Below are 247,506 nucleotides of genomic sequence, written 5' to 3' on the forward strand. Positions count from 1 at the left end.
AGAGAGATTTGAAAGGGGTATGGGAGGGGCTGAGTTCTTACAGACTTTTAATTACTCTTCCTGTTTTCAGTCCTGTCCCTCTATCACTCATTTAGCTCTCTTAGCTTCTCCTGGCTTGAGTTCCGGTCCTCTCAGGGATTCAGCACCGCACACGGGCAATTTCCTCCAATGCCGTGTTCTGGTAACTAATGGGATATTGTGGTTCCCCTGCCTGCCTCCATCTGTTATTGCGCCTCCATCGGCTTTCAGGCTGCCAGAAATCTGTTGTGCTCTCTCAAGTTCTGATGCTTTTCCTCCTTTTTTTGGGTTATTGTGGGTTTATATCTTTTTTTTTCTTTTGAGATGGAATCTCGCTGTCACCCAGGCTGGAGTGCAGTGACGTGATCTTCGCTCACTGCAACCTCCGCCTCCCGGGTTCAAACGATTCTCCTGCCTCAGCCTCTCAAGACCCTGCCATGACAGGCTTGTGTCACCACGTCCGGCTAATTTTTTGTATTTTTAGTAGAGACGGGGTTTCACCATGTTAGCCAGGATGGTCTCGATATTGTGACCTCGTGATCTGTCCACCTCGGCCTCCCAAAGAGTTGGGATTACAGGCGTGAGCCACCACGCCCGGCCCTATATATTTTTTTATACTTTGCTCATCATTTTAACAGAGTCTTTGGGGAGGGAGCAAATCTGTGGTCAGCCCACCATCTTGAACTGACAGTCCGGCCGCTTTGAGGATTATTCTAATTCTACAAATCAGGTGATTTTTACTCAAAGAATTTAAGTGGCTCTAATCTGGCCCCATAAATGTAAATAACATGTCTTTTGAGGATGTCTTTGATGATGGTATCTAAATGTCTGGTGAGAAGCCAGGCCATGCTATTGATGCCACTAAATTCCTTTAATAACACCTAGTACCATTTTTTTTTTCTACATAAAGCAGGGAACTAGAAGACAAGTCAATTTAGGGAGAAGATGAGGCAACACTTCCAGAAATAGAAGTGTACACAAACAAGAAGCCACAGAGAGAACCTTCATTTTGTTCCTGCTCAAAATATAGAGCATCTTCTTTTATTTTTTCACTCCTCCGCAGATTCAATTTACATTTTATCTTCGTCTTAGTTGTTCAAGCCGTTATATCAAAACACCATAGCCTGGGTGGCTTACAAACAACAGACATTTATTTCTCACAATTCTGGAGGCTGGACATCCAAGACCAAGGCACCAGTAGATTCGGTGTCTGGTGAAGACCTGCTTCCTGGTTCATAGGTGGCTGTCTTCTGGCCCTGTCCTCACATGGTGGAGGGGTGGGCAGATCTCCAGGTTCTCTTTAATAAGGAAATTAATCCCATTCATGAGGGCACTGTCCTCATGACCTAATCACTCCCCAAAGGTCCATAATATATTTAATATAGAATATGTTATATATATATAAAATATATATATATATTTTTTGGAGATGGGGTCCTGCTCTATCGCCCAGGCTGGAGTGCAGTGGTGCGGTCTTGGCTCACTGCAACCTCTGCCTCCCGGGTTCAAGCAATTCTCCTGCCTCAGCCTCCCAAGTAGTTGGTATTACAGGTGCCAGCCACCACGCCCAGCTAATTTTTGTATTTTTAGTGGAGACGGGGTTTCACCATGTTGGTCATGCTGGTCTCGAACTCCTGACTTCATGATCTGCCCTCCTTGGCCTCCCAAAGTGCTGGGATTACAGGCGTGAGCCACCATGCCCGGCCTCAACATACATATTTAGGTGACATAAGCATTTAGTCTATAGCAATCATCCTGTGAAATGAATGTAAAGAAGGCTGGATGTGATGGCTCATGCCAAGGCAGGCAGATTGTTTGAGTCTAGGAGTTCGAGACCAGCCTGGGCAACATAGCAAAACCCTGTCTCTACAAAAAATACAAAAACTAGCCAGGTGTGGTGGCTCATGCCTGTAGTCCCAGCCACTTAGGGGGCTGAGATGGGAGGATCTCTGGAGCCTGGGAGGTCGAGGCTGCAATTAGCCATGATCGCACCACTGCACTCCAGCCTCCTGGCGCAATAGAGCAAGACCCTGTCTCAAAACAAAACAAAAAACAAAACAAAACAAAAAAGAAAAGGAAAGGAAGCAAGCAAGGAAGGAAAGACAGGACTATAAAGAAAATGTGAAAAAGTTTGAAACCAGAAACTGAAGTATTTTCAAACTATTATTTATTCCTCAAGGGCAAGAGCTTTTACCAAATAGCATTAATAACTTAGTTACATGTTCTCTTTCTCTGCTCTTCCAACAACATTATTTACTTTTAACATATTTTAAGAAAAATTTCCTAAAGTAAAAGTAACATTTTACTTTTACTTTTTTATCAGCATTTGAATTGAGGCATAGAGTATATTGGGGTACAGGCCATGTTTAATCTGTAACTTTGAAATCTTCTGAAAAAGTGGACATACAAAACATGCCTTACAGAAGATTTCTATTTTGCTTTCAAAAGTTGTGCCTTGGGTGGATCACTTGAGGTCAGGAGTTTGAGACCAGCCAGGCCGACATGGTGAAACTCCATCTCTACTAAAAATACCAAAATTAGCCGGGTGTGATAGTGCATGCCTGTAGTCCCAGCTACTAGGGAGGTTGAGGCAGGAGAATCACTTGAACCCAGGAAGCAAAGGTTGCAGTGAGCCAAGATTGTGCCACTGAACTCCAGCCAGGGCCACAGAGTGAGACTCTTGTCTCAAAAAAAAAAAAAAAAAAAAAGAAAGAAAGAAAAGAAATGTGTTGCCTTTATCCTTTGGGATCATGTGACAGCAGTGCCTGTGTGGGACATTAGCACACGTCTTGAAATTTGGAAGATCTAAGGTCAACCGAATTATTTACTTCTCCACCCAGAATGGCCCTCTTCTCTTTGCCCCCAGTTGTCTGCAGGCCATGAAACAGACCTTCTGTTAGGCCTGGTCTAAGCAAATCATGCTTACAAAGGATGATGGAAGAGGTGGTCTCTGTTTGTAACATGTGGGATTGGTGGGGACTACAGGCAATGTAGTCATTCTTAGGACGGGCCATCCTCAGGAAGGGGCACACGCATTGAGTGCAGGAGGAGGAAGACCATGTGTCAGGGAATTCTGATCCTAATGGGATGACTGCTTAAGGTGACTATATATACCCAATCAGAAAAGTTTGATGCTATGTCTCCTTTGAGGCCTTCTCAGTCTTGTAATTAGGTGAAAAGTTATTCTTTTTATTGAAATGGTATCAGCTACCATCCAGATTCTAGGCTAGTTTTGGAGTTGTTGTTTTTTAAACATTTAAATTTATTTATTTTTTTTAGATACAGGGTCTTGCTATGTTGCCCAGGGTGGTCTCAAATTCCCGAAGTTAACAGATCCCCCTCCCCCAGCCTCCAAAGTGCTGGGATTTCAGACATAAGCCACCCTGCCCAGCTCTCGTTGTATAGTTTAGTTTAGGTTTTTGCTTGTATGCTATTTGTCTGTTTCCTGGAGATGGAAGAACAAGAGTCATTAGTGTCCCAGGTCTGAGCAGTGTGATCTTGGTATTGACTAGTGTGGGCTAGTATTGGGCTATAGTATTATATTAATATTTCAGATACTCTTTCAATATTATCACTGTATTTTATGACTTTATCTTTAAATGATTCTTCCCTTTTGTTAACATTTGGTTTGACAGATGCAACTTGAGTTTGGATAAATGTTTTACATGCTTTAGTAGGCAGCTTTCTAAGATCCCTTTGATCCCCGCCTCCCAGAATTTACATCTTGTGTAATCCCCTCCTCTTGAATGGAGATTGTACCAAGTAACTTGCTTTTAACAAATCGGGTATGGCAAAAGTGATAGACTGTCCCTTCTGAGATTAGGTTACAGAAGTGAATTCCATCTTGCTCTCACTCAACTCTCATTCTCTTTCACTCTTGCTTACTTTTGCTAATGAAGCTAGCTGCCATGGTATGAAGCTGCCCTATGTAGAAGTCCATGTGGCAAGGGACTTAGCATGGCCTCCAGGCAATAGGTGGCATTGAACTGAGACCCCCAGTCCAATCATCCCCAAGAAACTGAATCCTACCAACAACCAAATGAGCAATCTTAGAAGAGCTTCTTTCCCTCATTGAGTTCTTGAGATGACTGCAGTTCCAGCCCACACTTTGATTGCAGCCTTGTAGGGGGATCTTTAGCTGGACCACCAGCTAACCTGGGCCTGGATTCCTTACCCACAGATACCATGGGATAATAGATGTTTGTTGTTTTAAGCCACTAAATTTTGGCGTAATTTGCTAAGCAGTGAAAAGTAACCAATACACATGCTAAAATTTAGGTACCACATTTGGAAGATTGCACTGGTCATGAGCCCATTTTTAATGATTTATTTGAGAGCAGAATATAAATAGAGTGAGACTGTATTCATTTCCCAAGAAGGTATGGAGAACCAAGAAGCTGGTGTTGAAAGGGAGATTGGGAGGGCAGGAATTTGTTTGTAATAAGATGGAATATCTCTGACTTTCAGCCTGCCATTTTCCTTTTCCAGTGTGGGACCGAAAAGTTTTGAAGTTAGAGACTCTACTATGTGTACTGCAAAAGATGGCAGGCTAAGACTTATTTTTCTCCTAAAATACTTTTTACAAATGTGTGTGTACCCTCTGTTTATGAGAGCATTAGGAATGATTAGGAAAGGAGGAAAGAGGGAAATCTGAAAGAAGATTGAACCTAAGGGGTTGAAGTGGCATTTCACCCAAAAATGCTGAGAATGACTCTGCAGATCATCTTACCCTCCATGCCCTGTAAATGAACATTCTTGCCTCCAAAACAGGAAAGCAGAACCATGAACTATTTTGCCAATGTGCTCAGCAAATGAATACACTGGGGGCAGTGCTTAGTGATCAATGAAGTCAGGCAGATGGGGTGTGCTTGCCTTACATGTACTTTGTCCTGGATATGGGCATCCAGGAAGAGTTTGATAACAATGAGAAGGAAGAGCAATAGGATTGAGGAAGTGGAGATGACACTTCCTCTTCTTTCGAAAGAGCTTTACTCTCTGATCAGCTTTGAATGTTAGTTCTGGGTTGACTGAGCCTCCAGAGCTAAGGCTGCTTTGAGTAGAATCCTCAAGCTTGGCCTCAGAGTACTATGAGTCTTCAGAATCCAGAAATAAAGAGACTACTCTTGGATTTACTCTCTTTGTATTGCATGTAAGTAACGTCACTCCTTGGCTGATGTGTGAGAGGTAATTGCTTGACAGATCAAGATGGCAAAGCAATGGATACCCTAGAACTCTCCTTAGAGTAGTGAGGTAGGAAATGTGGCTTTGGGGATATGATATTCACTAAGCTCTCTGTAATCTGGGAAACCAGGTGCTAAAGATTCTCTAATTCTGTGAAAGCTTTGAAAGAGGAGAGAGTTGTATACTCACCGTGCTTTTGTGTTTCTTAAATGGGTGTTGTCTTGATAGGTGTTTAGACTGCAGACCACAGGTTTGATTTAGAAAAGCACTTTTCAGCGTGTGTTTGGGTCCTGAGGAGTTCATTGTGGGAAGCGCTCTGGGGCCGCCCTCTTTCGAGAAAGTGTGTTCTTTGTGGGGGAGCTTCCTTTGCGTGGAGGCAGCTGGGGGGCATTTTACTCTTTCATAAAGGTCTTGGGCTTGACACAATATCTCTGCTATGAAAATGACAGCTAGGTGTTGTTGGTTCAGAGGCTTTTAGTAAGGGTGTCTGGGGCACCTGATTTTTCTTTGCTGGGGTGTATGTGAAAGAATTTAATTATAGGAGGCAGAATTATAACCCACTGAAGCATCTTTGACTACGGCAGTGGACTTTATTAGTCTTGAGTGGCCTATGTGTTCCTAGTGCTGTCCTTGATAGTCTAATTTCTATCTAGTTATTTATTTTATGTAGAAAATAGAAACGGAGGGCTGAGCACGATGGCTGATGCCTGTAATCCCAGTACTTTGGGTGACCATGGTGAGAGGATCACTTGAGGTCAGGAGTTTGAGACCAGCCTGGGGGCAACGTAATGAGACCTCATCTCTACAGGAAAAAAAAAAAAAAAAAAAAGGAAAATAAAAGAAAATAGAAATAGAAGGCCAGGTGTGGTGGCTCACACTTGTAGTCCCAGTACTTTGGGAGCCCAAGGCAGGTTGATCCTGAGATCAGGAGTTCGAGACCAGCCTGGCCAACATGGTGAAACCCCGTCTCTACTAAAAATACAAAAATCAGCTGGTCATGGGAGCATGCACCTGTAATCCCAGCTACTTGGGAGGCTGAGGCAGGAGCATTGCTTGAACCTGGGAAGCGGAGGTTAGAGTGAGCCTAGATTGCGCCACTGCACTCCAACCTGGGCGACAGAGCAAGACTCCATCTCAAAATAAAATAAAGAAGAAAACACAAAAAGAAAGAACATGCATTTCTTTCTGCTCACATCATGCAAGCGAGGAGGAAAAGGGTGTAAGTTTGTGTATGTGTTGATGAACTCATTCTTTAATTTACCTTTTAATTTTCTTCCATTCCTTTTTTTATAAATCAAGTGTCTTTTCTGGAGTGGGTCCATGTATGAACTATTTCAGGCAAGCTGTGTTAAGCAAATATACATCATCAGAGTATGGAAATAGGAAGTTCTTTCCTGCGGTAGTTTGCTGTGGCAATAAGAGATAAGAAATTACTTCATGACTATTGCCTGAGACTTTCCTTTTGACTCGTGTATCCTTTTGAATCAACAGCTCACTTCTGCTTTCCATCCAGCTTGGAGGCTCTGCAGTGTGAGCTGATAAATGAAGTACAGGTTAACAATTTGCAAGTAGGTCTAATGTGGCAAATGGTGTGTGTGTGTGTGTGTGTGTGTGTGAAGAAAAATCCTAAAAAATAAGCTTTTCAGCCTTAAAGAGAATCCTGCAAATGGAGGAGTTACTTGTGCTCCCAAGTGCTCAGAACAGTGCCTGCTCTCAGTAAATATTTGTTGAATGAATGAATAACTGGGATAATTCATAAAATGAATGTGGTAGGAAAGCCATTGCTTTATCTCTGTTACTCAGGCACTTTAAAAAGTGAAGGTTATAAAAGGTCAGAGTGAAGCAGGAGAGGAGAATATGAAGGTATAAAGAAAGGGTGTGTAGAACAGGGATCAGAAAAATTCCTAGGTCAGTAAAGTGAAAGGGGTGGCAATATGTGGTGGTAGAGGTGGAGGTGGAGATAAAGGGCGTGGTGGTGGAATTGGTGGTGGCAGGGGAGGTGATGGTGGAAGTGACGGTGGAGATGGTAGAGGTGGTTGTGGAGGCGATGGTGGAGGTGGTAATGGAGATGGTAGAAATGGTGGTTGGAGTGGTAGAGGTGATGGTGGAAGTGATGGTAGAGATAGTGGAGGTGGTTGTGGAGGAGATGGTGGAGGTGGTGGTTGAGGTGGTGGTGGAGATGGTGGTTAGAGGTGATGGTGGAGGTGATAGATGGTAGAAGTGATGGTAGATATGGTGGAGGTGGTTGAGGAAGTGATGGTAGAAGTGACAGTACAGATGGTGGAGATGGTGGTTGGAGATGATGGTGGTAGAGGTGATGGTGGAGGTAATTATGGGAAGGTCAGTGTAATTTAGCCAAGAGAAAACACAGTTTGGGGGTCAGATAGATCTGTTCAAAATCTGTATCTCTGAACCCACCAGCTCTATGACCTCTGAACCTATTAAGTGGTGACTATAACATACTGACTTTTTGGGTTGTATGAGGGTTAAAAATGTGATTGCATTAAATGGCAGTTATCAATATCAGTCTTCAAGTTGCCACAGCCACGCTTAAAAATTTAATCACTAATTTGTCTTTTCTTCTTTATGCTTTGTGCATTTTCTGAATTTTATAAAGTGAAAGTGAGTTTTTAAAAGAATCATTAATTTAAAATAAATATTATAATCCTAGTTATCAGAATGGTTGAACACATGGTGGTATACAAAGAAATGTCATCAATAAAATGATATTTATGGAAATATTCTCATGATGTAATGCTAAGTCAAAAAAGGAGGAACATAACTTTTTCAACTATGTAAAAATCCTGCAAAGAAGCAAGATTTGGGTGAAAGGTGTTAAAATGTTAATATATGAACAGTGGACTTATAGCTCATGATTTTTCTTTCTTTGTACTTTGTACTCTATTTTTTTCCCAGATTTTTCATTAGTGGAACATACCTGAACTATTTTAGTAATATGAAAATAAAACAAATGTTGAAAGAAAATAAATAAGCCCGGTGCGGTAGCTCACGCCTGTCATCCCAGGACTTTGGGAGGCCAAGGCAGGCAGATCACCTGAGGTCAGGAGTTCAAAACCAGGCTGGCCTACATGGCAAAACCCTGTTTCTACTAAAAACACAAAAATTAGCTGGGCATGGTGGCGGGCGCCTGTAACCCCAGCTACTCAAGAGGTTAGGCATGGGTATCGCTTGAATCCGGGAGGTGCAGTGAGCCGAGATCACGCGGCTGCACTCCAGCTTGGTCAATGAGGGAGACTTCATCTCAAAAAAAAAAAAAAAAAAAGAAATGGACAAAAATTTAACCCTCCTTAAATCTTCCACCAACAAGACAACAAAAGCAATGTTTTAGTTATAGTGTGCTAAAGTTCATGGTTCATTGCAGTCTAAGAAATGACACTTAAAATTTATGTTATTTAGTCTTTGTAGGGGAATCCCCTTTGACAGTAAGCCTGGTGCAGAATCATGTGTCAACTCTGAAGTGAGAAAAAGGAAACATGGTCCCCCTGGGGCTGGCTGGTCTGATTAATTCCTAGAATGACCTGAAAATGAGTTATTTTCTCTGAATGATTTATAACTGCGTCTAAACCTGAGTTTGATGATTTCCTAAAAAATTCAATAGTCAATTCGTCAGTTACTAATGCTAAGTTCAATTTAAATCTCCCAGTATAATTGCAATTCATTTTTTAGGGAATGTTGCCATATCTTTATCATCTTGGTACGCATAGGGAGAGGTCATAAAAACATTTTTGTAGAGTCACGGATTATTTTGTAGAGTCAAGAATTATTATTCCTGTTGTTAGAATCTTGGCCCTGCCATCTCTCAGGGCCAGCAGGTCACCATGGAGTCCCTTATCAGGGACATAAGCAAAATAAAATATTTTGGCTTGTAGGCATTGAAAAAGAATCTTCTGTCTCTGTCTTAGAATCAATCTTTGCCTTAGAAAGGAGAGATAGTTGGCAGACAAAAAGGCAAAGGGCTGAACAAATGTGAGCAAAGACAGGCCTCCTAGACTGACACAGGGATTGACACAGAAGGGCTGAAAGGTGAAAAGTGAGCCAGCTTAAACTCAGCCCAAAGTTACTAGAATGTGGATGAGTCTTTCAAAAGAAGTCTGCATGAAGAATGACCAGATCGTCAAGGAAAACTAAGTCAAGTTAGAAATGAAAGAATTAATCAAAGAAACAAAAACCCAGCATGCACTAGGCATCGAAATAGAAATAGCAGCATGATAGGATTCCTAACAGAGTCTACAGCATTTTCTGAATATTTCATATGTGGAGTGCTCAATAAAAACCAATGATATTACTGAGCACTTGGTAGGTTCTAGACACTGTGATCTGCACTTTTATTTTTACCTTTTAGTTTAGATTTACATTTACAATTTCTTTTTCTTTCTTCAACTGTTATTTTAAGTTCCAGTGTACATGTGCAGGATATGCAGGCTTGTTACATAGGTAAATGTGTGCCACGGTGATTTGCTGCATAAATCAACCCAACATCTAGGTATTAAGCCCAGCATCCATCAGCTATTCCCGAAGCTCTCCCTCTCCCCCCGCCCCCACAGGCCTCAGTGTGTGCTGTTCCCCTCCCTGTGTCCATGTGTTCTCATTGTTCAGCTCCCACTTGTAAGTGAGAACTGCGGTGTCTGGTTTCCTGTTCCTGCGTTAGTTTGCTGAGGATAATGGCTTCGAGCTCCATCCGTGTCCCCGCGAAGGACATGATCTCGTTCCTTTTTAGGCTATTTCAGCCACTTCTTAAAACAGTTCTGGGAAATAGTACTATTGTTATCTCCATGAAATTGAAGCTTAGAGAGGTAAAGTCCTCTGCCTCAAACCACCACAATAGGCAGGAGAGAGGGATTCAAACCCAGATCTTTGTGTCTCTGAGCCTGTGGCCTAACTACCATTCTACACATTACATTGTTTTCATTTATGTTAAAGTTTTTGTTACATAAATAATGATTTGACACCAAGGGCGAGTGTGAGCAGAGCAGATTTGCTCTCTACTTTAAAACCGTCCAAGTGAAATTCTTTTCTAGTTTCTTAGGGAGGAGGTAGTGGAAAGGAGTTGTTCTTTTTTCCAGGAAACTGTCTGTGCCTTGGCATGACTGCACATCCGTGATTGTCTTCTTAGGCAGCCAGGTGGTACCGTGTAGGAAATGCTTCCAGCCAGCAGGGAACAAAAGGGGACTGCGGGGACCTCAGAACCATCCCTCGGTAGTTCACAGCCACAGTCAAGATATGTGACTGTTCCATCACCACAAGGATCCCTCACGCTGCTCTTTCATAACCGTACCCAATCTAATTAAAAAATATCCAGTTTCCATTTTGAGTATTGTTGGACCCATATTGATGGGACCTTCTATTAGGCTCAATTTTTTTAGTGGGAGCACCACAGATCAAAAGGTTAGGAGACTTGAGTGTCCTGCCTGTGGTATATAATAGTTTTGTGCTATAAGCAAGCATTCAACTTCTCCACGCTTGAGTTTTCTCATCTATAAAAGCTGAGATAAAAATACCAAACCAGGCCAGGTGTGGTGGTTGATGCCTGTAATCCTAGCACTTCAGGAAGCCGAGGTGGGAGGATCACTTGAGGCTAGGAGCTGAAGACCAGACTGGGCAATAAAGCAAGATCCCATCTCTACAAAAATAAGAAATGTGGCCAGGTGTGCTGATGTGTGGGCCTGTAATCCCAGCTGCTCAGGAGGCTGAGGCAGAAGGATCCCTTGAGCATAGGAGTTTGAAGCTGCAGTGAGCTATGATCATGCCACGGCTGTACAGCCTGGGCAACAGAGTGAGACTCTGTCTCTGAAAAAATAAAAAAACTAACCAATTGCTTTGATATATGGGCCAAATGAAAGTAAATGTATATACTTAGAAGAAAACAAAAATATTATAAACCAATGGAACCCTTCTTGGAAGCTAATACAGGAGGTAAAGAATGAAGGTAATTTTAGTGCTAGTAATAAACCCATCTGTGTTGCTGGCAAGCACTTCTAGGGGCCAAACTGAACATGACTCATTTCCATGAAGTTAACTCGTGGCATTGGGCCTCAAACAGTAGAGTCACTTCATCACTGAATGGGAGTAAATAAAGACACTCAACAATGAGACACATTTACAAAATGAAAATCAGGCTATTGTGAAATCTATAAAACGACTTCCTTTCATAAATGGAGTCTAGATAGTGATCCCAGATTATCATGACAATTTGGTTACTTGTTAGATATGGAACATTAGTGTCTATTTGGGGGGATATTTACTTACCTCAGTTTCTATTGAAAGAAAAGTTCAAATATTCTGAAAATGATGCAATGTGATGGAACTTTGATCCAAATGTAAAATCTAAGGCTGCAATCTAAGTGTATAGCAAGTGGAAACTTCTCAATAAATGGATGTTATATCATTTTAGTGGTTCATCTGTAATTGTTGATCACTTTGATCCATAAACTTAGGCTGGTACCTGCATAAGTACTTTAATGACAGCATAAATAGCCAGGATTTCCAGCATGTTCTTGAGTTTCTCTGTGACATAAGAATCTCTTAAATCCCCTTTTCAGCAGAATTGGAATTGCCCTGATTCCTATTACATGATTATCCCTAGCAGAACAACATTCTTTTAACAGGTAAATATCATTATAGGAAGCTAATTCATTTAACCTGTGCAAAACTGAAAATATCTGTTTTCTCTTCCTCTTAATTGTATAATCTTTTTCTAAACATGCAATAGAAACCTGTGACTAGATAGACTTTTTTCAAATTTGGACAGGGTAGAAGTTCTTTTTTTCCTGACTATTGTGAAGGACACTGCATTCCTAGGAGTTTTATGCACTGATTTCTAATGCCAGAGAGGAACAGAACATATAACTACTTATAAGCAAATGTACATATATTAAAAGAGGCTGAACCTTAGTCTAAAACAGGAAAATAGGCCAGGCACAGTGGCTCACGCCTGTAATCCCAGCACTTTGGGAGGCTGAGGTGTGAGAATCACTTGAAATCAGGAATTCGACCCACCACTTTGGGAGGCTGAGGTGGAAAGATCACTTGAGCTCAGGAGTTTGAGATCAGCCCAAGCAACATGTAGCAAGACCTCGTCTATACTAAAAACAAAACAAAACAAAAATTAGCTAAATGTGGGAGAGCATGCCTGTAGTCTCAGCTACTCAAGAGATGGAGGCAGGAGGATCACTTGAGCCCAGGATACTGAGGTTGCAATGAGCGATGACCGTACCACTGCAATGAGCGATGACCGTACCATTCCTTCCAGGGTGACAGACAATGACCCTGTCTCAATAATAATAATAATAAGATAGAATAATACAAACCTCTGAGAAAGGAAAAAAGATGAAACCAACCAACACATTTTCCAGGAAACTTAATTTAACATTATTCACTCCTATAGAATATAATTCTGTGTAAAGTGTCACAGTTTATCCAAAGATAAGCTGTACTTATACAAAGTTATGTTTTAAGGAGAAAATCTTTAATTATTTGAAAAACTGAGCAAACAGCTATAAACATGAAAACCATATGTTTTAGGCTACTTGTTTATGATTATTCTGTTTGAATAGCTCAGACTACAGCACACTATTGGGTAAATCTGTAATAGTTTTATGGACTGATGAGAATATATATAATCTCAACAATTTATTGAACATGTTTGAAGATTCTGCTATTCTAGCAGATTAAATGATTGCAGCAGGAACATTGCATTTATTCACTGGAAGTGCAAGTCATTTGTAACAACTTTGTTCTTTCCACCAATTAAAAGCCTGAAGCAAATGATGTTAAAGACCTTATTTTCTGGTTCCTTGTTAAGTCACAAATCCCAACCTCTTTTTCCATCCTGATAAAAAATAGTCAAAGAGTTGTTCTTACTAGTGGTTGTGAATACTAACCATATAATATGATAAGGACCCACTTATGAATATTCAGCATTCACCAAATACTTATTGAGTACCTAATATTTTCCACATAATGTGCCAGGTATTTCATTACAATTAAACGGACAAGATCACCTTTGAAATTCCCCTGGAATCATGTGAATTAGTATTGTCTCTTGGTTGGACTCAGTTATAGCCAGTCTATCAAAGAGAAGTGTCTGAACTTGAACTCTCTTGGTCAAATACGGTCACAGTTTTCCAGCTAGAGCTGGATTTTACTCTGGAACACAGTTACCAGCGTTTTCTACACTTGGATTTTCAACTTGATTAATCAACTAGAGCAGCTTTTGCGTAGGTAATGGGGACTTGAGGGAGGGACTCTCAAACAACGTTTGAGCCAGGCACTTGAGTACTATTTAGTTTTATCTTGTGAACACTCACAAACATTCCAAAGTTATGTACAAATTAGTTGCCTTGAGAGGAACGCTGGAGTCCCAGATATTCCGAGCTGAGGAGCCAGCACGGGGAGAGAGACACCAAGTCACCAAAACACAGTAAGTAAGCTGAGTAATGAAGGCTCAGCGACTCCAGATTGCCTTGAAGCGACTTTGCTTTCAAGTTGGCATTAGCTGTAGTCACAGGGTCCTAGACATGGGGTGTAGTAATTTCCACCTTGCATCGCATCCTCTTTGTGTTCCGTGCATTGGGAGCAATTTAGCAAGCGATCCCTCCGTCAATCTCAATGGACTTCAGGCATTGAGCACCAAACCACTGTCTACTCCCCACAAGCTCACGTTTCTTATCATTGTGGAGGTGGCCTTTTGCCAATGGGTGGATGCTCCTGGCCCATGAAACATTCTAGGCAATGCCTGGAACTTTCTGGGCAGTAGAAGTCACTGATGTGAGCCTTAGAGGAAGGCAGAAAATAGAGTCCGAGAGGACTCCTTCTTTCTATAGGTTGGTGAAAAGTAGTTTTTAATGGCAAAACCTGCAACTACTTTTGCACCAACCTAATAATTGCAGCCCCTTCAACAGGCCATGCAGGCCTTCCCCAGCCTCATTGACTGTGTGGCACATGGAGGTAACATATACTGTACTTTTGCTGTCTGCAAGGGACCGTGTTAAAGGCTTTACATTCATTATCTAATTTTTTAAATCAAATAGTTCTAGGAAGTGCTGTTATTATTAACTAGTTCCCTTTTTCTGATGAGAAAACACAGGTTCAGAGAACTTCAAACCTGGCTCGAGGTCACCCAGAAATAGTACAGTCAGGGTTCCAACCCCAATAGTTTGACTCTGGGGTCAGAATTTGAGCCTAGGCGTGTTTGACCTGAGAGTCCAGTATATAGCCGCCCTGAGGGAATGTACTATAATATAAGGAAAAGGATGCTACATAATTTCTTATTTTTGGATAAGGTTGTTTTGTGCTTGCCCACCTTTGTCTCCATTCCTGGAGCTGAGAATGTGTGTAATCCAACCCCAGTGAGGCCAGAGCAAGCTTGTTTGGGTGAATAATGATTTTAGGAGTGCTCAGCCCAGATCTGCCTGAATCTTGAGGAAAATCTCATTCCCAAAGACACTTCCAGATCAAAGCTGAGGAGAGTTGGGGTTGAGGGTGATGGAGCATTTTTTCTAATAATTTAGATTGAAAAGGGGAGGAAAACAGAGATTAAAACATAGGAAGGCAGAGTTTTGAGAGGATGTGCTTGGATAGGGATACAGTCTGACCACCTAAATCTTATCTTAAACTGTAATCCGAATTGTAATCCCCATGTGTTGGGGGAGGGAACTTGTGGGAGGTGATTAGACCATGGGGGCAGTTCCTCATGTCGTTCTCATGATAGTGAGTTCTCACGAGATCTGATGGTTTTATAAGAGGATTTCCCCTGCTTTGCTCTGCACTTCTCTCTCATGCCGCCACGTGAAGAAGGACATGTTTGCTTCCCCTTCCACCATGATTGTAAGTTCCTTGAGGCCTCCCTGGCCATGCGAAACTGTGAGTCAATTAAACATCTTTCCCTTATAAATTATCGAGTCTCAGGTATTTCTTCAGAGCAGGATGAGAATGGACTAATACAGATAGTCCATCCATTCTTTCTAATTATTATACAACTAGAAAAAGTTCTTGAATAAAGGAAAAGATTAGCATATGCTAAATTAGAAAAAAGGAGGGAAGAAATAATCTCTTTAGGCAAACACTTTGAATTCAACCTCATAGTAAAATGTGTTATCAACTTTCTTGATATCTAGAGCTTAAATTTTTAAAAATAATTATTTTTCCTTAGTTCACGTAGAATGCATTTTATTGCCAATGACACAGATAAGCAAGGAGAAGATAAATACTTTTCATGATCCAATAACCTTGAAATAATTATAGTTAACATTTTGATGTAAAATTTTCAATGTTTTTGCTTTTTAAAAATGTACACGTGAGGCCAGGTGCAGTGGCTCACACCTGTAATCCCAGCACTTTGGGACACTGAGGTGGGCAGAGGGCATGAGCTCAGGAGTTTGAAACCAGCCTGGGAAACATGGTGGAACCCTGTCTCTACCAAAAAGTATACAAAAAATTAGCCAGGCGTGGTGGCATGTGCCTGTGGTTTCAGCTACTTGGGAGGCTGAATCGGGAGGATTGCTTGGCACCACTACACTCCAACCTGGGTGACAGAGTGAGACCCCATCTCACAAAAGAAGTGTGTATTTACAAAAAAAGAGATAAAAGTGTATTTTAATATATTAAAATCATATTCCTAACACATTGTATATTTTAGATATAAAGATTTACCATATGGGGTACAGTAGCCCAAGTTTTTGAATGGATAGACGAAGAGATTTCTTTCTTCATGATAACTGCCCATAGGAAAGCTCAGATATTCAGAATTAGTAAATACTGAAGAATTGACAAATCTAACACGTTTTCAACCAAAAAATGGTGAGCAGTCATGTAAAACAAAAGAAAGCAGAAGTTAATGAAAGAACAAAAAGTGGTTGAGGCATGTTTTGGGAGGTGTCATAGCAGGTGGCAGCAGCTCTCTTTTGGAAAGTGGATTATTTTCAATTGGCTTGCATTTTTTTTTGCAATTTTATTTTGGTGTTTCGTGGTCCTGGAGACTAGTAGGGCTCTGATCTCCATGTGATTTTAAGCTTGTCAGAGTCATCATGCATGCAAAATTTTTGAGTTATCAGACTGTAAGAAAGATAATGTCTTAAGCCTAGAATTTCTGTTCAGTCCCCTGAGACATTCATCCCAATTCAGCAAATATTTGTGTAAAATTTTCTCTGTATTAGGCATTGTGAAGAATATAAAAATAAATATTAGAAAATAATAGTTACTACAAATATCTTACTAATTTACAGTGACAACAAAACACACACACGAAACAGTAAATAAAAGAACCGACCGAGTGCGGTGGCTCACACCTCTTATCCCCGCACTTTGGGAGGCCAAGGCGGGTGGATCACCTGAGGTCAGGAGTTTGAGACCAGCCTGGGCAACATGGTGAAACCCTGTCTCTACAAAAAGTATTAAAATTAGCTGGGTGTGATGGCATGCAGGAGGATCGCTTGAAACCAGGAAGAGGAGATTGCACCACTGTGTGCCAGCCTGGGTGACAGAGTGAAACCCTGTCTCAAAAAAGAACAACAACAACAAAAAAGACCCAAGTGACATGTGATTGTCATGGTGAACAGTGTAGAGAAAAAGTATGCTAAAAGTTAGAGAGTGTGTGATCCAGGAGCCTGTAACGGTGGAGAAAAAAGTTGAGTAACAACTTCCGTTCTGTTCAGAAATAAAGGGAAAGTTTCAGGTGGGGGGAGAAGACAGAGGAGCATGAAAGTCAGTAGGAAAATGTAGGCTCAGAGCCCTCCCCGGGCGCCGTCTGTAATGGTACTTGGTATTCGTGCTCCAGCATATTGGTCACTCCTATACCGGGAAGAATCCTGGACCCTGGAGGGAAGATCTTTATGCTGCCAATTGCTAAACCCGTGAACATGGGGTTGTTTTCTTCATGTCTTAGTTTCTCCATTTGTGAAACGGGGAGCCTCCTATCTTTACATGCCTCAAAGTCATTGGGGCCTCTATGAGATAATGTGTTTTGAAAGAGATTTTTCAGTTGAAAAACAGGATGGAAGTATCTTTGGTGGTAATGATTTACTGGATATACAGACGGAAGAAAAGCACAAAACCAGGACACGAAAGGACAGTGACGTCGTCATGATATGGCTCCGCTGAGGGGACGAACACCAGGGATCTTGACTTATGTGAATTAGATAAAACGACATGGACACATGTGGAGTGGTTTTAAGAAGCGGAGAATGTAATAGGCAAGAGATAAGGGAGAAGAAAGAAAGAAGAATCTCCCATGTACAGACACAGAGGGAGGAGGGCTCCAAAGCGGAGAGGAGACTCCAGTGTGGTGGGTAACAGCCAGTTTTATGAGGAGGCTGGAGGGGGTGGTGTCTGATTTGCATAGGGCTCAGGGGATTGGTTTGACTCAGCATGTCATTCATGAAGCCTGCAAAAAAACTGGCCCTCCCACCTTAGTCTTTTCATATGCAAATACAGGGCGCCATGATGTTCTGCACACGTGGGGATATGTGGGGGTGCCCATGCTGCCAGGAACACATGTGGGCAAGGACAAGAGGACAATAGTGGGAATTTCCAGGTTGGGTGGACCCGGTTTCTAATGGCCTGCATTTGCATATCAAAAGTTGCCAGCCCAGTTCTATGAGCCAAGGCTTTCCTACTAGACAAGAAACGTTTCTGGAGCTGCTTTATACGGGACGAAAACGTTCCAAGGACCCCTTTTCCTCTCTATCTGCCTAAGAGAATTTCTTAATAACTCCTACAGCAGTCACAGCACACCCGGGTCAATGTGAGTAATTTTAGAGACAGAGTGAGTGCATAATGGGGTCAGATTGGCAGAGGAAAGAAGGCTGGTTGAGAGGTTGAGGCCCCTGAGACTTCTCTGATCAACATGGAGAAATGGTGGGAAGTGAAGTGACTTGGGGAGGAAAAGCTTTCCCAGGGAAAGGGAGCATTTTGGAAGTCTACTGATGGGAGAGTTTTCATACATTTGTATTTCACCTAATAAAATGGCACTTTCCTGAGTTTTGTGGGCAAAGCATGATGTTAAATCTTTTAACATCTTCTTTCCACTAATTGAATAGGAGGAAAAGGAAATTTCTTCTTTTTCTTCTTATTTCACTTATTTCCTTTTTGTATCCCTAGAAGCACATGACATAATGCTTGACAAAAAGCAAAAAGATGCAGTGGCTTTGAGAAAATATTATGGTAACTGAAATGAGTGACTGAGGCAATGGGCTCAATGAATCGAGGTTTATTAGGCCAGCTTTAGGGAGTTTCTGGGAAAAAGTCGAGCCATAAACACATCTGTGGCTGGCTGTCCTTCCTTCCTTCCTTCCTTCCTTCCTTCCTTCCTTCCTTCCTTCCTTCCTTCCTTCCTTCCTTCCTTCCTTCCTTCCTTCCTTCCTTCCTCCCTCCCTCCCTCCCTCCCTCCCTCTCTCTTTCTTCTTTCTTTTCTTTCCTTCTTCTTCTTCTTCTCCTTCTCCTTCTCCTCCTTCTCCTCCTTCTCCTCCTCCTCCTCCTCCTCCTCCTCCTCCTCCTCCTCCTCCTCCTCTTCTTCTTCTTGTTGCATGTGGCTCTTTCGCCAAGGCTGGAGTGCAGTGGTGGGATCCCCGTTCACTGTAGCCTTCAGCTCCTGGGCTCAAGTGATCCTCCCGCCTCAGCTTCCTGAGTACCTGGGACTACAGGCACATGCGACCAAGCCTGACTAGTTTTCTTGTGTTATTTTCTGTAGAGACAGGGTCTCGCCATATGCCCAGGCTGGTCTTAAACTCCTGGACTCAAGTGATCCACTGGCCTTAGCCTCCCAAAGTGCTGGCATTACAGGCATGAGCCACCATACTCAGCCTTGTGGCTGTTTTTCTGAAGATATATTTAGGAGGTTTAGTATTTACACATTTCCTTAAAGAGGGAAGGAGACTAGATGCAGTGGCTCATGCCCGTAATCCTAGTTCTTTTGGAGACTGAGGCAGGAGGATCACTTGAGACCAGGAGTTTGAGACCAGCCTGAGTAACACAGCAAAATTCAGCCCTGCCTGCCTCCCCTTCCTCAGCCCCCCACCCTGCCACCATTTCTCCAAAAAATGAAAAAAATTGCCAGGTGTAGTGGTGCGTGCCTGTGATCCCATCTACTTGGGAGGCTGAGGTGGGAGGATCACTTGAGTCGCAGAAGTTAAGGCTGTAGTGAGCTATAATCATGCCACTCCTCTCCAGCCTGGAAAGGGGAAGGCATGTAGGGAGAGGGGCGGGTAGGTAGTAAGAGGAATGGTTACATTCTTGTGAGACTTTAGTCAATGCCCAGAAATCTACATTTTACATAAGACAAGGTGAATAATAGAATTAAAAAAAAAAAAAAGGGAGTAAAGGAATACTCAATTATGCAGAGGTCTTTGGGTAAGTGGAGGTATGATTGATCTTGTCTTTGTTCTGTACCTGGGAAAAAAAGCTTGTAATGACGTTATTGGTGTGGAATCAAACAGACTTCAGGTTTAGGAGCTAGACTTAGACTGCAGACCTAAAGTATAATTGGCATGTCCATGCTTATGGGAGGCCAGCAAAGAATTTGCTTCAAATGACCTGTGGGAGCAGTCTTGAAAGATGCCTGAGGCCTTTTGCCTTTCTGTGGGGGTCTGGGTAATGCATGCCAGTAACAGCTATTCATTTGAAAAAGGATGTTGCATGACTCAACCTCTATGCTTAACCTCTTTGACATAAGGGATTTGGGAGTCCTGAGATATTTAAATTTTCCTTTACGTTATCAGTACAATTGGGTAATAGTTGGAGCTCAGGCAGCAGTTCGAGGCTTACATATCACACTCTTCTTTTTAGGTGAAGGCATACAGACATTACAAATTATTAAGGTTTAATACAATCAACTCAGAATGAGTGGTGGTAATGATAAAGCAGGAATGAAGAACACATCCACACAATCTATAAAGGTTCATTCCAACTTTAGTGTTTGAGTAATTTCTTCCCTAATCATTTAATAGATTTCGCATTAGTTTTTATCTTCCCTTATGCATTGAACCTTCCAGTGGACACAGGAAGAAAAGCCAAAAGAGGAAGAAAGATGAAAAAGGAGGCAGCTTGGGAAATTCACACACTCTATTAAAAGATCCGGAACTGATTTAGCCTGGCAAACTTCCTGCCTGTTTTGTTCATTGCACTCTGTTCAGACTGCTCTCAAAGGCTCCATTTTGGCCAAATCTAGGCTCTTTCTCATGCTAATCTTTCTGGATTCAGCGTTCCTTTCAATATCAATCATAACCTCCATACCCAAATGATCCCTTCTGTAGGCTTCAAGCCCCAGGGCTTTCAGCCTCTTCCACCCTGGTGACTTGTACTCCATCTCTCTCAGACTTTTTCTTTTAACTATGGGCTCTTTTTTGATTTAGTTCTTGGCACCCTGTGTTGCTGTCCCTAGCGTGACAGGAAAATATCTTGGGCCCCCAAAATCACTAAGCTAAGAGGAAAACTCAAGCTGGAAACTGCTCAGGGCAAACCTGCCTCCCAGTCTATTCAAAGTTATTCCTCTGCTCACTGTGATAAATGCATATCTGATGGCCTCCTTTGGAAAGACTGATCAGCGACTCAGAACAATGCAACAGCTTGTCTCCCACCTATCTGTGATCTGGAAGTGCCCTCCCCAGTTTGAGCCTTCCTGCCTTTGCTTCAAGTTGTTCTGCCTTTCGGACCTAACCAATGTACTTCTTACATATCTATACATTATATATATATAAAATATATAAATATAATATGTATACACACACACACATATATACACATATATATGTATTTCTTTCTTTTTTTTTTTTTGAGATGGAGTTTTGCTCTTGTTGCCCAGGCTGAGTGCAATGACATGATCTCGGCTCACTGCAACCTCCACTTCCCAGATTCAAGCGATTCTCCTGCTTCAGCCTCTTGAGTAGCTGGGATTACAGGCATGTGCCACCATGCCTGGCTAATTTTGTATTTTTAGTTGAGACGGGGTTTCTCCATGTTGGTCAGGCTGATCTCGAACTCCCAACCGCAGGTAATCCACCCACCTCGGCCTCCCAGAGTGCTGGGATTACAGGCATTAGCCACTGCGCTTGGCTCTTCTCACATATTTTAATTGATACCTCATGTCTCCCTAAAATGTATAAAACTGGCTGGGCGCAGTGGCTCAAGCCTGTAATCACAGCACTTTGGGAGGCTGAGGAGGGCAGATCACCTGAGGTTAGGAGTTTGAGACTAGCCTGGCCAACATGGTGAAACCCGTCTGTACTAAAAATACAAAAATTAACTGGGTGTTGCTGGCACGTGCCTGTAATCTCAGCTACTAGGGAGATTGGGGCAGGAGAATTGCTTGAACCTGGGAGGCAGAGGTTGCAGGGAGCCAAGATCACACCACTGCACTCCAGCCTGGGCGACAGAGCGTGACTCCATCTCAGTAATAATAATAATAATAATAATAATAGTAATAATAATAAATTAAAAAATAAAATCTATAAAACCAAGCTGTGCCCTGACCACGTCGGGCAGATGTCGTCAAGACTTCCTGAGGCTATGTCACGGGCACGCATCCTCAACCTTGGCAAAATAAACTGAGACCTGTCTCAAATTTTCGGGGTTCACTCTAGAGACTCAGGAAGTTCCCTAGCCTCAAATATCTTCAACTGCTGCTCTGCAATATGTTGAGGACCCATCTTTCCAGCCTTGATCTAACTCTAGATCCCCACTCAGTTTCCTCTTGCTAGCAGGTTTCCCCCACTCACATTACTGACATTATTTACAACTTGAACATGCTTGAAATTAAATTATCACTTGGCAGGGTGTGGCGGCTCACGCCTGTAATCCCAGCACTTTGGGAGGTGAGGTGGGTGGTTCGTTTGAGCCCAAGTGTTCCAGACCAGCCTGGGTTACATAGCGAGACCCCATCTCTACAAAAATAGTTTTTAAAATTAGCTGGATGTGGTGGTGGTGTGTGCTTGTAGTCCCAGCTACTCGGGAGGCTGTGTGGAAGAATCACTTGATCCCAGGAGTTTGAGACTGAAGTGAGCTACGATTGCACCACTGCACTCCAGTCTGGGTAACAGAACGAGAACCTCTCAAAAAAAAAAAAAAAAAAAGGCCAGGCATAATGGCTCATGCCTATAAACCTAACCCTAACCACTCACCACTTTGGATGGGAGCAATGCTTGAGGCCTGGAGTTTGAGACCAGCTTGGGCAATATAGCAAGACCCAGTCTTTAAATTTTTTTTAAAAAATTAAAGATTAAAAAAATGATAAAAGTAAGTAAATAAAATAAATTATTACTCAATGTACTCTTGCTGTTCTTACGCTATTTTGAGAATTTATGGACAGTTGATTGAACCAAACGAACTTGGTTGAATTTATTTTTTAAAAAATGATTAGGCTCTTCTCTCTCATTTAGAGGTTAACATACCTTTATCCAATTATATTGTTCAAAATTAAATAATGAGATTCAGGAAATATGATCAAGTATAGAGTTTATTTTAACCTAAATCTTGAGAATGGCCACCCAGGAGCACAGATTCAAGTTGCCCTGCTGATTAGCAGCAGTTACAGGTGGGATTTTAAAGGAAAAAAGAAGAGGTTTTAAAGAAAAAAAAAGTTCCTAAATTGTTTATCAATAATTTACATTGAAATAACAAGCTATTCATTGGCAGCGATGTACGTTGTTTTTTGTGCATGAAGATAATGGGTGAGGCAGCTAGGCAGGAACAAAGTGATTTTATTTTTCTTATTTTTTTAGAAGCAGGGTCTCGCTCTGTTGCTCAGGTTGGAGTGCAGTGTTGCAGTCTCAGCTCATTGCAACCTCCACCTCCCGGGCTCAAGCGATCCTCCTGTCTCAGCCTCCTGAGTAGCTGGGACCACAGGTGTGCTTCACCATGCGTGGAATTTTTTGTGTATCTTTTGGAAACAAGTTTTCATCATGTTGCCCAGGCCAGTCTCAAACTCCTGGGTTCTAGTGATCTTCCACTTTGGCCTCTGAAAATACTGGGATTTTCGTTATTGGGTAGTTAACATTTAGAGGTCTAAATCAGGCATTTACCAGCCCACAGTTACGGGGTAGACGGATCAGATAGTTTGGCAATCCCAATTCACCCTTAGTTGGAAGGATCTGACTGTCTAAGTCATACATCAGTGTTAGTAACTCATAACAATTTAAAGAGCTTCTCTTTTTCAAACGTGCTCATTTTAACTCAGATATAAGCAGCATAAAGAGTCTAGCAGTAAAAAGTCTAGGCTGTGAACAGTTATCACTAACAAGATGGACACATTTGAAAAGTCACTGAAACTCTTTGGATCTCAATTCCCTATCCATAAAGTGGCAGGGTTAGAGTACATGAAGTCAGAATTTCTTCTAGCTAAAGTATGTTTGGTATCTACGACTCTATAAGGAAAGCCTTGGTATAAGGCATCAAAGGCAAGTGAGTAGGGTTCTCCCAACCCACCCAAGTGCAAGGCTAGGAATACATGCCCCATGGGATGACCCAGGCTGGGAGGCACGAGGGAGCAGACGATCAATAGATTTGAATTCAAACTTTACCTAGATGATAAATCAACAGAGACAACTTATTGATGAAGGTCAGGCAATAGAATGTTCTAGAGTGGGGAAACCTTATATAAGAGACCTAAAGTTCAAGCCTCAACTTAGCCATTCACTAGTAGGGTGGCCTTGGACAGGCCACTTAACTCTTCTGAGCCACAGTTTCCCCAATGGGTGTATTACTATCTGGGATTACAGGCAGGAACCATGGTCCAAAGTGACTTTAAACAAGTGCCCCCAGGGCAAGGGTGGTATGGTATGTCACTGAAGTCCTCTACTCATGTCTTTCTGGGACTGATCACTTTTGTATATGGCACAAAGCTTAGACTGCTCAGAGCTAGTTTTCTTCTCACATTGTATAGCACTGAGTTCATACATTTGTCCTTAGGTCAAAATAGCTTTGTTTCTTAACACTTTTCTTCCTAGCCAACCTGGTTCCTCCCCCCTCCCCCTTCTCCCCAGTAAATAACGGAAATTTGACTGTGGCCAAATCTCTTTCCTCGTTGCTGTGCCTCTTTTTTCACAATAACTCACATACATTGGCTAATTCAGCTGCTGAGACCTGGCCTCTTTGCCTGCCCTGTAGCTTGTGTCTTGTCTCCTGGTATAAAAGAGAGACTCAGAGATTCTTTTGCTTATCTGAATGTCATTGCATGGTCTGGGGCTTTGAGTAAGTGTGACAAAGATTCAGGTTTAGCAATCTTTTTATTATTCAGATATTTCCATGGAAAGACAGTCCCTCTTTGTCTTGGAAGGACTAGAGAAGTTACTTACATTCACACTCAGTGTCTATGGCTGAAGAATGGGCAAAGTAGGATGCTGTTTTCTCAAAAGTCTTTTCCTAGCCTTTTTCTTTCCATTTTTGCTCTATTTTGAGAAGGAAAATATCCTTCTAAATCATAAATGCCTGTTGGCATGGAACTTCTGAGCTCTGGCTCAGAAGTTTTATAACTCAGAAGTTTTATAAAACTCAGAAGTTTTATAATTTATTGAGTGTGCTTGTGTACATTTTTTGTTTTTTACTGATGTATAATATTTGTACATATTTATGGATTACATATGATATTTTGTTACATGCATGGAATGTGTGAAGATCAAGTCAGGGTTACTTAGGTCCATCACTTCCAGTATTTATCATTTCTATGTGGTAGGAACATTTCAAGTCCTCTCTTACAGCTATTTTGAAATATATAATACAACGTTATTAACTGTAGTCACTCTACTCTGCTTTTGAATATAAGACTTATTCTTTCTAGGCCAGGCGTGGTGGCTCATGCCTGTAATATCAGCACTCTGGGAGACACTGAGGTGAGAGAATCACTTGAGCCCAGGAGATCAAGACCAGCCTCAACACAGTGGGACCTTGTCGCAACAAAAATTTTTTAAAAACTAAGCTGGGAATGGTGGCACATGCTTGTAGTCACAGTTATCTGGGAGGCTGAGGCAGGAGGATAGCTTGAGACTGGGAAGTCGAGGCTGCAGTGAGCTGTGATTATGCAATTGCACTTCAGCCTAAGTAACAGAGTGAGACCTTGGTCTCAAAAAAAAATAAGAAAAAAAAAGAGAACTTTTCCTCCTATCTCACTGTATGTTTGTATGTTTGTATCCATTGACCAATCTTTCTTCATCCTCCCAACACACACACCCTTCCTAGCCACTGGTATCTATCATTCTACTCTCTACCTCCATGAGATCAACTTTTTTAGCTTCCACATATGAGTGAGAACTTGTGATGTTTGTCTTTCTGTGCCTGGCTTATTTCACTTAACATAATTACCTTCAGTTCCATCCGTATTGCTGCAAATGACATGATTTCATTCTTTTTTATGGCCAAATGATATTCCAGTGTGTACATATACCACATTTTCTTCATCCATTTGTCCATTGATGGACACTTAGGTTGATTCCATGTCTTTGCTATTGTGGATAGTGCTACAGTAAACATATAAGTACAGGTATTCCTTATATATACTGATTTCTTTTCCTTCGGGTAAGTACCTAATAGTGGGAATGTGGGAGCATATGGTAGTTCTATTTCTAGTTTTTAAAGAAATCTTCATACTGTTTTTCACAGTGGCCATACTAATTTACATTTCCACCAACAGTGTATGTGTTCCCTTTTCTCCACCTCCTCACCAGCATCTGTTATTTTTGTTTTTTAGATAATAGCCATTCTAACTGGCATCAGATGATATTTCATTGCAGTTTTTTTCTTCACTTTCCTTGTGTTTTGATTTGTATTTCCCCAATGCAAGTTAGTGATGCTGTGTATTTTTTAATATATCTATTGGTCATTTGTAGGTCTTTTGAGAATGTCTATTCATGTCCTTTGCTCATTTTGAATGAGATTATTTGATTTTTTACTGTTAAGTTGTTTGAGTGAGTTCCTTGTTATTCTGAATATTAGTCCCTTGCTGGATAAATAGTTTGCTGATATTTTCTCCCATTCAACAAGTCGTATCTTCTCTTTTTTCTTTTATTTATTTATTTTTTTGAGATGAGGGTCTTGCTATGTTGCCCAGGCTGGTCTTGAACTCCTGGTCTCAAGCAATCCTCTCACCTTAGCCTCCCAAAATTCTGGGATTATAGGCATGAGCCACCGTGCCCGACCTTGAACAGGTTGTATCTTCACTTTGTTGATTGTTTTCTTTGCTGTGTGCACATTTTCTTATTTGATACTGTAGGGGCCAAGGAGAACTTCCCCTTGGAAGGTTCACTGGAAAATCAACTCACAAAAGGCAGATTAACTGGAGAAAAGGCATACGGATTTATTAACATGTACACAAGGAAAGTGATTCCCCATTCCCCATTGGGGTTCAGAAGCTCATGTACCATCCTGGCAAAACATATTATGTGGCAAGGTGGGGCACAGAGAAGAGGAGTTCTGTTGAGGGGATTACTAGGGAGAATAAATGTATCTGGGAAGAGAGATCAATTTGTAAATAGTTATCTTTGGAATTAGAATGATCTGACAGATAGATATTATCTTTTATTTTATTTTATTTTATTTTTGTAGAGACAGAGTCTCACTATGTTGCCCAGGCTGGTCTCAAACTCCTGGGCTAAAGTGATCCTCCCATCCTGGCCTCCCAAAGTACTGTGACATTATCTTGTGACAGGGTCTGTTCAGGTGTGGTTATATTCTTGGTCTCACAGGGAGGGGAAGAAAAAAACAATCATTCTTCTTGGTGGGTCTGGATCTTAGGCAGATAAAGGAACTTTAGCTTCATCTTATGCTTTGGGTGAGACAGTGAGGTTGGGAGGTGGGGGAAAATCAGAGAGACCTTGAGGCTTCTTTAGTTCAGTATATGAAAGCACCATATTTTGAGGTATCAGTTTCTGAGATCCAACAGTACAAATACTGAGTTGTCTATATGTGGAGCAGATAGTAATAACACCTGTGGGGGAAACTGTGGCTCAGAAGAGTTAAGTGGCCTATCCAAGGCCACCCTACTAGTGAATGGCTAAGTTGAGGCTTGAACTTTAGGTCTCTTATATAAGGTTTCCCCACTCTAGAACATTCTATTGCCTGACCTTCATCAATAAGTTGTCTCTGTTGATTTATCATCTAGGTAAAGTCTGAATTCAAGTCTATTGATCTTCTGCTCTTTCATGCCTCCCAGCCTGGGTCATCCCATGGGGCATGTATTCCTACTTGGGTGGGTTGGGAGAACCCTACTCACTTGCCTTTGATGCCTTATACCAAGGCTTTCCTTATAGAGTCGTAGATACCAAACATACTTTAGCTAGAAGAAATTCTGACTTCATGTACTCTAACCCTGCCACTTTATGGATAGGGAACTGAGATTCAAAGAGTTTCGGTGATTTTCCAAATGTGTCCATCTTGTTAGTGATAGCTGTTCACAGCCTAGACTTTTTACTGCTAGACTCTTTATGCTGCTATATCTGGGTTAAAATGAGCACATGTTTGAAAAGAGAAGGTCTTTAAATTGTTATGAATTACTAACACTGATGTATGACTTAGACAGTCAAATCCTTCCAACTAAGAGTGAATTGGGATTGCCAAACTATCTGACCCATCTACCCCATAACTGTGGGCTGATAAATGCCTGATCTGGAACTCTAAATGTTGGCTGCCTGATAATGAAGACTACACCATGTGTTTTTGAAGATTCTTTCAGCTTTTCTCATTTCTGTGTCTTTCTCTACAATGAAGTGCTATCCATTGTACATGAAGATGGTGAATATACTTTATTTATTTCTCTCTCCTAATACTCATTTCTGTTAAGCCCTTGCATGTTGTATGAGATATTAGGGTGGAGGGGCAGTCTGTGACTAAAGAAATGTATTAGTCGTGGTTCTCTAGAGGGACAGAACTAATAAGATATATATACACACACACACACATACACACACATATATATCCATATATATACACATGTGTGTGTGTATATATGTATGTATATATAAAGGGGAGTTTATTAAGTATTAACTCACACGATCACAAGGTCCCACAATAGGCCATCTGCAAGCTGAGGAGCAAGGAGAGCCAGTTTGAGTCCCAAAACTGAAGAACTTGGAGTCTGATGTTCAAGGGCAGGAAGCATCCAGCATAGGAGAAAGATGTAGGCTGAGAGGCTAAGCCAGTCTCACCTTTTCATGTTTGTCTGCCTCCTTATATTTGTTGGCAGCTGGTTAGATTGTGCCCACCCAGATTAAGAGTGGATCTGCCTTCCCCAACTCACTGACTTAAATGTTAATCTCTGGCAACACCCTCACAGACACACCTAGGATCAATACTTTGCATCCTTCAATCCAATCAAGTTGACACTCAGTTTTAACCATCACAAAAAACATCTAAATGAATTGGCTTGTTTGAAGATCCAACTCATGACTTCAGTTCCAGTAACACCCTGAAGACCATCAGGAAATGAAGTTAATCTAGCGTTGGGAGCCTAAGATGAGAGACGAGCCTAAGCTTCTAAAGTTTCCAGAAGGCAGGCGTGAATTGGGGGTAAAAAATGCTGGGTTTTCCATTAGATCAATTTTTTTTTTCAACTTTTTCTAACCAAGATCCCCTTAGCGTTTCCATCACACCTGCTTCAAGCTCAGATGAGCATCAAGTTGTTGTGAGGCATATTGAGGCCCTTCCGATCACACATATTTTTACTGACAGCTTTCTCTGACCTTGTAATGTGCCTATTTTACAACAGAGTGCCTTACTCAGTCTCTATTGCTCTCTGAAGCCTCATTCAGTAAGTGACAACCAATCTTAGGCTTGGAGGATAGCTGTGCTGACATTCTACCTGGTGATCTCTCTAGTGATTTAGAAGTCTGCACAGATGGGACAGGGAGCACTCTTAATTAGCATAGGAGATGTAGGAATTCAAGCAGAACCTGTATAAAATGCTGGAAACCCCAGTTTTATGTGCTGAAGGAGAGAATCTCTTCAGTTTTCAAGATTTTTTAATTGAAAACTTTTAAACACAAAAATCACATAAAACGTGATTCTGGAAACATAGCATCTTCACATATAAACTTAAACTGCCAGGTAAGTATTTGTCATTCACTGGCTTTCACCAGAAGATGAGTTTGTCTCATAAAAAGTTATCAACATGGGCTGGGTACAGTGGTTTATGCCTGGAATCCTAGCAGACTTTGAGACCAGCCTGGGCAACATAGCATGACCCTATCTCTAAAAAAACAGTAAAACAAACAAAAAAAAAACCCCCAAAAAACAAAGAACAGTTATCAACAGGTCAGATGCTGTGCAAGGAGAGAAGTATAAAAATATCATGATCCCTGATATTTCAGTTGCATTTGTTCTGCATGTGACTTAATGAAAATGATGGCAGAGTTTCACTGGTGAGAATTGCACTTTTTGTTAGTAGCGGCAAATCCTAACAGGTCTGTAACAACCCATTTCTTGCCTCCTCAGAGAAAAGAATTTGGCTGAGCAGCATAAGGGAGAGTGACAGTGAGAGACTGAGGCAAGTTTTAGAACAGGAGTGAAAGTTTATTAAAAAGTTTCAGAGCAGTAATGAACGGAAGTGAACTTGGAAGAGGGACAAGGGAGCAACTTGAGAAAACCAAGTGCCCTATCAGACCTTTGACTTGGGGTCTTCTGCACTGGCATGGTTCTAGGGTTTGTGTCTCTCCTCCCTTGATTTTTCCTTGGGGTGGGCTGTCCTCGCTCACAGTGGCCTTTCGGCACTTGGGAGGGGTTACATGCATATGTGTTTAGTAGAGTTGTATGAATGCTCGTTCGAGGATTTTTGTGGAGTCGAATGTTCCTCAAGGAAGGTCATATACCAGCTAGACTCTGCCATTTTGCCTCTTAGTGCACATGCTTGAGCCCACTCTCCCATGCCTGGGATCTTACTGGGAAGCTGCTGACCACCAACTTCAGGTGTTTTCTGTCTATCGGGATACTGCCTTTCCTTGGTACTGACTGCAACAAATTACTATATTATTATTTCTTTTATTTATTGAAGTCATAAAACTTCTTTCCTTCCTTCCTTCTTTCCTTCCTTCCTTCCTTCCTTTTCTTTCTTTCCTTCCTTCCCTTCCTTCCTTCCTTCCTTTTCTTTCTTTCTTTCTTTTCCTTCCTTCCTTTTCTTTCTTTCCTTCCTTCCCTTCCTTCTCCCTCCCTCCCTCCCTCCCTCCCTCCCTTCTTTTTCTTTCTTTTTTCTTTCTTTCTTTCTTTCTTTCTTTCTTTCTTTCTTTCTTTCTTTCTTTTCTTTCTTTCTTTCTTTCTTTCTTTCTTTCTTTCTTTTCTTTCTTTTCTTTCTTTCTTTCTTTCTTTCTTTCTTTCTTTCTTTCTTTCTTTCTTTCTTTCTTTCTTTCTTTCTTTCTCTTTCTCTCTCTCTTTCTTTCTTTTCTTTCTTCTTACCCTCCCTCCCTCCTTTCCTTTCTTCTTTCCTAAATTCTCAATTATGTATGTATGTATGTATGTATGTATGTATGTATGTATTTATTTATTTATTTTTTTTTAGAGTCTCACTCTATCACCCCGGCTGGAGTGCAGTGGTATGATCTCAGCTCACTGCAGCCTCCGCTTCCTGGGTTCAAGGAATTCTCCTGCCTCAGCCTCCTGAGTAGCTGGGACTACAGGCATATGCCGCCACACCTGGTTAATTTTTGTATTTTTAGTAGAGACGGGGTTTCGCCATGTTGGCCAACCTGGTCTCAAACTCCTGATCTCAAGTGATCCACCCACCTCGACCTCCTGAATTATTATTTTAGAGAGACAGTTTAACAACTGCCTGACCATCACTTGACGGTTGCCTGACATCCCTGGGGTAGGAAGGAGCCCTCTCCTCCCTGCTCATGTCTGCCTAGCTACCTCCTCCAACATTTTTAAATATGGGAGGAAATAATTCCTTTTCTAAGGTTTTGCCTTTGACAGTAGGCTGTAGAAAATGCTGTGTTGACCACTAAGCCAGACTATTTTGCTTCTCGAAAGATTGGAAGTGAGGTGTCCTGATAAATTCAAGAGAGAATCAGAACTTAGGAAGGCCCACAGCTGAACATACTTGTGAGGGGTGCTGTAAGAAAAAACGCTTGGATTGGGTTTAAAGTTGCATGTAAGACAACTTCCTTAGGCAGAGTGTTAGTTGAAAGAGAGGCTGGTCAGACGTGGGGTCATGGCTGTAATCCCAGCACTTTGAGGGGTGAGGCGGGTGGATTGCTTGAACCCAGGAGTTAGACCAGCCTGGGCAACATGGCAAGACCTTATCTCTACCGATCATAAAAAAAATTAGCTGGGCGTGATGGTGCATGTCTGTGTTCTCAGCTACTTGGGAGGCTGAGGTGGGAGAATTGCTTGAGTCCAGGAGGTTGAGGCTATATAGTGAGCCGTGATTTTGCCACTGCACTCCAGCCTGGGTGATAGAGAGAGAGATCCTGTCTCAAAAAAAAAAAAAAAAAAAAAAAAAAAAAAGAGCCTATAATTATAGAAGTCCTGTTGGTCCTGCTGGTATTCTGTTAAAAGGAAAGTTGTTTCCCTCCCCATTTTCTTTTGGGGGAGTGTCCTGAATTGGATCTCTTTTGTCTCATATGTGTTGTTTTTTTAAATTGGATTTTGCATTTGTTATTGTTGGTCATTGCTGTGCTCTATCCGAGAAGATTGTCCTTATAAGGAAGTAATCTGGTGGGTAATAGTGAATTTCAGTTGTTCTGAGCCCACACGTAGTCTTCTAACTTTCTTCTTGCCATAGGACTGAGAGAGTGCTCCTTGGGACGGAGGTAGGTTGTGCTCTATTTTCACAGATGTAGCTTCAGGTTAGCTACAAATTAGTAAGAAGTTTTGACAGCACGGAGGCCAGAGTGGGGCTGGGAAGTGCTTTGGAGTTTGCTGAAGGAAAACAAAGATTCAAACCAAAGACTCTCCTGATTTGAGCTCAGATGAGCATTTCCTGATGTCAGGTGATCCAGTCTTTTCTAATTTGCTCCCGCACTTTTTGGAAGCATGTGAATTTGCCACTAAGCTAGTGCTGAGCTGTTTGAGAGGAAGATGAGTAGAGAATTCATGAAAAAAAAAATTTCACTTTCTTTTTTGCATGACGAATCTAGGAATTCATTAAAAAAAACTGTTCTTTTTTTTAGTTTTTAGATTCCTCCCTTCCTCCCTCCCTCCCTCCCTCCCTCCCTCCCTTCTTTCTTTCTTTCTTTCTTTCTTTCTTTCTTTCTTTCTTTTTCTTTTCTTTCTTTCTTTCTTTCTCTCTCTCTCTTCTCTTTCTTTCTTTCTTTCTTTCTTTCTTTCTTTCTTTCTTTCTTTCTTTCTTTCTCTTTTCTTTTCCTTTCTTTTCTTTCTTTTTTTTGGCAACAAGATCTGGCTCTGTCACTCGGGCTGTAGTGCAGTGGCATGGTCATGGCTCGCTGCAGCCTCCTGGGTTCAAGTGATCCTCCCACCTCAGCCTCCTCAGTAGCTGGGACTACAGGCATGTGCAACCACACCTGGCTAATTTTTTTATTTTTTGTAGAGGCAGAGTGTCACTCTGTGGTCCAAGCTGGTCTCAAACTCCTGAGCTCAAGTGATCTTCCTGCCTCAACCTCCCAAAGTGTTGATATTACAAGTGTGAGCCATTGTGCCTGGCTGACATAGTTGTTCTTGTGAATGGTTACTTAGAAATATTACTCTCAGTTGATTAAAAACAATAAATTCTTAGAAACAGGGTCTTGCCATGTTGCTCAGGCAGGTTTCAAACTCCTGGCCTCAGGTGATCCTCCCCCGTTGACCCCCCAAAGGGCTGGGATTACAGACGTGAGCCACTGCACCTGGCAGATTTTTAAAATGTAATTTAAAAACTTCTTTTCCTGTTTCTTGGAAACATTAGAGTCTGAACTAGTGCCTTTTTGTTCAGTCTAGTGTCTGGGATTATTTTTTTCTGCCATCTTTTAAGATTTATGCCAAGTCGCTTTGAAAAAAGTCATAAATTTTTTTCTTGGTATTCATAAATGCACCAGTGATTTCAGTATCACTTCATATCACATTAATCAATCATACAGAATACTTTGAAGTTCAGTAATAGCTGATAATTATTTATTTGGCTGGGTTTCAAAGCAATAACATCAAATGCTTCAATTGCTTAATTTTTCTAAAGTAAGACTGGGAACCTGGAATGATAAACTAGAATGGGAACCATTGACTTCATCTGGTCTGAGCTCTTACATTTTAGAAATGAGTACACTAGGCCTGAAGAGAGTCTTAAATGAAGTTAAAGGATGCACTTGAGTCAGAGAGAGGAGAAAAAGAGAAGAGAGAGAAAGATTAAAAAGTTAAGCAAAAAAAAGTTATCCATTGAAGGATTTCTTTAAAAAAATTTTTTTTTTAATTTTCTTTTTAGAAAATAGATTTGGGGTCTTGCTATGTTGCCCAGGCTGGTCTTGAACTTCTGGGCTGAAGTGATCTGCCTGTCTTAGCCTCCCAGACTGCTGGGATTACAGGTGTGAGCCACTATGCCTGGCCTCCATTGAAGGATTTCTTAGAGCTGCTAATGTGTTAACAAACATTGTAAATCTCCAAGATGGGGAGAATTTTTTATTTTGGAGAAATTTAATAAGCAGTGTTTCCCAGCTGATTGGCCAAGGTTCCCTTTTTTGACAGAGCACTGGGCAAGTCTAGTGTTCATCGGCCACACTTTAGAATTTGTTCTTCTTTAGCTTGACTTGTTTTTTAACCAAAATGTGTATTTTTTTCAACTTTTATTTTAAGTTCAGGGACACATGTACAAGATGTGCAGGTTTGTTACATAGGTAAATGTGTACCATGGTGGTTAGCTGCACAGATCAACCCATCACATAGGTATTCAGTCCAGCATCCACTAGCTAGTCTTCCTGATGCTCCTCCTCCCCCAACCACCCTCCTCTGAGAGGCTCCAGTGTGTGTTGTTAGCCCCCATGTGTCCATGTGTTCTCATCATTCAGCTCTCACTGAGAGCATGTGGTATTTGGTTGTCTCTTTCTGCATTAGTTTGCTGAGGATAACAGCTTCCAACTCCATCCATATCCCTACAAAGGACGTGATCTCCTTCCTTCTTATGGGTGCCTAGTATTCCATGGTGTATACGGACCACATTTTCTTTATCCAGTCTATCACTGATGGACATTTAGGTTGATTCCATGTATTTGCTACTGTGAATAGTGCTGTAATGAACATACGTGTGCATATATCTTTATAATAGAATGATTTCTATTCCTTTGGGTATAGTAAAGGGATTGCTGGGTCAAATGGTATTTCTGCCTCTAGTTCTTTGAGGATTCACTACACTGTTTTCCACAATGGTTGAACTAATTTACACTCCCACCAACAGTGTAAAAGTGTTCCTTTTTCTCAGCAACTTTGCCAACATCTGTTGTTTTTTGCTTTTTTAGCCATTTAGCCATTCTGACTGGCGTAAGATGGTACCTCATTGTGGTTTTGATTTGCATATCTCTAATAATCAGTTATATTGAGCTTTTTTCCCCCATACGTTTGTTGGCCACATGTACATCTTCTTTTTTTTTTTTTTTTTTTTTTTGAGATGGAGTCTTGCTCTGTCGCCCAGGCTGGAGTGCAGTGGCGCCATCTCGGCTCACTGCAAGCTCTGCCTCCCTGGTTCACGCCATTCTCCTGCCTCAGCCTCCCGAGTAGCTGGGACTACAGGCGCCCACCCGGCTAATTTTTTGTATATTTAGTAGAGACAGGGTTTCACTGTGTTAGCCCGGATAGTCTCAATCTCCTGACCTCGTGATCTGCCCGCCTAGGCCTCCCAAAGTGCTGGGATTACAGGCGTGAGCCACCGCGCCTGGCCACATCTTCTTTTGAGAAGTGTCTGTTCATGTTCTTTGCCTACTTTTTTATGGGTTTATTTTTTTCTTGTAAATTTGTTTAAGTCCCTTGTAGACGCTGGATATTAGACCTTTGTCAGATGGATAGATTGCAGAAATTTTCTCCCATTCTGCAAATTTTCTATTCACTCTGATGATAGTTTCTTTTGTTGTGCAGAAGCTCTTTAGTTTAATCAGATCCCACTTGTCAATTTTTGCTTTTGTTGCAATTGCTTTTGGCGTTTCTGTCATGAAATCTCTGCCTGTGCCTATATCCTGAATGGTATTGCCCAGATTTTCTTCTAGGGTTTTTATGGTTTTGGGTTTTACATTTAAGTCTTCAATCTATCTTAATTTTTCTATAAGGTATAAGGAAGAGGTCCAGTTTCAGTTTTCTGTTTATGGCTAGCCAGTTATTCCAGTACCATTTATTGAATAGGGAATTCTTTCCCCATTGCTTGTTTTTGTCAGGTCTGTCGAAGATCAGATGGTTGTAGGCGTGTGGTCTTATTTCTGAGATCTCTTTTCTCTTCCGTTGGTCTATGTGTTTGTTCTTGTACCAGTACCATGCCGTTTTGGTTACTGTAGCCTTGTATTACAGTTTGAAGTTGGGTAACATAATGTCTCCAGGTTTGTTCTTTTTACTTAGGATTGTCTTGGCTATTTGGGCTCTTTTTTGGTTCCATATGAATTTTCAAATAGTTTTTTTTCTAATTCTGTGAAGAATGTCAATGGTAGTTTAATGAGAATAGCCTTGAATCTATATATTACTTTGAGCAGTATGGCCATTCTCATGATATTAATTCTTTCTATCCAAGAGCATGGAATGTTTTTCCATTTGTTTGTGTCCTGTCTGGTTTCTTTGAGCAGTGGTTTTAGGCCTCCTTGAAGACGTCCTTTTCTTCTGTCCTTAGCTGTATTCCTAGGTATTTTATTCTTTTCGTAGCAATTGTGAATGGGAATTCATTCATGATTTGGCTCTCTATTTGCCTGTTGTTGGTGTATAGGAATGCCAGTGATTTTTGCACATTGATTTTGTTTCCTGTGACTTTGCTGAAGTTGCTTATCAGCTTAAGAAGGTTTTGGGCTGAGGTGATGGGGTTTTCTAGATATAGGATTATGTCATCTGCCAAAATGTGTATTTTTTCTATGTGAAACAATGTTAACAGCTTTTTTCTTTTTTCTTTGAGACAAGGTCTGGCTCTATCACTCAGGCTAGAGTGCAGTGGTGCAGTCTTGGCTCACTGCAGTCTCTGCCTCCTGGGCTTAAGCCTCCCACCTCAGCCTCCCAAGTAGCTGGGACCACAGGTGCATACCACCATACCTGGCTAATTTTTGTACTTTTTGCAGAGATGGGGTTCTGCCATGTTGTCCAGGCTGGTCTTGAACTCCAGAGCTCAAGGGATCCACCTGCCTCGGCCTCCCAAAATGCTGGGATTACAAGCGTGAGCCACTGTGCCCAGCCAAGAATGAAATTCTGAAATTATGTGGCTATGCATGGAGGCTTGAACAACAAACCTCTTCTCATTTCTTCTCACTTGTCAAGGCCTGTTCAAATTATGATGGCAATTATTGTGTCTGTTCTAAAGAATGTGTTTCTGGAGTAGTGATTTTATATAAAACTAAATATATTCACTGTAAAACAGCACACCCCAAAAAAGCACACTCAAAGAAAACATTAATTAAGTTGCAGTCAAAATTACTAGATTGACCAGGATTAATTGAAGATTTTTATTATTCTCCTCCCAGAAGCATGTTAGAGCTGTGAGGACAGAGTTTCACGCTGGTCATCCCCACCTCTATTCTCAAACCTTAAGTAGTGATTGTCAGAAAGTAGATGCTCAGTCAGTAAATATTTGTGGAATAAAGTAATTCAGATTATTTTATTAGCCAGTTATTTTTGAATTGGAAAGACTATGCAGATATACATTTAAACATTAAAAATTACATGGTGGGAAGTGATGTTTACTCTCACTTAAGACTTTGGGCTCCCACTCTTAGTTCTCTTCCCCAGAAGCAATCACTAATCAGTTTATACAATGTAGTTCTAGAAAGTCCTATGCATATTTAAGCATATATACACATATGTACATATACTTATCTATGTGTATCTATAGATATGCATATATATTAATATATAGTTTTTATACACTGGTGAAGGCATAGTTTAGAGACTGTTCTATGTTTTGATATTTTGTCACTTAGTAGCCATCTTATGAATATATTTTGAGAATTTCCATCTAATAAATGAAACATTTTATCTCATTGATATTTTACTTTGTGAAAATGATTGAGGTGGACTATCTTTCCCTGTGTTCATAAGCCATTTGTGTTTCCTTTCTATGAACTGTCTCTTTAAGCTTTGTGCCTGTTTTTCTATTGGTTTACTGGTCTTTTATAATTGATTTGTAAGAGGTCTTTATTCATGAAAGACATGAACTCATTGTCATATGCGTTGAAATATTTTTCCCAGTTGATCATTTGTCTTTTGACTTTGTATGGTATTTTTTTTCCCATGCTGGAAAAAACCCTCAAATGTATTTTATGTAGTCACATTTGCTAATCTTTTTGGAATTCGGGTTTTGTATATTTTTTTGTTTGTTTCAAGACAGAATCTTGCTCTGTCACCCAGGCTGGAGTGCAGTAGCACGATCTCAGCTCACTGCAACCTCCGCTTCCTGGGTTCAAGCGATTCTCCTGCCTCAGTCTCCCGAGTAGTTGGGATTACAGGCACCTGCCACCATGACCAGCTGAGTTTTTTATTTTTAGTAAAGACAGGGTTTCACCATGTTAGCCAGACTGGTCTTGAACTCCTGACCTCAGGTGATCTGCCTGCCTTGGCCTCCCAAAATGTTGGGATTGCAGGTGTGAACCACTGCACCCGGTCTTGTACATTGTGTAGAAAAGCCTTCTCAGATCCAAAAAGAAATAAATTATCCCACATTTACCTGGAATAGTTTTAAGATTTTCTTTTTATTATTTATTTATTCATTTTATTATTATTTTTCAAATAGAGACGGGGTCTTGCCATCTTGCCCAGGCTGGTCTCAAACTCCTGAGCTTAAGTATTCCTTCCACCTTGGGCACCCAAAGTGCTAGGATTACAGGCATGAACCACTGTAACTGACCATAATTTTATTTTATATATCCAAATATTTGATTCACCTGTAATTTATTTTGATAAAAGGTAACTTTATTAGATGTGTTCCAGATGGCTAGCCAGTTGGATAAGCCACATGTCTCTGCTGGTTTGAAATGTTGTCTGTTTCACATTCTGACTTTCAATGTATTTATGCATTCATTTTAAAAAATTAACTTTGTTATGAAAAATTTCAAACTTATCAAAGTAGACAAAATAATAAAATGAAGTCCCATTGTACCCATCACTTAGCTTCAAAACTTTCAATGTGATCAGTCTTGTTTCATCTGTATCTTCCCTCTGTGTATACATATATATACACACACACACACACACACACACACACACACGTATTTTTTTTTTTTTAAGATGGAGTTTCGCTTTTGTCATCCAGGCTGGAGTGCAATGGCACCATCCTGGCTCACTGCAACCTCCACCTCCCGGGTTCAAACAATTCTCCGTCCTCAGCCTCCCAAACAGTTGGGATTACAGGCATCTGCCACCACGCCCTGCTAATTTTTGTATTTTTAGTAGAGACAGGGTTTCTCCATGTTGGCCAGGCTGGTCTTGAACTCCTGACCTCAGGTGATCTGCCCACCTCAGCCTCCCAAAGTGTTGGGATTACAGGTATGAGCCACTGCACTGGGCTCTGCATATTGTTTTGAAGGAATCAGACATCATGTCATTTTGAGATATTTCTGCATGTGTCTGTTTTAGTTTGGGTTACTCTAGAAGCAGATCCTGAGACAAAGATGGTAATGCAAGTATTTATGTGTAAATACCAAATAAACGTTTATTTGTAAATGCCAAATAAATGTTTGGTAGAATGAGAGAGGGAAGGGAAACAGATCAATAGGGCGAGCATCAAAAAGCTTGTCACCACCAACTATGGCTTCATCCTGCTGCAGAATTCCTGGGGGCTGTGGAGAATACATGCTCCCTGTCCCCAAGGAATAAGAGAACTGGAATATGTATTCATCAACCCCCAACAGTCATTGGTTGAGGGGCGCTAGGGGTGAATATGGAGAGGACAGCTATGTGGATTCCTCAGCACTTCTAGTCCCTCGTGCACATGGATCTGGGGCTAGTAAAGACCTCAGGCAAAGGGACCCAGATGCTGGGAGTTGGAAACTGGGCAGGGTATCTAAGGCAATGGTTCAGAACCAAGGGCATGGGATGCAGAGCTGACAACACCTGCTAGAATCTCTTGTTAAAAAGCACTTGTCACATCTAAAAAGATTAATAAAGTTCTCCAATAATATTAAATAATGTTCGAATTCCTCTAATTATTTCATACACTTGTTTTGTTTTTGTTGTTTGTTTGAATTAGATTTCAAGTATAGTTTATGTATTACAATTTCTACATTTAAAAATTGCGTTTAATGTATAGGCTGCTCATTTCTTTTGAGATAATTTTTTTTTTTTTTTTTTTTTTTTGAGACAAAGTTTCATTCTGTCATCCAGGCTAGAGTGCAATGGTGTAATCTCAGCTCACTGCAACCTCCACCTCCCTGGCTCAAGCAATTCTCGTGCCTCGGCCTCCTGAATAACTGGAATTACAGACATGCACCACCATGCCCAGCTAATTTTTGTATTTTTAGTAGAGAGGGGGTTTCACCATGTTGACCAGACTGGTCTTGAACTCCTGACCTCATTGATCTGCCTCCCTCAGCCTCCCAAAGTGCTGAGATTACGGGTGTGAGTCAACATGCCTGGCCAACATTTTCTTTAGGAGGCAGTTTTACCTCTTCTTTTCCAAGTCTTTAAGTCTTTTATTTTTTCTTATTTTATTACATTGGTTAATACTGCCAGTACGATGATAGCAGAAGTATGCGATAGCACATCATTTGCATTTTTCCCAACCGTAGGGGTGGGTGCGTGTGTGTGTGTGTGTGTGTGTGTGTGTGTGTGTGTTGAAAACCTTACAACTTTTTGTAGAGGCAGGGCCTCACCATTTTGCCCAGGCTGGTCTTCAGCTCCTGGCCTGAAGTGATTCTCCTGCCTCAGCCTCCCAAAATGCTGGGATTACAGGTGTGAGACACCTTGCCCAGCCTGTAGGTAGCCTTTTCATGAGATGAAGTTCCCTTCTATTTCTTGCATGCCTGAAGGTTTTTTGTTTAGTTTTTAATTATAAGTGTTTTTGAAGTTTGGTGAATGCACTTTCGGCACCTATTGAGGTAATCATGTGGTTTTCCCCTTTATTGCTTTAATATGATGATATATATTGATTGAATTTCAAATGTTAAGCTTGGGTAACCACACAGTCATTGTATAATATCCTTTTTATTTTTTGTTGAGTTCAATTTGCAAATATTTTGGTAAGAGCTTTTGCTTCCATGTTCATGAGAAATACTGGTCTACAGTTTTCTTTTCTTAAAATGTTCAGGTTAGGTTTTGGTATCGGGGTTCCATTGTCCTCATGAAAAGACTTGAGAATTATTTCCTCCTCTACCTTCTACCTTCTAAAAGGTTTTGTAAGGTTCCTTGGGGTTTTTTTTTTTTTTTTTTTTTTTTTTTTTTCTTAGGAAGAGTCTCTCTCTGTCACCCTGGCTGAAATGCAGTGGTGTGATCTTGGCTCACTGCAGTGTCTGCCTCCCAGGTTCAAGCAATTCTCCTGCCTCAGCTTCCCAAGTAGCTGGGACTATAGGCTCGTGCCACCATGCCTGGCTAACATTTTTGTATTTTTAGTAGAGATGGGGTTTTACCATTTTGGCCAGGCTAGTCTTGAACTCCTGACCTCAGGTAATCTGCCTGCCTCTGACTGCCAAAGTGCTGGGATTACAGACGTGAGCCACCATGCCTGACCTGAGTCTTTTGGATGCTTTTTATATTTTACTTCTCCAAAGGTTGAGAAGGAAATTTATAAATATACATATCGCCCTCTTTCCTGAAATGTTTATCTAGTATATAAGTTTATGAGTAAAAACTATTTTGAATCATCTGTAGGTTTTATTTATACACATATTATAATTGCTTACCTTCTAAAATTAGCATAGATATTTGAAGCTTCAGAATTACTACTCAAAGGTAACGTTGTTCAAATATAACATTTATTCGTGTATATACACATAGGCTGGGCATGGTGGCTCACCCCTGTAATCCCAGCACTTTGGGAGGTTGAGATGGGAGGATTGCGTGAGCCCAGGAGTTCGAAACTAGCCTGGGCAACATGGAGAAACCCCGTCTCTACAAAAAATACAAAAACTAGCCTGGTGCAGTGGTGTGCGCCTAAAGTCCCAGCTAGTCAGGAGGCTAAGGTGGGAGGATTGCTTGAGCCCAGGAGGTCAAGGCTAGTGAGCTGTGATTGTACCACTGTGCTCCAGTCTGAGCAACAGAGCAAGATTCTGTCTTAACAACAACAACAAAAAAGAATTCATGTATACACATATACATAGATATACACGTATATGTGTGAGTGTCTATATATATGTCTATAGATAAAATTATATATATAATTTTTTAAACATGGGGTCTTGCTATGTTGCCCAGGCTGATCTAGAGCCCATGGGCTCAAGCAATCCTCCCACATTAGTCTCTCAAGTAGCTGGAATCACAGGCTAGTCCCACAGTGCCCAGCCATGTATGTATAGTTTTGTATGGGAAATTTAATATACTTCATTTACGCACAATTGGTACGTTCAGTCCTTCCTATCCTAGGAAGGGGTTCTCTGGATACATAGTGTGACAGCCAGCTTTAAACAACTTTTCTTATTATTCCATAAACCAAGATGTCTAAAAATTGACTACTACCCTTTTTTTTTTTTTTTTTTTTTTTTTTTTTTTGAGACGGAGTCTCGCTCTGTCGCCCAGCCCAAGCTGGAGTGCAGTGGCGCGATCTCGGCTCACTGCAAGCTCCGCCTCCCGGGTTCACGCCATTCTCCTGCCTCAGCCTCCCGAGTAGCTGGGACTACAGGCGCCCACAACCGCGCCCGGCTAATTTTTTGTATTTTTAGTAGAGACGGGGTTTCACCGTGGTCTCGATCTCCTGACCTTGTGATCCGCCCGCCTCGGCCTCCCAAAGTGCTGGGATTACAGGCGTGAGCCACCGCGCCCGGCCGACTACTACCCTTTTTAATCAGTGACAGGAATTAAGAATATTAAGGTTTATTTAAATTCTCAGATGCACCAAAATCGTTATTAGAGCCAGTTTTTCTAGGCTTCTTGAAAACAAAGCTTTTCCTCAGGGCAGTTGAGCCAGTTGCACTCATTGAGTCTCATCTCTTTTTATTTTCCCCAAACTCTTTTTCTCTAGAGTGAAATGAGCTGTGAAGTGGCCAAAAGATGAACAGGAAAAAGTAAAAGGCGAGGTTTTGAATTAGATACAAATTGGAAAAATAAGTCTTGAAATAGTTGAAAATGATTATTCCTTTTATTTTTGCTTATTTGATACTTATGAACTATATGGTCAGCTTCTAGGATTTATCATTCAGGAGTTTTGGAGTTTTGTTTTCATTCTTTTTCACTTTTTTATTACTTAGATAACAACATACGAATAAAAATGAGGAAACAGTTTTGCAGATTGAAACTCAAAACAACAGAATACAAGCGAGATAAGAGCAATGTATTCTAAATTAGTGCTCGGAAGGGAATATTCTCATAATTTACTTGTTATATTTTTGGAAAAAAATGCTCGAGTCTAAAATATGATTGGCCTCCTTAAATAGAGAAGGGAGAGTTAGAACAGATATTTATGTTGTGATTTGAAATTTTGGGGACATAGCAATGATTAAGAGAATTCTTGAAAGCCAAGAATTTTCTCTTTTTCCAAAAAAAAAAAGCCCATGCCTGAGCCGTGTATCGGGAGCGTGGAACAGACTTCAGGCTTGTTTATATAGGCAGGGAGTGCATTCAAACACGATCTTGCTAATCTTGAAGTATCACACCCGGAGCTAGTTGCTGCTTTTGAAGGCTTTTTAAATTTAAATAAGATGTTTCCCCCCCTTCGTGTCTCAATTTAATTCTGTGCTTCTCACACACTGATAAAAATAAGACATGACACATGCTTTGGTTAGGCTTGGAAAGCAATGATTGATAGCAAGAGAGAACCCTGAACCAGAGAAAGGGAATTAAAAAGGACCTGGCTTGGGGGGACTATCTTCTGTTTTCTTAACATGGAAAACATCTTAGCAGTAGAAACAATGTTTTGAACAAATACATTTAAAAAATGTTTAGTAGGCACATTTTTCTGCCATGTTATAGTGAGAAACAGATGTAGATGCTGTTAAATCATGTCAAATATGAACTGCCCGTGTATCCCATGTATATGTGTAAATATTTAACTAGAAAAACAGTCGCATGAGAACTATTCTGGAGTGATCTTGGAAGCAGGAAGCCACAAATTATAGGTCTGAAATTTACCACGCATGGCTTATGAGTCCAGATAAGTAAAACCAAATGAAAAGACTGAAAATTTTATAAATAGTTCATGTTTTTGGGTAAAGGGAGGGAAGGGAAAAGCAGAATGAATTTTAATATACTTCATTCACGCACAATGGGTATGTTCAATTATAACCAGAGTACTAAGAATAATATGACAGTAATTTAGTTATGCATTTAAATCTAAGATATTAGTTATCACCCTGCTGCATAGACAAAATTACTATGGAATCAGAGCTTATCTTCAATTAGGTTCTAAAGTCAGCACATAAAGCAAAAATTACAAACATTCACATTTATCCTTGAAAGTTGCCCTTGTTGACATCATGTTTGAGACAGACATATCTAAGTCTGCTAACGTGGCCAGTGCCAAAACAGATCATATCTTCTGAAGGTTCCAGAAGATGAAACTGGCTTTTGTTTATGGATGGAATGAGGGAAAAAAATAATTATTGACATCGGATGCATGTTGTATAGAAAATATGTTTTGTTTTCTTCTTCTTCTTTTTTTTTTTTTTGAGACAGGTCTCTCTCTGTCACCCAGGCTGGAGCGCAGTGGTGCGATCTTGGCTCACTGCAACCTTCCCATCCTGGGCTCAAGCAATCTAGCCACCTTGGCCTCCCAAAGTGCTGAGACTACAGGCGTGAGCCACCATACCCGGCCAGAAGCACATCATGATTCTAGTAAGGTGGAAATGAAAGCAGATTTGTGCCTTCCATCTCAGTCCCAATCTGGGGCTTATCCTTCTGAAGTGGAAGAGTGGAATGAATCCTGCCCTACATTATTCCTTTATTTGTTTTCAAGTTAAATTTTAATTTCATGGAAATAATATTCTCTAATTACCTTCTGTGACTTAAATTATTTTATTGGGGCATGGCCTTCATGTAGTGAAAGGCACAGGTCATAAGTGTTGCAGTTCCATGAGTTTTGACAAATGCGTATGTTCATGGAACTCAAACTATTACCAAAAAACAGAATATTTCCCGTCTTGCTCCACTGAGGTCAATCCCACCAGCCTCTACTCTCACTGGGGACAACCACTGTTCAGATTTCTTTCTCCAAAGGTTAGTCTTGCCTGTTCCAGAACTTCATAGAAAAGGCATTATGTGGCTTGCACTTTTACATATCTGACTTCTTTTGTTCAGCATGATGTGTGTGAGATTAATCTATGCTCTTGGGTAAATTATCAGTAGTATTTTGTTTCTGTTTATTACTGTATATTCTGTCTTATGAACATATTACAATTTATCTGTTCCTAATGATGGACAGTTGGGTTGTTTCCAACCTGAATTATAAGCAAACTAGCTATGAATATTCACAGACAAATCTTTGCATGGATACGTGTTTTTCTTTCTTTTGAGTAAATACTAAAGGGCAGAACTGGTGGTCACAGAACATGTTATGTTTAACTTTATCAGAAAGCACCAAACATTTAAAAAAAACACGGTTGCAGCCTTTTACATTCTCACCTTTGTATGAGAGTTCTTTTTGCTTCAGATCTGACCAACATCTTTCTGACTTTTGCCATTATAGTGGGTGTGGAGTGGTATCTCATTGTGGTTGTATTGCATTTTCCTGATGAATCACTGTGTTGAGCACTGTTTTATGTGTTTATTGGCCATTTTTACATTTTTTTGTTAAGTGTCCATGTCATTTGCTCTTTTTTTCTTTTTTCTTTTTTTTTTTTTTTTTGAGATGGAGTCTAGCTCTGTAGCCCAGGCTGGAGTGCAGTGGCGCAATCTTGGCTCACTGCCACCTCCACCTCCCGGGTTCAAGTGATTCTCCTGCCTTAGCATCCTGAGTAGCTGGGAACGCAGAAGCCTGCCACCATGCCCAGCTAATTTTTTGTATTTTTAGTAGAGATGGGGTTTCACTGTGTTGGCCAGGCTGGTCTCGAACTCCTGACCCTGTGATCTACCCACCTCAGCCTCCGAAAGTGCTGGGATTATAAGCGTGAGCCACCATGCCTGGCCCATTTGCTCATTTTTAATTTGTCTACTTGTCATTTTATTATTGAGTTGGAGGAATTCTTTATGTATTCTAGGTACAGATTATTTGACAGATATATGTTTGATGACTATTTTCTCCCAGCTTGTGGCTTGCTTATTTTATTAATGTCACTTGTGATTAGAATTTTTTTCTTTTATGTTTAGTGTTTTCTGCATCCTGAGTAAGAAATCCCCAAGATCACAAAAATATTACTTTATATTTTCTTCTGGAAGCTTTATAGTTTCGGCTGTCAAGTTTAGGTCTGTGAGGTAGGCATTGAAGTTAATTTTTTTCATATGACTATCCAGTTTTTCCATCAGTATTATTATTATTCCAATTAACTAATTAATTTTAATTGACAAAATTGTATCTACTTACTAGGTTCATGTTGTTTTAAAATATGTATATATTGTGGAATGGCTAAATTGAACTAAATAACATTGTCTAACTTTACACACTCATTTTTTGTTGTGAGAACCCTTAAAATTTACTCTTTCAGTGATTTTCAGGAATACAACATACTGTTATTAACTGTACTCACCTTGTTGTACAATCGCTCTCTTGAATTTATTCCTCTTGTCTCATTGAACTTTTGTATAGTTTGACCAACATCTCCTCCTCCCCTAACCCTTGGTAACTATCCACCATACTATTCGTTGCATCTCTGAGTTCAACCTCTTTAGAATCCACATGTAAGTGAGAGTGTGCAGTATTCTTTTTCTGTGTCTGGCTTATTGCATAACATTAACATAATGTTTTCCAGGTTTATTCATGTTGTGAATGACAGGATTTCCTTCTTTTATTAAGGCAGAATAGTATACCTTGTGTATCCAGGCACAACTCAGAGATATTGCAGGTTTGGTTCCAGACCACAGCAATAAAGTGAGTATCACAATAAAGTGAGTTACATTAAGGTTTTTGGTTTCCCAGTGCATATAAAAGTTATGCTGTGCTATAGTTTATTAAGTGTACAATAGCATATGTCTAAAAAAATATGCTTCCCTATGAATGAAGGAGAGGGCCAATAATGGCAACCCAACCAGGGTTTTACAGAGTGCTACCTAAAGTGAGGGTTAAGAATTTGCACATGTTGGCGGGGAGCAGTAGCTCTTGCCTATAATGCCAGCACTTTGGGAGGCCGAGGCAAGCAGATTGCTTGAGGCCAGGAGTTGAAGACTAGCCTGGCCAATGTGGTGAAACCCTGTCTCTACTGACAATACAAAAATTAGCCGGGCCTGGTGGTTCATGCATGTACTCGTAGCTACTTGGGAGGCTGAGGCACAAGGATAACTTGAACTTGGGAGGCAGAGATTGCAGTGAGCCAAGATTGGGCCACTGTACTTCAGCCTGAGACACAGAGTGAGACTGTCTCAAAAAAAAAAAAAAAAAAAAAATTGCACATTTTAATTTTGATTCTAAATTTCTGTACTTAGGTTTTCATCAATTTCCCATTAATGTTTATATTTAAAACTTCAAATTTGACTCTGTTTTCCCTATTCGAAGACAGATGGGGGATTGATATCTCAGGGCCAAATACAGGGATGCTAGTGTGTCTGGATTATCAGCTCCCGAGCGTGGTGTAGATCCACAGGACTAAGATAAAATCCGGGACTTAGTTGTCATTAATGGTGGATACTGGCCCATTCCCATCTGTGATCCTTGCCACAAAGGAAATTGACTTAGAGCCTCTGACTCTAGTTCTTGCCTTATGCCTTATAACTATGTTCAAAATAAGGATCTTAATGCTGAACTCCATACTGGGGATCTGGGCTACTTGTAACTCAGTTTATTCATGTCAATAAAACAGCTGTTATTAGAGAAAGCTGTTCAGTTTCTTTTCTTTTTTTTTTTTTTTTTTTTTGAGACGGAGTCTCACTCTGTCGCCCAGGCTGGAGTGCAGTGGCCGGATATCAGCTCACTGCAAGCTCCGACTCCTGGGTTTGCCCCATTCTCCTGCCTCAGCCTCCCGAGTAGCTGGGACTACAGGCGCCCGCCACCTTGCCCAGCTAGTTTTTTTTTTTTTTTTTTTAGTAGAGATGGGGTTTCACCCTATTAGCCAGGATGGTCTCGATCTCCTGACCTCGTGATCCACCCGTCTCGGCCTCCCATAGTGCTGGGATTACAGGCGTGAGCCACCGCGCCCGGCCAAGCTGTTCAGTTTCTAAGGGCTCCCACTCTTTACTTTCATGGACCCTGTTTTTCCCTGTAGAAATGTCATGTTCATAGAAATGCTCTGGCCCTACAAATATTTACTGAGCACCAAGATGAGTAAGTGCTTAGGGTACAAGAGTGAGCAAAAGTATTCACTGTCCATGTTCTCCAAGGACTTTTAGTCTAATGGAGAGACAGATGTTAATCAAGTAATCACACTAGTGGGCTAGGCGTGGTGGCTCATGCCTCTAATCCCAGCACTGTGGAATGCCAAGGCGGGTGGATCATCTGAGGTCAGGAGTTCAAGATTAGCCTGGCCGACATGGTGAAACCCTGTCTCTACTAAAAATACAAAAAAATTAGCTGGTCGTGGTAGCACATGCCTGTAATCTCAGCTACTCGGGAGGCTGAGGCAGGAGAATCCCTTGAACCTGGGAGGTGGAGGTTGCGGTGAGCCGAGATTGTGCCACTGCACTCCAGCCGGGGCGACAGAGCAAGACACAATCTCAAAAAAAAAAAAAAAAATGTGAAGGCATTAGTGAAGGCATCATTACAAAGTAGATGGGGCCCTCCCTGAAGGGAAAGGTCTTACCCTTTTCTATGAGTACTTATCCCCGAGATTTTTAGGGATAAAAAAAATTTTCAAAAACTTGTTCTTTTGTGGTTTTGATCTTATCTCAGTTTTGTCTTTTACAAAACTAAGAGCTATTTAGACTATTGTGTTTTTCATGTGAAAACTTGAGATGAACTGGGGAAATGATCAATAGATACGAGAATTCAATTAGAAACAGTAATTAATACTTTTCTGAGTTTTTCTTTAATGTTAGATGAGGCAAATGAATTCTTAGGATACTACAGTAGAAAGAGAAACACAAGAGGAAGGGCAAGTTTTAAAAAGTAAGAAGAAAGCAAAGTTTTCTAGGTAGATAGATCTGATTTTCACTAGTTTTTTCTTAGTATCTTTGTTGGTAATATAAACATAGGTTTATTTGCATTTTTTTTGTATTTTTAGTTATGGGCTCAAACTTATATACAAATGATTATGTCATTAATCTTTCCAATATGCTTGGCCCTCTTTTGCAAGAATTACTGGGCACAGAGCCATAGTGGCCAATTTGATTCTCCTATTGGCATTTATATTGGGCATTTCCCCTGACCCTGTTCTCAGTTTCTTATCTAAGATGAACTGATAATCCTCCAAAGACTTGTTTTTTGTGATCAAAATGAAATCAGATTAAAAACACTCTATAAAAAGTACAAAAATGTGAGTACTATGATTATTAGCCAAGGACCTGGGTTAACTCCCTTTTTCATGCCAGAGAAAGCACCAAGGTAAATGGCAGAGGAAAAACAGAACCAGAAGATGTCTGGGCATGGTGGCTCACATCTGTAATCCCAGCACTTTGAGGGGCCAAGGTGGGAAGATTGCTTGAGACCAGGAGTTTGAGACCAGCCCTGCCAACACAGCAGGACCCCATCTCTACAAGAAATTAAAAAACTTAGCTGGGTGTGGTGGCACACACCTGTAGTCTCAGCTACTTGGGAGGCTGAGAAGGGAGGATTGCTTGAGTCCTGGAGTTTGAGGCTGCAGTGAACAATGATCACGCCACTGCACTCCAGCCTAGGTGACAGAGCAAGACCTTGTCTCAAAAAAAAAAAAAAAAAAAAAAACCGGAAGATGAATTTTTGGCTACCTGGTATTTTACATCTCTTTTATATAAAAGCATACATACAATTCTATACCATTTTGGAATTTACCTGCCTATATAACAGTACAGTAAAGCCACAGAACAGTGATTGAGTTGAAGAGATTAGGCTTAACTGAAACATCTTTCTTTAATGAAGTCATTAGTATAGACAAATAGTAAAGAAAAATGTTTCCAATATCCAATAGGATAGACTTTTGTAGTCTCTTAAAACATTCTGTTACAGTGTTAAATTGAAATACCATCTATCATTTAAACTCTCTAAGAGATCTGTATGACATTAATTTTTTTTTCTTTTTTTTTGAGACAGAGTCTCGCTCTCTCGCCCAAGATGGAGTGGAGTGGCGTGATCTCAGCTCACTGCAACCTCTGCCTCCCGGATTCAAATGATTCTCCTGCCTCAGCTTCCTGAGTAGCTAAGATTACAGGCACCCACCACCACGCTTGGATAATTTTGGTATTTTTAGTAGAGATAGGGTTTTACCATGTTGGCCAGGCTGGTCTCAAACTCCTGACCTGAGGTGATCTGCCCACCACAGTCTCCCAAAATCCTGGAATTGCAGGCGTGAGCCACTGTGCCCCGGCCATGATTTTTTATTTTTTTGAGACAGGGCCTCACTCTGTCACCCAGCCTGGAGTGCAGTGGCATGATTTCGGCTCACTGCAACCTCCCCTTCCTGGGCTCAAGCGATCTTCCCACCTCACCCTCCGAAAGTGTTGGGTGTGAGCCACTGTGTCCTGCCCAAGAATAAGTTCTAAAAATTTTTTTATTAATTCATCTTAAATTGACAAATGCAAATTGTACATATTTATGGTTTACAGCATGGTGTCTTGAAATATGTGTACATTGTGGCATAGCGAAATCAAGTCCATTAACATAGGTGTTACCTCACATACTTTTTTTTGGTCATGAGAATACTCAAAATCTCTCTTGGAAATTTTCAAGTATACAATTCATTGTTATTAACTGTGGTCACCATGTTGTACAATAGCTCTCTTGAACTTATTCCTCCTGTCCAAATAAAAGTTTTGACTCTGGCTGGATGCGGTGGCTCATGCCTGTAATCCCAGCACTTTGGGAGGCTGAGACGGGCGGATCACGAGGTCAGGAGTTCGAGACAAGCCTGGCCAACATGGTGAAACCCCGTCTCTACTAAAAATACAAAAATTAGCCGGGTGTGGTGGTGCACGCCTGTAGTCCCAGCTACTCAGGAGGCTGAGACAGAAGAATCACTTGAACCTGGGAGGTTGAGGTTACAGTGAGCCGAGAGCATGACACTGCACTCCAGCCTGGCGACAGAGCAAGACAAGACTTGGTCTCAAAAAAAAAAAAAAAAAAAGTTTTGATTCTTTGACCGACATCTCTCCAATCCTTCCCTCTACACCAGCCCCTGACAACCACCATTATACTGTCTTTCTCTCGGTTTGACTTTCTTGTTCCACATATAAATGAGATCATACAGTAGTTATCTTTTTGTGACTGGCTTATTTCATGTAACAAAATGTCCTCCAGGTTCATCTGTGTTATTGCAAATAACAGGATTGCCTTCTTTAAAAGTATTTTTAAGTGTATTCTATTGTGCATATAGATCACATTTTCTTTATTTGTTCATCTGTTGATGGACAAAGACTGATTCTGTATCTTGGCTATTGTGAATAGTGTTGCTATGAATGTGGGGCACAGACATTTCTTTAATATACTGATTTCATTTCTTTTGGATAAATATCCAGGATTTATTGAAAAGATAAAGAGATTGCTGCCTAGATTGTAGTTCTATTTTTAATTTTCTGAGAAACTTCCATACTGTTTTCCATATTGGCTGTACTAATTTTCCTTCTCATTGACTGACTACACACAAGAATTCCCTTTTCTACACATCTTCACCAACACTTGTTGTCATTCATCTTTTTTTGAAAAGAGTCATTCTAACAACAGGTGTGAGGTGATATCTCACTACGGTTTTAATTTGTATTTTTGTAATGATTAGCGATGTTGAAAAATTTTTTATATACTTGTTGGCCATTTGTCTGTCTTCTTTTGGGAACTGTCCATTCTGATTCTTTGCCCATTAAAACAATTAGGTTATTTAAAAATAAGTGTTTGAGGAAACATAATGAGCACTTTTGTTTTTTAAACATATTTAGGAAATTGTGGTTCATGGAGAGGGGGATGGCCAGTGGTCAATTGGAAGTATAGCTCTGGAACTCAAGAGGTGTAGCTTGAAATATGGATTTGGTTGCCATTAGCATTGGTGATAACTCAATAAAAGGTAGTAAGAGAATGTAAAAAGAACATGAATAAGATCCTAAGGAACACTGATATTTAAGGGATTAAAAGAGGCAAGGGTTTGCAAGGAGCCTGAGAAGAGATGAAAGATGACTGGCAGGAAGTGGAGTACTGAAAGCCAAGGGAAAAGAGTATTAGGATGGGATCCTGTGCTGCAGGGAGGTTAGTAAGAGAGAGATTGAAAAGCACTCCTTGAACTCAGCAAGAAGAAAATGCCTGGCAGTTTTTCTTTCTTATTTTTTATTAATTTATTTTTAATTGACAAATAGTAATTATGCATATTTATGGGTTACAATGTGTTGTATTGATTTATGTATACACTGTAGAAAGATTCAGTCAAGATAATTAGTGTATTTGTTCCCTTCCAACATCATTTGTTTGGGGTGAGGACTTTAAAAAATAAATTCTTTTATCAGTTTTGAAATATACAATACATTATTATTAACTGTGTTCACCATGCAGTGCAATACAACACCAACACTTATTCCTCCAGTCTAACTAAAGCTCTGTACCCTTTGATCACCATCTCCCCTTTCCCCATGCCTTCCCCCACCATCCTCAGCCCCTAGTAACTCCCTTTCTACTCTCTCTTTCTATGAGATTAACTTTTTAGATTCCACATATAAGTGACATCATATAGTATTTGCATTTATGTGCCTGGCTTATTTCATTTAGCATAATGTCCTTCAATTCCATCCACGTGGCAAATTACAGACTCTTCTTCTTTTTTAAGGCTGTATAGTATTCCATTATATATATACATACCACATTTTCTTTATCCATTTATCTGTTGAACACATAGGCTGATTCTGTATCTTAACTATTGTGAATAATGCTGAAATAAACATGGGAGTACAGATATCTCTTTGACATACTAATTTCAATTTCTTTGGATATATACCCAGAATAGGGATTGCTAGATCATATGGTAATTTTATTTTTAGTTTTTGTGGAACCTCCATACTATTTTCCAAAATGGCTATACTAATTTACATTCCCACCAACAGTGTGCAAGGATTCTCTTTTCTCTGCTTCCTTGCCAACATCCTAGACCTCCTCCCCTTCCTCTAGTTTTCAAAAAAATAGAAAGAAAGAAAATAGCCATTCTAACAGGTATGAGGTGATATCACTGGGGTTTTAATTTGCATTTCCCTGGTGGTTAGTGATGTTCAGCATTTTTTCATACATCTATTGGCCGATCATACGTCCTCTTTTGAGAAATGCCTGGCAGTTTTGAGGTAGGCATCTTGATTCAGTTGAGGTTGACCTCCACTTGTATTATTAGGCCTTGAAGAGCTGAGTGTGTGGTAAAAATTGGAGCAGAAAGGTTGACTAAAGAGAAAGTTTAAAAATGCACAGTGATGGCTGGGCACGGTGGCTCACGCCTGTGATCCTAGCACTTTGGGAGGCTGAGGTGGGCGGATCACTTGAGTTCAGGAGTTTGAGACCATCCTGGCCAACATGGTGAAAACCCATCTCTACTAAAAATACAAAAATTAGCCAGGCATGGTGGCAGGGCACCTGTAATCCCAGCAACTTGGGAGACTGATCCAGGAGAATTGCTTGAACCAGGGAGGTGAAGGTTGCAGTGAGCCAAGATCTCACCATTGCACTCCAGCCTAGGTGACACAGCAAGACTCCATCTCACAAAAAAAAAAACAAAAAAACAAAAAAACAAAAAACCCACACACAACAACAACAAAAGCACGGTGACTAAATTGCTTTAGTGGAAAGAATATTATTTTAAGGTGGGTAGGATTTCACAAAGATTGTGGATCGAAGAGGAAAGTAGAGAGGAATTGTCTAAAGATACAATTCAACACAAGTTGTGTCATTCAACACAAGTTGTAAGCTCCTGTTACATTTCAGGTAGTGTGCTGGGATTAGATGGTGAGCCCTGCCACCATGGAGTGGGGGGACAGATATTAATCTTAATCATACAAATATATCCAAATTTGTGATACCGATAAAGGCTGTGAATGAGCGGTTATTGGCGTTCTGAGACCATGTAACGGGTAGTTTGACTCAGACAGCTCAGGGAAAGTTATCTGTGAGAGCTGGAGAGAGTGAGTACATGACACTTAGTAAAAGTGAGTTTCTCTTCTTTTTTAGAAATCACATTATTTAAAAGAGACAACTTATTTTAGCAAACATTGACCTTCCCCATGTCTCTTTACAAAACTGTCCTCATCTAAGGTGACTTAACATATTTGCAAGAAGTTCCTTTAAAAAGAACCAAAAAACAAATGTAGATGTTTACATTTTTAAAATGAGAACTGCAACCCATTTTTAGCAGATGTTCCTAAGTTGCAGATGTCACACCTTATCATATATAATTTAAATTGAAAAATAGTCTCATCCTGTAAAATTTGACAACAGAGAACATTCTAAAGTATTATTTTATGAAGAATCTAGAAATTACAAATGCATGTTACCTCCTATTGTATTGTAATAGTGGTTGTGTGTTCGTGATTCTTTTACAGTCCTTCAACACAAATTGATTAATTTTTATCCCAGTTTCAGGTTAAACTCCCCTAAAAGCCACACAAAGTGATGGCTAGTTTTATTAGTCAATATCATTGATTTCAATTAAACAGCAAAGACAGGCTTTGCTGAAGGAACGATGTCAATTCTCAAGATGTCTGATATTAATGTAAAGAATACTATGTTCTCTGTTAAACCTCTATTGCTTTGGGAAAGAAGGTTGGCTTCTGGGTAAGTTTTGTAAAAAGACAAATTAGATGGTATAATTTTAAGTGTGGAGCCCTCATTAAAATATTTCAGAAAGGGCCAGGTGTGGTGGCTCATGCCTGTAATCACAGTAGTTTGGGAGGCTGAGACGGGTAGATCACCTGAACTCAGGAGTTGGAGACTAACCTGGTCAACATGGCGAAAAAATACAAAACATCTCTACAAAAAAACACAAAAATTAGTGGGGCATGGTGGTATGCACCTATAATCCCTGCTACCTGGAAAACTGGGGTGTGAGGATCTCTTGAGCCAAGGAGGTTGAGGCTACAGTGAGCCATAATTGCGCCACTGCACTCCAGCTTAGATCACAGAAAGGACATAAGTAAATTAATCATATCTTTTGGCCCCTTTTCACCCTGTTCTAGTTTTTTTCCAGTATTTACTACTGTCTGTTTATATCCCTCTCCCCCTAAAAATTCCTGAGACGGCTGGAGAACCATTTTTATTTAAAGGGACAACGTTCAAGTCACCCCTTACCTTTCTTCTTTTCAGTGGTGAGAGCCTCCTAGGAAGTTTTCTGTTTGCTTGCTGGTTGTGACTATTTGTCAGTGGGTGGGTGTGAGGAAGCAGAGATGGAAAGTGCCAGCTCACAGAGGAGGCACTCAGTGCTGTGAGTACACATTCATTTTTACTCACTTTGTTTTTGATGAGTGTTTGAAGCAAAGAGTAAGGTATAGTTAGCAATAAAGATGGTGAATGTACATCTAGATTCTTCTCACATTAAATGCAGATTTGCAAAAAAGCCTGAATGTAAATAAATTGTCTAGTATTTGTGCAATTTTATTATAATTTGGTGAAAGAGACTACTTGGTGGGTATGGGATTAAGGAGAACAGAAGTAGAAGACAGTTCTGGACCACCATTATAAGCTTAAACTGTATCTCTCCATACCCCCCACCGCCTTTCATATGCTAGAGTCCTAACCCCAGTACATCAGAATGTGACTGTGTATTAGTCTGTTTTCATACTGCTGATAAAAACATACCTGAGACTGGGCAATTTACAAAAGAAAGAGGTTTAATGGAGAACTCACAGTTCCACATGGCTGGGGAAGCCTCACGACCATGGCGGAAGGCAAGGAGGAGCAAGTCATGTCTTACATGGATGGCGGCAGGCAAAGAGAGAGCTTGTGCAGAGAAACCCCCATTTTTAAAATCACCAGATCTCATGAGACGCGTTCACTATCACGAGAACAGCACAGGAAAGACCTGTCTCCATGATTCAGTCATCTCCCACTGGGTCCCTCCCACAACATGTGGGAATTATGGGAGCGACAAGATGAGATTTGGGTGGGGACACAGAGTCAAACCATATCCGACTGTATTTGGAGATAGACAGAGCCTTTAGAAAAGTAATTAAGTTAAAACGAGGTCATTAGTATGGGCCCTAAAACCAAACCCGCAGACGCCTTGATCTCAGACTCTGGCCTCAGAACTGTGAGTGGACGAATGTCTGTTGTGGAAGCCACCCAGTCTGTGGTATTTTGTGATGGCTTCCTAGCAAACTAGTATAACCACTTACACCCAGCAACCTGCACAGAGGGGCATGAATACAAATGTGAATGGTATAGCAGCTGCAGGTTGAGGGAAGTAAGATATACAAAAAAAGTGAGATTCAGTCTGAGAGCTGAGTCTGGGCATTAACTAGATGTCTGACTTTGAGCAAGTTCCTTAAACTTTTTGAGTTTCGGAGTCATAAACTGGGCTCATGAGAACCACAAAAAACCTGCGAAGGCACTGGGACAGAGCCTGGCTGCTGGTAGGCACTGCACAATATCCATCCTCCCCGTCCTCTGCCCTGGCTGTGTGTGCTCTTTCCTAGGGGGCCCATAGAGTTAGGGTTCATTGACCCTGAGAGCTTTCTGACAGCATGGTGTCATGAGCCATCTCTGGGTCTTAGTTTCTTGACTATTAATGGGCCAGGCACAGTGGCTCATGCCTGTAATCTCAACCCTTTGGGAGACTGAGGCAGGAGGATGCCTTGGACCCAGGAGTTGGAGACCAGCTGGGCAACATAGAGAGACCCTGCCTCTACAAAATAAATAAATCAATAAAAATAAGTTAAAACAAAATACAGCAAAAAATTCAAACTAAAAAAAAAATGAAAAGATTGTGCTGCACTGTTAGACTCTTTAACTCGAGGTCATTCTGTCTCTGAAAGTTTATGTTTTTAAAGAATTAAAGGAAGCAAGCTTGAGTGAGAAGACAAGGTAGGGGGTTCTTGATAGCTCTGCTGAAATGCTAGTAAATTATGAGAAGCAAAGCACTAGTGAGGTTAATGTAAGTGATGTGGGGTGACTTCCAGAGTTAGATGGCAGGGGTGGGCAGGCAGGGAGAAGGAAGCTGGGTGTATTACGGTTCTCTAGAAGACAGAGCTAATAGGATATATGTCTACATGAAAGGGAGTTTTTTAAGGAGAATTGACTCACACGATCACAAGGTGAAGTCCCACAATAGGCCATCTACAAGTTGAGGAGCAAGGAAGCCAGTCAGAGTCCCCAAACCTCAAAAGTAGGGAAACCGACAATGCAGCCTTTAGACGGTGGCCAAAGGCCCAGGAGCCCTTGATAAACCACTGGTGTGAGTCCAAAGGTCCAAGAGCTGAAGAACTTGGAGGCTGATGTTTGAGGGCTGGAAGCATCCAGCATGGGAGAAAGATGGAGGCCAGAAGCCTCAGCAAGTCAGTTTCTCCCACCTTCTTCTGCCTGCTTTATTCCAGCTGCACTGGCAGCTGATTGGATGGTGCCCACCTGTATTGAAGGTGGGTTTGCCTCTCCCAGTCCACTGACTCAAAGTTAATCTCCCTCACAGTCACACCCAGGAACAATACTTTGCATTCTTCAATCCAATCCAGTTGACACTTAATATTAACCATCACACTGGGGTTAGTTTCAGTGGTTGAAAAATAAAGCCCAGGATGGAGAAGTATTAGTGATTTTTGTTTTTAAACCAGTGAGATGTGATTTTTGTGAAAGATTGTTCTGGTTGTGTATGGTTGTGTGTGTGGGATAGATAGGTACAGCAGGAGGCAGAAGACAGAGATACAGGCAGAAGTATGAACATAGGAGGGACTGAAAGATTGCTGTGGAAATGGACAAATGCACAGAGAGGAATGCGTGTAGAATTACTGATGGGGTGGGAACAGCAGGGAAAGGAGAGAGGGAGTTCAAATCACTGAAAAGCAGGTGACATGCACCAGCCTATTGACCTCCTGCTGTTTTTTTGTCCAAAGACAGACACCTGACTGGGTAAACTCTGAGATGGAGGGGGCCGAGTAACAGCAAGGAGGCACCAGCCTTCTCACGTATTCTCTTTTCTTTTCTTTTCTTTCTTTCTTTCTTTTTTTTTTTGAGACGGAGTTTTGCTCTTGTCACCCAGGCTGGAGTGCAATGGTGCAATCTCAGCTCACTGTAACCTCTGCCTCCTGGGTTCAAGCAATTCTCCTGTCTCAGCCTCCCGAGTAGCTGGGATTACAGGTGCCCACCACCACACCCAGCTAATTTTCATATTAGTAGAGACAGGGTTTCTCCATGTTGGTCAGGGTGGTCTCAAACTTCTGACCTCAGGTGATCCACCCACCTCGGTCTCCCAAAGTGTTGGGATTATAGGTGTGCGCCACCATGCCTGGCCTTTTCTTATGCTTTAAAATCAGGTTGACTTGGTCTAGAAATGCAGATGACGATTTTTTTTTTTTCTTTTTCCAAACTGGAGATACAGGCGGGAAATTTCCCAAGTATGAGCTGAGTGTGGTGTTATTAGGTCAGCAGAGAGCCTTCAATAGGTAACTGACTGTCTGTGGATTTGGTCATATTGGTCATAAAAAGCAAGATCCTCTTGCTTTTTAGGATCTCTGGCTTCTGATCCAAATACTTACTATATCAGATCCAGAACCGACTCATACAAGCAAACCTTCATTCGGAATATATAAATGGTGATTTCTTCTTTTATTCATTTATTAAATGTTTACTAGTGTCCTAGGTAATGGGCTATGAGTTGGGAACACAGAGATGAATGAGATGCCAACCCTTCCTGTAATAATTCATGCTAAGCTTATCTGTCTATTAAATCACACGAAATTGAGAACGAGAGTGATTTCAGGAAGTATTCTCAACATAAGTAAAGTCTGAAAAAATTGGCACGAATACGATACTCTTTTAGGAAGAGCAGACTTTTGTTCTACCCTGTTCTAAAGCTGCTTATTGATGTATTTTAAGTGTATTTTATTTGTTTGTTATTATTTTTTAACTAAAAAATGTTTTTTGGGACAGGGTCTTGCTCTGTCACCCAGAATGGAGTGCAGTGGCAAAATCGTGGCTCACTGCAGCCTCAAACTTCTGGGCTTAAGTGATCCTTCCACCTCGGTCTTCCAAGTAGCTGGGACTACAGGTGTGCCCCACCACACCAGGCTAAATTTTAATTTTTTTTTACAAAAGTGGGATCTCCTTATGTTGCACCAGGCTGCTCTTGAACTCCTGGGCCCAGATCCTCCTGCCTCAGCCTCCTGAGTAGCTGGGACCACAGATAGATGACACCTTGCCTGGTTAAGGAGTGCATTTTTTTTTACTTTTTTATTTGAGACAACATCTTGCTCTGTTGCTCAGGCTGGAGTGCAGTGGCACAATCATGGCTCACCGAAGCCCTGACCTCCTGGGCTCAAGCAATCATCCTGACTCAGCCTCACATGTAATTAGGGCCACAGGTGCCCCAACATGCCTCGTTAATTTTTTTTTTTTTTTTTTTTTTTGAGACGGAGTCTCGCTCTGTCGCCCAGGCTGGAGTGCAGTGGCGCAATCTCAGCTCACTGCAAGCTCTGCCTCCCGGGTTCACGCCATTCTCCTGCCTCAGCCTCCCGAGTAGCTGGGACTACAGGCGCCCACCCCTGCGCCCGGCTAATTTTTTTCTATTTTTAGTAAAGACGGGGTTTCACCATGGTCTTGATCTCCTGACCTTGTGATCCACCCACCTCGGCCTCCCAAAGTGCTGGGATTACAGGCGTGAGCCACCACGCCCGGCCGTCTTGTTAATTTTTTAATTTTTTGCAGAGAGGGGGTCTCACTTTGTTGCCCAGGCTAGTCTCAAACTTCTGGGCTCAAGCGATCCTCCTGCCTTGGCCTCTCAAAGTGCTGGAATTAGAGGCATGAAGCACTGTGCCTGGCCAGGAGTACATTTTAGAGTAGGGCAATAGTTGTTACAGAAGAATGTATGAGAATCATGTTCTTTTTGTGTTTAGTTCTCTTCAAAACAAATGATAGAAAAGAAGGGCGAATGAGTCATTCTTGTCTCTCCACTTCCTATATTATGTCATTAAAATTGGAGAGGTTTTGCAGAAAACAACTCCCTCATGTTCTGAGAGCTGACGGATATGTACACTAGTAATCAAACGACAAAGCGAAAAGTGCTATCATAGGCCGGGCACAGTGGCTCACGCCTGTAATCCCAGCACTTTGGGAGGCCGAGGCAGGCGGATCACAAGGTCAGGCTGGAGTTTGAGACCAGCCTGGCCAACATAGTGAAACCCTGTCTCTTCTAAAAATATAAAAATTAGCTGGGCGTGGTGGTACGCACCTGTAATCCCCGCTATTCAGGAAGCTGAGGCAAGAGAATAGCTTGAATCCGGGAGGTGGAGGTTGCAGTGAGCTGAGATGGTGCTATTGCACTCCAGCCTGGGTGACAGAGCGACTCTGTCAAAAAAAAAAAAAAAAAAAAAGAAAGGAAAGTGCTATCATATAGTTGCATTCAAAATTTGATGGGAACTTAGGAAGATTTACTAAAGCTGTTGAATTGCTGGTCAACATTGCCTCACTAAAAATGATAACTAGTTATTGTGATCCATGTATGTGGGTGTTGCAGAGTCAATAAACAAAATAAAGGAAGGTGGGAAAGGATAGGAAATAAGTAATTATTAAGCATCTACTTAAGTGCCTGATGACAACTGGGTAAATTCGTGAAAATTATGTCACTTAATCCATACAAGCACCCTGGGTCCTAAGTTATAGTCACTTTTCAGATGAAAAATCTGAGACTTGGGCTGGGCACGGTGGTCCACGCCTATAATCCCAGCACTTTGGGAGGCCGAGGCTGGTGGATCGCTCAAGCTCAGGAGTTCAAGACCAGCCTGGACAACATGGTGAAACCCTGTCTCCACAAAAAAATATAAAAATTAGCCAGGCGTGGTGGCATATGCCTATAGTTCCAGCTACTCGGGAGGCTGAGGCGAGAGGATCAGTTGAGCCTGGGATGTTGAGGCTACAGTGAGCTGAGCTCATGCCACTGCACTCCATCCTGGGAGACACAGCAAGACCCCCTCCCCGCCGACTAAAAAAAAGAAAAGAAAAAGCTGGGACTTGGAAAGAATAATAGTTTATCCAAAGTCCTACAGCTAGTGGGAAGGCAGAAGCAGAATTTCCATACGTGTCCAGACTCCTCCCACCATATCATGTGGTTACAACTAAATGAGACAAATAAAGCACACAAGAAAGAGGAAGTGGGCAAATTTGGTTTTGCTGCCTCTGAAAGTGAGCATGACTCAGAGATTTCTGACAGCAGAACCTAGTGGTTTGTGGAGTCAAGGTCTATAAATGTTTCTGTTACTGGATTCAGGAGATTTAAGTCAATAACAGAAGGTAGCTGTCATATAAAGACTGGAATAAACATTTCTTTGCATTGGCATATAGATCTACAGATGTGAGCATTGAGAACTCTCTGGATGATTTCCACAGAAAATGAAGTGTAGTTGAATCTCATTTATTTGGAAGTTGTCTATCTATAAGCTCACACATCCAGCACACAACAAGGAATCAGCAAATCAGCAAAACTCCATGAGTGCTCAAGTAGATGTCAAAACCAACAAACGGTGAGTCTCAGGCACCACTCTGTTTATTCCGTTCCAAATGCCTTCAAGCCCTCAGTTAGAATCTATTTATTAATTCTTCTTCGATTTTCTAATCTAGAGGAGGAGAAAAGAAACTCTCCATCAGTATTACTGAAAATAGAAGTGATGTCTGACAGGAAATAATTAAGACAAAAGAAAAAACACAAAAACTGGAAAAGCAGTTGGAAGAATGCAAAGATCTTAGTGTTAATTCAGATGATGGTGAGAGACCCTCAATGGGTGGGATTGCCCTTGTAACACATCCATGGAAGAAGGTGGGGTTTTCACCGTCGACCCAGAGTCATCAGTATAAAATTAAACTAATTGCAGGCTACTTTTCTGGGTAGGCAGGAGGTATCTAGTACATTGGTAGGACATTCACTTATTCAAAATAAGTAACATGAAAATGTGTCATTGCCTAAATGAATAGGAACTCGGCCATCTCGGAAAATTTTTAGTTATGCAAAGCGATGCATACTCAGAGGATCTTAGATAATCTGGTGTAGTATCATTCAACGATGAACTCTAATTTCCAATCATAGCTTTCACTGGAATTGGGGCAGATGACCCAGGGATAAGATACCCCTGTTGGTCTGAAGAAGAGAGAGGAAAACTTTACCATCCCAGGGATCAACCGTGCCTCCTCATAGCTGTGGGACTTTGAGGAAACTAACATACGCTCCAAGTCTCAGCTTTTTCATCTGTAAAGTGAATATTGTACAATTTAGGACCCAGGGTGTTTGTGAGGATTAAATGACATGATTCCTGTGAATTTACCCAGTTTATGTCCTCACTCCCCACTCCCACTGTCACTGCAGTGGGGAGTAGTGGTAGTTAGAGGAAATCTCCCAATTGGGTTTTTTGTTTTGTTTTGTTTTGTCTTGTTTTGAGACAGAAGCTCGCACTGTCACCCTGGCTGGAGTGTGGTGGTTTGATTGTAGCTCAGTGCAGGCTTGAATTCCTGGGCTCAAGCAATCTTCCCACCTTAGCCTCCTGAGTAACTAGGACTGCAGGCATATGCTGCCATGTCTGACTAATTTTTTATTTTTTTAGAGATGAGGGTCTCACTATGTTGCCCAGGCTGGTCTCAAACTCCTGGCATCAAGTGATCCTCCTACCTCGGCCTCCCAAAGTGCTGGGATTACAGGTGTGAGGCACCTCACCTGGCCCCCAGTGGGTTCATACTCCCTCTCCTCATCTTAGGCCATCCAGTCTTGGAAACTAGGGACAAAGGCCTTTACCCATGTCCTTCTTGGGGTGGTCTCACCACATGTACACTATCTCCCTCGCCCCCAAAACATCCACGCAAACACACACATTCCTTGTACCAGGCCCTCTCATAACTGTAACTAAAAAGGATATTTAAATGTGTACTAAGTGATTGTGTTGACCTTTTGTTTTACTTCCTTATTTTTGTCCTATTCCAATTGTGCTAAAAGTGTCAAAGTGTCCGATAAAAATACAAAAGAAGCCTGACATACAAGGAAGAATATATAAAAGGAAGGGACTTGGATAATTTGCACCGTATAAAATGAGTCTTCAAATGATTGAATCAGATGTACTGCTGCTTAATAGACATTTTATATGCTGAATAATCTGTTTTTTCTCTCTCAGTGATAGAAATGTTGACCCAAAGTTTCATAAAGCTGTTGAATGCCTTTTCAGATGTTGCAAATGCAAACTTAAGAAATAGAAGTTTTGGCCGGGCGCAGTGGCTCACACCTGTAATCCCAACACTTTGGGAGGTCGAGGTGGGCGGTTCACTTGAGGTCAGGAGTTTGAAACCAGCCTGGCCAACACGGCAAAACCCCATCTCTACTAAACATACCAAAATTACCCAGGTGTGGTGGCACGCGCCTGTAATGCCAGGTACTTGGGAGGCTGAGACACGAGAATCACTTGAACAGGGGCGGGTAGGGGGAGGTTGCAGTTACTGCAGTCTGGGTGACAGACCGAGACTCCCTCTCAAAGCAAAACAACACAAAACAACTTTCTGTTTCATTGAACTATCTCTTATAATTTCTCAGTGGAAATCAATGACACACATTTGTGCTGGCCCAGCTTAATATAGGAGTAGATTTAAAAATACTTAGTATAATTTTTTTAACCTTTTGAGAGTATGAGGTATTATTTATTTTTACTTGTTAGTACTACCTCCTTTGAGATACTTCATCTTAAAATGTAGATTCGTGATTCTTACTTTTTATATGTCCTGGTCCAATTTGAGACTATGATGAAAGCTGTAAATGCACATATCACATTAAATTATGCCCACAATTTCAGCGATCATGGTCTCCCGAAGTCCCAGGACTCAATAAATAACTCTGGGATACAGAGTAACAGATGTGCCTTTAAGAATATTATATAAATGCTGTTTATTGTAACTGAGCCTTTGACATGGATTGGGAATCAGCCAGTTGGATTTAAGTGTTCCCAGCATTAAATAGGAATGCAGCCTGTTCTATGCTGTAGATTAAATAAGTGCTTTCGTAGCTTGGAGAACGGTATACCCACAGACACATTTAACAAAACACCATGCTAATATTTCAAGGTTTAAGGGGTGCCTGGACCAGATAGCCTCAACCCTTGTGCCCAAGAGTCTCATGCCCGTTTGGGAACATCACAAATCTCTAGATCCTACCAGTGCATGGCCCCAGGAGATAAAGACCCACGTAAGAATGCTGGTCCCTTCCCTCATCATTCCTTCCTCGTATCCCAGCTGAGTCCAAACTATAATGTGAGGGATCAGGGACACACATGAAGACCAGAGACTATGACAACAATGGTTTTAACCTGGAAAATCTAAACAGGTATAACTACATGTAAATTTCAACTGTAAAATTTAAATACAGCCTATATGTAATATTTTAAGTGTAATTAATATAACTTTTTGGTGTATGTGCCAACATAATTGACTGCAAAATATGCTTTAGTAAGTGGCCGAGTTAACTTATTTTATAGGTTTATTGATTACAAGCCACTTAAATGTGGAGCTAAGTGTAACAAAAGTAATTACTTTGGGTTTAGAACAGCTGGTCTGCTGTAGCTCTTCTTTCTCAGTGATCAAGTAACAGGGCAACTTTTCCATTAAAGCCACTCCTAGTTCATAACCATAAGAACTATTGTTTTCAAATCTAAGAATCTTTATTTACTTACCTAAGACAGTAGAGTGCTGTCAATTTTATCCAAGAGTAATTTGCTAAGGGGCATAAAATGTCTGCTTCTTCAAAGCCCATTTGGAATATGATGTTTATGTGTTGGACTTTATGTTTTTTTGGGGTGAGGAGGAATAATCTACTTTGCTTTTTTTTTTTGTTATTGATGTTGTTAGTGTTTTTTTGTTTGTTTGTTTTTAGACACAGAGTCTTACTGTGTCACCCAGGCTGGAGTGCACTGTTGTCATCATAGTTCAGTGCATCCTTAAACTCCCATACTCAAGGGATCTTCCCACCTCAGCCTGTCAAGTAGCTAAGTACTACAGTGCATGCTACCATGCCCAGCTAATTTTTCATTTTTCTGTAGAGATGTGCGTCTTCCTATGTTGCCCAGGCAGTTCTGGAACTCCTGGCCTGAAGTGATCCTTCTGCCTCGGCTTCCCGTAATGTTGGGATTACAGGCATGAGCCACCGCATCTGATCATTTGTTTAAGAAAGAAAGAAAAAAAGAAGCCACGTCTCTCAATGCCTACATTTAAACAAATAGAAAGCAAATATTTTCAGAGGCTCAGTTGAAGAATCAGAATAAGTAATAATACGCTATGTTTAACCTAAAATTGCATCTGCTTTGGACTTTACCCACAAAGAGGTCTGCCTGCATTTCAGCTTTATTGAAGATGTAAAGTAATTGTTCTTTCCTTTTGGGAGGGAAGACAAAACACCGTTCCCAGTCATGGGAGAAATGCTTCCTCCATGCCTGGGGCTTGGAAAACGAGTGGGGAGGTGAAGTCTTCATTCACTTTGGGGTTTCATTTTTAAAATAATATGCCAGCTGATCAATTTTATACATAATTTGGGCACAGAATTGCTAAATTTTTGCAAAATTGAAGAGGATAAATTCCCAGTTTTCCAAGTTTTTTTTAAAGTCATAGACTACTTTCTTTTTTATTTTCTTTTTTAAACATATTAAGGTATTTGCTTTATTGCTTATCCGTCCTTTTATCCATCCCTCTATCCATCCATCAATCCATCTTAAGTTTTTATTTTATGTCATTTTAAGTTCCAGGATACATGTGCAGGATGTGCAGGTTTGTTACATAGGTAAATGTGTGCCATGGTGGTTTGCTGCACCTATCAGCCCATCAGCTAGGTATTAAGCCCAGCACACATTAACTGGTTTTCCCGATGTTTTCACTACTCCCATCTTCCCTAGAAGCCCCAGTCAGTGTGTGTTGTGTGCCTTCATGTGTCCATGTGTTCTCATCGTTCAGCTCCCACTTATAAGTGAGAGCATGCAGTGTTTGCTGAGGATAATGGTTTCCAGCTTCATCCATGTCCCTGCAGAGGACATGATCGCATTCCTTTTTATGACTGCATAGTGTTCCATGATATATCTGTGCCACATTTTCTTTATCCAGTCTGTTATTGGTGGACATTTGGATTGATTCCATGATAGACCCCTTTCTTTGAATGAAAGTATGCCCTGCAGCCCAAGTGAAACTGCTAAGTGTGGACCCGCCCACTTCCCCTAGACTCTCAGCAATCGTCCCCTGGTCTCTTCTCCCACCTACACAGAGCCTTGCTTATTACCGGGCATGGAGTAGCTTTATCCCAGCTTAATAAAGCACTCATGGGGCCAGGTGCGGTGGCTCACGCCTGTAATCCCAGCACTTTGGGAGGCTGAGGCGGGCGGATCATGAGGTCAGGAGATCGAGACCATCTTGACTAACACAGTGAACCCCTGTCTCTACTAAAAATACAAAAGATTAGCTGGGTGTGGTGGCAGGTGCCTGTAGTCCCAGCTACTAGGGAGGCTGAGGCAGGGCAATGGCGTGAACCCAGGAGGTGGAGCTTGCAGTGAGCCGCGATCGTGCCACTGCACTCCAGCCTGGACGACAGAGCGAGACTCTGTCTCAAAAATAAATAAATAAATAAATAAAGCACTCATGGGAGGACTGAGAGGGGCTTTAGGATGCTAACCACTGACAACAGGATTTTAAGGCATGAATGATTCACAACTGATTTGTGAAAGAAATAGCAGTATTTCCTAAACTCTTTGGGTTGACATCCTGGGATAAAGAGGAACATTGGCATCCTTCTTCCTTAGATTATGTTTGTATGCATGAGCACAATGCTAATATTGGTAATCTTTATTTTATTTTATTTTTTGAGATGGAGTTTCACTCTTGTTGCCCAGGCTGGAGTGCAATGGGGCTCTCTTAGCTCACTGCAACCTCCGCCTCCTGGATTCAAGCAATTCTTCTGCCTCAGCTTCCCAAGTAGTTGGGATTACAGGCATGCGCCACCATGCCTGGCTAATTTTGTATTTTAGTAGAGACAGGGCTTCACCGTGTTGGTCAGGCTGGTCTCAAACTCCTGACCTCAGTTGATCCATCCACCTCAGCCTCCCAACGTGCTAGGATTACAGGCGTGAGCCACCGCACCCAGCCCATAATGTTGGTAACTTGTATAAGAGTTACTCATTCTCTGTTGAAAGAAGAGACTCTTAACCATTCTTCTCTCTTTAAAGGAGGACTGCTCTCCATTTTCTTTGCTCTCTTTGGGTTTGAGTCGTTTTTCAGTTGAATTAGCAGGGCACAGCCTGTTTTTTCAGTGAACAAATAACAATGCCCTCTTGATTCGAGATTATATAATTGACTATAATAACTCATGAAATGTTTGCAAAGTCAAAGTGAAACTGCTGACTTAAATTTAGTTTAAATTATGATTAAGAGGTTTTCTAGGAACCAACTCTGCAAAGATATTTTGGAGACCACTTGGGAAATTGTTAAATCAAAGTGGTGTGTATTTGAAAGCTTATTACAATATATTTTGTAACGTGTTCTCAAAATGTTTTCTTAGAAAAAGTTTTTATAGTTCTCTGAAATCGAGCCAGAAGATCCTGAATCTGACATTTTAAAAAAGAACTAACAGTGAATTTTTAGTTGAAACAATCTTTGCAATTTGCCATTTATGTAACTTTTATTTAAAAGAACGTAGAAATGCTAAACGATGAAATAAAATATTTTGGATAACCCTACCCATTAAGCCTCAAAAGTGTTCCTGACCTTGTTCTTAGAAGTGCTTCTGTGCGTTATATGCTGGTTTTCAAACACTGAAAATGTTCATGTGGACTTTCACGTTATTCTGCACCCCGGCACCTTTCAACAGCCGAGATAAGAAAAGAAGGCTCTTCAGAGCACTGTGGCTCATTAGAGTGCTGTCCAAAATCTCATCCATGCCTGATAAAGTTAGTGGAATGTCAGGGCCTCTACTGTGATGAAAGGATCTAAATGTGACTTCTCAAGCAGCCAAAATATTAGCTGTCATCCCCGTCCATGCAGAGTTCTAAGACTAGGCCTTGCAGACACAAAACTGTATGTACAGAATGACCCTTGTTATGTTACAAATTTTCAAAATGAAAAGAAGAAAGTGGACAGGAAACACACAATGAGTTCACAGTGGGTACCTGTGGACCTGGGGATGATGGTGATTTTTGTTTTCCTCTATTAACTTCTTTGTTTGCATTTTTAAGCCTACAACAATGCAAATATGTATTTGTAAATGTCAAAACAACATAGTTTTCTAAAAAGTGGAATAGATGCTGTAGTTATTGGCAGAGCCAAAATCAGAGTGAGGACATGGTGACCGTGAGCCCTGAATGTAAGCTGCCCAATAGCATTGCCAGACCTGCACGTCAACCTGGGATTTAAAATATGCTCATGGTAGGGCTGCCGAGTCAGGAACCTGCTTACACGCCAGAAGGACCAAACACCTAGAACGGTAATGACTTTTGGCTGGGCACGGTGGCTCACATCTGTAATCCCAGCACTTTGGGAGGCTGAGGTGGGTGGACTGCATGAGCCCAGGAGTGCAAGACCAGTCTAGGCAACATGGTGAAACCCCATCTCTACAAAAGATACAAACATTAGCTAGGTGGGGTGGTGTGTGTCTGTAGTCCCAGCTACTCAGGAGGCTGAGGCAGGAGGATCTCCTGAGCCCCGGAAGGTTGTGACTGTAGCGAGCCATGATCATGCCAGGCTGGGTGACAGAGTGAGACCTTATTAAAAAAAAAAATAGGCCGGGCACGGTGGCTCAATCCTGTAATCCCAGCACTTTGGGAGGCCGAGACGGGCGGATCACGAGGTCAGGAGATTGAGACCATCCTGGCTAACATGGTGAAACCTTGTCTCTACTAAAAAATACAAAAAACTAGCCGGGCGAGGTGGCGGGCGCCTGTAGTCCTAGCTACTCGGGAGGCTGAGGCAGGAGAATGGCGTAAACCCAGGAGGCAGAGTTTGCAGTGAGCTGAGATCTGGTCACTGCACTCCAGCCTGGGTGACAGAGCGAGACTCCGTCTCAAAAAAAAAAAAAAAAAAAAAAAAAAAAAAGAGAGAGAGAAAAGAAAAGAAAAAAAGAAATGTAATGACTTTGGACCAGTAGGGAAGCAGAGAGATCAGTGTCATTGTATATCACACATTCAGGATCTGCATCCAACCCTTCTGCATCCAATCCTCCTGACTTCCACTGTGGCTGGGGCCCTGTCGGTCTTTCTCACTTTAATGTTCTTTTGCTGTTTTTATCCAAAGCCATTGAGGATGATATTCTTTTTTTTTTTTTTTTTTTTTTTTTTTTTTGAGATGGGGTCTCTCTCTGTAACCCAGGCTGGAGTGCAGTGGCCGGATCTCAGCTCACTGCAAGCTCCGCCTCCCGGGTTTATGCCATTCTCCTGCCTCAGCCTCCCGAATAGCTGGGACTACAGGTGCCCACCACCACACCTGGATAATTTTTTGTATTTTTAGTAGAGATGGGGTTTCACCATGTTAGTTAGGATGGTCTCCATCTCCTGATCTCATGATCTGCCTGCCTCGGCCTCCCAAAGCACTGGGATTACAGGCATGAGCCACCACGCCTGGCTGATATTCATTTTAACAACATTTTAGGTGGTATATACATTTTGGTCAAGGAGAGGCACAGACAGAGTTTTGCCTGGGTGTTGGTAGTTGCCACAAATGAATCTCTAGCCTGGTAGTTTCTAGGGTGTGCGGTGGCATTGAGGGTGGGATAAACAGGTGAAAAGATGTGGTACTGGCCTCTGGGAGAAGCAGAGAAGGCAACGGTGGATCTGAGAAGTGACTTTTGTGTTTCACACTCCCTTGTCTTCTTTACATCCTCTTCTTATAGCAGCTCTTCCCCTGCCTCTGGTGTTCCTGTCCTCTTGGTGCCCTCTGGGTGGTCAAAACCCGACAAGAGCACACCTTGGAACATGCTTGCCCCAAAGGGCTCCTTTTCCTTCATTTCTGTCTTGTTCCCTTTCTTCCCTATCTCCCTGTGCTTCCTTTATCCTCATGAAATGTACGTGCAGAGTCCACAGCATATTTAGACTCAGAACACTGAGATGTTTGAGAGTAGTAGCTCTCAACTCATATAGCTAATAATTTGGGACTAATATTTTGAACAGTATCAGGTGTTGTGGGAAGTCAGGGACCCCGAACGGAGGGACCAGCTGGAGCCACGGCAGAGGAACATAAATTGTGAAGATTTCATGGACATTTATCCGTTCCCAAATAATACTTTCATAATTTCTTACACCTGTCTTTATTTTAATCTCTTAATCCTGTTATCTTTGTAAGCTGAGGATGTATGTCACCTCAGGACCACTGTAATGATTGTGTTAACTGTACAAATTGATTGTAAAACATGTGTTTGAACAATATGAAATCAGTGCACCTTGAAAAAGAACAGAATAACAGCGATTTTAGAGAGCAAGGGAAGACAACCATAAGGTCTGACTGCCTGTAGGGTCAGGCAAAAAGAGCCATATTTTTCTTCTTGAAGAGAGCCTATAAATGGATGTGCAAGTAGGAAAGATATTGCTAATTTCTTTTCCTAGCAAGGAATATTGATATTAAGACTCTGGGAAGAGAATTGCATTCCTGGGGGAGGTCTATAAATGGCTGCTCTGGGGATGTCTGTCCTATGTGGTTGAGATAAGCACTGAGATATGCCCTGATCTCCTGCTGTACCCTCAGGCTTACTAGGATTGGGCAACTCCAGCCTGGTAAATTTTTGGTCAGACCGGTTCTCTGCTCTTGAACCCCGTTTTCTGTTAAGATGTTTATCAAGACAATACATGCACTGCTGAACACAGACCCTTATCAGGAGTTTCTGATTTTGCCCTTGCCCTGTTTCCTCAGAAGCATATGATCTTTGCTCTGCCATTTGCCCCTTGAAGCATGTGGTGACCTACTCCCAAAATAGAAAGAACCTACGTTGAAATATTGGGGATGGGTTCCCCCGATAGTCAGAGAAGACAGTGTGCTAACATGACCTGCTACATTAGGTGGCGACCAACCAACTGCTAAGAGTATGTGTGTGTGTGTGTGTGTGTGTATGTGTGCATATGTGTGTGACAGGCAGCCACCTCCTGGCTGTCAGAGAGCTCCAGACAGTTCAGGACACAGGCATGACCAGGAGTATTGCAAGAGTCCCAAAGCTCTGGGGAAGAGAGGCTAAACTTCTCTGCAGTTTTTGTTTAGACATGTACAGACTTAGCCGATGGACTGAGACTCACAAAAGGCTGGACTGGAGGGAGAGCCATGGGGCTGCTGGCAAAAACCAAGATAAGCCAAGAAGTCTAGCAGTGTGGGAAGAGGCAGCAGATCCTTGTGCAGGCGTTGCTGACCTAGACCCCCTGTGCTCTCTGTTCCCCGAGCAATGCCCACAGCAAAGTGTGTGCCAACAATGCCCACAGCAAAGTGTGTGCCAACAATGCCCACAGCAAAGTGTGTGCCACTATGGAAAGTCCTCATCAAAATAATGAGCAGAAAGAGGTGTGTGTGTGTTGGTGGGTGGCTGTGGTGAGATGGGGGTGTCCAGAAGAGGTTGGGGGCAGCACAGCAGCCACCCATGAGCAATGGAGTGGCAGCTGCCAACAGAGCAGTCAACAGCAGCCAGAGTGGCAGATGCCAGGGCAGTGGTCTTCATTTGTAAAAACAGCACCACCTTCACAGGGTTGCTGTGAAAATGAAATATTTAATGCATCAGCAGCATCTAGCACATGACTGTACAAATTAAATAATCAGAGCTTAACAAATGTTGGCTATTAGTACTTTCTTTTTTTTTTTTTTTTTTGAGGTGGAGTCTCGCTCTGTCTCCCAGGCTGGAGTGCGGTGGTGCAATTTCAGCTCACTGCTATCTCCACCTCCCAAGTTCACACCATTCTCCTGCCTCAGCCTCCCGAGTAGCTGGAACTACAGGTGCCCACCACCACACCCGGCCAATTTTTTGTAGTTTTAGTAGAGACAGGGTTTCACCATGTTAGCCAGGCAGGTCTCGATCTCCTGACCTCATGATCTGCCTGCCTCGGCTTCCCAAAGTGCTGGGATTACAGGCGTGAGTCACCATGCCCAGCCAAGTACTTTCTTTAAAAAATAATTTTTATATTTTATTTTTTAAAAGAGGTGGGGTCTCACTCTGTTGCCCAGGGTGATCTTGAACTCCTGGTGGTGAAGGACTTTCTCTTTAGTTCAGCTAAGAGCTGAGTTCTTGTCACACAACCATGAAAGATTAGGCTCGCAGGCACTTTGAAGGGTGAGAAGGGCAGGGTTTATTGGGCAAAAAGGAAATAAAAAGGGAAACAGGGACTCTCAGCAAAGCGAGAGTTCTGCTGGTAGGCTTCCTGCCTCACAGATTGAATTCCCAGTTACTACCCCAGAATCCTCCCCTCTGCAAATGGTGTGAAATTCCGTGGCTCCACCCCAGTGCCCACGCCTCCCTGTGCAAAGGCCAGTCGAAGGTTCTCGGGGAACCCCTTTATACTTGGCTGTCTCACTGAGGTCAAACAATCCCCCAGCCTTGACCTCCCAAAGTGCTGGGATTACAGGCATAACCTACTGCATCCAGCCTCCAGTACTTTTATCATTGGTGTTTTTGTGAGATTTCTTTACTTTTATCTACTTCTACTTATTTTCAAGTGGTTACGTAGTTTGATTTTACATGATACAATAAAAAGGATTCGGCACAGTTTTTGTTTTTAAGCAGAGAAATTGCTTCTTAGGATGTATTTTAAAGAGTTAGATTATACCTGAAGTGGGTTGAACTTGAGCAAAGTTTTAAAAATAATTGTGTCTCAAAGTTGAATAAAAAAATAGGGCCCCAGTGTCATTCTTTGCTCTGAGAGGATTGTGAGAATAACTAATAACAATTAGGAGGTTAATATATTGTTGAAAGTGGTAATTTTACCAGTTTTGAACTCATGTTCAAAGACATAATTGGAATAATTTTCAATAGACATCAGTCTTTATTTCTTAGGAAATTACAGTGATTAAATTAATGGCAGGCAGCCTCTCTTGTTATTATTTGAAGATAATAGGAGTCTGTTGAGGATTAGTGGGGAAAAATGAATGATACATGTTCTATCAAAGACTTCACAGTTAAAACATTTCTTACTGCTCCCTGTCTTGCCACAATTTATATATTTAAGCACAATCATCAATGCAACTTCCTTTACTGTATTTGGCCTAAAAAGTAATTCAAATGAAGAATAAGAATAATGCTTTCCTTGGGATTCCAGTATAGAGTTTTCTTTTAGGGGATGCCTAATATGCCAATTCAAAAGAAAGTTATGTAATGCTTGAAGAGCTCTGTGGAAGTGGAAAAGATAGTTCATTTCTTTCTCTGGATATTTTTCAGGAGTCTGTTCCTGCTTCTTTATGAAATTGAACACTGGACAATAACAATATCACACTCGTTATTCAGACATTTTAAATTGCTCTAATTGCTCTTTTACTTTGAAGTGAGATATTCAGATCACTGAGTGTTAGAGAAATGGTGCACTGATGAAGCAGTGAACGGATCTTGATCTGTTATCTCAGCTTGAGGTTTAGTAAAGTGGTTTTTGTCAGTGGACCATTGCACCCTATTTTCTTGAATATCTTTCTATACTGAAAATGATTTAGATGGTACATCTGAGTCTAATGCCACCCAGATAAGCATCTGCAGTTGCGCTGACCTGGACTTGGGTGGTACTGCTTTTTAGATTTCAGTATCACTCTAAACCTTGTCTGGCTTTTGCCCGTGTCAGTACCCTTGAGCTATAGGTTGGGAAACCTGTTTGTTTCTCTTTCTGGCTGGAATGTCTTTTAGAGATTCATGTTATAGGTTGTGACTCAAGTTACATACACTGATTCCCAAACTTTTCTTGACTTGATTCTAGGCTAAACAACACTGCAATTGTGAGGCCCCCAAGGCAAAAAGTAAATAAAAAAAACTACCTAATTTAATATGCTAGAGAGTTTTTGTAAACATACAGATGACTACATTAGGAAATACTGTTTTCATTGCTTTGGAAAGTAGGAGGAAGTGACATAAGATCTTGTTCTGGGGAGAAAGAGCTAGCACAGTATTACTTGCACCAAAGCAGAGGCAAAAACGAAGAAAAGCCAGTGACTTTGAGTGTTAGCTTACTCGATACAGCTAACACCCATTTATTTTAACATATCGCCACTTTTAAGTTAATACCCATTTTTCCCATTGTTTCTGGTTTAACTGTTATAATTTGAAATAATCATGGTTGGAAATGTTTAGATAAATCATGATGCCTCACTACCTTGTAATTTAACACCACAAAATAAGAACTGTAAGGCAAAGGGTTTGGACAACAGGGAGTACAGGTTGCAAAACAGAAAAAGGGATCTGGATTTATTTGACAGAAAATAGAGGGTTTCTTACTCCAGGGTGATTTTTATAGGAATTCTATACTTAAATTTTGGCCACTGAACTAGACTTGCTGATTGTATGAACTTGAATAAAATTCCATTCAGAAGAGAAAAGATGACCAAAATAAAACACCTACCTCATGGGATTGTAGTGCAAATTGCATAAATTAATCCATATGAAAGCATTTTGTAAATTGCAAACTGTGGCACTAAATTTACTTTATACGAGACAATCACTAAGTGTTATTAAGTGATTGAAAGGAAATATTAATCCAACCTGTTACGTGGTTTTCCGAATGTATAAAAACAAGGAAAGCATTCCAACCTGTGGGTACCTCTGCCAGAAATGTTTAACCTAGTTGTGAAGGAACAGTCAGTCAAATCCAAATTGAGGGGTGTTAGGTAAAGCAACTGGCCTGGACTCTACAAAAACGTGTCATGAAAGGTAAAAGGAGACTGTAGACATGCCTTGGTGATCCCTGATTAAATTCAGGATTTAAAATAAAATATAACAGATCTTCCACCCTGAAACAGACATCAGTGATACAATTGACCATTTAGACTGTATATTGATTGCATTGTGTCAATTTAAAATTTTCTGAGTGTGGCTGGGCATGGTGGCTCAAGCCTGTAATCCCAGCACTTTGGGAGGCCGAGGTGGGTGGATCACGAGGTCAGGAGATCAAGACCATCCTTGCTAACATGGTGAAACCCCATCTCTATTAAAGTACAAAAAAAATTTAGCCAGGCGTGGTGGTGGGCACCTGTAGTCCCAGCTACTCAGGAGGCTGAGGCAGGAGAATGGTGTGAACCTGGGAGGTGGAGCTTGCAGTGAGCCGAGATCACACCACTGTACTCCAGCCTGGGCCACAGAGCAAGACTCCATCTCAAAAAAAAAAAGAAAATTTCCTGAGTGTGACCATTATTATGTAACTATGGTGGGATCATTGCTCTTAGGAGGTATATGCTGAAGTATATAGGGGTTGAAGCATCTTTATGTCTACAAGTGACTCAAATGGTTCAGCAAAATATTTAGATATGCAGAGAGATAAAGCAAATGTGGAAAAGTGTCATAATTTGGGAATCAAGGTGAAGGCCATCTAGTTGTTCATTGCTACCTATTCCTACAACCTTTCTACAGTTTTAAACATTTTCAAAATACAATTTTGGAAAAAAAATTTAAAAAGAAAAAATCCAAGTACTCAAGTAGATAGAGTTATTAAAATACAGATCTTGAAATATGTCCATTACAGAGCATGTCTTCCTGCAATTTTATTTTTCTGTGAGATGCCGATATATAGATTTTAAAAAAGAAAAATCTGTGTTTTTATAAATGTATGCTTTTAGGCAATGAACAGGATTATTGTTACTAATTTGAAGCATATTCCCACTGGCTGGGCGCCGTGGCTCATGCCTGTAATCCCAGCACTTTGGGAGGCCAGAGGCGGGCAGATCACAAGGTCAGGAGTTCAAGACCAGCCTGACCAAAATGGCGAAACCCTGTATCTACTAAAAATACAAAAATTAGCTGGGCGTGGTGACACTTGCCTGTAATCCCAGCTACTCAGGAGGCTGGGGCAGGAGAATCACTTGAACCCGGGAGGTGGAGGTTACAGTGAGCTGAGATTGTGTGCCACTGCATTCCAGCTTGGGCCACAGAGTGACACTCTGTCTCAAAAAAAAAAAAAAAAAAAAAAAAAAAAAGAAAAGAAATATATTCCCACTGGAAAAATTCCAGGAAAATAGATAGAAGTTCTCAACCCACGTGCACATCTTTTGTGGTATTTAAAAGTGAAGTAAAAATGTATCATGGGGTGTGTTCAAAAGGACAGAACATTATTTTTACTGTCCTCTTTAGAAAAAATTCAAGTTTGAGGATCTCAGTTTAATGATTTTGTGATAATTTGCTACCCAGATCTTCTTTCCTATGAGATAAAACTTTTGTTTTCATTTTTTGAGAGAGACATCGGGAAGTTATTGTTAGCAGAGGTGAATCTGTGCAGGTCTGCACCAACTTGATTCTTCCCTCTTCGAAGGAAAGAATTCGATTGAGGGGCATGACTTAGAGTGAGAGACTGAGGCAAGTTTTTGAGGAGTGAGAGCTTATTAAAAAGTTTTAGAGCACAAACCAAAAGAAGTAAAGGACATTTGGAAAAGTGCCAAGCAGACAACTTGAGAGATCCAAGTACCCTGTTTGATCTTTGGCTTGGGGTTTTATACATCAGCATGGTACAGGGGTTTCTGTCTCTCCTCCCCTGATTCTTCCCTTGGGACTAGCTTTCCGCATGCGTAGTGGCTTGCCAACACTCGGGAGGGGAGCATGCTCAGTGTATTTACTGAAGTTGTGTGCATGCTCACTTGAGGCAGTTTTCCCTTACCAGTCGAGTGTTCCTAGAGGGAGGTCATATACTAGTTAAACTCTGCCATTTTGCCCCTTAGTACACATACTTGGGCCCACTTGCCAACTCCTGAGATCTTATCAGGAAGCTGCTGATCGCCAACTTCAAGTGTTTCCTACCTATTGGGAGACTGCCTGTCCCTGGCACCAGCTGCCACCAATTATTATTTTAGAGCGCCAGTTTAACAACTACCTTACCATCACCTGATGGTTTAACATTGCCTGACCTGTTTGTGTTTGTTTGCTTAGCTATCTACCCTAACATTATCATGATGATTGACTTACTATTCTGTTGCTTATTCTTGGGGTTGATGTGGTGGGATTCTGATTTTCTCCCAGGTGAGTGAGTCCAGGCAGAAATCTCATGACTCACTTTTTTCTGTCTCTCTTTTTTTTTTTCTGTAAAGGTCAAAGACAACAGAACTGGACCAAGAAAGTTCATAACTTTTTGGTATGTAATTGAAAACTCTTTGCAACAAATTCTTTCTCTTTAGTGATATTTATGGCTTGAAAGGCCTGAGTTTCACTTTGTTATTCTAGTTTGTGAATCAAATTAGTGTAGCCTGGATATGTTTATCCCTAGTCTAGGATTTATGCAGAGGGAAGTTCATAGTATTACTATCTTTGGTCCTCTGAAGATTATTTTTCAGTGGGAGAATTAAGTAATTTATTTAGTTATTTATGGGTTGATTCTTTTTTTTTTTTTTTTTGCCTCTCTCAGAGTAAGGAATATACCATGACTATCAAAGTACTTTAGAACTATAATTATGTGAGGAGTCTATTTTACAAGCAATTGCATGTTTAGATGCCCAAGTATAAACTGAATGCTCTAGAAATGGAGTACTTACTGATTCAAATTTACTAATAATTACAATTAAATATTTATATTTAATAATTATAGTAGAACAGTAAAACAATCTGAAGATGTCCCTACCTCTAAAGTTTATAAGTTTATTCCTAATGATCTAGGAAGGACTGGAGTTGAATACCTGTGTATTCTTCTCATTATTACTCTGATTTTCTATTATAAAATGATTTTAAAAGAATTATATGTCTTAGCTCCTCACTGAGGCATCCATCTTTTATTTGGTTTAACTCTTGTTTGTTTGTTTTTGAGACAATGTCTCACTTTGTTCCCCAGACTGGAGTGTAGTGGCATGATCGTGGCTCACTGCAGCCTTGATCTCCCAGGTTCAAGTGATTCTCTCACCTCAGCCTCCCAAGTATGCCACCATGCCCAGCTAATTTTTAAAATTTTTTGTAAAGACGGGATCTCGTTATGTTGCCCAAGCTGATCTCTAACTCCTGATCTACAGTGATCTTCTTGCCTCAGCCTCCCAAAGAGCTAGGATTATAGGCGTGAGCCATTGCACTAAGCCTTAATTCATTTTTTTTTCCAAAGATGAAACACAATTTTAAACTTGCTGAGGAATTCAAAGGAAGTATTCTTTTCCAGTTATCTTATTTTTTTTGAGATGGAGTCTTGCTCTGTCTCCAGGCTGGAGTGCAGTGGCATGATCTCGGCTCACTGCGACCTCCACCTTCCGGGTTCATGCCATTCTCCTGCCTCAGGCTCTCTGGTAGCTCAGACTGCAGACGCCCGCCACCACACCTGGCTAATTTTTTGTATTTTTAGTAGAGGTAGGGTTTCACCATGTTGGCCAGGATGGTCTTGATCTCCTGACTTCATGATTCACCCGCTTCGGCCTTCCAAAGTGCTGGGATTACAGGCGTGAGCCACTGTGCCTGGCCGCCCACAGTTATCTATTAAGGACACATCTTTTTGTGACTCTATAGATATAATTGAAATTCTGGTAAATTTACCAGAATTGCTTAAGTCATTAAGCAATAACTTAAATGCTATTATTTCCTATGACCCAGAAAATAATCACTATTGTCCCCAGTATGTAGTTTCTACCATTTCCAATAATGTTGCAACTGTCTTTGAAACACTGTTAGTCATAACTCATGAGTCACCATTGTGCTTTCTGGTGACCATTGCCCTTCTCTTTCTTACTCTGTAGTTAGTAAAACCCGTTGTCCTGGTTGTCCAACTCATGGACATGCAAATTAGCTTTGGTGCATACCTTAGTGGTTCAGACGTCTTCTAAGACATAAATTCTGTTGTTTCAACATGTATATGAAAGACACGCATTTACTCATGAGTCAGTCAGTAAGATTGTCTTCTGCATTGTCTTCTGCAGTAGAGAATGCTTTATTTACCGTAAAATCTGATGTTTTGTTGAGGAATGTCAAGTGATGCTTTTTATACTCAATACTTTTCATTGATGATATACAAAACTGATTACCCTAAGGTATTGACAAAAGTGGGTCATTTTACTGTCTTCAAAAGTTGTCAAGTATGTTTTCCAGTATAACACTTCTGACTGTCAGATTAGGGACCTCCCATGACAGTGGCCATCTAGTAAGAACATGGCTTGTTATAAGAAACCGCGTTTGTTGGAAGACTGAATTCGATGAACTTTATAGTCTCTTGTAATAAAATAAGAGATAGCACAGTGGTCCAAAGGGGAGGCTCTGAGCTCAGAGTTCTGGGGTTTGAGTCTTATCTGTGACACAAATACACACCAATCTGTATGACCTTGGGCAAGTTGCTTAACTTGTATGCACTTCACTTTCCTTATCTGTTAAATGGAGACAGTATTAGTACCCATAGCTGATGTAAGGATTTAATGAGTTAATATGAATACAGCTCTTAGAACAATATCTGGTGCATAATTAAGCACTTAATAAATATTAGTTATGACGATATATTAGTCCATTCCCACACTGCTATAAAGAACTACCTGAGACTGGGACATTTATAAAGAAAGAAGGTTTAATTGGCTCACTGTTCCACAGGCTGTACAGGAAGCATGGCTGGGGAGGTGTCAGGAAACTTACAATCATGGCGGAAGGCAAAGGGGAAGTAGGCACAGTCTTCACATAGCAGAACGAGAGAGAGAGAGAGAGAGAAGGGGAAAGTGCTACACACTTTTTATATTTTATTTATTTTTATTTTTTAATTTAAAAAAAAAGAAAGGGGGCTTTGCTATGTTGCCCAGACTGACCTCAAACTCCTGAGCTCAAGCGATCTGTTATACACTTTTAAACAACCAGATCTCATGAGAACTCACTCATTGTCATGAGAACAACAAGAGAAAATCCACCCCCATGATCCAGTCACCTCCCACCAGGCCCCTCTTTCAACACTGAAGATCATAATTCAACATGAGATTTGGGTAGGGACACAGGGTCAAACCATATCAGATGGTGATGAATTATCTGGTCATCAGCCATGGCCTTTATTCCCAGCAACTTACTTCTTCAGGTGTCCTTATATACTGCCTTGGTTCCACCTGATGCAAACGTCAAGGCAAAGCTCAGACTCTTCACCACTTTCTACTGAAATTGACTTTGTGGTGTCTTTTCTTCCATCACACTGCTCTCCCCATTTTCCAGGCTCCACCTCTCCTCTTCCCCTCCCTGCCTCATTGCAGGTCTTTCCACATACATCCAAACACCGCTGGATTTCAGATTTTATGACAAAGGGGCTTCTTATGATATTTTTCTAGCAAAGTCAAATGTTTACATAAGAGAAAGTCTTGAACCAGTTACTAGGATAATAAAATGTCCTCCAACTTGATGCAAAAGCATGTTAACAATTTTCATCTTTTAATCTTGTCATTAAGCAATACTAAAGGAATCTTGTTTATCTAGTCATTCTAATATATTACCAACATAGTTCTTTTTAAAAAAATTTTATTTTATTTTAAGTTCTGGGATACATGTGCAGAACGTGCAGGTTTGTTACATGGGTATACATGTTCCATGGTGGTATGCTGCATCTATCAACCCGTCATCTAGGTTTTAAGCCCCACAGGCATTAGTTATTTTTCCTAATGCTCTCCCTCTTCTTGCCCCCCAACCTCGACAGGTCCTGGTGTGTAATAGACATAGTTCTTAGTTCAAGGGTGTGTAGTGGGAGCAAACAGTTCCTATTTAGTTTTCATTCACATGTGCCTACATTTTTGGCCCCATAATTATTTTGAGTTCTCCACAGATTTCTTAAGTACAGAATGCTTGTCTAATTATTTTGACATATTCCTGCTGGGCAGTAAATATTGTGAAGTTTTATGTGAATGCATTTGAACATCAGGTTATATTTTTCTTACTATTTTTTACTTGCTATGGCCTATGAAACTTATGTTCTAGGGACGGCTTAATTTTCATTTATGTTACCAAGTGATTCAAGGTGTCAATGGACTTTTTCCAGAACAGAAACGTGTGGGGCCAGGTCTCACACCTCTAATAAAGAAACAACTCAGACTCCAAGGGTTTCTTGCCTTATTTTAAAATAAACTCTGTGTTAAAAACTTGTATGCTGGCAGCGAAGAAATAGATGACCACATGTATTTTCTTCTTGAAGGCTCATAATTTTTGTGCATATGTGTGTAAAATATAACAATATGAACAAGAATGTGGGCAGCTAGATTACAAAAAAAGAACTGGCAAAAGAATACTTATATGGACATTATTTCTTGAAAACAGTATCTGTAAGCTTTTCAGATTATTGAGAGGGCAGGTTAACATTGGAGCTATTGTTTTCCTGGTTAATAATACTTTTGCTTTTTTAAAATTTTAGCTCAAAAATATGGGTATAGCTTTCTAAAACATAGAATCCAATTTCAAGAATGATGAGGTACTAACTGAAAAATCTCTAAATGTTTTGAGATTATTTCCACACATTAATAGGGCATTTCCTCAGAAAATTTTCTGCATTTATTATAGGTAGACAGTGAGGAAAAGAGAAAAGAAAAGATGAAGTTTTCTCAGCAAGCGAAAGGTTTCTTGTTGCCATTTTCATTTTCCCTGAGTTTATTATCCTCAGTAGAGAGATCAATGTCTTTCCTAATAAAATCACCTTCCAGCCAAACTGTTAAAAAAGGCAACTACCTACCTTGGGTGTATGTCAGTTTACACAGAAAAAATTTAAATAGAGCTTGAAGAAATATGGAAAAGACTTTTGTTAATAATTAATGAGGCACAGGAGCTCTTATTAGACTAGACTGTGTTATGCTGAAATTAACTCTCGAGTAACTCTGATTTCTTTTTTTTTTTTTTTTGAGTCGGAGTCTCACTCTGTTACCCAGGCTGGAGTGCAGTGGCACGATCTTGGCTCACTGCAACCTCTCCCCCCCGGGTTCAAGCGATTCTGCTGCCTCAGTCTCCCGAGTAGCTGGGACTACAGGCACACACCACCATGCCTGGCTAATTTTTAGTAGAGACGGGGTTTCACCTTGTTGGCCAAGATGGTCTCGATCTCCTGACCTTGTGGTCCACCCGCCTCAGCCTCCCAAAGTGCTGAGATTATAGGCGTGAGCCACTGTGCCTGACTGTAACTCTGATTTCTTACCCAAACTCTATGTTCAGTCAGGAGGGAAGGGCTCCTCTACTCCACATAATCACTCAAGGATTCAGGCTGATGAAAGCGCCACCATCCTGCAACACCACCATGTCAATAGGTGGCTTCAGAGTTGGCCATGACACAGGAGGGTGTGGGGCACTCATACTCTTCTCCAGACACAAAGTGATGACATCACCTCTGCCCAGTCCCCATTGGTCAGAACAACTCACATGGCCTCTCCTAACTGCATGGGCCTGGGAGGTCTTCTTGGGGGCTGAAGAAGAAGAGGAGAACTAGACATAGAGCACAGTAGCAATTTCTTATCTGATTTTATGTGCTGCAAAGTTATCACATCCAGTGTCTCTATACAACACCTTTCCTTTCTAAATCAGTCACACTTACAATTCCTTCTGCTCTGCCAGGTAATTGGGTTATTTTAATATTTTAAAATTAACTTCACATTTTTTACTTTCTAAGTTTAGGTGAGAACAAGTGAAACAAAGATTATGAAGAAGGAATTAGTGAAGGCATAGATATCATCAACAGCGGAAAAATGTCTAGTTACATTTTAGCCTTCATCTGTTTGTAGACTTCATTGGTGTTATTAATGGTACTTTCTTTTTTCCCAACAAAATCATTACTTGAAATTAAATGTAACTGCAAATGTGTGAGGATTGATTGCAAAATCAATTTAAGGGATATCAAGCTGGAAATATGAAACTATACTTGCGTAGTTTCAGTAGATTGTATTTTATGTGTACATCTTTTTTTAATTATATGCTCATCTTTCCCTGAATCTTAATCTCATGTTCTTTTCCTTCTTCTATCTCACGTTTTTCTTTTTAAATGTATTTGTCAGTTTATTAAAGTATTTTACCAAGCAATGTTTTCACATAGGGCACATAAGGAATAAACAAACATGTCTAAAATATGCTTATTTTGCACTCACACTTGATTGTGTGTTTGGTTGGATATAGAACTTTATGTACAAATTTATTTTCACTCAGAACTTCAAAGGTATTGTCCCCATGTCCTTCAGCAGCTCATCTTGCATGAGAAATGCAAGTTCTAATGCTGTTCTTGTTTCTTTAGAGATAGAACATTTTTGTTCTGTCTGTAAACTTTTAGAATTCTCTGTATACTTTGAAATTCTGAAATTTCACAAGATATATTCAAACTTACATCGTATTGTATTGTATTGTATTGTATTGTATTGTATTGTATTGTATTGTATTGTGTTGTATTGTATTGTATTTGTTTGTATTTTTTGAGACGGAGTCTTGCTCTGTCGCCCAGGCTGGAGTGCAGTGGCACAATGTCGGCTCACTGTAAGCTCCACCTCCCGGGTTCACACCATTCTCCTGCCTCAGCCTCCCAAGTAGCTGGGATTACAGGTGCCCACCACCGTGCCTGGCTAACTTTTGTATTTTTAGTAGAGACAGGGTTTCACTGAGTTAGCCAAGATGGTCTCCATCTCCTGACCTTGTGATCCACCCGCCTCGGCCTCCCAAAGTGCTGGGATTACAGGTGTGAGCTCCCATGCCTGGCCTTTTGTTTTTGTTTGGTTTTGTTTTTTGTTTTTGAGATGGAGTTTTGCTCTAATGCCCCAGGCTGGAGTGCAATGCAGCTGATTTCAACCTCCGCCTCCCAGGTTCAAGTGATTCTCCTGCCTCAGCCTCCTGAGTAGCTGGGATTACAGGCATGCACCAGCATGCCTGGCTAATTTTTTTTTTTTTGTATTTTTAGTAGAGACGGGGTTTCACCATGTTGACCAGGCTGGTTCCGAACTCCTGACCTCAGGTGATCCACCCACCTCGGCCTCCCAAAGTGCTGGGATTACAGGAATGAGGTACCGCGCCCTGCCCTCAAATGTACATCCTTGAAAATTTGTGGGATTGACTATTTTGTAGCATAGAAGATTTTTTCCACTCTCTCCCTGGGTTCTGCTTCCTGCTGTTGTGGCTTCATTTTCAATCTCTTTTCTCCACCATTTCACAAAGGTGACCACTGCTAACTCCAGGTTTGCAGGGCATTCATGGCTGACACCCCAGAAAAAAGGGACAAATCTCTTTCCCAATATTTCAGACAGGATTTCCTGATTATCTTGACTTGATGCACATACTCCTTTCTGGATTGGTCACTGTGACAAAGAGGAGTAAGTACTTTGATCCATCTACTTCTTACCACTTCTGCTGCTACCACTCTGGTCCAGCAAAAGAGATGACATTGTAATCTCTTCCCTGGATCATTCCAGTAGCCTCTTAATTGGTTTCTCTGTTTATGTCTTTTCTCTCTTTCAGTCTGTTCTCAGTGCTGGAGCCAGAGCTGTTAATGTGTTTGTCAGATCAGAACCCTACAAAGCCATTCATTTTATTTATTTATTTATTTATTTATTTTATTTTGAGACAGAGTCTTGCTCTGTCACCCAGGTTGGTGTGCAACGGCACAATCTCAGCTCACTGCCACCTCCGCTTCCCAGGTTCAAGTTATTCTCCTGCCTCAGCCTCCCAAGTATAGGATTACAGACAAGTGCCAGCATGCCAGGCTATTTTTTTGTGTTGTTGTTGTTGAGATGGAGTTTCACTCTTGTTGCCCAGGCTGGAGAGCAATGGTGCCATCTTGGCTCATTGCAACCTCCACCTTCTGGGTTCAGGTTATTCTCCTGCCTCAGCCTCCCGAGTAGCTGGGATTACAGGTTGTGAGCCACCACGTCTGGCTAATTTTTTGTATTTTTAGTAGAGATGGGGTTTCATCATGTTGGCCAGGCTGGTCTCGAACTCCTAACCTCAGGTGATCCACCCTCCTCGGCCTCCCAAAATGCTGGGATTACGGGCTTGAACCACCATGCCTGGCCAAGCTTGCCCATTTCGCTTCAAGGAAAACTAAAGTCTTCAACAAGAATTTATTTATTTATTTAGAGACAAGGTTTCACATTGCTATCCAGGCTAGAATGCAGTATGGCTCACTGCACCCTCAAACTCCTGGGCTCAAGTGATCCTCCCATCTCAGCCTCCTAAGTAGCTAGGATTACAGGCATGCAATACCACACAGGGCTACTTTTTGAATTTTTTTTTTTTTTTAGAGATGGGGTCTTGCTGTGTTACCCAGGCTGGAGTGCAGTGTTGTGATCTCGGCTCACTGCAACCTCCACCTCCCGGGTTCAGGCAATTCTCCTGCCTCAGCCTCCCAAGTAGCTGGGATTACAGATGTACACCACCACGCCTGGCAATTTTTGTGTGTGTGTGTGTGTGTGTGTGTGTGTGTTTTAGTAGGCACGGGGTTTCACCATCTTGGCCAGGTTGGTCTTGAACTCCTGACCTCAAGTGATCTGCCCGCCTCGGCCTCCCTAAGTGCTGGGATTGCAGGTGTGAGCCACTGCACCTGGACTTAATTTTTAAATTGTTCTGTTGAGATGGGGATTCTCACTATGTTGCCCAAGCTGGTCTCAAACTCCTGGCCTCAAATGATCATTCCATCCTGGCCTCCCAAAGTGTTAGGATTACAGGTATAAGCCATAGCATCTGGCCTGGTTCTTACTTTTCAAAATGACTTTTATTTTGAAATATAACATACATACAGTGGAAAACATGAAAAAAATGGAATAGCTAGATGATTTATCATGAAGTGTTCATTCTTGCAACTGCCACTTGAGTCAAGAAATAGGATACCATTGGGATCCCGAATCCCCTCTTGCACCCCTTGTAATAAATAATTCCTGACTCCTCCTCAAAGGTTACCACTCTCCTGCCATTTGTGGTCATTGTGGTTGCATTTTGTTATAATTTTATGAGCCGAGTACACTTCCCTAAACACTATGATCTAGTTTTGGCTGCTGTATTATTTTATATAAATGGAATCATATCATTTATATTCTTTTGTGTCTAGCTTCTTTCCCTCAACATTATGTCACTGTGGGTAGAAGTAGTCTTTTTCTTTTTGATTGCTATGTAGTTCATTGTAATGACTATATCACAATTTATTCATTTTCCCATTGATGCACATTTGTTTTGTTCTTTTGTTTTTTTTTTAAACAATTTTTTTAATGATTTACTTCTTTGTAGACATAGAGTTTCACTTTGTTTCCCAGGCTGGTCTTGAGCTTCTGGCCTCCAGTGATCCTCCCATGTTGGCCTCTCAAAGCACTGGGATTATAGGCCTGAGCCACCATGCCCAGCCCTGTTTTTTTGTTCTGGTTGTTATTAATGAACTGGATAGAATCATTGTTACACATTTTCAGCATACATTTGCACACATATCTGAGGCATGTACACCTTAAAGGTTGTGGGCATAGACTATGCATATAATTAACCTTAGCAAGTGTTACCAAACACTTTTCCAAAATAATTTTCCACTGGCAATATTTTGAGTTTTCACTGGTTCTACAATGTTGCCAACGCTTGGCACTGTCAGTCTTTTAAAATTACACTGTTTTGGTGGCTGTTTAATTATGTTTCATTGCTGTTCTGCCTTGCATTTCCCTGATCGTTAATGAGGTTTAGTGTCTCTCCTATATATACTGGCTAATTGATGTTCCTCTTTGGTCAAAGGCCAGTAAGTCTTTTCTCATTTTTGTCTTAGGTTTTCTGCCTGTTCCTTATTGATTCATGGGAGTTCTTTATAGATTCTGGATGCATGGCCTCATGCAAGTTATATGTATGGCACATATTTCTTCTCATTCATTTGCTTGTTTTCTCGGTCCCTAAGGTTGTCTTTTGATGAATGGGAATTCTTAATTCTAATATGTTTCAACTTACAGCTTTTCCTTTATGGTTAGAACCAGTGGGGGAAATGACAGTATTTTCAATAGATGATACTGACATAATTGGCTATTAATTTAAAAGATGAAACTTGACCCCTATTTGAAACCATAATAGAAAATCAATTCCAAGTATATTGTAGATCTAATAAGGAAGACAAGGCAATAAAATTTGTAGAAGGAAAAGTAGGACAATATCCTTATGACCACAGAATAATGAAGATAACGGCAAAGGAAAAGCACTAGCCAGAGTCATCTTCACAATATTGACTCTTCCAATGAATGAACACATCTTTCCATTTATTTATACCTTTTTAAAGTTTCTTTCAAAAATTGATTTCTTCATTGAAGTCTTATACATCTTTTTTTATTAGATTCATTCTAACATATTTGAATTTTTATGATACTGCTACTTTCTTAGAAATTTTACCTTCAAACTGTTGGTGGCTGGTAGAAATGTTATTGATTTTAATATATTGGCTTTGTAGCTAGCAACCTTCTTATGTCCACTTCTTTAAAATTTGGAGACAGGGTCTGGCTCTGTCACCCAGGCTGGAGAGTGGTGGCATGATCTCAGCTCACTGCAACCTCCATCCCCCAGGTTCAAGGGATCTCCTCACCCCAGCCTCCGAAGTAGCTGGGACCTCAGGTGCACACTACCATGACCAGCTTTTTTTTTTTTTTTTTTTTTTTTTTTGTATTTTTGGTAGAGACAGGGTTTCTCCATGTTGCCCAGGCTGGTCTCAAACTCCTGAGCTCCAGCGATCCACACATCATAGCCTCCCAAAGTGCTGGGATTACAGGCATGAGCCACCACACCTGGCCCACTTTTTAATTGTAATTGTTAATGTGTAGATTCTTTCTGCATGTAAAACTGTATCATCTGAAAATACTGGCAATCTTGATTTTTTTGCCTTTTAATCATAATTTTTTTTACCATTGTTTTCCAGTACTTTTGAGACAATGTTGTTAAGTGATAATGAGAATCTTTGGCTTATTGCTAATATCAAAGGAAAAGATTTCAACATGTCACCATCAAATATGTGATGTAGGAATAAGGACCTTCTTACTTATTGAAAACAGTGGAGTAAGGACCTTTTTGTTTTGACCATGACAGGAATTTGGAGAGGGTTTGGCTTGACTTGGCAGTTCATCTTTGACCCCTGTGACTTTAGCTGGGGTGACTAGGATTGGAGGATCCCTACTTTCAAGATCACTTTTGCATCCATACGTCTGGAGCCTTGGCGTCTCCTGGATTCCCATTCTCTACTTGGCATCCCGTTCTCCTGGGCCTGTCCACAGGGCTTGGCTCTTTGCAGCACAGCAGTATCAGGGAACCTGGACCTGGTGAATATCAATCTGGCTTCTGCTAGAGCACATGTTCCTCTTTCAGATGTAAAATCCCATGAAGTTGAGCCTGTGAGGTCATAGAAATTGCAATTAAACATATCTGTTAAATTAAAAATCAATTTCAAATCTAAACTTTTTTTTTCTACACAGGAGTTAAAAAATAATAATCTAAACAATTGTCATAGCTGAATTTTAGTACTATGGAGTAAAGAAAAAAAATAGGTGATTCCTTCTATTTTGCGATGACAGACTTTTACTTTTGAGGTTAAATGAAGGTATTTAGGGCAGGAAGGAGAGAGGAAGGTGCATCTGTGCATGGAAGGTGAGGAGGTGGGCACAGTACAGCGTGTAGGTGAGGTGCGAGTGAGAAAGTGAGCATGTAGAGACGAGAGTGGGTGGACCACAGGAAGCTGGGCGGACCACAGGAAGCTGGCTGGAAAAAAAAGTCTTTGACTTTACTTAATTAAAAGCAAGAAAAAAGCAACCCGAAGACAAGCGGAAAATCTCACAGGCAAAGTCTATAAAGGGATGGAAACAAAAAATAAGCCCACATGTGTTCAGAGAAAGGTGAAGTGACTGGCTAGTTACAGTCTGCTCTGTAATTTTTGTATTACTTCGCAGTACTTTATACAGTAAGATAGTCTAATTAACAACAACAACAACAACCAATAAAAGAGCCAATGCTTCCTGGAGAAACAAATAGAAAATTTTCTTTTTGAAAACTTAGATTTCTGAGTTTATGATTCTAGTGATTTTTAAAAATGCGCTATTTAAATAGAAAGAATGTCAAATTAGGGAGTCGGGACAATTTAATCTTTTGTCTTAAGGTAAATATTGTACTTAGGTATTTTTCCACTAGGTGTCTCTTTGCATACATGTTATGATTTCAGAGACAGCGAATCTATTCCTGAAGGCATTCACTTATGTGGATTGTGTCAACAAATATTTCAATTTGGGTTGGTGAGTATTTAAGAATGACTTTAATTTCAGTCCTTCCTAAAGAATGAATAGGTGTCTTTTAGTGACTTCTCTCGTTCTTGCTTTAGATGTTTTGGAGATGCTAACCTAGATTTTTCAGCAGATGCAAAATTGAGGTCCTTGTGCCTGTGTGGTTACCAGCATGATATGGTTTAAGCCTTCAATTCATAGCCTGCCTATGTGGGATTCTGACCAGGATGTGAGCCCTTCATAATTTCTGAATGAAGCCTCACCTAGGATGCACAATTCCCAAACGAGCTGCGTGCAGCTCGTCAGTGTCTGTTTCTGAGAGCTGTATTGCCTGCTGATCAGACCCTTTCAGACCACACAGTGGCAGCTGATCTGTGATCCCACGAGTAGCCCTTTGGGCAACCACATTATCACTGCTAGCCACCTTAGGTCCCCCTGAATTGTCTAAATTTGGTAAATAGCTTACTCATTCTAACTTGTCCTAAAGTTGAGGCAGGGCCAATGTAAGTAAACAGATATTTATTGCGTGCCCACTGCATGTCTTGCCTTCAATGTCTGTAAGAATTATTAGATTCATTCATTCTCTAAGAATGTAATGAGATCTACTGTTTGAAAAAAAAAAAAAAAAGCCTGCTTCTAAGGAGAATTTGAAAAGGCAAAGATTATTCTGAGACAGCACTGCTGATGACCACAGGGCCCTGGACCTGGAGTTTGAAAATCTGAATTTAAATTTGGCTTTAACTTGCTAGTTGTGTAAACTAGTTAGTCTACCCACTCTGTATATTAGTTTCTTCATGTGTAAAAGTGTAAGTTACTTTACAGCGTTGCTGTGAAGACTGAAAACAGTTTGCAATAGTTCTGCCAAATATCATTATAAGAGCCTCCAAGAAAAGTCACCCTATTCTGGGTAAAGCAGCCCTTACCATGATATATATAGTATTTTAACTCCTTATGGTCTCTCTTGTCTGGTAACCCTTGGGCACAACCTTTGCAAAATTACAAGGCCCCTAAAAATGATCTTTTCTTTTCTTCCCTTCCCTCCTTCTTTTCCTTCCTTCCTCCCCCCCTCTCCTTCCCTCCCTCCCTCCTTCCCTCCCTCCCTCCTTCCCTCCCTCCTTCCCTCCCTCCCTCCCTCCCTCCCTCTTTCCCTCCCTCCCTTTTTTTCTTTTCTTTTTTCTTTTCCCTTCCTTCCTTCCTTCCTTCCTTCCTTCCTTCCTTCCTTCCTTCCTTCCTTCCTTCCTTCCTTCCTTCCTTCCTTTCTTTCTTTCTTTCTTTCTTTCTTTTCTTTCTTTTCTCTCTCTCTCTCTCTCTTTCTTTCTTTCTTTCTTTCCTTTTCTCTCTCTCTCTCTCTTTCTCTCTTTCTTTCTTTTCTTCTGAGATGGAGTCTCTGTTGCCCAGGCTGGAGTGCAGTAGCACAATCTTGGCTTACTGCAACCTCCGACTCCCAGGTTCAAGCGATTCTCCTGCCTCAGCCTCCTGGGTAGCTGGGATTACAGGCACCTGCCACCACACCCAGCTAAATTTTTTGGTATTTTTAGTAGAGACGGGGTTTCACCATGTTGGTCAGGCTGGTTTCAAACTCCTGACCTCAAGTGATCCACCCGCCTTGGCCTCCCAAAGCGCTAGGATTACAGGTGTGAGTCACCGCGTCCAACCCCTAAAATGATATTTCTTAAGGAAAGATCTAGCCAGACAGAAGAGGATTTGGCTCCAACTCTAGAGCAATGGGTGCAAGCGGCTGACAGCTTTTATAATCATTTTTTTTTTTTTTTGGCTGCCTTCTAGCCAGTGAATGTTCAGTTGCAGAGTTCCCTGCTGTATGGGGTATAGCTGCTCACTTTGGTGTAAAGGGCATTGAATGGAATAATGTTTGGCAAAGCAGAAATAAAGTGACTGGCTGCCTCAGAGCCATGTACACTGTCTGAATTTCACCAAGTAGAAAAACATTTCATCTTCTGCAGACAGAAAATGTAGTTAGTATTCACGTGGAGAAATGGAGAGATGCAAATTGCAGAAAGGTAAGGGCCATCACTTGCTATTCCTAGCTGGCTCATCCTAGAGCACTGTGTCAGCTCTTGCCTCACAGGCTGGAGTGAAGCAATCTAGGAATTGTGGGTATTATTTGGGGGATGCCCTAGTAGGGACCTGGAAGGAACCAGGCTGTGCTCATGGAACAGACTATGGTAGACTGCAGTGGGCCTCATAATTGATACCTTATCTAGAAGCTACCAATGCTTCCTGTGTCCTTATTAGGGAGCTCGTGACCCTTTTCTCCTATGATGTAGCAGCTTGAGGACAGTACAAACTTTTGAGGTGGCTCCTTGAGTTTCAGTCACAATCCCTGAGAATCACACCTCAGCACACAGCTAGCTTGGATCCTAGAGTGACTGGCTCCTAGAGGTTCCTTGGATCTGGAGCTGGCGTAGGAGAAGCAGGTGTGATGGTGTGTTTTATCTGCACTGATAAAACTGAACAAGAGCTGCCCCTGGGGTGTGTATGTTTGTGTGTCTTTGAGGGGTAGGTTCAAATATGTGTTGTGGTACCCCTGCCTATATAAATAATTGGAATCATTGAACATCTATCCCTGTTTTGGAGAACCAGTGACAACAACTGCTCTCCAGGCAGGTGTCGTGGAACTTAAGACAACCACAGAACAAACCCAACTCTGTAGAAACAAGTGCCAGTGCTTTTCAGGGCCTCTGGTCTACCCCATGGTTTAGTGAAGGGAACCTTGATTGGGTGCAGCCAACACAGGGTGCATGTGGGCCAGGGCTGGGCTCTGGGTGCTCTGAAGAGGATCGGCCAGGGTGTAGCCCACGGCAGGTCTCTGCTTGCCCCAGCCTAATGGCCCCTGCAGGTGCAGACCACATTTTAGAAGTTTCAGGTTCAGGAGGCCCACAGAAGGACAAGAGACCCCTGTAGTTCAGCAACTCAGGGGAGCTTTGTCCCTCCAAGAGGGGCATGGCCAATAGCCATTGGCATTTGGTAGGCCCTTCCGGGATGTAAAAGAGGTAAATCGTTTGAGAGCTCTTGCAGTTTCCCACCTGTTTGTTATTATGGTAAAATGGTCCACTGAGAGGGCAGATTGACGTTATTGGCTGAAAGAAAGTCTTTTATCTCCCTTAGCTTTGTGGATTTTGTGTGTCTGAGCCTTGATTGTCAGGGCTGACAGCTTATGTGGGAATTTGTGAAGCGAAAGCAGGGAAGAGGCCTGCCAGTCTCTGCAGATGATGGATTGCAGTATTTTTATGGTGTCAAAAATAAAGTAATTTTAAGCATCATATTTTTTGTTTGAAAAAAGCTGTGGTTCTTAAAACCATCTGTCAATTCATCATCAAAGTGGAGAGAAGGCAGAAAAGAAATGCAATGAAATGAGCAGAAAAGACAATAAAAAAGGGAAGGTAAATGAAAGAGAAAGAATGAGAATATTCTATAGCAAGTAGAAAACGGATTGGAATCAGAATGACACTTTGAGCTTAAGTTAAAAAGAAAAAAGCAGCCGGGCGCGGTGGCTCATGCCTGTAATCCCAGCACTTTGGGAGGTTGAGGCGGTCGGATCACGAGGTCAGGAAATCGAGACCATCCTGGCTAACATGGTGAAACCCCGTCTGTACTAAAAATACAAAAAATTCACCGGGCGTGGTGGCGGGTGCCTGTAGTCCCAGCTACTCGGGAGGCTGAGGCAGGAGAATGGCGCGAACCCGGGAGGCGGAGCTTGCAGTGAGCCGAGATTGCGCCATTACATTCCAGCCTGGGCGACAGAACAAAACTCCGTCTCAAAAAAAAAAAAAAAAAAAAAAAAAAAGGAAGAAAGTAAAAAGCTTAAAATAATTTGGATGAAGCTATTTTCTCCTTCATAAAGTTCCTGAACAAAGTCACAACCCCGAACTGCCCCTGCCTCATATGTCACTGTACACAGGCTGGTAGGGAAGTCATCGTGCATTTGCTTCTTTCTCTCCTGCTTTGCCTTGACAAGTGAAGTCTCCTACTAATTGGCAAAACGAATGGATCATCTCATGTCCTTTGCTTTTATATGTGAGCAAAGATGAATGTCCTCTTCTGTTTTCCATGGCATTGCTGTGACGGACTACCGTTTAACAGAACATGCTCGCTTACAAACAGTGCTTGTCTCCAGTAGAGTGTGGACGTTTGCTGCCACATGGATTACCTGCTTGTCGATGATCAAGACTTCCGCCACGACGATAACAAGCATTTTTTGTTTCCTCTTAGCTCTGGCTTCTGGATTAAGAATAATGCACATTGTTTGCCTGTGTTTGTGAACTTCGTATAAATGCATTTGCTGCTATGATGTCTTGCAAATGCTAGCACTATAATTTTAAAGGATAAATTAATCTGTGGGTTTTAAAAATTTTAGTTCAGACCTGTTTTGTTTTCACTTAAGGCTCCGTGAGAAAGAGAATCAACCTAGCTCCTATGTTATTTCAACTGGAAAATCGTCTCTAAATCACGATAAATTATCTTCTTTTTAAAAACATGTAAAACATTAGGCATGGTACTTATTTTGCTGCATGATTGCAAAGATGATAGTGTATAGATGATAAGAGTCTAGGGAATAACCAAGACAGTTACTTTTGCATCAGTTGAATCAATAAATTCCCTTAGTGGAATTTTTTTCTTGATTCTTAAGAAAATACTAATTATGCTAGCCTTCTTTATAAATAGTTCATTTGTTGCAGATTGATATTCTTTGTTTATGTTCTGGGTTTAAAATAACATAGGAGGCCGGGCGCGGTGGCTCAAGCCTGTAATCCCAGCACTTTGGGAGGCCGAGACGGGCGGATCACGAGGTCAGGAGATCGAGACCATCCTGGCTAACACGGTGAAACCCCGTCTCTACTAAAAATATAAGAAAATTAGCCGGATGAGGTGGCGGGCGCCTGTAGTCCCATCTACTCGGGAGGCTGAGGCAGGAGAATGGCGTGAACCCGGAGGGGCGGAGCTTGCAGTGAGCCGAGATCGCACCACTGGACTCCAGCCTGGGGCACAGAGCAAGACTCCGTCTCAAAAAAAAAAAAAACAAAAAACAAACAAACAAACAAAAAAAACCATAGGATGAGAGTCCATATTTCTATCTTAAATAACTTACTAAACAATTTCTAAAATTGCTAGAACATACTTGGTTTAGGAAGCATGCAATTTGTGATTAAAACAAAATGAAATGATTCTTTATTAATATATGTGATGGAAAATCTCTTCTTTGAAATTGACTTTATTACTCATTTGCTAACAAAACATACTTTCCAGTTTTCAGTTGCAGAGTTTATCAGGAATGCATTGTATTTCATTTAACCAACTTAAACAATTAATGATTTCATTGGTTTGGCTATGTTTCATGTTGTAGTATGTTGAAAAATTGTTCTTTAAAGAAGATAACTGTTTTAAATATGATTGAGATAACCATTCCCTTAAACTCTGAAACAAAGCACCAGAAATGTCATTGGTGAGTTGGCTAGGGAGTTTAATCAACCTTGAAGTGTGAAAGCTATTTTATTTCAGTGATGAAACCTGTTATCACACTTGTTCAATCCCTTTAGTTGTATACTGATTCCATCAGGAAGAATAGTTTTGTATAATGAAGCTACTTCTAGGTAATGGCTCCCATTCTAGGTAATTGCTACCACTTACTAAGCATGCACTGTGCCCTGTGTGTGCTTCCCATATGATATCTCATTTAATTCTCACAAACACCTTATGAGTTGGTTATTATTATTCAAAGAGGAGGCATTTGTTAGAGCATTAAGCAATTTCCATAAGTTTTCACATTTAACAAGTGGCAGAGTTGGGATTTGAACTTAAAGCTGCTTGACTCTAATCTACGTACTTTAGTGCAGTAGTTTTCTTTTAGAGACAGAGTCTCACTCTGTTGTTCAGGATGAAGTGCAATAGCATAATCAAAGCTCATTGCAGACTTGAACTCCTGGGCTCAAGCAATCCTCCCACCTTAGCCTCCTGAGTAGCTGGGACTACAGGTGCACGTCACCATACCCTGCTAATTTTTAAAACTTTTTTGTAAAAATGAGGGTTTTGCTATGTTGCCCAGGCTTGTCTCATATTTCTGGTCTTAAGTTATCCTTCCATCTTAGTCTTCCAAACTGCTGGGATTACAGATGTAAGCCACTGAACCCGGCCTAGTTTTAAGCATATATTTTTGGTTGTGTACCCATAAAAGAACTTGGGAGCCTCATGTAGCCCCTTATACTTCAAACTGTCACCTAAAGTTTTTGTCATACATGTAGTTGAAAAGATGTGTTTTCTGGCATATTGTAAATATTGATGATAAAAAAGGTTACACTTCTGTATAAAAGTAACCTATGCAATATAGATATCATAAAGAGTTGGTATATCCCATAATTTTTTTTAAAGTAATCTTTAGGACTTGTAAATTTTACATTGTTTTCTTTTCTCCTGAAACTCATATTTTTATTCCACTATCATATGGATTTTTATCCTATTATGTGATTTTTTTTTTTTCTTTAAGAGACAGGATCCCACTCGGTCACCCAGGCTGGAGTGCAGTGGCACAATCATAGCAACTTTGACCTCCTGGGTGGGAGGGATACTCCTGCCTCAATCTCCCAACTACATATGCCTGCCACCATATCTGGCTGATGTTTCTTGTTTTTTTTTTTTTTTTTTTTTTTTTTTTTTTTTTTTTGTAGAGATAGGGTCTTGCCATGTTGCCCAGACTGCTCTTGAACTCCTGACCTCAAGTGATCCTCCTACCTCAGCATCCCAAAGTGCTGGGATTACAAGTATGAGCCATTGTGCCAAGTCCTATTATATATTTTTATGCCTGAAAATATTTTATTGATAATTCTATCATACATTTAAGCTAAAAGAATAGTTTTTGTGTGTGTGTGTGGTGGGAGAACAAGGTCTGGCTCTGTCACCTAGGTTGGAGTTGCAGTGACTCACTGCAACATCAGCCTCCTGGGCTCAAGCCATCTTCCCACCTGAGCCTCCCTGGTAGCTGGGACCACAAGTGTGCACCACCACATCCGGCTAATTTTTGTATTTTTTGCAGAGATGGGGTTTCACCATGTTGCCAAGGCTGGTCTTGAACTCGTGATCTCAAGCTATCTGCCCACCTTGGCCTCCCAATGTGCTGGAATTAGAGTCGTGAGCCACTGTACCTGGCCAAGAATACATATTTAAATTAAAATTAATTTAAAACTTTTTTGGTGACATAATTATTTAAGCCAAAAAATTTTATTCAGAGTTATTATTACAATTATTATTGGTACATAATTTAACAAACATTAATATGATATGCTACCCATTTTGACTGATAATGATTGAATAAAACAGATGAATATTTTTATTGAATATGCAGTACTTAATGAGACAGATGAGACATTCCCCCCTAATTATGTAACAGACACATGAATGAACATTATTTATTACTACAATGAGAGAGTTGAGAACTAATTTTAATCCTATTATTGGTTTTTATGTATGTAAGCACTTAGAAATATTTTTCACATAAGTAAATATGTAGGAATCGAGCACTTTTTGAACTCCTTCCAAGGATATGCCAAATATCACATGGTGATTTATCAGAACAATTACTTTCATAATCCATAGATAATTCAAATAGGTTTTTCCTTAATTTTGTTGAAAGCAAAGAACTGGAAACCTCTTGATATACAAAAGTGTTTTGTTACCCTGTCATTAGGTTCTTATCTATTTTTAAATTTGTGGTAATTCAGAAATTCATTTTAAAGACATGTCAAATAGTCATTATTTCTTCCTTCAATTCTTATTTATAGGCGCTTTGCTTAAACTGATATTCTCAGAAACGATTGTGAATACTGAAAAATTATTACTTTCAAAACACCTTTGCCAGCATTATTTTTTTCACAATCTGCTTTTATTGTGTGCTTTATATACATATTTTCATCAAAACCTTGGAGCTACCTATTTAGCTTATCAACATATGGACACCATGTGTCTTGGTTAATAGCTGAACCAGTTCTCATTGTCCAAATAATCAAAAGTATGTACATGAGTCTCCATAGCCCTCATTTCTTTTCCTAATTCTTCTTGGTTATGGCCATGGGCTTTGTCTGGAAGAGGAGAACCAAGAGTTGAGCTTAGCTTATTTTGGTGGTTCTTCTGCCCAAAATTATTTTTGAATCATTTTAGTGGAATTTAGATTTCATATATTTCAACTACTTCAAGAAACAAAGTACTGGTCAGGCATGGTTGCTCACTCATGTAATCACAATGCTTTAGGATGCCAAGGCAAGAGGATTGTTTAAAACCAGGAGTTTGAGACCAGCCTGGGTGACAAAGCAAGACCCTGTCCCAATTTTTTTTATTTAAAATTAAAAAAATAAAATAAAATAAAGACACAAAAAAAGAAACAAAGTACTGAAACTTCAAGATTATGAATGAAACACTCATACACAGACTCCACAAAGGGACATCCAGCCCTAGCTGCCTCCCATCCCACCTCCACCACCCATGCCAGTGACTGCGTATTATTTCTGCCCTTTTGCTCTTTGACCAAAGGAAGTATGACATCAACACCATCTCATTTCCATATCCTGCAGATTGGGAAGGAGACTTCTAATGGGATATTCATGATGCCAATATTTTACTAAACAAATACTTGGAATTCACAAATTTCCTTTATGGAAACTCATCTATAGTGAGTGGTTTTATTGCTTGTATATTTAATTCATTTACTCAACAAATATATATTGAACTACATATACAGAGCATGACATATACAGTCCCCTGTATACAGAGACTGGGAACACAGCAACAAATAAGTGAACAAGGCTAGACACAGTGGCTGTCTTCAGGTAGGATATATTATACTGGAGAGTCAGATGTTAAAGAACCAATTGCAAAATTAATCATTCACTACAATGATGAAAACTTCTATGAATAAAAAATAAGGTAATGTGAGAGGCTATAAAAGGTGATTGATCTCTCCTAAGGATCAGGGAAGGTTTTCTTGATGAAGTGACCTTCTGTCAGACAGTTGGGAAAATTAGATGGTATAAGCCATCCTAGGTGGGGACTGTTGAGAAAAAGCATGCACCAAGCCCCTGAAATGGAAATAAATGTGTTTGAGGGCTTAAAAAAAAAAAAAAGACATTGAGTAAGGGAGATGGAGAGAAACAGATATGGGAACACCCCAAGGAAGGGCTGGAGATGAGGTAGTGGTCAGATGGTGCAAAGCCTCACTTGTAGGAGGTTTTCACAATTTTGATCTTTATTGAACGACAAATGACCATTGTAGGGATTTAAGGAAAGAGGTAAATAGTCAGATGTGCACTGAAAAAAAATCACTGGGCCTGAGAGAAGGCTGGGACATCAGCTAGGATATTCTTGCAGTGGTCCAAGAGGGAGGTGCTGATGGCTTGGACTAGGATGATGGCAATAGGTGTGGACAGAGAGGACTTAAGGGATAGTTAGGAATTAAGCAGGTAAAGTGCATACAAAAGAAAGACTCTGAGTTGAGATGGAGCTCCCTGGGTGCTGCTGCAGCCATCCAAACCACAGTGGAGCAGGCAGAACCCCTGCCCTCCTGAGCAGGGCTGCAGCCACCCAAGCTATACCTACAGATCTGAGTCTCCCTGTGCTCTTGGGGGGCCAGGAGCAGGCAGGAGCCCTGCCCTCCCGGGTGCAGCTACAGCCACCCAAACTGTAGCTACAGACCCAGGCCTCCCACTCCAAAGAGTAGTCAGGACCTACCCGCCCCAGACTCAGGCATCACTGCACTCTTGGGGGCCTGAGAAGGCCCCTGCTGTCCTTGCAGGCTCAGGGGTGCCTGCTCTTGCTGCCTGGCTTCTCCCTTCCGTCAGTGCCTGCTCTGATGGGAGCAAAGTCCCCACAAACCCAGGCAGCATGGACAGCAGCAGGAGGCAGACAGATTCCAGGGCGGAAGGGGGAGGTCCCTGGTGAGGCTCACCTTCAGGCTGGGGAGGGCCTGAAGACTGGGGGCCGGGCTGCCAGTCTCACCAACTGGAGTGGGAACTTGTGGTGCCTTTTCTGGGCCCTCCCATGGCCACCCATGGACCAATCTGTGTGCATTTTCTCACCTCTGAGGCCGTAAAAGCCCGAAGATGAGCCAGAGCTGAGCAGATATCCCGACAACCAGTTGCAGGGAGTAGCTACCCTCTGCTGAGAGCTTCAGGACCTGCAGAGACATTGGGACTAGCAGCTACAGAGAGGAGCGACCCACTTGAAGGCCTCCTCTCTGCTGAAAGCTGAACACTCCATGGGACGACCTGCTTGTGGAGAGGAACTACCCACTATGGGTCTTCTCTGAGCTGTTCTAACACTCAATAAAGCTCCTCTTCATCTTGCTCCCTTCTACTTGTCTGTGTACCTCATTATTCCTGGATGCGGGACAAGAACTTGGGCAAAGGTGCCACCGGCCACAGAAGTTTCTGGCCAGAAGAGCAACAACCCAAAGATCCTGTAACATTTTGATATTCCAACATGTGAGAGTATTCTTTTCAACACACCTCCACCTCCAGCCAAATTGGCTTCCATCACTTAATTTTTTCCAATCTTGAAGATTAAAAATTGAATCATGATATTTTATTTTGCATTTATTTTATTACTAATGAGATGAAGCATTAGTTATTTGCATTTTATTTTTTCAATTTTCCTTTATTTGTTCTTCTATTAGTTTGCTTATTATCTTCTTTGTGACATGTAAGAACTCTATTTTATGGTTCTTATGTATTAAATGTATATTTCAGATATTTTTATCAGCTTGTGACTTGATTTTTTAAATTTAGGTTTTAGTGTTTTTTTAAGAAATAAGTTAAAATTAAGTAATTAAATTTATCAGTCTTTTTATTATGGTTTCTCTCTTTTACATTTTACCAATAAATGTCTTATTAATATCTACATAATATAAACATAGCATTTTTGATATGAAAAGGAGTTCCCATTACTCAGAATTTGGGAACCTCCACTGGTTTAAGAAACAAACAGGTCACGAATGTGTACTTGTCATGTCACTGGGAAGAAGTTGAAAAGCTGTCTGCTTTGGGGAGAGTTTCAGTGGCTTGTGGATCTTTAACACGTTTCTTTCTTGTCAAAGTTGAAAACATGAGGATTTCATTTGCTTTTCTTGAAACCACAGAGTGTCTTGTTTTTCAAGCAACCCACTACAAAGTGCAAACATCAAAAGGAGCCCATCTTGGTATTAAAGTTTGGGACTTCAGAGGCACGGGAGTTAGCTGTGTTTTCAAAGTTGGAAAATAGTGATGGGCCACATTTTCACATCTTAGTTGCGTTGTTTGTCACGAAGAGGAAAAGATTTCCACTTCTCAAAATGTGTGTGTGTGTGTGTGTGTGTATATATATATTAGAGAGAGCAAGCAATATTAAGTGTTTAAATCATGTACATGTCTTGTTGAACACTTGAAAAGAATATTGACAAATGTATAAATGAAATTCTGGCTTATCTTATGAACTCAACTTTAAACAGTTGGCTTATTGAGTTCTGAAATAAAAAGCTATTTATTTATTTATTCATTACAAAAATTGTTTAAGAGACAGGATCTTGTTCTGTCACTTAGGCTGGAGTGCAGTGCTGCCATTATAGCTCACTGTAACCCTGAACCCCCGGGTTCAAGCAATCCTCCCACATCAGCCTCCTGAGCAGCTGGGACTACAGGTGTGTGCCGCTATAACTGGCTATGTTTTTTTTTTTTTTTTCTTTTAGGGACAGGGTCAACCTATGTTGTTCAGGCTGGTCTTGAACTACTGACCTCAAGCAATCATCCTGCCTTGGCCTCCCAAAGCTCTGGGACTAGAGGCATGAGTCACCATGCCTGACCGAAAGGCTATTTAATGAATTACTTTTATTGTAAAATTGATTAATCACAATAGAATTATTTTCTCTCCCCACTCAAAGAGATATGTTTTTCTGAACACGTTAATCTCACATTTAACTGAAAGTATTTTTTCTCTTCTAGCTTTTGTTTCTACTAAGATGACATCATACATGGCTATTGATGGCAGTGCTCTTGTAAGTATCCTTTGGAATACCCCAGGCTTTAGATATTGTCAATTTGATGAATGAGTAAAATAATAGGTTGATTTCAAGTTTGGCCAGCAATTTATTGTCCTCAATTTCATTAGCCACGGTAGAACCAAAGACCCTGTTGCTAGGTTTAAAGGGTCTTATGGTCACCAAGCATTTAAGACCTCTAGATTTTTACTTTTAAAGTTTAAGCTGCATACCATGGTTTTAATATACTGTACATAAATTATATTTTAAGAAGATGCTAGCTATGGTACTGGTGTAACCTCTCATGCAAACTCTATAGGAAAAATTCTGTTAATAATTTCACTGAAATTGGGCTGGGCACAGTGGCTCATGCCTGTAATCTCAGCACTTTGGGAGGCCGAGGCGGGCAGATCACAAGGTCAGGAGTTTGAGACCAGCCTGGCCAACATGGTGAAACCCCGCTTCTACTAAAAATACGAAAATTAGCTGGGTGTGGTGGCGTGTGCCTGTAATCCCAGCTACTGAGGAGGCTGAGGCAGGAGAATCACTTGAACCTGGGAAGTGGAGGTTGCAATGAGCCGAGATCACGCCACTGCACTCCAGCCTAGGCGACACAGCAAGACTCTCCCTCAAAAAAATAAAAATAATTTCACTGAAATCATGGGTATCTTTTAAAACAATTTTATAGTCATATGTTTGCCTAAGATAGATCAGTGAATTGAGCAAGTATATAATTCTATTAGACAAGGAAACTTACGCAGGGAAAAATTAGGACGTTGATGTCAGTAACATGGCATTTCTAATAGAGGGGACTGTGGGGAGTGGTGTGGGATTGTACGGTGTACTTCTTTTGGCAAATCTAATGACCTCATGATGGATGTATAGGACAGAGTTTTAGGAGCAGAGCTGAAAGCAGAATCAGAAGTGGCATGTTGGGAGGATAAAGTATAGACTTTCTGCCATATCTGGAATGTGGACTGTGGTTTCTTGATGCAAATTAGAAAATAGATGTCGAGGGAGTTTGTGGTAACAGGGATGAAGAAACTGAGTTAACCAGACAGTTCCTGAAAGGGACACCTTAGTAAAATGCAGGGCGGCTGATACATCCTTTGCTTGACTTGCTAACAACGTCATATCCCAGAAATTGAAAAAGCAATGAAAACACTTTAATTCTGGTGGCAATTCTAATTAAGGAGAAAACTTGTTAGATATGAAAAAAATGCAGGAAACTTTGAAATACCAGACTGCAGAAATTAAAAATGAAAACACAAATTATAAGAAGTTATATATTGGCCGGGTGCGATAGTTCATGCCTGTAATCCTAGCACTTTGGGAGGCTGAGGTGGGTGGATCACTTGAGGTCAGGAGGTTGAGACCAGCTTGGCCAACATAGTGAAACCCCGTCTCTACTAAAAATACAAAAATTAGCCGAGCATGGTGGTGCACATCTGCAGTCCCAGCTACCTGGGAGGCTGGGGCGAAAGGATCGCTTGAATCTGGTAGGCAGAGGCTGTGGTGAGCTGAGATCTGCCACTGCACTCCAGCCTTGGAAATAAGGGGTGACTCCATCTCAATTAAAAAAATAAAATAAAATAATGATGCTGGGCCTTTACCTCACACCAGATATAAAAATTAACTCAACTGGGAGGATGGCCTCACCAGCACACATGCAGGCCTGAATCATGAATGGGGAGTGGCCAATAAGGGATAAGGTGTTTCTTTAAAAAAAAAAAGAAGTTGGCTGGGGCGCGGTGGCTGACGCCTGTAATCCCAGCACTTTGGGAGGCCAAGGTGGGCGGGTCACGAGGTCAGGAGATCAAGACCATCCTGGCTAACATGATGAAACCCTTTCTCTACTAAAAATACAAAAAATTAGCCGGGTGTGGTGGCGGGTGCCTGTAGTCCCAGCTACTCGGGAGGCTGAGGCAGGAGAATGGCGTGAACCCGGGAGGCGGAGCTTGCAGTGAGCCGAGATGGTGCCACTGCACTCCAGCCTGGGCGACAGAGCAAGACTCTGTCTCAAAAAATAAATAAATAAATAAAAAAGAAGTCATGCATTGTAGGATATTTGCCATCTAAAGCTTGGAGAAAAGGAAGGTGTGATCCAATGGGCGTGGATGGATGGGTGTTTTTTGATAATAGAAATGTGAATAATTACAAGGAACATAAATAAGAGGAACAAATAAGAGAATCAATGTGGTTGCGGTAGGAGGCTTTGGCTAGGAGTTGATATAAAGACTTGTTTACAGGATGCTGAAAGGGAGTCCTGTGGTCAAGATTTAATGCAAATGGACATCGCAGATCTATAAAAATAGAGTAAGGAAGTTGAAGTTCAGAGTAACAAAAATGAAAATTTTTAAATCGGAAAAAAATCCATTTTAAGATTATAAGCCGGGCATGGTGGCTCATGCCTGTAACCCTAGCACTTTGGGAGGCTGAGGCAGGTGGATCACGAGGTCAGGATATGCAGACCATCTTGGCCAACATGGTGAAACACTGTCTCTACTAAAATACAAAAATTAGCTGGGCTTGGTGGCCTGTACCTGTGGGGAATTGCTTGAACCTGGGAGCTGGAGGTTGCAGTGAGCTGAGATCACACCACTGCACTCCAGCCTGGTGACAGAGCAAGACTCTGTCTCAAAATAAATAAATAAATAAATAAATAAATAAATAAATAAATAAAAGATTATAAACATGTGTGTATGTACTATTTGGAACAAAGACATAAAAAAGAAAGGATTAGGATTCTTGTACCCTTGGGAAAGGTAATGCAATGTTTAATTCTTATATTGCTCCTCCTTTCCCACTGGAAGGATGTAATCTTCCAACTGGAGGAAGTTCATCTTATATGTTTAAGAAGAACTAGAAATCAAGGTAGTAAGAGAGCATTTAAATGCTTTGAAAAATTTATTCGTTCATTGGAACATTCACTTAATATTACTTACCCTTACCTATCCTGATTCTATCATGCATCAGGCACTGTACCAGGAAGAGTAGGAACTGGCGATTTAATTGGCTTTGGACAAGTTAAAGTCTCTACATCAAGTATAACCCTGGGTACTGGAATAAGATCACAGTTGTGATTACCAAAGGACTAACATATCATCCATGTAATTTCCGACCTAGAGCCATTACCACTATAAATAGGTAACCTGTTTCCCTTGGTCTTGTGTACAAATGAATTCTATTCTTATTAGTGGCAACTCTGGCTATTTATGGATCTTTCTCATTTCATGAGCCATCTCCACTCCTAGAGTCAATCAGCCAGCTCTCCTCGTGTGTCTATTTTTCTGTTATTTTTATCTCACAGCCGTCAGTGTCTGGGTGCACTGCTGAACATTTCTTTTAAGCATTTCTTCCAGCAGCTTTTCAGTGGTTACCCTACTTTATCTTTCCGTTCAGAAAATTAGTTCAATTTTCTGCTGTCATTTCTTCTCTAAGTAAAATGTAGCACAGGAGACCTATTTTTATGCTAGGTAGTTTCAGTAGGTTTGACACCTTTGACCTAATCACATCTTGAATTACACTTCATTTCCACTAAACTAACACTTATCGAGTTATATGGGTTGAGCAAACTGCTTGGTGCTGGGGTATAAAGATGAGGAGCATACCATCTTGTTGGGGATAGGAGGAAGGAATATGCCTTCAAGGTCCTTTCGTTGATCCTAGCCTGCTAGTTTTCACTGAGGCTGGTACGGTACATGGTGCTAAGAAAACTGCTCAGAATTCACACCTAAATTTGAAGTGCTATTTGAAATTTTATCATGTGTATGCCAAATAGCATTGTCCCATTTTGCTAAGCTGAGTTGTTACCTGATAGTATTCTTTTCTCTCTTCTAAATGGAACAATGGGGTTTTCAAAGCTAAAGTTTCATGTAGATCCAAAAGTATCAATCCGCCAATTTCTATTGGTTCAATTTCTTAAATATTTCCCCATTTTCACAGCCACAGCTGTTGCCCTCTTCCCCTGGGCTTTTGCCTGTGGCCCTGTGTCCCTCCAATCCACTTGCCACATGACAACCAGAGTGAATTTTTCTTAAATGGAAGTCTGATTATGCCACTTGCCTGCTTACATTGGTTCAATGTCCCATTGTCCTTTGGATAAACTTCATACTTTAAGGCCGGGAGAGGTGGCTCATGCCTGTAATCCCAGCACTTCGGGAGGCTGAGGTGGGAAGATTACTGAGGCCAGGAGTTCGAGACCAGCCCTGGGCAACATAGGGAGACCCCATCTTTACAAAAAAAGTAGCCAAGTGTATTGCCTCATGTCTGTAGTCCCAGTTACTTGGGAGGCTGAGGTGGGTGGATTGTTTGGGCCCCAGAGATCGAGGCTGCAGTGATCCACTGCACTCCAGTCTTGGCTACAGAGCAAGATCCTGTCTCAACACACACACACACACACACACACACACACACACACACACACACACATGCCTTTAGAATCTGGCTCATTGTGTGTTGGGAATCTTCAATATAGTTACCAGATATGGTACTACCCCCGAACTTCTCTAAGAACTGGTTTATGTAGTCCTTGATATTGATAAAGTTTCCTTGAATCACACTATGGTGATAACCAACTGTTATGCCCGAAATCATGATTGTTTAGTTTTCTTTTAAGATCAGTTTCTCATTGAAATAAATAAATAAATGAATAAATAATACTGGCATATATGAATCTTCAAGGCTTGATTATAAAGTTCTCTTGTCGGCCCGGCGCGGTGGCTCACGCCTGTAATCCCAGCACTTTGGGAGGCCGAGACAGGCGGATCACGAGGTCAGGAGATTGAGACCATCCTGGTCAACATGGTGAAACCCCGTCTCTACTAAAAATATAAAAATTAGCCGGTTGTGGTGGCGGGTGCCTGTGATCCGAGCTCCTCAGGAGGCTGAGGCAGGAGAATCGCTTGAACTCAGGAGATGGAGGTTGCAGTGAGCTGAGATGGCGCCACTGCACTCTAGCCTGGGCGATAGAGCGAGACTCCGTCTCAAAAAAAAAAAAAAAAAGTTCTCCGGTCCTAGATAGATATTAGCAACACTATTCAACTAAAGAAGGAAAACAGTCTTAGTTTAAGGATCACAGGGCTCACAGGGAATGAGGCAGATACTCTCTTTTACCGCTATACATAGTTCCTGTACCCAAAGCTCCTAAAAAGGTTTCCCTGAAACAAAAAATTATGTGTATAAATCATGGATATTTCACTCAGTTTTCTTGCTGACAAGGAAACGATCAGTGGATGTGGATGCATGTTTATGTCTGCTACTGTGGTTATTTACTCTTGCCTGGACTCTCACCTGTGGGATGATCTGTCTAACAGCAAACTGGTACTTGCTGTGTTTGCTTCACAAGACAGCTCTGCATTTGTCACTCACAAAGCGTCGGTCTTTATGTGGCTATGTGTAGTCAATAGCCCGGACACGATTTCTGCCTGCACGAAGCATGCATGTCTCACCGCTCACTCCATCTCCGTGCTCGTCGTGTGAACTTCAGGGAGAAGAAGCGAAGAGTTTATTCTTCACGTTTCTGGTCAATTAAAAAAAGCTGAAACTTTGCAGTTTGCTTTCAGGCTACATCAACATAACCCTATGTTGAAATAAGGGGCCAAAGCTGCTCTTCACGCGGGTCAAACACAGGAGACTTGAACATATTTCCTGTCACAAGGACTTAGGTGGGAAGGGCATGAGAACTCTTTGGGGAATAGATTATTGGTAGGGGTGGGAGGGGCTCATTAACTAGAAAACTTCTGTCCTCACATGCCACCCCTGCCCTATGCATTCTATATTTCTTTTTTCTTTTCTTTTCTTTTTTTTTTTTTTTTTTTTTAGATGGAGTTTGGCTCTTATTGCCCAGGCTGGAGTGCAATGGGGTGATCTCGGTTCACCATAACCTTTGGGGCTCAAGCAATTTTCCTGCCTCAGCCTCCCTAGTAGCTGGGATTACAGGCACGCACCACCATGCCTGGCTAATTTTGTATTTTTAGTAGGGACAGGGTTTCTCCGTGTTGGTCAGGCTGGTCTCAAACTCCTGACCTCAGGTGATCCGCCCACCTTGGCTTCCCAAGGTGTTGGGATTACAGGTGTAAGCCACCGTGTCTGGCCTGCAGTCTATATTTCTTTGGTTCCAGATTCTCAGTATTTGGAGGGTTTGTTGAAAGAAGATGAGGGAGAAAGGTATTGTGCATTTTAAAGAAATAATCTTTTAGTAGAACTAGAGATTTGTTCAGCAGAAGTCCATTTTACCTTCAAGAAAATACCAAGAGTCAACTCTTCCTGTGAATTCAAGTTTAATGTCAATCAATCCTATGTGGTTTTCTCTATGGATGTGCCTCTTTGGGAGTGAGAAAGGTATTTGGAGAAACTTTTGTTTTGCTTAACTTTGCTGATATTATTTACTAGCCAAGGTATTTTGCAACTCTGATTAATCGAGCAATAGATGGCTTTGCAGACATCTGTCAAAGTTCCACTATCTGCCACGCACCTAGGAAGTCATCATGCTTACTAAAGGCATCATAGGAAGGAAAAATTGATATAAGACCATAAATCTTTTGTTAAATTTTTTTTGAGTGCCTACTTTGTGTCAGTCACTGGGCTAGGTACTAGATTTTGAGCACATGGCATGTTCAAGAACATCAATTCTGTCTTGAATTCTTGGCTAGTCATTGATGCATTTTAAGCAGAGTTGTAGTTGTTCAGTGGTGTGTTGAATGGGTTTTGAGGATCTAGACTGCAGACGGGGAGTCCAGGAATGAGATGGTTGGTCATTGTTTAAGAGAAAACTGATACGAATCTGACTAAGGCAGCAATAGTGGAGATAGAGAGGGAAGAGAGATTTGATAAATATTAGGAAGAAACTTGGACAGGGGTGGTGCATGAGCAAATGTGTCGGAGAGGGGAAAGGGCAAACCTGAGATTACTCACAGGCTCTGGGTTGGACCATTGGGTAGGCAGTGTTACCACAGTGTGTGTACCATGGTGTCCCACACAGATAAATAAACAGATTGTAATATCAATTGCAGAGGCATAGCAAACGTAGTGAGAACATAGAAGACAGAACAGCAGGAGAATATATAATTAAACAACAGGCTTAGGAGTCTGACTGGCTGGGCCCCATTCTTGGCTTTGCTACTAGCTGTGCGTGATCTGTAGAGAAGTTTCTTAACCACACCAAGCTGAAGTTCCTCATCTGTGAACAGGAGGACAAAAATAGTACCTACCATGAAGATCTTCGGAGATAACATAAATAGCTTATTACAGGGGCTACAAATAAATAACAATGGGTGAATATGAGATTAGTATTAGAACTAACTGCCTTCTAATGTCAGAGAGGGCTTCATATGGAGGTGCCATTTGACCTGGATCTCAGAGGATGAGTAAGCATTAACCAGGAGAAGAATGGGGAGGGAAATACAGTAGTCAAAAGCAAGGAACTGTTAAAGTGCCTGATATTCTGCAGAATAGAAAAAAGTTATCTGGGTATGGTGGCTCACACCTATAATCCCAGCACTTTGGAAGACCTAGGTGAGAGGATCACTTGAGGTCAGGAGTTTGAGACTAGCATGGGCCACATGGCAAGACTCCATCTCTACCAAAAAATAAAAAATTAGCCAGGTGCCCTGGTGTGTGCCTGTAGTCCCAATTGCTACTTGGGAGGCTGTGGTGGGAGGATTGCTTGAGCCTGGGAGCTTGAGGCTGCAGTGAGCCATGATCATGTCACTGTACTCCAGCCTGGGTGAAAAAGCAAGACCCTGTCTCAAAAAACAAATAAGCAAAAACAAACAAACAAACAACAACAACAACAAAAACCAAACCAAACCAAAACAAAAAAGCAAAAAGTTTTGGTGGTATATTGAGGCCAGTATGACAAGAGACTGGTTTGTCATTTGTGGTTTTAAGATGGAATCTTATAAATGAAATAACTGACTTCCATTCAAAGATGGTACACATTTTGACATTCCATTCATCTTCCAACATATAGCAATGATAGACAAAGAAAAACATAGAAAGACAAAAATGGATAGTTAGGCTCAGAAACATGGTAAGCATCTCTATGGACCAGAAATGAAAAATGCAGCGTGACTGAAGCCATGAGTTGGATGGGCACCTGGTCTGGAAGCAGGAAGTAGTTTGCCTCCGCCTGCAGGTTAAGGGATGGGGGTGTAAAAAATGTTCCACTAAATGTGGGGAGAGCTAGGTTCACTCTGTGATGACAATGGAGCTTTCCCATTTGTGAAAGGAGCTAAAGATAAATGGAGGAAACAGTTGCCAAATCACTGCCTGAGATGACACATTTTGCTAGTTGTGGGCCTTGGGAGGAAGGAGATACAGACACAGGCGCCAAACCGGGAACTAAATTTAGTCACCAACTGGATCAGTGACAGAATATACAGATGTTTCTTGACTTACCATGGGGTTATGTCCTAATAAATCTGTAATGAATTGAAAATATCTTAAGTTGAAAATGCACTTAATACACCTAATCTACTGAATATCATAGCTTAGCATAGCTTGCCTTAAACATGTTCAGAACACTTAAATTAGCCCATGATTGGGCAAAATCATCTAACACAAAGCCTATTTTATAATAAAGTGTTGAAAATCCCATATGAAGGTATCATACCAGGTATTGCTAGCCCAGGAAAATATCAAAATTCAAAATTTGAGGTGCAACTTCTACTGAATGCATATTGCTTTTTCTTTTGTACTATCATAAAGTCATTGTAAGTCAAACTATCCATCATAAGTTGGGGACCATCTGTGCAAGATTCTCTGTGATTAAACTAGGATATTATTATAGAACTAGTTTTGCAATAAATGGAAGTAACTTCTAAACCACAAAAGAGAGAGCCATAAGCACAGATTGGAAGAGAGAGAGAAAGTGAGAGTGTGTGTGTGTGAGAGAGAGAGAGACAGAGAGAGAGAGAGACAGAGAGACAGAGAGAGAGAGAGAGAGACAGAGAGAGAGAGAGAATGCCATATAGACAGACAGTAAGGCAGAGAAAGAGAAGACATAATACTTTTTCACTTGCAATTGTGCAAATTTAAATTCTGTCATAGCCTGGATATTTGTGTCCCTCCTATTCAGTCCTCACAAATGTATACATGGAACCCCTAATCCCCATTGTAATGATTTTAGGAGGTGGAACCTTTGAGAGTTAATTAGGTCATGAGGGCTTCACCCCGATGAATGAGATTTGTGCCCTTATAAGATGAGACCAGAGGCTGGGCGCAGTGGCTCATGCCTGTAATCCCAGCACTTTGGGAGGCCGAGGCGGGTGGATCACAAGGTCAGGAGATCGAGACCATCCTGGCTAACTCGGTGAAACCCCGTCTCTACTAAAAATACAAAAAATTAGCCAGGCATGATGGCGGGTGCCTGTAGTCCCAGCTACTCGGGAGGCTGAGGCAGGAGAATGGTGTGAACCCAGGAGGCGGAGCTTGCAGTGAGCCGAGATCACACCACTGTACTCCAGCCTGGGTGACAGAGTGAGATTCCATCTCAAAAAAAAAAAAAAAAAAAAAAAGACCAGAGAGAGATGACTTTTCTCCCTGGCCATGTGAGGATATAATGAGAAAATGGCCATGTGCAAACCAGTAAGAGGGCCCTCACCAGACACCAGCTCTGCCCACATCTTGATGTTGGACTTCCCAGCTTCCAGAACTGTGAGATAAATATTTGTTGTTTAAACCACTCAATCTATGGTACTCTGTTACAGCAGTCCAAACTGACTAAGACAAATCCCAGAACACATTTACAAATAATAATGCTAAGAAAGATAGAATATAGAATAAAAAATTAGAAGATAGCTTCATTTTAAATTAAATAAAAAGTTAAAAGCTCGACAAAATGTTTAAGTACGAGGTTCAAAGAAACTTTTACATTTTTTGAAGAAAAATCAGGCACCAATAATAAACTATCAGTTGGTTTTGAAAAAATTTAGAAATATCAGAAAATATCTTCCTTGCAATAGCTCAATAGATGGCATAAACATTGGATACTTTCAAAAAAGAGTATTAGTAACTTGGAATTAGATTTGAAAAATTGATAGAAGACATAAGTAGCATAGAGAGATAAAGAGATTAAAAAAGAGCTAAGATATGAAAGAAAAATCACTCATCTCTAACATAAATCTAACAGTAGTCCCAAAAGAAGAGAATGAGGAAAATGGCAGAAAAACACTATTTGAAGACCTTTAAAATTTTCCATGCTTGAAAAAAGATGCAAGCATCAATTAGAGGATTGAGCAGTATAAATAAAGATAAGTCCATAACTAGAAACATTGCAGTAAAGTTACAGTATCTCAAGGATGATGAGAGTGCCTTAAGAGAGTGAAAAGAAAAATCAAGTACAATGAATGATAGACTGATAGCAGAAATCTGATCAATGTGATAGTTGTTAGAAGACCAATGATCAAAATAGTCAAAGTACCAGGGGCAAAAATAATTTTATACCCACCTCAATTATCGTTCAATTTTGAGGTGAAAATAAAGGCATTACAATATACACGGAGACTGAGAATTTACTACCTATGGATCATCATTAAAAGGGACTATTCAAAGAGGCACCCTCTTAAACAGAAAAGTGGATCCAATGGGAAGCTATATGATAAATGAAACAAAGATGATCTCAGAAATAGGAAAACTTGTGATTTCTGATTGAGAAATAATAACTTAATCATAATAAATGTATGATTAAGAATAATAATACGCTTAACATTTTTAATGGAAAAATAAATATGTAGACTGCAATAACAAGAGAGTAGTCATTCAAACAGGGGTTACAATATGCTAAGTTATGTTATATTTATGATGAATTTAGAAATACTAAATTAAACATCAGAGAAATTGCATGTGAGAAAGAAAAAAGGGAAAAATAAATGAATGAAACCAAGACCGCGAAATAAAAATGCTGTTAAATGTAAGTAGATTAAATTCACCTATGAAAAGGCACAGATAATCTTGTTATATTAAAAACATCAAAATGTAGTCATATGGTCCTTATAAAAGAAATGGCAAAAACCAGCCAACAATCACACAGAAGTTTGAAAATAAAAGGACGGAAATACTAACAAAGTTGTAACTCCAGCAACAAAAATTAAAGAGAGATACAAAAGATTTGGAAAACAAAATTATCAGTTTTGATTTAGGTTTACATAGAATGTGATTTGATTTGACTGTGTCCCCACCTCATCTGGAATTGTAATCCAGATTGTAATCCCTGCATGTTGAGGGAGGGACTTGGTGGGAGGTGATTGGATTATGGAAGCAGTTTCCCCCATGCTGTTCTCATGATATTGAGTGAATTCTCATGAGATCTAATTGTTTGATTAGTATCTGGTGCTTCCTGCTTCTCTCTCTCTCTCTCCTGTCACCATGTAAGACTTGTCTCTCTTCCCCTTCGCCTTCCACCATGATTGTAACTTTTCTGAGGCTCCCTCAGCCATGCAGAACTGTGAGTCAATTAAACCTCTTTTGTTTATAAATTACCCAGTCTCAGGTAGTATGTTTATAGCAGTGTGAGAATGGACTAATACAGAATGTTTACAAAATTTGATTATGTAATAAGACACAAATAAATGCTAATAATTTCAAGAAATTGGTATCATAAAGATCATATGTTCTGAACAAAATGCAATGAATTTAGAAATTTAAAAAAGTAGTAAAAATTTCCCATATGCTAAGAAACCTATAAATATACATTCCAATGTCTCATTCTAAAGAAATGATTTGGGATGGAAAAACAAGGAGATACAAGTAAAGCAAAATTCACAGTAAATGTATAGCTCTGACTGTTTTATTATAATAAAAGCAAAGAATATAAATAAGATAAACATCACCTTTAGGAGCTGGAAAAAGAATAACAGAGTAAATTTTTTAAAAATTTAAAGAAACAAGGGTAATAAAAGCAGACATTAATGAAAGAGAAAAAAACAACAAAGAAACAGTAGAAGGAGACATAGGAAAGATTTATGAAATTCTGAGATAGAAGACTAAAACATATTCCTGGTTGTAGAGAGCTAAATTTTATATATTACAGGAGGGTCTGTAAGTAGGACACTTTGGAAGAAATGTGGGAATATCTAAAAAGTTAAAGACGCACATATCCTATGATCATGCAATTCCACTTCCAGACACATACATAGCCCAGAAAGATACCTGCATATATGCACAATGGAAGTTATACAAAATTGTTAATTGTGACATTTTTGTGATAGCATAACACTGTAGATAATTTAAATGTGCATCAATAGGTAGAGATAAATTGTGGCATTTTTCTTCACTGCAGCACTGTGCAGCATTGAAAATGAACTAGAGATACATGTATCAATGTGAAAACATTACAGAAACATAATAGTGAAAATTAAATGTCGGTATTAATGTTATTACTTATAGTTTTGTTAAAATATTATATATAGATAGTAAAAGTGCAAGGGAGGCCGGGTGTGGTGGCTCAAGCCTGTAATCCCAGCACTTTGGGAGGCTGAGGAGGACAAATCTCTTGAGCCTATGATTTCGAGACCAGCCTGGGAAACAGAGCGAGGAAAAAAAAATTGATAATAAGCAAGGAGATGATCAACATCACATTCAGTTAGTGTAATGTGAGGAGAATGAGAGAGAAATGAAAAAGGAAAGGAGTACACAGAGAGATAACAGTATACTTAATTCCCTTAAAAATCATCTCAAAAAGAAAAAAAGCAGAAAGAAATGGATGATCAATGAGTTAGAATATGAATATAATTGAAGCCTTTGATACTGTATTGTTGAAGTGCTTTCTAAGTGTGTATCTGTATCTTACTGCAAGAGAAGGGTTTAAGCACAGAAGCTTGGTTTTGAGGGAGGTCTGTGGCAATCTCTGTCCCTTGGCAGTGTGCCTTCCTGTTACTAGCATGACGCCTCTTTTCAGTGAAGATTCTTGAAAGAGTAGTCTGCAACGCTGTCTTTATTTCTTCAATACCCACTCGTCTTTCAACCCACTCGGACTGGTCTTGTAGCCCCACACAATAGTTAAACTGTTTTTGCCAAATCTCTAGTGAATCTGTCCTTTTTTTTTTTTTCTTTTTTTTTCTTTTTTTTTTTTTGAGACGGAGTCTTGCTCTGTCACCCAGGCTGGAGTGCGGTGGCATGATCTCGGCTTACTGCAACCTCTGTCTCCCAGGTTCAAGCAATTCTCCTGCCTCAGTCTCCCGAGTAGCTGGGATTACAGGTGCCCACCACCACACCCGGTTGATTTTTGTATTTTTAGTAGAGATGGGTTTTTACCATGTTGGCCAGGCTTGTCTTGAACCCCTGACCTCATGATCTGCCTGCCCCGGCCTCCCAAAGTGCTGGAATTACAGGTGAGAGCCACCGTGCCTGGCCAAGAGGGGCTTGTCCTTTGTTTGTTCACACTGACCGTATTGGAAGGTTTGGACCTACCTTTCTCTTGTATTCCTCCCTCTGCTCCGCGACCACCTTCTCTCCTGCCTCTGCTTACTTTTTCTTTGTGAACTGCACAGTCCCCTCGCTTGGCTTCTATTGCTTTTCTGGGGCATGTTGGTTTCCCTTTGGATTCTGATGTTGAGCCTTTGTCATTCTATACACTCTCTGGGTGATCTGACTGAAACATGAGACTTCTACTCTTTATACAGTGATAAGTCACAATTTTATACCTTTATTCCAGATTTTCCTCCCAATCTCTAACCCCTTAAATACAACTGTATACCAAGTGTTTCCACTTAGATGTCTCACATGTTTATCAAACTCAGTATCTTTACTACTGAAACAATATATATATATTTCTAACTGTGTTCTCTATGGTGCTAAGTCATTCATTGTAATTGTTGAAGCTAGAATCTCCACGATTTTTCCTGGAACTTTGTTCTTTCCCACTTTCTACCTTGTCTTCCTTCTTCTTCCCTCTTTTCTTGTGCCCTTCTTGCAGCTTCTTATCTCCTCTCCCTTCCTTCCTTCCCTTCTTCCCAGTCCTCCTTTCATTTCTTCTTTTCCTCTTCTAGGTGGAAAGTGCTATGGCATCCGTCTTCCCTACAATCTCTAGTCACTGCTTACCTGCCCTACTTCTTTTTTTTTTTTTTTTTTGAGACGGAGTCTCGCTCTGTCGCCCAGGCTGGAGTGCAGTGGCGCGATCTCTGCTCACTGCAAGCTCTGCCTCCCGGGTTCATGCCATTCTCCTGCCTCAGCCTCCCAAGTAGCTGGGACTACAGGTGCCCGCCACCTCGCCCGGCTAGTTTTTGGTATTTTTAGTACAGACGGGGTTTCACCATGTTAGCCAGGATGGTCTCGATCTCCTGACCTCGTGATCCACCCACTTCGGCCTCCGAAAGTGCTGGGATTACAGGCGTGAGCCACTGTGCCCGGCCCCTGCCCTACTTCTTAACAAAACAGCAACAATGCAAACAAATCCCCTACCAGTCTACTCTGCAGAGTTTTATTCTTGAAATAGCTCTTGTGGCTATGAGAGTTCAATGCCAGTACCTTGAAAAGACTCAGAGCAGTGCCTGGCACATGTCAGCATGATATGATTATTAAACTGTATTCACGTTTCTTTTTATATTTCTTTTCTTTTCTTTTTTTTTTTTTTTTTTTTTTTTTTTGAGACGGAGTCTCACTCTGTCGCCCAGGCTGGAGTGCAGTGGCGCGATCTCGGCTCACTGCAAGCTCCGCCTCCCAGGTTCACGCCATTCTCCTGCCTCAGCCTTCCAAGTAGCTGGGACTACAGGTGCCTGCCACCACGCCCAGCTAATTTTTTGTATTTTTAATAGAGACAGGGTTTTCCCCATGTTAGCCAGGATGATCTGGATTTCCTGACCTCGTGATCCACCCACTTCGGCCTCCCAAAGTGCTGGGATTACAGGCGTGAGCCACTGCGCCCAGCAAGCTTTATTCATATTTCTTAGCTGTCATTGCGGTTTTTAAAAATAAGAGATGAGGTCTTGCTATGTTGTCCAGGCCAGTTTTGAACTCCTGGGCTCAAGAGATCCTCCTGCCCTAGCCTCCCAAATCACTGGCATTATAGGTGTGAGTCATCACATCACACCCGACCTCTGTCACTGTTTTTAGTTCTGCTTCTATTATTATTATTATTAGAATGTCTGTTGTCTGTCTCCATTATTCACTACTGTGAGAGATTATTTCAATTAATGTATTAAGTATTATTTAAGGTGGTTAGTCTTCTGAAAAAATTAAGCAAACTTTTCATGTTTTCACAGGTAAATGTTTATTAATTGGATGCTTTAGAATCTCCTTTAAAAATTTGAGTCTAGTTTTCCGGGAAGGATAAAAAACGCTTGTGATGTCAGGCGTTTCTGGAGAAACATCCCTAATAGCTCTATCAGTGCTGTGCTGATTTGGTACGGCTCTAAAATAGTCAGGAATTTTTGTGGCTTGGTTCTTAAAATACTGGTAGCTTGAAATTGTCAATGATGTGAGGGTTTGTACCATCGAAATTGACAAAATCCACAAGTTAGGGCTCCTGCAACCAGAGAGCCCATTTTACCAGCATATCACTGTATAGTTTTTGCTAAAATCACTGTGAAGTCTGATGCAATGACAGAGCATCTTACTGTGAATTTTAATACATCTTGGGGTAAATTTTGCCTGCAAGGTTAAACAGCTACTATATGGATTATAAGTCAATATACTAGTTACCTGTAACCTGGGCCTTAGTCTCATCATTCAATATCAAAGGAGTTTCCTTTGTGTGTTTTCTACTGTTCTATGTGGTTTTGAGTGATTCGTGGCCAAATGAAGTTTTTGAACCATCTTTTAAAAAGTTAAAGAAAAATACACTTCTTCAATAAAAAAGAAATACATATTTTCAAAGAAAAATTTCCCCTCAATTTTAGAACCAAGTTAGGGCAAAATCAGATTTTAAGAATAATTTTTTAGTTTTACCTATAGCATTCAAACTGGAAGAAAATAGAATGAGAAAATATCTTACTAGGCTCTGAATATTTATGATGATAACAAGTTATAATTTCCCTTATTGAAAAACCATCTCATAAAATGCTCAACTGGTTGCTTGGTTTTTTTTTTTTTTTTTTTACTTACCTAGTGAAAAACCACATGAAGATCTTTTTGAAACTGACTAGTTCGCGGGTTCCACTTCCTGTTGTGAGGAGTAAAATCTACCTTAGATGCAATAAAGTTCTCAAAGATTGTTTTCATTGTCTCATGTAAACCAATTTAGGTTTCAAATTCATGTATATTAAGTGAAACCGAAACTCCCCGAATTTGTTATTTCTATAATGCAGTCTGTTTCTGGTCAGGGAAAACAGTTTTAACAGTTAATAATTTGCTTTAAGAGAATTACTGTCAGAACAGGGGTGACTCAATGACTCAATAACTAAGCTCCCCTCTTTACAAAAAAAAAAAAAAAAAAAAGACTTTCTTTGAGTTGGGTGCCCGCTCTGCTTGAGGTATTGTTCTCATCCCATCCTAGGCACAAGAACATGGTGTAGACCAAGGGTTGGTCTTGGGCAGAATTGAGACAAAGCTCACATTTTGGGGCTTTCCCTGGAAGTAGCCCTAAGGTTTGAAGGTGGAGCCGGAAGTCTCCAGTCCCACTGGGTGCTCACAACGAATGGGTAGAGAATACTCACTGGTACCCAGCTGGGAGTGATGGAAGGAGCATCACTTCCTCTCTGCCTTGGCTGATCCCATTGCTGCCCTCCAGGGACTTTTCTCTCATTTGTTCATTTGTTCATCTGAAGGCTGCTCTTCTTGTTTGAACTAATGTAATTTCATCTTGTTCATTGCGGGCCTGAGCACTCTAGGAATGACTGTTAACAATTGGTTCTTGGTTTGTCTTAAGTGCTCCCTGGGAACTCCTGGACCCCAGATTTCCCAAATCTTACCCAGCATCTAAATTCACGTATTCTCTTCTTTGTCCTTAGTCCTGGCTCTCAGCTAAAACTTAGCCACTCAAATAATATACATATTTGGGCAAAACTATTTTGCCAATAGGTACTAGTTGGGTTTTACTGATCTCAGAGAATTGGCATATCAAAAAAAGGTCCCAGGAGACGATTTGAGGGAATGACGGGAACTTTAGAACACAAGACAGGTCAGTGTGGGAGATATTTGTGAAGTGAGGCTGAGACTAGGTCCTTTTCATGATAACTTGCCTGGATTTTAATAACATGCCATGATTATAACATGTCTATCTTTGCTTAAAATTTAAGGCAATTATTGCCATCTTTATGGATGATTAATTTTGGGGGGGATAAATTTTACTGTAACATTCGTCAGATGAAATGTCAGTGCAGTATTTCTTGGGATCTATATTCCCCAGGAAATATAATTTAGACACTTTAGCTTCATTATAATTGCTGAAGGAAACATAAATCATACTTATAAAAATCATGATTTTTTTCTGTTTATTAGATATAAAGTATTTGTTTATGTCAACGATATAATATTATATTACATATACTCACATAAAGGAATGTTGTTTAGTTCTCCGAGGATTTTCACAAATAAATCTTGTCAAATCTTTATAAGACCTATAGGATTAGAATTTTTTTTTTTTTTGAGACGGAGTCTCGCTTATCAGTGTCTTCATTTTATAAATGAAGAAGCAGATTCAGAGGGTGCTATTTTCTTGGGCAGCACAGCTACTAATTATAATAGCCAGGAATTGGTTCCAGGCCTCTGGATTTAAAGACCCTCTCCTCTTTTCACTGTCATATCCCTTCTTCAAACATAGAGTAGAACCATATACAATAGCTATGAGATCAATAGTTAGATATGTAGAATATAAGCCAGGCATCTCTAGAAAACATTATAAAATGCTGTACTAAAATTGCATACCAAATTTAGAACTGCTTTTCATTTTTAAGCTTTTTTCCCCCTGTGTTCTCTACCTGTTAACAGAAAAGGTTATCTTTCAAATTTAAATCAATTCAACTTAGATATTTGTAAAGAAAAAACAAAACTTCTTTAAGCAAAATTTTTTTTCTCTCTCTCCACACATACACACACACAGACATACACATATTTGAAAATACTTAAAAATATTTTTTATTTTTGCTGGTAGTCTGATCGTATGTTTGTTTAAAATGTATTGTGGAAAAAATGTATATTTCATATATATTGTCTTATGTCTGATTTGAAGATTTGAAGAGCTAGTACAGAATAGTAGGTGGTTGCTAATTTATCTTCCATAAAACGTGAGAAATATTCAGAGATATTTCAATACAATTCTGTAAATAAGAATTTCCTGGTAAGGAGGGTTGATTGCTACTGAACTCTCAAAAGAGGTTGTGGAATTTCATTTTCTGGGATATTTAATTCATGTGGTTTAGGTGTAACCCTATGTGGGAGCAGGACTATGAACGGAATAGTCAAGTGACTCTAATATTTTGAGATTGTAGCAATTATCCTCCAGGTTGATCTGAATAATCATTGTTATTTAGAAATTGCAAAAGAAGCAGATCTATTTTTCCTTCTCTCACAAAAACACAAAAGGGGAAATATTTTTTGATTTTTAAAACTTCCGTGAACACTGTGCTATCATAACTAAAGTAGTAGCGAGAGAGCAGCTAGTGGGTGGGAACAGGAAACATTAGTGATAAATGCTCTGTGACATTTTTTTTTTTTCAGGTTCAGCTCAATGTATATTGATTCTAATTAGCACATTTTGTGCCTTAGCTAGTAGCTCCCCGTTAGCTCTGCCTAGAGAGGTTTTTTTTTTTTAGATTCCATCCTGCTCATAAACACTGCCACCTCCTCCCTCCTTCTCTCTTTACAAATGTTACAACACAATCAGAAATTTCCTCTTTTCTTTCCTTCCTGCATTTTCAGCAGGTTCCCTTGCGTCAGAAGCCGAGGAGGAAAACTCAAGGTAATTAGATCTCTTTTGTTTCTTTATCTCCTTTTTGTGTGCGTTGAGTGTGGCTTTCCTCCGGGATGCCTTCCTTGGGATCAGATTTTTGTCTCTTAATGCTAATATGAGGAGGTGGACGGCAGATTAATGTTTGGTTATTGTTGAATTGATTTTAAGAAATGACGACATGCTGTTCATTTGGATTAATCCCTCGTGGTATGTCGAAAGAGCTTAGAAAAACTGGCAGTGAGTTGGGAAGTAGCTGTGTTTTGAGGTGGGCATTAACCCTTCAACATCTATTGCATAACTACGGCTGTTATTGTTGAGAGGAGCGATGTTACTGCACTGATATGCCTGCCAGCCTTACGATTTTAATTATTTTCAACTTATTCTTGGTGAATACTATTCTTAGACTAATACTTGCATATCAGCCCCGCTGCGCTGTTTCTTTGGCTGTATCTTATACCTTCTAAGCATCAAACGAATGTTTAAAAATAAAACAGACACATGGCTTTTTTTTTTTGCATTGGTTTTGCATAGGCTTTGCATAAATCTTGGTGAAAAATCCAACTCCCTCGGGGGTTAACAATTAAAAGTTGCCTTTCACTCTGTCACATAAATCAGGATAATACTTTACCTACCAAATCAGGGTAATACTTTACCTCTTCATGTAATCATTGCAGGTTTTCTCACGATGAGTCGGAGGAGGATATCGTGTAAAGATCTGGGCCATGCTGACTGCCAAGGGTGGCTGTATAAGAAAAAGGAAAAGGGAAGTTTCCTAAGCAACAAATGGAAAAAGTTCTGGGTGATACTGAAGGGGTCGTCACTGTACTGGTATAGCAATCAAATGGTGAGTCTGCTTTCTTCCTCCTGTTCCCAGCCATTTTAATGAGGGGCACGTTAAAGGGATCAGGTGATCCCTATGGGAAAGTTAATTTTGATTTCTGGGAATTGGAGCTGAGTAAATAAACAAATAAGTTATAGAAGCCATTTCTGGTCCAGTAGATATGTAGGTTATGCTATTGTGTTTTATGGAGAAGAAACCCATCCTGTTTGACTACTCTGGTTGGGGAGGAAGGGAGTGTCGACGTTTACATCCTTGCTAAAGGAGACTTTTAAGTTCTGTTATAATGTTACTATTCCACGAGGGATTGTAATAGTTTCAGGATTTATGTGGGCATCATGTAACATGGCACCGTTACATAGTTAAGGTCTCTCTACTAAAAGGAGACTCAGCTTCACGACCTACAAGGGTATCAATTGATTCAGTTCAGAGAAGCTTTTTCAATTTCTCCTCCTTTACTTTCTTCTTCCCCTTCTTTCCCCCTGACCTGCTTTATCAGATGGGTTGCTTTGGAATCACTAACCCCTATGCCAGCTTTGCATTGGCAACGGTCACCTCTTGTCCCCTGGTGTGCTCTGTAATGGCATTAAACTAGTCGTGCTCAGACAACATTTGAAAAGATAATTGCCTAGTTTATTCCTTAAAAAGTCAGTATACTGTTGTGATCTGCTTCCCAGGCTAGTTTTCTGTTGAAAATGGCTGGAAATAAAGTGATTGTTAGAAAGCGTGCTGATCTTTCATGATCTGAATCCTGTTGAAAATGACGATGTTGTTGAACGTCGAATGAGGAGGCATTTCCAAGGAGGAATGCTCTCCACAAGCCCTGGTGAGGTTTTATTGCTGCTCTCAGGACAGTGAGAGTCTCTTTGTGGCACTGTGGAGATCAGCATTGGATGGCCTTTAATCAATTAAGGGAAAAGTACTTAGGAGTTGCTTATAAGCCAGGAAAGTTCTTTTTATGTGACATTCTTCTTGTGAAATGACGTGGGCATGCCTGTCATTCAAGCAACAGAGCTGTACATCATGTAACTTTATACATGCAAAATAAGTACTGCATAAGGTTTGTGGGCCAAATTTTTAGTTGATGCATTTACATTCACTAGCCACTAATCAATTTTTGTTACTCACATACCCCTGGGCACCTGTTCATTAAAGATTTGGTTAAACCGGACCCAAATCCAATTCCAGTGCTGGGAATAAGCACACTCCTCTGCTCCCCTGCTCCTCTGCCCCCAAACTTATTGCCCCAGCTTCGCCTCATGAAAAATGTGGCACAAAGCTCCTCTTTGGGTTCCGTAAAAATACATTTTTTTTTTCAAGCATTTGGTGAGTTATAACAACTTTATCAAAGTTGTAAGGGATCACAAAAAGTCACTGGCAGAGTGTGCGGTTTTCCACTGGCATCCTTTTTCTCTCTTTTCTTCTCCCCTCCTCAATACATTTTTCATCTTGTCTAGCATGAATGGTTTTTCCCAAATTAAGGCAACCTGGGTCTGCGGTCTTGCCTTCTATTGTAAGAGAGTTTTCCTAAGCAAATACAGCTTCCTTCTTAAGAGGAACTCAGGTTAATATAAATGTCTCTTTCTTATTTCGTATTATTTCAGGCCCCTGTTTTGGGGTAGTTGTGGCAAGCGATTGTCCTCTTCATCTTTTATAACATGAGAGAACCTACTGATTTACCTTTTAATAGTGGTCAGGGCATTTCCAGAGCTTGTTGGAAAGATTGGGTGCTGATGGAGCTTGGCATGTCTGTGGGAAGTAATAAAGCTTGGACAGAAGCAAGCCGTTCATCTTCTCAGGGAATGAAATTATTCAGCAAATATGTTCTGTCTGCTGTCCCTGTCTTCACAGAATTTAAAGGAAGTCCTTCTGAACCACACAGGCTTCCAGATTGGGTTGGCTTGGCCTCATCAGCTCATTCAGCTTATGATTCTCTTAGAGGAGCCTATTTTAGGCATTAGGAACTTCATGCTTCCACAAGGAGCAGCAGTGTTGACAGACTAGGCTAGAAAGAGGAAAGGGATAGAGCCTTAGATACACTCACGCATTCCTGCCCTGGCTTGCTTTCATTGCAACACAGAAAGAAATATTCAGGTTGCAAAGCATGTACTTGAATACAGTTAGGTTAGCAGCATTGAATGGAGAAAAAGCCTGCCATTATATGGCTAGGGAACTGTAGGATTAAACTAATGGTATGCAAACTAATGGTTATAAAACTAATGGCATGTAGAGGAATTCTCCTTCTCTCTTCCTCCACCACAAACACACACATACATAGACACACATACACACACACACACACACACGCGCGCACACACACACACCCTGAATCTTAATTATATGTTTATTGTGGGGGAAAAAAGGCTACTCAATGAATACTTAATTAGTAGTCATATTCCTCTTGTCTGTGTGGATATCAACTATGAAATAAGCCAAGAAGCTTTATTTACTTTCTGCTGCTGAAAAGAATTCAGATTCAACAAAGTCACTCTCAAAGCACCTAAGCCTAAGCACCTAAGAGCAGAATTCTCATTCTACCTTCCATGTTCCTTAATCTTGGGTTACGACCAGCCCCGTCCCTACACGTTCTTGTATAACCTAATGCTGAGCGGTAGCAGAGTCCATGGCATCTTAGGAAGAGCCACCTGTTAACTTAGTGCCTACCCTAGGCCAAGGGATAGATGATTCAAGGTACCTTGCATATATGCTCTCATTCACCCTGAGAGGTAGTAATTGTCTCCACGTTTTGAAAGTGGGATAGACTGAAATGCAGAGAGATTGCGTCAATGGTCCCAAGTCACACGGGAGTAAAGGGAAAAAAACAGATTCACATTTAGGTCCCTCGGACTCCTAGGCCCATGACTTACAGCATACCAACCCGACTCCCTCTGGCGCCAGGATCCATGACACAATGAAGACCACCCTGTTTTCTGCCTTCAATGGGGTTCTGAGAGAACAGCTGTAGAAATGAAATTTAGGGTAATTCTCCTTTGAAACGACATGTGATCTCATTGTCATTGACTCTCTTTGCTTGTCTCCTCTATCATTCCCTGACACTGCCTGGGAACACCAGCCTCGCCTCTCTTCTGTTTTGTGCTGTTGTTACCCAGTCACCTGATGCATGGTCTACCTTTTGCTTTCACCACACGTTGCTGCTTCAAAGTGTACTACCCAGAATTCATTGAGAAAGGTCAAGTCCAGAGGCTCATCTGCCATTTTTCACACCACATGCTATGTGCTTAGAGTGTGACGCAGCACGCAAGATTACTCGCCAAGTCCTACAAAACCATATGCAAGTTTAACAGCCGTAGAAATCCAGGCTGGTAAAATCTTGGATTTAAAATCCACGGTTTTGTTTTCCCATACCCTTACGAGAAAGTACAAACTCACTTTCTGGTTTGTGGGAATCACCTTAACTAGTAACCTTTCTTACTTCCTCACACTTGTCAGCCCAACTCATTTAAAGATGGCACTTCTTTCAATTCCTGTTAGCACGTGGGCTGGCTTTCTCTAAGCCTTCGCATATGCTGTTTCTCTGCTCAGAAAACTCTGTCTCCATGCCCTGAAGTCTTTCTCCTATCCAATTCCATCAAGCTTATCCCTCCTTCTAGGTCAAATTTTAGCTTAAATAGCCTTCTTCTAGAGGCACGTACCTTCTCCCCTGACCTAAATTTGACTTCCTCTCTCTGCTCCCTGAGTGACCTATACTTTTCTTTTCTTTCTTTCCTTTTTTTTTTTTTTTTTTTTTTTTTGAGACAGAGTCTTGCTTTGTTGCCCAGGCTGGAGTACAATGGTGTTATCTCGGCTCACTGCAACCTCTGCCTCCCAGTTTCAAGCGATTCTCATGCCTCAGCCTCCTTGAGTAGCTGAGATTACAGGCATGGGCCACCATGTCCGGCTAATTTTTGTATTTTTAGTGGAGACAAGGTTTCACCATGTTGGCCAGGCTGGTCTTGAACTCTGGACCTCAAGTGATTCACCTGTCTTGGCTGGGATTACAGGTGTAAGCCACCTCGCCTGGCCTATACTTTTCATACTATCATACTTGTCCTCATTTTTGGGTACTTGCTTGTCAGACTTGCTGTTTTCCATAAGTGATCATTTCTGTAGGACAAGATCATGGGTATATCTTCAGCAGCTTACTCCGTGTCTGACAGTTAATAGGCTCTCAATTAATAGTTCTTGATTTCATATATAAATAAGAATTAAGAATCTCTAGCATTTACATTGCCCATGGGAATTTCGAGAAATGGAGTCATGTGTGAGGACTGATTTTGACAGAAAATAATTTTCCAGGAAAGGATTTCCACCTCTGTTTTTAAAAACAGATACGGGAAAAGGAGCAATCTGAATTTGCTAGAAAGGCCCCAAGGTTCGGATTAGGTCCTGCTACAGCCGTTCCCATTTTGGTAACACATTTTTAGGATCTTTGAGGAGTAGAGGTGGGAGACGCGCATTCTGGGGACTAATGTGAACAAAGGAATGAAAATATAAATGAGCTGTGCCAATCCACTGTGTTAGTGATTATATTGAATTCTCATAATAGCCGAGCAAGATAGATTTTATTATTCCCATTTTTCAAGGGAGTTTACTGAAGCTCAGGGAATTTAAGTAACTTGCTCAAAGTCTCATAAGGAGTAAATAGCAGAGCTGGGATTTGAAACAAAGGTTTCCCAACAACAAAGCCAGGCTCTTTTCTCCAGGCTGCACGGCTTCTCCATTTAGAGGTGACTTAGGGCCAGTGAATGGGGGACTGAGACATGTAGTGATAATGTAGGAATGTAGGTTTGATCCAGCAGGCAGTAGGGAGCTACTGCCTATTCTTGAGCCGGAAGGTGAGCACGTGAAATTGGCATGCGAAAAATATGAACCTAGCAGCAATAAACTGGATATTTTGGAGAGTGAGGGAGCTGCCAGAAGGCCAGTTAGGAGATGGTGAGAAAATGCAGGCGTTCAGACATGAGCTCCGGGACTAGAGTGCGGCCAACAGTGAGAATTTAGGACACACTATGCAAATAAAAAGGGGCAAAGTTTGAAGAGTGCTTGGATATAAGACACAAAAAATTTGAGGCTAAGATAAGCATGATTCCAAGTTTTGGAGCCTGGGGAGACTGGGAAAATCATATGAAAATTAAGAGACAAAGAGTTTGTGACTAAGAAGGGTGGAATTTCATTTAGATTGACCATCGCTTACTTCTTTTGGTTTATTTTAGTTTTGTATGTTGTTTCTTTGTATGAAATTACTAGATACTTGTGTTTTTTAGTTTACATTTATTGACACCATTTGTGCCATTGCATCACCAGTTCAAGGAAGCCTTGAGGCCCCTGGGCCTCAACTAGAAAAAGTGAATCATCCAACTATCTGTTTTTCTCTCTCTCTCTTTTTTTTTTTTTTTTGAGACAGAGTCTTACTTTTTTGCTAGGCTGAAGTGCAGTGGTGCGATCTTTGCTCACTGCAATCTCCACCTCCCGGGTTCAAGCGATTCTCCTGCCTCAGCCTCCTGAGTAGCTGGGATTTCAGGCTTGCGCCATCATGCCCAGCTAAGTTTTGTATTTTTAGTAGAGACAGGGTTTCACCGTGTTGGCCAGGATGGTCTCGATCTCTTGACCTCATGATCTGCGTGCCTCAGCCTCCCAAAGTGCTGGGATTACGGGCATGAGTCACTGCACCCGGCCCCAACTATCTATTTCATAAAAACTTTAGACAAACTGAAGAGGTTTGTAGGTTAATATCTGGTTTAGTATATATTACAGAGACTTTAAAGTTTTTTGAGAATCCAATGTGTTTGTGCAATTGTGATTGTGTTTCTTCTTTACTTTCTGAATGGTGGAAGTTTTGCATGTTTGGGGATTGAAGTAACTGTCTGCATGAGACGTGTTCCATCTCTAGCTGCATGTGCACTTCATGTGAATTTCAGAGGATCTTATCTTTGGAAGGCATATTTCTTGAAATCAGTTTTATGAGAATCTCTATAGTGAAGATCTAATCACTTTTTACATTGGACAGAATTTACTCTTGTAGAAAATGTTACTTGAAAGTCAAACTTTTCTCTTTTCATGAGACAACTATTCTGAAAGTTTCGGTAAGTATAGATTACCTTTTTTTTTTTTCAGCTCAAGAAAAATAAAGATGGGATTAATTTTCCCCGGGAAAGTGACATTAAGTCTTCTGAACCTTTCATCGGTAGCCGTAGATTAGCATACATTTTGGAAAATGTCTGAGTGAGTTTACAATAGATTCAAAAAAATTTTATAGGAATTTATGAACACATTAGTCATAGCTTATTATATTCTTTCTCCCCTAGCTCCAACATAAGCAGCAGAGGATGTATTCTTTACTGGTCTGATTTAAACTGTGTCTCTACATCCTAGAAGTTGGCAGGCACAGAGCATGTACCAGTATTTTTTGAAGGAATTAATTATTACATTACTTAATTATCAATTAGTTGTATGAATCAACTAATTCCATTGAGCATTATTGTTGAACACTGACGTGTTCCCAGACTTCTACCAAAATGAGAATTATGGGCTTTTAATTTATTTGAACTCTTTATTTATTGTCTTAGCCAAGAACCAGCCTCTGAGCGTATCCCAAACAAAATTCCAACGTTTTGAAATGTTTCTTTAAGGTTGGGCGCGGTGGCTCACGCCTGTAGTCCCAGCACTTTGGGTGGCTGAGGTGGGCGGATTACTGAAGGTCAGGAGTTCAAGATCAGCCTGGTCAACATGGCGAAACCCCTTCTCTACTAAAAATATAAAAATTAGCCAGGCATGGTGGCTATGCCTGTAGTCCCACCTACTTGGGAGACTGAGGCAAGAAAATTGTTTGAACATGGAAGGTGGAGGCTGCAGTGAGCCGAGATCACACCACTGCACTCCAGCCTGGGTGACAGAGCGAGACTGCGTCTCAAAAAAAAAAAAAAAAAAAAAAAGAAAGAAAAGTTTCTTCAGTGAAGACAATTCAAACTAACCATGTGAAATTGATGAACTTTTGGCCAACATATGTTCCTAGAATTTGTATTAGAAAGGAGGATGAGAAGGTGGAATGTTGACATGTCTAGACAGGGCAAAACGTGACATTTCTGCAGCTGTAGGTGACCGGTTTACCATAAGACAATGACTCATAGATCAAAGGGGTAAAAATACTTGCTTAGTTAACATTTGGAAACCTAAATGTTAGAATGATTGAGGAGTTTCTTGAATTCTGTTACTTCTGACATTGTAATTTCACATGCGTGGAAATCAATGTTTAAATGAGTATTTGGTTTATTTATTGTCTATAATGTATCATTGTGTTCTCACAATTATTTTCCTTTGCAGATCCTTGAATGTATTTCTAAAATAATAGTTCCCCTGTCATAGCTTTATGCCCACACTATCTGTAGTTGGGATAGGCAGTTCTCAATAACTTCTTGTTGCTAAGTCCACGTCATGTGGGAACAATTGCTCATGTTGCCAATATTATTTTCCTTTAAATTCTTTCCAAACTTTTCAATATTAATTGTGAAACACCGAGAGCCAGGAAATGTTGGTTTCTTTTGTCTTGTTCTCAGAAGGCAGTGATATGCTTGGGCATTGCCAGAATGAATGCCATGGTTGGGGTATTTTAGATGACAGTCTTCTTAGCTCACAGCAGTGAGGTGCCCACTCAGGGGACACAGCCTCCCTCTTTTCTCTGGTGGACAGTGCATAGTACTTTTGTTGGTGTTTCCACAACTTCTCTTTTTTTTTTTTTTTTAAAAAAAAACAACTATATAGAATCCAACTTCTTGCCTTTTGGAAATTTAAAGTGACTGAAAAATGCTTTAAAAGATTATACAATAGGGTCAGCCATGCTGGCTCATGCCTGTAATCCCAGCACTTTAGGAAGCTGAGATGGGAGGATCACTTGAGGCCAGGAGTTTCAGACCAGTTTGGTCAACATGGTGAGACCGCATCTCTTAAAAAACAGCTAAAAATTAAAATAAAAATTGTAAAAAAGGTTATACAGTAGTATGTGCTCATAGGAAAAATTTGAAAATAGAAGTAAGTGAAACAAAAAAAAGGAGACGGACATGGAAGCAAACAGAGATAAATAAATGATTTAAGATCATACAGGGTCGGCCAGGCGTGGTGGCTCACATCTGTGATCCCAGCACTTTGGGAGGCCAAGGCAGGCAGATCACCTGAGGTCGGGAGTTTGAGACCAGCCTGACCAACATGGAGAAACCCCGTCTGTATTAAAACAACAAAAACAAAAACAAAAACAAAATTAGCCCGGTATGGTGGTGCATGCCTGTAATTCCAGCTACCCAGGAGAGTGAGGCAGGAGAATCGCTTGTATCTGGGAGGTGGAGGTTGCAGTGAGCCGAGATAGCGCCATTGCACTCCAGCTTGGGCAACAAGAGTGAAACTCCATCAAAAAAAAAAAAAAAATCATACAGCTTCCTACCACCATGGCATGAGTTTAGACATTTTGATGTATGTGTTTCCAAGCATTCGTTTCTATGTTTTACAAAAATAAAATAATAATATGCATGATGCTGTTGTCACTTGATTTTCTCACTAAGTAATACATAGAAACATATATCCATGTTGATACATATATATCTACAATATCATTTCTGATGGCTGTAAGAATTATATATGAATATATGATAGTTGATTTGCCAATGCGTAGAATGTAAAATCAAAAATGCCTTTTATCCTAAAATCGTTTAAAATAGTTAACAGGAAAAATAGTTAACAGAGTACGTAAGTGCACACACACTAACTTAAATATAAATTAATATATATTGAATTGATGTTTATAGTGCATAAATGTGTAAGTATTGGCACATATATGTATGTATATAAATATTAACATATATCTAGATATGCATGTGTATAAATATATGTATATGCGTGTGTATATAATTTGATCATTCTTGAAGCAAGCCGGCAGTAAGGTGGATTTCGGCAGCATGGTATAAGAGACATATGGCACCTGGATTCTAGTCCTGTACTTTGTTATGAGGTCTTGTAGCTCTAAGTCAGTGATGCAAATCTCTATGTATCTATTTTCTTGCAAGTAAATGTTGACCAAGAACACCGTCTCTATATTTTTCAAAGCTACTTTGAGAAGATCGAATGCATCTAAAAGCAATGTTTAAAAAATCTAAGGAATGTATACAAAGAAAAGCAATGTGTTTGCCGAAATATTGAGATTTTAGGATGCAGAAGAATTGTGCTAGGAATTTTCAGACACCAGGAATGGTTTCTCTCAGTGACTATGACCTGTCCTGTGTAGGAAAGTCTAAAAATATACCTACTGACCCCATGTAAAGGATGATTTTAAGCTATAAGACAGGGGAATGGACTAGAAGACATTATGTACTTGTCAATACAGAGTTTTCCACCCTGGAGGAAGAGTTCAGGTAACACATGAGTTAATGGTGAGAGTGTGGGCACATTTCCCAAGCAACAGAATGTGAAGTGGCCCATGGGATGAGCTGAACTTTTCATTAGGTTTGAGGATTTTCCTGAGAAGTCTTTATTTGAAGATTTACCATCTGTCTGGGGCAAGCTCTTTTAAGGGTCAGGTCCCAGCTGCCTCTTCTACAGACAAGCTAGACTCATCTGTCACTGTGCTGCTGTGCTTAATCTTCCATGGAGCATGTTTCAAGAAGATTTCAAAAGGAAACTATGCAGTGGAAAGTTTAAAAAATATTGATTATTTCTGTAAGGAGTCAGAATTTAGCAAAGCATGTTTGAAACAATGTCTTTAAAAAAGATGCAAGGAAAAGGCACGCTGCAGGGGAAGATATCCCCGGGCTCACAGTGTAGTATCTCTACATTCCCTTGAAAGAGAATTCACCCAATTTTAATTCTAGCCTGATTCTACCCTGATGCTGAGGCTCCTTGACAGCCTGGGCAAACCACCTACCATCTCTGGGCCTCGCTTCTGTGTCTGTTCAACAGAAGCATGGATAGATGTCTGTTACCTGTGGAAGAGATGGTGCTCATTAACAGCCCGTCAGCCACTGATATTTTCACACCTTGAATCTTGTAAAACTTACTGTGGCAAATGCATTTTCATTTTTTACTGACAACGATTTCAGAGTAGTAGCTTTAAAATTAATTTTTTTTAATGAAGTTTACCATCTTAGCCATTTTGAAGGGTATAGTTGAGTGGCATTAAATAAGTTCCAATTACTGTGCAACCGTCAGCATCATCCATCTCCAGAACTCTTTTCATCTTGCAAAACTGAGACTCTGTACCTATTAAATAATAACTCTCCATTCCTTCTCCTCCCAGTCCTTGGCAACCACCATTCTACTCTCTGTCTCTATGAATTTGCCTACTGTAGTTCCCTCCTATAAGTGGAATCATACAGTATTTATCCTTTTATGACTGACCTATTTTACTTAGCATAATGTCTTCAAGGTTCATCCATGTTGAAGCAGGTCTCAGAATTGTCTTCCTTTTTAAGCTGAATCCTAGCCCATTGATGTGTGTACCACACTTTGTTCATTCATTCGTATTTGTTGACAGACACTTGGATTGCTTCTACCTTTGGGCTATTGTGAATAATGCTGCTGTGAACATGGCCATACAAATATCTCTTTGAGACCCTGCTTTCAATTATCTTGGTTTTATACCTAGAGGTGGAATTGCTGGATCATATGGTAGTTCTATCTTATTTTTTTTTTTTTTTTAGGAACTACCATGCTATTTTGCATAGTAGCTACACTATTTTACATTCCCAACCATAGTACACAAGGGTTCCAGTTTCTCTACATCCTTACCAGTGCTTGTTACTTAATTAATTAATTATTTACAGTAACCATCCTAATGAGTGTGAGGTACCATCACACGGTGGCTTTGATTTGCCTTTTCCTAATGACTATTGTCCTTGAGCAACTTTCACATGTGCTTATTGGCCATTTCCATATCTTCTTGGGAGAAATGTCTTTTGCCATTTTTGAACTGGATTTTCTTCGTGGTGGTGGTGGTGATATATTTTAATAGTACACATGAAACTCATGAAAACAGTTTGAAGAGATTTGAAAGTTCCTGAAGTATTTGATAACTTCACATTGCATGAAGGCAAGATTATGTGGTGTGCTGACTGGGATTTTGAAAGAATTAACCTTGTCTTTTTTTTTGTTTGTTTGTTTTTTTGAGACAGAGTTTTGCTCTTGTCGCCCAGGCTGGAGTGCAATGGTACGATCTCAGCTGACTGCGACCTCCGCCTCCCGGGTTCAAGTGATTCTCCTGCCTCAGTCTCCTGAGTAGCTGGGATTACAGGCACCAGCCACCATGGCTGGCTAATTTTTTGTATTTTTAGTAGAGACAGTTTTTCGCCATGTTGGCCAGGCTGGTCTCAAACTCCTGACTTCCGGTGATCTGCCCGCCTTGCCCTCCCAAAGTGCTGGGATTAAGGAGTGAGCCACCATGCCCGGCCTATTACTTCTAAATCTCTAATATTCAAAGAGAATGCATCTGATTTTAAATTTTCTTAAATGGTGCTACTTTATCTATTCTTCTCCAAACTCATGCAATAACCATGGATGGTAGATGAATTAGATAGCAAGAGATAAAATTTAGTCTGTAATGGTGAGATTTTATCAAATTTCTTACTATTCATTTAAAACCTTTCCTTCATATGTATTGTTTTCTTTCATTTTCTTGGCTATGCTGTTGCAGAGACCAGCCCATGTATGTGAAAACAATAGCACATTTGGGGTTTTAAAGCTTCCAAAAGAATAGGGCAGAGATGAGACTGAGCCGAAGCTAAGGTTTTTACACGGCAGAGAACAATTACACAACACTCTGTTAAATTTTGAGGTTTGCATCTTAATCATTTTTGAAAATTACATTTCAGAAGGTAATTCCTGTCTTTGTATGTCAGACTACCTGAAAGTTCACTAGTAACTTCATTTCACTTAAAATATGATTTTGCTCCGAGAGGTCTCCTTACTTCAGAGCTGGAATTATACCTAGAGGTGGAATTGCTGGATCCTTTCCCTCTTTCTCCATAAGGAGAGAATGAAAGATTGTAGTGGCTAGCTAGGAGAGGTGACTTACAAGGCATAGAACAGGTGCCAGCCACTTCTTGGTCACCAATCTAAATATGACGTAATGTGATAGTGAGATAGCCATATTGTCGGTTGACTTTTAGGAGGGAAGAGTAAGGAGGGATTATTGTGCTGAGCAGTTGGGCTGTTCTTGGGAGGGAATGTTTTCTGCAAGGGGAATAGCATCCTGGTTTAGGTTTCCCAGAAGCAGACTCTTAAGAAGAGGATTTGGGTGCTAGCAGTTTACTTGAGAAGTGACCCAGGAGATACTCGGAAAGGGAATAGAGAAGTGAGAGGGGTAGAAAAGTTAGTTAATAAAGTTCTCCTTAGCAAGCGGGGTGTGACTGTGGGTAACCAAAGCTTCATCCTTCTGGGGAACCCTGGAAGCCTGTGAAAAACATGTACCCCAGAGTTTTCATACTAAGGGAAAGAGGAACTGGGATATTGATTTGTTTACCTATGTATTTTTCTTGTTTTAGAGATGGGGTCTCACTGTCATCCAGGCTCAAATGCAGTGGTGTGATCATAGCTCACCGCAACCTCCAACTCCTGGGCTCAAGCAATCTTCCCGACTCAGCTGCCTGCATAGTTGAGGCTACAGGTGCACATAGTTGTGCTTCGCTAATTTTTGTATGTTTTTTAGAGAGACGTCTCACTATGTTGCCCCGGCTGGTCTTGAACTCCTTGCCTCAAGAGATCCTTCTGCCTTGGCCTCTCAAAGTGCTGGGATTACAGGTGTGAGCCATGGCGTCTGACCCAGCTGGGGGCATTTCTGCCCCAAGTCCCATTCGTTGCTGGTTGAGAGCTCGTCCCAGGGGGCAGTGATCTCTGAGGACTTCTGTACAGGTGAAAGAGTGGAATAGGGCAGCCAGAGAAGCTTTCCCCCAGTGAGATGCAGGTGCTGGTGCAGGAAGTCTTGCCAGTGTCCCTGGGTGGTAAGGACAGGGCATGTGTCAGGGTCACTGAGAGTAAGTGATCTCCTTACTGCAGAACCCTTCCCCTCTTCCCCCTGTTGGAGCCTCAGTATCCCCAGAACCATCCTCATTAGCGTAATCAATTCTTTCCTTCTGTTTTTATAATCAATGCCAAGATTCTCTGGGTTCTGTAGGAAACTGGGCCTTTTTTCTAGCCAAAAACATTTACCAACTGTTGTCTATGTAGAATATCTATTTCTAGGTGTTTGTAAGAAAAAAGTCTCGCTCTGGATCTAAATCTAATTATATTCATAGGGTAATGTTCGCTAAACCCAAATGCAACAATATTTTAGTAAAAATACACCCCAAATAATACATGAAGAATATAGTAAGTTTACTAGCATTATTATTCTCCAAATAATCTAAAATGTTTTTTTCAACCATTAATCTGATGCAAAGAAAAGAGAGGAGAGCTGAGACACAGAAACAGCTAGTCGGAGGGCTCAGCTTACAGTGCACTCAGTCAAAAAACTTATTTTGCACTTTCGGAGGCTGAGGTGGGCAGATCACTTGAGGCCAGGAGTTTGAGACCAGTCTGGTCAATATGGCGAAAACCTGTCTCTATTAAAAATACAAAAATTAGCTGGGCATGGCAGCACGTGCCTGTAACCCCAGCTACTTGGGAGGCTAAGGCAGAAGAATCACTTGAACCTGGGAGGCGGAGGTTACAGTGAGATATCGCACCGCTGCGCTCCAGCCTGGGTGACAAGAGTAAGACTCCATCTCAAAAAAACAAAACAAAACAAAACAAATCCACCTTATTTTACATTAATTTCAGGATCAGTCCTTCTCTTTTGTTTCCTTTTCACCCATTTTCCTGCTTTTCTAGGAACTAATAATAATAAATTCTTGGATTTTTTATAGCTTTAACAAATTTTACATTATTACACACATCTGTGTTAATTTCTATTTAGTCTGGAGAAGCTGGTTATAGCTGCTTATTCGCTGTGAGGACAGTGACTCACAGAAGTTAAGTACTCTGCCTGGGATGTCAGAGTATGTGGCTTGCATCGAGACATTAATTCCAAATCCAGGGTTGTTTATTTCTGTGCCATGTGTCGACTGCAGATTCTCTCCTTCTCCCATTTCAGTTCCTGAGCCTATTTTAGCTCTGAAGAATTTCTTCAGTCTTGTCTTTAGAATTATTCGACTGTTTGCTGGGTCCTGGTCTGAGTCCTGTCACTTTAATAGTACCACATGGGGGTTCCCATGGTATAATGCCAGGCTAGCTTGGTGTTCTAGCTTCTGGCACTTGGCATGGGATGAATTTTCCTCTTAAGGTTGTGATCATAGTACTGCCTCACTGGCATATGCTTAGCACTCAATAAATGTTAGGTCTTATTATGTGTTACTCAAGATTATTATTTCTTAAAAGGATTCCAAGCACACTCCCTACCGTGCCTGCTTCTGATATCTACAAGAAAATAAAATACAGACATTTTTTCTTTCTTTTGGTGCAGTGCTTGTCACAGCCCGATGCTAATACATGCAGCTCTCTGTGATAGTTGCAGAATGTAGATTGTGTTGGCGTGCTAATCTTCACTTTTCCTTTTCTGAAAGGAAGGGGCAGATGAGTTGCAATGCCATGGATGCTATTGTATGGAGAGAAGGAGAGAAGCTTTAGATTCTGTGCAATTTTAGAGGGGAAGAAAGGAAGAACCTACCAAGACTATGTAAAGATGATAATAACATGTCATTGCGAAGAGTACTTACTTAGCCTGTATGCCATGAAGTATGTATAGTCAAAGTTCTGAGGCGTCTCAGAGCAGTGATTATTTATGTAGTACTATGTCACCATCTTTACATTCAGTTAGGTTTGTTTCTATTTGTTTTTAATTTCGAGAATTGCTTTTCTTTTTCATGTTTGTTTTTGATTTAAAAAATCAATCATATACCCGATTCCAAAGTCAAAACTGTAACAAGTTACAACCAAGTTAGTCTCCTTTGCATCTCTGTTCTCTATCCTCTTTCTTCCCCCTTTTCTATTTGTTTTTGGTTTATTTTTCCATGTTTCTTTTCGCAAATACAGCAAGTGTGTATATTGAGCCAATCCCAGCCTCCTTTCTTACACAAAATTAGCATATTACATATATAGTACTGAACCTTACTTTTTCTCTCACTGTGTCCTAGAGATTGCTGTATGTGCCGTATGGCATTTTTCATAGTTATTCACTGTGTGTGGATACCACGGTGTATTCAACTGTCCCCTGATGATAGGCATTTGCATTCTTTGCAATCCTTTGTAAATACAAACAACGCTGCAATGCACATGTCATTCCATATATTCTCCAAGGTATAGTTAGGACAGATCCCAGAAATGGAATTTCTGGGTCAATGGGCAAGTGTGTTTTTGCTGATTATTATCCAGTTTCCTTCTGTTGAGTTCCATTTTGCATTACCACCAGCAATGTGTGAGAATGATGGTTTCTCCGTAGAACTAGAACTTTTACAGTGAAATTTAAACTATCTTTTCTTCGATCTCCATTTACTTTTACTTTCTATTTTAAAGAATATAATTCAGATTTCTCTAGTGGCCATGAGTGTGTGTGTGGTGTGAGAATCTAGTGACAACTGTTCTAAGGTGGCATGAGAATGGGCAGCTCCGCTCAGAGTTTAGACCTCATCTGTTTCCAATGCCCTGGGGGTTTTGGGGAATAACTGAGAAAACAATAGATTTACGTGGAGAAATGGAGACTTTTGCAGCTTCTCCTGATTCAGATAGTCATTGGGAAACCTCATTAAATTTGTTTAAGGTAATTTCAAGAATTTCAATTCTACATTCCCTTAAAAACACAAAAGTGTATTACAAAGAAATTTTTTTAGCTAATTTTTTTTCTTGAATTCAAGATTCTGTTTAAGACCTATAATTTATTTAATAACAGGTTTTAGGGGAGAAAACGTTGCAATGAAAATATACATAGATTCTAAGGTGCCTTCTGATTTCAGAATTATTGAAGTGTAAAGAAATCAGGGTTTTAGAATTAAGGAACTATGGTTTCATTGAAAATAGAGAGAGAATATTACTTTTCATTTTTTAACCAGGAACTACATGACCGTTTCCTATATTATCATTCATCTGCTTCTGGCTTGGTCTTCTTTGACCTACTTAGACTCGAGAATACACGTCAGTCTCATTTCTCCTGGTCAGCCTCTTCTGCTTTTCTGACATGTGTAGGTACCTAAGAAGTAATTTTGTATGTTTTCCAAAATACCTGTGGTACAAAAAGGCCAAATGTTATCTTGGCAATGAACACTTATTTTTGCATTTAAATTCTAAAATCTGATGTCCTATTTTAGTTAATTTCTAAAAGACTTTATCTTTTTAGAGCAGTTTTAGGCTCACAGCAAAATTAAGAGGAAGGTACAGCTATTGCCCATATACTCCCTGCCCATACTCATGCACAACCTCCCCATCATCAATATCCCCATCTGCTTGGGAGATTTGTTATAATTGATGAGCCGACATTGGCACATCATTGTTACCCAGACTCCATAGTTCATCCTGGGTTCACTCTTGGTGGTGTACATTCTATGGGTTTGGGCAAATGTATAATGACATATAATCAGCTTTAAAAAAATACAGTATATTTTCACTGTCCTAAAAAGCCTCTATGCTCTGCCATTTAAATATTAAAATTTAATGTTCTATTTTAGTTAATTTTTAAAAATGTCTGAAGTATGGCAAACATTGCATGAAATATTTGTGTCTCCAAAATTCCTATAGTCCAAGCTTGAAACTATAGTTAAGATTAAACCATGGAGTATTGGAAATAGAAACCTAATTTGGTATCTGAAGTTTGAACAAATCATACTGAATCGTCAGTGGGATTGTCAGAAGCCTCCTATTTCACCTGCTTCCAAGTCTCACTGATGGCCAACTAAGAGAGATTTAACTTGCATATTATTCTCCAAACTTCCTCTGCACCTCATGATTTTAAAAACAGCTGTATTAAGGTACATTTTATGTATCATAAAGTTCACACTATTCAAATTTGCAGTTCATCCATTTTTGGTAGATTTACCGAGTGGTGCAACCATCATAATAAAACAGTTTTAAATAATTTTTATTGTACCAATAAGATCCTCCATCCCTATTTACAGTTAATTCCCACCCCTAACCCCAGGCAACCACTGTCCTGCTTTCTGTCTCTATAGATTTGCCCTTTCTGGACATTTCATGGAAATGGAATCACACAGTCATAAGTGATCGCTTGTGTTTCACTTTCACTTAGCAGAATGTTTTCGGGGTTCCTCCATGTTTCAGCAAGTGTCAGTGGTTTGCTCCTTTTCATGATTACATAGCATTTCATCATATGGCTGTGTCCTACTCTATTTAGTAGTTGATGGGCATTTAGGCTGTTTCCAGTTCTGGGTGATTACGAATAACGCTGCTGTAATGATTTGCACACAAACCTTTGCATGGACATTTGTATCCGTTCCTCTTGGGTAGATACCTAGGGGTAGAATTGTTCAGTGGTAAGGTAATTATATGCTTACGTTTTTTAGAAACTGCCAAACTGCTGGGCGTGGTGGCTCACGCCTGTAATCCCAGCACTTTGGGAGGCTGAGGCAGGCGGATAACAAGGTCAGGAGATCGAGACTATCCTGGTTAAGATAGTGAAACCCCGTCTCTACTAAAAAAAATACAAAAAGTTAGCCAGGTATGATGGTGGGCGCCTGTAGTCCCAGCTACTAGGGAGGCTGAGGCAGGAGAATGGCGTGAACCCAGGAGGCGGAGCTTGCAGTGAGCCAAGATCGCGCCACTGCACTCAAGCCTGGGCAACACAGAGAGAGACTCCATCTGAAAAAAAAAAAAAAAAAGAAACTGTCAAACTTTTTCACACTACCTTCTGCATCTCATTTTAACACTTTATTGTCAGAGGAAAAAGATTATAGTTCGTTCATTCATTCATAAAATGTATTTATTTATTTTACATGTACTTATTCCATACCTTATAAATAATATGTATGAACAAAACAGTTATTACCTTCAGGGTACTCACAATCCATTGGAGAAGCAGACAAACAACCAGGTAACCAAACACAGTAAAAGGAATGTGTTTCTTCTGAATTTAAGACTAGATTTGGAAAGAGAAGTTTGCACAATGGCCAAAGGATGGGTTTGATACCTCTGGCAGGAGAACAAGTTTTTTATTACATCAGGATTTCGAGGGAAACTTGCAGGTACCCATATAGAACCTGGAGGAAACCTTTTTTGTTTTTGTTTTTTAATAGAGACAAGGTCTCCATATGTTGCCTGGGCTGGTCTTGAACTCCTGAACTCAAGTGATCCTTCTGCCTCGGCCTCCCAAAGTGCTGAGATTACAGGCGTGAGCCACCCCATTTGGCCACCTGCAGGAAGCTTTTTAGAAAGTTAGGAATTGAAGAAGAAGGATCTCATTCAACAAACTCATTTTAGTTAATATAATAGGCAACAAGGGATCTGGAGAAGCGTAGGAGGAGGAAAAGGAGGAGGAAGAGAAGAAAACTGTCATTCTCTCAGGATTTGCCCTCTGTGATTGTCATTTTTGAGGCCTTTTTTTGCAAGTCAAATAAGCAGGGACCATTTTTGACACAAATTATCCGTGATTTTGAATATAACTCAACTGTCTTCAGAGTACAAAAAAAAAAAAGCTTCTGCTTTTAAAGTGATAATTTCCTGGGGAAACACTAAGATGTTTTCACCCAAACTTATTTAGGCTCCTATTTAAGGGAATCTCAGCTGTTTCACTTATGCAGAAAAGGAATCCACCCAAATGAAGATTTACCGTTTATTTTTTACATTGATTAAATGTAATTAATTTACATTGATTAAATTTAATTAGTTAATTAATTTTTTTTTTTAGACACATTCTAACTCTGTCACCCAGGCTGGAGTGCAGTGGTGTGATCACAACCCATAACAGCCTCGACCTCTGGGCTCAGGTGATTCTCCCACCTCAGCCTCTCAAGTAGCTGGGAATACAGGCGTGTGCCACCATGCTCAGCTAATTTTTATACCTTTGCAGAGATGGGATTTCACCATGTTGCCCAGGCTGGTCTTGAACTCTTGGGCTCAAGTGATCCTTCCACCTTGGCCTCCTTACAGGCGTGAGCCACTGAGCCTGGCCAATTTTATTTTTAGATGAATAAAAATACTACTAAAAGTGTATGTGGGTGTGTTACATTTTTGTTGATTGATTTGTGTATTATCTCATTTGAGATAATTTATTGTACTGAAAATGAGTTTTCTAGAAACTAATCATGCCATAAATTGGGTGCTGATTCTAATTCAGCTCCATGGAACTATTGTTTTTTCTTTTTTTATTATTTTATTTTTTAATTGTTTTTTTTTGTTTCGAGACAGAGTTTCGCTCTGTTGCCCAGGCTGGAATGCGGTGGTGTGATCTCGGCTCACTGCAACTTCCGCTTCCCGGTTCAAGCGATTCTCCTGCCTCAGCCTCAGCCTCCTAAGTAGCCGGGATTACAGGCGTCTGCCACCATGCCTGGCTACTGTTTGCAATTTTTAGTAGAGATGGAGTTTCACCATGTTGGCCAAGTGAGTCTCAAACTCCTAACCTCAGGTGATCTGCCCACCTTGGCCTCCCAAAGTGCTAGGATTACAGGTGTGAGCCACTGCTCCTGGCCAGAAGTATTGTTTTTCCTTTGTTTTTGATTTTTCTGTTTGTCTTTGGCTAAATGGGGGAGGGGGAGAGATGAAATTGTGGAACTAATCAGGGCTTGATTATAAAGGTTCTAAATCCTCTGCCGAGGCATTTAGAGTTGACCCGAGGGCAACTGGACACCATGCAGGGTATTTAATCAGAACAGTGCCATGAAGAATGCTTATGATGTAAAGATTTGCTGTGACTGTGACTGTGATTTGGACACTAAATATGATGAAAGGGCAGAATTACAGAGAAGGAGAATAGTTTAGGAGACTTTTGTAGTCATTCAACAAAACATTAAGGGTAAGTTGAAGGAGGCAGTAGGTAATGGATGGATTGAAGACCCGTGAGCAGATGCAGCAACAATACAACTTTGAGTTTACGTGCACGGGCACCCAGAAGGGAATGGAAGAGTTGGGGATATCTCTCAGATGTCCTGTTTCGGCAACTGGCTAGAAAGTGATATTATTCACTGAAGTAGAGAACACAGGAGAAAGGAATAGGCATTTTATGGAGTAAGATAATGAGTTTGATTTTGGATTTGTTACTCTTGCGGGGCCCTTGGGAATAGGCTTCCTAGGCAGCTGGAAATCTGGGACAGGAGTTCCTGGATTGAATCCCAGTTTGAGATATGGATTTTGGATATATGTAGACAGTGGTGATACAAGGTATGGGTTTTGGATATGTGTGTACAGTGATGACAGATGAAGCCATGAGGGTGTGTATGATCATCTATAGAGAGTTTTGGAACAAAAAGAGAATAAGTCTGTGGACAGAACTCTAGGGAACTCTGACATTTAAGAAATAGACAGGAGAACAAGACCCCTGAAAGAGAAGAAGGCATAGTTAGAGAAAAAAGGGGAGCAGCAGTAATGTGCTGTCAAAAAGGTCACAACAGGAGGGTGGCTCCAGAGGGAGAACGCAGCTACAGCGCCACTTAGAGTTCAATTAAGTGAGGACTGAAAACAGTAGAGGGGATTTAGCAACATGGGTGGAGTTTTGGTCTCTACGGTTTCTCTGGAACATATGGAAATGAATGGGAGGAGGAAGTAGAAACAAATGCTGAGTCTAAGTGATTTTTTTCTTTCTAAATTAATTATGGAAATTTACATAAAAACGCCTTACCCTAACATAGATTCTTAAAATTGAGATGAAAGTCATACAACCTAACATTAACTACTTTAAAGTGAGCAATTCAGTGGCATTTAATACATTCACAACATCGTGCAACCTCCTCATCTATCTAGATTCCAAACATTTTCATCACCCCAAAAGGAAACCCCTTACCCATTGAGCAGTTGCTCCCTATTTCCTACTGCCTAGGCCCTGGGTAGCTACCCATTAGCTATGTTCTGTCTCTCTGGATTTCCACTTCTGGATATTTCCTATAAATTGAATCATATGAGAGATGAGCTTTTGTGTCTCGTTTCTTTCACTTAACACAAGGTTTTCGAGATTCATCCACATAGCATGTATTAGCACTTTATTCTTTTTTAAGGCTGAATAATATTCCATTGTATAGATACAGCACAATTAATTTATCCATTTATCTGTTAATGGGCATTTGGGCTGTTTCTACCTTTTGGCTGTTGTGAGTGCTTTGTGAACAGGGCTGCACATGTATTTGAGTACCATTTTTCAATTCCTTTGGGCATACAGTTGAGCATCCGTAATCCAAAAATCCAATCCAAAATGTTCCAAAATCTGAAAGTTTTTGAGCACCAACATGATGCTCAAAGGGAGTATTCATTGGGTGTTGGATTTTCAGATTCGGGATGCTTGACTTCTTTGTACATGCAAATATCCCCAAATCAGCAAAATTCTGAAATATAAAACACTTACAGTCCCAAGCATTTCAAATAAGGGATACTCAGTTTGTAGATCTAAAAGTGGAATTGACGGGACCTAATGTCGTTTTTCAAAACTATACTTTTTTGTAAGGTTGATTGAGAATCCACAGGAAGCACTGTGCATTGTACAGAAAGTTGACTTAGTCTGTATTCTCTGAATACCTTATATTCTCTTTGAGAATCAGCATCCAGTAATTAAGCAGCCTGTCAAGAGAGAAGCTGCATATATATAATATACATATGAATGAATACATATTCATTCTGTATACACACATATGCATAAATAATGTTTAAAGAAGAGAGTATCCATTAGAATTAAGTTTTGATTTTTTTTTTTTTTTTTTAAGACAGAGTCCCACTCTGTTGTCGACAGTGGAGTGCAGTGGCGCGATCTTGGCTCACTGCAACCTCTACCTCCCAGGTTCAAGCTAACCTCCTGCCTCAGCTTCCCAAGTGGCTGAAATTGCAGGTGCCCACCACCATGACCAGCTAAATTTTTTTTTTTGTTTTTTTTTGTATTTTTAGTAGAGACAGGGTTTCACCATGTTGACTGGGCTGATCTTCAACACCTTACCTCTAGTGATCCACCCGTCTCAGACTCCCAAAGTGCTGGAATTACAGGCATGAGCCACGGCACCCAGCTTGAGTTTTGAATCTTATAAGAAGAAGGCATTCCAGGTGAAGAATTTAGATGAGTTGAGTCACATAAGAGAGAGAAGATGGGCATAGGGTTGGATGCTTCACCGTTTAATTTTTCCGAAGAAAAGAATGCAAATTGCACTCTAGTTGACAATAAAGGAAAGAGCAGAATGATCAAGTAAACTAAAAGCACCCATGACACTAACTTAACAGCTAGCCGACTTGTAAAATTAAGATTGCATTTTCTTTTTTTTTTTTTTTTTTGAGACGGAGTCTCGCTGTGTCACCCAGGCTGGAGTGCAATGGCCCGATCTCGGCTCACTGCAAGCTCCGCCTCCTGGGTTTACGCCATTCTCCCGCCTCAGCCTCCGAGTAGCTGGGACTACAGGCGCCCGCCACCACGCCCAGCTAGTTTTTTGTATTTTTAGTAGAGACGGGGTTTCACCATGTTAGCCAGGATGGTCTCGATCTCCTGACTTCGTGATCCACCCGCCTCGGCCTCCCAAAGTACTGGGATTACAGGCTTGAGCCACCGTGCCCGGCCAAAGATTGCATTTTCAAAATCCATTTTTACTCATCTCCCAGTAACCACAGACTCATTTACGTTTAATCTTGTGGATTCTATTTCTCTACTCAGAGACATCAGTGTAGATGCAAGAAGATTTGAATTCTATGGGTGACAAACAATCTAGCTTCATCGTGGCTCAGTTAAACTTTATTTGTAAAACACAGATTAACAAATTCTTAGAGAGGTGGGACAGTGATTATATTTCCTATACATGTTTTTGCTGATGTAAAGTGACATTTATGCTATGTCCTCATAAATGTAATTTTCTTCTACAGTCTTTTCCTTGTAGAAAGAATCCCCAGGAATCAACGATGGGACTGAGGTTCTGAAAGATGTAACTCTGTGATTTAATCCCCAAGGCCCTGTCTACAGACTTGGGAGGGGAAATAATGTGTGTTGAGTGACTGTTAGCTGTTTTGTTTATCTGAGCTCATTTAAGTCATAACAACCAGTAAGTGGTCGATCCATGATAGGAGTGCAGATTTGCTAACTCCAAAGTCAGGGCTCTGGGCACCATATATATCAAGAATGCTAGTTAGGTTTCTTCCTATGTGCTAGCTGACTAGAGTAGTAGGAATAGAAGATGCTGTGGATGCTGATGGGCTCAGCAGACATAAGACTCTGTTTGGTTAGCTATGTTTTCCACAGAGACAGGAGGCGGATGGAGGCAGGTCCTATGCCTTCCATATGGTGACCATCCCTAAGCTGTGTCATGTCATGTCACTTCTCATGGAAAGATTCTGGGTGGCTTATCAGGAGAACATTAATTTTTCTCATGAACTGTGTATCTGGGACACCTCCATGGTGATTCAGGGTGGTATCTCTTGATTCTCCCTCATTTCATTTATACCATCCCTATTCCATGTATCTCAATACACTAATCCCCAGGATTGATGCATTCATTCATATTTGTGGTATGTGTTTGTTTCAGGCAGAGAAAGCTGATGGATTTGTCAACCTGCCTGATTTCACTGTGGAAAGAGCATCCGAATGCAAGAAAAAGCAGTAAGTTGTCTCTCATCTTCCACAAAACTCTGAGCCAGGGTACTATCTCTTCATAATGTTCACCAAATGATATGGTGATTTAGAAGTGAGTGAAGGTAACATTGGAATGTCTGAGATTTTGGAGCATTATGGGTTGGCACCCTACATAGAAGTAGAAGCATTTAACCTCTCATTTTCTGGAATTTTTGTTTTGTGGAGCAGATGGATTTTAAAACCCCCATGAAGCCTTGGCATGGACTGTTGCTGATGACTGTGTCTGTGATGGAATAAAACCCCTCCAGGACTGGCAGGGAGGTCAGATGTCAAGCTTCAGTTCTAGTAAAGAAAAGAACAAGTAGTTAAATAGGACTCACCCGAGTTGCAGATATGCCAGCAAGACCAGTTTCTCTTTCTTAGTTCATGGAGTTAATCAGATGCACCCTTGGCATTGAATTTTCTGAGATGTCTTAAGCTTAAAGATGACACTCTGATCTAATTTAAATCCAAAAGATTTGAGAACTGACAGGGACCACAAAAATCACCAGCTCATGGTCCTGGTTTTCCTGAGAAGGAAACAGCCCAAAGAGTCTGTGACCTGCTTAGATCTCATGAGAGGGCTGGCTGTAAACCCAGCTTTCTAGACTCTCATTCAAGTGCTTCTCCCATGATAGCAGGCTGCTATATTTTGCATATGTGTCCATTTTCACCTTTTTCTTATTATTTCTTCTACCTTTGACATCTTTTCCAGGCTTATCACAAGGGGGCTTTCCTTTTTGTCCTATGTTACTTGTTGCAGCAATTGAGTACTTTTAACAAGATTAGTAAACTGGTGTTAGCTTTATGTCTTTGCCTCTGTGGTGTGGTTGCACACGTCCAGTGTTGATTCTTGTGGTTTGAAAAGCACTGGCTATTTACAAAAACTCTGGCCTGTGCTGTGCTGCAGGACTTCCTGCCTAAAGGTTAAAGTGGAAGCACTTCTCGTTTGTTATCTTCAATGTTTTCTACTTTTCTTTTATACTAAAATCTATTTCATATTTCTCCTTTACTAACAAAGGGTGCCTTGGATAAGATTTCTGATGTGTTGCTGCAGAGTGGATGTTCCATACCTGATTATTTTCCTATAAAAATTCTTCTGCATATTTGATTGAAAGTGAAGAAATACCTTGCTTGAAGTAGTTATTCTGAATATTTTGAAGTGACATTTCTATCACTTTAAAATTGAATTTATTGTATCTTTATAGCAAAGCAGTTAGCAAGTGAGAGGAAAAGGATATGCCTATATATTTTAAATGGAAACTACTGACCAGCTAAGACTCAGCCCTGTTCTGGATATTCTGACATAAAAAATTTACTCTCAGTTCCCTATACGAACTAGAGACTAGACAATAGGTATTTAATATTACCAAATTATTTTTTGTAAATTTACAAAGAAAGCAGACAAGTTTATGAAGCTTATATTTTACTGATTGACTTTCAGACCCATTGTTGACTATAAACACTGATTTTTTTATGTGTTTGTGCTTTTCCTCCTTCAAGTGCTTTTAAGATCAGCCATCCACAGATCAAGACCTTTTATTTTGCAGCTGAGAATGTGCAGGAAATGAATGTGTAAGTAGAGGAAACTGGTAAACCCAATCCTTAATGGGAGTATACTTAACTTTGGTTAGGCGTTGGAATTTTAATCATATGTTCATATCAATTATTGTTTTATTTATTTCTGTTACTTTAAGGATTAATTTATTTAGCACTTGCAATGCCTTCGTTCTTCTCTAGTATTTGGAAAGAGTTTGGAGAATTACATGTATCAAAGTGGCTATTTTAGGAAGAGGCTGTACAGTTCCTCTCAGGGAACCACTAAGTAGAGAAAGGAGTGGACAGAAGTCATTAAAAGAACATGTTAAAAGGAGAATCAGCATCACAAGGAGAGAGGCTTGAAAGTATTATGTAACTGATCTTGCAACTTTCAGAATTCTACATGCAAAATATCTCTATAGCATTTAATATATGCTGTGTGATTATCGTGATGATTCATGTATTTATCACTTCTCCATGTATTGTCCCGAACATTTTGCAAAACGTCTTTGCTCAGAGTACATTGAACTTAAAATTGTAGATCCCTAGCTCCATTTGCCAGGTGGTCTGTGAAAATAAGTGGGTTGTGTGCAGAGTACAACCTGCTCTACACACAGTCAGGTGTGATCACCATAGCTGTTATTCATTCATTCATTTATTTATTTTTGAGACAGAGTCTTGTTCTGTTGCCCAGGCTGGAGTGCAGTGGTGTGATCTCGGCTCACTGCAACCTCTGCATCCTGAGTCTGAATGATTCTCCTGCATCAGCCTCCCGAGTTACAGGCATGCATCACCATGCCCAGCTAATTTTTTGTGTTTTTGGTGGAGACAGGGTTTCACCATGTTGGCCAGGCTGGTCTCGAACTCCTGACCTCAAGTGATCCACCCACCTCAGCCTCCCAAAGTGCTGGAACTACAGGCATAAGCCACCTCACCTGGTCAGCAATGGCTATTTGAATCAGGCTGTATTTGAGGTGCTGACTGGAGGTATCAGAAGGCATTCTATTTAATTTAGCCATATTTTCAGAATTCTTAGTGTCTCTTATTATTTCAAATGACCATTTGAAAATACGTTTATGGAACGCCTACCACGTGCCCCATTGCAGCAGATGGTGGGCAATGGCAATGAAAAAACCACACATAATTCCTCCATTCATAGAGCTCACGCTTAATCTGTTTTACCTATAATGATTTCCTTGCCTATCTGCCCTATGTAGTTCTCTTTGCTCTCTTGCTCTAGAAACATGAAGGAAAAGAGCAACTGTCTTTCACTAAACATGTGCATGGGCACGCGCGCGCGCGTGCGCGCGCGCGCACACACACACACACACACACACACACACACACACACACACACTCTCCTTCAGTAGCTTTGTCCAGCTAGAAGGATTCTCATCTGTCCCCTATCTTCACCTCCCCAGCATCACCCTCCAGGTGAGGACAGAATAGTTTTGTACTGTAGAAAGTTGGGAAGCCCTGTGTTAGAAATAACAAGGCAAGGAACTGACAGTTCAGTCTTCCAAACAAAGCTTTGATTTACTTGGACAAAGAGAGAATTTGTTTCTACCCTTTTTCTAGTTTTAGCTTTTTTCTCCCCTTGGTTTTCTTAAGCATCTGAGAAAAATAAGAACAGATACACGAATGGAGAGGATGTTAAAATCTCCACATCAAAGCTCTTTACTTATTTTTTTTTATTTGCATCAGTTGCTAAATCCTGTTGGTTAGCAAAGCCCTTGCTGTGTAAGTGGGATGTGGAAGGCACAAGGTCTTGCCCACTAGCACTTGGAGCCCTGTGATAGTGAGGTCAGTCCGCCGCTGAGCCTCAGTTCTTCCCAAATGGTCCTTTCTGGTCTTGAATGGCAGTGAAACAGTGCTGCCCGCCTCTCCCCTGCTCAATACCTCCTGCTGTCCTGGCTGTTCTTTAAAAGCGCCTTGCAGCTCCAGCTTCCATCCCTGGCCTGTCCTTCCCACTCATTCTGTGACTGATTCCTTGCAAGTAGTTCTCCTTTCTCCAGCAAGAGGTGAGTGATACAGAGTAGCAGAGAAACAATACAAAAAAAAAAAAAAAAAAAACTAGCCGGGCGCGGTGGCGGGGGCCTGTAGTCCCAGCTACTCCGGAGGCTGAGGCAGGAGAATGGCGTGAACCCGGGAGGCGGAGCTTGCAGTGAGCTGAGATCCGGCCACTGCACTCCAGCCTGGGCGGCAGAGCGAGACTCCGTCTCAAAAAAAAAAAAAAAAAAAAAAAAAAAAAAAAAAAAAAAAAAAAAGAAACCATTGATTCTAAGTGCTTGCTTTGTTACCTAGTGAATTTCTCCTCCTACACAGTAAGGTGCATTTTTAAACCAATGAAAGTGTGAGACCCTTCCATGTTTTTCTGAATCGGCTGTATTTCATGCAGGTGTGCTCTGTAAATCCCACATCCCCCTCCTCACTAGCCCAGTGTTTTATTTACATTTCCAGTTTATTTACCTTCCAATTGTATGTTCTCCCTTTGCAGAAACCTACCTAATGGTAAGTAGAGTTGCATGGGTAGATATGATAGATATACTTCATCCTGTTGGCTGTGAAATCAGTCTTTCACAGTTACCATTGTCAAGATCTTATCGCCAGTCTGCTATGAAGATCTGTTCATTTTACTTGAAATTCTTTTAGGGGTTATCTTTCCAGCTGACGAACAAGATGCAAATTGAAATTTGAACTTAAGGTGTCTGGACTCCACGTTTTCGAATCTCTTAGTGACCTTTAGACTCGAAAATTGTCCATCCGGCTAAATGGTCCATTTTGTCTGGGCCTGAAATCTGTAATAATTTCTCATGTTTATAATATCATTATAGAGTTTCATTATTCTAAAAACGACTTTTCTAGTAGCCAACAATGCAACTTCTCCCTTCTCCCACAAGATTATGCAGATGACAGAGATTTACTTTGCAATAACACATGAAGAATGTCCCTTCTTACTGATGCAGCCGGTTTAAGCCAGGAAATAATGTATCTGGGTATTACTTGGTAAGATGAGAGGTGTGGGGGAGGGAGTGGGTAGCGTTTGGAGTGATGAGTCCTTGTTTTAGAAGTTCCTCTCCCTGGGCAACTGCATTTCTGGATGGTGACATTTCTCTCAGGGACGATGAAGGGAAATGTAATTAAGTTTAGTAGAAGGTCCGCATGTTCTAGTGAGTCTCAATTTAAAAGTATAGGGGTAAGTAATTAAGGGTAATGAAAGAGTTGGTTTCTCAGCAAAGATGGGAGCTGCCTTTCTCAGACACTGTGGGAAGAATGCTCTTGTTTTGTACATCAATTTCTTAACACTTGCTCTCCTCCAACACACACATTCACGTCAAATTAATATACAACAGACTCCCAGGAAACATCTGTCATTTTCTTTTATGTAAATATGAGTCCTTTTGTGCATCCATCTGCTTCGCCACAGATAGACATTTTCCTGCTGCCATGATGTTTTAAAAAAAAAGTTCTTAGCAAAGAAGGTACTCTAAGCCAGTGGATCCTAGAAAGAAAACAGTCAAACAAGATTCTAAACCATCACCAGTTTTTCACAGCAAGTAACTAACGGTTGTAATGAAAAGGATATAAGTTTTGTGTAAGGGCAGAGAAAAATATTTTCTTTATTGTCAACAGTCTTCTATTTTGCTCGATTTCCATGTTTGGGAAAGGAGCTTAGAAATGCCTTTTCTTATTTCAGACACTCAGGTGAAAACTATTTTTTTTTTGTCTCTTTAAAGAATATTTTGCCTATTTCACTTTTAGATGGTTTTTGGGGGTGGGGGAGAATCAACTTACACAATTATGAACTAACGTATAAGCTAAAAATTGTTATTATGGTTTTTTAAAAGTGAACCATGAAATATGTTGTGTTTTGCCTGGTCAGTTTTAACAAATGAACTTTTAAATGCTTATTTTAGTTAATAAGACATAAAATGTATTCTTGTTAGACAAAGCAAAAGATTTCCTATACCCTCACCTCACTTTCTAATTCAACTACTCTCCTTAGGGATAATCACTTTTTTTTCTTTTTGCTTTCGTTTGCATTTATTTTTTGCAGAATCGATGCTCGTGCCTTGAGTTTTTGTTTCTTCAGTTTCTTATGGGACACTTTTTTTTAAGCAGCCATCTCTTGTGGTTTAGGAACAATTTCTTCCTTTCCAGCGAGGATCATCTCCATGTGGCAGAGGGAGCTCACATATAAATTCATCCGACCATGAGCTCTGAAAGTACAGTGGCCCATCTTGGGTGTTTCATTCACCTGGATGTTAACGACCAGAGAATCTACATCTAAACCCTTGAATTCAGCATTCCTCTCTGCACTTGTAAACATGTGCAGGAAAAATTGAGCATTCTTGTTGGGCTACCAGCCCTGTGTCCAGCCCTATTGTTTGGCCTGTGCACACCTACCAACTCCACCCTTGGAAGGTTGGAATGGTACACATTGTTTCTGTAAAGTGACGTCTTTCAGATAACTTGGTGGCTTTTCATATATGCATACCTTTGATAGCCTAGGAAATTTCACAGGTGTTCTTAAAGTGAACACAAAGATTTGAACCTCTTGATTTGCATGGTTTTATGGGGTTTTCTGGGTCAAGTGAATAGCAAATCATTTTCACAGATCACCTCAGGCCACTTAGAGGAAGAAGATGGTTATCCACTTTTTTTTTTTTTTTTTTTTTTTTTGCGATAGAGTTTCACTTTGCTGCCCAGGCTGGAGTGCGGTGGTGCAATCTCAGCTCACTGCAACCTCTGCCTCCCGGGTTCAAGCGATTCTCCTGCCTCAGCCTCCCAAGTAGCTGGGATTATAGGTGCGTGCCATCATGGCTGGCTAGTTTTTGTATTTTTTAGTAGAGACAGGGTTTCAACATGTTGGTCAGGCTGGTCTCTAAGTCCTGACCTCATGATCCACGGGCCTCAGCCTCCCAAAGTGCTGGGATTACAGGTGTGAGCCACCACGCCCAGCCATCTACTTTTAACAGTAAGATTATATTCTTCCTGACCCTTTTCTATGCATACCAATTCATGGACATACAAAAATATATCGTTTTTGAAGTACGGTGGATCAGGCTAAACATACTGTTCTATGCTTGATCTTCTCAATTAAGAGCATATTAGGGCTTTCCATTTTATACACATTTCCATTACAAATTTGGAAATTTGTAATTTCGAAGGCACAATTACAGAAGATGAATTTGTACATATATTTGTTCATATATTTTCCAGGTCATTACCAACACCCCCTACCCCCATCTTAGTCCTCTCATTAGCTTCATTATAACAGGAAATTGATAGAATCAGTGTTGATAGAATAAATAATTTATCCATTTTCTTATTAATGTTTTTTCTTTTTGCCATTACAAGCCTTGTTGGCAGTGAACATTCTGCCACATTTGTTTGTGTATATGAAAGTGCGTTTTTGTAGGATTGATATTTATGATTGGAATTGTTGGGTGAAGGGGATGGATATTTAAATTTTTAATATTACCATTGAATTGCCTGCTCAGAATTGGCTGTATCAGTTTTCATGTTCAATTCAATAAAAGGTGACAATGCTTCTTTTTCTATTTCCTGCTAAATACTTGAAATCAATAATATTTTTAATTTTTTTCCAATCTAGTGGTGAAAATATTTTCCTGTGTTTGAGTATGCGTTCTCAAAATACTATTGAGGCTGGGAAAAGTTTTTTTCACATGTTGTCTAGCTATTTGATTTTTCCTGTAAATTTCTGTTCCCTTATTTTGCCTATTATCCTATTGATACTTGATACACATTTTTGGGTTCCTATTGCACATCTGGGCTCTTTACTGGTCCAATTTTAAGTGGCTACTAAGGAGTTTGTGATTATTATGGTGCTGAAAGTGATTTCTTAACAAAGGCTGGAGCTCATCTTTGTTCTTTAGAAGCTCCTATTTTGTTTGTTTGTTTGTTTGTTTATTTATTTATTTATTTATTTATTGACATGGAGTTTCACTCTTATTGCCCAGGCTGGAGTGCAATGGTGTGATCTTGGCTCATTGCAACTTCCACCTCCTGGGTACAAGCGATTCTCCTGCCTCAGACTGCCGAGTAGTGAGATGACAGGCACCTGCCACCACACCCACCTAATTTTGTATTTTTTTTAAGTAGCGACGGGGTTTCTCCATGTTGGTCAGGCTGGTCTTGAACTTCCGACCTCAGGTGATCCTCCCACCTTGGCCTCCTGAAGTGCTGGGAAGCATGAGCCACTGCGCCTGGCATTGAATTTATTATATATTTTCTGTTAAAAAATAACAGGTACAACAAGACCATGGCAGGTTGAGGGCTGCATAAGGATTCTTAACTATCTGACAGTTACACAGGTGGGAAGGTGCAATATTTGTGGCTTAGTGCAAGTGTAGCATGCTGAATTGTTCATGGCTTCTTCATGGTCCAGTGCGAGACTAGAAGACATCAAAAGCATAGATGAATTGATAAATGCATAGCACGGATTTTCACTGTCTCAAAATAAGTACAGAAATAAGCAAGATCTTCCCAGTAAGTGGAAGATTATAGAGTTAGGAGTATATGTCATAGATACACTTTGTGTCCCAGCTTTTAAAAATTTGTGTTTCAAGATATCTTCCTAAGTAAACCCTTGAGAAGGAACTACAGTGGTCTGCAGTGATAAGCCAAGTTTGAGTTTCTGTCTCGTTCTGTTTTTGTTATTGATGTTTAATTGGAATTCATTGCCAGTAAAATGGTAAATACGACATTTTCAATTTTTATGTTACATAAAATTCTTCAAGGAATTAACATTTTTTCTAGTTTAAAAATATCTGTCAAATTCTAGCCAGATTTTTTTTACTGATTGACATAAAAATATTCCTGGATTAAACATGGATGATCTTTTTCTAAATTTTTTCTAAAATAAACTGACATTATTAAGACATTATTAAGAGTAGCAACCAGTAACTTTAATAGCCAAGTTACTAAATCCAGTGATAAAGGATTTGATGCTTGCTAAAAATTTCAAATGCACAATTACAGAAGATGTATTTGTTCATATATTTGGAATACCTAATTTAGCTGCCGTCATTAACCAACTAAGTAATGGGCCACCTCACATCTTACCTTACAAAAGATACCTTGAGTATGGAAAGTATTGTGAAACCAGAGGCCTTAGGTTTTGATGGCACAAACTTATGCTGTTTCTGGAAATGTGCAGGCTGATGGTAGAATCATCACCTAATTTCATAACAAAGTTTGGGGGAAGGTGAATGGGTGGGGGGCTAATCTCTTTGGTTAACATTTGCTTTCTATTTTATTTTAGGTGGTTAAATAAACTTGGATTGGCTGTAATCCATCAGGAATCCACTACAAAGGATGAAGGTATGTTCTATTTTAAATTTCTGAAAATTTAGCAAGAATATTAGAATAGGTTGAAACAGGGTGAAAAAACAATGTCAAGTTCTATGTATAGTCTGATCCTGAGGAAACATGCTTTGGCATTTAAAATGATCTGAAAATATGTGGAGACAGACATATTCACACAGACTCACCAACATGGAATAAGAGCTTCCCATGCTGGCTATGAATGCTTTTCACACTTCACCCACACTCCGGCAGCTGTGGGCTTCATGACATCTCAAACAGTCGCTGATGCAAATGTTTAATTGCTCCACTTGTGGAATTCTTACTCATAGACATGATCTCGTCATGATCTGGTCAGATAACTTTCATCCCACTATTTCCTCCCTGATATTTTAATATTTCCATCAGATGTGTGCTGAGACTAATTACCCTAAGATTGTACTAGGAACCTGAAGGTCATATTGGGACACAGGCCATATTTTTAGCTCAGTTGGTAGCTTTCAGGGTTCAAAAGCTACAGGAGTCTAATTCTTAATGATGCAATTGCACCTTGGTGTTGAGAAGAGGGAGGATTTAGCTGCCAGGGCCACCAAACTCATAGTCTTTCTGAAATGCTCAGACCCCAAAAGGGCTTGGGAATTGGAAGTAGGGAGTTATATCTTCTGATACAAAATCATAAAATCTTAGAGTGAGTTAGAAATGGGAAAGTGGCAACTTCATTTGAAACAATAAAGGAGTACAATGCAATACCCATGAAATCAGTTGTGTCCTAACCATTTTCTTGGTCCTCTTTTCCATAAAATAAGCACCCATTGTCTATTTATAGATTGTGAGTTAGTACAAAACTACACACAAAACTTCTCCTTGTCCTGGTATGTAAGGCCTTCTATGACATGGCCTCTACCACCTTCCAGCTTCGTTTTCTGCCATATCCCGTAGGGTTCTCCACATACTTGGCCCAGCCTGCTCCCTCAGCCTGGGACTTCCCTTCACAATTTGTGCACCATTGATGATTTAGTGATCCTGCCAGTTTCAATTCACTATGATTCCTGTGATCAAAATTACCACTGATTTTGTGCTCTGTTGGTATTATGACTCACACCTCTTTTGAGGAATTATTTTACTTTCCCCAAGCTACTGTTTGTCTTCTTCCTGCCTATTGGATGCTCTTTGAGCTCAGGAGCCCCGAACTGGCCATTTGTTTCTACCTCTTATGTAATTCCTTTGCACCAGGTAGTTACCAGGTGGATATCATTAGATATGAACTTTCTGAATTGGATTAAAATTGCAATAGCCAGATGGAGATAAACCTCTGCTTGCATTGTGGAATAAGCGATGACAGCGTTAAAGCATTAAGCATTTTCATTTTTGTTATAGAATGTTACAGTGAAAGTGAACAGGAAGATCCTGAAATAGCTGCAGAGACACCACCCCCTCCTCACGCTTCCCAGACTCAGTCTTCGGTATGTACCGACATAAGTAGTCTGTTGGTCATCGATCAGATGCGTGGATGTCATTTCTTCCAATTGGGTAGGAAGTAGCTTGACCAATAAATTTTTAAAATGGGCTAAATTAAGATACCTGCCGACGAGCAAGTGCAATTTTCAGGGTGCTGATTTTGAGCCTTCTCCATAGCAACCCACTGGTATGATAAACTTGGTTTATTTGTGTGTGACCCAAAGATGTACCGTACTCAGAGGATTCATGAGGACGCAAAGGGCTTCTAGGTGATAGGCCGGTGCTTGCAAAGACTTGTTTGACAGTGTTTATTTATGTCCTACTTTTCCTCGGGAAGAATTTAAATGCCGTGCCTATGTGCATGTACTATAGCAATGCAAAATGAACTTAGGATGAAAAAACAGCAAAAAGGAAAAAGGAGAGCCAGAAAGAGAGCAGGAAGCTGGGAGTGGGGTTAGTGCATTAAAAGTGCACATGGAGTGATTTGTGTATTCACTAGAGAGGAATTCAAATTTGATTCTAAGCTTTGGAAGCACCAAAAATAAGTTCACATTATTAATTAACGTGAAGTCTATGGAGAGTTGCTTCCTATTTGGGTGCTCTTAGCATTATGGTAATGGCCCCGAGAAAGGGTCATACAATGATCATTGGGGAAGTTGGTTTATGGTTTTTACACCTACCATGTACTAGGACGTATGTAGGTGCTTTCAATGTATAAACTTAATTCCCCAAGCAACCCTGAGAAGTAGTATGATTTAATTTGCATTTTATTTAATGCATTGCATTTAATGAGGCCAAGCACCTTCTCATGTTTGTTAGCCATGAGAACTTTCTCTTTTGTGAAGTGTCTAAGTCTTTCCTACATTAGCTGCTTCCTCCTCCTCCTTTTTCTTTATGAATGATAGGATTTCTTAATTTATTATTCTATATATTAGTCCTTTGTCAGCTATAGGTTGGTGCAAAAGTAATTCTGGTTTTTGCCACGAAAAATAATGCAAAGCACACAATTAATTTTGCACCAACTTATTAAAAGTGAGCAAATCTCACTTTTAATCTTTTTAAAACTGTTCCACAATTTCTCTTTGTAAACACATGTTCTTGATTTTAACATGTCAGATTTATCCATTGCTTTCATTACGGTGAATGCCTTTTTTACCCCTGGTTTCAAAAATTGTTTCCTATCCTAGGTCATGAGAAAGTAGATATTCCTGTCTTCATTTCATGGTTAAGGAAACTGAGGTTCAGACTGAGGTTCAGAGATGTTGAATGGTATGTTCAGATGTCCAGTGAGTGCCTGAGATGAGAATCCCAGTCTGTTTAGCTTTATAGGACCTGCTGTTTCTACTGAACCATGACATCTGTCCATCATAGACCCAAATGATGACAGGTTCTGACAGTTTACAGTAGCTCATTCACTTACCAGACCTTTTCTGCCAGAATTTCTGTTCAGTGTGATAGTTTTTATCTTTATTGTGTTTTGCAAGTTCCTGGATTTAAGGTATTATTTTGATTGTTTAAATAATGACCTCTACTGTTTTTTTCACACTGTCAGTGGAGAATTGTGGTCAGTTTTCTAATTTATTTGGCTAGCAGCCAAGAAAAGACATAAATATTTGTTGAATAAATGTTTATTAAAATATCTGTTAAATATGATTAGCCAAAATTAAGCAAGATACAAATACAATTAAACTTTGAATATGGTAAAATTTAGAACAATTTTTGAACTACATTTATAATATTATTCTTTCTCAATATATTCACAGCTTCTCCCTAGTGTAATCCTTCTTCTTTTTAAAAATCAATTTTGGATTTTAGAAAAGGCTTTTATTTTCTTTATATCATTCAAACTTAATGATATTGTCAGACCTTACAATGTTTCCCAGCTTTTGACAACTTTCTGGTTAGATTACCCTTTAATGCTTCTAAAGACATTATCAACTTTGTGTTGAATAGGTCTTCAAAAAATGTTCCTTGTTGTTGATTTAAGAGAGGATTATGTCTTTTTGCTGTTTCTCTCTGTCTCTGTCTTTGTCTCTATGTCTGCTTCTGTGTCACTCTCCTATTTTGACCTGTGACATGCAAATGTTTAGTTGTTCTCCCTCAAGTTCATTCTCCCTCACACTGTGCCCACCAATATACCTCTTTTATGATTATTTAGTTGTAAAATACTGACACTTTCAGTTTTATAATGGCAAACTAGTATCCCAGGTTACTTTGCTACGAGAATTGTCAGGCATCTAGAACCCACCCTGGTGAAATAAAAGCAACCGAGTAGCCATATCATGGAGGGCCTTCTAGAAGTCTCCCTGGTGAAATACAGGCAACCAAATTGCCTTCTTAGATGATGGATCATGGCTCAATTGCATTATATAATGACAGTCTAACCTGATGCACAATAGAAGTTCAGGGAATAATTGATTTAAAACAAATAAATGAAGGGATACTCATGAGGCCCGTAAGTTAGGTCACTGAACTCAGAAGGATCTTTCAATTTTCTCAATCATCAATCAAGTGTTATTTTTTAGAAGTTCTAAGTTGAGCATTTTTTGGCAGGCCATTAATGCTAACATTTTCTAAAGAAATATATTGGAAATAGTCAGATAAATGTTGAACAGTTAGATTTTTTTTTTCCCCTTAGCAACAGAATGTGTTCCTCCTGCTCACATATTTCCCAGGCAGATTTTGTTTTTGTTTTCTCTTGTTTCTGAAAAACAGACATGCAAGGCACTTGGTTAAACTAACATTTAGACTTTTTATTTAAGCAGATGAAATTAAAAAAATATATATAGTAACTTTTTTTTTTGAGACACAGTCTCAGTCTGTCACACAGGCTGGAGTGCAGTGGCATGATCGCAACTCACTGCAGCCTCACCCCTGGCTCAGGCCATCCTCCCACCTTGGCCTCCCGAGTAGCTGGGACTACAGGTGTGCACCACCATACCTGGTTAAATTTTTGTGGATGTGGGGTTTTGCCATGTTCCCTAGGTTGGTCTGTGGCTCCTGAACTCAAGCGATCCACTCACCTTGGCCTCCCAAAGTGCTGGGATTACAAATGTGAGACACTGCACTCAGTCATAACTCTTATCCAGAAAGTGAATTGAGCTAGTGTTTGGCCCAATACAGTATAGGCTAGCAATGACTCAGGTATACAAGCCTAGGGGCAAAAATATTTTTTTCCCAAGTTTTTGGTTAAAAAATTATTTTGGGTGATGAACTTTCATTTCGTGATAATGAACTCAACAGTATAAAATAATACTATTTTGGAAAATTATCTCAAAAAAATTAAAAATCTTGAAAATATTTAATTCAGGGTCCAATCATTCTAATTGCTATAGAGTCAAGATAAACAATGAAACCAGTTTGGATTTCTGCTTCTAATGGGCTGAACGACATTTCACAAGATAATAACATATCAGGAAATCTTCCCTGAGTGAAGAAGAGGCTTTTATGTTATGTTCCTTCTTCTTCTGAAGGCTTCAGAGGGGTGATAGTGGAAAGAACATCCATTTATTCTCAAAGAAGTTGCAAGTGGGCAGCTTTTAACGGGCTTACTGAAAGGGCTCCAAGTAGATGCGAAACCTTTACTTTCACTCTGAAAGACAATCTGTAGAAATCATTATCTGTGATTCCTTTAGTTTCACAAAAGAGCAAAAAAGGAACCAGCTTTCCATTTCAAATCTGATAATTTTATAAGCTACAAAGTGAGTTAAGAGCTATAAAAGTCACTTTTTTCCTTCAAGTTTAATTTTAAAAAAGCATCATGAGATAACCTGGTCTATGCTTCTGGGCATATTCATTCATTCAGCAAGTATTTATTGAGAGTCAGAGTTCTAAATACTTGGGACACATCAGTGAATAAAGTGGACTGTGATTCATGTTCATCATGGAGCCAAACTTCTAGTTGAGGGAGACTGTTAATAAACAATCCACGTAATAAGGAAAATATATGCTACGTGAGAAGGTGGACTTCAATGAGCCAGGATGTGCTGGGGTAGATACTGGGTTGTGGCAAAGAATAGAGGAGCCAGGACAGGCCTTACTGAGAGCTAAGATCTGAGCAAAACCTTGAAAGGTGGTGTGAGAGTCAGCCAAGTGGATATTTGGGGGAAAAGTTTTCCAAGCAAAGGGAACAGTGAGAGTCAAGGTCTCCTTGATGTGTAGTACTGCAGGGAGCCCTCTGTGGCTGAAGCGGGGTGAACCAAGATGAGGGTAGTAGGAAATGAAGCCAAAGCATAGTGGTGGCCATGTCGTGGAGGGCCTATGGACCAGTTAAGGACTTTTGACACCTGAGTTGTTTAGGCAGACTTTGAAAGGTTTGAGCAGAGGAGGGTGCAATCAACTTCCACTTCAAATGGAGCCCTCAATCTGCTCTGTGCAAAAGACTCTGGGAGGTTGGCATAGAATCAGAAAACTAAGAGAGAGTATACAGTAAGCTATTGCGAAAGATGGTGGCGATTCCATCAGAGGATAGCAGTGGGGTGGCAGAGAAATGGAATAGTTAGATTTTGAATCCATTTGGAAGGTAGATCTTCAAATAGGCAGATCAAATATGAGACAAACAGAGGAGATAAATATTTATAATCCCAGCTTCTAGCAGCTTATGCAGATTATTTCAACATAACAATCCTCACATTTTGATGTTTTTCAGAAGTAGTTTTTTAAATACTGAAATGAGGGGGAAAATCAGTTAAAATAAACAAAAGAAGCAATAAGGAAAAATAAATCTTGCAAACTGTGATCCTTGGGCAGCGACAGAGGAGGAAGTCAAAGTTTTCACCAGCCCGAGGTGGTGTATGGCTTGAGCCCCAGAGTTCAAGACCAATCTGGGCAACATGGTGAAACCCCATCTTTACAGAAAAAAACAAAACAAAACAAAAGAAAACAAAACAAAAGTTTAAACACAGAGGTGAAATTAATTTTGGAAATTCACATTTAATCTTAACAAGACATCTTGAACAGTTGTCTGCCAAAGTCATTTGATTCTTCAATATCTGTACTAAATGAAAGAACAGAAATGCAAGTGGGTAGTTGGGTGAAAAAGGTAGAGAGAAAAATTCACCCTTTCTCCTCAAGATTCAAGAAATGATTGTAAGCCATATGGTTGAATATCTAACTGATTTTAAGACTTGGCTAAAATTTGTCTTTATATTTTTGCCTCTGACTTTAACAGCTCATCTTCACGGCCTGCTCTCCTGGCAGTCAGTCACACAGCCTGGTGGCTGTCCCCCAGCCTCTCTCCTGCCTTTTGCTCCCACTGCCTAGTTGAGGCCCTCATCAGCCCTGGCCTGAGTTATTGAAATAACAGGCTATTTTTCTTTCCCTGTCTCTAGTCCCTCTCTCTGTCTCTCCTCCTAAAAACCACCTCCCAATTAGTCTTCCTAAGATGCAGTTCTGATCACATTGATTCACCTGCACAAAAACTTCCAGTGAATTCTCATTGCTTCTTAAATTACCTCCCGAGTCTTTGGCTTGGTATTCAAGGCCCTTGGGCTGTCTTCAGACTGCCTTTATGGTCTTGCTGCTGATTTTGCCTTTGTCATCAGCCCAACAAACGGCCTGCTGTTTCCCAAAAGCATTCCAGACTTTCCTGCCCTTGCACCTGTAGGTATAAAGTTTCTCCACTTGCAGGACCACTTGCCCCCGACTCCCACCCCAATCCCACCTTCTAAATGTCTTTCAGAATGGTAGCTTCGGATGTAGCTTCCTTCATGAGAGCATATCTAGTCCTCTAGGTCAGGGTGATTCTTCCCTCTTCTGAACTCTCTGTATTCCTGTAGTGTTTCTTTTTTTTTTTTTTTTGACAGTTTTTTCATGTTGTTATCATAATCTGCTTTTGATTACAGATTTTGTATATCTGGTTTATTTCTCTAATTATTACTTTCTTAAAGTCAGAGCCAGTGCCCGATATCTTCTCATTTACCCACATCATTTATGACTGTGCCTAGCACACATTTGAAACTAAATAAACATTTAATGGACAGATGGATGGGTGAGCGAGTCATTACTGAGACTTCATCCACAACCCCCACAAATTTCTTGCTCCATAAATATTTTCCCATGTGAATGAGAAATACACTATTTTCCACTTGTCTGGTGCTTTTGCATGGCTTTCAGAAGAATGATTTCATTTGACTCTCACAGAAATCTTGTATGAGTTTTACAAATGAGGAAGTCAGGTTCCAGAGAAATAAACATAGCTATCATAGGTAGCATTTGCAAGCTGCTTATGTTTCATGAAGAATATTCTTTATGGGATATCATTTGCCCCTCTTGATACATTTGAGTTAGGCAGCTGATAAATATTTTTGTGTATTTACCATGTTTCAGGGACTGTTACCAATATGGGGGTGCCATGAAGAGCTTTTGAGAATAAAGTCTCCTGGCATCTCTTAATAGCCAAAGTAATCCTCTGGTGAAAGCCTCAGATGTAAACCATTAGTTTCAGGCCTAGCAGCAGTTGGGGATGGCTGCAGCATAGCCAGGTAAAGGGGATCTGGGTAAGTTCGTAAAGTGTCTGCTATTGTAATCCTAGTTGGAGGAACACAAGAAAAGGCATAGAGATACAAAACTTTATGATGTGTTAGAAAGGAAGGAATCATCAAATGTGATAGCATTTGATTTTAAGTGGCAGCCTGGGGTAAACAAAAATGGAAAATGTGCACCTTGTCCTAATTGCAGTTTATTCATTGTCCTCTAAAATATTTCTGCAACACACAGCCACTCATAATCAGCAGCATATACACTAACTAGTTAGCTAACTAATTAAATAATAATACATAATAAATTAATGTGTTTCTTTGTGTGTGTATGTTTTTATTTTGAAACAGAGTATTGCTCTTGTTGCCCAGGCTAGAGTACAGTGGTGTGATCTCGGCTCACTGCAACCTCCGCCTCCTAGGTTCAAGTGATTCTTCTGCCTCAGCCTCCCAAGTAGCTGTGATTACAGGCATGGACCACCATGCCCGGCTAATTTTTGTGTTTTTAGTAGAAACGGGGTTTCGCCATGTTGGCCAGGCTGGTCTTGAACTCCTGACCTCAGGTGATCCACCTGCTTCGGCCTCCCGAAGTGCTGGGATTACAGGCATGAGCCACCACACCTAGCCAGTGTTTTAGTAAAGCTGTTTTTATTAAAAAAAAAAAATACAGGGATGCTGAATTAAACTAGATGGTGTCTTCTCCCTTGAGCATCTTGAGTTCTGTGTTGAGGAAGAGGGACAATGCAGTAATAATTCAAACAAATTACTTCAAGGACTGACAAATGCTACGAAGAAGATGAAGTAGGGCAGTGGGCTGGAGAGTGGCCAGGGGTTGAGGGTGGAGAGGATACTGCTCTGTCTGCTCTGTCACAGAAGAGCCTGCTGAAGAAGTGATATTTCAGTGAAGGTCCAAGCAATGGGAAGGAGGCAGTCCACCCAGCATCCACAGGGAAGCCTTTCTGGCAAAAGGGACCAGAGATGTGCTGATGGGACAGAAAGAAGGCCAGTGTGGCTAGGAAGGCGTGGAGAAGGAGGGAGGAGATGCAGGGAGAGGAGTCCTTAGGGGTTCATGTGGACCTTCTAAGCTCTAATGAAGACTGTGGATATTATTCTACTTAAGATGGGCAGTTACGAGAGGGTTTTCTGCAGAGGAATATTGTGAACTTTTTGTATGTGTTAGCAATACTCTATCTGTGGTTTGGAGGATGGACTGGGGTGGGGTGAGGAGTAGTGATAAGGCAGGAAGCCGGTAGAATGGTACTTGGAGGTAAAATGACTTCTTCAAGGTCACTTGGATACTAAGGATCACAGTGATGAGTAGATCTTCGGTCAGCACATTGCCCAAGGTCATGCAGAAGGTCAGTGGCAGAGAAGGAGTATACTATTACAAGGTCTTTTGGTATTTAGGGTAATGCTTCTCCTGGCATATAGGAGAAATACAAACATGATACTTCTGGGGCTTGACAACAATTGACTGGTTTATTTTTTGTTTTTGCTAATATGGCCAATATAAGGAAAGGGAAGCTGTGTACTTTTCTTCCTTTCTTCTCATTTTGGTTTTGTTTTGTTTTGTTTGGACTTTTTTGTTTCCATGTACTTTGACTCCTTAAGATTTTTATGCTTAGTCACTTCTGCCTAATTACAGGCTTTGGGTGGCCATTTTAAACTATTTCTTTTACCATGTCGAACTTGTGTTTGAAAAACAATTCCAAGAAAAAGATTTTAGGGCTAACATTTGAATGAAGCTTCTTCAAGAATTAAAACTGTCCTATACAGAAAATAGGGAAAATCAATATTAATTTTTAATGTAATCATATCATAGTCTCTTAACTAGAACTAAGATTTTTGAAATGTCTTTAATTTCCTCATTTAAATGTAAAATACTTAATACCTAAGTGTTCTGAAAGAGATGAAACCACATACAATTATTAATCACTAACTAAATAAAATAATACTTTCATTTGAGCTTATGAGAATATTTTGTCAGGCTATTTGCATTGTAATTGGCACCGATAACCCCTTGATCTTGGGATTTGGATAAATCACTCAGCAACTTTATGGAGGATTTCAGGGAGCTCCTCCCCCAGAGGCTGAATAACTCTGGGGTGCTTTTCTTCACAAAGCTTGTTCTGGCCAATTCTTTGTCATTAATTTGTTACCAATTATGTGTCAAACAAGAGGCAAAAAATGGAGGTGCAAAAATGATTAAAACCGGCCTGTTCTCAGGTAGCTCATCAAAAAGATGAACAGTCAATCAGTAGTTGCAATCCAGTCGTCCCTTGGTATCTGTGGGGGTTTAGTTTCAGGAACCCCATGGAGACCAAAGTCTGTGTATACTCAAGTCCCACAGTGGATCCTGCAGAACCCACCTAAACGAAAAGTCGACTCTCTGTATCCTCGAGTTGCTCATCCCGCATCCCGCAAATGCTGTCTTCATCCCCATTTGGTTGTGGATTTGGAATCCATGGACACAGAGGGCCGACTGTATTTATTGGAAAAATGTCTGTGCTTAAGTGAACGTGTGCAGTTTGAATCCCTACTGTTCAAGGGACAACTGTGTAAGTTGATACACAAAATGACATTCCACCTATTATGATAGAAATAAGCCCAGAAGCACCAGGCAAAGCAACTACCTAGCTCTGAGACTATCAGAGAAGGCTTCCTGGAGGAGTTGGTGTTTGAACAGACACACAAAGGATGGGCTCATATTTACCAATAGAGGTGGGGCGGAGAGGAGAGACTAGCACTGCCTTCTTCTTTCATGTGATCTTCATTGGGGAGCTTTATGAGTATATTGTGCAGATGGTTCACAGAAGGCACTGAGCTAAGAGTTCTATGCTTGATGTTGGCTATTGGTTTCTCCATAATGTTAGAAATAATGAGCCATGCCTTAGCACTACATGGTCTTTAAAGTGTGTTTTCATACTGAATCCTTGGAAATGAAACTCCAGGTTCACTTTGATTTGTATTTTGTCAATCTCTTTTCCAATGAAAACTCCCCCGACCTGAACATATAGTCGCTTTCTCATTTGCCTTTTCCTCTTCTCCAAGTCTTCTTATTTCTTCTTTCTCTCTCTTTCTTTTTTTTCCCCTCATTCATCTTTTCTCCATTTAAAAGTGAAATTTATAAGTGGTGCCTGGTGCCTAGAGAAAATGGATTGAGAGAGCATTTGCACTGTGTTTGAGTCGCACCACAAACAGGATGACACTTCACAGATCTTTCTGATGCTCATTTAACAGGTCTTGACACTTTGCAGAGTTTTGAGGTTCAAAAACCTTACAGACAATGCTGTAGCACCTGTGTACATGGTCTGCTGTTCAAATAGCCTGGTTTGCTATAATCTAATTTAAAGTAGAGTCAGCAGGAGTAACAGGAAAAGCTCATGTTTGGTGTTGTTTCAAAAAAGGAAGTTGATCACATAGAAGTTGAGTTTTACTAAAATAGCTCACAATAGGGGAACGTGTCAGGACTGGGCCAGAATGGATATTTTTGTTAATATTTATTTTGTAGATCCTGCTAATAAGTAAACTGTTCTTGTCATTTATTTAGACAATTTGGGGGTAGTGCATTTCCTCTTCTAGATAACTAGGGTTTTATTGAAATTACAGATCTTTGATCTCTTGGTTATTAAAGATCTAAGGGATGTAAGGTAACCAGTTTACAAGATACTTGACATATTCCTGAATGGATTTTTTTTTATGTCTATGCCACTATATGATTATTGAGAAGATATGTGTGATTAGTTAGTATCTTAACTAGAGATTTTGATGTCATGCTACTTAAAAGTGTATTTCTTGATTATCTGACAATCTATGTCTAGCATGGAGCTAATTGGGCACACATTGGGTAAATATTGGCTTCCCCCATCAAAACTCAGAGCTCAGAATCTACAAATTTCCTGGGGCCCATATTGATTTGGAAGAAAGTCAGCTCTTCTGAATTAGTTGCAATGATTCTGAGGTTTTTGAGGAGGATCCTACTTTGCTCTTTGGCTTCCTCTCTCTATCAACCTTCCTGACACTTCCTTGGAGTTTGTTTGTTTTTGTTTTTTTGAGATGGGGTCTCACTCTGTTGCCCAGGCTGGAGTATAATCACATGATCTTGGCTTACTGCAACTTCCGCTTCCTGAGTTCAAGTGATTCTCCTGCCTCAGCCTCCCAAGTAGCTGAGATTACAGGCATGAGCCACCACGCCTGGCTGGCTAATTATTATAATTTTAGTAGAGACGGGGTTTCACCATGTTGGCCAGGCTGGTCTTGAACTCCTGGCCTCAAGAGATCTGCCTGTCTCGGCCTCCCAAAGTGCTGGGATTACAGGCATGAGCCACTGTGCCTGGCCTTCCTTGGAGTTTTGAATGCTTGACGTTGACAGGCATGTCCCATAGGATGATATAATGCAACTGAACCATAAAATGCCTTCTCTGTCTTATCTGCTGTTGGAGATACAGGGTGATCCACAGAGCACTGGAATCTAGATTTTTGGATTTTATTGGTCAATAAAATTAAAAATGGAGAAACAAGATAGAGTTGCTGAATCTTTATTTTGCCACATAGGACATTAAAAAAAGAAAACTCCAAAGAGACAAAGGCTTATATGTACTGTCACCATTTTTTTTAAAAGAAGGCATGTATTTCAGCATCAAAATGTAGTAAAGACAAAAATCTCAGAAGAAATCAAGTTCTTTCCAAGAGTATCCTTGTTGGTTATATTAGCCAATTTTCACACTGCTATAAAGAACTACCCGAGACTGGGTAATTTATAAAGAAAAGAGATTTTAATTGATTCACAGTTCCACATGGCTGAGGAGGCCTCAGGAAACTTACAATCCTGGAGGAAGGCAAAGGGGAAACAAGGCACATCTTACATGGTGGCAGGAGAAAGAGTGAGTGAGGTGGGAACTACCAAATACTCTTAAACCATCAGATCTCATGAGAACTCACTCACTATCATGAGAACAGCATGCGGGAAACCACCCCCATGATCCAGTCACCTCCCATCAGGTCCCTCCCTCAACATGTGGGGATTACAATTTGAGGTGAGATTTGCGTAGGGACACAGAGCCAATCATATCATTGGTGATGTTGCTTTGATGTTTTCTCTCTGTACTGATGAAAATGTCGCCAAGGCTTTTAATGCACTAAGGAATACGTGAGCGATGTTCAAGGGTTTAAGTTCGTATTTTGTTTCTGGAATGGCTCCAGCTTTTGTTCTCTTTTTCTTTTTTGGAGGCAGCATCTTGCTCTGTCGCCCAGACTGGAGTGCAGTGGCATGATCTTAGCTTGCTGCAATCTCTGCCTCCCAGGTTAAAGTGATTCTCTTGCCTCAGTCACCTGAATAGCTGGGACTACAGGCATGTGCCACCACGCCAGGCTAATTTTTTAGTAGAGATGGGGTTTCAATGTGTTGGCCGGGCTGATCTCGAACTCCCAGCCTCAGGTGATCCGCCCCTCTCAGCCTTCTAAAGTGCTGGGATTACAGGCATGAGCCGTCGCACCCAGCCTCTCCTTTTTCATAATTACCTTTTTTTGTTCCATCAGTGTGAATTAAGTGATAGATGCAAATTATATTTTGCTCAAAGTGTAATGCAGTATTCTGAAGGATTCCCAAAAGAGGCCTTTTAAGTTTCTGGGGAGTGTTGAAGAATAGGACAGATCATGATAAGGAGATTTTTTTCAGATCCTAGAACAGTGAATGTAAAGTTATATAAATCAGTTTTGGAGAATGAAATCCTAGTGTGTGTCAAACAGAAATAAATATCATGCCTTTACTTTTGACTGTTTTATTATTGGTCACTTTTTGAAATAACACAGGGACACCGTGATTGAAAATGAAAGGTAGAGAATGATGGTTTAATCATGATGTCTTTTATTCTTTTTTTTTTTTTTGGTTTTATTTGTGAAAAAAAATAGGCTGCACAGCAGGCATCTTCATCCTCACCCAGCCTGAGTGGAACATCGTGTTCTTTCTCTTCTCTGGAAAATACAATGAAGACACCCAGCAGTTTTCCTTCCTCCTTATCTAAAGAGAGACAATCCTTGCCCGACACAGTTAACAGTTCGTCTGCTGCTGAAGATGAGGGACAACCAATAATGTTTGCTGTACAAGTTCATTCACCTGCACCCTCAGAGGCAGGCAGCCACAAGGCCCGGGAAAACAGCTTTGTCACATCAGAAAGTGGATTTTTGAACTCTTTATCTAGTGATGATACTTCTTCATTAAGTAGCAATCATGACCATCTTACTGTCCCGGATAAGCCTGCTGGATCAAAGATCATGGACAAAGGTAAACCAAGAAATTCTTTTTTCTTCGTTAGAGAGTGAGTATTTGTGTGTGTATGGAACTGTGATATTAATTTGTAACAACAATGGTTAAACTCATGCACGATGATTCAATAATTAGTCAAGTGGGGCTATGCCCAGAGATTGCTTTGTAGAGGAGTTTGCATGTGGACAACTCCAGCTACTAGGTCACTAATTACTTGCTATAAGTGTCACTAACCAACTGCTTCAGAACTCTAAGACATGTGATCATAAAATAATGATACTTTTCCACCAATTGGAGAAAAAACTTGCCTCTTTGTTTTTGGTCCCATGTCCCATGCACTGGAGCTTGTGGTGGTTGAGTTAGGATTTTGTAGTCTTGTATTCATAACATCACCTTAATAGTTCAAAATGAGCTTAGAGCAGCCACTTTCCCTGGGCTGTGCCCCAGACAGCATCTAATTCTTAGCCCATCGTCTTCTGAATGTTCCTGTGTGGTTAATGGGAAGACAGACAATTTGCGCGTACTTTGTGCATCATTAGAACCTTTATATATAAAGGAGAGCACAACTTACGCATTCAAAAAACATTTTACATCTTAACAAAGGAAATAATTAATTGTGTGATGAAGTTGATAATATGAGGTTTAAAAAATACTCTGATAACTGGTCCTTATCGTTTATTCAGGACTAGCTTGTTTTTATTACTGTTCAATCATGACGCGTCTTTTCTGATTGTGCGCTATTCATTCTTCTGTAAAACACGGTTACCTGATGGAAGATACTGAGCAGTTAAAGAACGATGAGTTTGGTTTGTATATTTTTGGTGTGCCATTGAGAGAAAGTTGATTTGCTAAATTCCCATAATCACTTGCCAGAGTGTCTAATGACGCAGATGACTGTTCTCTCCTCTCCTCTAGTCTAGTCAGGGAATCTTTCTTTAAGTTCTCAAATTTCAGATGGGTACCCTGCTAATTTAATTTTTGGTACCAGAGTAATTTGGCCAAGGATCACAACTGCAGACCAAGGTGTGTGTGTGTGTGTGTGTGTGACAGTGTGTGTGTGTATCGTATTTTAAAAGTATGTAAATTTGAATACTCAGCCTGGTAACTAATTCTCTAGGTTACAACAGTTGTCACCACTCTGTGAGGCCTTACCTAAGGATGCTTTACACAGACCTGTCTGGCCTATTTTTCTTATACCCCTCCCCTCTTAGGCCAACTGTCTATTTTACATTAGAAGAACTGGAGTGAATAAAGTCATTGGCAAACCAACCTATTTCTAGAGGTGAATGAGTAGCATAGGGAGGAGAAAAGAAACTTTATCACTGAGGAATGGAGAGGACTAAAGATTAGACTGTGAGGAAGAGTAGTCTGAACCCGCCCTCAGGTTTGTGAGGTGCTGTCATTTGGACAAAGTATCGAGCTTAATTGTATCTCCTTGGAAGCACAAAATTGAGCTCAGTGGTGCAAGTCAAAAGGAGATAGACTGAAGCTCAGCATAAGAACTTTTTTTTGATGTGAGATGTTCAAAATAGAATGGGTTCCTTGGAAAGTAATGCATTTCTTATCACTGGAGTTGTTTACTCATTCTGAGACAACCATTTTCATTGAATATTGATTACCTATTGAGTATTGATCACAACTCTTGTTCTTGAAAAGATATAGTGAAGAGATGATTTAAGTATCTTGAACTAGATGACCTCTACCTTGATACTTAGAAGAGACTTCCAGATATAGGACTGGTGGAACTAAAGAAAATAATACAAAGTACTACATCTATTATTTTTCTCCTACAAACACTTACTTTAATCATTGGGTCATAAGTAGAACTAAAAAAAATTTCTCACACACACACACACACGCACACACACACCCCAATATGAGCATAGCTTCAAAAACATACTAGAGAATAAAATCCCATTTGCATTCTTTCCCAAGAGATAACCCTGGAGGTTGAGAGTTTTCTTTTAGGACCATAGCCAGAGAGTCATGGGAAGATGCAACAGTCCTTGTTCCTGGCTAAATATCATTCCAGGATTGCATGTGCTGTAGAGCCTGGCTGGATACCAACAGCCCTTTAAATGTAAGAATGAAGCAACCTGGTATTATTTAGTTTTGAGTTACACGCAGAGTGCCCAGCAAAATCTGTACACTTCTTCAAACAGCTCAAAGTGACGGTATTCCTCTTATTAAAAAGGAAAATAAAATGGAAGTTTTTTTCTTTTTGTTTCTCATTGATTTGTTGGCAGTTGCCATATGTTGCAGAATTTTTGCTGATGATTTTCTTCTGCTGCTGGGGATTTGGTTAAATTCCCAGAAGAACTGAACCACTTAAAGTCATCTCTATGGAAACAGCAACCCAATCTTTGCTTGCATTTGTGATGACTTGCTGTTGAGTAATCAAATTTCATATTGTGCATTTTTTTTTACATGTGTGTTTATGTGTTGCAGACAAAGGTAGCTTTTCATTTTTGTGACTTTTAAAAGGTAATGTTTTTGAGTTACTAATAAAAAATTCTTGAAATTCTAGTGTCTGAAATTGTTCAAGGTGCTTTTATGTCAGGGATAGAAGTCTTAACATAGGTCAAAAGGAGAGTTAGGATTTTAAAAGATTAAGTCCTGGTCTCAAGATGCATTTGCTGGAGAAAGAGTCTTTCATCCTAGCAAAGATTCTTAAAGATGAATAACTGAGTCCTGAAATAAGCAGACAGTACGTATTATAGCCTTCCTTTTATTTAGACAATGAAAGAAATACTTTTGCAGTCAGTATGCAATTAAAATTGTGGTTGCTAGGATTTTATGCTGAATTTAAATACTCTGTTAGACATTTCCTCCTGTAGTGTATGTAAGCTATTAAAAAAATAAAATCAGGGTGTTAATTGTGTCCTATTGCCTTTCTTCGCTGAGAGTTCCAGGTTCCAGAGCTCTAGGAATTATTCACTGATTAATTTCACAAAGCATAATGGGAAAAGAGGTGAGAGGGTTAATGACATGTTCATTTCATCTCAATTTTACCCTGTGCTCCTCATTTCTTTTGTTAGAAGTTTTTTGAGCCGTGACTTATGCCTGTGTGATAGTAAGTCACACAGTGTGTCTTTCCAGACATATGTACAACACACACTACCTGCTGACAATGCGGAGACAATGTCACTTCTACTTAATGAATGGAGAAACCTTACTCTGGGTGCTGAAAAGCTGTATGTCAGCGAATAAGACTAATACCCAATTTAATAAGCGAATAAAACTAATACCCAATTTATACAAACAAATTATCGGGTACAAGCACAGCCAGAATTGATCTGGGAGTCATGTAGATAACAAGCTTAATTTTTAAAAAAATTGTTAAAGAAGAGACAAGCATTCTAGAGCATGCAGGACATTTCAGGAAAGTGACATGAATGAGCCAGATTTTAGGATTTAAAAAGTATTAACAAAATTATACACAATCTGAGTGTGAAACAGTACTTCAGCTAGCTACTTTGAGTGTTGCTGTTGGAATCATGTAGTATGCCTCCTCAGGAAGTGAGTATGTAATAAAAAATAAGTCAAAAACTGGACTCCATTTAATTTTGCATTATTATATTGTGCATCTATCATTTTTTTTTGAGTACCTAACATACATGTACTGATGTACTTTGTGCTGAAGTGAATAAAATGTGAACAAGAGAGGCTGGGCACGGTGGCTCATGCCTGTAATCCCAGCACTTTGTGAGGCTGAGGCGGACGGATCATGATGTCAGGAGTTTGAGACCAGCCTGGCCAACATGGTGAAACCCTGTCTGTACTAAAAATACAAAAAGTAGCCAGGTGTGGTGGCGCACACCTGTAATCCCAGCTACTCTGGAGGCTGAGGCAGGAGAATTGCTTGAACCCGTGAGGCAGAGGTTGCAGTGAGCTGAGATCATGCCACTGTACCCCAGCCTGGATGACAGAGCAAGACTCCATCTCAAAAAAAAAAAAAAAAAAAAAAAAAAAAAAATTGTAAACAAGGTACAATTCTGGTCTCAAAAATGTTAACACTGATGGGCTGAGTGGGAGGAACTAGACACATTTAACACAAGAAAGCAGAGTAAAACAGGTGCCACAGAAGAGATACAGAGCACTCCAGAGGTTTAAAAGAGAGCAGGGACCCAAGACAAGATCTCATCTAAGTGGCAAGATCTATACATCGAGAAGGGAGGCACTGGAAAAGGGGATGGAAAGGACATTTGGTTGAGGTTGAATACTGGGGTAGGTGTTCCTTAATTTCAATAGCTAATGGATGACCATTTCTAATCAGGGTGAGTTGGAAGTACGCTTTAGAAAAATGATTGAGCTGTAGAGTGCAGGGAAGAATAGAATAAGGGGAGACACGACATGAGAGGGTTTAGGGAGCCTGCGTAGGAGGCGGCAGTGGAGAGGGGAAGGAAAGGGGAGATGAGAGGTTCTGCAGCATACCTATCAGGGTGAAGACTGATCTTGGTTTTTGTATCCTTAGCACTTAATTTTGTTCCTAGAACATTTCCTAGTAATCTTGTTTTGTGAAGTATCATTTGATATTGAGAAAACCTTTAATATATGATCATTGGCATCAATGGCATTGATCTCAGGCATGGGTGACTCACCACCTGCTTTCTCTGATCCTGTGTCATGTGGCTAAAGATCTCCGTGAGTTGTCATGAAGTCGTGCTGATTAAGTTACCTGCAAATTTGTGTGATTTAACTAGGCCATTCATAGTACTCAGATTTTGCATCATCTTTGTTTTTCATCCTACTTCCTACAATTTTTCCTGAAGCTAGGAGTTACGAGTGGTAGGTGGTGGGAAGTCACTGGGGCAAAGGTATGGGAGATGGTGACAAATGTAATCTAGAATTTGGAGGTATAAAGCTTAGAGTGGCGATGACAGTTTGAAAGAAGTAGGAGGGGTTGAGGAGTTGGAGGTCATAATTGAAAAAGGAAGGTAGTAGGTTCAGAGGAGACAGAATGTGAATAAGGTAAGAGGAATCTTCCACTCAGAAATGAGTAAATTTAGAGGTGAGGATTTTATTTTATTATTTTATTTTATTTTATATTTTAGATGGAGTTTCACTCTTGTTGCCCAGGCTGGAGTGCCATGGCACAATCTCAGCTCCTGGTTCCTGCAACCTCTGCCTCCTGGGTTCAAGTGATTCTCCTGCCTCAGCCTCCCGAGTAGCTGGGATTACAGGCATGCGCCACCACACCCAGCTAATTTTGTATTTTTAGCAGAGATGGGGTTTCTCCATGTTGGTCAGGCTGGTCTCGAACTCCTGACCTCAGGTGATCCACCCACCTTGGCCTCCCAAAGTGCTGGAATTACAGATATGAGCCACCATGATTTTAGATGTAAAACAGTTTGAAATATTGAGGAATGGGTATTAACAGTGATCTGCCCTGGGCGTTAAGTACGCTAGGTGTACCACTGCTCATGCACAAATTCCTGCCCAGAATACCACATTTGTTACAGATGAAAACTGCGTCTGTCATGACAGAAATAAGTCTTTGAAGTTTGTCATGTTGGACATCCCTTTTAATACTATGCTACTAGAATAGTGTGTTGTCAACAATATTTTGAGCACTTTTTGTCTGTATAGAGTATGGAAAACAGCACTGGAAGAAAAAAATAGGGAGTATTGTCATGTTTGATGCTGGGATCATTTCTAAATTGATGTGGCTTTGAGCCAAAGTGACCTGTCACAGGCATCTCCTCCTTGTCAGTCTGGCACCAAAGCAGAAGTGTTTGTTTTGCTTATCATGTGATCTAGTGGCATAGAGGGTTGGAAAGTTATTAGAGGGGTCTTCAATTTTTCTTCTCTATCTTATAACTTCTTCTTGGTGATTAAATCCTTGGTTTTCTTTCTTTTTTGATGTTATTGATGTCATTATTATTTACTCATTAGCAGGAGAGTAAAAGTATATGCAGATAGATGTGTATTTTTATTTATTTTTAATTTTTTATTTCCATAGGTTTTTGGGGAACAGGTGGTGATGTTTGGTTATATCAATGAGTTCTGCAGTGGTGATTTCTGAGATTTTGGTGCACCCATCATCTCAGCAGCATACATTGAACCCAACTTGTAGTCTTCTATTCCTCACCTCCCTCTTACCCTTTCCCCCGAGTCCCCAAAGTCCATTTTATCATGCCTTTGCATCCTCATAGCTTAGCTCCCACTTATGAATGAGAACATATAATTTTGGTTTTCCATTCCTGAGTTACTTCACTTAGAATAATGGCCTCCAATTCCATCCAAGATTGCTGTGAATGCCGTTATTTGGTTTCTTTTTATGGCTGAGTAGTATTCTATGGTATATATGTACCACAATTTCTTTATCCACTCGTTGATTGATGGGCATTTGGGCTGGTTCCATATTTTAGCAATTGCGAATTGTGCTGCTGTAAACATGCATGCAAGTATCTTTTTTCGTATAATGACTTCCTTTCCCCTGAGTAGATATCCAGTAGTAGGATTGCTGGATCAAATTGTAGTTCTGCTTTTAGTTCTTTAAGGAATCTTCACACTGTTTTCCATATTGGTTGTACTAGTTTACATTCCCACCAGCAGTGTAAAAGTGATCCCTACCCACCACGTCCATGCCAACATCTATTATTTTTTGATTATGGACATTCTTGCAGGAACAAGGTGGTGTCACATTGTGGTTTTGATTTGCATTTCCCTGACAATTAGTGGTTTCCATCACTAACTGAGCATTTCTTGTTTGTTGGCCATTTGTATATCTTCTTTTGAGAACTGTCTGGTCATGTCCTTAGACCACTTTTTGATAGGATTGTTTGTTTTTCTTTCTAATTTGTTTGTGTTCATTGTAGATTCTGGATATTGGTCCTTTGTCAGATGTACAGATTGTGAAGATTTTCTCCCACTCTGTGGGTTGCCTGTTTACTCTGCTGATTGTTTCTTTTGCTGTGCAGAAGCTTTTTGGTTTAATTAAGTTCAAATGCTTGGTTTTCTAGTTCTTTTCATGACTCTTGATATTTATATGCTTCATCATTTCTTCTGTTTCATGGAAATTGTTAATTATACTGAAAAGTATCATATGCATAGAAGAGTGTTCTCTCTCTATCTAAAGTGCCCCATAAATACACACACATGAATGTACACACAAACAATAGCCATGTGGCCACCATTTGGGCCATGAAACATAAATTAGCCAGCAAATTACTTGTGAGGGTGTGGGGTATTGAGAGTGCTCACCCATGCTGAAGAGATATATTTTGGTGGAAACAATTTAGAAAGCAATTTGTCATCATCTAGTAAAGTTGAAGATAGGCATACATCATGGCCAGCAATTCCATTTCCAGGTGTATACCCCTAGAGAAATGCAGGCATAATGGCAGAAACCCCTTGTAATATCCTCTGTATCTAGCTGGAATTCATTCATTTTCATTGTTTTATAGTACTCCATTGTTTTACTATACAACAATAAATGTATCTACTATTGGTGAGCACTCTTTTTTTTCAGTTGTGGGCTCTTATGTTAAATGCTGCTGTGGACATTCTTATTTTTAAATTAATAGGCTTAACTTTGTAGAGCAGTTTTCGATTTATAAAAAAATTTAGGCCAGGCGCGGTGGCTCACGCCTGTAATCCCAGCACTTTGGGAGGCCGAGACGGGCGGATCATGAGGTCAGGAGATCGAGACCATCCTGGCTAACACGGTGAAACCCCGTCTCTACTAAAAAAAAATACAAAAAACTAGCCGGGCGAGGTGGCGGGCACCTGTAGTCCCAGCTACTCGGGAGGCTGAGGCAGGAGAATGGCATGAACCCGGGAGGCGGAGCTTGCAGTGAGCTGAGATCCGGCCACCGCACTCCAGCCTGGGTGACAGAGCGAGACTCCGTCTCAAAAAAAAAAAAAAAAAAAAAAATTTAGCAGAAGGTGCGGAGTTTACATGTGCCCCCTCCATTCCATACACAGTCTCCTCTATTATCAACACCTTGCATTAGTTTGGTTCATTTGTTACAACTGGCAATAAATATTCATACTTTTTTTATTAACTAAAGTCTATGGTTTACATTAGGGTTTTTTTCTTTTTTCTTTGAGGCAAAGTCTCACTCTGTCGCCCTGGCTGGAATGGAGTGGCATGATCTTGGCTCACTGAGACCTCTGTCTACTGGGTTCAAGCGATTCTCCTGCCTCAGCCTCCCGAATAGCTAGGATTACAGGCGCTCACCACCATGCCTGGCTAATTTTTGTATTTTCAGTAGAGATGGGGTTTCACTATGTTGACCAGGCTGGTCTCAAACCCCTGACCTCAGGTGATCCACCCTCCTCGGCCTCCCAAAGTGTTGGGATTACAGGTGTGAGCCACTGCGCCTGGCATAGGGTTCACTCTTTATGTTGTACAGTTCTATGGGTTTTGACAAATGTATAACGTCATGTATCTACTATTACAGTATCATACAGACCAGTTTCACTGCCATAAAAAACATCCTCTGTGCTCCATCTATTCATCCTTCTACCCTTCCTCCAAGAACCTGACAACCACTCATCTTTTTTACTACCTCTTTAATTTTACCTTTTCCAGAATGTCACATAGTTGCAATCATATGGTATGTACCCTTTTCAGATTGGCTTCTTTCATTTGGTAATATGAATTTAAGCTTCTTCTAAGTCTTTTGTGGCTTGATAGGTTACTTTTTAATCATTGAATAATATTCCATTGTATGGATACATCACAGTTTGTTACTCATTCACCTATTGAAAGACATCTTTGTAGCTTCCAAGTTTTTAAAATTATGAATAACCCTGCTAGAAACATGTGGGCGCAGATTATTGCATGGATGCAAGTTTCAACTCTTTGGGGTAAATACCAATGAGTACAATTGCTGGATTGTATGGTAAGAATATGTATAAGTTTATAAGAGATGCCAAACTGTCTTGCAAAGTGGCTATACCATTTTGCATTCCCACTATCAATGAATGAGAGTTCCTGTTGCTTCACATCCTTGCCAACGGTTGGTGTTGTCTGTGTTTTGGGTTTTTGCCATGCCAGTAGGTGGATAGTAACATTTCATTGTTTTAATTTAGAATTCCCTAAAGACTCATGATGTTGAGCATCTTTTCAGATGCTTTTTTGCTATTTATGGCATATAAATATATTTATGACATATAAAAATATTTATGGCATATAAATATATTTTTGCTATTTATGGCATATAAATCTTTAATATAAGGTGGCTGCTCAGAATTTATCAATTTTCATATATATTTTCTTTGGTGAGGTATCTGTTGAGATCTTTTGCCTATTTTTTTCATTAGCTTTTTGTTTTCTTTTGAGTCTTTGTATGTGTGTGTATATGAATAATATTTTTAACGTGAAACGTCATTTTATTACTCTACATGTACAAGTTAATGATTTTTGCTTATGTGATGTTGGCGACAGTTGTATATTTTGTGAGTTTTTGGGACCAGATTCAAACTAGGTCAATATAAGTATAGGAAATACATGAGAGCAGAATATTCAGTTTGATGATACATTATTGTCTACAAGATAGTTTATAGTTTGTTTTTTATTTTTATTTAATTTCTTACCTGTAATTGATAGGTAAGATCAATTACCTATAATTGATAACAGTTTGTTTTTTATTTTTATTTAATTTCTTACCTGTAATTGACCTAAAACAATTGTACATATTAGTGTGGTACAGTGTGATGTTTCTTTTTTGTAATTTTATTTGAGACTGAGTCTTACTCTGTCACCCAGGCTGGAGTGCAGTGGTGCAATCTTGGCTCACTACAACCTCCGTCTCTCAGATTCCAGTGATTCTCCCGCCTCAGCCTCCCTATTACAGCCACCATGCCCAGCTAATTTTTGTATTTTTAGTAGAGACAGGGTTTCACCATGTTGGCCAGGCTGGACTCAAACTCCTGACCTCAGGTGATCCACTCACCTCGGCCTCCCAAAGTGCTTGGATTACAGGCGTCAGCCACCATACCCGGCCCAGTGTGATGTTTCAATGCATGAATATATTCATTATACTAGTATAATGATCAAATCTGGGTAATACTATATCCATCACTGTAAGCATTTATTATTTATTTGTGGTAACCACATTCAAAATCTTCTCTTCCAGCTATCTTGAACTATATACTACACTGTTATTTGCTATCGTCTCTCTATTATAAAGTCCTTTATTTGTGTGTTTTGCAAATATTTTCTTTCAGTCTCTGGCTTGTCTTTAAATGTTCTTAATGAAAACTCTTACATATCCATTTTGGTCCACATATGCCTGCGTTTCTCTACGGGTATATACCTGGAAATGGAATTGCTGGCCATGATGTATGCCTGTTTTCAACTTTACTAGATGAAATTGCTTTATAAATTGGTTCCACCAAAACACATCTCTTCAGCATGGGTGAGCGCTCTCAGAGCCCCACATCCTCACTGGTAATGTTGAGTTTCTAAATTTTTGCAAACTTGGCAGGTGGTAATCTTGATTATGGATTAGCACATCTAAGAGTGTTTATTTCACTCTTTTACCCATAGGTGTATTTTTGTTTTTCCAATGGATTTCTAGGAATGTATACATTCTGGATACTCCTTCATTGACAGTTTAACATATTGCAAATATATTTTCTACATTTTTACTTCACTTTTCTTGTAAAGTAGTATCTTTTAATAAGTAGAACTCAGTTTTAAGGTGATTAAAATGATCTATCCTTTCCTTTATGGTTAAATGCTTTTTATGGTATTAAGAAATTTCTCCCTACACTGGTATCTTAAAGACATTCTTCCATATTTTATAAACTTTAGTCCACTTGGAATTATTTTGATGTGTTCCATGAATGAGATACAATATCACCTTACTCCATATGCACATATAATTTTCCTAGTATCATTTCTGTACACGCCATTTTTCTCCCAAACGTCCACGTAAGTCGCCAGTGGGCTATTTTGTCTACCCTGGCTCATACCATTCTTTTTACAAAATAAGTTTTAAAATCTGGCAACACGTGTTTTCTTACTTTGTTCTTTTTTTCAAGGGTGTTTAGGATACTCTTGGCCATTTTAACCTCCATATACCTTTTAGAATCGACTGTGAAATTACCCACACATACACACACATACACAGGCATGCAGACACACAGTCTGTGGGACTTTGGCGCGAATTCAGTTACGTTTTTAGATTCAATCTGGGGGAAACAGAAATTGTTATAGTCTAAAATTTTCCAGTACATGAAATTGGTCTCTTTAACTCTCTCCATTTATTTGTCTTTCTTGCATCTTATAATAAAATTTCACAATTTATATTTTCTATTAAAAGTCTTGAAAATATTTGTTAGATTTAGTGCTATATATTTCATATTTTTAAATGCTATTTTTAAAATCAATTTTTCTCTTTTTCATTTTATAACTATTGCTGGTGTACATGAATGCAATTAGGTTTCAAATGCATTTTTAAGAATCAAGCTTTCTAAATTCTCATTTTAATTCTAGTAATTATCCTACTTTTTTATGTGTATGATCATATTTCTACAAATGATAATGGTTTTGCTTTTTTCCTTTCCAAACACTGTATCTTTTACTTATTTTTCTTGTTTTGGATAGATCCAAAGTACAATGCTGATAGAAATAGCGATTATGGGCGTTTTTGTGGTTGCTTGATCTCAGACAGAAAGGTTTCTGTGTTCCTACTCTGCCACCATGTCAGAATTAGGTACTTTTTCATCACTTCTACCACCAAGTTAGAAGTAGGTACTTTTTCATCACCTCTATTTTATGGAAGAAGAAAAATATATCTATTTTACTAGGGCTTAAACTGACTAAGTAAATAGCTTAAAACAATCATGTTACTAGTAAGTGTGAAAGTTGTATCTGAAATGCAGTTCTGTTTGACTCCACAGCCTGAGATTCTAATCAACTTAATACCTAAGAATAATTCTGAGTAATCAGCAAGACACAGGGTTGAGTTAGACATATGTGAGCCAAGCCACGTATAACTAAGATAATTTCTCTCCTTCGACAATCATGATGTTACATGTTTTTCAATAACTACTGGTGGAGTAGTACAGGTCACCCACCTAACGCTAGAAATAGAAGCATGTAAATACTGTTATGATATCACTGGGTGTGGGAACTCCATTCATTCAACAATATTTGTCAAGTGCTTTTTATTATGCCAAGCACCATGCCATGAGCTGGGCAAAAAGCAAGCAAAAGCCAAAATAAACAGTCCCATAGAGCTAACACTGAGGGGAGAGACTGGTAGGGAAACAGTAGGAAACAGCACGTGTGATAGATTCAGTGGTTGTTAAAAGCCATGCTTTTTTTTTTTTTTTTTTTTTTTTTTTTTTTTTTTTTTTTTGAGACAGAGTCTGGCTCTGCCGCCCAGGCTGGAGTGCAGTGGCCGGATCTCAGCTCACTGCAAGCTCCGCCTCCCGGGTTCACGCCATTCTCCTGCCTCAGCCTCCCGAGTAGTTGGGACTACAGGCGCCCGCCACCGCGCCCGGCTAGTTTTTTGTATTTTTTAGCAGAGACGGGGTTTCACCGTGTTAGCCAGGATGGTCTCGATCTCCTGACCTCGTGATCCGCCCGTCTCGGCCTCCCAAAGTGCTGGGATTACAGGCTTGAGCCACCGCGCCCGGCCTAAAGCATTCTTTGGTATTCTGTAGAGTCTCCTTGGCACGATCATTCAGGTAATCTTGTGAATTTAATTTTCAGGTTGTATTTAGAATATAATTTTTGGATTTTGGTCAAAAATTTCTCAAATGTTTAGATTAATTTGGCAAGAAGTACTACCTTTAAAGCTTTAAGTCATCCATGAATATGGTATATCTAACTAGTTAGATCATGTTATGCAAGTGCATAGATTGCAGTAGATAATAGTCATAGCGGTAAGGGAATGAGAGTGCCATCTTGAAAAGATAAGGGCAGCTGGTGCGGTGGCTCACGCCTGTAATCCCAGCACTTTGGGAGGCTGAGGTGGGCGGATCATGAGGTCAGGAGATCGAGACCATCCTGGCTAACATGGTGAAACCCCATCTCTTCTAAAAATACAAAAAATTAGCCGGGTGTGGTGGTGCGCACCTGTAGTCCCAGCTACTCGAGAAGCTGAGGCAGGATAGTAACTTGAACCAAGGAGGCAGTGGTTGCAGTGAACCGAGATCGCACCACTGCACTCCAACCTGGGCAACAGAGCGAGACCCTGTTTCAAAAAAAAGAAAAAAAAAAAGATAATGGCATTTATCTGTTCCAACCTTCATATTCTGCCCAGTGAAACTGAGATAAGCTAACTTCTTCCTTTCTCTTTCCTCTCTGTTCTTGGCCTGAAGTGTCCCCTAGCCTCATCCCTTTCCTTTTTCTAAAATTTTCATTTTTACCCTTTGTATTCACTTGTCCCCATCATGGATCCACATGGTTGATGGATCCAGTGGGTTTGGGGGCCACAGCTGACATGTTTATCTACAATGCATTGGATTCGTATCCTAGAATTTAGGTGATTTTCCAGCTTCCCACCCACTGCTACCATTTTGTTCTCATTCAGCCTCTACCTCATTAACGTATTTTAAAAAGAGAAAAAAGGATCAAGTGTCTTTTATGCACACCAACGTTTTCTGCTTTCTTGGCATATGGGCAAATGTAGTAATTTTATGTCTACTTTAAATATCTTGCCTTATCCTGGGTGCTCATATATTTGGAAGAGTAAAATTTAAAAACAAATGAAATATTTGTTTTAAGAATATAAAGCTACTTAATCAGATAGTTGAGCAATGGAGTCAACTTAAGATTATTTCAGGAAACGATTGCCTCGAGATTCAATAATAACAACAACAAAACAACCATTAAAGATCACCCAATAGACTAGGTTTGTTCTTATCAATAAAAGCAATAATACAGTAGAAGAGTCTTGAGCTGTCTTAATAGAAACATCGAACACATGAGAGAAGATACGTATATGACTCTGGCAGAGAAGGTAAAACAAATAGAGGAAAATGAGGGAAATCAAAGTGAAACTACTATTGTCTCAGATTCATGAGAGCACAAGTAAAAACATTAGCTTTATACCTGGGTGTTTTCTCTCTCTCTCTCTCAATATGTTTAGTTTCTCATGGAATTTATTTTATCTGCCATCTTTTTAAAAAAAATTAATTTATTTTAAGTTTAAGTTCTGGGATACATGCACAGGATGTGCAGGTTTGTTACAAACCTGCCACCTTTTAAAATCACCTCACCTTTCCCAACTAGAGTGTTCTCCCAACTTGACATTCTCTTCTTCTAAGCACTCATACCTCTGTTTAATACATGGTTGCAGTCTTGTACACATGCGTTTATGATTATTACCTTCTGCTTTTGATTCAACTGGTTCATGATCCCCAAGTGTCCAGTTCAAGGCCCCAGGAAGGTAATCTGATTTTGTGGTTTGTGTCCTAGATTGCTGGCTGGCTTATCAATTTTCTACTCTCAGGTCTTGTGCCCTGTGGCCTTGTGGAGACAGAATTTGAGGTACAAAACCTGGGCACCTCAGCAGCAGAGGCTCTGGGTGGGGATTGCCCTCTTTGAAGATGTAGTAGTTCAAGCAGGGATCTGAGCCTTGGTCTGTCCAGTTCAGTCAACTACCATCTCAGGGACTATATATTGTCTGATTGGAAATATATAGTCTTCATTGAGTTTTATTCGAAAGAATGCATCAAATATATATTCATAGCATAGTATAGCTATGTAAATTTATAGCATAGTATTTAAGAAAATGAGCTTTGGAGTCAGAACCTAGGTTTGTCTCTTTGTGAATTTGGTGAAAGAGTTTTAATCTTTCTATGTCTTGATATCCTGCCTTTTATATCAGGGTTAATAATACTTTTCTCATAGAAGTGTTAAAAGATAATGAAATAATGTTGGTCTAAGAATTAACACAGTGCATATCACATAGTAAAAACTCAGCGTATGATCGTTATCTCTACCCAACAGCAGCAAAAATAGATTTCTCTCTCAAATTATACTATGCCAATGTTGTTGGTCAGTAGTGTCCTCGCTACTAAAATGAGTTATCCAGATTTTTTTTTCTTAATTAAATAATTTAAATCTATCATTATGATTTCAAATCTTTTGCTGTGTTGTAGAGTTGTCAAATTTACTAATTGGAGGAAGCCTATACAATTCTTCTGATCTTTTGGCATCAGGTGCTATATTAAATGACATTTGTAAAGCCTTAAAGTGTATGCAAAATACCCAAATGACTATATAGTTTTTTCTGCTCTTAGTGACAAGTGCCTTCCACGGTCTTTTCTTTCTCAGGCACTTAGAACATTGCATATGAACAGGAAATGCTGTTTTCTACCTAAACTTTTCCAAGTGTTGCATGTTGGGGAACTAAAATTATCTTCCCTGGAACATCATTTAGACTTTCCTAATCTGAAACAAATTTCCTTTCAAATTCTGATAGGAAATATGGCATATGAATTCCCCTCCTGTCTTCTGAATCCAGCGTTTAGGTTCTGAGTAGAAAATAAACAGCCACATTCTAGAAAGCACAAGGAAAGACCAAAAATAAGATAGTGGGGGAGGCAAAGTTGAAAATATAGCGTTTAAAGAGATAATCTGCATACAGTGTTCTTGACAGCCAAATTCCGGGCCTACTGGGGCATGCCTGTGCTGTCAGAGCAGACAATAGACTGGAGTATGGAGGAGGAGGAGAAGGGAGCGGCAGATTCATTTGGCACGATCTTGGAAAGAAGTGAACTTCTAACTTGGTTAAAAATGTTGTTTTGTCTCATTTGCTAATGTCACCAAGAAGGATCTTGTTTTTAAAAAAAAAAAAATATATATATATATATGTTTTTGTTGTTTTTTGTTGTTGTTTTGTTGTTGTTAAACTAGCTCAGTATATATATATATATATTATATATGTGTGTGTATATATATATATATTTTGTGTGTGTGTGTGTGTGTGTGTGTGTATATATCCTTTCTTGAGTCTAACTAGTTAGATAGCTGACCTATGTTTAAAGAAAGTTTAGGAGTCTGACCCCTTGAGACATTCTAAGTTAGTGTAACAAATGTGAAGGGTCACTGACATTAACCCACATTCCTACCAACTCAACATATGAGGCACTGACACTTTTAAGCAGGGATTTTGGACATATTCCTTTGAGCAAAGCCAAATTTTCTTTCATTCTGTGTTCTGGTTTTTTAATTAAGAGATAGTACAGAGTGCTGCTTTATGGACAAATCTCAGTATGCTGGTTGTAACTCTAGTCGCTTTCTCTTCCAATGACCTGAGGCTAGCGTTGCATGAAAAATTGCTAACAGACTGGCCTTGTTACTCAAGTATGGTTCATGGACCAGCAATTCCAGCATCACTTAGGAGCTTGTTAAAAATTTACAATCTCGGCACCATCCCAGATGAACTCAAATGGAATCTACATTTTAACAAGATTCCTAGGTGAGTGCCTGTTAAAGTTTGAGAGGACTGCTCTAGAAGGGCATGGTTCTGCACGGTGTGAAAGTGAACGTTTATTCTTAACTCCATCACTAATTTGCATTTTGAAAAGATCACTTACTGTTTTTCTGGAGTCTTTATTTTTCTCATCCATAAAATAAAAATAGTTTTCGTCTTCCTTGACAAAACATGTGTGAGGTGAGGTAAGATAGACTTTAAAGCGTCTTCTGTGGCAGAATCAAAGTCCTGCTGTTTTATGTAGGAAGACTAAAATATACACTAGAAAGGAAGGATAAAAATTGCATTGGAAACACTTGACTGTCAGACAAAATTCATTTATTTTGCTTCAGAAGATAAGGGGAGTGGAAATAATTAATTTGGCTCCTGTCTCCAATGGGAGAGAGGCAAGCAGTCTTTCCTGCCGATCTGTTTTCTTTGCTCTTTATGATCTTGTAAGGTAAGAGAAATAATGTAGTGTTTTCTACTATGAAATTCTAATTTAGAAAAATATATAAAAAGCAAAAGGGAAATTTTAAAAACACTGCTTTACTGAAAAGCCTTTTGGGAGGTACAAGGGTAGCCAGAAAGGTTTGACAAGCCTGCTGTGGTCTTAGTATAGCAATTGAGAAAGATTCTCACATTTGCTTTGGGGTCAGGTACAAGCTGTGTTTCGTTTTGCACTTGTACCTTTTGGGTCTGTTTTTGTCCTATGATCCTACTTATCACCTGCTTCCATTATAATTGGATGTTCATTTTATGGCCCTGTGAAGATCTAAGCACCAGCCATTAGCAACAATTAAAACAATATAATGTCCCTGACTGAATCGTGGACCTGGGGCACAGGTGCATCCCCTGAGTACTTAGTCTAAGAGTGTAGACTTCTTAGATTGCGACACACAAAACAGCCAATAGGGGTATTTTCTTGACTCCTAACACCAGCATTTATTATTTTTACTGTTCTATGCTTGTGGGTGATTCTGGAATCAGGTTATTAGGGGTCAGACACCTAGTCTTTCAGTCCCAGGCTTTCTCTGAGGAGAGAGGGATGGCTGAGAGGCAGGAAGCTGAGTGATAATTTGCCTTTCATTTTTTTCTCATTTCTTGAACAGCTTTAATCCTATCTGAACGTACATACTTCTTGCCATCATCTCATTTTTGGATGAATTTAAATAGAAGATGTTCGTTTTTTCGAACATAATATATGAAATTTTGGATGAATTCTGTTTTCATGTCTGGTTACCGCAACAGGTTCACTTTATCTGTTTGTTAATTTTAAAGTTTAGTTATTTATTAGAAGATCAAGTTATATTTATATGTACACAGCTGCCCAACCCAAAGTTTAAGTTAGAAAAAGAAATGGAAGAGGGGGAGGAAGATACCCTTTGATATTTTTAACATAAAGATCATATATCTTCATGTAAATACATTAAATAATAATAAAACTATCCAAAAGGAAGTTCCATTTATTTTTCACGTAGGGAATATATTATATGCCATGCTATCCCAAGATTCTAAAGTTATTTTTATCTTTACTGATTTAATAGGTATTGAATCAGATATGTGATTTTAATGTAATAATTTTATTATTATTACGCTTTAAGTTCTAGGGTACATGTGCATGACGTGCAGGTTTGTTACATAGGTATACATGTGCCATGTTGGTTTGCTGCACCCATCAACTTGTCATTTACATTAGGTATTTCTCCTAATGCCACCCCTCCCCCAGTCCCCCACCTACTAACAGGCCCCGGTGTGTGATGTTCCTCTTCCTGTGTCCATGTGTCCTCATTGTTCAACTCCCATTTATGCGTGAGAACATGCAGTGTTTGGTTTTCTGTCCTTGTGATATTTTGCTGAGAATGATGGTTTCCAGCTTCATCTATGTCCCTCTAAAGGACATGAACTCATCCTTTTTTATGGCTACATAGTATTCCATGGTGAATATGTGCCACATTTTCTTTATCCAGTCTATTATTGATGGACATTTGGGTTGGTTACAAGTCTTTGCTATTGTGAATAATGCCACAATAAACATATGTGTGCATGTGTCTTTATAGTGGCATGATTTATAATCCTTTGGGTATATACCCAGTAATGGGATTGCTGGCTTGAATGGTATTTCTAGTTCTAGATCCTTGAGGAATCGCCACACTGTCTTCCACAATGGTTGAACTAATTTACACTCCCACCAACTGTGTAAAAGTGTTCCTATTTCTGCACATCCTCTCCAGCATCTGTTGTTTCCTGACTTTTTAATGATCACCATTCTAACTGGCGTGAGATGGTATCTCATTGTGGTTTTGATTTGCATTTCTCTGATGACGAGTGATAAGGAGCATTTTTCTATGTCTGTTGGCTGCATAAATGTCTTCTTTTGAGAAGAGTCTGTTCATATCCTTTGCCCACTTTTTGATGGGGTTGTTTGTTTTTCTCTTGTGAATTTGTTTAAGTTCTTTGTAGATTCTGGATATTAGCCCTTTGCCAGATGGATAGATTGCAAAGATTTTCTCTCATTCTGTAGGTTGCCCGTTCACTTCGATGATAGTTTCTTTGGCTGTGCAGAAGCTCTTTAGTTTAATTAGATCCCATTTGTCAATTTTGGTTTTTTTTGCCATTGCTTTCGGTGTTTAGTTATGAAGTCTTTGCCCATGCCTGTGTCCTGAATGGTATTGCCTAGGTTTTCTTCTAGGGTTTTTATGATTTTAGGTCTTATGTTTAAGTCTTTAATCCATCTTGCGTTAATTTTTGTATAAGGTGTAAGGAAGCAATCCAGTTTCAGCTTTGTGCATATGGCTAGCCAGTTTTCCCAGCACCATTTATTAAATAGGGAATCCTTTCCCTGTTGTTTGTTTTTGTCAGGTTTTCTCAAAGATCAGATGGTTGTGGATGTGTGGTGTTATTTCTGAGTCCTCTGTTCTGTTCCATTGGTCTATATATCTGTTTTGGTACCAGTACCATGCTGTTTTGGTTATTGTGGCCTTGTAGTATAGTTTGAAGTCAGGTAGTGTGATGCCTCCAGCTTTGTTCTTTTTGTTTAGGATTGTCTTGGTTATGCAGGATCCTTTTGGTTCCATATGAAATTTAAAGTAGTTTTTTCCAATTCTGTGAAGAAGCTCAGTGGTAGCTTGATGGGGATAGCATTGAATCTATAAATTACCTTGGGCAGTATGACCATTTTCATGATACTGAATCTTCCTATCCATGAGCATGGAATGTTCTTCTGTTTGTTTGTGTCTTCTTTTATTTCACTGAGTAGTGGTTTGTAGTTCTCCTTGAAGAGGTCCTTCACGTCCCTTGTAAGTTGGATTCCTAGGTATTTATTCTCTTTGTGGCAATTGTGAATGGGAGTTCACTCATGATTTTGCTCTCTGTCTGTTATTGGTGTATAGGAATGCTTGTGATTTTTGCACATTGATTTTGTATCCTGAGACTTTGCTGAAGTTGCTTATCAGCTTAAGGAGACTTTGGGCTGAGATAATAGGGTTTTCTAAATATACAATCATGTCATCTGCAAACAGACAATTTGACCTCCTCTTTTCGTAATTGAATACACTTTATTTCTTTCTCTTGCTTGATTGTCCAGGCCAGAACTTCCATTACTATGTTGAATAGGAGTGGTGAGAGAGGGCATCCTTGTCTTATGCCAGTTTTCTAAGGGAATGCTTCCCATTTTTGCCCATTCAGTATGATATTGGCTGTGGGTTTGTCATAAATAGCTCTTATTATTTTCAGATACATTCCATCAATACCTAGTTTATTGAGAGTTTGTAGCATGACAGGCTGTTGATTTTTGTCGAAGGACTTTTCTGCATCTATTGAGATAATCATGTAGTTTTTGTCATTGGTTCTGTTTATGTGATGGATTATGTCTATTGATTTGCATACATTGAAGCAGCCTTGCATCCCAGGGATGAAGCCCACTTGATCATGGTGGATAAGCTTTTTGATGTGCTGCTGGATTCGGTTTGCCAGTATTTTATTGAGGATTTTTACATCAATGTTCTTTGGGGATATTGGCCTAAAATTCTCTTTTTTTGTTGTGTCTCTGCCAGGCTTTGGTATCATGATGATGCTGGCCTCATAAAATGAGTTTGAGAAGATTCCCTCTTTTTCTGTTGATTGGAATAGTTTCAGAAGGAATGGTACCAACTCCTCTTTGTACCTCTGGTAGAATTCGGCTGTGAATCTGTCTGGTCTTGGACTTTTTTTGGTTGGTAGGCTATTAATTATCGCCTCAATTTTCAGAAGCTATTATTAGTTTATTCAGAGATTCAACTTCTTCCTGGTTTAGTCTTGGGAGGGTGTATGTGTCCAGGAATTTCTCAACTTCTTCTAGACTTTCTAGTTTATTTGTGTATAGGTGTTTATAGTATTCTCTGATGGTAGTTTGTATTTCTGTGGGATCAGTGGTGATATCCCCTTTATCATTTTTTATTGTGTCTATTTGATTCTTCTTTCTTTTCTTCTTTATTAGTGCTGCTACCATTCTATCTATTTTGTTGATCTTTTCAAGAAAAACAGCTCCTGGATTCACTGATTTTTTGAAGGGTTTTTTGTGTCTCTATCTCCTTCAGTTCTGGTTCTGCTCTGATCTTAGTTATTTCTTCTGCTAGCTTTTGAATTTGTTTGTTCTTACTTCTCTGGTTCTTTTAATTGTGATGTTAGGGTGTCAACTTTAGATCTTCCTTGCTTTCTCTTGTGGGCATTTAGTGCTGTAAATTTCCCTATAAACACTGCTTCAAATGTGTCCCAGAGATTCTGGTATGTTGTGTCTTCGTTCTCATTGGTTTCAAAGAACATCTTTATTTCTGCCTTCATTTCGTTATGTACCCAGTAGTCATTCAGGAGCAGATTGTTCAGTTTCTGTGTAGTTGTGCAGTTTTGAGTGAGTTTCTTAACCCTGAATTGTAATTTGATTGCACTGGGGTCTGAGAGACAGTTTGTCTTGATATCTATTTTTTTACATTTGCTGTGGAGTGTTTTACTTCCAATTATTTGGTCAACTTTAGAATAAGTGTGATGTGGTGCTGAGAAGAATGTATGTTCTGTTGATTTGGGGTGGAGAGTTATGTAGATGTCTGTCAGGTCTACTTGGTCCAGAGCTGAGTTCAAGTCCTGGATATCCTTGTTAATTTTCTGTCTTGTTGATCTGTATAACATTGACTGCGGGGTGGTAAAGTCTCCCATTATTATTGTGTGAGAGTCTAAGTCTCTTTGTAGGTCTCTAAGGACTTGCTTTATGAATCTGGGTGCTCCTGTCTTGGGTGCATATATATTTAGGATAGTTAGCTCTTCTTGTTGAATTGATCCCTTTACCATATGTAATGGCCTTCTTTGTCTCTTTTGATCTTTGTTGGTTTAAAGTCTGTTTTATCAGAGACCTGGATTGCAACCCCTGCTTTATTTGCTTTGCATTTGCTTGGTAGATCTTCCTCCATCCCTTTATTCTGAGCCTATGTGTGTCTTTGCACGTGAGGTGGGTCTCTGAATACAGCACACTGGTGGGTCTTGACTCTTTATCCAATTTTCCAGTCTGTGTCTTTTAATTGGGACGTTTAGCCCATTTACATTTAAGGTTAGTATTGTTATGTGTGAATTTGATCCTGTCATTATGATGCTAGTTGTTTTTTTCACCCGTTAATTGATGCAGTTTCTTCCTAGCATTGATGGTCTTTTCAATTCGGCATGTTTTTGCAGTGGCTGGTACCAGTTGTGTCTTTCCATGTTTAGTGCTTCCTTTAGGAGCTCTTATAAGGCAGGCCTGGTGGTGACAAAATCTCTCAGCATTTGCTTGTCTGTAAAGGATTTTATTTCTCCTTCACTTATGAAGCTTAGTTTGGCTGGACATGAAATTCTGGGTTGGAAATTCTTTTCTTTAAGAATGTTGAATATTGGCCCCCACTCTCTTCTGGCTTGTAGGGTTTCTGCCAAGAGAGATCCACTGTTTGTCTGATGGGCTTCCCTTTGTGGGTAACCCAACCTTTCTCTATGGCTGCCCTTAACATTTTTTCCTTAATTTCAACCTTGATGACTCTCACAGTTATGTGTCTCAGGGTTGCTCTTCTCAAGAAGTATCTTTGTGGTGTTCTCTGTATTTCCTGAATTTGAATGTTGGCCTGCCTTGCTAGGTTGGGGAAGTTCTCCTGGATAATATCCTGAAGAGTGTTTTCCAATTTGGTTCCGTTCTCCCCGTCACTTTCAGGTACACCAGTCAAATGTAGATTTGGTCTTTTCACATAGTCCCATATTTCTTGGAGGCTTCGTTCGTTTCTTTCCATTCTTTTTTCTCTAATTTTGTCTTCTTGCTTTATTTCATTAATTTGATCTTCAATCACTGATATCCTTTCTTCCACTTGATCGAATCCGCTGTTGAAGCTTGTGTATGCTTCACCAAGTTCTTGTACTGTGGTTTTCAGCACCATCAGGCCATTGAACTCTTCTCTACACTGATTATTCTAGTTAGCCATTCATCTAATCTTTTTCCAAGTATTTTAGCTTCCTTGCGATGGGTTATAACATGCTCCTTTAGCTCAGAGAAGTTTGTTATTATCGACTTTCTGAAGCCTACTTCTGTCAACTCGTCAAACTCATTCTCCACCCAGTTTTGTTCCCTTGCTGGTGAGGAGTTGTGTTCCTTTGGAGGAGAAGAGGCTCTCTGGTTTTTGGAATTTTCAGCCTTTCCACTCTGGTTTCTCCCCATCTTTGTGGTTTTATCTACCTTTGGTCTTTGATGTTCGTGACATATGGATGGGGTTTTGGTGTGGTTGTCCTTTCTGATGATGTTGATGTTATTCTTTTCTGTTTGTTAGTTTTCCTTGTAACAGATAGGTCCCTTAGCTGCAGGTCTGTTGGAGTTTGCCCTTGGGTGCACTCCAGACCCTGTTTGCCTGGGTATCACCAGCGGAGGTTGCAAAACAGCAAGTATTGCTGCCTGATCCTTCCTCTGGAAGCTTCGTCCCCGAGGGGCACCCACTTGTATGAGGTGTCTGTCAGCCCCTTCTGGGAGGCGAGGCTCCAGTCAGGCTACATGGGGGTCAGGGACCCACTTGAGGAGGTGGTCTATCCATTATCAGAGCTCAAACGCCGTGCTGGGAGAACCACTGCTCTCTTCAGAGCTGTCAGGCAAGGACATTTAAGTCTGCAGAAGTTGTCTGCTGCCTTTTGTTCAGATTTGGCCTGCCCCCAGAGGTGGAATCTAGAGAGGCAGTAGGCCTTGCTGAGTTGCAGTGGGCTCCATCCAGTTCAAGCTTCCCTGCTACTTTGTTTACAGTGTGAGCATAGAACCGCCTACTCAAGCCTCAGCAATGGTGAACGCCCCTACCCCTGCCAAGCTCCAGCATCCCAGGATGATATCAGATTGCTGTGCTAGCAGTGAGCAAGGCTCCATGGGTGTGGGACCTGCTGAGCCAGGCATGGGAGGGAATCTCCTGGTCTGCTGGTTGTGAAGACCAGGGGAAAAGCGCAGTATTTGGGTAGAAGTGTACCGTTTCTCCAGGTACAGTTACTCATGGCTTCCCTTGGCTAGGAAAGGGAAATCCCCCAACCCCTTGCACTTCCCAGGTGAGGCGACACCCCGCCCTGCTTCAGCTCGCTTTCCATGGGCTGCACCCACTGTCCAACAGTCCCAATGAGGTGAACCAGGTACCTCAGTTGGAAATGCAGAAATCACCTGTCTTCTGCATTGATTTCACTGGGAGCTGTAGACCAGAGCGGTTCCTATTCAGCCATCTTGGAAGCAATGATAATCATTGTTACTGTGACATAATTACAAACGAATTGTTTTAGTCAAAAATATTTTTTTTTCTTTTAGTGGCTCAATTGGTAAGTTGTTTTCTATCACAGTCTTTAGTAGCACAATGTAGCTACTTGGTGAACACAGAGAAATGTAAAGAAACCGTTCTATTTATCTTTGTCATACTCTTGTTCGGTTTGCTTGTTGATGTTTTTTTTGTTTTGTTTTGTTTTGGTTTTTTTTGAGACAGAGTTTCACTCTGTCGCCCAAGGCTGGAGTGCAGTGGTGCAATCTCGGCTCACTGCAACCTCACTTCTGGGGTTCAAGCAAGTCTCCTGCCTCAGCCTCCGGAGTAGCTGGGATTACAGGCATCTACCACCATGCCCAGCTAATTTTTTCTTTTTAAGTAGAGACAGGGTTTCGCCATGTTGGCCAGGCTGGTCTCGAACTCCTGACCTCAAGTGATCCACCCACCTTGGCCTCCCGAAGTGCTAGGATTACAGGTGTGAGCCACCATGCCCAGCCAACATATATTCCTTAACTCAAAAATACTGTGGTATTGAAAGCTATGTGTTTTTGCTTTAATCTAAGTAGAATTCTACCTTGTTAGCTGTATTTTTTTTAAAAGGACATGTAAAATAACTATGTGCCTTAAAACTGAAAACTCCAAGTCCTCAATCCTAATGCCCCCCTTTAGGAGTCAGATTTCTTTTCACTTAACTTCCTTAAGACTTTCCAGTGTCTCCAGTTTGACCCCAGAACTGTGGCCACGCTTAGTATTTCTGCTATGTAGCATCAGCTCTCATGACAATCTCATAAATGACTACCTTTTTTTTTTTTTTTTTTTTTTTTTTTGAGACGGAGTCATGCTCTGTCGCCCAGGCTGGAGTGCAGTGGCCGGATCTCAGCTCACTGCAAGCTCCGCCTCCCGGGTTCACGCCATTCTCCTGCCTCAGCCTCCCAAGTAGCTGGGACTACAGGCGCCCGCCACTTCGCCCGGCTAGTTTTTTGTATTTTTTAGTAGAGACGGGGTTTCACCGTGTTAGCCAGGATGGTCTCGATCTCCTGACCTCGTGATCTGCCCGTCTCGGCCTCCCAAAGTGCTGGGATTACAGGCTTGAGCCACCGTGCCCGGACATAAATGACTACTTTTTTATAGCTTTATTGAGATATATCTCACATATCATAACATTCACACGTGAAAGTGTACAGGTCATTGGTTTTTAGTATATTTGGAGTTGTGCAACTGTCATCACAATCTAATTTTGGAACATTTCAGCCTCACGAAAAGAAATTCCTGCACATTAACTACCATTCCCCATTCCTGCTTGTCCCCTCCCAGACCCCAGGCAATTATTATTCTAGTTTCTGTCTCTGTGGGTTCATCTAATCTGGACATTTCATATAAATGGAATCACACAATATGTGGTTGTTTGTGACTGGCTTCTTTTACTTAGCAAAATGTTTTCAGGGTTCACCCATGTTGAAGTATTGTGGACAATTAAGTACTTTATTTATTTTAATTATTGAATACTATTCTGTCACGTGCAGATGCCACATTTTATTTATCCTTTCATCAGCTGATGAACATTTAAGCTCTTCTCACGTTTAGTCTGTTATGAATAATGCTGTTGTGAACAATGTACAATTTTTGTGTGAATATATGTTTTCAATTCTCTTGGGTATTTATGTTGGAGTGGAATTGCTGGGGCACATGCTAAACTCCATGTTTAGCACTTTGAGAAATGGACAAACTATTTTCTAAAGTGGTAACTCAATTAGCTGAGCATGGTGGCATGCACCTGTAGTCCCAGCTACTTGGGAGGCTGAGGCAGGAGAATCTAGTGAGTCCAAGGGTTCAAGCCTGCAATGAGCTATGCTTATGCCACTGCTCTCCAGCCCAGGTGACACACCAAGACCCTGTCTTTAAAAACTAAACAATAAAATAAAATAAAATAAAATAAAAGTAGCAGCTCTGTTTTACATTCCCACTAGCAATGTATGAGGATTCCAATTTACCCACATCCTCACCCACACTTACTGTTTGTCTTTTAATTGTAGCCACCCTGGGGTTGAAGGGACATCTCATGGTGGTTTTGGTTTGCATTTCACTCATGACTGATGATATTGAACATCTTTTCATGTGCTTATTGACAAAAGCCCACTTTTGATGTGTGCACATGGCCTGAGCCAAAAATCTTGTTGTCTTCCGATGTAGTTTTGAGTATTTTCTTCCCTTTTGTGAGACGATTTGGTTGAGAATAAAGAGACTGTGCTGACGAATACTTTAACTCAGCTATGAAGTGAGTGCATCATCTTTGCTTTCTGTTTTATGAAAGAGTATTGGTGACTTTCTGGGATGGATGGGGGGCAACTAATTCTTGTGTAAAGATTTCTAATCATAGAGGAGTAAACTCTAAGGTATGTGAAGTTTGCTTGGTTTTGATGCTCCTAGGTTACTATTATATGCTTTTCTCTACCCAGTGGAGAGGCTGTTTTTCCATTTCCTCTAATGCCATACTTTCTATAGAGTCCTCTTTCAGGCTGGTTCTTTGGACAGGAAGTGAAACATATAAACATTAAGGAATATGTGGTGGAAAAAGAAATCTCATTGTATTTCTTTCCCAAGCTTATTTTCCGGGAATAAAGGAATAACAGACTAACATTTTTAGTGAGAAATTACAGCAACATCAAAAGATGAAGACTTTCTTTGAATAACCTCTGTATCATTTGAGGCCCATCCAGGTGCATATGATTGAAAAGCAAACCCGGGGTAGCTTAACATGGGTAACATATTAGCTCCCATAGGCTGAAAGGGCTCCAATGGTATCATCCAATCTGTGTCTCAGAATTTTGGCTCTCATGTCATTATTCTTGGGATGCTTCCTGGAAGCTTCCAGCTCACACTATCACAACATTCAGCTTAAGAAAAAAGAGAGATTACTTATCTGATACTCCAAAGTCTTGGAACTGAGTCTCCTTGGCCCCAAATGGCCTAACCAGAGACACATGTTTATCTCTGAATCAGTGACTGTGGCCAGAATGAGAATGGTGGAGCTGCCATTGGCCTCATCTAGTCCACATGGTCCCCAGTAGTTCCTATGGTGGAGTGGCTTCACTGCAGTCATGTGGGCCGAGGCTGGCAAAGTGTGGTTAGGAAGCGAGACGGAGTCTGTGTGGCAAGATGAGGAATGATCACTTTCTACTCAAAACCACAGACCACAGACAGGTTTCTTCTCTCCAAGGGTAGTTCTGGGAAGGACATTAAGCAATCATCTAGGGCAGTAGTTCTCAAACTTTAGCATGGGTATCGTTTGCTAGGGCTTATTTGTCTCACGCTCTGTATTTTAGAAGCAGATATTTTTCTACTTGCATGGGTTTAAAGATGGAGATGAATTTTGCCTCAGGATGAATCACTCCCCCACTGAGTTTCACCAGTACCTGGTTTAGATTTTATATATATATATATTTTTTTTCCACTTTTTTGATTTTTATTTATTTATTTATTTTGTGACAGAGTCTCACTCTGTAGCCCAAGCTAGAGTGCAGTGGTGTGATCTCGGCTCACTGCAACTTCCACCTCCTGGGCTCAAGTGATTCTCATGTCTCAGTCTCCCAAGTAGCTGGGACGACAGGCACACACCACCACGCCCAGCTATTTTTTTGTATTTTAGTAGACACGGGTTTTACCGTGTTGCCAAGGGTGGTCTCAAACTCCTGAGTTCAGGTGATCTGAACCATTTGAAGACAGGAGAGAGGCTTGGAATAACTCCTTCCCTGGTGCCTTCACAGGGAACATGACTCTGCAATAATAAAGTATCACAAACTGGGTGGCTTAGCCAGCAAACATTTATTGTCTTTCAGTTCTGGAGAGAAGTTGGAGATGAGGGTGCCAGCAGGGCCATGCCTTAGGACCACAGTATTGAATGTTCTCTCTCTGATTTTTTTTTACTGGGTTAATTGTTATTGCTTTCTTTCTTTCTTTCTTTTTTTCAAATAGAAGAGATAAAAGTGTCCGAAGATGACGAAATGGAGAAGCTGTACAAATCGTTAGAGCAAGCTAGTCTATCTCCTCTTGGGGACCGGCGGCCTTCGACTAAAAAGGAGTTGAGAAAATCCTTTGTTAAGCGGTGTAAAAATCCATCTATAAACGAGAAACTCCACAAAATCCGAACATTGAATAGCACATTAAAGGTAACAAAATTTCAAATTGTGGATGAACTCTATGGATATGGGGCAAGGAATGGCTGGTTCTGCAAAGAGATTCTTGCTAATCACAGCGTGTTTGTGTGGGTGCAGGGAAGGGCTGTAAAAGTAAATATAATCTTTATAGGGTAAGATGACCTTGACATTCTTAAAACACTAGGACATTCACACGGTAGCGCCCAAGGCAGTTTTTCACAATAGGCCTTGATTTTTGCATTCACTCTGATATAAAATTTCAAATTTTAAGCTTCTAGACAACGAGGACCATGCATAATTTTTTTGGTAACCCTTATGCCTAGCACAGTACCTGGTTCAATAAATGTTGATGAGAGACAGAGACCATCAACTGGTGAGACTAAACAGTCGTATAAATAAGATCTCAAGTTTTCATCTGATTCATGCAAGGTGCCATTCTTCAGGACTACATCCGGAAGAAAATGTCGACTTCAGCTGCATCAAAGATGTAGTGATTGTCAGCTGTGGGCATTGCAGCCAAGGAGCACCGTGAGAGCCCGACAGTGGGAAGTACACACTCTGTGGTAATAGACCAGCAGATGTTTTCACAATGGGAATAAGGGACAGTGTACAGGAAATACTGAAGCTATTTTCAGGGCCTCCCTGAGCTGAAATGGTTCTTCATAACAAAAGTGTCCTGCTTTCACATTTAGATTATAGCATGAACAGGTGGAGGCTAGGATACTTTGTCGAATAGTCCTGATTTAGCAGACAATTTATCTGAAAAGCTTTGATAAAATCTGTAAGTGAATTTTGTTTTGTCTATGGCCTTTGGCATTAAGAACTTGAGTGATTTTCCAGGAAGAAATGTCAGCAATTGAAAGGACAAGGCTACAAAGGCAGGCTGAGTGGCTCTTAGTCAGGCGTCCCAGTTAGTCAGTAGAACATCTGAACACCCTAAAAGGCTGCAAAAATGAGGCTGGAATGGAAAAAGAAAAATGAATTTTAATTATACGAAGAGAATACAAATGCAGAGAAATTCACTCTTATTTAATATTAACATTTTTATTGATAATAAAAGATATCACTGGCCGCCATTTCGCAGTATGTACAAAGCTGATGAATATGTTTGATTATTCAATGTAATATGTCATCGTGTATTGAGATTTTACTGTCTTCTTTGTCTGTGATAGCTGATATGAGTGAGTAAAGTTTTCACTGAGCAAGTGTTTCCTGACTCTTACTATGTACCAGCCACTCTTCTAGGTGACTGGGACCACTGAATGGACTCTACTGGGTGTAGAAACAGAGGAAAACAAATACATGATTGAAATGAAGTGCAAAAATACTACGATTGAGATGTGCTCAGGGTGCTTTGGTGGCCTGAGGGGGAGAGTGACTTACTGGGGGCATTAGAAACACTGTCACGAAGTCCATGAGTCAGGAAGAAATGAATAACAAGAGAAGGACATTCAAGGAAGTGGAACGTCTGTCAACGGATAATAAGCTGTCGTCCATGTTGGGAGAAGCAGGAAGTAGAGGCCAAGGAGAGCATGTGCAGTTTGAGTCATTAGTAGAAGGCAAAAGGCTGTGGCCTCAGGCCTTCCACAGGGCAGCAGACTCAGGATTTTAGATCTTTACAGGCACCATGCCCTCACCTGGCCACTGTGGGGCCAAGTTTGTGAAAAGAGTTAGTGTTACCATTCACTATGGGTCTCTGTGACCTTGTGCTCTCCATGCAGTATGACCATGTCACTGGTGAATTCAGCAGCTTTTGCTTTTCTGTCAGTGTATCAGTTATCCAGTGCTAGGTAACAAATTAGCCCAAAGCTTAGCAACTTCCAACAATCAGCATTTATTATTTCAAAGTGTCTGTGGCCAGGAATCTGGGTGTGGCTTGGTGAAATGCCTCTGCCCCCAGGTCTCTCACAAGGCTGTGATCAGGGTGTCAGGTGGGGCTGCATTCATTCCTCCATGGAGAGGGATCAGTTTCTAAACCCTTGCATGTAGTCATTGGCAGGATTCAGCTCCTTTCAGGTTGTTGGACTGAGGGTCTCAGTTGCTTTCTGGCTGTTGGCCAGAGGCTACCCTCAGTTCCTTGCCACGTGGGCTTCTCCATAGGGCAGGTCACAACTTGGAAACTGGCTTCTTTCAGAGCAAGCAACACAGTGAGAGTAAGTGAGTGAGATGGGTTATAACCTAGTGGCAGTAATGACATCACATTACTTTTGCAGCATTCTATTCAGTAGAAGCAAGTCATTAGGTCATCTCGTCTTCAGGGAGGAGATTACACAAGGCCTTGAATACCAGGAAGCAGAGAAGATTAGGGGCCCGCTCAGGGCTGCCTGCCCCACCCAGCTGGGGAACTGCTCTCTCTGGACATTTGTGGGAAGCAGCTCTTTCCATAGATCCCTTAGGCTTCCCCAAAGTGTGGTGCTGGGGGCTGATGAAATACAACACGACCCATGTCATGCAGTCCTATTAACCTCAGGAAGTAAGAGGATATGCTGATGTGGAAATTGGTCTTGCTGAAGAAGCCAAACAAAAGCAAAGCACATCAACCTATTCAAAGGAGAGAGAACTTGGTACATGTGTGCATGTTCATATTGGAAGGGTATAATAATTATTTCTAATTGTTTTTAAAATTCAAAGCAGTCAAGAGAGTGGTTGCCTTTGAGGAAGAGGAGAGGATGGGACTGAGAGGGGATGTGAATGGAGCTTCTGAGTGCTGGCTGCGGGTCCTTCTGTGACCTCGATAGTAGTTGTATGGAAGTGTTTATTTTGTGATAATTCTTTAAGCACATTTTTTCTATTTGTGCACTTCTCTCTGAGTATTATGTATTGCACAGAGAATATATCACACACAGAGGAAATGTTTATTTTTTAAAAGCTTCAAAGTAGGAGTGTGGACAAGCAAAGACAACAGATTTCATGCAGAAACAAGGAAACTGTTTTAACAATAATGTTTATATTTGCCATAGGCGCATTCCGTAAATAAGAAAAATCCCTGCACTGGGATAGTGCTGGAATGAACGCACTTCAGGGAAATTCTTCTAGGAAGTTGAGCAAACTTCCAAGTTGACCTTGAGCAAAAGTTGATCGTATTATGTTGTACACGAAATACAGATATTTAGGAATTTCTAACAGCTCACCGTTCACTGACTTTTGGCTAAGCCTGTTTTTATTTTAAAATAAATTATTAATGGAATGATTAATGGGTCCAACTGAAACTCTCTCTGAGTTACTCTGACCTATGTCACAAGAGCGGTGAACCTCCTCTTCCCATAGCTGCTCTGGTAGAACACATTTCCAAAGCTTAGGTCTTGAGTCAAGCCACGCACTGACTATTTGGAGTAAAAACTGAAAGTACAGCATTCTCTCTTTCATGATATTTTTGGAGTCCCTGCCAAACCTTGCTTGCCTGCCAGAAAGCAGAGCGGATGTTGTGAAAGCAGTTCAAAGCCCTCCCAAAGCCTCCTGCGCCATCCAGGAGAAGCTGGGCTGCTGGAGGAGGCCCAGCCCCAGGGTGCCCGGTGTAGGAAGGAGCTTGGAAGGTTCTGTTTTGTCATTAATTTCCTTCTTCTGTATTATTGTCTACATTTTTTTTTCTTTCATCCGTGAAAGAACTAACACAGATTTGAGCCAAATGGTAAAAAATTTGAACTGCTTAGAGCCAAAAGCCACATGAGAAGTGTCAGCTTAATGCCCAAAATTGAAGAGACCCTTTTCTAAAAATGTTATTAGATATAAAAGAAGGGTTAATTCATGTTTGCTTTTTCAAAGTCAATTTCCCTGATTTTTATTAACCTTCAAAGATCTTATTTAGTTTTTTAATATAAAAAATTAGGATCTTCCTCTGAAGCAGATGTCTAAATTTCTTTAGAACAAAATAAAACTCTTTAAATAACTTTACATTAATAGCACTATGGTGATAGCAGAGGAAGAAAGCTTTTTTTTTTTTTTTTGGAAAAGTTGTTTTGGAAGCGTAGATATTGAAAACTCAGAGAGAAGAAATATGCTCTTTTGGCCCTGTCTAACTTTCTATAAACAATCTCTCTGCTTTCCTACTGCACCATTTTTTCTCCATTTTGGAAGGAAGGTTTCGTATCTTTATCCATCTGTATGTCTATCTTCTGTCTGTCTCTATCTATCTATCTATCTATCTATCTATCTATCTATCTATCTATCTAATGGCCTATCTATCTATCAATCTATCCAGCTATTGATCTATGAATCTATCTATATCTACTTTATTTGTTTAATGGAAAGGATTTCCTCAGACTCCAGATAGGGTCCAGAATGCAAAAGAGAATAAAAAGCAAATGGGTAATTCATTTATTCATTTATTTCTTATTTTATATATTCATTTTTTCAACAAGTATTCAGCGGATGTCTACATGTGTCAGTCATTCTTTCAGGCACTTGGGGCTATATAGCAGTGGGCATATGAGACAAAAGGCCTGCCTTCAGGAAGCTTATGTTTTAGTAGGAGAATAAACAAGCATAATTGACTATTAAGTTTTATAATAAGTGATGATAGATTTGATAAAGAATAGAAAAGAGAGGGGATATAAAATATTGAGGAATTGATATTTAAATAGGAAAGACGTGAAAGGCCTCCTTGAAAGACATAATTGGTATAAAATCTGAAAAAGGAAAGGGAATGAGGCTTGAGGTTTTCTGAGGCCAAAAATGCAAACACCTTGGGGCAGGAGTGTGCCTAGGGCATTTAAGGAAGAGCAGGGAGGTCAGGGTAGCTGTGATGTAGTGGGGATGGAGCATGGGGAGAGTAGCAGTGTGCCAGGGACACGGGGATTCGAGCCACTGAGGACCTCATTGCCATTGCAAACACCAGCTTCTACTTGGAGTAAGACAGTGACCCTCTGGAAGGTTCTGAACAGAGGTATGGCATGCTTTGTGTCATGTTTGAAGGTAGAATCATCAGGCTTTGCTGGTGGATTGGGTGTGATAGAAGGAGTCAAAAATGACTCCAGTGTTTGCCCTGAGCAACTGGAAAGACGGAGTTACCATTAAGTGCTTTGTGGAAGACTACGTTAGGAATAGGGTTTGGTGTGTATTGGAAGTTAGTGGGTTGGGTGGGGATGAAGAGAATAAGAGGAACTTAGCTTTAGATATGTTATTTTTGAGATGCCTTTTAGGGGTTGATGTGGAACTGCTGAAGAGGAAGTTTAGACAAATGATGGTGGAGTCCAGGGGAGAAGTAAGGAGAGATATAAATTTGGGACCCTCAGCACATAGGAGAGTGGGAGAGATTACATGTGATTACCAAGAGCATGAACATAGATAGAGCAGAGAAGAGCATACAAGCTGGTGCTCTAGAACACTCCAGTGAGAAGAGGTGGCATGATGAGGAGGAACCAAAAACCAAGGTGAGAGTAAGTAGCAATTGTGGGACAAGAAAAATCAGGAGAATGTGTCACAGGAGCACAATGACGAAAGTGTTCAAGAAGGAGGAGTAGTCAATAGGTTTAGGTGCTGCTGATAAATAAGTTGAAGATGGATCATTGGTTTAACATTGATTTAATGGATTATGGATTTAACAACATGGAGGTCACTGATGGTCTTCACAAGAGCAGTTTTGGTGAACGGTGGGGGCCAAAGCCTGGTGGGACTGAATCTATGAAGAATGGGCCATTGGAGACAGGGAGAAAGTGGAGCATTAGCTGGACAGGGATTTGGGGGCAGAGAGGAATTTTAAGATGGAAGAAATAACAGTGAACATGTATACCAGTGAAACTGCTGGAGGGGATCTGGGAAGTTGGTGAGTCACAGGAGAGAAGATAATTGCTGGGATGAATTTCTCGAGTAGGAGAGTTGGGGCCATTGTGCCCAAGTGGAGGGACTGGGCTTTGCTAGGAGCACAGATGCTCCGTCTTTGTGAACAGGGCGGAAGGCAGCATATATTTGCATCCATGTAGTTCATGGGCAATAGGAACTTGAGAGAAGTGCTCTTCTGATGGCTTCCGTTTCCTCAAAAAAGAGACAGCAAGGCCATCAGCTGTGAGTGAGGATGAGAGAGGGGGTTTGAGATGAGAAGAGGTTTTGAAATAGTTATTTGGGAGACTGCCAGAAAAGGGATGTGAAAGTGTGATGACCGGAGAGTAGTGAAAATCCACTTGCTGGCAGTGGTTGTGAAGTTTTAGCTTCACACATGCTTTCCTGGGTATAGTCAAAAAGGGTGGTTCAATCACATGCATTAGTTGAATGTCCACATGGCACTTGGCATTGTGTTAGGTGCAGGGAATACAGGGATGAAGGAAATGTTTCTTGTCATCTTCTTTAAGCTTTAGAAGAGGGGCCATGACTTATCCGTAAATACCTAAATGTACATTGGTAAGTTCTCAGAGGGCTTCACTGGAAGGCACGAGAACATAAACACTTAAAAGCTCATCAGTCCAATTTTGGGGGTGCGGGGGAGGTTTCCTTTATAATGTGATGCCTCAGGTGAGTAAGATTTACGGGTTATGAAAAATTGGGTGGGCCGGGCGCAGTGGCTTACGCCTGTAATCCCAGCACTTTGGGAGGTTGAGGCGGGTGTATCACTTGAGGTCAGGATTTTGAGACCAGCCTGGCCAACATGGCAAAACCCTGTCTCTACTAAAAATAGAAAAATTAGCCGGGTGTGGTGGCGCATGCCTGTAATCCCAGCTACTCAGGAGGTTGAGGCAGGAGAATCGCTTGAACCTGGGAGGCGGAGGTTGCAGTGAGCTGAGATCAGGCCACTGCTCTCCAGCCTGGGCAACAGAGTGAGACTGTCTCAAAAAAAAAAAAAAAAAAAAAAAAAAAAAAAAAAAAAAAAAGAAAAGAAAAGAATTGGGTAAAGAAAAATTGGAAAGTGTTCTCTGTAAAAGAAACTCTAGAAATTAGAGTTTATCAGGTGAAGAAAGGCAAGGAAGAGTCTCCATGTGGCACAACGACACGGAGGTGTGAGCTAGTGTGTGGGTGAGAAAATGCACGCCAGTACATTAGACTGGAAAGTCAGAAGGAAGTAGAGTATCAACAAATGGTGCCAGTGCAGGTGAAGAGCCTTTGGTGTAAGGGGATCCATGAGGGGGACTCGGCATCTCGATGCCTCCCTGCTCTGCTAAGTGGAGGTGGAGTTGATGTGGGCACTGGAGGCAGTGGTCTTGCTCAGGAGGCTGTGTCAGCAGATCAGGTGTGATACACTGAACTGGATATCCACTCTTAGGACTATGGTCAGGGATAGAGAAAACAGGCATAGATTTGAGATACAATTGTCAGGGCTGAATATTTGTTTTTAATATGGAGGATGAGCATCTTATTTTTACTCCATTCCTTGTCTATAGAAAACTCTAAGCTGAGCTAGACATTTCAGAAATGTGTGTCATTGGTTACAGAGGAGGCAGAGTGGAATAGCACCAATAGGTTGTTTATTAATATTATTGGAATACATACTGTTTTGATGGAAGGTTAGCAGCCTCTTCTTTGACTAGAAAGATAACCTGTGTATTTAGTCTGTGTATATTAATTAAATTAATGGGATTTATTAAAATAAAGATAATTTAATAAAATCTTAAAAGATATATTTTATGTTGCCTTATGTCCTAGGTAAAGTGTTACGTTCCAATTTTACTTAGCGAAGTTTGAATAGTCAATGAAATGCTAATACCTTCAGTGATAAGTTTTAGGAGGCATGAGTCCCACACCAAGGTAGAATTGTTACTGCGGTGTGGAATAATGGATTGATCAGGGAAAGGCACCATAGAAGACCTTTGCTATATGTCTAGCTCTTCCACCAACTCTTGGGTGGGATACTTCACTTCTTTGCGGCTAGCATATGCAAACAAATGTCATATTTGTTAGGCTTGATGGGGGAATTAGAATATGAACGTGCAAAAATGCTTTGGTAATTTTATGTGAATGTATATGTGTACTTGTAAAAGAGTTGGTAAAGATGGTTTATGTAAATTAAGACACTCTCAACATCCCCCCTTCCCCTTTTTTTCTACTTGCACAGTGTAAAGAACATGATCTGGCCATGATTAACCAGTTGCTGGATGACCCGAAGCTGACAGCCAGGAAATACAGAGAGTGGAAAGTCATGAACACCCTGCTGATCCAGGACATCTATCAGCAGCAGCGGGCTTCGCCTTCCCCTGATGACACTGATGACACCCCCCAGGAACTCAAGAAATCACCTTCTTCTCCCTGTGTTGAAAATTCCATTTGAGACACAAAGTCAGGGTTTTATCCTCTTATATTTTATCACGAGCAACTCTTCAAGATATTGCAAAAGCTTACATTTTTCCTTAAAAGGAAAACTGAATCCCAGTCCTTCAAGCATCAGCTTCCTATCTAAAGATGCACCTCACATGAAGATAATCACCAAATACACCAGGGCTCCTCATTCCAGTCGTAACGCATCCATTGAGACCGGAATGATTGAGTTCAGTTGAAAGGCGTTTTTTGTGTTCCTACTGGGAGCTCACGGTGATGCGGGGCTCTAGGAGGGATGTGAGAAATGTCTGTTCTGTTCCTTGCTCTCCAGAGAATGCTATGGACGAAAATCAAATTTTACCAGGAATAATTGTCCATGGAAACATTCTGTTTTTCAAAAGAAGAATGTACATATGCCACTTGGCTGGGAAGCTGTGTGGCCCAAATCACTTTTTGAGTGGAGGAATGTTTTCCATAGCAGTGACTGCAAGGACAAATGTGGTGTTGCAGGGCAAAAATTCCTTGCCTTTGGTATAGAATGGTGGTGCCTTTTCCACGTGTTGGGAAATACTTGATAGACAGTGGCGTGTGGGAGAGCTGAAGGAGGAGGCGTGTTCCATATTCCACTCACTCAAAGGACAGCTTAGTGTTTTCACACTTTGTGCAGGTTAGGGGATCTGATTAATGTTTCCTTTCCTTACAACAGCTAGAGAAAACATCTCATCACAATTGGCGACCTCTACTCCCTTCGAACTTTCCTACTCAACGGTAGGAGATAGTAATGTGTCCAGCAAAGAATGTCTACTGCTCTTGTCCTTGGCTGTGATCCCTATACATAGTGTGAATTTATATCCAGATTTCCCAGGATCAATATTGACAAGATGACTTTGGCATCTGAATTGTTTTAATATCTTTACTCAAAAAAAAAAAAAAAAAAAAACCACAAAAAACAAAAAACAAAAACAAAACAAAAACCCACGGAAACAACAAAGGAGTTAAACATGATGGTTTTATTTTTGTATGTTTATATGTCACTTGTGTGCTATGTGAATAGCTATCTATGTTTGTTATTTAAATATATTTATAGAAGTTCAAATTACTAGTGTTTTAAAAGATGATATACTATTATATATTGTGCTTAGTATATATTTGATGAGTCTAGACTTTTTTGCTTGAGAAAAATAGAACTACTGTTGATTCACTGGTGTTACGATGTTGCACTATAATGTCTGAGGAATGCTCAGGAAATCTTGTGGGAAAAAAATGGGGCATGCATTCATAATTTTTCTTTTTCTTCCCCACCCCAAACCCCATGAGCTCTTACATTTAGATTTCTATCTCTTGTCAGTCACTCTTTTAACCAGAAAAGGATTTTCATCTTAGATTATCCTTTCTATTAAATAAACTTTAAGCTTTGCGCCATTTATGCCTGCAAACCTGAGATCAAAGGCAACACAACTAATGTCATCTTTTCATTAAAGACTAATAGAAATTTGGAAATCATTGTGGTAAAGAAAGCTCATAGAGAAACAATATGAAAGTCTTCCCTTACTAATCACCATGAATATTTCTCATCATAGGAATAACCACAACCCACCGAGTACCCATGTTGGCCCTGCCTACCCGTAACAAATTGTTGACATAACCTATTTTGTTTTATAGCTTCAAAGTGTGGCTTGACATTCAAACGGAAGAAACCACTCGAATTATATCTGCAAACAAAATGGAAATAGTTATTTCCCCAAGCTTTACTAAGAAGACTTAATACTCTGTAAACAAACAAACAAACAAAGAAACAAAAAACAACCTTAGCATTAAGAAATAAAAATAAAAAACAAGAAGCTACTAGAAGCTTCTCTAAGATAAGAGGCCAGGCCAATCAGTTTGGCCCAGCAAACATGTGGGTACTTCTTCACCTAGGGAAGCTAGTGAAGATGAGTTTGACCTGTGGTGACCTGACGGAGGGAACATTCGGATCCTCAGATTGCACCCTGATGCCCTGGTCTGGGAGAGCAGTGCTTTAACCTTTTGGCCCTGGAAACTACTGATTCTTTCTGTGATTAGCAGATACTAGAAGGGAAATTATTTAGAATTGGCAATGTAAAGAGTATTGAAGGAACGGCAAATAACAATAGCAGAAATAACAGTGTGACACAAAGTACCTTTCCATTTATTTTTCTTTGGTTTGCAACACCAACCTGTAGACTTCCAGTTTTTCTTAAATTGAAGAGCTCCAGACACTTTTGAGCAGGGTTTGTGAATACCTTCGAATGCTTTCCTTTGGCTTCTCTTGAAGACATATTTCCCCAGCCTTTCAATGTAAACTCGTTTAGTACCATTCAAACTTAAAGGCAAAAAAGATCCCTGGGATTACATAGCCAAGGCTTAAAGTTATTTGTCAAAGATACGTCAAGAACGTTAGCCTAAAAGTTTTCGCTTTGCTAGTTAAAGCTGACTGCAGAGCTTCCCAAAGTGAAAGCAAAACTGAACTTCACAATTTTGCACCTGGCTTTCTGGAGCCCCATTGCCTGCTCATTCGTGTTTTTCCCCCTGTAAATTATTTTGCTTTTGACCAGGTTGTACTACAAAGTAGGGCTGCTTCTGTGAGTTCTCAGCCTAGGCTGTGGACACTAAGACGTGGGTGGGGAGATAGACAGGAGTGAGAGGGAGAGTGGATGACACTTGCCATGACACTCAATGTAGGAAGGCTTGGGCTTCTCTCTCGGCCTCATGCCACTTTTCTGGTCCAAAGAATATTGGGAAAACTGGATTACTTTCAACATATTTCTTGAGACTAGGTCATCTCTGAAATGCATGGCGTAGTTTCATGGAGTCCAAGGGCCAACTCCTATACCCAGTCCTCCAGTGTCTGTGAACTGTGGAATGAGAGAGAAAACCATGGCTGCTCAGGAAGGAAGTGGAGAACCTCTCAGCACACGTAGATCCAAATTTGTGGCACCTGCTAAAGATTAGGATTTGGAGAGGACTCCTCTTTGGGGTTGTGAAGAGGACCTTTTCCCTCTATTGTTAGCGTGTAGATCCAGAACGGAGCCTGATGGGATGCCCTCACTGGTTAATATATTGCAAATAGACATGCTAGGCCCTGCATTGGAAGGGCCTCTGTTGCTTTAAAGAATTCTTAGCTTTGCCACAAGAGCTCAAATCTCAGAGTAGGATCAAAGGCCTAGGAAGACTCCTAAAGTATAGGATTACAAAGACTCCAGGAAGCGTAAGAAAGAGATTGTGTCTGGAGTCAGATTTCAATGTGAAACCCATGCCTTATATTTACACAGCACTTTGTAGTTTGCAAATGGGTGTGTTTTCAGCCCCCTCCCGCTGCCGCACGCTGTACGTGAGATGATTGTGGATTATTACAGTGAAGTGCCTGGCCCAGAGCCCCAAGTGGTAAAGCGGGAACTTGAGTCTCAGGACTCCCAGTGGCTCTCTGCCCTTTCCCTTCTCTCCGCCCCTCACCTTGCTTCACCTGTTACCTTGTTAAGTTGCTGTTGGCACACAACCCACTAGGAAACCAAGAAGTTTGACTTGGAGTGTGTGTTTCACTGCACTGGGTTCAGCATAGGGCCGGCCCTGGTGGCTGTTAGGCTACATTCTCCGTTTGAAACCTAAGGGGCCCTCTGTGCTTGAGCACAGTCTCCTCCTAATGGCCCTGCCTCAACCTGCTGCCAGGCTGTCTGTGGATTGAGTTTTCACCTAATCATGCTGTGTTTCCTTTCCTTTCTTTCTGTACGTTAGACTACTTGGGAAGTGCTGTGAGATCCTTGGATGAAAAACATGTATTTAAAGAAATGGAGAGTGTTTATTTTGTTTGCTTTTTGAGGCATGTGCTGTCAGATGTCAGAGACCCAAGTTAGTGATTAGAGGTTGGTCCTTTGACCTTCTTCTCTTAATTGCTTTTCATGTAATCATGATAATTTACTCAGGTAGCACTGCAGTCACAAACAATGTCACAGAAACAGATTCAAAGAAAAAATGTTTTTAAGTCTTGAAAAGAAGTGCTATTCAAATTTAAGCCATGTTTAAATTCGTAGGTACATTATCTCTTAGTAAGAAAGACTTTTTTTTTTTAGACGGAGTCTCACTCTATTGCCCAGGCTGGAGTGCAGTGGCGCAATCTCAGCTCACTGCAACCTCTGCCTCCCGGGTTCAAGTGATTCTCCTGCCTCAATCTCCCGAGTAGCTGGGACTATGCCCAGCTAATTTTTATATTTTTAGTAGAGACCGGGGTTTACCATGTTGCCCTGGCTGGTTTCAAACTCCTGACTTCGGGTGATCCGCCTGCCTCTGCCTCCCAAAGTGCTAGGATTACAGGCGTGAGCCACCACCCTCGGCCGAAAGACAGTATTTTGATAGAGCCACATACATGATTTAATGAGTAATGTTAAGTACAGAAAAGCTGCCGTATCCACATAAAGTTTTAGGGGGCATTTGTTCTTTAGTCTAACAAGAATATGATATCCGATTGTGGTTTTCCAATTTATTTCTCTTCCAGTTTTTTTTGTATACCTCACAGGAGAAATCGAGTCTTAGAACTGGGAGATGACTGCCTTGCCCAGGGTTTTGTAATACATAGTTGAAAACAAAAGCCCCTGAAACTAAATGTTTGCAGCCTGTATGAAATGGACTGTGGAAGGCGGGTAATTTCTCTCCTCACAGAAAGCCACTCGTCTCCTTGAATGAGACACTGAGCAGACATAACGTTTCTCTGTGTCGTGGAGCCGGGAAACATTTCCTTGCCTCTTCAGCACATCTCAGTTCTTCCCCACATGACCCCAGAACCACTTGGAAAACATCAAAATGGATTCTTCATTGAAAGAAGCTTTATATTTCTCTTGCTGTAAGGATACTTAACTGCTCTGTATTTGGCTTTTTTTTTTTTTTTTTACCTTTAGCCCAAAAAGGAAGTGTGCCCCATGGAAACAGCAAATGCCGTAAAATAAAAACCAGGAGTTTTAATCGCCATATATTTTAATGTGCTTGCATGATGGGAATGTGACGTTTAGCACTGCATGGTGTTTGGGGGCAAGATATTAATGTGGAAATCTTAGCTTAAGTTTTTCTGTGCTCTCATCCTGTGTCAGCTACCCCTCTAAACTGAAAAAAGAGGCATGGCTCATTTCTCTCCTGCTTTATGTTTTTGAGGTTGACTTGTAAGATAAAAATAAAAATAAGAAAAACAATATATATCTAGTAAAATGACATGAAAAAAAAAGTTGAAATATACTACTGGTGTTCATTTTCTGTCCTGCAGTGTTGCCTTCTCAAAGAAATAAACATGTGGCTGGGAAGTGTTTAATGGCTGCGTTTTGATCGTCTACAAAGGCTACAGTGCCCTCTGGTGGCAGTCATCAAAATCGCTTCTAGACTCTAGACTCGTTTTTATTTTTAAATAACAGATCTAATTATTTTGGAAATCTATTTAAACAATAACCGATGTGATCTTTTCCAGTGGTTCTCAAGTTACAGGTTTATTAATACAATGATATTTAGATTTTTCAAAAATTGCCTATGGACCACTAAATTTGACTTGCATATTATATTGCTTATTATTATTTCTAGGCACCCACATTTTGTTCAAAAAATTTAAAAAATTTGCATATTATAAAAGTTACAAACTGTGATGCACAAGCTCCTTAAAACATGTGAGATATTTATTTGAAAATGAACAAAGAAAATAATGAAATAGCCTAATATATTGCCTTTCTTTTGGATCCACTGATTAGAGGGAATTAGGCTGCATTTGAACTCATTCATGCTTCTTGACTGCTGTCTACACACACAGAGTTTTCATTTTGTTCCTCGTTCTCTCCCAGTTCTCACCTCACAAGCCAAGCTCACCTTCTGTTTCTTTGTCCTGCCACCACCAAATATTTCTAGGCTCCTACATGGAAGCAGTAAAAATTATTTTAGACCGGCCGGGCGCGGTGGCGCAAGCCTGTAATCCCAGCACTTTGGGAGGCCGAGACGGGAGGATCACGAGGTCAGGAGATCGAGACCATGCTGGCTAACACGGTGAAACCCCGTCTCTCCTAAAAAAATACAAAAAATTAGCCGGGCGAGGTGGCGGGCGCCTGTAGTCCCAGCTCCTTGGGAGGCTGAGGCAGGAGAATGGCGTGAACCCAGGAGGCAGAGCTTGCAGTGAGCTGAGATCCGGCCACTGCACTCCACCCTGGGTGACAGAGCGAGACTCCGTCTCAAAAAAAAAAAAAAAAAAAATTATTTTAGACCAAAGTGATTAGTAAAAGGCATAGGTACCATGTGTTTCCTGATTTCTGGAACAATCATATTATTTCCTATTGCTGCTATAATAAATGACCACAAATAGAGCAGCTTCAACAAATCTGTGACCTCACAGTTTGAGGAAGGTTGCACTCCTGGTGGAGGCTCTGGGGGAGAATCCATTTCTTTGCCCACTCCCTGGGCTACAGGTGCCCCACTTTGCTTGTCTCTGAGCTTCTTCCTCCAGCTTCAGTGTCAGCAACTTGCACCTCGTGCCTTCCTTCTCTCCTTGCCTCCTCCTGGGGCTTTTTTTTCCTTTTTCTTTCTTTCTTTCTTTTTTTTTTTTTTTTTTTTGACAGAATTTCACTCTGTCACCCAGGCTGGAGTGCAGTGGCGTGATCTTGGCTCACTGCAACCTCCGCCTCCCAGGTTCAGGTGATTGTCCTGCCTCAGCCTCCTGAGTAGTAACTGGGATTACAGGGACCTGCCACCACGCCTGGCTAATTTTTTGTGTTTTTAGTGGAGATGGGACTTCGTCATGTTGGGCAGGCTGGTCTTGAACTCCTGACCTCAGGGGATCTGCCTGCTTCGACCTCCCAAAGTGCTGGGATTACAGGCATGAGCCTCTGGTCCTGGCTGGGGCTGACTCTTTTAAGGACCCTTGTGATTACAGCGGGCTCGCCTGGATAATCCAGGTGAATCTATTTTAAGCTCGGTCAATTTGCAGCCTAAATTCCCCTTTGTTATGTCTACACAAGTTCCAGTGACACTGGCCTGGACGCTGTCCTGCTTACCTCAAATCTCCATTTCAGATATCCTGTTGAGTCCTGGTGGACCAGCAACACCTCCCAGAAATCCCAAGAATTCCACGTTTTAGCTACAAGCATGAAAGTCGTTTTTCACACCATGTAACTTGAATTTGACTTCAAGATATGTTCACCATAGGAAAGATAATTCATCTTTATGAGGGGAAAAGCAAGAAATTTCTGGCTTTTAAGAAATCAAGTGCTGCAAGCCGTGGCTCATGTTTGCAATCCCAGCACTTTGGGAGGCTGAGGCGGGAGGATTGCTTGAAGCCAAGAGTTTGAGACCAGACTGGTCGACATAATGAGACTCTGTCTCTTAAAAAAAAAAAAAAAGAAAAGAAAAAAGTAAAAAAAAAAAAGCTGGGTGTGGTGGAACTTGCCTGTAGTCCTAGGTCCCAGCTGCTTGAGAGGCTAAGGCAGGAGTATCCCTTGAGCCCAGGATTTCAGGGCTACAGTGAGCTATAATCATGCTACTGCACTGCAGCCTGGGTGACAGAGCAAGACCTGGTCTCAAAAAATAAAATAAAATAAATAAAAACAAAAATAAAAATTATGTGTGCACAGGTGCAATGGGGACAGTATTTTAATTAGCAAATCAGATTTTTACAATACCTGCATTTAAAGACAAAGCATTACAAAATCACTTTTGAGAATCAAGTATCACCAAGCAAAGGATAATTTAGGCCTTAACATCTCAGGTTTATGATCTGCTTGGTGCCATGTCAGACTGATGGATTCAACCTAATCTGTAGCTCTTCCCCCACGACAGTGTGAGGGGGCTTTTCTGAGTGGATGTTGATGTTGAAAGGCATGGATAATACAGAATTTCATTGGTCCTGACCTGTGTAACCACAACCTGAACATTATACCCTTCCTTCCTTCCTTCCTCCCTCCCTCCCTCCTTTCCTTCCTTCCTTCCTTCCTTCCTTCCTTCCTTCCTTCCTTCCTTCCTTCCTTCCTTCCTTCCTTCCTTCCTTCCTTCCTTCTTCCCTTCCCTTCCTTCTTTCCTTTCTTCTTTCTTTCTTTTTTCTTTCTTCTCTTTCTTTTTTCTTTCTCTTTCCTTCCTTCCTTCCTTCTTTCTTTCTCTTTCTTTTTTCTTTCTTTCTTCCTTTCCTCTCTTTTCTTTCTTTCTTTCTTTCTTTCTTTCTTTCTTTCTTTCTTTCTTTCTTTCTTTCTCTCTCTCTCTTTTCTTTCTTTCTTTCTTTCTTTCTTTCTTTCTTTCTTTCTTTCTTTCTTTCTTTCTTTCTTTCTTTCTTTCTCTCTCTCTCTCTCTCTCCCTTCTTTCCTTCCTTCCTTCCTCCCTCTTTCTGTCTTTCTTTTTCTTCTTTATTTCTCCTTTGTTTCTCTCTCTCTTTTCTTTTCTTTTCTTTTTTTTTTTCCCACAGTCTCACTCTGTCGGCTGGAGTGCAGTGGCGTGATCTTGGCTCACTGCCACCTCTGTCTCCCAGGGTCAAGCAATTCTTATGCTTCAGCTTCGTGAGTAGCTGGGATTACAGGCCTGCACCACCATACCCGGCTAACTTTTCTGTATTTTTAGTAGAGACAGGGTTTCAGCATGTTGCCCAGGCTGGTCTTAAACTTCTGGCCTCAAGCGATCCACCCACCTCAGCCTCCCAAAGTGCTGAGACTTACAGGCGTGAGCCACCGCGCCCGGCCCTCTGTTGTTTCTCTTCAAACAAATGAACCAACCTGGATTTATACCTAATTCCTTGATGCCAGTCTGCTGGTTTTTCCAGCCACGTATTCTAGGAAGGCATAAACACAACATCAACCCTGGAGTCTCTTCTGAGCATATCTTGGCATTTCTAGGAGGTAGGAGGTGTGTGGAAGGAACAAAATTCCCAGGCAAACAGGGTGCCTGGAGATTTAGCACGTTATTGTCCCCATGCCAAAGGTTCTTGCTGTGGTTGCTGTTGATGCCCTGCCCAGATCCCTTTACCTGGCCAGAGCTTTCATTCCCCAGTGGCTGTGAGTTTTTGCATCTTATAGCATGTTCCTTCTTCAGAAAATTTCCCTCAGCTACATGGAAACCACTCAGGTTAGGAGGTTATGCTCCCCATCCCCAACCATGGCGGCCACAACCAATGACTGACAGATGTGGTGTAAAAGGCCCTGCCCCTGTCTTGCCCTTGTCTCATAATGGAAGCAATTCTGCGGTAGGATGCGTGCTCCAGGGCTTCCCCCAGGGACCAGGCTGAATCTGGTCCACAACTGAGGTCACAGCCTTGCTTAGCTTCTCCCACCCCTTTGTCCTATCTTGCTTCCTTCACTCCCTTCTGAAAGCATTCTTTCAATAAATCACAGTCCTAAGACTCCATTTCTCAGGCTTTGCTTCCAGCCTAAGGCGGTTAGTACTGGAAAGGACCCAGGATACAGACTGTAAGGATGGAATAAGAGAGATGGGTGCTACTTGGTTGCAAAGCCAGCTGCATGCCAATTGGGACAACACCTCCTGTGGTCTGTGGTTGCTGAGACTTTTACCTGTGGTGACCAGAGACAAGACACGGGAGGAAGAGGGTGGACAAGCCGGGGCCATGTCTCTGGTGTTTGACAGGTATGGGGGAAAACAGTTGCTGAGTGCCACTGGTGCATCGACAAGAGGAACAGGCTTGAATAACAGGCTCAGGTCTATTCACAATTTGAAGCAAAGCGATGGAGAGTGGCTCTTTGGGCAACATTCAGAGAGATACTAATGATTAATACTAATCTTCTGTAGTCCGAAGGCAGAAAGAGTTGGAAATCAGGTACAAGAGTGACAGAATTTCAAAGAAGATTAAACCCTTGGCCTTGGCCAGTCTTCAATGTCAAAGTCAGGATCTTGACAGAGAAGGAACAAGGCCCTGAGACTTGGAATGGGGATGCACAGGTAAAGAAGCTTGAGAAATGTGAATCCCCAGGTTCACCTGAAATGTCTGAGCCTGCAACAGAAGTGGACTCCTCCTTATTGGGACATAGGGCTCCAAGCCCCCAGGCTTGAAAACTACCCAGAGGGTTCCCGTGAGGCAGGGACCTTATAAGACAATGCCTGGCCTTGCTAGGCTGTCTCCCAATTTCCCCATCTTGGCTGCCTATTTGTCAGTAGGACCAAACAGCATTAGCCAATGGGGGAAGGGCTAGTCCGACTAAAGGAGGAAGGCACTTATACATCAAGTAACTGCAGAACCTTCTGACTCACTGGCAGGAACCAGGACACAACGCCTGGGAGTAGATCCTGAAGGTTGGATCAAGGGAAGCAAGAACAAAATATCAAGCAAGACAAGGGAGGGGTTATTAATATAGGCTTAATATACCATCAGTGTTGTCTGCCACAAGAATTCATGCTGGGCAAAAGTCCTGGGAGACTAATATGCTGCTGAAATGACTCTCCTTGAAAGCCTGGAAAATGGTGTCCCAAATTTAATGAAGATGAGATGCCAGAACTGCCAGGCAGATTGTGGAGGAAGGGATGCAAATGCCCAGAGAAGTAGGGGAAAAACTAAAAAAAAAAAAATTGAATTATTAAACCAGGAAACCCACTAGCAGATAATGTGCCTTGGTGGGACATTATTTGCCAAAGCAATTGGGATGCGCTGGTGAGGGGGCTATTAGCATCATTAAAAAGCGTATGGTGGCTGTCCTGTGGAGGTGGGAGCTGTCAGGAGATGCTGTGCGGGAAAATAACTATCTAGAAGCAATGGGGATGACAGAATTCTGGAATAGTAGAGGCCAGATGGTAGCACTTTATAGTCATAAGCAAGGTATTGAGAACTACTGTAGCAGGCACAAGGCTGGAATGGCAACCTGGGGCCTTGACCATATGGGACCAACCATATGGATCTTGGAAGATCTTGGGAGATTGCTAATAGAACAATAGATTGTGGCATTTCTAAAGACAAGATATATGGGAAATTTCTCTCTCTCTCTCTCTCTCCCCCCAACACACACACACACACACACACACACACACACACACACAATCCAGAGTGGATACGCAGAAGGTTGAAGCCAGCTGCCTCAAAAGAAAGTCACAATCCCTTGTTCAGTTTTGAGACCTAACCCTCAAGAGGAGGCTGTTTCTCATGAGGAAGATGATTTTAACAACACCACGTGATATGGGTAGGCTTTGAGCCCCCACCCAGATCTCATCTTGAATTGTAGTTCCCATAATCCCACATGTCATGGGAGGGATGGGGGAAGGTAATTGAATCATGGGGACAGTTACCCCCATGCTGTTCTTGTGATAGTGAGTGAGTTCTCATAAGATCTGATGGTTTTATAAGAGACTTTCCCGCTCTCCTTTGCACTGCACTTCTCTCTTCTGCTGCCATGAAGAAAGATGTGTTTGCTTCCCCTTCTGCCATGATTGTAAGTTTCCTGAGGCCTCCCCAGCCATGTGGAACTGTGAGTCAATCAATCTCTTTTCTTTATAAATTACCCAGTCTCGGGTATGTCTTCACAGCAGTGTGGAAATGAACTAATACACCCTGAGATAAGATACAGGTAATTCCCCTAGTCCTTCCCAAAGGAACCTATAACCATTTACTTGGGCAACTGTACAGTGGGGAAGGGGAATACGTAAATCTTTCAAGAGAAGTTGTATACAGGGCCCACATTGTTTCTAATTCCCAGGAACCACTAAAAAAAATAACATGGCCTCTGTGTTAAGGTAGGGGTATACAGAGGTCAAGTAATAAATGACCTTTGTTCTCAATGGTTTCTAAATGTATAATTGGAATAGCCAGACCTAGCAGTTGGAAGAATTCTTTTTTTTTTTTTTTGAGACGGAGTCTCGCTCTGTCGCCGGGGCTGGAGTGCAGTGGCGCGATCTCGGCTCACTGCAAGCTCCGCCTCCCGGGTTCACGCCATTCTCCTGCCTCAGCCTCCCGAGTAGCTGGGACTACAGGCGCCCGCCGCCTCGCCCGGCTAATTTTTTGCATTTTTAGTAGAGACGGGGTTTCACCGTGTTAGCCAGGATGGTCTCGATCTCCTGACCTCGTGATCCACCCGCCTCGGCCTCCCAAAGTGCTGGGATTACAGGCGTGAGCCACCGCGCCCGGCCGGAAGAATTCTTGTGTTGGTTCTTTGACCAATAATAGCAGTCACAGGCCAAATAGAAGTTTTTGAAGCTACCTCTCTCAGGGAAGATAGTAAATAATAATCCGTATTACATCTAAGGGAATTGGCAGAGATTAATGCCACTCTTAATGACTTTAAGAATACAAGCGTAATGGTCCCCACTTACACCTATTCAATTCACCACTTTGGTCTCTGAAAAACCCAGATGGATGTGGCAAATTACAGTAGGTTCCTGCAAACTCAACCAAGTTATAGCTCCACTTGTAGTTACTGTGCTAGATGTGGGATTTTCCTAGAGCAGATTACAGACTCAAGTGGACAGACTTTGGCTAGGTGAGTCCATTCTTTTAAATAACCATCATGAAGGAGGATCAGAGACATTTCACATTTATATGGAAGGGGTGACAATATGCATTTATGGTCTTACCTCAGGGCTATATTAATTCTCCTGCTATGTGTCACAATATAGTCAAAAGGTACCTAAACCATTTGGACATTCCACAGACTATTACACTGGTTCACTCTATTGATGTTATCATGTAATAAACACTAAGAGTTTGATGAGTAAGAAGTGGCATGTACTCTGAAGACGATGGTTAGACACAATAACTCCAGAGTGAGAGAGAAACTCTATAAAGATTCAGGGGCCTGCCAGATACGTGAAGTAGTTAGAGGTCCAATGGGCTAAGGCAAGCCGGGGCATCTCATCCAAAGTAAAGAACAATTTATTGCACCTTGCACTTCTACCAGTAAGAAAGAAGCACCATACTTGGTGGGGCTGTTCAAGTTTTCTAGGCAACATAGTCTATACTTAGGAAGATTGTTCTGACTTCATTCATTGGGTGATATGGGAAGCTTCTTGTTTTGGGTGAAACAACAATGGGCTGTACAGTGGGAACAGGTTGTGGTATAAGGAGTCCTATTTTGAGGGCCATATGGCTTAGCAGATCCCATGGTAGTAGAGGTAGATACAGTACAGAAGAAACGTGGAGTCCCTGGCAATCTCCAATAGGGAGTCATAGGACAGATCCCTAGGGTTCTGGAGCAAGTCCATGCCATCTGCAACAGAGAAAGGGCCACCACTAGAAAACATATCCTGATATGCTATGTAGCCCTGGTAGGCACTAACCATGATAGAGTGTCTAACCAGGGGCTATCAGCTAACATTGCAGCTAGGACTAACCGTCAAGAGCTGGGTACTGTTAGTCTAGGTTAGCCTGGAAGCACTTCATTATAAAATGGAAGTGGTACATCCAGGATTGGGCTCAAGCAGCTGCAGAGGGCACAAGAAATTCACATAAACTGGTGACCCAGACACCTATATTAGTTGCCACTATTACATAGTCACCTCTCATCTTGCAACACATTTGACCTTGTGGGAAAGTTCTCATCATCAAACGGAGGAAAAAATGCCTGAACTTAGTTCACTAATGGGTCAGCTTGATAGGTGAGTTCAAGCCAAAAATGGGCTACGACTGCCCTACAGCCTCTCTTATGGGTGACTCTGAAAGCCGGTGGTGAATGGAAAGTGTTTCATGGGGCAGAGCTTCATGTAACACATCTTGCCATCCATGTTGTGTGGAGAGAGAAGTGGCCCAAGGAACATAGTGGACAAGGAGGTCTTGGGGAGAGGCTTGTGGAGGTACCTGTGGGAGTGGGCATAATGTTGATGATCTGATCCTTATGTTGAATGAAAATACCTACCAGAGAGCATCCCTTTCAGAAGAAGCACGCAGGCAGGATGAGTCAGTCAGCGATGTCTGCTAGTTTCTCTGTTGACATGTGCATGAGCTCATGAACAGAGAAGACATGGTGGCAGAGATGGAGGGGCACCATGGCCCCCAGACGTGCACACACTCACCAAGGCTGCAAGCTACTGCTGCTGCTGGATGACTTGCCTGCTATTAATAAAAGTCAATGCAGAGCCCCAATATGGTATCATGTTTTGGGGACATCAACCAGACACTTGTTGGCAAGTTGATTAGCTTGGACCCCTTCAATCTGGGAAAAGGCAGTGTTTCAATCTGACTACAAAAGACAAGGATTTCACCCGGATTGGCCTTTCCTTGATACAGTGCCTCAGTCAACACTAATATTCCAGGGCTCACAGAATGTTTGATCTATGCATGGGATCCCACTGTATGGCTAAGGAAGTGAGGCAGTGGGCACATAATCATGGGATCATGTGGTTCTATCACATGCTGTTCCATTCAGAAGCCGCTGGCCTGAAAGAGCCTTGAAAAAGTCTCTTGAAGGTGCAGGTGAGGCACCTGCCGGTGGAAGACACCTTGTGAGAATGGAGCATCAGCCTTCAGAATATAGTATACTTTACAAAAACTGGCCATTATATGGTACTCTGACCCCAACTGGCTGAATTATATAGGTCAAGGAACCGAGGGGTGAAAATAGGATTGGACTATCTCTTCATCACTACAAGTGATCAACCTGGGATTTGTGTTTCCCATCCATACAACTTTAGGCTCTCTGGATACAGAGGTCCTGCTCCCACTAGAGGATGCTGTAAGAATTCCAGTAAACCTATGCCTGCCACTTAGTTCCTTTGGGTTCCTGATGCTAGGAGATCGGTGGCACTAAAAGGATTTACCACCTGGCAGGGATTATTGATAATCATGAGGAGGTAGGATTTGCTGTTTCTTAATAGAAGAGGGAAGAGTATGGTTGGCACTCACACGATCTATTAGGGTATCTCTTGGTATGCCTATGCCCACACTCAGTTATAACTTGCCCAGTGAAGCAACTGGCCTGATAAGTATATGGTGAGCAGGGGCTCAAACAGCTCAGGGAAGAGGGACTGGGACACCAAACAGCAGAAATGCAAGTGAAGGGAAATCTAGAACGTGTTGTGTAGGAGGGAGATAATGTATCACTGAAGGCTTTAGGACCAATTGTCCCACACAGCTGTTGTTCATCACCCTAACTTGCCTTTTGGAATTTTCCCCAGAAATCATGATAGTTCCTATGTAGCAAACAATGTGAAAAGCAAGAGAACATGAGCAAGACAAGAGATGGACTCCACTGGGTGTTGACAGCAGTCTGTTTAGATCCCCTTATCCAGGCAGAGGGACCCAAATTACAGCGAATGGTGGCTGCTAACCACTCCCCATTGCTTCCTCCTCCAGAACTTTGCCTCTAGTTGAATAGCAGCTGCCTCCCTGGAGCGATTGTTCTTCTGCTCCCCTTCCCCACCTCTCCCTCAGCAGCCAGTAACCAATAACTGATTTATGCAGAGTACAAAAGTCCATTTCCCTTATCTTAACATAGAACCAGCTCCGCGGTGCAAAGTAGACTCCAGAGCTGCCCTCAAGACTAGATGGAAGCTAGTTTCTATCCAGACTCTTTTGTTAATTAGCTTACTTCCCATGCCCCACCCTCCTTCCCCAATGCCCCTTCTTCTGAGATCCCTCCTCAATGCATCACTTTAACAAAAATCCCCATATCTGGCCCCATCTCTTCTCTGGAACCTGACCTAGGACAGTTACCCACCCCTCAGCATGGCTCTTCCATGTGGAAAGCCCTTTCAGTTCCATGCTCATAAGGGTACCCAGGGGGAAGCACAGCATATTAAGGATGATATTGTATTTCTCCTTGCACCATAGTTTGTCAGCCCTGAGAATGAAACTAGAATGCAAATGCTCTTTTCCTTAACCTGTCACCTTAATGTATCATCCAATATGAGTGAATATCAGAATCATTCACCAGCAATCACACAACATATTTTAAATACCGATTTTATATGTTATGCACAAAGTACTCCGTTACATACCTTAAAAATTTTGACTGAAATTTAAGTGTTACCCACCATTAGAAATTATTGATCCGAGTAGGTTGTAGATTTCCTCTTCCCCTTTCTTTCTTTCTTTTTTTTTTTTTGAGACGGAGTCTTGCTCTGTCGCCGGGGCTGGAGTGCAGTGGCCGGATCTTGGCTCACTGCAAGCTCCGCCTCCCGGGTTCACGCCATTCTCCTGCCTCAGCCTCCCGAGTAGCTGGGACCACAGGCGCCCGCCACCTCACCCGGCTAGTTTTTTTTTTTTTGTATTTTTTAGTAGAGACGGGGTTTCACAGTGTTAGCCAGGATGGTCTCAATCTCCTGACCTCGTGATCCACCCGTCTCGGCCTCCCAAAGTGCTGGGATTACAGGCTTGAGCCACCGCGCCCGGCCTTTCCCCTTTCTTTCTTTTCTTTTTTTGAGAGAGAGTCTCGTTCTGTTGCTCAGGCTAGAGTGCCGTGGCGCGATCTCAGCTCATGCAACTTCTGCCTCCCGGGTTCAAGTGATTCTTGTGCCTCAGCCTCCCGAGTAGCTGAGATTACAGGCACCTGCCACCACGCTCAGTTAATTTTTGTATATTTAGTAGAGATGGGGTTTCATCATGTTGGCCAGGCTGGTCTTGAACTCCTGACCTCAAGAGACCTGCCTGTCTCGGCCTCCCAAAGTGTTGGGATTACAGGTGTGAGCCACCGCACCTGACCCACTTTCTTTACTTAAATATCTAAGTTAACCAAAAGTCCCTTTGTAAAGCCACTGACTTGCTGAGATGCCCTGTGCAAATATTGCCTTCTTGTTGGGCTATTTCATCCAGGACAGTGTGATACTTTTTAGATACAGTGTGAGGGTTATAAACCTTATGAATCAAGGTTTATTTTTCTTTTTTTGCCTATGGATGTCCAATTGCTCCAGCACCATTTGTTGAAAACACTTTTTTCTTCATTGAATTGCTTTCACACCTTTGTCAAAAATAAGTTTGGTGTATTTATGTGGGCCTATTTCTGGGTTTTCTATCTCTGTTCATTTGATCCACGTCTCTATCCCTCTGTCGATACTGCACATCTTTGATTCCTGTAGCTACATAAGTATCGAAATAGGGCAGACTGCTGCTTCCTCCCAATTTATTCTTCTTTTTCAAAATGTTTTAGCTATTTTAGTTCCTTACCCTTTCATGTAAATTTTAGAATAATCTTGTCTACATCTACAAAACCCATTGCTGGGAAAAACCTGTATATCAATTTGGGAAGAACTGACATCTTTATTACGTTGAGTCTTTCAACCTGTGAACAATGTATGTCTCTCCATTTATATAAATGTCTTTGATTTCTGTCATCAGTGTTTTATAGTTTTTAGCATGTGAGTCCTGTATGTTTGTATTAGATTAACACCTATTTCATTTTTTGAGTGATTGTAAGTGGTATTGTATTTTTAATTTGGCTGCCCATGTGTCCGTTGAAAGTCTATAGAAATACAATTGATTTTTGTGTCTGTTCATCTTGAATTCCGTGATTTTGATGAACTCCCTTATTAGTTCTAGGAGGGCTTTTTGGTTTTCTCTTTTAAGATTTCTGAGGATTTTCTACACAGGCAATCACAGTCATGTCATCTGCCAACAGAAGTTTGTTTGTTGGTTTCCTTCTGAACTGTATGACTTTTATTTCCTTCTCTTGTCTTATTGCACTGGCTAGAACTTCTGGCATTTTGTTGAGTAAGAGTAGTGAGAGTAGAATCCTTGCTTTGTTTCCAGTGTTTAGGGAGAAAACATCCAGTCTTTCACCATTAAATATAATTGTAGCTGTAGTTCTTCGGTAGATTTTTTAAAAATCTAGTTGATGGAGTACCTTTTGCCACCTGTTCTTATTTTTCTGAGAGTTTTCATCATGAATAGATGTTAAAGTTTGTCAAATGAATTTTATGTATCAATTGCTATAATCATGAGTTTTCTTCTTTTACTATTGATACGGTGAGTTTCTTGATTTGTTTTGAATATCAAACCAGCTTTGCTTCCTTGGAATAAATTCCACTTGGTCACGGTGTATAATTCTTTTATTTTTATTTTTATTTATTTTTTTAAGACAGAGTCTCACTCTTGCTGCTCAGGCTGAAGTGCAATGCTGTGACCTTGGCTCACTGAAACCTCTGCCTTCTGAGTTCAAGTGATTCTCCTGCTATAGCCTCCCCAGTAGCTGGGATTACAGGTGCCCACCACCACACCCAACTAATATTTTGTACTTTTAGTAGAGATGGGGTTTCACAATGTTGGCCAGGCTGGTCTCGAACTCCTGACCTCAGGTGATCCACCTGCCTCGGTCTCCCAAAGTGCTGGGATTACAGGCGTGAGCCACCGTGCCTGGCTCCTGTTGTATAATTCTTATTAAATGTTGTCGAACTTTATTTGCTAATACTTTGTTAAAAAGTTTCACTTCTTTATTCAGGATGAATATTGGTCTGTAAATTTTTTTGGTGCTATCTTTATCTGGTTTGGTATCAGTATAACAGTAGCTTTGAAAGTAAATTGAGAAGTGTTCTCTTCTATTTTCTCAAAGAGGTTGTGTAGAATTGATGTAAACTCTTTAAATGTTTGGTAGAAGCCTTCAGTGAAATCATCTGGGCTTGGAGACATCTTTTTTGAGAATTTTAAAATCACAAATTCTATTTCATTAATACTTATAGGGTATTCAAATTATCTATTTCATATTGAGTGTCTTGTGGTAGTTTATGATTTTTGAGGAACTGGCTCATTTTATGTAAGCTGTCAAATTTATTTTTGTTAAATTATCTATAGTATTTCTTTATTATCCTTTTGCTATCTGTAGGTCTGTACTGAAAACCCTGTTTCATTTATGATATTGGTAATTTGTGTCCTTTCTCTGTCTCTTTCTCTCTTTTGGTCAGTCTTACTAGAGGGTTGTTGATTATATTGCTTTTGTCAGAGAACTGCCTTTTTAGTTTAGTGATTTTCTCTATTGTTTTTCTGTTTTCAATTTGTGTGTGTGTGTGTGCATGTGTGTGTGTGTGTGTGTGTGATATTTTGTAGTAGAAGTAAGGAAAAATATATCTACTCCATTTTTCCAGAAGTGAAAATTCCTGAGTCTTGTTTTAGGACCAAACTTGCCCTTTTAAAGTGAGATTAATCCCACTCATTAGGGTGAAGCCCTCATAGCCCAATCACCTCTTAAAGGTCCTACCTCTCAACACTGTAACAAAGGCAACTACATTTTTAACCTGGGGACTTTTGGAGGGGACAAACATTCAAACCATAGCATCTATCTATCTCCAAACTCCTTTCCCAGTAGTTTATGCAAGAGAAGGCAATTTATATTCTTACACTTCACTCTGTGGTCTTGTTACTCTTTGCTTCCTGTCTATCTTTCTTGTCCTGAAGAATAAATTCATTGTCAAATTACATCATGAACAATAATTTTAATAAATGTAAATGAAGAAGAGAGGACTGTGTGCTGTGGTGGTCAAGGAGGGCTTCATGGAGGAGGTGAAGTTTGAGCTGCATTTTGAGGTATTAGTATAGGTGGAGCAAGAGTGATGAGAGAAGGACTAGGTATGCCAGTCTTAGATCCAGTGGGACAGAGGAGTGAACTCAGAAAAATACCAGGTGTATTAATAGACACATAAGCAATTTGGCTTACTGTAGAAAGGCAATCAAAATAATATTAAACTACCTTATATTAAACACATATTATATCTGTGCATTTATGTGCATATATGTATGTCTATATTAGTGACTCTATATATATACACACACATATATATATGTAAGAAATGAGACTCTATTAGTCTGACTGGAGTTCCTCTACTCCAGGCAAAGAATGTTCAGGGAGTTCAAAATACTCTCTGATTGGTACGGAACCTGGAAGCATTGTAAGAAAGAACTGGTCCTCCCTTGGGGTTCAGATAGATCTCAGCTATTTGATGGAATTGTGGGAACCTTGGACGAGGCTGCATTACAGAATGAGAGGAGTGGCAGAGACCATGGACTGCAAGGCTAGAAGGCCAAGTGTGAGCAGTGGAAGGTATCCAAGCTACTGGAAGGGAATCCGTGCAAATCTACCTCCATTCTTGCCTTCTCAGTAGAAAGAATTCAACTGAGGCAGAGGAGTCAGAAAAAGAGACCGAGGCAAGTTTCAGAGTAGGAGTAAGGGTTTCTTAAAAAGCTTTAGAGCAGAAATGAAAGAAAGGAAAGTACACTTGGAAGAAGCCCAGGTGGGAGACTTGAAGGACGAGTGCCCCCGTTTGAACTTGGATGTAGGATTTTATATGCTGGTTGCCTACTGGAGTCTAGCGCCCCTTCCCTTGGATTCTTCCTTCAGGGAGAGCCACCTGCATGCGCAGTGGCCCACTAGTCCCAGGGCGACAAGCGTACACAGTGTGTTTACTGGAGTTGTATGCATGCTTGCCTGAGGTGTTCTCCCCTTTTCTGGTGGAATGTCCCGGGAAGGTCATACTGCCTATTTTGCCTCTTAATGTGCATACTCGAGCCCACTCACCCAATTCCTGAGATCATATTGGAAGCTGCTGATGACCAACTTCATGTATTGTTATCTCTGGGGAAACTGCCTCTCGCTGGCACTGGCTGTGAACCTATTGTTATTTTAGAGGGACAGTGTGACAACTGCTTGACCATCACCTGACTTTCCTGATGGGGTGTGGGGGAGCCCTCTCCTGCCCCACTCATGCCTGATGAGCTACCTACTGTAACACAAGCTTGGCAGAGACAGACGGCCAGAGGTTGGAGGGGACAGATTACAGGTCCAGAGATGAGAGTTGAGCTATTTGTATCTTTTCCAACTTTCAAATGCTTTAGCACTCTGGAGAGGAGAAATCAATGATGATACCAGTACTACAGGTCTACTAGCAACCGCTGGTGTAAAACTTGGTCATGAGAGGCACAAGGCGAGGCGGAAACTGAGGCTTGTGGATTGGAAGATGTGAAAGGAAAATATATTGGGCCCTGAAATCACTAAGCTAAATGGAAAATTCAAGCTGGGAACTGCTTAGGGCAAACCCGCCTCCCAGTGTACTCAGTCATCCTCTTACTCACTGAGATAAATGCATATCTGATGGCCTCCTTTGCAAAGACCAATTGGAAGCTCAAAAGAATGCGACAGCTTGTCTCTCACCTAGCTGTGGCCTAGAAGCCCTTTCCCCACTTACAGCCGTCCTGCCTTTCTGGGCTGAACCAATGTTCATTTTACATATGTTGATTGATGTCTCATGTCTCATGTCTCCCTAATATGTATAAAACCAAGCTGTGCTCTGACCACCTTGGGCACACGTCGTCAGCACCTCCTGTGGCTGTGTTATGGGTGCACATCCTCAGCCTCTGCAAAATAAACTTGATACATTAACTGAGACCTGTCTCAAATTTACAGGCTTCACACAGAGCTCTGCCGACTTCAGACCAGCTTCAGACCACAGGGCTGCTGTGAATACCACCAGCCCTACGCCCATCAAGGCTTCCAAGAGGAAATAATTTGGGAGGAAATTAATGCAAAGGATTGGAGTTTGGACACAACGGATCTAGGGGATAATGCACTGAGACTTCGGGGTAAGCTAACCGTTAGAATATTTACATTCATCAGCCAGTAAAGCCTGGGGTAAGCGGGTGATTTATAACATTAACACACGCTGCCTGATGTTCAGGTGCTCTGTGCCCATTATTTATTTTATGTGAGGTAGGTTTTATCTTTCTGATGAATGAGAAAATGAAACCTAGGCTCAGGGTAGTTAAATGCATTGCATCCAATAACAGTTAGGGGTGGATCTGATTCATTTTGAGAGTGACAAATCTTAACCATGAAACCACCAGGGAGTGAAAATTCCGGTTTTGCCTTGGCTCCATGACTGAGGCTCTGATCAAACTGTAAGTCTAGTACTGAAGAGCTGGGGCCAAACATGAGTCATTTGTTCAGTCTGGCTTCTACAGCATCTAGTACTGGCCTCAAATGGACATGTGACAAGCAACTCTTGAATGGACTTGACCACATTAAAAACAGCATCTGAGTAGTTAGGAAGTGGCCGACAGGATGCAGTCTGCAGGAAGTTTGCAGAAAGGGTGTTTTCTCCCTCCAGGCCATCAGTAGGGTAGGGAGTGTAGGCAGGGCGCCCTCTGTAGGTTGACCTGTACATCTATGATTAATAATGGCCTCCTTTCGCATATGATTCTTGGGAAGTCCATCTCCAAGTAGTGCCTCAAAAATACGGCTGGGTGGGGCTCCTCACACCTGTAATCCCAGCACTTTGGGAGGTTGCAGTGGGCGGATCACCTGAAGTCAGGGATTCGACACCAGCCTGGCCAACATGACGAAACCCTGTCTCTACTAAAAATACAAAAATTAGCTGGTGTGGTGGCACATGCCTGTAATCCCACCTACTCAGGAGGCTGAGGCAGGCGAATCGCTTGAACCTGGGAGATGGAGGTTGCAGTCAGCTGAGATCGCACCACTGCACTCCGGCCTGGGTGACAGAGTGGGACTCTGTCTCAAAAAAATAAAATAAAATAACATAAATGGCTAAACTTTCTATTATTTTTAAGGTTCATGAAATAAATCATAGGTCTGGGAAGTGTGTAAGCTTGAAAGTTGAAGAGTTCTAAAGTCTTACTTCCTCTGCGGAGGATAAAAGCTGTGGTTCTTTTGTTGCGATAATGACAGACTGTCAGTGTCTGTCTATTTGCCTGACTCCCATTCGCTGAGTAAATGCTGGTAATTGCTAATTGCTTTGAGAAGAAAAGCTTGAGAGCGACTTGCATATCAATGTTTCAGGCCCTCTGTGCTGGTTTTCTCAAGAGGGCGGGGAACTGGAGATGGCATGATTGCTTCCTCAACGGCATTTGGCCTAGACTGATTCAAGGGTGATTTTTTTTTTTTTTCCTCCAAGAGAGAACATCACCTGGGAATTTAAACTGTGGGTCAGGGGAATGAATGCTTCTTTTTTCTGGTCATCTTGGTCTGCGGATCATGTCTTCCATTTCATACACAGTGAAGAAGATAAAAAGCATTGGATTGAATTTCTAGCAAGCTAGATGTTAGAGGCTGATTTAAGTGGCTGCTCACACTTAAGTGTCTTTCACTCTGATTGCTCCTGTGAAAATATATTAGCCGACCATTGATTGATGGTTGTGTGTTAGGCCCAGCTCCAGCCGTAGGGATGCCCTTTCTCGTTTTAAGGATAGCTACAAAGTAAGAAGGTGTCCCCGGGCCCCACAGGTTGGGAGGCTTTTTCTGAGACGCTAGAGACATGAGATCCTCAAAGCACTATTTTTGTTGATCGCTGAATCAACAAAATTGAAACAGCATGTTGAAATTTTGTTGAAACAGCATGGTAGCTGTTTCTCTTCAGCTTATTCTGGTTTTCCTATTTTCTGGTTTATAATGTGCTCCAGGTTGAAAGAAATTTTAAAGACAACAGATTTTAAGGTGAGAACTCTAAGAGTTTTCAAAAGGGAAACCGTTTTTAAGACCTTCGAAAGACTATATTTTGACTATATATTTGTTTGACTGTATTTGACTATATATAAAAGTTATATTTGACTATAACCCTCGTCTTGACCTCTCCAATGTTTGGTACACATCTTATCCTCTTCCCTTCTTGTCTGTCAGACTCTGATACCAGTGACACAAGACAGGAATCATCCATTCCAGGAGGCCTCCCTTTGTAACCTATCAATGGGTTCACTTTACCTGCTGCCCAGACAGAGCTGATTTCTCAAGACTGGGGAATCGCAATAGGGAAAGAGTCATTTAAGCAGAGTCAGCCAAGTCGGAGATCAGAGTTTTATTATGACACAAATCGGTCTCCCGGAACATTTGGGGATCAAAGTTTTTAAAGAAAATTTGGTGGGAGTGGAGGGACAGTGAGTCAAGGAGTGCTGATTGGTTGGGTTGGAGGTGAAATCCTGGGCTCTCCCAGTCTTCCTGCGCTGAGTCAGTTCCTGGGTGGGGTACAAGATCAGATGGGCTGGTTTCTCCATCTGGGTAGTGCCGGTTGATCCATCAAGTGTAGAGTCTGCAAAACATCTTAAGCATTGATCTTAGGAGCAGTTTAGGGAGGGTCAGAATCTTTTAGCCACCAGTTACGTGACTCCAAAACTATAATTTCTAATCTTGTGGCTAATGTTAGTAGTCTAGTCCCCAGGCAAGAAGGAGGTTTGTTTTGGGAAAGGTCTGTTATCATCTTTGTTTTAAACTCTAAACTCTGAACCAAAGTTGGTTCAGCCTACACCCAGGAATGAACAGGACAGCTTGGAGATTAGAGGCAAGATGGAATCATTTAACTTGGACTTCTTTCTCTGTCTCTGTCATAATCTTGCAAAGGCGGTTTCACCTTGACACGCTCCCTCCTGGCAAACAAACGGGCAGAGCTGCTTATTCCTTTTATATGCTCAACCCAGAAAGCAGGCACATGAGCCTCACCGGCTGGACTTGGAGCAAAGTCCAGACACTTACCTGATATAATTCATCTGCAGAAGGTTCCAGACATTGGTATTGTTTTTAAATTTTAAAGCAATCAGGTGATTCAATTGAATAGCTGGAGTGAGAATAACCTCGGTATGAAGGCATTCTAAAATATTGGCATTAAAATATTTAACTGTTAAAAAACTGCATGACTTTTTTTTTTCTGAAAGATTTCTGCATACTGTCTAATTTAATTCTCACATTAATTATCAGAGATTTTGCAGTGGCAGAAACAGGCCCGGAGAGGTTAAGAATATGCTAGTAAGTAGAAGGGGTGGGGGGTTACACCTAATCAGTGTGACTTGAAAGCTCAGAATTTTAATTACTATTGTAGATGTTAGCTTGATTTTCTTAGCTTTTTACTGGGCTCAGAACTCCTTGAAGGGGAAGACTATGTCTTTTTATATCTCTATTTCCAATGCTCAGCATTATGCCCCATGTTAGTTGGAAACAAATGAATAGGATGTGGAGACATAGGAACGCTTTTACACTGTTGGTGGGAGTGTAAATTAGTTCAACCATTGTGGAAGACAGTGTGACGATTCCTCAAGGATCTAGAACCAGACATACCATTTGACCCAGCCATCCCATTACTGGGTATATACCCAAAGGATTATAAATCATGCTGCTATAAAGACACATGCACACGTATGTTTATTGTGGCACTATTCACAATAGTAAAGACTTGGAATCAACCCAAATGTCCATCAGTGACAGACTGGATTAAGAAAATGTGGCACGTATACACCATGGAATACTATGCAGTCATAAAAAAAGGATGAGTTTGTGTCCTTTGTAGGGACATGGATGCAGCTGGAAACCATCATTCTCAGCAAACTATCTCAAGAACAGAAAACCAAACACCGCATGTTCTCACTCATAGGTGGGAATTGAACAATGAGATCACTTGGACACCGGAAGGGGAACATCACACACTGGGGCCTATTGTGGGGAGGGGACAGGGGGGAGGGATAGCATTAGGAGATACACCTAATGTAAATGACGAGTTAATGGGTGCAGCACACCAACATGGCACATGCATACATATGTAACAAACCTGCACATTGTGCACATGTATCCTAGAACTTAAAGTATAATAATAAAAAAAAATTTAAAAAAAAGAAAGTCAAATCCAGCTGTACTAAGTGCCTACCAAAAAAGAAAAGTATACAATATATTGTTATTAAATATAGTCACCATGCTGTATAAGAGATCACTCTTATTTTCCATGTCTAATTGAAACTTTGTACCCTTTCACCAACATCTCCTCATTGCCCCACCCCCACCTTGGCTCCTGGCAACCACACTATGCTTCTATGAGTTTAACATTTTTAGATCCCACAAATAAATGACATCATGAAAAAAAAAAATTAATTTATTAAATTATAGAAAAATATTTCTAACTTTGGAAATAAAATTGTTAGCATCAAATAACTGAGTACATAAAGGTTTATTTCTTTATTAATATAAAGTAATTTGTTAGTTTTGCACAAGCATGCCACAGAAAGCAAGTATATTCAGAGGTGACAGATACATTTTAAAATAATAAATATACTCCCATCTTTTCCTTTCTCTTTATCACTGTACATAGATGTAATATTCCCTTTACCATAAGCCCACTTTTCCAATTATGGACTTGTATTTCATAGGCATTTCGCCTATATTCTTGGAGAATAATTTTTGAAGGAGGTAGCGTAATGTGGAGGTTAAAAGTATAGTTTTGACATAATATATTAGCTGGGCTACTATGGGTAATGTAATCTCATAAAATTACTATGGGTAATTCCTAATCTGTGAAATGAGATACTAGTATTACTGTCTAAGGTTGTTGTGAAGATTAAATGAGATAATAAAGATCTTACTAGAATGACCATAAATAGTCTGTACTTGATGAATGTTCACAATATCAGTATTAAAATTTTTATTATCATTAAAAGGTTTAAAATGTGAGCTGCATTCAAAGGCACTTTATTTCCCCAAATAGCAGCAGGAATGTTTTTTTGACAAGTAGATGTGGGCAGCTACCTATCACTCTTCTTGCCTCCCTTTTCACCCATCCTTTGCCAGTCACATGTTGGCCTCCCTTCAAATCCCAGCTCTATCCACATCATATGGGTAGGTCATAGCAAGCAGCTGCCAGTTTTCACCACTCTCCACATGTATTTGAAGTAAAGGAAATGTATATTTTTGTTGTACCCGAATTTTAGACAGTGTCTTGGGCACCGTAAGGAGATGTATATTTTTGTTGTACCTGAATTTCAGACAGTGTCTTGGGCACCGTCTGTGGGGTGCTGGGCCAGTGCAGGCAGAGGGCCCAGGAACCAAACTGAGGGGCTGAGGGATGAGGTGGAACATGAGATCCCCCTGGCCATTCTAGAGAGGGACCCTCAGGTGGGTATGAGAGATTCAGTCTACAGAATCACTTAGATATATCTGACATCTCTTTCTAGATGATTCAGTTGAAATGGGCACCATTGTTTTACAAGAAGAGTCAGGGATAGCCTAATATCATACACACATTCTCATAGGAGTTTCTCTTATTTCTTCTTTCCTTCTGCCTTGGGCAGAGTATTCTTCGTATTAAATATTTAGCCTTGGAATGAAACCATGGTGCAGTCAGGGAGGGGAGGAGAGTGGTGATAGGGAGATGGAGAAATGGAAGCCCTGGAAAACAGAATGAGTGACAGGCTGTGACACAGGTAGGGATTTGCCTGGGATCCCTTGGCTATAGCTTCTCTTGCCTTTATGATGGCCAGGACCCAACAAATTCATATTCAGCCATTTCCATGTGATCACCCAGGTCTCTCTGGGATATGATGTCTCAGCCTTCCTAGAGGCAGAGCTGAATCATGCCTTTATAGGTGCTACACACTCAAGAGAATGATTCTCTCTCTGTGTGTAAGTCAAAATGGTAAAAATACTCAACACAGGTAAAGCCCAGCAAGGTTTTGAGTTTAATATTCCCTACGATGCTTCTTTAGGGACTACAAAATATGAAATGCTTTCATTTTTTTTTCTCTCTGTCTTGATGTTTTCAGTATACTTTCCTTTCAGAGAACACGTGTCTTGTTTCAATGGGAAGCTAGCAGCTTCAGCACTGCTGGGAGTACCAGGTTGTACTAGGAAAATGTCGAATGGTGCCCATAGTTACTGCCTTCATTCCTCGGGAGACTTGGCCAAGGCCAAGAGGTTCTATATGCCTGGATATGAGGCCTAGGTACCTCTGAGAAGTTGGACACCATGGCTTGACCATGGCCTTTTCAAGTTGGCCAGGGAGCCTGCCACTGGAAGAAGATTGAGTTAAAAAACTAAGTTTCCCCCTAGATCTGGACCAACATTAAGCTATGGTATGGTTGACAGAATATCAATCTTTTTTTTTTTTTTTTTTTTTGAGATGGAGTCTTACTCTGTCATCCAGGCTGGAGTGCAGAGGCATGAACTTGGCTCACTGCAACCTCCACCTCTCAGTTTCAAGCGATTCTCCCTGCCTCAGTCTCCTGAGTAGCTGGGATTACAGGCACCTGCCACCATGCCCGGCTAATTTTTATATTTTTAGTAGAGACGGGGTGTTGCCATGTTGGCCAGGATGATCTTGAACTCCTGACCTCAGGTGATTCACCTGCCTCGGCCTCCCAAAGTGCTGGGATTATAGGCGTGAGCCACCACACCTGGTCAAATATCAATATTCTTTAGTATGGGTGTATAGACTTAATAAGGGAAGATATGTGTTCTCATATTCTGACACCTCTAATGAATTCCATAGTACATACAGCAAAAAAGAAATAAAAAAAGCATTGTTAGAATGTGGGCTATAGATTTGACTTAGTGAAATGGTCCAAGTCTTGCTTGGCCACCAGACCGGCTCTGGGAAACCCATAGGTGATGGGTGGGAATGAAAGAAGGCCTCTGAGATCTTCTTCTCCCAAAATGAAATCTAATTTAAATAGATAGTTTCTGTCAGCTATTTTTGACAACTGGGTTAACTACTATTCTCATTTTCCCTTCTCAAATAGTAGTTTTCTTTGACTCTTGTTCTAAAAAAAAAATGCATATGAAATTTTAAATTAGCTGCTCAGCTAGCCAGTTTCTGGAAGAGAACTATCTGCAATTTGCACGTTGGCCTGATCCCTCCTTCTATCTGGGTCAGAAGTTTGAGGGTGAGGAGTCTGAGTCCTGGTGGAATATCTTTTAACAAGTTGCTGTTTTGTTGTGTTTGACGGTCCTCAGTATGACTTCTGGATATATTATATTTCTAGCACTGTCAGTGCTAAGTGGGTTCCCTGCTTCAGCCTGGGGATCAGAGTGGGGGCAAGGGGTGATGTGAGGTGTAGAGTGGGTGATTCAGGCACAGCTTAAGAACCAGGGCCATTGTATCTGCTGGTCTCTTCTTGCACATCACAAGTCTTCTTTGCAGACATAAACCACTTCAGAGAGGGCACTCTCCTGCCTCTCAAACCGAAGCTTGGATTGAATATTGATGCATCAGAAAGAAGTATCTGGTTGGCTGTGTTTACTCTATCCCATGGTGAGGTCTCTCTCCCGCAAAGCTAGGCACGAAACAACTTCTCTGCTTTGGGGTTTCAGAAGGAATCACTCATCTCCCAGCGCCTGGGTACGAATATAAGTCTATATTTAGAGTAGATATCTGGGAATTTAGGTGACAGGAATTAGGCATGGATATTACCTCCTAGTGATCTTTCAGAAAGACAAATCTAATCATCTGACTTCTGTGCTTAAAGATCACTGATGGTTCCCCACTGTACAGTGAATAAAATGCATACTCCTTAAATGACAGCCAAAGTTTTTTAAAAATAAGCTTTCAGCCAAACTTAAAGCTTCTTCCATTGGTCAGTTTTCAAACCCTATGTCCCAGTCAACCAAACCATAGGCCATTTCCAGCAGACAACAGTTTATTTTTATCAAAATCCCTTTGTCCTTTTCTGTGGAAATGAACAAGCTAGTTCTAAAATTTATATAGAAATGTAAAGGGTCAAGAATAGCAGTCAGTCTTGAGAATGAAGCTCTTGGAGGACTTACGCCGCTAGATAATCAAGACTCATTGTAAATGCACAGTATCTAAAACAGAGTGGACAGATCAATGGAATAAATTCAACAGTTAGAAACAGACCAACACACATAGGGGTGCCTGAATTCTGGCACAGGTACATGACAATGAACTTGAGAAAAGTAGTCTTTTCAAGAAAAGGTATTGGGTCAATTGAATGTCCATATGGAAACTACAGAGGACATTGTGCCTAATTTAGCAACAATTTTCATATGGATTGTAGATTGTGAAAGGTAACAGCTTCTAGAAGCAAACATAGGAGAATATCTTCTTTACTTTGTAGTAGGCAAAAATGTCCTTAAATAGGGCATAAAAACCACTATCATTGAAAATTAGACTATATTAAAATCCAGAACTTTCATTCATCCAAATCCAACTTCAAAAGAGTAAAAATTGAAGCCATGGAGTGTGAAAGACTGCAATATATGCAGTCATGTACTACATAACAAAGTTTCAACGAATGATAGACCACTTATAACGGTGGTGCCATAAGATTCTAGCACTATTTTTTTTCGTTTCCAACCCACATTTTATTATTGTCTTTAATTTATTGAATACAAGCAAGAAAATTATTTCCTTAATAAGTGAGAATTATTCTGCAAGTATTAAATTTTACTTTTGGAAAAGTATTATAATTATTTTATCATTAGTTTTATCGTTACTTTTAAAATTTTATTTTATTTTATTTCAATAGTTTTTGGGGAACAGGTGCTTTTTGGTTACGTGAATAAGTTATTTAGTGGTGATTTCTGAGATTTTTGATGCACTTGTCACCGGAGCAGTGTCACTGTACCCAATATAGCCCTTTATCCTCACTCCTTCCAACTTTTCCCCGAGTCCCCAAAGTCCATTATGTCATTCTCATGCCTTTGCATGCTCATAGCTTAGCTCCCACTTATAAGTGAGAACATAGGATATTTTGTTTTCCATTCCTGAGTTAATTCACTTAGAATAATGGCCTCCAGATCCACTCAGGTTGCTGCAAATGCCATTATTTCATTCCATTTTATGGCTGAGTAGTATTCCATGGTATATATATGCTACATTTTCTTTATCCACTTGTTGGTTGATGAGCATTTAGGTTGGTTCCATATTTTTGCAATTGTGAATTGTGCTGCTATAAACATATGCATGCAGGTGTCTTTTTCATATAATGACTTCTTTTCCTTTGGGTAGATACCCAGTGGTGGGATTGCTGGATTGAATGCTATTTCCCCTTTTAATTCTTTAAGGGAATCTCCATACTGTTTTTGAAAGTGGTGGTACTAGTTTACATTCCCACCAGCGTGTAAAAGACTTCCCTTTTCATCACATTCACACCAACATCTATTATTCTTTGATTTTTAAATTATCGCCATTCTTGTAGGAGTAAGGTGGTATCTCATTGTGATTTAATTTGCATTTCCCTGACAATTAGTGATGTTGAGCATTTTTTCATGTTTGTTGACTGTTTGTATAGCATCTTTTAAGTAAACAGACAACCCACAGAATGGGAGAAAATATTTGCAAACCATGCATCTGACAAAGGATTAATATCCAGAATCTACAAAGAACTCAAACAAATCAGCAAGAAAAAACAAATCATCTCATCAAAAAGTGGGCAAAGGACATGAATAGACAATTCTAGTACCACATTTTTGCTGTACATTTTCTCTGTTTAGATATATAAATACCATTGTGTTGCAGCTGCCTACAGTATTCAATATGGAAATATGCCTTACAGTTTTGTAGCCTGGGAGTAATAGGTTGTACCATATAGCCCAGGTATGAAGTGGGCTATACTATCTAGGTTTGTATAAGTACAGTCTGTGATGTTCACACAATAATGAAATCACTTAACATATTTCTCAGAACATGCCCCTTGTTACGTGATGCATGACTGTGTATCCAATGAAAGATTTATATCCAGAAAATAGAAAGAACTACAAGTCAATAGAACATAATGTACAACTCAATAAAAAGCAAGTAAAAAGTTTATATAAACACTTTATAAAAGAGAAAACTCGAATGCTATTAAGTATATGATAAGGTGTTCAGCACGATTACTATCAGAAAATGCAAGTTATACTCATAGTAAGATGTCACTACATACCATTAAGATAGCTAAAATTGTTATAAGCTGAAAATATAAAATATATACATATATATATTTTTTGAGACAGGGTTTCACTCTGTTGCCCAGGTTGGAGTACGGTGGCATCGATCATACCTCACGGCAGACTCAAACTCCTGGGCTCAAGTGATTCTTTTGCCTCAGTCTCCTGAGTAACTGGGACTATAGGTGTGCACCACCATGCCAGGCTAATTTTTTGTTTTTTATCTGTAGAGGTGACAGTGGGGATCAGAGTCTTACAATATTTCCTAGCCTGGTCTCAAACTCCTGGCCTCCAGCGACTATCCCACCTCAGTCCCCCGCAAAGTTTTGGGATTACAGGCATGAGCCATCATGCCCAGCCTAATACCATATATTGATCAGGAAGAGTAGCACCGGAACTTTCTCACACACTATTGGAAGGAGGGTAAACTGGTAAAGTCACTTCAGAAAACCATTTGGTATTATTTGCCAAACAATTCAATTTCTAGATAAATACTTAAGACAAATGCATGCATATGTGTACCAGAAGATGTTACACACTAGCATTATGATCGCCTAAGACTGGAGGTGACCCAAATGTCTATCTATTGATAGCAAAATGCGTGAATAAATTGTGACATGTTCACACAAAATATGAAGGCCCTTGAATGCCATGGGAAGGGACTGGACTTTAATCGTTAGATAGTAGGACGCCATTCAAAGCTTTTGAGCAGAAGGACAAGATAAAAACTGTGTGTCAGGAATTTACATCTGGTAATGCTATGTAGAGAGGAAATTTTTACATATTGGGACATAGATTTTTCTTTTCAAAAAGCCCTCGTAAATAACTTTTTTCAATGGGCAATCTAAAGTTATGCAGTGTTTTTTTTTTTTTCTTAGCATAAAGTGTTTTCATGTTTCGACGTTTCCACTTCAGAAAATTGTACCTGACAACGCAGAGTATGCTCTGAATTTCACCTTATCAAACTCTTGTTTCTTGCAAAGAATTTTCCTGCTTAAACATCAAGAGCAAATTACCAAAAAAAGTAGACTCTCAGTGGATTTAGCTACCTATACTTTCAACTATAGACTTTATGGTGGGTATTTTTCTTCTCTGTATGGTTTGATTAGAATTCTAGCCTAAGAAGTCACAGTTGTCAAGGTTTAGAGACATTTTGGTTACAAAAATAGAAATAATTTGGCTGGGCACGGTGGCTCATGCCTGTAATACCAGCACTTTGGGAGGCTGAGGCAGGCAGATCACCTGAGGTCGGGAGTTCGAGATCAGCCTGACCAACATGGAGAAACCCTGTCTCTACTAAAAATGCAAAAAAATTAGCCGGGCATGGTGGTGCATGCCTGTAATTCCAGCTACTCGGGAGGCTGAGGCATGAGAATCGCTTGAACCTGGGAGGCTGAGGTTGTGGTGAGCCAAGATCGTGCCATTGCACTCCAGCCTGGGCAACAAGAGCAAAACTCTGTCAAAAAAAAAAAAAAAAAAAAAAGAAATAATTCATGAAGAGAGAAAGCTCACTTCTTTATTTTGAAGTATTTATTTAGTATCAAAGTTGTCTCTGATTCTTAGGCTATTTACCTACATTGCAACATTTACTTGGGGTCAGTTATGTGAGAATGAGAAAGACAAGAGAAAATCTAGATTTGTATCATTTTTAGGTTTTATTTATCACATATAATTAATCACATATAATTACACGTTACATATTACATGCAGGAAACTCACAATACAGCCTAATATGTTTATGTATGCTGGTACATCAAGAATAATACAATGCAAACATTTATATATTTTACATACAACTATCTTAAACAGTCAAATAGGAGTAATGTAAAAATAATTTAGTGAATTGTTCACTCTTTGATATACTAGTTGACATTTTGATCTGCACATGAGACTGTTATGATTTAGCAGGTAGTTCTTTTGAAAGCTACATCTGATCATCCTGTCCTACCTGGAAATGTGCATAAAATGTGAAATAATAGCTTTGTCTCTACTGTAAATTAAAATTTTTATTTTTCAATAGTAAACAGACATGATGATGGAACTAACACACTAATGAAGAGGAAAAAAAAAAACCCAAAAACTTAAAAGAAAAACTCCCAGACCTTCAAAAGGAAAACAATGTTGTGTTTTTTTTTTAAAAAACATTCCTTTTTGTGCATTATCACAACAAACAATATATGTATTTGTCTCTATTTTCCTGGCAGGGTCATATAGGTGAAATACAGGTTCCCAGGCAAATATTTTTGAAAAGCAGATGTGGGGAAAGAGCTTCAAAACACACACAGAAAACACGTCGTGCTCACTGTCACAACTGTGGATTTCATACCATGTTTTGAAAGGTGATTGTGTTTTTATTTACTTGGATACACAATCCGTCAAACAGAAACTATTCTAGACTTTTTTATTTTAATACGACCAGTTGACATTTCTATGTCCTGTTTAGGTATCTGGACTACTGTAAATTAAATTGTCACCCTGGCAAAGAAGCTGAATCCACGTGCAGAGCAGCAGGGGTCTAGCTTTTATTTCACCCCCAACACTGTCAAGGAAACGAATTAATTCTGCCCTCTTTCAGACTCAGGAATACAAGCAGCTAGAAAGAGGACAATGGGTGGAAGAGTTGATTGCTTATGTTAGGTTTGACTTAAAGCTATAGAATAAAGAAGGAACAATTCAGTTGCCATTCCTATTCCTGGAGAGAAAAAATAATTTGTGGGCAGGAGTCTGTTTAAAATGTCTGAATTGAATCAACCATAAGAGGATCTCATTTACTCAGATTCTTTACAATATTTTGATTTTTTTCCCCACGGAAACATTATAGGTATCTTTTAAAACCAACGGTTATTAGTTATCTGAATTTCAAATGCAATTTAAAACATGGAGGACATATTTTATTTTATAGTGGAAATTATATTTGGGTAGCAAAAAATGTGTCATTAATGTTATAAAAAAAAATGACAAATGACAGAGCACCTAATGTTTAGACTTACTTTTTTTTATTTTTTAACTTTTCTATGTGTTATGTTTGACAGAGTAGTTTTTCAATTTTTTAAAAATAAATCTGCCCTTGCAGGGTTTCTTTTTTTCATATAACATAATAAAATGAAAACAATAAGATCACTCATTGTTTTACATTTTCAGAATTGGTTATTTAAGTATGTAAAAGTTCAGGAAATGTATTGCCAGGGGAAGGATGACAGTGAAAACTGGCATTTTTTCTTTAATTCCCATTTAAAGTAATGGAAATGTATATGCCAATATAAATTCCTATTTATATTGGTATATATATTCCCTTTATATATTCTATTTATATTGGTAGATATATTTTCATGGAATGGCAAATATACTTTCATATAATGGTACTAAAATGCCATTATATGGATATACAATTAGTATATAAAGGGAATATATATATTAGTATTTCTAACTTAATTCCTATTAAATTAATGGGGATTTATAGGCCAATATTCATATAGGTATGTCTAACACTGAAATTGTTATGGTAGGAGTATTGAATTATAAATGGTAGCATTGAATTTTATGGATTCAAGATTTATGAAAATTTAAACATTTCCGGCTGGGCGCAATGGCTCATGCCTGTAATCCCAACACTTTGGGAGGCAGAGGCAGGCGGATCACGAGGTCAGGCGATCGAGACCATCCTGGCTAACATGGTGAAACCCCGTTTCTACAAAAATACAAAAAATTAGCTGGGTGTGGTGGCAAGTGCCTGTAGTCCCAGCCACTCGGGAGGCTGAGGCAGGAGAATGGCATGAACCTGGGAGGTTGAGATTGCAGGGAGCAGTGATTGAGCACTGCACTCCAGCCTGGGCGACAGAGCGAGACTCCGTCTCAAAAAAAAAAAAAAAAAAAAAAAAAGAAAATTTAAACATTTCCATGAAACCGACGGTTGGGTAGAGATAAAATAATTTAAATTTCAAATTAAGATTTAGACAGAGTAAGTATAATTGAAAGCAAATTATAATTTTCAAGTTTACTTCCAGAGTACAAATGTAAATAACAAGAGTGCAAGTGAATTATTGATGCTGGACTTTCAAATAAGAAGGTAAGCTTTTGGTAAATTGTATTTTAGTATTGATTGCATTTTATTTTGATTACAGCTATCATATAATTCCCGCGGGTCCATTTCACTGTGTTGTGTGTATGTGCGAGCGCATGCGTGTGTGTATGTGTGTGTGCGTGTGTGTGTGTGCTGGGGGGGTGTTGGTGGCAAAGTACACTTAAAATGCAAAGTGCCTGACTGATAAGAGAAACTTCAACCAAACCAGCCATTTAAAAAAATCACAGGTGTCTTCAAAAGCTTGAGAGGCTGCAGAGCAATCCCCAGCAGTCTGGGAGCTCATCAGACCTTGAACTAAAGAAATATGTTTCAAGAATAGATATAGAACTATTTTTCAAATGAATGTAGACGTTCTTATGAGAACTAAAATACACATCTGAAATTATTATTGACATTTTAGTTTTTCCATTATGATTTTTTGTAACAGTGCTCACTAAAACTCAATTATGTGGAAGTCTCCAATCATATATGAGGCTGACATGAGGTTCCTATACTTCAAAATATTAACAAAACACAGACATATGTTAAAACTCCTATTCTCTTTTGACACAATAGAGCCAAACTGACTTATGTTTACAGATCCGATTTAACATTAATTTCCTATTTTTTTACAAAGATCTCTGTTCACTATGCAAAAACAGAGCTAGAAGGAACAATTCTAGTTTTTAAATTTATGTCCGAAACAGCATAGCTATTATCTGGCAGTTCCCATTTATCAGAGCCTCAGCTCTGCATGAGGTATAAGGTAGCCTTTTTCCTCAATGATGTCTTTATTTGCTCAGTCTCCAGCTGTCTCTGTGGTAAACCAGCTAGTTCGAGAACAACCTGCATGATTGCTTCAACTGTCTTCAGGATCAATACGAAAACAGTCACCAAACTGATCTCTCAATTTCCTACTGTGAGTTTCAACCTTACTATGAGAAAAACAAGACTTAAAAGAGGTGCGCGTATTTTAATATGCATGTGCACATTCATGGGGCAACCTACATCCTGGCACAAGGAGCCTCAATGGACTGTCCCAGTTCTTAGCCTTCACTGGAATTTTGCTGTGGTGAACATTGCTTCAAATAAATGGTCCTTCAGCCATTATTAGGAATTGTATTAAATAATTTGGTGTATGGATTTGGTTATGATAAGATTTAGTTAGAAAGAAGGAGTTCATTATAAAAGTGAAAAAGGAATCCCGTAGTCAGAATTAACTCCATCCTCATTTTATTCTTCTAATACATGGGTAAAGTTTATTAAGAAAACACACAAATCGCTGGGCAGCTCTTCAGGTAAACACCAGTTTTTCTTATTATTATTTTCCCCCAGTCCATGCGGAAGTTAAATGATTGATTTACAGGTAGCAAGGGGATCCTGAGAACACTTGCCAGATTACTATTTGTAATACTGAATTTATAAATCCTGGAAATGCTCTGTTATTTGAACCTAATTTATACAGCTGCAGTAGCTTGCATGGAAAATACTCTGCTGGGAAGTAGGCCTATTGGTTTTCTCTGGTCCCTTGAGAAATAAGGGCCATGAATTTCCATAAAGCAAATGAGTTTTGAGTTAATACAGCAGTGATCAGTTACAGCTCCCCACTGAGACAGAGCACTGGGTGAGCCTGGGGGCAGACAGGAACAAATTGTATTACAGCCAAAGAGAATTATAGGAAGCCCTTGTTATTTTCCTGTTTTCTGAATGGACCCCTGCAGAGGCAGGAACAGGCATTAGGAATCAGGTTTGCCACCTGCAGAGATGCAGGAGAACAAGAATCAACCCATGGATTTCTTGTGCTAGTCAGGATATTGGAGATTGAATTCTGACTGGTTCTAAGTCAAAATGATGGAGAGAAGAGAGTTGTTATTTAGTGAAAGCGAGGGGTGGGGAGGTTTGTAGCTGGCCCACCGCAATGTCAAAACATGAGCACAGATACATGTTAACTGGTGGTGTGGACCTCCTAATCTAGTCTGGTAGTTCTCATCCTGAGTGCATATCTGTGTGATGACAAACATTTCAGGGACAAGTAAAAAGTTTTAAACACAACAACAAACAAATAAGCAATGGCAACAAAAAACGCAAACAAAAAAAAAACAAACAAAACCTCCCCCCAAACCCCTAAACCCTTACAGGGTAGGCAAGTAGGGGATAGGTGTTTCTGAAAACACCTAACTGGCCATTTTATTCAAATTCACTTTATAAATGAAACCTCTTCTTTTGGACGTCTCTGGCGGAATCCTTAGATGATCATGGCCACTGATTTCAAAGCATGACATCTCAGAACACAGCAAAGAGAAGCCATATGTATCACTATGGTAGGAAAAGTGTAGAATTTAATACTGCATCTCAAGGTTGCATTGTGCGATGGAAACTTTGGGCACATAGCATGGCATGTGGCACTTTTTTTTTTTTTTTTTTTTTTGAGACAGCGTCGTTCTGTTGGCCAGCCGGGAGTGCAATGCCGCAATCTCGGCTCACTGCAACTTCCTCCTCCCCAGTTCAAGCAATTCTCCTGCCTCAGCCTCCTGACTAGCTGGGATTACAGGCGTGCACCACCACGCTTGGCTAATTCTGTATTTTTAGTAGAGATGGGGTTTTACCATATTGGCCAGGATGGTCTTGATCTCCTGACCTTGTAACACAAGTTCTGCCCTCCTCAGCCTTCCAGAAGTGCTGGAATTACAGGCGTGATCCACCACACCCAGTCGGCACTTTTTTATTTGGGGAAAGTAAGAAGTCTAATATGTCACCAGCAGGACCCACATGTTTACCTCTGCTGGGAGAACCTTTGAGACTTTACTGAAGGCTGTACACCTGTCATTGAGCCTTCCTATCACAGAGCAGTGAACAACCTTGGTAGCCAAATCTACCCTGAAGATGAAAAGAGTCACCAGCTGATTCTAGGCTTGGTTGTTTCGGTGTTACAGCAGTGTAGGGTGGTGACATTGCCACCACAACCAGATACAGACTATGAAAAGCACTTCTGCAACCCAGAAACCCAGCTCCTAAGGGAACCAGGGAAGGAGAGCCTATAAGCCATTTGAATTTTGCAAATATTGGGTAGTGTTGGGACACTTCTGCCCTTCTTGAAATAGGGGAAAATAATAGTTATTCTCCTTCCCAGAACTTCTTTGTCTTTGTCCTCTTGGACAGTGAAATCACAACCATTATGTCACGCAAATGTAATCTCCTCTCCCTTCTCTCTGGTCTTGTTAATTAAAGCAGTTTTGCTGTGCTTAAATTAATGAAACTCACTCATGTTGTTCAGTGAATATGGCTATGTTCAGTTTTACCCAGACTCTTAGGAAATCAGTTGTCTCCTTTATTTCCTCTTTTTTCTCTTCTCCTACATCTTCTGTGGTTTATATCACTTCTCTCATTTCCATTTGGTATTTTGTAACCTTGTGTATTTATTGAAACAGTTCTAGCCTCATTGGACAATGCAAACTTAAATAAAATATTTATGCATTTGAAGCAAAAGAGCGTAAGTTTAAGAGACTTGAAAGCAAGTGGGATGTGATAGCCTGCTTTCAACTTTTAGGTCCTTTCAAAAATCAGATTGCAAAGGAAGTTGTAGGTAATATTGGAAACCACCTTTCTCTGGAAAGTTTTTGTTGCTAAACTTTCCTATTACGGTGTTTGTGACAATAGGAAGATGAATTTTCCCCACTGTCTCAAAGGGCCTCTATGCTCTCTCTTTATAACCTAAAACAAATGCTTATTTTTTCTTATGAGTATGCTTATGCTAAGAATGTAATACTTTTAGTTGGAACTTAAGCAACAAAACTCCGAATCTAAACCTGTGTAATGAAAGAGGTTTATTGCTTAGGAGGTTTAGGTTTTATGTACACAATTGTGGGGCAGGTAGAAAACTATATTTGATTCATGAAATAGCTTTGGATGACAATAAATCATTGAGATGTATGATAGAGGCAAATTCAGGTGCCATTGAAATTGTCAGTAGCCCCCTACATGGGATATAATTAATATTACTGTTCTTTCAAAATCAAAAATGAAGATACATCATCTGAAAAATATGAATATATCTACTCTTACCCTGAAACATTTTGGGCTGCTCTGGTTAATATTGGGCAATTTTTACACTAACAAAAAACTGGTATAGTTTTGTGTTGCTCCCACAGGACAGAAGTTTTCCTGAAACACGGAGCTGTAAGACTGTCTAGTGTAGCTGCTTGTGCTTGGCTGTGGCCTTTGGTCGGTCCTGTACCTGGTCTGAGAGATTCTACAGAAACTGCAACTTTGAATAGACTGCTACTTGCTCTACAAAACGTCTGAGTGTTTTTAGAGATAATTTCTTTGGATAAAAGGTAGTGAGGTGAACTACTTTCTCTAAGTAGCAGCAAGGTGTGTTGGCAAATCATTCCAATGGTAGAATGGTTAACAGGAGTAAGCTTTCATCTTTTTTCCTTGCCCTCTATTATTTCAACTTGATTCTTACCTTGCTCTTCCCAAATAAACAATAAACTTTCTGTATTGTCTGAGACCCAGTAGTATGTTCTAGGAGCATATTAATGTATTGCAATAAAGTTTTACTTTAGTTTCAAGCATATGAAGTACTTTTGGATGCAAATGGATTAAATACTTACTGTTTTTTGAGTCTGAGACAAAAAGGAAGGTCTCATCCCTTGTGTCACAGGAGATGAGAGGATTGTTTTCCGTAGGTATGCGATTCCTAGGAATTAATGTCTAGAGCTCTAACATCCCACTCCATACCTGTGGAAAACCACTTCTTTTGTAATTTTTTAAAGTTTAGGTGTGATTTCAAGTGCAGGTTTCAATGAAGTTCTCAGTACAAGGTAACAGGAAATGCAAAGTGAGTTGAAAAATTATATTATTATATTTGCATAAAATGCATGATGGGAGAAACTCATAGAAAATTGATCTTTCTCTGAATATCTGCCTAGGGTCTAGAATAATCTTTTCATATATTTGAGTCAGAAGATGCTTTCAAAAATTGATAAATTTAATTTTAATGATTTCTGAGCTCTTAAAATTCCTTTACAAATGTATACACTGCATTTATTCAATATTGTGTGGAAAGTACCCTGTTACAAAAGTACCTTTAGTCCACTGTCAATCTACTTTTCGTCCCTTAAAATCTCAGTGTCAACGGTCCTTATATTTGTAACTCAAGTGTCAGAGGTGTTTGAACCAGAGCGACTCCATCTTGAATAGGGGCTGGGTAAAATAAGGCTGAGACCTACTGGGCTGCATTCACAGGAGGTTAGGCATTCTAAGTCACAGGAAGACATAGGAGGTTGGCACAAGGTACAGGTCACAAAGACCTTACTGATAAAAGGATGTGGTAAAGAAGCCGGCCAAACCCCACCAAAACCAAGATGGCAATGAAAGTTGCCTCTGATTGTCCTCACTGCTCATTATACGCTAATTATATTGCATTAGCATGCTAAAGAAACATTCCCACCAGTACCATGACAGTTTACAAATGCCATGGCAATGTCAGGAAGTTGCCCTATATGGTCTTAAAAGAGGAAGAAACTTCAGTTCTGGGAATTGCCCACTCCTTTCCCAGAAAACTCATGAACAATCCACCCCTTGTTTAGCGTATAATCAAGAAATAACCGCAAAAATAGCCAACCAGTAGCCCTTGGCACTACACTGCCTACAGAGTAGCCATTCTTTATTCCTTTACTTTCCTAATAAACTTGCTTTTGAGGGAGAAAAAAGGACAAATCAGTTAGGTAGACAGCTAAGACTAGTCCTTGGAGAAGCAGCCTGCCTGAAAAATCATAGCTACAGGCAAAAATGGAGCAGCCTGGGGAAAACTCAGACTGTAACTGCTGCACTCTTAGAAAGTAAGGCCCAGCACAGAAGCCTTTTGTTCACTGTGTGATTAGTGGGCTCCCAGGAAAAAGTTTCCTGCTTTTTTCTGCTCTGTGGGAACTTCCACAGGGAGGAAAAGGGCTTACTTAAAACAAACCCACAGTTATACAACAAGAGAAGCTATGCTTTGTGCTTGCCTAGAGACATCCCGTAGCTGCACAGATAGAGGCAGTTATACAGACAGCTTTTCGGATAAGAGAAGTTACTCAAATAGCTACAGAGATGAGAGGAGTTTCTTACGAAAGCTTTTGGATTCAGCTGTAAAAACAGCAACCCACTTGGGCTCGCATCTCTGCTAGAGAGAGCTTTTCTCTTCTGCTTATTAAACTTTTGCTCCAACCTCACCCTTTGTGTCCATGCTCCTTAATTTTCTTGGTTTTGAGACAGCGAGCTCAGATAACACCTTTGACAACAAGACCATTGATCCTGACCTGTTTCACTTTCACTTTACTCTATGGACTCCCCTGAATTCTTTCTTGCATGAGGTCCAAGAATCTTCTTTTGGGGTTTCTATCAGATCCCTTTCCAGTAAGAAGTGCTTAGGACACAATAATATTGTTTGCATTAAATTGAACTTGACTCATCTGTCTACTGTTTTAAGAATGGTACTCAATATGGGTGGTATTGCATAACAAAAGGTTGAACATTTGCCACACAATGCAGCTCACAAAGCTATCTACATTTGGTTTTGCTTCTGGAGCAGTTTGTAATGTACACAATTCCTTGTACTTTTTATATTTTGATGATAGTGAAGAACATTGACTATGAGTTGAAATTATTTGTAATTAAATGGATTAAATGGCTCTTAAATGGATGTCCAAGAGTTGGACTCTTTAATTGACTTTTGCCTTAGACTCTACTTGCAGTGGTCTTAAATGCAGTCTGCATGCCCTGTTCTATGACTGTGGATCCTGAACCATACCAAACTGGGGGAAACACAGTGGTTAGAGTTGTAGTGGCCCAGGCATTTATGAACTTTTATGTTCTTACTCTTCTCCTGAGCCCAAGCAATAGGCCAGTGAGTAAAGAATTATGTTGAGAATCCAGGCAAGAATCTTGATATTTCTACAATGACAGTAGGGATTCCTTGAGAAACCAATTTTCTGTTGGTGGATATTTCTATGAAGAGGATAATATTTCTTCCAGCAGCAGTTTTTTTTTGGTTCTGATTGACCTCAAGAATTGTACAACCACAACTTAGGTGTGTGTGGCCAGTTGAGGAGCTGAGAAACTTAAGCTACCATGTCCTATTCTTAGGTTGCTTTGGCTAGAACCCTCTAGAATTTGTAAAAACACAACGGATAGTATCAGCTTCTGCAGTATTCATGGCATAAGCTGGAGAAAAATTTCTAGTGCCATCTTATCTTGGTAATTGCCAGTAGATGGAGAATATGTCCATATAAAACTGATTATCTTTATTATATGAGAGATGCAGTATGCATCTTATCATTTCCACATATTTAGATAAAACATTTAATTGAAGCATTATCAAAAATATCTTGTTTTTAGCTTTTAAACATATAAATAGACTTAAGTAAAGACTTTGAATGGTTTGGGGACTTTCTGTTAAATGTGGTCAGAATCTTTGCAGAGGTATTTTCTTTGTATCTTAGCTACATTTCATATCTATGTTTCTGAATTTCAACTTTTGCCTGGATCCTGAGATGTAAAGGGCATGCTGTGATAATGTGGGAAACAGAATTTGCTAGCATCTTTTGGGTAATATTAAATGAGCTAAGTGAGACTTTTTCAGTAATAAAATTTGCAAGTGAATGGATATCAGTTTTATCAACATAGTCATATTATTGAAGGAAATGAATGCTCTCTTACCTACTCATAGCTGTGTCTTAGAAGAGTTTATTTTAAAACTGCAACTGTCTATTTCAATGTTGAGAAGTGTCTCAAATGGCCAGATTAGGAGTTCTCCTTCTGACAGCCCCATTGGGATGCCATTCTATCACAGAAGGCTCCCCTTAAGGGGCTTCCTGCCTTCTCAAGGAGATTTCTCTCAGGGTTTAGTGCCAAAGATGAGCAGAGATTGTTCCCAGTGAATTCCCCAAGTTTCCCTTGTTGTTGTTTTGGTGCTGATAGTTTTCATTTATAATTT

General features: G+C 40.4%; 1 protein-coding gene across 9 annotated transcripts; it reads left to right on the forward strand.

Moving 5' to 3' along the window:
* The first annotated feature begins 5,050 nt into the window (after positions 1–5,050).
* On the forward strand, positions 5,051–208,903 carry IPCEF1 (interaction protein for cytohesin exchange factors 1). 9 transcript variants are annotated; one of them, XM_050786801.1, is made up of 12 exons: positions 5,051–5,167; positions 76,946–76,989; positions 100,972–101,024; positions 119,802–119,841; positions 120,507–120,676; positions 144,319–144,392; positions 145,908–145,979; positions 153,232–153,290; positions 154,650–154,735; positions 167,117–167,489; positions 195,595–195,788; positions 203,755–208,903. In XM_050786801.1, the coding sequence occupies exons 3-12, from the start codon at positions 100,989–100,991 to the stop codon at positions 203,965–203,967; spliced, it is 1,317 nt and encodes a 438-aa protein (XP_050642758.1). In that variant the 5' UTR covers positions 5,051–5,167; positions 76,946–76,989; positions 100,972–100,988; the 3' UTR covers positions 203,968–208,903. The 9 variants fall into 9 exon arrangements, with proteins under 9 accessions (XP_050642758.1, XP_050642762.1, XP_050642759.1 ...); XM_050786805.1 differs by having other exon boundaries at positions 119,805–119,841; XM_050786802.1 differs by lacking the exon at positions 76,946–76,989.
* The last annotated feature ends 38,603 nt before the right edge of the window (positions 208,904–247,506 follow it).

Source organism: Macaca thibetana, chromosome 4 (genome assembly GCF_024542745.1).
Source record: "Macaca thibetana thibetana isolate TM-01 chromosome 4, ASM2454274v1, whole genome shotgun sequence".
Taxonomy (NCBI): domain Eukaryota; kingdom Metazoa; phylum Chordata; class Mammalia; order Primates; family Cercopithecidae; genus Macaca; species Macaca thibetana.

Excerpts from the sequence above, each read along its gene's own strand:
- IPCEF1 (XM_050786801.1), top strand. The coding sequence starts at position 100,989 with ATGACATCATACATGGCTATTGATGGCAGTGCTCTT. Across the intron at positions 119,842-120,506 it reads GCCGAGGAGGAAAACTCAAG|GTTTTCTCACGATGAGTCGG; the intron begins GTAATTAGATCT and ends TAATCATTGCAG. Across the intron at positions 195,789-203,754 it reads CATTGAATAGCACATTAAAG|TGTAAAGAACATGATCTGGC; the intron begins GTAACAAAATTT and ends CTACTTGCACAG.